At 48.7% G+C, this 288,358-nt stretch overlaps 3 protein-coding genes across 5 annotated transcripts; 1 reads left to right on the top strand and 2 right to left on the bottom strand.

Annotated features, from left to right (window-relative positions):
* Positions 1 to 20,839: 20,839 nt before the first annotated feature.
* On the top strand, positions 20,840 to 21,463 carry LOC128066715 (ubiquitin-conjugating enzyme E2 E3-like). The gene has a single exon (XM_052659805.1). The coding sequence runs from the start codon at positions 20,840 to 20,842 to the stop codon at positions 21,461 to 21,463; it is 624 nt and encodes a 207-aa protein (XP_052515765.1).
* Positions 21,464 to 51,178: 29,715 nt separating this feature from the next.
* EML1 (EMAP like 1) lies at positions 51,179 to 245,306 on the bottom strand. 3 transcript variants are annotated; one of them, XM_052660085.1, is made up of 23 exons: positions 245,157 to 245,306; positions 134,657 to 134,839; positions 117,422 to 117,557; positions 103,341 to 103,475; positions 87,513 to 87,541; positions 86,543 to 86,599; positions 84,005 to 84,134; positions 78,535 to 78,684; positions 77,565 to 77,634; positions 73,600 to 73,710; positions 72,685 to 72,780; positions 71,112 to 71,246; positions 70,301 to 70,400; positions 68,463 to 68,617; positions 66,161 to 66,286; positions 65,583 to 65,714; positions 62,085 to 62,152; positions 59,422 to 59,510; positions 56,248 to 56,345; positions 56,049 to 56,136; positions 54,682 to 54,777; positions 53,123 to 53,253; positions 51,179 to 52,614 (listed from the first exon to the last, which is right to left on the bottom strand). In XM_052660085.1, exons 1-23 carry the CDS (start codon positions 245,182 to 245,184, stop codon positions 52,489 to 52,491), a joined length of 2,469 nt encoding a protein of 822 aa, XP_052516045.1. In that variant the 5' UTR covers positions 245,185 to 245,306; the 3' UTR covers positions 51,179 to 52,488. The 3 variants fall into 3 exon arrangements, with proteins under 3 accessions (XP_052516045.1, XP_052516044.1, XP_052516046.1); XM_052660084.1 differs by lacking the exon at positions 245,157 to 245,306 and adding an exon at positions 183,271 to 183,391; XM_052660086.1 differs by lacking the exons at positions 86,543 to 86,599; positions 245,157 to 245,306 and adding an exon at positions 183,271 to 183,391.
* Positions 245,307 to 254,963: 9,657 nt separating this feature from the next.
* LOC128066926 (cholesterol 24-hydroxylase) lies at positions 254,964 to 282,522 on the bottom strand. Its single transcript, XM_052660052.1, has 15 exons — positions 282,356 to 282,522; positions 275,396 to 275,476; positions 274,573 to 274,654; positions 271,858 to 271,931; positions 271,320 to 271,406; positions 267,062 to 267,200; positions 266,291 to 266,401; positions 264,157 to 264,307; positions 263,980 to 264,042; positions 262,592 to 262,664; positions 259,094 to 259,178; positions 258,328 to 258,438; positions 256,062 to 256,150; positions 255,329 to 255,395; positions 254,964 to 255,134 (listed from the first exon to the last, which is right to left on the bottom strand). Exons 1-15 carry the CDS (start codon positions 282,520 to 282,522, stop codon positions 254,964 to 254,966), a joined length of 1,551 nt encoding a protein of 516 aa, XP_052516012.1.
* Positions 282,523 to 288,358: the final 5,836 nt, after the last annotated feature.

Raw genomic sequence — 288,358 nt, 5'->3', positions numbered from 1 at the left:
CTTTCAGAGAAACCAGACCCAGTCTTGATCTCAGAACTAGATCAGCACTTCTCAACTCTGGCTGCATATTTAACTAGAGATTTTAAATAAAGTAAAAACAACAAAACACTTTATTTCAGATTAATGGACTCTAAGGCAGGGCCCTCGGACTGGAAGGGGGGTGGGGAAGAAGGCCTTTTCAACTGTTTCTGATGCCCAGTGAGGGTTAAAAACCACTGGACTTAGAGAATTTCTAAGTTTCTGAATCTAATTTTCTATGGTTTGACAAATGAGTATTTTTTACAGGTAAAACCCTCCAAAATAAGCCAGCTTCACTCACACTTTGGAGAGAGGGTGACTGAGGTTAAGGGTGCCTTGACTGTGCTGACAATCCTATCCTGAGGGGTCACACTGACTGTTGAGTGTCCTCCAGCCTCACAGATGCCTCCTCAGATGCATATTCAAAAGCCAAACATATCACGCTACAAGTGAGAACTTGTCCCAAGGGGCATTCAGATGCCTGAATCATGCCATTCTGGATTTGTTCCTTTGGGTTAAAGCACTATTTGGCCATGATTTTTGTCACATCTGTTTAACATGAGTGCTATTAATTGATCATTTTCTTTAAAATCAACTCGCTAAAGCAGTAAGAGAGGATTAGCCCTCCTAAATATTAAAACACACGATAGAGCCTCTTTAATCAAATGAGATATTGGCACACAAATAAATACAGACCAACGGAACCTAAGATTGAGGGCAGGAGAAGAAGGGGACGACAGAAGATGAGATGGTTGGATGGCATCACCGACTCAATGGACATGGGTTTGGGTGGACTCCGAGAGTTGGTGATGGACAGGGAGGCCTGGCGTACTGCGGTTCATGGGATCGCAAAGAGTTGGACACAACTGAGCAACTGAACTGAAACGGAACATAACAGAAACTCCAGAAATGAGTCAAACTGATTAAATATGACAAAGGACAGAATCTAAAAACACTGGGAGAAAATGGAATTTTTAATAAGCCGTACTGAGATAACTGAAAAATGAGATGGAAAAGGCTAAAATTGGATCTCGCTCTCAAACCTATATATTCAATTCCAAGCGGATCAAAGACTTAAAAGTTTGAAAAGAAAAAAGAAATGATACAGGCACTAGAAAAAAAAACACAGGTGAATTCAACCTGGGGACGTAGAAAACTTTCTAGCCATGACTGAAAATCAAGACGCAGTAAAGCAAAAAAGAAATACCCACAAAGTCACATGCGTTAAGCACCTCGAGTCTGCATCATTTCAGCTCCTCCCGCCTTAACTGTTTTTATTCCGGCCATCCCTGAGGCAACCAGTTCTGTCCGGGCGCGGACCTATGTCCAGTGCCTGCCTGGGGGTTGGGGGGGGAGTCTGTTGTGGCCCCAGAGAGCTGCCGTGTGTGCCCTCTCGGGATCCACTGAGAGCACCAGCAGGGGCAATATATGCCATGTGGGCCACTCCTTTGCCAAATGAAGACAGGACCTAATGGATATATCACCCTTCCTTCCCCCAAATATCAATCCTATGCCCTCCTCCAAACACACACGAGCCTTCATCTTGGGTAGTTTTCTAAAGAACCCAGTTAAAATACCACTAATACCACTAGTCTGATGCAGAGCTTTCCTGGTGGCTCAGATGGTAAAGCATCTACCTACAATGTGGGAGACCCGGGTTCGATTCCTGGGTTGGGAAGATCTCCTGGAGAAGGAAATGGCAACCCACTCCAGTATTCTTGCCTGGAGAATCCCACAGACGGAGGAGCATGGTAGGCTACAGGCCATGGGGTCACAAAGAGTCGGACACGACTGAGCGAGCTTCACAATCGTATGCAGTGATTTTTTCCTAATACACATAAAAATAAACATTTAATTATTAAAATTTAAAAACCACTCATCAGAAGGATCATAATTCCCTCCCCTTTAAGCATGGGCTACGCAACAGTACTGGGCTTCCCTGGTGGCTCAGTGGTAAAGAGTTCAGGAGATGCAGGTTCGACCTCTGGGTCAGGAAGATCCCCTGGAATAGGAAATGGCAACCCACTCCAGTATTCTTGTCTGGGAAATCCCATGGACAGAGGAGCCTGGTGGGCTACAGTCCATGGGGTTGCAAAAGTCAGACATGACTTAGGGAATGAACGCCGACAACGTGGACAAGGACTGTTTTGAAAAGACGACAGCATTGAAAGGGGAAGGCAAGAATAACTTTACAAGGGTGAAACCTGACGAACGCCGCTTCGGCCAGGTGATCAAGGCCAACATCCACAGTGTAGAGCACGCTGCAGGTGCGCACCCTCTGTAATGGAATGGAATGTCACTCTCTCCATGGTCTTCCCGCCCCAAACTAACAACCCCAGGCTAACCACGAGCAAACAGGAAACAAATCCCAACAGAAGGGCATCCGGCAACCTATCTAAGTAAGTACATCTCAAAATAGCCAAGATCATCAAAAAATAGAGACAATCTAAAGAATTATCACAACCGAGGAGCTTAAGGAGATTTAAGAACTAAATGTGATGTGGTATTCGGGATCAGAACATGGAACAGAAAAAGGACATTAGGTCCAACAAACTATGGACTCCAGCTATTAATACTGTTATCAATAGTAGTTCACTAAATACAACAAATGGACCATGTAAGATGCTAACCGTGGAAATGGTACCAGTGGAGATATGTGTATGGGAACTCTCCGTACTCTCTGCTTAATTTTTCCATAACTCTAAAGTTGCTTTAACACGTAAATTCCATTAATAAAAAGAAAAAAAAAAGGCTTATGAAAAGCATTCCTCTGTCCCCAGCAATGGGGCCTGGGGGTCTGCATTTTGGAAGGACACACGGTGATTCCTACGCACATTAAAGTCTGAGAAACACCAGGGACACTGAGAGTCACAGTGTTCTTACAAAGAAAAAAAAAACAAACAGGAAAAAAGAACCCATCCACACATCAATAAACAAAGCCTGCCTCCTGGCAGTGGTATGGAAGCGCACGATATCAGCACTGTCACCCCAGGAATTCATCAAGCACATAATGAACGTTTTCATCTTGCATGCCAGCATCTCCCATTTGGGAGCTGCCTGGAATGTTGTACTTGGAAGGACCCATGACGAGGAAGAAGGAATGTCATGATTTATTGCCCATTTCAGGTACAAGTGGCAGCATCGATTTTCATGAAGCATCTACCAAGCACCAGGCACAGTGTTAGGCTCTTGGGACCCAACAGAGATCGAAATAGGTGTAACTCTCGATGAGGCTTGGGCCGAGAAAGTTAAGTATAATAATTATGAAAACAGTAACAGCAGAGGAAATATGGAATCCCACAGAGCAAACAAGAAAGGGCCCTCAGTCAGGGTAGGGGTCAAGGACTGCCTCCCTGAGGAAGTGACATTGCAGCTAAGATTTGAAGGCTAGGCACTAAGCAAGCTGAAGACGAAAAGGAAGCAGCTGACCTCAGGTTAACTCGTGAGCTGGTCCCTCAGACCTCTGCTTATTTAAGGATCCTTTGAGAGAGAAAGGGAACTAGATGACAGAGACAGACACAGTGCGGGGAGCCAGCGTGAGGAACTCCGCCCATGGCAAAGGTCATGAGGAAGGAGGCTTCGGCATACGCAAAGGAGGACTGGGCCTCGGGAAACCCCCTGTTCCCGAGCACCTACCCCCAAACCAGAGTCTACCTACTTTACTGTTTCATGCTCTCACCTACACCTCTGACTTTACGGGGGGCTGACCCCCACTACCTCTCTCTGAGAAGGAGTTAACTTACAGCTCCAAGTCAATAAAAATTCTTGGGCGTGACAAGTGTGTTTCAACTTACGAACTCCTCTGAAGGTTATCTAGCCTGCCAGTATAGGTTCATCCGGCCACATGTGATTGTTTACAGCCTCCCAATCACGAGAGTTTTGAATGCAGAGTTCCAAAGAATAGCAAGAAGAGATAAGAAAGCCTTCTTCAGCGATCAATGCAAAGAAATAGAGGAAAACAACAGAATGGGAAAGACTAGAGATCTCTCCAAGAAAATTAGAGATACCAAGGGAACATTTCATGCAAAGATGGGCTCAATAAAGGACTGAAATGGTATGGACCTAACAGAAGCAGAAGATATTAAGAAGAGGTGGCAAGAATACACAGAAGAACTGTACAAAAAAGATCTTCCCGACCCAGATAATCATGATGATGTCATCACTCATCTAGAGCCAGACATCTTGGAATGTGAAGTCAAGTGGGCCTTAGAAAGCATCACTATGAACAAAGCTAGTGGAGGTGATGGAATTCCAGTTGAGCTGTTTCAAATCCTGAAAGATGATGCTGCACTCAATATGCCAGCAAATTTGGAAAGCTCAGCAGTGGCCACAGGACTGGAAAAGGTCAGTTTTCATTCCCATCCCAAAGAAAGGCAATGCCAAAGAATGCTCAAACTACCACACAATTGCACTCATCTCACATGCTAGTAAAGTAATGCTCAAAATTCTCCAAGCCAGGCTTCAGCAATACGTGAACCGTGAACTCCCTGATGTTCAAGCTGGTTTTAGAAAAGGCAGAGGAACCAGAGATCACATTGCCAACATCCGCTGGATCATCAAAAAAGCAAGAGAGTTCCAGAAAAACATCTATTTCTGCTTTATCGACTATGCTAAAGCCTTTGACTGTGTGGATCACAATAAACTGTGGAAAATTCTGAAAGAGATGGGAATACCAGAACACCTGACCTGCCTCTTGAGAAATCTGTATGCAGGTCAGGAAGCAACAGTTAGAACTGGACATAGAACAACAGACTGGTTCCAAATAGGAAAAGGAGTACGTCAAGGCTGTATATTGTCACCCTGCTTATTTAACTTCTATGCAGAGTACATCATGAGAAACGCTGGACTGGAAGAAACACAAGCTGGAATCCAGATTGCCGGGAGAAATATCAATAACCTCAGATATGCAGATGACACCACCCTTATGGCAAAAAATGAAGAGGAGCTAAAAAGCCTCTTGATGAAAGTGAAAGAGAAGAGTGAAAAAGTTGGCTTAAAGCTCAACATTCAGAAAACGAAGATCATGGCATCTGGTCCCATCACTCCATGGGAAATAGATGGAGAAACAGTGGAAACAGTGTCAGACTTTTTTTGGGCTCCAAAATCACTGCAGATGGTGACTGCAGCCATGAAATTAAAAGACACTTACTCCTTGGAAGAAAAGTTATGACCAACCTAGAGAGCATATTCAAAAGCAGAGACATTACTTTGCCGACTAAGGTCTGTCTAGTCAAGGCTATGGTTTTTCCTGTGGTCATGTATGGATGTGAGAGTTGGACTGTGAAGAAGGCTGAGCGCCGAAGAATTGATGCTTTTGAACTGTGGTGTTGGAGAAGACTCTTGAGAGTCCCTTGGACTGCAAGGAGATCAACCCTGGGATTTCTTTGGAAGGAATGATGCTAAAGCTGAAGCTCCAGTACTTTGGCCACCTCATGTGAAGAGTTGACTTATTGGAAAAGACCCTGATGCTGGGAGGGATTGGGGGCCAGAGAAGAAGGGGACGACAGAGGATGAAATGGCTGGATGGCATCACGGACTTGATGGACGTGAGTCTGAGTGAACTCCGGGAGTTGGTGATGGACAGGGAGGCCTGGCGTGCTGCGGTTCATGGGGTCACAAAGAGTCGGACACGACTGAGCGACTGAACTGAACTGAACTGAATCGTGAGAGGGACGAGATGTTTTAGACTTACTAAAGGCAGATTCTTTTGGGAAGCTAGAAATTATTAGTATAGTGGGTTGGTTAGGAATTATATTGGTGAAGGGTTTTTCATTTGTTGTGCCAATAATTGCTGCTAATTCCCTGCCCTGGGTGTGACAAGGGTGTCTCAGGTCAAACCTCTCTGCAGGCAAACTAGCTTATGTGACAGGATTATCCATACTCCACATGATTGTTTACTACCTCTCAACCTTAAACAGCACAGAGAGTTTTGAGTATCTTGAAAGTCTTAATTCGCATAGGGCTTTTCTCACTGTGGAGTCAATGATTGCCGTCAGGCCTCCATATCCTTAGGCACCTGGGAATATATTAATGTATTTGGAATATAGAAAAGGAAATATAGTAGTTTTTCATGTTAGCAATACTAGACCTTTTGAGTTAATGAATTTTCTCTTTTGTTTTAGATCACTGTACTTTGTCATAAATCACTGTGTCCTTGCTATGCAAAAATGTAACTTTATCACTAACTTAAGACTAAATAGATCTTAAGGGGAATATTGGTGAAAGGTTTTCATTTGTTGGGCTGATGTTCGCTGCTTAATCTCCATATTCCCTGCCCTTATAATGACTATAACTAGCATATAGGAGAAGTAAGTATTAACCTTTAAGATTAATCATGTTAACCTTAGGTTAAATAAATTCCTTTCTTAGTTGTAGCCACTACACCCTCACCCTATAGGAATGCAACTTTATTTAGAGGGTGGTGCCTGGTTTAAGAAAAAAACACCCTTGGAAAAATAAGTTTTTTGGTTATCAGAAAGAAAGGATCATAAAATGTCAGCAGGCCTCATGGCCAGAAGATAAAGTAAAACCGCTAAGACCTTTTTTTATACATTTGTGTGAAGCACCTGATTTTGATAAAGGTCAGGACTGCTGACCCCCGCATGACTCTGTATTCATCCCTATGTATAACAAAAAGTATATAAGCAAACCTGAAAAATAAAGAAATGGGATCAGTTTCTGGAAAGACTGATTCCCCCATGTCGCTTCTTTCTTGCTCTCCGTCTTTCTGGCTGAATTCCCATCTGGCACGTGGGTACTCACCAAGCCTGCTAACTTTGCCTGGGCTTCTAAGATCGGACCGGGGAGGCCTCAGTGACTCCTCTCCTTCGGGAGAACAGAAAGACGCCTGTGGCCTACATAGGTGGTGATTGGTATTCCACGTAAACGAAGTTATTCAGCCTCTTTTTCTCCACTAATTTTCCTACTACACTATCCGTTTCTAATCTCTCTCTATATCTGTAATTAAATAAGTTTTTTCCTAGGACGCCGATTCCGTCGCCACCTTGGAATTACCCTGGATCCGCAGGGGCTGGACCCCGGCAACGCAGCTCCACAGAGAGCCCACGATGGAGCACAGCACCCAGAGTGTGAGGTGCCGGAAGCTGCACAGGGCACGCGCCCGGGAAAAATGTGTGACAAGGGGAAGGCTGCAGAAGGTAAGAGGCTCCCCGAGCCGGCCCCTGTAAGGGACGGTGTCCATCTCCTCTGAGACACTCGGGACACGCGTCCCAGCGGCTCCCACCGTGCTTTCTGCCACCACGTCTGTCAATTCCACAGCCAACTGCTCAACTGCAGTAACTATTTCTGCATCTAAATTTTCTTAGCACAATCATCTTCTCTACCCCAAAATAACATGCCTGTTTTGTCTTTATTTCAGTAGTTATATTTTGTGTCTTTTATAGAGAATGTCCCTGAATCATTTTTAGACGCTAAAGTATCAATAGCAACTGTGGTTTCTAAAGCAAAAAATCATCACCTATGGTAGATAAGTTAGGCAGCAATCTGACAAAAGGGCAGAAAATCTGAAATCAGAAAACTGTCCCAGATTGTCCAGGATTTATCTTCCTCACAGACATAACAAGGTGAGCTGGGGGAGGTAAACAGCTAACTTTTATTGAACATCATACGCTGAGAACTTTTTATGTATTCTTGTTTGAGCCTTGCAAACCTAAGAAGGAAGCAGAATTATCCTCATTTATATTTGAGAAAAGTGGACGGTCATAAAGGTTAAGCAATTTGCACCAAGTTAGTCAGCTGGTAAAGAGTGGCTCTGGGGCAGAATCCAGGTCTATTAGACTCTAAAACCCAGACTGCTTAGAATACGAGGGACAAAAGGTGGCCTAAATCAATATTAAAAAAGTTCATTCACATTCCTACTTTAAGTTCAAACCCAAGAATAGACGTCTTTCACACAGCCTTAAAAGACAAAGACAGAATCTCCATCTTCATACACAGTTGCTTCAGGGGACTCGGGACCAGGGCTCCCCCAACTGGCGAACAGGTGCAACCACACCATTTATTTCTAATTCCTTTTCTAATCCTCAAACTTAGAGGAACCTCCAAGTTAAGACCAGGAATATAAACCTCCTTTCATTAACATTATCTTTCTCTCTTTCCTGCTTAAAATTTACACTCTGATATATATATCAACAGCTTTTGGTGCCAGTAATACTATTTTGCTACCTTATTTTAAGGAAATAATCAGAGATGACTCTAAGACTTAACATGCAGTCATTACCATGTTGTTTACAATGATGATATTCTAAAAAGAAGCCAACTGTCCCAAACCTGGGGTACTGGTAAATAAATTATGGTATATCATCTGAAACACTTTTATTCAGCCATTTTACATGTTTTCAAAGAACATTCATAAAAAAGGGGAAATGCATACATGTTGACTGCAGAAATGCCCAATACAAATACACAGTACATTATCAATTTTGTGAAAATGTCACTCTCACACATGGAAAAGATAAAGGAACTATACCCCGTGTTTAATGGGTTATCCTTCCTTCAATAGTAAGATCAAAGCTGATTCTTATTGTCTTCTTTATACTTTCTGTGTTTTCAAATTCTCCACATTCAATATAATTGCATTTAAAAAATATATTTATTTGGCTGTGCCGGGTCTTAGCTGCACGTGGTGTATGGGATCTAGTTCCCTGATCAGAAATTGAACCCGGGCGCCCTGCATTGTGAACGCAGAATCTCAGCCACTACACCACCACGGAAGTCCCACTTAAACCAGAAAAAATGAGAACTCCTGCTAGAAATCATTTCTGTAAGGTCTTCTCCATTCAGGACGGGAAAAGGAAACAGCGGTTTGCTGAGGGGACCACTGTCCTTCCCAGCTCGCCCAGCTGCAAGCTGGAGGCCCTCTTCTTTAAGTTGTTATTGCACTACCCTAGCACTTGTGATCCTCAATTAACAACCAACAGTCATCAAGCTTACAGTCTACTGCAAGGTTCAAACTTGGCAGACGACAGATTCCCTTTAAAGGGAAAAAAATCTTGTGAAACAATGCTGGTTTACTTTATTTTCACGTAGCTTATTCAGGTGCAACTTAAAAAACTAAGTTGGAAATTTCTTATATTTATATGACTAGATACAAACAAAACTGCCAAACCAGCAAAATTCAAGATGACATTACTTCCAATAAAAAGATGACATTGCTTATATTAAAAATCATCACTCAGGGACTTCTCTGGCAGTCCAGTGGTTAAGACTCTGAGTTTCCACTGCAGGGGGCGCGAGTTCAATTCCTGATAGGGGAAGTAAGATCTCACATGCTGCACAGCCAAAATGTAAGTACTTAAAAAAAAAAATCACCCACAAGATAAATATGGTAATGACACAGGTCTAAAAATAAGCAGACAGGACGAGAGAGAAGAGCCAAAGATACGCACACAGCGGCGCCACGGCTCCACAGCTGGTCTCCCTAGACGACTTCCAGAGACATCTGGAGGTGTGCTGTCTATTCCGCAGCAGCGAGCTCAGAGACGTGCCTGGACTTCAGTGTGTTAGCCAGTGCGCACTCACTGTGATACGAAGACCATGTTTGTGCCTGGGTTGCTGACACTGTGCCCTACAACCGCACTGCGCTCTGCGGGACTCCAAATGGATACAGTGCCCTCGGCCCAGAGAAGACGGCTCCCTGGCACAGAAGCGCACCTGTGAGATGGGAGCCTCACACACACACACACACACACACCCACACACACACACACACCCACACCACACACACACCCACACCACACACACACACACACACAGCTGGCCCTGGTGATGACAGGCTGACACACACACACACACACAGCTGGCCCTGGTGATGACAGGCTCTCACACACACACACACACACACACCCCACACCCACCACACCCACACCATACCACACCCACACCACACACACACACACACAGAGCTGGCCCTGGTGATGACAGGCTGACACACACACACACACACACACACACACACACACACAGCTGGCCCTGGTGATGAGAGGCTGACACACACACAGCTGGCCCTGGTGATGAGAGGCTGATACACAGCTGGCCCTGGTGATGAGAGGCGCACGCGCGCGCGCACACACAGACAGACAGACACACACACAGAGCTGGCTCTGGTGATGAGGGAAAATGTTCACAGAAGAGAATCTTCCCAAGAGATACATGATTAAAGTATATAAACAGAAATATTTTGAATACTGTATATGTGGGTGTCTTGTTTTTAAGTAGAAAAAGGATTCAGAAAGGGGTCTATAAGGGTCTATAAATCTTTTAGGGATGGGAACTATTTGGGGGAGGGGGTTTGGTTCCTTCTTCCCATCTAACCCAGTACCAATGAGAAGACCTCCAAAGATGATTTCTGAATAAAGATATGAGAATACATAACGTCTGTTAGAAAAAAAGAAATAAGAAATTCAGGCAACAGTCTAGAAAATTAAGAAAAACTCAATGTACTATGTCACTTCAGTTGTGTCTGACTCTTTGCAACCCTACAGACCTGCCAGGCTCCCCTGTCCATGGAACTCTCCAGGTAAGAATACTAGAGTGGGTTGCCGTGCCCTCCTCCAGAGGATTTTCCTGACCCAAGGATCAAACGCACGTCTCTTACATCTCCTGCACTGACAGGTGGGTTTCTAGTGCCACCTGGGAAGCCCAAGAAAAAACTCAGCCACAGCCTTAATTATCCAAGTCGTCTGATTCAACAGAACTTTTTACTACAATATGTGGACATGTGCCTCAGATGTTCAGTTTATTTGTTAGAATGCATCTCCAGCCCTATGCCTTTCTAAGACACTCCTGGATAGGGTCAGTTCAGAGGTTTCATTTCTGACCCTTTTCAATCTATGCACTCCCATGAGATTATCTAGCAAGAAAAAAATGATATTTTCATTTTAAAAATTTCAGCATTGAACAAAAGGATTTTCACAGATGAGCGATACTGCTTATAAATACCTAAATTAAATAAGTTGACAACAAAGGTAATGAAAAGACCCCCCTCAACTCATTTAGGTCCATTTGCAAAAGCCTAGTATTTGAGGTACATGTAAATACACACGTATGGATGTTTAACTACAAACAGCCTGCAACAGAGAACCATGTCAAACTGTTAGCAGCATTTTAAAAGAAAAAAAAATCCATAAAGAAAAAGGGTAACTGGATGACTCATTTTGGAAAAAGTATTTAAAACCTTTCACTTCTATATCCATGACTTGTCATCTGATCCCCCAAAATGGGATCTGAAAACTCTATTATAGATCAAAAACTAAAATGTTCTAGTCAAGTGGATTTATCAAACAAACAATGAAGGAAATCAAGACAGAAAAAAGAAATGAATATTAAAAGGGAGAAAAAGCAACTGCTTCCTTTGCTTTACAGTAATGATCTGCCATTTTTTCCAATTAATTACTTGCTAAAAGGAAATAAAGATTTATTCTTAAAGCTACCTTGCTCCTAAGCGTATTTCACAAAATGAAATGCTCTAGTATAGTTATAACACAAGAAAATACGTGGTGGTATTCTCCACAGCTTCTGTAACCTGATAGTTTAAGTCTCCTCCAAAACTGGATGCTGACTCAAACTGTCCCTAATATCAGGGACCTTTTTCGTGCGTGCTGTTTCTTCAGTCACGTCTGACTCTGCAACTCCATGGACTACAGCCCACTAGGCTCCTCTTCGGAGAAGGCAATGGCACCCCACTCCAGTACTCTTGCCTGGAAAATCCCGTGGACGGAGGAGCCTGGTAGGCTGCAGTCCATGGGGTCGCTCTGAGTCGGACACGACTGAGTGACTTCCCTTTCACTTTTCACTTTCATGCATTGGAGAAGGAAATGGCAACTCACTCCAGTGTTCTAGCCTGGAGAATCCCAGGGACGGGGGAGCCTAGCGGGTTGCCGTCTATGGGGTCGCACAGAGTCAGACACGACTGAACCAACTTAGCAGCAGCAGCAGGCTCCTCTGTCCATGTGATTTTCCAGGCAAGAGTACTGGAGTGGGTAGCCATTTCCTCCTCCAGGGATCTTCCCACTCCAGGGACTGAACTCCAGTCTCTTAGGTCTCCCGCACTGGCAGGTGGGTCCTTTACTACTAGCAGCCCCACATCAGGGACTCTTACTTCCAGTAAATATGAACTTAGAAAAATGAGAACAATCCTCCAGCTGGAAAGAACTAGACAAGCAGGGGGGAAATAGAGTAAAAGTCTGCCTGGAGGCTTGAAGGAAGAAGGGACATCAGATGCTCAGGGAGATGAGATCAGAACTTGGGGCTACTTTTCCGTGGGGGTGTTTGCCAACTCTAGGGGGAATCCTAAAGGCATGGCGTTGGGCTGGGGGATAACAGGGCTAGAGAAGAGATGAGCACTAGCACTAAAGGCCAAGAGAACAGGTAGAAACATCCCGACCCTTGAGACTGCACCGAAGAGACTCCAGGTTATACGTGCCCCGTTTCTCTGGCAAAAGCAAATGTGAATTATCTCTGGAAGAGAAAAACATCATCTTGGGCAAATGACTTTCTACAATTTTGCAAATCTGATGTCCAGCAGAATTAAAACAAATTAAAAAGCAAAAACAATCAGACACATTAAGGAGACAAGACAATATGAATGACAAACAAGGAAAACAGACTTTGGAAATGACTTACAAATACTGCCATAATGGGATAAACTTCAAGCATTATGCATACTATGTTCAAGGAGTTGAAAGACAATACTGATAATTTTGGCAGATAGCTGGAAACTACAAAGAAACTATAAAAAGAAACCCAAATCGAAATTAAAGAACCAAAAACCATAGAATAACTGAAATTAAAAACTCAAGTGATAGGAAAAAGAAGAGAGGGGAGATCCAGAGTGAAGGAAAATGAGACAAAAAACACAGAAGGAAGGTTAAGAGACACAGAAGACACAGTGAAATAGTCTAACGCGCATAACTGTAGTGCTAGAAGGAAAGGAGAGAGAGCATGGGAGGGAAGCAAAATGTGCAGTCCTAATGGCACAAGACTTCCAAAAACTAATGACAGACATGAAGCCAAAGATTCAAGAAGCCCTGAGTTATGTTCATCTTTAAAAAAAAAAAAAAAAAAAATCCATACAGCACAGAAAATACTGCTGAAAACCAAAGACAGAGAACACTTCAGAAGCAGCCAGATGAATTTCCCAGGTGGTCCAGTGGCTAAGACTCCAGCTCCCAGTGCAGGGTGCCCAGGTTTGATCCCTGGTCAGAGAACTAGATCCCACATGCCACAACAAAGAGCTCTGCATGCTGCGAGCATGCCTCAGCTAAGACCCAGCAAAGCCAAATAAATAAATCTTTTTTAAAATAATAAGTTTTTAAAAAATTTAAATGGAAATGGGGATGACCCAGAGAGATGTTATGGGGAGGGAGGTGGGAGGGGGGTTCATGTTTGGGAACGCATGTAAGAATTAAAGATTTTTAAATTAAAAAAAATAAATAAATAAAAAATAAAAATGTAAAAAAAAATTTAAAAAAAAAAGTATGCCAAGGCTACCTATTCTGAGGAAGGTATTTGTATTCTCATTTAACGTGAGAAGACTTCAACCCAAGATGATTAAATTTTTTCCCTGAGTGATTGCAAAATCCTGCAAAAAAAAAAAAAAATTTAAATGGAGAAAAAATTACTTTCAAAGAATGACAGACAAATGACTTCTCAACAGAAAACAATCGATGTTAGAAACCATGAGGTATCTTTAAAGTGTTAAAAGAAAATAATGTCAAACCAAGAATTTTGCTACTACTGAAAAGACCCTTCTAAAATGGAGGAAACTGTTCTAAAATTAGACTGTGGCAATGGTTCCTAAGTCTGTGAAAATACTGCGTGTGTATATGAAAATACTAAAAATCACCCAACTGTATACTTTAAATGGGTATATTTTAGGATATGGGAATGATATCTCAAGAAATGTTTTTCAATGAAGAATAAATAAGGAAATCTGTGAACACTAAGAATTTGTCACCACAGACTTGCACTAAAGAAATTCTAAAGGGAATTACTCAGATGGAAAGAAATGATTCCAAATGGAAGACTGGAAGATGACGAAGGTGGCACAGCAAAGCGATGGGGAAAAGATGATTTTTTTTTTTATAAACAGTGCTGAATAAATGGTTCTGGTAAAAAAGAAAAATTTGACCCCCCCCTTTTCACAAGTTACACAAAAGTCACTTCCAAGGGGACTGTGGATCTTTTACTTTGAAAGGCAGGGCAGTAAGATGTTATAGGAAACTATCTTCTTGACTTTGACAGAGAACTCCCATAGATTAGGAAGAAAAAGATGTGTAAACCCCAAACAAAGACTTCTGAACAGGTGCTTCGTAAAAGAAGATATCAAATAAACATAAAAAGACGTTCAGCCTCATCCGTCTGCAACAAACCATAACCCAAAACCACACTGGGACACCTCACCAGGCTGCCTGCACAATCACCAGGATGGCTAAAATTGAAGACTGACAATACCACGTGCTGGCAAGGAAGCAGAGCACAGGAAGTCTCATACACTTGCTGGAAGGAGTGTAAACCGGTACAGGCACTTCAGAAATTTGGTGTTACCTCTCAAAGTTGGAAGATACAGGTTATCTTCTGACCTAGAAGTTCTACTGCTCAGACGGTTAAGAATCAGCCTAGGATGCAGGAGAGCCTGGTTCGATCCCTGGGTTGGGAAGAGCCCCTGGAGAAGGGAATGGCAACCCACTCCAGTACACTTGCCTGGAGAACCCCAAAGACAGAGGAGCCTGGCAGGCTACAGTCCATAGAATCGCAGAGTCGGACACGACTGAGCGGCTGACGTTTAAGAAACAAATGTCCTCAAATAGCGGAATGATTAAGATGTAGCATCTTCATATAATGGAATACGACAGATTAATAAAAATGAGCAGCAGTTAGGTAGTAATGGATGCATTTCAGAAACACCTTGAGTGAAAGAAGCCAGACACACAAAAGACTATATATTGCATGAGTATTTCATTTATATAAAGATCACAAAACGGGCAAAAATGAAAGACACTATAGTGTTTATGGGATATTATGTTTGGAAGGTACACTTACACAGACAAAAGGCAAGGAAGTGATTATCCGCACAATCAGGTGACCTCTGGAGAGAGAGAATTTCGAGTTCCTGGTGCTGGCAATGTTTTTTTCTCGAACTGATAACCATCAATCCCCACCCTGGCTGGGTAATGAACCACGGAATGGTACGTTGTGGGTCTTGCACTTTAGTGGCGTGCAAGAAGAAAGGAAATGGGGACGAGAAAAAGGGAGCAGAGGCAGGCGAGCAGCTCCAGGTGGAAGGACACGACCCCTTAACGTGCGAGCTCGGGGCGGCGGCACAGGGCGGCCGAGGCCGAGGGCACGAAGTCCGGGGGAGGGCGGCCAGAGAGGGGGTGCTGCTCGCGGCCGGGCGCGGCCACACACGCCCGCGGGGTCGCCTCCCCACCGGGCCCCCAGCCCCCCGCGAGCTGCACAGGCGGGCGCCGCCCGCGTCGACTCCCCCAGACCCTCCCAGCGTCCCCGAAGGCCCCCCACCGCCGGTGCTCCTGAGGCCCTCCCCGCGCTCCGCACGCCGCCCGCCCGGCCGCCCCACGCGCCAGCCAGACTCACCTCATTGTCGCTGCCGGGGCGGGCGGGCGCGCGGGCCGGGGGGCGCGGCGCGGGGCGCGGGGCGTTAGCGGGGCAGCCGGCCCCGGGCGCGGCGGCTCCGCGTCTCGCTGGGCTGCGGGGGGCAGCGGGGGCTCATCTTCTCCGGGCGGGCGTCCGGGCCGCTAGCTGCGGGGACGGGCTGAGGCGGCGGCGCCTGACAGCCGGGCCCCGGCCCCTGCCATCTTGGCGGGCGCGTGCCCGGGCCGCTGTGTGCGCGCGCCGCCGGGGGTTAGGGGGAAGGGGAGAGCGCCGTCCGGGTCCCGCCGGCCCGGGGGGAGCGCGCGCGCCCGCCCGAGACTCGGGGCGCAGTCCCCGGGCGGGCGCGGGCGTCTGCGACGCCGTCGACGGAGAGAAGGGCAGGCGCGCGGGTGCGCGCGCGCGGGCGCGCGGGCGAACTCAACCCAGGAGTCGAGACTGAGGGGAAAGCGCGCGCGACGGCCCAAGCACCACACAAAAGGCGCGGGGCCCCAGAGCCCGCGCCTCCGGCAGAACGGAGCCCGGGGCTGCGAGGGGCGGGGCGGGGCCTAGGGGGCGGGACTTGAGGCGAGGCCCGGCCGGGAGGGGCGGGGCTTCGAAGGAACGGTGCCTTCGAGCGGCGAGAAGGAGCTCGGCAGGGACCTGACCGGGACGGGCGGACGTGGCGGGGGCGGGGCTTAGAAGAACGCGCGAGCCTTGAGAGGCGGGGCTGAGGAGGAGGGCCGGAGCGGGCTTAGGGGGCGGGGATAGGGAGCAAGGCCTGGCCGCGAGGGGCGGGGCTTGGGGCGAGGCCTGGCTGTGAGGGGCGGGGCCTCGAAGAAATGGTGCCTTGAGCGGCGAGGAGCTCGGTAGGGGCCTGGCCGGGACGGGTGGATGTGGCGGGGGCGGGGCTTAGAAGTAAGCGCGAGCCTTAGAGGCGGGGCTGAGGAGGAGGGCCGGGGCTAAAGTGGGCGGGGCGGCCGCGCGGCACCTGGAGCGCGGCGCCCCCTCCCTGCGCCGGGCGCCTCCCCCAACCACAAAGAAAGCGTAGAGCTTCGGCGTCCTTGGCCTTGGTGGGAGAATTCCATCTTCCCCCCGCCCTGCGGTGGGCTCCGCCTGCTCGGAGCCAGTGAGCCACCTGGATTCTCGGGGCGTCGAACGACCTCTTGTCTTTGTAAATACAGAGTCAAGGCTGGGACGGGGAGTCGTAGCTTGGAGCCAGTATCAACAACAGCTGAAGGATCTCAATCCATAAAGCCCCACCTGGCGCCCCCAAACCAAACACTTGAGAACAATCACATCGGCTGCGCTAGGTTGTCCAGGTTTTCTCTGTTAAATCCCCAGCCCTTCCTGAAGGTTAGCCATTCTCGTTGCTGGAAGTACTAAACCCTCTAAGTCTGACTTTCTGCATCTAATTAGACACCGTGGGTTGCGCTTTCGCACTATCGCCACTAATGCTCCCATTCTCCTCTATCACAGCAACAATGAAATTTGTCTTCTAAACAATTGCATCCGAGCAAGAGCACGTGAAACGTTTAGCGGTGTCTGGCATGCATTAGGAGGGCAGCAAAGGGGTCGCTATTTACTTCTGGCCGGCAGTGAGAACCGAGTGGTTTTGCCCAAGATACAGGAAGTAGTGGCGCCAGTTCTCAAGCTAAGGTTTTTTAGATTCAGAATCCCAGTGCCTGTCCATTCTCATCTGCTTGGTCCATTCTCATCTGTTGCGGTGATTGTCCCCTCCCTCAGCATCCGCCTGTACTCAGACTTCCTTAACCCTTGGCCGTCACACCTCCACTTTCCTTCCCCCATTTGTTTGAGCCGATGTCTTCAGACTCAAAGCGCACCTTGGTCCTCCACAGTTCTGTCCGAGCCTCAGAGATTTTAAGCCCTTCCTAACCTTATTTGTGTCTCTCTTACTGGGGCCAAGACTGGCTATAGAAGAGACTTATTAGACCCTAAAAATTCCTAAATGGACAAGCCCCAGGTCCCCTGGAGATGTCCCAGTGTGCTCTGCAGAGGCAGGATCATCCCTGGTTCCTGCATAGCAAAGTTTTGTGAGAAGAGCCTCCCAGGACATTGACCTGTTTGTTCTCGGCCTGCTTTATTGAAGCATGTGGCCCACTCTGACCACTAGATCGAGCACTTTCCCTGATGCCCTGGAGTCTGCAGCTGGAGGAAGATATTGATGGCAGATATATAGTGCTGCAATCCATGGGGTCACAAAGAGTCGAACATGACTGAGCGACTGAACTGACTGATTGGTGGCAGATTTCCTATAGAACATTAGTACCAAAGGTGAGGGATGCATGCCTTTGCCAACCTTTCCTCAGTTCAGTTCAGTTCAGTCGCTCAGTCGTGTCTGACTCTTTGCGACCCCATGAATCGCAGCATCCCAGGCCTCCCTGTCCATCACCATCTCCCAGAGTTCACTCAGACTCACATCCATTGAGTCGGTGATGCCATCCAGCCGTCTCATCCTCTGTCGTCCCCTTCTCCTCCTGCCCCCAATCCCTCCCAGCATCGAAGTCTTTTCCAATGAGTCAACTCTTCGCATGAGGTGGCCAAAGTACTGGAGTTTCAGCTTTAGCATCATTCCTTCCCAAGAACACCCAGGGCTGATCTCCTTCAGAATGAACTGGTTGATCTCCTTGCAGTCCAAGGGACTCTCAAGAGTCTTAACTACCAATCTCCTGGAGCAATAAAGACATTCAAGTTCCTTTAAGGTCCATCAGAGAATATGGGTGCTAGAGAAGACCTGCAAATCTTCCTCTCAGTAAAGGGTTGGGGGCACAGAACACTGAGAAAGTGGCCCAACATCACTTACTAATCTGTGAATTCACTAGTTTCTAAAATCACCTGTGTCAGGCTCCTGGGGAAGTTTCTTTCTTGCCTATGATGTTTGTTACAGGGCTTCTTGAGCTGCAGGAAGGGCTCAGTAGACAAGTAGGGACCCCTTGAGCCCCAAGTTGGGCCCAACTACCCCCTGAATGGGCATTGGTTTTTTTTTGGTTTTGGCTGTGCCAGGTCTTAGTTGTTGCACATGGGATTTTCAATCTTCACTGTGGCATGTGGGATCTAGTTTCCTGATCAGGGACTGAACCCATGCCCACTGCATTGGGAACTCGGAGCATTAGCCACCAGACCACCATGGAAGTCCCGTGGGCATTGGTCTTTGTCTAACCAGCTGAAGGATGCTTGGGAAGCCAGAGCGCTCCATTTTACCTGAGAGCTTGGACCTCTCTGAGCCTCCATTTCTTACGGTAACACTATCTTGTAGGCACTCCTGAGAGTCAGCACAAAGTCAGCTCCCAGAAAGATCTTTCCTGCCCACCTCCAGCGCCTCGCTCTCACAGCTCCTCATCCTTTGCCTTTGTGCAGACACCTGAAACCATCGTCTATTAGCATCTTTCCCATTTACTGAACTTAAAAGTGCATGAATTCATGTTTTCCATTCTTCTGATAAAAAGAAAGTATTTTTTTGGACCTGTGGTCTCTGAATGAACTGTATCTGGAGGTCACCAGTTTTTAAATTTGAAAAGATTGCTCAGCAAAGTCAGTGACTTCACAGTAGGGTTCGGGTGGGATACGTGGCCAGGCTGACTACCCGAGGGTCAGTTCCCAGGCACTCCTAGAGTGGATTTCTCATTCATGGGGGAGCCAGGGAAGATGGGGTTTCTGCTGTCTGATGAGTCCAGGTTAGTCAGAGTTACAGATACATAACAGAGCTAAAAATCCTAAAAATGTATATTTACCCTCCCTGTCCAGAGGGTAGAGCTGAGGCCCTGAGAGGGCGCATGGGTAAGTGAGGCGTATGAGGACGGAAACATAACTGCAGTCTCCAAGGCCCAGCACTGCCCATGTTACCCCATGCTCCCGCCCTGTGTCTAGAAGTTTTTCCAGCCTGGAGTCACTCCTGAGGAACCAGCCCTGTGGATCATCTTCTCCATCACTTGGGATTGCCAAAACAAACCTCACTCATCGCAAATAAAAGAAACACAGTTGCTTTTGATGATTCACCAATGAGACCATGTCTCCTTTACTTTAACGAGCCTAAGTAAATTACTAATTCGTCTCAGACACCGGATTGAAGACGACAGTGGTCTCAGAGCATTTGGGATCAGCCGTGACATGGCAGCTCTTTTTTGAAGATCCTCATTCATGCCATTAGTCTCCTTGACCGATTCAGTTATAACCAACAGTTGTTTTCCTGAAATGTAACATGAGTTGCTCTCATCCAGTCATTCGTTCGGGGTCTATTATATTGAGCATCTACACCGTGACTGCCTCCTCTCAGGCCCAGCCCACCGACTCAGTCTACCTGGCAAACTATCTTCAACTCCAGCCATGTGTCTCCCCTCCCAGGACCCTTGGCACCCCCTCCCACAGGGCTGTAGACACCATTTTCCAGATGGCAATAGGGCTGTGGGCCCTGGCCCATCACACCCTTGACATCCCATCGTTGGGTGGTCTTTTTGCTGGCTCTCCCACTGGACTGTGAACTTCATGAGGGCAGCAGGCACATTTGCATGCTTGTGCCTCTTTGTGTCCCATGCTTGTTACAGCACAGAACAAACTTGTTATCCTCATCCAAACAGTGCTTATCGGTGGGGGGTTGGGGGGTGAGGGGTAGGGGGTGGTGGGGATAAGTCTGAAGGTATCTCATTTTGGAAACCAAAGCTCCTGTGTTCAGGTTCCATCTGTGGGAAACATAAATCGCTCCTGGCCCATCTTGCCTTCCACACACTGAGGTTGGCCTGGGGCTCACAGCTAGACCTTCTCTTTGACTCCATCTCTCAGGCTTCTCAGCTCAGAAAGCACCTCTCCTGAAGATGATGTTTCACTCATTTTGAAGGCTCAGGACAGGATGACTCTTGGGAAGAAGGGCGTTCAGTGGTCATCCTAGGGACGATTCCACCTTCCTGCTTGGGTAACTCAAAAACCTGGGCCAGGGACTTCTGAGTGGTCCAGTGGTTAAGAATTTGCCTTCCAATGCAGAGGGTGCGGGTTCGATCCCTGGTCAGGGACCTAAGATCCCACATGGCTCACGGCCAGAAAGTCAAAACATAAAACAGAAGCAATATTGTAACAGGTTCAATAAAGACTTTAAAGATGGTCCATATTTTAAAAGTCTTTAAAAACTCCTGGGCCCACACCGTAGCAGTGCACGAGTGGGCCGGGCAGGTGGCCGAATTTTCCAAGAAGTAACTTCACCAAGATGTCCAGTGATCGGCAGAGGTTCAATGATGAGAGCCCCAGCGCCAGCAGTGGTAGTTCAGATGCAGACCAGCGAGACCCAGCTGCTCCAGAGCCTGAAGAACAAGAAGAAAGAAAACCTTCTGCCACCCAGCAGAAGAAAAACACCAAACTCTCTAGCAAAACCACTGCTAAATTATCCACTAGTGCTAAAAGAACTCAGAAGGAGCTAGCTGAAATAACCCTTGATCCTCCTCCTAACTGCAGTGCTGGGCCTAAAGGAGATAACATTTATGAATGGAGATCAACTATACTTGGTCCACCAGGTTCTGTATATGAAGGTGGTGTGTTTTTTCTGGATATCACATTTTCATCAGATTATCCATTTAAGCCACCAAAGGTTACTTTCCGCACCAGAATCTGTCACTGCAACGTCAATAGTCAGGGAGTCATCTGCCTGGACATCCTTAAAGACAACTGGAGTCCTGGTTTGACGATTTCAAAGGTTTTGCTGTCAATTTGTTCTCTTTTGACAGACTGCAACCCTGCGGATCCTCTGGTTGGAAGCATAGCCACTCAGTATTTGACCAACAGAGCAGAACATGACAGGATAGCCAGACAGTGGACCAGGCGATACGCCACATAATTCACATAATTTGTATGCAGTGTGAAGGAGCAGAAGGCATCTTCCCACTGTGCTGCAGATCTTTATAGCCTTTACAATACGGACTTCTGTGTATATGTTACACTGATTCTACTCTCCGCTTTTATCCTTTGGAGACTGGGAGACTCCCCCAAAAAGGTAAATGCTATCAAGAGCAGAACTTTGTAGCTGTAGATTAGTTCTGTTTAAAACGCCTACTTGCAAGTCTTGCTTCTTTGGGATATCAAAATGTATTTTGTGATGTACTCAGGATACTGGTCCTGAAGTCTACCAAATATTATAGTGCATTTTAGCCTAATTCATTATCTGTATGAAGTTATAAAAGTAGCCATAGATGATTAGGAATTATGTCTTTTGTATTAAACCCAGATCTATTTCTGAGTATGTGGTTCATGCTGTTGTGAAAAATGTTTTACCTTTTACCTTTTGTCAGTTTGTAACGAGAGGATTTCCTTTTACCCTTTGTAGCTCAGAGAGCACCTGATGTATCATCTCAAACACAATAAACATGCTCCTGAAGGCATAAGAAAATAAAATAAAAACTCCTGGACCAGTGGTAAAGAACCTGCCGGCCAATGCAGGAGACGTTAAGAGATGAGGGTTCCGTCCCTGGGTCAGGAAGATCCCCTAAAGAAGGAAAGGCAACCTACTCCCGCATTCTTGCCTGGAAAATCCCATGGACAGAGGAGCCTGGCGGGCTACAATTCACAGGGTCACAAAGAGTCAGACACGACTGAAGCAACTTATCGCACAATCTAGCGGAAGCTTGAGCAGACGTGTGTGTGTTGGGGGGCTGAAGGGGATCTTGGGTACTCATCCAGCAGAGGGCAACTTCTTAATGCCTGTTTGCACTGGGAGAGGAGCATTCAGGACCAAAGCTGGAGCAGGCATGCCTTTCTGAAGGAGCCTGGAGCCAAGTCCTGCCATCCCAGGCTACTCGAGTGTTCCTGTTTAACAGGATTTTAATTCTCCCACTCCTTTCTTTTTTCTTTTAACGTCTTTATTGAATTTGTTACAATATTGCTTCTGTTTTTTGGCAGCAAGGCTTGTGGGAATCTTGGCTCCCCAGCCAGGGATCAAACCCACATCTCTGCTGCTGGACGGTAAAAATCTTAACCATTGGACCACTAGGCAAGTCGCCCCACCTCATTAATTTAAGAAGACTAAGCCAGGTGCAGACCAGCCTAGCCTGCAGTCCTGGAGAGAGTGCTCATCTCTGGGGAGCCTGTGCCTTTTCCCAGGAGCCTCTAGACCTTTGGGAAAAGATGCCCCACCCTGCTCCTGCCTAGGAAAGCCCAACCTCCACAGCCATCCCAGTCTAGCCATCAGGTCCCAGTGTGGGGCAGCTGTTCACGTCACCTGGAAAAGGGACTTCCTGGTTACTGCTCCCAGTTGGCTGTTTCACATCTGCCCTGGACATCCTGACAGCCAACCCTCTGTGGGGAACACATTTCTACAAAGCTGGCAGGTCTGGGCCTCAGAATCCATGAGTAGACACTCTAGGGGGCTCAGGAAGTTTAAAGACTGCCATTCCCCTACACACAACGCTCTACCATGCTGAGCAGCCAGAGGTGATGTGTCTAAAGAAGGAAGGATAGAGAAGTTATCAGGAAAGTCAGGAAGATTTTGCACAGGAACAATCTGAGAACAAAAAAATCACTCCTGGGGATTAAAAAAATTATCTCAAAATTTTAAAAAATTAATTACAGGTAGCAAAAACCCAGAGGGGTTTCCCAGGTAGCACAGTGGTAAAGAATCTGCCAGTTAATGCAGGAGACTCTAGAGACTTGAGTTTAATCCCTGGGTCAGGAAGGTCCTCTGGAAAAGGAAATGGCAACCTACTCCAGCATTCTTGCTTGGAGAATCCCGTGGACAGAGGAGCCTGGCGGTTTACAGTCCACGGGGCACAGAGTCAGACAGGACTGAGCTACTGAGCAACAACAACAACAAACAGAAAAGACACTGATCTAGAACTCGGTCGGCACACTTTTCTGCAAGGGCCAGATAGTAAATGGTTTTGGCTTTTTTGCAGACCATTTGGTTTTTGTCATAGCTATATCTCTCGGCCATCACAGCCTGAAGGCAGCCATCAAGAATCCCTGGCCCAATGGATGTGACTGTGTTCCCATAAAACTGAAACTGATTGGTGTCATTTTTGGGGGGCTCCAAAGAGCTTGGTACTGTTAGGTGAGCAGAACAGGGAAAAGGAGTCCAAAACGGCGGTGGCTACAGACAGGGAAGGGAAAAGCCCGCGAAAATGAAACAAAAGTAGGTTCGAGGACTGGAGTGAGGACCGCAGGTAAAACAAACAAGACTCCTGGCTGGCCCAATTTACACAGGACCGGCCCAGCGAGAGATACACATGTAAATAGAGGAGCCAGAGCCAGCTTGCTCTCTCTCCTGCGCGCTGGGGCGCTCTTCTCCTCGTGTCTTTAGATCGACCTACCCTCACGCCTCAAAGACGGATTTTCCTGCTATCTTCTAAATAAAATAGAGCTGTAACACTGATTTGTCTAAGAGCTATAACACGGTCTATCCAAGACCTGAGAGCTGTGACTCGCCGAGGGGGCTTTCACGTCCGTCGCTCCAAATCTTTGTTGTGACGAGACAAAGAATCGAGGCACATACACCCGTGTGACAGTACCATCGTCCTTTATGTCTCAGTGAAGAAACAAATTCAGGGAAAGCAAAGTAATAGATAAGAAGTGATTTATTAGAATAGGATGCTTGTGAGGCTTTCAAGTGTGGGTGAGGGAGGGGGATTGCACCCTGAGAACTTTAGTGAGAAATGGAGTATTCCTGCCGTATCAGTAAACAAAGATATCGGTGAAAATGTGATTCACTCAATTGTGTCCTACTCTTTGTGACCCCATGGACTGGAGCCCACCAGGCTCCTCTGTCCAAGGGATTCTCCAGGCAAGAATACTGGGGTGGGTAGCCGTTTCCTTCTCCAGGGGATCCTCCCAACCCAGGGATTGAACATGGGTCTCCTGCATTGCAGGCAGATTCTTTGCCATCTGAACCACCATTTCTTCCAAGGATGTCAGAGTAATCAGCAAGTTTGACCCTCCAAAGGTGAATTTCTGGGGCCTGAGGGCACCCAGGAAGGAGAACAATACCTGTAATCTTGCAGCCTCTGGGCTACAGCCACTCCCTAAAGTGAGCACTGAGGAACTCAGGATGTGAAAAAACACAGGATAATGGCTGCAGATAGCTAAGATACATATGAAAGGAATGATTTCAGTGAGCCCACCCAAACTCTTGCAACTTCCCATACATAGAAAAATGCTAAATTTCTTAACTTAGGATTTTTGTGGCTCAGTTGCTGAGTCATGTCTGACTCTTCAACCCCATGGGCTGCAGCAGGCCAGGTTTCTCTGTCCTACACTATGTCCCAGAGTTTGCTCAAACTGATATCCATTGAGTGAGTGATGCCATCCTTCTTGCGTGCTAAGTTGCTTACTCAGGTCCAACTCTTTGTGGCCCCAAGGGCTGTAGCCTGCCAGGCTCCTCTGTCCGTGGGATTCTCCAGGCAAGAATATGGGAGTGGGTTGCCAATTCCTTCTCCAGGCTATCTTCCCAAACCAGGGATTGAACCAGCATCTCTTAGGTCTCCTGCATTGGAAGGCAGGTTCTTTACCACAAGCGCTACCTGGGAAGCCCTGCTATCCATTTGGTTTGCTTTAATTCACAAAATTACTTTTGAGGTTCAGACTACCTTCCCTTTGTTGCAAAACATCTATATAACCTGGCTCCTCCCCTTGCCTCCTCAGAGCAATTCTCTTGGAGTTACTTGAGATGCTGTCTTCCGGTCTTGAAGTCCCACCAAATAAAACTGTCAACTTTTAGGTTGTGACTTTTTTTTTTTAGTCGACACTGGGCTACAGTTTTATAATCAAAGGAAAAGTAGGGAGGGGGAGAATGTCTTTGTCTCTCTTGAGTAGGGGTCATGCTTCTGTCATCAGCTCCTCCCCCAGGGTGGGCAAGGGAGTTTTCCTGTCCCTACGTGGTCAGAGCATGTCCTAGTGGTCATTGACTTACTGAGCTCCCTGGACAGGATGCGGAACTCATTCCACCATTGTTTTATTGTTTGGGGGCACATCTCATGTTTCTGTTACATGGTTTTGTTGCTAAGCAAGCCAGCTTGGTTTTGTGGTTAAGCAAACCTGCTTTCTTGAGTGATCATTATCTTACAGGATCTTCCTTTTTTTTTTTCTTTCTATTTACAACCTCCTAGTGGGATTAACTGTTTATGCACCTACTTTATCCCTTTACTCTGTCCCTATCAACACTTTACAAAAAACAGGTGGCAGGCAGGAGTGGCAGGAGGGATTGGGCCTGAAACCCAAGGACCTAAAAGACCAGATGAAAAAATTACCTGGAGAAGCAGAGTAAAAAATAGTAAGAAATAGAAATGATCATCAACAAGATAAAACACAAAAATGATGGATTCAAGAGATCTAAATTCTGAAAAAATAGGAGTTCCAAATGGGATGGAAGGAGGAGAAGCCATAATTGAGGACAAAATTGAGTTTTTAAGTTAAAAGAGCTAGTCAGAAGACTGGAGACTTTCCCCTAAGATCAAACAAGGCCAAGTTATTGACTTTCACTGCTGCTTTTCAAGATTGTACTGGAGGTAATTAAGCAAGAAATAAAAGGCATTCGATTGGAAAGAAAGAAGTAAAACGATCTCTATTTGCAGATGACATAATCCCATGTTTAGGAAATCCTAAGTAATCCACTGGAAAACTGTTGAAACTAATACATGAGCTCACTACAGTTCCAGGATGTTGTTGTTGTTTAGTCGCTAAGTCATGTCTCACTCTTTTGTGACCCCCTGGACTGAAGCCCACCAGGATCCCCTGTCCATGGGATTTCCCAGGCAAGAATACGGGAGTGGGCTGCCATTGCCCTCTCTGGGGATCTTCCTGACCTTGGGATGGATTCGCATCTCCTGCATTGGCGGGCAGATTCTTTACCACTGAGCCATTAGCGAAGCTCCCGGTTACAGGATACAAGTGCAGTATTCAAAACATCAGTTGTACTTCTATAAACTTGCTATGAACAATGTGAAAATGAAATTAAGAAAAGTTCTTTTTACAATAACATAAAAAAGAATAAAATACGACTTAGGAATGAATTTGACAAAAGAAGTGTTAGGACATACACTGAAAACTGAAAATATCACTGGAAGAAATTGAAAAAGACTCAAATAAATGGGAAAACACCGATTCACAGGCTAGAAGACTTGATATTGTCACAGGGGCAAGAGTCTGCAGACTGATTGCAAAGTTGATGCAATCCCTGTCAAAATCTCTTCTTTCAGAAATTAGCTAGCTGATCTTAAAATTCACTTGGAAATGCAAAGGACCCAGAACAGCCAAAACAATCTTGAAAAAGAACAAAGCTGGAGGACACGAATTTCCTAACTTCAAAATTTATTTAAAAGTTTTGGTAATTGAAACAATGTGATACTGGCATGGATATATATATATATGGAACTGAATTGAGAATCCAGACATAAACCCTTGTACTTAGGTTCGATTGATTGTTCTCAAGGGCTCCAAGATGACTCAGTGAAGGAAAAAACAGTCTTCAATAAATGGTGCTGGAACAACTAGACATCCACACACGAATGAATGAAGTTTGGACTCTTTACATCACACACAGAAATACCTTAAAACGAATCACAGTCCTAAACATAGGGACTAAAACTATAAAACCCTTAGAAGAAACATGTGTGAATCATCACTACTTCTGGTTATCAGATAAGAGATAGACAGGCTCCAGGTTGGACATTTACAATCAGCCACTATTCTGTTTGCACTTCCTGAGACAAGACATAGGGGGGCTTCAGTTGAGGAATTTATAGTCAGCATCCTGTTTGCTCTAGGAAATGGAAGTAACGACAGAAACAGGGTAAATAGCCAGTCTGTCTCTTGTATACACCTCAAGTAAATAACCACGGTAGGGCAAAGAGGGGTACTGTCTGAGTAAAGGATTAAGGGATCTCCACTTCCCCCTTTTAAGGATAATGGAGACACTACACATGTCCAGAAAGGCTCTTTCATGTCAAAAGTCAGAGGGTAATTCCAGGCCATAATGAGTCTTGCTCCTCCCAGAAGCCTCCACTTCAAGACCCATCTTGGCTAAGGGGTGTGTGCACACCTCAAAGGAGCATCCTGATACAAATTAACTGGGGGTGGGGGGTGGGTACAAAGCAAGATGACTGGTCTGAAGGAAGACAAAGACACGGAAAGCTGCCTGCTTATAAAGGATTTAAACTTCTCAAAGGCTCAACGCTCTCTTGGAGCTCGCCCATGCGCCGTTCCGCATGTAATTTTCTTTTCAATAAACTTGTTAGTCTACTCTTTACTTTCTGCCTCCTTGCCTGAATTCATTCTTGACGAGGCAGGCAAGGACTAGGGACTCCAGCGCAAACTGCTGGCCCCTGTGGTCCAGTGGTTAGGACTCCTGGTCTGCGAAATAAGACCTTGCTTCTAGCTGCCACTAGCCGTTACTTGCTGCAAGCCGCCGTTAACTTCTACGCACGTCAGAAATCAGTTAGGCAAAGGTTCCCTAGACATGATTCCAAAGACCCAAACAACCGAAGAAAAAAATAGGTAAATTTAACTTCATTGACATTAAAAATTTTTGTTGCAAGTAATACCATTAGAGTGAAAAAACACCGCACAGAATGGAGAAAAATATTTGCTAACATACGTGTGAAAAGAACCTTGTATCCAGAATATACCACGAACTCTTACAACTCAATAATAAAAATATAAATAAGCCAATTAAAAAGTGGGCAGTGGATCTGAAAATCTATTTCTCCATAGAAGATACAGAAATGGCCAAAAAGAAGATGAAAAGATGCTCAACCTCATTAGCTATCAGAGAAACGCAAATCAAACCTGCAATGAGACACCACTTTATATCCACTGGGGTGGCTATAAATTTAAAATTTTAATTAAAAATGCAAATAAGTTATGTTAAAGAGGCAGAGAAATTGGAACTCTCATAATTTGGATGGAATTATAAAATGCTGCAGTGAAAGTGGAAGGTGCTCAATTGCGCCCAACTTTTTGTGACCCCATGGTCTATACAATCCATGGAATTCTCTAGGCCAGAATACTGGAGTGGGTAGCCATTCCCTTCTCCAGGGGATCTTCCCAACCTAGGAATCGAGCCCAGGTCTCCCACATTGCAGGCGGATTCTTTATCAGCTGAGCCACAAACACTTTGGAAAACAGATTGGCAGTTCTTCAAACTGTTCAAAAGAGTTATAACATAATCCAGTAATATATATGCCCAAGTGAAATGAAAATGTATGTCCACGCAGAAACTTGTACCCAAACGTTAATAGAAGTATTATTCATAATAACCCCAAAGTGGAAACAACACAAATTTTCATCACTTGATGAGTGGACATACAAAATAAGGTCTATCTATACAACGGAATATTAGTTGCCAAAAAAAAAGGAATGCAGTAATGATGCTTCTCAGGTGGTGCTAGAGGTGAGGAATCACAGGTTTGATCCCTGGGTCAGGAAGATCCCCTGGAGGAGGTAATGGCAACCCACTCCAGTATTCTTGCCTGAAAACTCCCATGGACAGAGGAGCCTGGAAGGCTACAGTGTTGCAAAGAGTTGGTCATGACCGAGTGACTGAACACACACACCATGGCACACGCTACCACTCTGATGAAACTTGAAAAAGGCTGAGTGAAAGAAACGAGTCACAGCGACCACTGCGTATTGTATGATTCCCTTTAACAGAAATGTCTGGAAAAGGTAAACCCAGAGACCTGAAGTAGTTAAGTGGTTGCCAATAACAGGGAAAAAATAGGGAATAACTATCTGTTATGAACTGAACTGTATTCCCTCAAAATTCATTTGCTGAAACCATTTGCCTGGTAGATACCCCAGAATGTATTTAGGGATAAGACTTTTAAAGAGGTATAATTAAGTTAAAATTGTTAGAGCAGGCAGGTAGCTAAGTCTGAGCAGAAATGGGGCCAGGGGCCAGGTAGCAGGAAATCACACATCTTGTTAACAGTAGGGGTCCACGGGCAGACAAAGCAGAGCAGCAACCTCCAGCCTGACAGTAAACCGCCAAGTTTTGGGTGATATGGGTCTGGGTAGCAGATAAAGAAAAGTGGGGAAAGGCAGGAATCCTCTGCTTCTGCATGTAACCTTTCGCTCATTATGCTCTCATTATAATACAAAATTAGCCATACAGGTAAGAAACACTCATCACGCATCAACACCATGACACTTGGAATCTAAGCTAAATAAGGACAAAAATCCCTTCTCCCCTCAGGAAACTGGAGCGGGGAATACAATCCCTAAAGCCCTCCTTCCCCAGTGAATACTCCAACCCTTCATTTGTATGTCCCTCATAACAGGCTTCCCAGAGACCCAGGGCAGCAGCTCCTCACCTGTCTACCTGCTTTCCCTCTGAGACCATATCTTTACTTAAATAAACTCTCACTATACTTTCTTAACCTCCTTGCTTCATCTCCCAATTCTTTTCGACAAAGCAAGAACCTTAAATTCACTGGTGAAAAAATGAGGCCGTTAGTATGGGCCATAATCTAATCTGAGCTTCTCAGATGGCTCAGTGGTAAAGAGAAATGCAGGCGATGAAGGTTCCATCCCTGGGTTGGGAAGATCCCCTGGAGGAGGACATGGTAACTCACTCCAGGATTCTTGCCTGGACAATCCCATGGACAGAGGAGCCTGGCGGGCTACAGTCCACAGTGTCGCAAAGAGTCAGAGACATGAGTATGCATGCATGTTGCCTGATGTGGTAATCTAATCTGACTGGTGTCCTTATAAAAAGAAGAGACACCCGGAATGGAAGAAAGACTCTTTGAGGACACCTTGAGAAGGCAGCCATCTGCAAGCTCCAGGAAGAAGCCTCAGAAGAAACCAAACCGGCTGGCACCTGATTCTTGGACTTCCAGCCCCCAGAACAGTGAGGAAATAAATGTGTGGTTTAAGCCACCTGTCTGTGATATCTTGTTATGGCAGCCCTAGTAAACGAATGCACTGCCAATGGGCATGGGGTTTCTTGTGGTATGAAGAAAATGCTGTGAAATTATATACTGATGGTTGCACAACTCTGAATATACTAAAAGCCATTGACAGGCATTCCTTCAATGGGTGGATGTTAAGGAATGTGAGGGATATCTCAATAAAACTGTTTGAAAAGAAGAGAGCTCACAAATCATTTCGGAGGACTTATGGAGAAAGACAGCCACCCAGTTACAAGCTGGGAGTAATGGCCTTTTTTCCTCTCCCACATGGATCATATCCTTGGACAGGATGGGAGCTTAGGCCTGCACTTCTCTTTTTTCAGAGAGCTGTAAACTTCTAGTTTCTTTCTTTTCTTTTTACATTTTTATTTACTTGGCTGCACCAGGTCTTAGTTCCAGCCTTGGGGATCCAGTTCCCTGACCAGGGATCTGTCAACTACAAATTGGGACTTTCCAAGAGCATTTGCCGTGCAAGTGCAGCACTCAATATGCCAGCAAATTTGGAAAGCTCAGCAGTGGCCACAGGACTGGAAAAGGTCAGTTTTCATTCCACTCACTAAGAAAGGCAATGCCAAAGAATGTTCAAACTACCACACAATGGCACTCATCTCACATGCTAGCAAAGTAATGCTCAAAATTCTCCAAGCTAGTCTTCAACAGTACATGAACCATAAACTTCCAGATGTTCAAGCTGGATTTAGAAAAGGCAGAGGAACCAGAGATCAAATTGCCAACATCTATTGTATCATCGAAAAAGCAAGAGAGTTCCAGAAAAACATCTCCTTCTGCTTTATTGACTATGCCAAAGCCTTTGGCTGTGTAGATCACAACTGTAGAAAACTATTAAAGAGGTGGAAGTACCAGACCACCTGATCTGCCTCCTGAGAAATCTGTACGGAGGTCAAGAAGCAACAGTTAGAACTGGACGTGGAACAACACACTGGTTCCAAATAGGGAAAGGAGTACATCAGGGCTGTATATTGTCACCCTACTTATTTAACTTATATGCAGAGTACATCATGAGAAACGCTGGGCTGGATGAAGCTCAAGCTGGAATCAACATTGCTGGGAGAAATATCAATAACCTCAGATATGCAGATAACCTTATGGCAGAAAGTGAAGAACTAAAGAGCCTCTTGATGAAAGTGAAAGAGGAGAGTGAAAAAGTTGGCTTAAAACTCAACATTCAGAAAATGAAGATCATGGCATCTGGTCCCATCACTTCATAACAAATAGATGGGGAAACAGTGGAAACAGTGACAGATTTTACTTTGGGGGGCTCCAAAATCACTGCAGATGGTGACTGCAGCCATGAAATTAAAAGACACTTACTCCTTGGAAGAAAAGTTATGACCAACCTAGATAGCATATTCAAAAGCAGAGACATTACTTTGCCGACTAAGGTCTGTCTAGTCAAGGCTATGGTTTTTCCAGTGGTCATGTATGGATGTGAGAGTTGGACTATAAAGAAAGCTGAACGCTGAAGAATTGATGCTTTTGAACTGTGGTGTTGGAGAAGACTCTTGAGAGTCCCTTGGACTGCAAGAAGATCCAACCAGTCCATCCTTAAGGAGATCAGTCCTGGGTGTTCATTGGAATGACTGATGCTGAGGCTGAAACTCCAATAGTCTGGCCACCTCATGCGAAGTGTTGACTCATTGGAAAAGACCCTAATGATGGGAAAGATTGAAGGCGGGAGAAGGGGACAACAGAGGATGAGATGGTTGGATGGCATCACTGATTGAATGGACATGAGTTTGAGTAAACTCCGGGAGTTGGTGATGGACAGGGAAGCCTGATGTGCTGCAGTCCATGGGATCACAAAGAGTTGGACACGACTGAGCCGACTGAATTGAACTGAACTGAACAACACCAACAAGGGTGTTTCCCACCTGCCTCTGCAGAGACTGAACCCTGTGCTGCTGCAGCTGCTGACCCTCAACACCCCCGAGGGGAATTCAAGGTGGAGAATGAGGCACTGTGTGCTCCAGGGAAACTGGTGGAACAGGTCGGTAGACAGTGAGATATTTTCAGAAACTGGTTTCATGATCCCCAATCCCTTCATCTCTTCGTATCTAGAAAATCACTAAAATCCCTTCATGGTGACATCAGCTCCTTGTGACTAGCAGGAAACCTTTTGTAAAGTAAGCACTTCATTGCACTGAATTCCTCCTTTTCTGAAATCTTATATATTGACCTTCTTCCCACTACCTCTTTGGAGCAGTCTCTCAAAGCTATCTGAGGTGCTGTCTCCCGGGCTGCGGTCTTCATTTTGCCCCAAAGAAAACTCAACTCGCAGCTCTCACATTGTGCATCTTTTCAATCAGCGGATCGAACCAGAACCCCCTGCGCTGGGAGCTTGGAGTCTTAGCCACTGGACCACCAGGGAAGTCTCTGTAAACTTCTAATTTCAAACTCAGGTGAGAAGATAAGTAACCTGTTTAATTCTTTCATTAACACAGTACACGAGTTTCCTACTGCCGCCATGCAAATTACCCCAAATTTGCTGGCTTAAAGCAATGTGCGTGTGTTCTCTTCCTGTTCTGGAGGTCAGAAATCTCGCACGGCCTCCCTGGGCTAAAATCACACAGGGCTCCTCCCAGACGTTCCAGGGGAGTCTGCCCTTGTCTTTTCCAGCTTCCGTGGGACACCCACACTCTTTGGCTCATGTTGCCTTAGGAGGGGCCCAGTAACCAAGGGCAGGTCTTCCTCACGGGGCATCACGCTGACCTTGCTCCGCAGTCACCTCCCTCGCCTCCTTTCCCTCTTTCCCTCTTTCCCTCTCTCATAATTAGCAGCCCTTGTGAATATATTGGGCCCCTAATTGCATGAATTAACCACGAAACTCACCCTATTTCAAGGTCAGCTGATCAGCCATCGTAATCCTACCTGCAGCCTTCATTTCCCTTTGCCTTAGAACCTACATATTCGTGGGTTCCTGGGATCAGGACTGGACATTTTAGGGTGGGGTGGAGGGTGTGTTCTGCACAGAAGAAATCTGCCTTTCCTCCCAGGAAGCTGAAAGACTCCTGGAATTATCCTTGTGTTCCTTGGAGTTGAGAAATTTCACCAGAGTACAATGAAAGCCTAAATGACCATTAAAAATATGAAAAAAATTTAGCTTGGAAATGTAAAGATATTCTTCTGGATAACTTTTAGCTGAAAGAAGAGATTAGTATTAAAACTACAAATTAATAAGAAATTAATGAAAATGAGAAAACATCCTAGAAACACTTCTGAGCTACAACAATAGCAAACCTTAAATGTTTTTTTATCATTTAACAAGAAAAATGTATAAATGATGAAGTATTCAACTTAAAACACAAGAAAATAAATTTTAAAAATTATAGGAAGGGACTCATTTAGGGTAAAAGCTGAAAAGAATTAATTAGAAAACAAAAACCACTGAAAAAGTAAAATCTGCTTCCAGAAGAAAGAAAAGGGAAAACCCATAAAACACCAGAAATTAAAGAGGAGAAAATAAAAGTACACTAAGAATGAGAAAGGACTTATAATCACACCTGGTAAATGGGAATAAAATAATTATATGAAGATACTACTGCGATTTGAATTCGATAAATTTGGAGAGCTACGTGAAGTGGACGTTGTTTATTTATTTTTTTAAAAACACAACCCAATAGAAAGGCTGCTACTAAGAGAACTTCAATTGGACTGAACCCTAAAACCAAATTGATAGCAGGGGTGCCTGGATGGTGAGCACTGGGGGAGGCCAGCCACCTGCAGGATGGAGAAGCGTCAGACCCCATGCCTGTGAGTGGCTGACTGGCTCCTGGCCAGACAGCAGATGCCACCACTTACCATGTCTGGCCCTGGGCAGGCCCCTGCCCTCACTGGGCCTGGGTGTCCTCCAGAGGTGGATCCTGGAGTATAGACTTAGAAGACCCACGTGGAGGTGGGAGGGTGGGGGGCTGTTTTGGGGAGTGGGGAGGTGGAAGACGGAATGGACTCAGGATTAAAGGGTTTGTGGTCACCTCCACCCCTCTGACTGCACCATTCACAACAGCTGCATTCTCAGCCTTATTACAGGGCGGATTTTCCTGTAAGGTTTTATCTGCAGGAAGCTGTTGCCGACACAATCGTTGGACATCAGATGATTCCCCAACCCCCAAAGCGCTGTCAGCTCTGATCTTTTCCTAGCACTCACCTGCCAAAGTTCATGGGTTTGCTTTGATAACTTTCCTGTCTCTTAGACTTTTAAAGATGTTTGTAAGTCCCCCCATGGTGATGGGGGCTTCTCTGGTGGCTCACGGGTAAAGAATCTGCCTGTCAATGCAGGAGATACGGGTTTGATCCCTGAGTCAGGAAAATCCCCTGGAGAAGGGAATGGCAACCCATTCCAGTATTCTTGCCTGTGAAACCCCATGGACAGCGAGAAGCGTGGTGGGCTACAGTCCATGAGGTTGCAAAAGTCATCAGACAGGATTCAGCAACTAAACAACAACAGCAACAAATGGAGGTGGTTATATGTTCCTTCTTTCACAGAACTGCTGCTTAATTTGGAACATGATTTAAATTTGCTTTCCTCAAATGACCTAGAACTAGGCTAGCATGCGGAGCTGATGGGCTGGTAAGGCGGGTACACTGTCTCCATCCATGCCCGCCTGCCTTTCTCCTCTGAGAAGGACGAGCTTCAGAGCCTTTCGGTAAAAATAGTTTTGTGTGGCTTCCGCCAGGAAGACGCTTGGAAAAGAAGAGAGGATTCATTTGCTAAAAAAGAAAAGCCTCCCAGATTGTTACTGTCATTTTGGAATTCATCTTTGCAAAACCTACCAGGGGACATAAAGATGTTCCTGCCCTCTAATTCAACAATTCCACTTTCTGGACATTTGCCTTGAAGTAAATCTAAAAGGAAAACCCAGCAGATGAGGCTGTTCTCTGCAGTGTGGTTTGTGACAGTGAAGCCCTGGAAGCAGGAAAAGATTCAGGGTTAAGGGCAAAGGTTTAGGAATTGAATACAAGTCCAAACGCTCACCTGCCCATTCATTCGGGTATTCCCCCTAACACTTTCTGATACTCTGTCCACACACAGGACTGTGCTAAGTGCTGGAGAAGGAAGAATGTGTGAATGCACAGTGTTTATGTCTCAGGCTGAAGGGCTACAGGCAGGTAGATTAAGGAAACCTACACTTACAATGCAATGTGATAAGGGAAGTACAATGTGGGGAAGAACACACAAGAGAGACCAGACATCAGGCTAGGCACTCAGGGAAGGCTTCCTGGAGGAGGTGGCTTTTTGGCTGAGTTATGAAAGTCATGGTGGTTGGCCAGGAAAAGTGGGAGGAAGAGTGTGGGGACAGACACCACCTTTAAAAACTAGTGAAACCTGGGTGGTGACAGGGAGCGAAAGCAGTTAGAGGTGGTGTTGGAGAGGAGCCCAGAACCCCCTGAGTAGGTTCTGCGAAGAACACAAAGGAGAGTTTCCCTGAGAGCTGCTGAAGGGGTTCAAGCAAGAGAGTTAGGTATTCAGAAAGCTCACTCTGACTGCCGTGTGGAGAAAGGCCAGTGTGGCTGCAGCCGGGCCAGCACAGAGGCAGCACGGATGAGAGCCTGCGGGGCTGCAGCTGATGGCTCCTTCCGCCCTGGAGACGCAGAATGGCTGAGTGTGGACTCTGAAGCTTTGTGGTTCAGATCCCAAACTATGTACTGTTCAGCTCTGGAAAGTTAACTAATCCCTCTGAGTTTTAGTTTCCTCCTTGTAAAATGGGGCTTCCCTGGTGGCTCAGCTGGTAAAGAATCTGCCTGCAATGCGGGAGATCTGGGTTTGATCCCTGTGTTGGGAAGACCCCCTGGAGAAGGGAAAGGCTACCCACTCCAGTGTTCTGGCCTGGAGAATTCTATGGACAGTATAGTCTATGGGGTCGCAAAGAGTTGGACACAACTGAGCAACTTTCACTTTCGTTGTAAAAGGAGGACTGTCATGTAAAGAAGTCCCCTCCTCGGGTGGTGAGAGAGTTGAAGGAGTGGAGACATGGGTAAGTGCTCTCTAAGGGAAGCTGTTGAAGTTGTGACTATTATTGGCGGCTTGTTGATGCAGGCAGTGAGTCTAAAAGAGGGGTGGAGAGATTTCCCTGGTGGTCCAGTGGTTAAGACTTCACCTTCCAATGCAGGGCGTATGGGTTCAACCCCTGGTTGGGCACTGAGATCCCACATGCCTCCTGGCCAAAAAACAGAAACAGTGTTGTAACAAATCCCACAACGTCTTTAAAAATGGTCCACATCAAAAAGCCTTTAAAAAGAAAACCCAAAAGAGCGGTGGAAGTGGATGCCCACTGCTGGCTTGGGCAGCTGGGAGGATGCAGCACTGGGTTTGGGGAGAGAAAAGGATGAACTGATGTGGGACAAGCAATCGAGGTGCTGGTAGGCTCGATGGACACCCAGGTATGAAACTAAGGAAGCTGACTCAAGGATGGTTACTCGGAAAAAAAAAAAAGGATGGTTACTTGGGGGGCTTATTGGAGTCAAAGAGGTGACTGAGACCCCGAGAGCCGAGGAGATAGCCAGGGTAGGGGGGAGCAGGAAGTGAAGAGGGCAGAGCACCCAGAGTTGAGGAACAGACCAGGTAGGTGGTCCTCCAATGGGAGAGGCTGAAGCCTGCTTCACTGCTGATGGAAGGAGCCTTCAGGGACATGGTAGACAGATGCCCTCTGTGAATGCGGTCTTCATTATTTTTTTCTTATTATCATCATTGCCATCGTTGGGGTGAGAGTGGGAAGGACAGAGTAAAGGGACAAAGTAGGTGATTAAATGGTTAATCCCACTTGGGGATTGCAAGTAGAAAAAATATGGGAGAACCTGAAAGTTAATGATTGCTTAAGGAAGCAGATTTGCTTAACCACAAAACCAAGCAGGCCTGCTTAGTAACAAAACCAGGCAGCAGAAGCGTGGGATGTGCCCCCAACAGTAAAACAAGGGAGGCCTGAGACCCGCATCCTGCCCAGTGAGCTCAGTAAGTTAATGACCCCTAGGCCATATTCTCTGCACACATAAAAAGCAATAGTTTATGGAAAGTAAAGACTCTCGTGTACTGAGACCTAAAATAGTATTTCGATGGCCATGACACTACATGCTTGACAATGTGGGGACAAGGAAACTCCTCTGCCCAGCCTGGAGGAGGAGCTCATGATGGAAGCTTGATTGCCACCCAAAAATGAGGAAAAAAGCAGTCTTTTTCCCCGCCCCACTTTTCCTTCGATTAATGAAACAGTAGCCCAGTAAGTTCCCAGGGTGTGGGACTCTTGCCCACCTGCTTGTAAGCTTCACCTGCATCTGATTCTAATAAACCATTTCTTATCTTTGACCTTGCCTCTCTCTGAGTTCTTTCTGCACTGAGACATAAGGGACTATGGTACCAGAGCTCTTTGGAGCAACCAAAATGACACCTAGTGGTTTCAAGAGGATTTGAACTAAGAGTGACATCAATCATCAGTTCAGTTCAGTTCAGTTCAGTCGCTCAGTCATGTCCGACTCTTTGCGACCCCATGAATCGCAGCACGCCAGGCCTCCCTGTCCACCACCAGCTCCAGGAGTTCACTCAAACTCACGTCCATTGAGTCAGTGATGCCATCCAGCCATCTCATCCTCTGTCATCCCCTTCGCCTCCTGCCCGCAATCCCTCCCAGCATCAGAGTCTTTTCCAATGAGTCAACTCTTCGCATGAGGTGGCCAAAGTACTGGAGTTTCAGCTTTAGCATCATTCCTTCCAAAGAACACCCAGGACCAATCTCCTTCAGAATGGACTGGTTGGATCTCCTTGCAGTCCAAGGGACTCTCAAGAGTCTTCTCCAACACCACAGTTCAAAAGCATCAATTCTGAAGCCCGTTTATATGCAGCAGATCAGAGTTATTTATAATAAAGTTATAATGACAGGAGCTAATGCTTATAAAGTTACATGTAAAAAGCAATATAAAGCATTGTCTATGCAATATGCTAACTACAGAAACACATCCCAAAATATACTCCTAAGGAAAAAAAATGCAGGAAGGAAATGCACTGAGAAATAACAGTGCTATTTCTGGGTGGGAGGGATATGGCAGGGCTTCCTTCTGAGTTTGCTATGAAGAGTATGTATTAGTTTCATCATGACAAAGTACAATCAACTTTACTCTATAAAAAGAAACAAACTCAGGTGGCTTCATGTCAGAGGTGGGGTGCTATCCCTGCCAGGTGACCTTGGGCAGATCCCTGTTCCCCCAGAGCTCTGGTCTCTACATCTATAGCAAGACAGGGCTGAACAAAATAGCACCCTCCCCATCGTTTGCCCTGGAGACTGCCTTGAAGACTCATCCCAGGAAGGAAAGGCAGTGACTGTGGTCAGATAGCCCTGGGGGACTTTGTGCACTTGGAGGGTCTCCCCCACATGGCCTCAAGCCTCAGGTTCTCATTCTGCCACTCTACTCTCCTCTCAAAGGCCATCTTCCTGAGCGCCCTGGCTCCGTCTCTGTGGACCTGTCCTGACTGTGGCCAGCTGTCTGGCTCCACAAGACCAAGAACTGTGCTATTCTCTCTTTTTTTATGATTATATGATCATATTTGTTTGTGAAATCCAAACACAAAATAAACTAAAAAAAAAAATCATGCATCATGCTTGTGGTTACCAAAGGCAGAGAATTGGTAGGAGGAAACACAGGGTTAGGGTTAGCGAAAAGTTCAAATGCCCAGTTATAAGATGGGTATGCTCAGTTGCTAAGATGTGTCTGATTCTTTGTGACGCCATAGACTGTAGCCTACCAGGCTCCTCTGTCCATGGAATTCTCCAGGCAAAAATACTGGAGTGGGTAGCTATTCCCTTCTCCAGGGACGATCTGTGGTATCCTTTGGTATCTGTGGTCCTACTATAGTGCCTGGCTCACAGAGGGGATGGTACTTACTGTGTGGTTGGATGAATGGATGGATAAACGGATACAATAGTCCCTCCAGACAATGCACATCAATGTATTAATATTAAAACTCTCAGAAGACCCACACTAAAAGCCTCCTTAAACCTGTTAAATTCATTGACTCCCAAACCCAGGGTTCATTAACACCCTGTAAATCTATGTTCCACGGAACACGCTTGGGGAAATATTACCCCAAAGTGCCCCCTCCCGAGCTTCCCTGCAGCCCGACTGTTCAAATAAACAGCCCTGCCATTGCGCTTGGCCGGAGTACCTCGGGGGAGGTAAGGGTGCCGCAGCTTTGTGGCTTCCCCCACGCTGGACTTCAGAGCCCCCCTCAGCTGTCCTGAGCCTGCCAGGTCCTCCCCTCCTCCGCTTCCAGCCGACGTCTGAGCCCGCGAGCTGCCTCAGCCTGGAAAGGAGACGCACAGGAGTGAACAGGCCAGAACAAGGAAAAAGCCTTCCCCTCAGCGTCTGAGTTTCTGAAGGTGGTTTCACACCGGTCCAGTGCCAAGGATGACTGAAGGTGAGGATGGTGCAACCTCAGGCGCTCTGGAGACAAGAAACACAGGGACGCTGTCTGGTTCCTGCCACAGTTAGTTTCAAATCCAGACGATGAGCTGATGCTGCGGTTTTAAACCTCCATCACTTCTGACGCCTGCACACTTCTGTGTGAATCAGAGTGAAACAGACCACAGGAGAAGAGAGCGCCATGCAGTGCGCTGGGTGTGGACGGGGGGTGGGCAGCCCGCTGATTGTGACTGTCACAGCCTCTTCTCCTTGTCGGTCGTCGTGGCTCTAAGGATCCCGGGGTTACCTAAGGGATATAGAAGCCCATTTGGGGAAGTGGATCTCAGAAATGCCACAGGCTGTGTCACAGCAGGGAGCCAAGCAATTTCCTAGCTCAGGCCTGGTAAGGAGGGAGAAATTACCCTTCAAAGTTATAAGCCGAAATATTCTAACCAAATTCGTTTCCAGTGTCTGCCATTTTGCCCCTCGCATCGCTATGGCAACTTGACTATTAAAAGGCTTGTTCTTGTCCAAAGGCTTGTTCCATTGCACCCTAGCGTCTCTAGTTACCGATTCTGTGCGCCAGCGAGGCTGGCTGCTGTAGATGGAAGCAGGACAGAGTCTAAAGGAAGTGGCTGGGAACACGTGAAAGCAGAAAAGCCCTTGTGCGCTTTGTCCCTGCCAGTCAGCATATGGCCTTGAAGCCCTTCCTAGCAGAAACAGGGGATGGAGGAGGGGATGGAGAACCATGTGGCCTCTGAGTCCCCCCCCTTTTTTTTTGCCTGTGCTGGGTCTTCATTGCTGCGCACAGGCTTTCTCTAGGTGGGGTGTGTGGGGCTCTCCTTGCGCTGGCTTCTCTCGTTGCGGCGCGTGGACTCTCGGGCATGCAGACTCTAGTAGCTCAAGCTTTAGCAGTTGTGGCTCATGGGCTTAGCTGCTCACGGCATGCGGGATCTTCCTGGATCAGGGACTGAACCTGTGTCCATTGCATCGGCAGGTAGATTATTGCATTCAGCGGGATCTCTCGTTGTGGCTCATGGACTCTTGTTGTGGCACAAGGCTTAGCTACTCCACAGCATGTGGGATATTTTCTTTTTTTGGCCACGTCATGGGGGCACGTGGAACTTCCCCGACCAGGGATTGAACCCAAGTCTCCTGCATTGGAAGCACAATGTCTTAACCACTGGGCCACCAAGGAAGTCCCAGGTAGATTCTTAACCTCTGCACCACCAGAGAAGTCTGGAGTTTCCTTTTTTCTTGGCTACTTTAAGCTCCTGGGTGATGAACCTTCTCCCATAGCATTTCCCCAGATGGAATATTCATGGCCAATAATCAGCGTATTGGGAGTGCCGGTACCTAACGCTCACATTTGGGAACTGCTGATGTAAACAGGTTTGATATGAGTTTCCTGATGCTTCGTGTCCCCATAGACCACACACTGTACTTAGCACATGGTGTTTCTCAACTTACCGGAAACCCTCTCTTGCTACTCCTTGAACAGCGTTCTGTGGAGCGCAGGCCTGAGAACTGGGAGTTCAGTCTTGGCTCTGCCACCAGCTCACGGTGTGCCGTGGGCACGCACCTCTAATTTTCTGGCCCTTGGGCTCTTCCTTTTGGAAGATGGGCAAGGTTGTGCCCAGAGGAAGTGGAATGATGGGAACGCGGCTGCCCTACTGGTACGGCCGCCAAGGAGTGAGGCTGGGCGAGATCCAGTGAAGCTGAGCAGGTGTGAGCCTGCATGTGTGCACCTGTACACGTGTGTCTGGGTGCCTGCATGCCAGCAGAGTCCTGGGGGAGGAGCCGAGACCCCGTGGACCTGCGTTCTCAAGGAGCTGCTGGGCCAGGGGCAGAGTTTACAAAGGAGGTCCCCGAGAGACCTCTCAGCCTCCCATATCCATGTGAAGGGTATGCAAGAGTCAGAAATTCCAATTCTTATACAGGATTTGTAAGGAGAATTTCTTTGGGGGAAGGTTGAGCTGTTGATTCCAACCCACTTTCTCCCAAGAGGGAAGGGTAGGCGTGGTTTCTATTGAGAGCCCAGTGTGCTCCCTGGAGGTTGCAGGCTTAATGGCTGAAAAATCGAAAAGGCACTCGGCAGACGCCAGAGGCAGCCGTGCGGCGAGGGCATAGCTACCGTCTGTAGGCGTCAGGGTGTCAGGAGCGGGACCATAGTGAGACAGGGCTGGGTCATCTCAGGTCCTGTCCACAGGGCTGTCTGCAGGGCTGTGGACTTCCACAGAGAGAGGACAGGGGGTGGGCTTCCCTGCGCTCAGGGCTACCAGCTGCCAACAGAACGCCTTTCCCCAGGTCAAGGGGCCCACACTGGGGGTGAGAGGACATGGCAGTGAAGGACTCCCCAAGAACCTCTGAAAGCTCCCTGGGAAGGGTCAGCAAAACACCTGCCCACAGAGTGAGAACCAGCACTGTAGGATAAGAATTTCCTTTCTTGTGGAAGGATATCCCATGTTCTTAGATTGGAAGAATTAATATTGCCCAAATTAATATTGCCATACTATCAAAAGCCATCTACAGATTTAATGTCAGTTCAGTTCAGTTGCTCAGTGTCTGACCTTTTGTGACTCCATGGACGGCAGCACGTCAGGCTGCCCTGCCCATCACCAACTCCCAGGGCCTACGCAACTCATGACCATCGCATTGGTGATGCCATCCAACCATCTCATCCTCTGTTGTCCCCTTCTCCTCTCCCCTTCAGTCTTTTCCAGCATCAGGGTCTTTGCCAATGAGTTGGTACTTCGCATCAGTTGGCCAAAGTATTGGAGTTTCAGCTTCAGCCTCAGTCCTTCCAATGAATGTTCAGGACTGATCTCCTTTAGGATGGACTGGTTGGATCTCCTTGCAGTCCAAGGGACTCTCAAGAGTCTTCTCCAACACCACAGTTCAAAAGCATCAGTTCTTCGACACTCAGCTTTCTTTGTAGTCCAACTCTCACATCCATACATGACTACTGGAAAAACCATAGCCTTGACTAGACGGACCTTTCACAGATTTAATGTGATTCCTATCAAATCGTGCATGAATTTTCACAGAACTGAACTAATAATCCTAAAATTTACATGGAGACACAAAGGCCCCATAATTGCCAAAGCAATCTAAAGACAAAAGAACAAAGCTGTGGCATAACCCTCTCAGACTTCAGACAGTACTAGAAAGCTATGGTAATCAAAACAGGGCTTCTCTGGTGGTCCAATGGTTAGGAATCTGCTTTGCAATGCAGGGGACACCAGTTCAATCCCTGGTCCAGGAAGATCCTGCATGCTGGGGGGTAGCTGAGTCTGAGAGCCACAACTACTGAGCCCGCCCTCCCTAGAGCCCGTGATCGGCGACAGAGGTGGTGGTGGGGCTGTTGCAGTGAGAAGAGAGTAGCCCCCGCTCACTGAAATTGGGGAGAGTCCACGCTGAGCAGTAAAGACCCAGCACAGTGAAAAAAAATTTTTTAATAGTAAAAAAAAATAAATACTGTGGTATTGAGAGGGTAACAGGCAGGAAGTCCAGGGGTCTCCAAACAGAGGAAATAGCCTGCAAGTGTCAGACATTTTTATCTCTCTTAAGCGGCAGGAGGAAACAAACTAGAGATATTTTTTCCTTCTCTATACAAATTTAAAAGAAGGTTTCTCTTAAAATACTGTGTTGCCATAATGACACCTGCTTTCACCTGAAGTTAACTATTCTCAAACCTGGAGATAACCAATGCCTTTTTCTTATGGAAATGTTTGTCTTAAGCTATGCTAATGTACTATGCATTTACCCCAAACTCTGTCTTCAAGTTGGTTCCACCTCTTAGCTCAGAACCTGCTTGACAAACCAGTATGTTATACTCAGATATTGTTCCCCTAATCTATGTAAATGAAACTATTTGTATGGTGATCTGCCCTTCTTCAAGATTCAAGTTAACCATTTTATGGCCCAGGATGAACCATTTGGTGCCAAGATTATCCCAAAATGCATCTTATGGGTGAGGGGCCTGGTGCCATTCTGAGTTTTAAGACATTCCTTTCTTTCATTAACAGACATGGCAAACCACTCCAGAGTTCTTGCCTGGAGAATCCCAGGGACGGCGGAGCCTGGTGGGCTACTGTCTATGGGGTCGCACAGAGTTGGACACGACTAAAGCGACTTAGCAGCAGCAGCAGCAGTGACTATATAACATCCAGCTGAAGACTAGCAAGGGGGTACTCTTTCTGCCCCCTTCTGATGTCTATGTCAGAAGCTTCCTCTATCTCCTTTATACTTTAATAAAACTTTATTACACAAAAGCTCTGAGCGATCAAACCTCGTCTCTTGCCCCGGATTGAATTCTTCTCCTTCGGGGCCAATAATCCTGGCATTGTGATTCAACAACAACCTTTCAGTATGAGTGCAAAAACGGACATAAAAGTCAATGGAATGGAATAGAGAGACTAGAGATAAACCCACACACTTATGGTCAATTAATCTTCAACAAAGGAGGCAAGAATATACAATGGAGAAAAGAATCTTTTCAGCAATGAAGTTAAAACACTTCCTTATATCACGCATACAAAATAAGCTCAAAACGGCTTAAATACTTAAATATAAGACACGACCATAAAACTCCTAGAGGAGAACATAGGCAGAACATTCTTTGACATAAATCATCCCAATGTTTTCTTAGGTCAGTCTACCAAAGTAAAAGAAATAAAAGGAAAAATAAACAAATGGGACCTAATCAAACTCATAAGCTTTTGCACATCAAAGGAAACCATCAACAAAATGAAAAGATGGGAGAAAATATTTGCGAATGATGCAACTGACCAGGGCTTAATTTCCAAGATATACAAACAGTTCATACGACTCCATGTTTTAAAAACAAACAATACAATCAAAAAATGAGCAGAACACCTAAATAGACATTTCTCCAAAAAGACATACAGATGGCCAACAGACATATGAAAAGATGCTCAACATTGCTAATTATTAGAGAAATGCAAATCAAGATTACAATGAGGTATCTATCTTACACTGGTCAGAATGGCCATCATCATCAAAAAAAAAAATCTATAAACAATAAATGCTGGACAGGGTGTGGAGAAACAGGAACCTCCACTCCAGTATTCTTGAAGAAGGAATTCACAGGGCCTGGACTCCACCTTAGGCCTGTTCATGCTGATCATGCTCAGCCACCTTTCCAACGGACTCTGAACTCTGTGTTCAGTGCCTATGAAAACAACAACAGAAGGATAAGGCCCCCTCCAGACAGGGGAATCTTGAAGGTCGTATCTAGGTTACTCATCGCCTAAGAGAAAACATACACTAATCACCCCTTCCTCCAGACAGGCCATAAATTTTTCTGTATCAATCGGAGTGTAACCTTGGGTTTATTGATTATTGGCTAATTGTTTGACTGAGCGCATGAGCACATAGCACGTGAATGATGGGGTTACTGGGATTGTATTTTCCTTGGTTTATGTAAGTCTCAAGGAATTTGGAGTGGTGGGTTCAGACACGTACACATTGGGTATAAAAGATTTTCACAAATGCTGGTCGGGGTCCTTGGCTAAGAGGAGACTCTGCCTTGCGCCCGCCGGTGTAATAAACTGCACTCCACTATCTGCATTGTCCTTCTGAGTGAGTTTGTCTCCTGGAACGCGTGGCTACAACATTCTTGCCTGAAGAATCCCATGGACAGAGGAGCCTGGCGGGCTACAGTCCATGGGGTCATGAGAGTTGGACACAACTGAGCGACTAAACCACCACCACCACCTACACTGTTGGTGGGAGTGTAAATTGGCGCAACCACTATGGTGAACAGTATGGATGTTCCTTAGAAAACTAAAAATATAGTTACTATATGATTCAGCAATCTCATTCCTGTGCATATATCTAGAAAAGATGAAAATTCTAATTGGAAAAGACATATGTACCCCAGTGTTCATAGTGGCACTATTTATAATAGCTAAGAGCTTCCCTGGTGGCTCAGAGGATAAAGCGTCTGCCTGCAATGCAGGAGACCCGGGTTCGATCCCTGGGTTGGGAATATCCCCACTCCAGTATTCTTGCCTGGAGAATTCCATGGACAGAGGAGCCTGGTGGGCTACAGTCCACGGGGTCGCAAAGAGTCAGACATGACTGAGCTACTTTACTTACTTACCTAAGACTAGACAACAACAGCAAGACATAGAAGCAGCCTCAGTGTCCGCCAGCAGACGAATGGAGAAATAAGGTGTGGTGTATACACAGTGGAGTATCGTGGCGTGCGCATGCTCAGTCGTGTCTGACTCTGTGACTCCGTGGACTGAAGCCTGCTAGGCTCCTCTGTCTTGGAATTTTCCAGGCAAGAAATACTGGAGTATTGCCATTCCCTTCTCCAGGGGATATTCCTGACCCAGGGATGGAACCTGTGTCTCCTTTTTCTTTTTTTGAATCTGCATCTCTTGCATCTCCTGCATTGGCAGGAGGATTCTTTACCACTTGCACCACCTGGGAAGTCAACGGAATATTACTCAGCCATAAAAAGAATGAAGTAATGCCGTTTGCAAGAACATGGATGGATCTAGGCATTATCATATTAAGTGCAGTAAGTCAGACAGAAGAAAGACATACATGATTTAACTCATTTGTGGAATCTAAAAAAAAAAGGATACAAATGAACTCACAAAACAGAAACAGATTCACAGACATAGAAAATAATCCTATGTTTACCACAAGGGAAGGTGGAGGGGGGAAGCGATAAATTAGGAGTTTGGGATTAGCAGATACAAACTACTACATATAAAACAGATAGACAACAAGGTTCTGCTGTACAGCACGGGAACTATATTCAATATCATGAAATAACTTGTAATGGAACAGAATCTGCATATATATATATATAATATATATATATTATATAACTGAATCATTTTTCTATGTACCTGAAACTAACACAACAGTGTAAACAAACAGTACTTAAAAAAAAAAAAGAATTTCCTTTCTCTTTCCCCATACTCCTAGCCTAAGGAGGTCAGACAGGAACTGGGGAGCTAGGGAAGACAAAGATGAACTCTGCTTTCTGCCACCAAGTGGCGTATCTCTAGCCGGTGGGGTAGGGCTGGGAGGGTTTACACTTAAATCTCTTTTCAAGTTTTTTTTTTAAGTTTTGTTGGTTGCCTTTTCAGGGAGAAATGGTGGCTCAGACAGTAAAGGGTCTGTCTGCAGTGCGGGAGACCTGGGTTCGATCCCTGGGTTGGGAAGATCCCCTGGAAAAGGAAATGGTTACCTTTTCAGTCTTCTTCATCTTATGGGTGTTATGCACCTACTTTGGTTCGAAGCGGAAATAACCAAATTTGTTGTTTACTTCCCGACAATTTTGTGCTCAGGCAAAATCCATGTCCATGAGCTCACCCCTCCCTTAGGCTTCCCCAGAACAGAGTGCCCATCTGATCGAAGGTAGGCAGCAGAAAGTCTGTATGCCGCCCCCCTCTTCCCCATCCCCATGGCCTGGCCCCAGCGTGGTCTGAGCTCAAGTCCCATTTTTATTGAAATGTGTAGAAGAGCATGGAGGAGACACATTGAAACAGCTGGGACCCCGGGGTGGGCAGGGTGGGGGGCGGTGGATTGAACCTCTGCCAGGAAGGCTCACCTTGAGCAGGGCTGGTTTCTCAGTCTCCTCGTTGGTTCTGGTCCTGACTGCCAGCCAAGGAGGGAAAGATCCAGACTGGGTGACCCAGGAGGGAAGCATCCTGAGGGGGTCTGGGACAGGGAGAGAGGAGGGGACAGCTGAGCATTCCTCCCAGGGGTGGATGGAGTGGGAGGGGAGGAGGGGCAAAGGGGCTGAGAGTCTCAGGGTCAGAGAAGGGTCAGGAACTAAGCATATGTGCAGGCTTGAGTCCCTACCCACACTTTCAGGGGAGGGGGCATGCAAGGTCCCTGTATGCCCCGGGCATACATATGGCTCTCTTGCATCCCCAGTGCTTGGCATTGAGACCTGGGGCTGGTCTGACACCTGGAGAAATCTGCATATGGACCGGGTGTTAGACACTGGGGAGGCGTCGCTATTAAGCCTGTTCTCTGTGATGAGGTCTTGGTGGTTACACAGAGTGTCCTCATCAGAAAAGCAACCTGAAGGATTTCTGGGTGACACGACACGGTGGCTTGGACCTACTTCCGTTCATTTATTTTTGGCTGCACTGGGTCTCGGTTGCTGCAGGCAGGCTTTCTCTAATCGTGGGCGGCAGAGGCTCCTCTCTAGTTGTGGTGCCCGGGCTCCTCCTTGCAGTGGCTTCTCTTATTGCAGGCCATGGTCTCCAGAGCGCGGGCTTAGTAGTTGTGAGGCACAGGCTAAGTTGTCCTGCAACGTATGGGATCTTCCCCCACCAGGGATCGAATGTGTGTTCCCTGCATTGCAAGGAGGACTCTTAAACCACAGGAGCACAAAGGAAGCCCCTTGGATTTATTTTTAATGTGCTCCAGTCCCCGCTCCCCATCCACAATCAGGGCAGATAGTAGAAATGAGGGTTTCAGGGTATCAATTATTTTTGAAGCTGGGTGAGAGGTTCTCTTTACATCTGTGCATGTTTGAAATTTTCTATTAAAAAAGTTGAAAACTAGTATGAAGACCCATTGGGAAAGACCCTGATCCTGGGACAGATCGCGGGCAAGAGGAGAAGGGGGCCAACAGAGGATGAGATGATGGTTGGATGGCATCGTTGACTCAATGGACATGAGTCTGAGCAAACTCAGGGAGATAGTTAAAGGACAGGAAAGCCTGGAGTGCTGCAGGTCATGGATTTGCAAAGAGTCGGACATGACTTGGCAACTGAATGACTATGAAGAGTAGCCTGGAGTCAGTTTCTCCTTTGTAAGAGGCACACACTTATCTGCTCACTTTCACCAAAAAGCTGCCTCCCAGATTCTGCACGGGACGGACTCCCTCTGAAGAAGCCAGGGGGTCTCCACAAATTATTTCTTCTGTGCGCTCTTCTGCGTCAAAGACCAGATGATAGTGTGTTAGTCAGCCAGTCGTGTCCAGTTCTTTGCAACTCCATGGACTGTAGCTCGCCAGCCTTCTCTGTCCATGGAATTTTCCAGGCAAGAAAATACTGGAGTGGGTTGTCATTTCCTTCTCCAGGGGATTTTCTCAACCCAAGGACTGAACTGCTGCATTGCAGGCAGATTCTTTACTATCTCAGCCACCAGGGTAGCCCGTTTCCAAATTACAGAAAAAATGACCAATAGGGCAAAACACACAACGTCTGGAAGTGCAAGTAAAGGGCAAAAGGGGTGGTGGGGGGAGGCGTGAGAAGATTCCTAAGGGGGCTTTCCAGTGAACCACAGACCGCCCCTCCCACCCTGCTGTTAGGGTGTACTCGCCCATTGGAAACCACAGATGTAAGCTCACGGATGCCGGGATCTGCTGAACTTCCCCACCACTGGCTCCAGCTGGTCCTGGAGGCCCCCGAGCCCACGCTTTCACCCCTGACCTCGTGCCCTCTCTCCTCCATCTGCCGATGCTCTCCTAGCATGTTTAATTTTTTTTTTTCCCTAGCATGTTTTGATGTGTTTTGATCCCCTGCCCAGCAGCACTCTGCACACAGATGCTGGAAAGCTGTTTGCTTAACAAGTAAAGAGCCCACAGTGGCTCCAGAGCAAGCACTGAGAGTCAAGCCACCCAGCCACTGAGCCATCCTTAGCCCTCAGTGCCGATCTGGTTTCTGCCGCACCCAAGCCCTCTGCTGGCTTTTCTCCTTCCTCTCTGATCACTCGTGTTTTACCCGCCCTCAAAGTCATCCGAGCCCCGCTGGCTGGGTCGAAGGACCCCGCACCCCTACTCCTTGCCCTGGTTGCCCAGCATCTGCAGATTCAGCCACACCCAGATTCAGCCACTGCCCGCCTCCTGCAGAGAGCGTCACTCACAGTGTGCTCTCCAGCCAGACTTGCGTTCTGCACCTGCTGGCTGGACGCCTGCCCCCACTACACCTGGACGTCTCGGAGGGCTCCTGACTTCACCCAACCGCCCCAGGGGCCCCATCATCCTCTTTCAAGCTTGCAGTGCTCCCCATCTTAGTCGACGGCACTGACATCTGCTCAGAGGACAGTCAGGGGCCTGGGCCTCACCCACCACCCCCACCCCACCCATCACCAGGCCCCCTGCCGATGTCACCCCAGAAACCTCTCTTGACAATCCATTTGCCTCCCCGCTGTTCACTGCCTGCACCCCAGTCCACGCAACCGTCACTTCACTAAGTTAGAGTCTCAGCCCCTCACCTGTCAGTCTCTGCAGTCAGACTGAGAGCTGATGTGGCCACAGGCCACTGGGAGGAACGCATCTGGATGTGCTCCTGGGGCCTCCTGTTCCAGCAGAACCCTGGGGTCCTAGGCCTGTCTGCCTGAGAGGTGGTGAGCAGTGGCACATGACTACTGCTCAGTACATTAATGAATACCTGCAAGGCTAATACTGGGCATTATACTGGGCATTTTGTTTAAAATGCAGGCGAGTATGAAGGTGGCAGTAACAGTCCAGATACATGACTTTTCCATTACTGAGCTTCGAAAACAGTGGACATATATAGAAATACAAGGAAATCTTAGAACTTCTAAGTCAATCATGGGCTCCTTTCCCTTCTCTGATCTGGTTATTCCTCAATTATTAATTAAAAAATCATTATTTTTGTCAGTATATACATAACCAAGTGAACTAACAACTGGATGTGACAATTAAGCTGAACTCTTTTCATTTTTTATTTTTGGCTGCACTGGGTCTTTGTTGCTGTGAGCGTGCTTTCTCTGGTTGCGGCGAGTAGAGGGCTATTCTTCATTGCGGTGCTAGGACTTCTCACTGCGGTGGCTTCTCTTGTTGCAGAGCAAGGGCTCTAGAGCATGTTGGATCAGCAGTCATGGTGCACAGGCTTAGTCACCCTGAGGCGTGTGGGATCTCCCCAGACCAGCGATCGAACATGTGCCCCCTGTGTGGGCAGGCAGATTCTTAACCACTGGACTACTAGGGAAAGTCCTAAACTGAGTTCTTGAGAGTTATCTAATCTGATGAAAGCTGACACACCATATGCAAACTATAGTTTTATTTGCAAGTGACCCAGGTGAGAAAAAAAAAAATCTGGATATGACACAATATAGTGTGAATCATATCTAATTTTAAATATTTTAATTTATATACTTTCACGATTATAGGTTCAATAAGAAATTCACTTTTCAGATTTTATTTCATTATAGAATATATTTGATAAGGATACATACAAACAGAATCATCTTTAATACATATTGTTTACTGGTGCCTGGCACTTCCGCAGCAGGCTGGAGATGTAATAAAAAATGCTTCCCAATGTTCAGCTTCACCAGCCACTCTAAACAACCAGTGCTATAGAGTCGACGGTTCAATTTGTGTACTTGCCTAGAACAAGTAAAAATCTTAATAGTCGCCTTTAAGTCTGTTTATTACTCTTCTATTTTAAAATCTGAGATACATTCCCCAATGTAAACAATAGATTTCAATCTGTCACACAATCGAAATGGATAAGGCCTTCTTGACAACGTAAGCCACCTATTGCGTTACCCATCGGAGCGCAGTCTTAGTTCATAGTGTAACAGGCTGTCCACGCACAGAAGACAGGAAGAGAAGCTGCCTTCAGAACCTGGTGGAGCCTTCCAGACTTCTCCCGGCCACGGGTGTATGGTACGCTAGAGAGAGACCTTTGTGACTTGGTCTACTTGGTCTTAAAATACAAATATACAATGTCCATAAGCATTAAAATAGTAAAGCCTAGCCTGACGTATTTATTATGAATTGCTAAAGTCCTATACAATACCATATCATGCCAATTAATATACAGAGGGAGGTGGCCAACTGTCTCCACCACTCACCTGGGCCTGTGAATGGGGGACAGAGGGGATGAGACTGGTGTAGCGTTAAGCGGCTGACTGCATGTGGTTAGGCAGACAGTCCAGGGACTCCGAAAGGCCTGGCTGGGTACCCTGCTGCAATAGTTAAGTTAATCTGAGGCAGAATTTGCTTGACACGAGAAGAACCCAACCCCTTTTCTTACCAGTCTCCCAGAGGGACGACTGAACGAAACCTTAGAAAATGTCAACCAAATAAAGTCTTATTTGCATTTCCTGATTCAGTTGTGCAGATCAGTTATCCATTCTCTTCTCCATTGATTTATCCTTTTAGGACCAATTAATCAACAGTGATCACGATTCAGTACCTCGTTATCATAAATATGTGACTCAGCAAGCTCAATGGCGAGACACTAAAGCCTATATACAATCTTTGAAGAAGGCATTCTGTGACTGTTTTTGAAGAGTTCATAGAAAAGTTACGAAGGATACGCCAGTCACTTCTCAGTGTCACTGTAATGTAAACCGTGGCATCTTTTTTATATTAAATGTTTCATATATTGTACAACGAAAGAGAGACCTGAACGGCTGACCCGCTGTGACGCTCACCGATCCGCTAAGCTAAGGGAACCGGTAAAGGGCGTGGTTTTCCTGAGGTTTGTGAGGACGTTGCAAACAAAGCAGGAATCACAGTGACCGAGCGAGAGGCGAGTCTGTGCCCCCGGCCGCTCTGTGCCCCCGGTGCTTGCCGGGGCTACACCACCCGCCACTGCATGATGCTCGTGTCTTTGCCGCCGGTGGAGACGAGGTGGCTGTCGTCGCAGAGGAAGTCGACGTTGGTGACGTGACTGCTGTGCCCACTGTACACGTGGCTGGGAGCCTGGGAGGAAAGACATGGAGGGCAGTGAATGCTAAGCCCGGGAGGAGGGTCAGAAGTGCCGGAGCACCCGTACATCGAGAGGCCGGTCTTGGGGGGCGGGGACGGGCGTGGGCAAGGAGAAGTTCAGCCCCAGAGGCTGCTGCGCCAGGCACCCCAAAGGAGCGGGAACTGGTTGCAGGGGTGGAGGGTGGAGGGGAGGGGTCTCCCGGAAGGAAAGGTCAGGTCTGGGGAGGACGAGGAGGAGCGGTCCAGGCACTGGCTCAGCTCAGCAGGGTTAGAGTAGAGGGAGCCGTGGTGGAGGGCAGAGGGGTGAGGCCCAGGAAGTGCAGAGAGGGAGGAGCCAGAACTGCGCTGGGGACAGGCTTCTCTGCGGAGGGCAGTTGGCTGATGTCACCGCTGCCTGGTTTGTGCCTGGTGCTGTCACCCTCGATGCCTTTCTATTCAACTACCAGCTGCCCCGTGTCGGGGAGTACACCCTGTCGGGGGCAATCTGAGAAGCAGACTCTACCCGGAACTGTGAGCAGGGGTAGGAGAACAGGTGCACTTTGCCAAAGTCGTCGCCGGTCGACAGGAGTTTTTTCTCGTGGGCCCGAGAGGCGGCGTTGATGTCGGTTCCATCCGAGCCTTCTGGCCACACTCCTAAAAGAAAGACCCCAGACAGAGCACTGGAAACACGAGGGCCACACTGCGTGGGGACTGGCCACCGAACTCCCATGAGGACAGAAACGTCCCGGATTTAGAAACCAGGTCCAAGGGACACTTTGTCTTGGCTCCCAGCCTCGGTGATCATTTCCCTGCAGGCCACCCCTGGAAATCCCCATGGCAAAGCCTGTTCTGCTGAACGAGGGCTGCAGTAATAGTCCTCCTGGGCTTCCACCTCTCTGGGGCCCCTTCTTGATGCCACAGCAGAAAGTGGGACAGAATCCCTGGTTCTGGACGCAGGGCCTTTCCTTTATCCCCAAAGCATCTGATGGGAAGCTGACTAGTCCTTAGCCTGCAGTTTCATAACTTTTCTTTTGGGGGCAACTCTTTACATATGAGAGTCTCTCCAAATGACTTTTAACTTCTGAGACTGCCTGTGCCTTTCAGGTGTTCCTTGGTGTCAGCCCTTCACGGCTGCTGCCTGCCTGGTGGCACTGGGCAGGTGGGGGGTCATCTGGGGTCTCCTGATCATGGCTCCAGAAAACCCTATTAGTCCCAATAACTTTGGATATGAGAGAGTAGCACACACATGGCTTTCTCAACAGGAAGTCTGGAGTAAACCCAGGGCATTCTAACATTTAACACCAAAAGATGGTGAAACGCCAGCTATAAGGGAACTTGTGGAATTCTGACCGACTTACTGACTTATGGTCCTACATAAAGAATCTCTAGGTACTGCCTTTTCCTTTTAATTCTACTAAACGGTGGCAATTTGTTTTAGATCATTTATGAATATATTCCTAATTTAAACTTTGAAGGTGGTAAATAAATTAGTTTAAGGGTCAAAAAAACACAATCACTCTAATAAGTGACAAATAAACTGATTGGGTGCCATCTGGTTCATTGGGCTTCCCAGGTGGGGCTGGTGGTAAAGAGCCTGCCTGCCAGTGCAGGAGACATAAGAACTGTAGGCTGGATCCCTGGCTTGGGAAGATCCTCTGGAGAAGGGCATGGTAACCCACTCCAGTATTCTTTCCTGGAGAATCCCCACGGACAGAAGAGTCTGGCGGGCTACAGTCCATGGTGTCACAGAGAGTCAGACATGACTGAACAGACTGAGCACGCAGGTACATCTGGCTCATTGATCTCATAAGTCTGACACAACCTCGTATACGAGGATTCTACAGAATTCTCTCAGGACCCATTGTGTGCAAGAGAAAAAGGCTCTGGTTCTTCTTGCCTGGCCATAGCTGGACAAGCCTGGCCCTTCCCCAGGGCGGCAGGGAGCGTGTCCTGAGTCCCGTGGGGTCCACGCAGCAGCAGAGCAGTGTGAAGCCAACCAAGAAATTCCTTCACTATTGGAAAGTCATTCTCAAAGGAGACACATTTTACGTTGGAACAGAACGAAAGGTGCAGAAACCTTACCGAAGACGTGGAACCCCAGCGTGCAGGTGTACGTGGCCCACTCGATGTCTCTCGTGGTCTCCACACTCACGACTTGCTTACAGGCAGAAGGAACCCCTGGAAGGGCAGACGCAGGTCTGGTGACATCTGGGCCAAAGCCCCCCTCCTCCCCGGGCAAGGCTGGGCCCCCAGAGCCAGGCCCCATCGGCTATAGAGCCCTCTGGGAGAGGGACACCGTCCACCTCCCAGTCCCCTGGGGACCGTGCTCACAGCCTAAGCCCCAAGGCCTCGGAGGGGACCCGTCTTTCATTTCTTCCATTTCAGCTCGTCTCCTTCTCTGGGTCTGTTCCCCTGTCTGGCTTCTTTGATCACCTCTGGTTCTGAGACCTCTGTCTGCTCACTGTCCCCCTGGACACAACTCTGCCCCCTTCTGTCAGGCTCCCCAGCCTTCTCCCAACACAGGCTTGGGGACAGGCATATGCCTGTGCACACACATGCGTGCACGCACACACACAATCCTTTCAGCTCCAAGTTATGAAAGCTGATGGAAACTGGTCATAACAAGCACCTGAGACCTCACAGGTGATTCGTGTGTTCCTCAACTAAACTCTCGCTGGAGGAGTTGATCAGTGAGACCATGCTCATACTATGACCAACTCTCATAGACCATATCTGAGAAGATTCTAGACCCACAGCCTGTCCCTGGAAACCATCCCCCACTTCTGCCCTGCATCGGGCAGGGCCGCCTGCTCTGCCCAAGGGAGACCCCTTTCCTCCTCTCTCTAAACACGGGGGTGCCCACCTCCCCACCCACTGGTTCTTGATGTCTGTGCCCTGGTATCGGAGCCGACATGTCCTTGTCTCCGGAACAGGAAGAGCTGGAACATGCGGTGGGCCACCTGGGACCCCTGTGCTCAGCACATGGCAGGTGCCTGATGGATGGCAGGGGCACCAGTGCACGGCATGCAGCCTGCACCGCCCATCACTCGCATGTGGCCTGGGCCTGCCCAGGCTCTGGCTTGGCCGGGAGAGGCGGTGGGGAGAAGGAGCAGGGGCCCCGGGGGCTGCTGTCCACTCAGCAGGGCAAACCTCATGGTGTCAGCTGGGAAGGGTGATGCCTTCACAGGGCTCTCGCCCTCTCGCTGGCACAGCTCTGACCCCTCTTTCTGCCTCTCCCTGCAGGGCCGGGCCTTCCCTCTTTGGGGCCCGACCCCCAAGTATCTCAGTGCCAAGCAGAGGGTTGTCCAGCCTGTCTCCTCTGCTGAGCAGAGGAGGATTTGAGGCCGAGAAACGCGGGCAGGCGGTGGGTCTCTGCAGGAGGCCCCATTTGGAGTCAGAGTGGAGCTCCAGGAGGTATGCGCCCAGGCCAGGCCTGGGGAGCCACTCACAGTAGAGGATTTCGTAATCTCCGGAATTCGACACGAGGAACTGTGAGTTGACAGACCAGTCCAGGTGGGTGATGAAGCTGGAATGACCCTGGGAGAGGGAAAACTGGGTGAGCCTCACTTGCCTCACAGATTCCCACCCACGCTGACCGGACGTGTCGAATGACCGCAGAGACCCCCAAGGAGTGACCTGCGTGCTCACCGAGCACTTGCCAACACGCGTGTACTTCCTCCCGTTGTCACTGACTCCATATATGTAGATGCAGTTGTCGTGGGAGCCTATGGCTAAGAAATTCCCATCTGCAAGGAAAGGCAAGGTTACGCTTCATTCGTTAAGAATAACTGTTTTTGCAATGGCAAAGGATAATGCTAATGGCCATCACAGATGTAGAAAAAATAGCCACGAATTATTTCAGAGAGACAATATTGCTTTTGAATGAACCCGATACCCCTGGTGATGGTAATTCAGTCTTAGCCAAGTATTTCCCAGGACTGAAATCGCTTTTTCCGAGAGTGTCCACAGAGCTGAATGTCCTGCGGATCACAGAGGAAGAGTGCTTCCTGAAGCACAGGCATAAATGCTGAGGCTTAGAAACAACGTCCTACCTGGTTGTTTAGTCACTCAGTTGTGTCTGACTCTTTGCGACCCCATGGACTGTAGCCTGCCAGGCTCCTCTGTCCATGAGATTTCTCAGGCACGAACTCTGGAGTGGGTTGCCATTTCCTTCTCCAGGGGATCTTCATGGACCAGGGATCAAACCCGCATCTCCTGCATTGCAGGCAAATTCTTTATCAGTGAGCCACCTGGGAAGCCGCTTACGGCACCCATTCGCCATAAGCATTTCCAGCACACATGTTGTCAGAAAGACTCAGGAACCAACCTGAAGTGGCCAATAATGGATAAATTGTTTCACCTATCATAACCATCACAGATTGAAACATACCAAAAACACTTAAGTTCATAATGACACTGAAGCTACCGCCATTAACAACTGATCATTGTTAAAGCGAACAGAGAACAAACTCATTATCCTGAAACTGCTAAATAAAGTGAAAGAAACCAAGCGTCTATCTTGACTTCCTATGTGAACTCTGCCATATATCTCAGTCATGCTAACAAAATAGTATACTGTTTAGGTAACAAAGAGGTATCAACATTACGGATGAAGAGAAGTCACTCTTCATAGATGTATTATATCTGACAAATGAAGAAAGGCTAAAATAGGAAAACCAATCATCAGCCTCTGTTTAGGGATCGAGTGTTGTGCAGCGATGGCCCTAAAAGCACAGAAAGCGAGATGAGCAGGCTCCTGAGTCTCGGGTAGGAGGAAGAGACCGGATGCACTGAGCTGGAAGAGGGTCTGGATTCCAACTGACTTTACAGGAAATACGGGGACAGATGGACGTGTGGGGACGGGGGGACGTGTGAGGGCAGACAGAGGTGTGAGGACAGAGGGCTGTGTGAAGCACAGAGATGCACTCAGCGAAACCCAGGGTGTGGAAATTGCTCCGGGAAAAACGAGCTTCTTCAACACATAAACCACAAGTGAGGATGGCGTGTGTGTCAGAGAGAGAGACAGAGAGACAGAGAGAGACAGAGAGAGAGTCAGAGAGAGGAGGAGGGAGGGAGCACATATGGATTAAAAAGACATAAGTACAAAAGGGGCTTCCCCGGTGGCTCAGACAGTAAAGAATCCGCCTGAAATGCAGGAGACCCGGGCTCGATCCCTGGGCCGGGAAGATCCCCTGGAGGAGGGCATGGCAACCCACTCCAGTGTTCTTGCCTACAGAATCCCATGGACAGAGGAGCCTGGTGGGCTACAGTCCTTGGGGTCACAAAGAGTCGGATACAACTGAGTGACTAACATGAGTACAAAATGGACATATGATGACTTCCCTGAGGTCCAGTGGTTGGGACTCTGCTTTCACTGCCAAGGACCTGGGTTCATTATCTGGCTAGGGAGCTAAGACCCCCTGAGCTGCTTGGCATCGCCAAAAAAAAAAAAAGCCCAGCCAAAATTGACATATGATCAATGTTCTCAGCATTACTGATAACAGCCAGAACACAGAAACAATTCCATGTTCTCTGTTAAGTGGACAAAGCAAACACGCTACACGCTAAAACGGGATACTATCTAGACGTCAAAAGGGGATCAACTACTGATACATATACAGTAACATGAACAATCTCACAAACATGATTCTAAGTAAAAGAAGCCAGATGCAATGGGCTACGTGCTGTAGGACTCCACTGATAGGAAATGCCCAGAAAAGGCAATTTATAGACACAGAACAGCAAATCCATGGTTGCCTAGAGCTGGGACTGGGAGTGGAGATGAGCTACTAATGGGCAGGAAAGGACCTTTTGGGGGTGATGGAAAGGTTCTAAAACTGGATGGTGGTGATGGCTACACTGCTCTACAGATTTGCTAAGAATCACCGATTGTACATTCATAAACGGTAAACTACTGTATGTAAATTATACCTTAATAAAGTTGTTAAAAGTTCTCATCTTTTTTGGTTTCTCTCTCTCCATATAAAGATATACATACATATATATATATATATATTTGACTCCACCAGGCGTCTTGTGGGATCTCACTCCTCTGACCAGGCACAGGGAGCACAGGGTCCTGACCACTTCCCCACCAGGGAAGTCTCCAGATCCCTCTATATGTTAACAGGAACAGAGGAAAGGATAAGACCTCTGGGACCGGGCTTCAAACAACATGGGAGGGGCCAGTGGGTGGAGCTATGGGTGAATAAAGGGCTAAACGCTGAAGCTGGGGAATAGGTACCTGGAACTCACTACGCTCTTCTAGTTTTGTCCATGCTTGAAAATTTTCCACAACAGAGTTAAAACCAAAAAACAAAACACCCAGGCAACCTGTTCCAAAAGCATCTGTCAAGAAGGCCTGAGTGGGGATGTCCCTGGCGGTCCAGTGGTTGCCAGTCTGCCTGCCAATGTGGGGACCTGGGTTCGATCCCTGGTCAGGGAACTAAGATCCCACACACCATGGGGGTAACTAAGCCTGTGCACCGTCACTAGAGAGAAGTCTGTGTGCCTCAGTGAAAGATCCTGATTACCGCAGCTGGACCTGATGCAGACAAATAAATAAATACTAAAAAAAAACCACGGGTGCACGAGAAGCTGTTATAAATGTTAACACAGGTTCTTCTTGACATGCAGAAACAGATAAAACCACACAAGCACAGTGCTCCAAAGGAGGGAGGGGGAGAGCCCCCAGGTGTCACAATTACATACAGATGCACTGTCAATTTCACTCTGGAGGGGGCTTGTGAATGTTTTTCTTTAGAGACATCTATGCAGGGCTTTATCTCTTGGAGTTTTACAGTGAACGGTCCGTATTCTAACCTGGTGAGTAACGCATCACGGACAGCTGTTCATTTCCATCCGTATGGACGGTGACCAGGTCTTTCGTTTCTGTGTCAAACACAAACCACCTGTGTAAACATGAGGAAAAGTACAAATCAGTTGCTTAGTGAGAATGTGAAGTCAGACTATGACAGTCACAGCCAGGCTATTAAAAACGATTAAGAGCTTAAAAATGCTCTGTATTTGCTTAACAAGAATGCTTATTCCCAGCTTCCGTGTAAAGAACATTTCCTGCATGTGAACATTTCTGAAAGAAAGCAGCAGCTGACTGGCTATCGTGGGAAAGAATTTAGCTACTGACGTCATGGCAGGGCTGCTCAATGTTAGAGTTTTTTCATTTACATATGAAAGCAGAGAAAACCCTGGGCAGGGAAGATGGACCAGCATCTAACCCTGGGCCTGTGGCCAGAGCAAGAGGCAAGGGGGCCACTGTATGAGCTTACCGAGAGATCTGGCCCGGGGCAGGCAGAAAGGGTCCAGCAGGCTGGGGCCAGGACAACCTCAGGGCTGACGCAAGCAGAGCTGACGCAAGCAGAGCTGGGTCAGCCTCTGACCTGCGAAGCTGGTGTGCAACCAGCAGGTGAAAGAAATGACTCAGAGGATGGCAGCAGGGTGAGTAGAGGATTGGTCTTTGAATTAAGTTTCTCTGGGCTCAGTTTCCTGAACTGTAAGGTAAGGGCCCAGAATGGCTTTGCAGGCTCAGGATCTAACCAGTCAAATTATAACTGGACTTGGAAGTGCTCCGAATCCTCTAATTAGGACACGGTGCTTGGTCAGGATGTGAAACGGTGCAGATTGAACTCTCCTGCCTATACGTTCTCAGGTGGCGGCAGGAGTGTTTTCAGGGGTGAAAAGGAACAAGGACACCCTGCTGCTGCCGTTGCAAACTTTGATGCCATCCATTCATTAGCGAGCCCACCGAGCCAGTGTCGCTATCCACTCCGGCCCCTAATCAGCACCACTCAATAGGGCTGGGTGGCCTCTGACACCTAGATTTGGCTTCTCAGCTTTGCTTCTTTGTGACTTTCTGTGTTACTGTTAGTCGCTCAGTCGTGTTCGACTGTGCAACACCATTAACTGTAGCCCTACAGGCTCCTGTCTGTGGGATTTTCCAGGCAAGAATATGGGAGTGGGTTGCTATTTTCTTCTCCACATTTATCTTTAATGTGCTATTTAACCTGAACACAGGTCAGAATATAAGCAACAGAGACTGTAGGGACTAGCTACGCCTCTAAACACCGTGTTAAGCTTCCCCATTGAGAGCTAAGCACAGGACCAGGACTAGAGGTGGGGGAAACATGAACGGAGGGGAGGGATGCGGAGATGCGTGTCCATCCCTCTTCCACCCACAGGACGCTGTCTGTGATTTTGACCGTCTGGCCTCGTTCCATGCTCTGTCCTGCCACAGAGTCAGCATGCAGCTGATGACGATAACTGGCTGGCGGCCATTCATCAGAGCCTGCTTGAGTCAGAAGCTTCAGTGGTCTCTAAGAGAGGTCAGAGGAGTGTGCATGTGCATGTGTGTGCATGTATGTGTGCGTGTGTGTGCATGTATGTGGGCATGCACACGTGTGTGGCTTTGCAGAATTCATGAAGAATTCTGTTGGATAGGTGCTCAACTCTCAAAATGTTGCCACCTGTGACTGAAGAGTGGCAACTCTTTCTTTATACACATGCTACAGTCCTAACAACATAATCTAAGTGGTATGCTCGCTTCTGAAGCATGTACAATGTACGCTGTACAAGATTATGCAAGTTACAAGTATACAATACAGTGATTCACAATTTGTAAAGCTTATACCCCATTTATCATTATTATAAGATATCGACTATGCTCCCCGTGCTGTATAACACATCCCTGTAGCGACTTTATACTGAACAGTTCCTACTCTTACTCCCTAAGCCCTGGGTGCCCCCTGCCCACTTTCCAGTCCACGAGGGGCACACTCTTTGGGGAGCAGGAAGCACTAACAGTATGTGAATCAAGCTACAGTAAGTGTAGACAGCATCACAGACAATATAGAAGCACCATCAACCTTATAAAACAATGACAATAATAACCACCAAAGCTGCCTGCCAGGCAACCCCAGGAGCCGCTTCGTATTCTATCTCCCTTAATCATACGTGTTTGGCAAGGCACATATACTGCCACCATTCACAGAGGAAGAAACAGAGAGGTCACGTAACTGGCTCAAAGACACACTGCAGTAGGTGGTGAAGCTGGGATCCAGGCACAGATCTGCCGCCCGGCCTATCGGAGGCACTCGGCAAGTGAGGGTTAGCTGAGTCAAACACGAGGCTCAGGGACTGGGCAGTTTTTAAAATTTTGAAAGGCAGCAGGAAAAAGCATCGTAAAACCCTCAATGTTTTGACACCAAGGAGCCCCACAACCGTCTGCGCGTGGGGGTGGGGCCTCCTCCGGGAGATGGGACCACAGCCAATTTTAGGTTTTCCCAAGGTCCGAAAAGGGAAGGACCACTGTCTCAGGTTTCACTTCCGAGTTCTGACGTTAATTCCTAGGCAGTCATTAGATGCTGAGCGAGGCAGCCAAGGGCTACCCTGACTGGTCGTTGGGGAAACACAGACAACAAGCCTCTTTCCCGTGAACTCTGAAAGCACACGCCACATCGACACGCACTTACCTCCCAGTCAGTGTTCCGACTGCAACCACAGACCCTGAAGGATGAAAACCAGAAGACTGAGCTGGATCCTAAAATGTTGTAAAGGAAGTATAAATTGATGGCCAGACACAGCGCGATTACATAAACAGACACACAAGCACAGCTCTAATCCCTAGGGCTACGTGGCCCCATTAAAAAAAAAAACCTCTTTTTTTTTTCTTCAGAGAGGAAAATGCTTCCCTACTTTAACGGAGGTCATGTCTCAAAAATAATACAATTTTATCTTTTTATAACTTTTCTTTCTGTCTTAAGTTTTTTAAAAAAAATTTTTGACTGCGTCTCGTGCCAAGAGGTATCTCAGTTCCCTGACCAGGGATTGAACCCACGTCCTTCGCAGTGGAAGCGTGGAGTCCCACGCACTGGACTACCAGGAAAGTCTCTCTCATTCTATCTTCAAAGTAGAAAGTGAAAGTCGCTCAGTCATGTCTGCCTCTTTGCGACTCCATGGACTATATAGTCCATGAAATTCTCCAGGCCAGAATACTGGAGTGGGTAGCCTTTCCCCTCTCCAGGGGATCTTCCCAACCCGGGGATTGAACCCAGGTCTCCTGCACTGCAGATGAATTCTTTACCAGCTAAGCCACCAGGGAAGCCCAAGAACACTGGAATGGGTAGTCTATCCCTTCTCCGGTGGATCTTCCCGACCCGAACTAGGGAATCGAACTGGGGTCTCCTGCAGTGCAGGCGGTTTCTTTACCAACTGAGCTGTGAGGGAAGTCCATTCTATCTTATACCCTTTCATATCTACAGTAATCAGATGACAGATCAACAAGACAGGCTCTTCCTCCAAGTCTTGGAAGTCCCTTTGGTTGAGCCCCCATGCTGAATGGGAAGCTTTGCTCCATCTGTCTGGAAATATGACCCCTGCACCCAAGGCCAGCACCGGATGAGCACCTCCCAGCGGGTGCAGGGCACCTGGCAACCCTCAAGGGCTCTCGAGATGAGCGAGGCACATGCCAGACTTGGCGCCAGGGAGACACGCGCGGGTTCATTACTAACAAGGTGGAGCAAGGCTGACGGGAAAGATAAAGCACAACGGAGAGGGAGCGCTAGGTGACGTCAGACGGGGAGCTGGGCTGCGGCATCCTGGCGCTGCGGGCCCTTGACTCGGGCCTTCTGATACAGGAAGAAGTGCCACTGGTGAAGGCGGACGTAGACACACCAGCATTTATTTGGATGGGGTCTTAGGGGGACAAGAATACGATCAAGGACACAGAAGCAACACAGTTTGGAGCAGAGTGCTGGAGAAGACTTGAGAGCCCCTTCGACTGCAAGGAGATCAAACCAGTCACTCTTAAAGGAAATTAGTGCTGAGTAGTCATTGGAAGGACTGATGGTAAAGCTGAGGCTCCAATCCTTTGGCCACCTGATGGGAAGAGCCGACTCATTGGTAAAGACCCTGATGCTGCGTGAGATTGAGGGCAGGAGGAGAAGAGGGTGACAGAGGATGAGATAATTGGATGGCACCACTGACTCTACGGACATGAATTTGAGCAAACTCCGGGAGATAGCGAAGGACAGGGAAGCCTGGCAAGGTGCAGTACACGGGGTCGCAGAGACCTGAACAACAATAATAAGGGAGAGTCACTGGTGTTTCAATGCAGGACCTACAGGGTAGGGAATGGGAAACGATATGGATGATGCTAGTAAAGTGGGCTGCATGGCCAGGTCAAGCTCCGTGATCACCAGGAAAGACACAGTGAGACGGACTCTTTCCTTTCACTGAAAAGAGTGATGTGATTGAATCTGTGTTTTAGGTGACTTGGTAGGAGTACTCAGGATGAACTGAAATGAAAAGAGATTAATCACAGGAAGACCAAGAAAGCAGTAACCCTGGATGTGGAAATGGAGGCACTGAGATGCCACCGGATAAACTGGAAAAAAAAAGAGAGAGACAGGAAGGAAACTGCAGGGACCGATTATATTGTGTGCTAAGTCACTTCAGTCATGTCCAACTTCTTGTGACCTCCATGGACTACAGCTGCCCAGGCTCCTCTGTCTATGGGATTCTCCAGGCAAGAATACTCCAGTGGGTTGCCAATCCCTTCTCCAGGGGATCTTCCTGACCCAGGGATTGAACCCACATCTCTTATATCTCCTGCACTGCAGGTGGGGTTCTTTACCACTAGCATCACCTGGGAAGCCGGATTACATTCCTGCCATGCTTTTCCGAAGTGGGGGCGGTGATGAAGCTCGGGGCCTCCACAGACAGAAATCACGTGCACTGGAGGCTTTACTGTGCAGCTCATTTGAGGCTCGTGATGTTTTGAGAGGAAGATACTTGAGTGCGTCTGCCCAGTCACACGGCCAGTGAGTGAAGGAGCTAGGGCTTAAGATCTTCTTGGTGTTCGGTTTAGCACCCATGCTGTGATGCCAGGCTGGGTGGGTTGACAGTCTGGTGCTGGAGTAGCTGGCAAGGCTCTCAGCCAGGTTGCCATGTGGACCGAGGCTGCAGGGAAGGTCACTCTCCCGGACCACTGTTGTGGATTCCCGGTTGCCAGCTGTGCACCAACCCCTCTGGTGCCGGAGTCACCTCCCCACGGCCCATCATCCCAGTGTTCAACATCCCCAGTGACTAGTCACCTCCATTCACTTGCAGATTTCCTCCAAAAGCGAAGGGCTGAAACATGGACCCAGCACACGAAGTGCCGGCCACTCCACGGGTGTCGAGAGGACTCGTGGCGGGGTCTGCAGAGGGGCTGCCCCTCACCCAGGCTGTCATGTGTCATGAATGGTGCAAGCAACACGGGAGGTGCTTTGAATCACTACAGATGCAGCAGAAGACACTGGCGTCGGATGTGAACCGAGCGGGGTGTAAACACTGATCTTGCCAAGCCATCTGACTTCTCTGAGCGCCAATCTCCTAATCACTAAAATCAAGGTTAAAAACTTCACCTTGCAAGGCTGCTGTCAGGATGAGCAGTAACACATTGCAAGGCTCAGTATGCAAACAGTGCTCAATAAATGCCAACACTGCTGCCTGGCACCTAGGGAGAGGATCCTTCAGCACTCTGATGTACGATCGGAGTTTCTTTTGCAAACTCAGAGACGTGCTGACTTTAAACTTGACCTGTACCATCAAACTCAAAGTGCAGAGATAAACTGGATGCTGTTAGAACAGCGAATCCATTCCCATCAAAGAGGTGTTCTGTAAATAGAATACAGGCTCCTAACAAGGGTTCCTCAGCTTTTCAGCCAGAAGAGACTACACTCAGGAATCCCAACAACCAATCACAAAGGCGTACGTGCTGTCTGAAAAAGCACTGGTAAACTTCAGAAATACGTGAATGAGACCCCTTGAGGTGGTGTTTAAAGCAATGCGATTTGAAGGCGATAAATTAAGTGACACCTTCTTTGGGACAAATTTATATCACCATTAATCTCATGCAAAAAAAAAATAAACCAATGTGTTGCAGATGAATTTTTATAAGCAAGATGGACTAGGACATGCAGGCCTACCTCTATAACTTTGTCCCAGATGGGCCGGTGGTCAACAGCGTCCCACAGGGTGGCGTGCCTGTCGTGCCCACAGGTCAAGAACTGAGGTTTGGAGGCATGGATGGCCAGGCCCCAGAGCTCATCAGTGTGACCCTGCAAAGAACCGAGACAGACGGACGCCCCTGAAACATCACCACCTGCACGCGGGGGCCCCACAGAGCACCACGGCTCACCGTAGGCTCTGGAACTGTTCCTGTCCACTTCTCTTCCTCCCACTGAAGCTGAGGAAGGGGATGTTAATATAAAACACAGGAAGAATCTCCTCTTTGTAATGCTGTCTTATGAAAGTGAAGGTGTTAGTTGCTCCTTTGTATCCGACTCTCTGTGACCCCGTGAACTGTACAGCCTGCCAGGCTCCTCTGTCCATGGGATTCTCCAGGCAAGAATACTGGAGTGGGTTACCATTCCCTTCCCCGAGGGATCCTCCCAACCCAGGGATTGAACCTGGGTCTCCTGCATTGCAGGCAGATTCTTGGCCATCTGAGCCACCAGGGAGGCCCTGTCTTATATTCTACAACATGAAGATGTTTGATGCCTACCTGAGTGATGGGTGTGAAGTCCCCTGACAGCGTCCCCTGCAGAACAAAGTTTCTGGTCGTGCCTATCAATATCACATCGCCTTTTCCTTCGGCCACTGTCCGTATGGGGCCAAACTGTTCTGGAATCTGCATGGAAAAGATTTCAGGTGTCATTTAATTACTAGTTCAAGACATATGTTTACTTATCATGATAACAGCTCCTATCATAATGACACACACACACACGTAACAAGGAGACAAAGTACTTGAGTGAATGATCCAAACCCCAGATCTTATGTTTAAACTCCAAACATTTTATATACCTTAAAAGAATGAGCAAGAGTAAGGTTGTAAAAAAAAAAAAAAAAAAGGAACAGCTGGGTGTTCTGTGGTGACTTAGATGGGTGGGATGGGGATGGAGGGGTGGCAGGGAGGTCCAAGAGGAAGGGGCCGTATGTATAGGTGAAGCTGACTCACTCTGTTATACAGCAGAAAATAACACAATGCTGTAAAGAATTATACTCCAACTGGAAAAAAAAAACCTACAATGAGGCACTTTTTTTCTGGACAAAATAAAAAAATAAAAAAGACTACTGGGTACTTTACTCTTTACTTGTTATGACTTCTGATAGCAGAAACAGGTAAAATTTAAGGAGTAAGGAATATGTAACATGCTGTAATAAGAGTTCTTAAAAATTTATTGTAACTTGCAATGGTAAATCCTTTGGCAATTTTATTTAGTTTTGAAATCCACTGCTCATGCTGGTACACATGTGATTAAGTGTTAATAAAAACGATTTCAAAATACATCATTCAAGGACAATTTGCTATGATAAAATAAGCAGAGTTTCTTGTACTTTTTCAAAAGAACAAAAATCACAGCCTGGGTCGACTCCAGGCACTGTGGTTCTGGGATGGTAAAGAGTGGCCTGTTCTCATACAAACTTTTTACAAGTGGGTTAGCATAGATCTGAGAAAAGATGATAACAATCCATGCTGATAAAGAATTATAAATACTTAAAAATGGTGAGTATCTTCCATAATACTGGATGAGGCTTTGGATTATTTCTTAGGATTCCAATGCTACTTAGGTTCAAAAAAATGCTGGTCAAATATTATTATAAAAAATGCTACCACAATTGAAGTCTCTATGAAAAGAAAGTGATTTCCAAAACTCACTTCCTTCTTTATGAAGAGCAGTAATCAGCAAAACAAAATTCTCACACTGTCAGAGCAAGTGTGATGATGTCATTGTGCTGTGGGCATCTGAATTAGAAAGCTATGGTTTTTCCAGTAGTCATGTGCGGATGTGAGAGTTGGACCATGAGAAAGGCTGAGAGCCGAAGAAATGATGCTTTTGAACTGTGGTGCTGGAGGAGACTCTTGAGAGTCCCTTGGACTGCAAGGAGAGCCAACCAGTCCATCCTAGAGGAAGTCAACCCTGGATATCCACTGAAAGACTGATGCTCAAGCTCCAATACTTTGGCCACCTGATACCAAGAGCTGACTCACTAGAAAAGACTCTGATGCTGGAAAGATTGAGGGCAGGAGGAGAAGGGTGTGACGGAGGATAACATGGTTGGATGGCATCATCAACTCAGTGGACATGAATTTGAGCAAACTCCGGGAGATCGTGAAGGACAGAGGAGCCTGCATGCTGCAGTCCATGGGGTTGCAAAGAGTTGGACACAACTTAGCAATTAAGCAACAATAAACTTCTACAAGGTGACCACACTGTGCTAGAGGGGAAGGCCCTCAACCTTCAGACTGACGCCAACCTCGATTTCTGTCTGCTCATAATTTCCCAGGGCCTGGGAAAGAAAATTCAGCGTGTAGAAGGAATATTGAATTTCTTGCCTCTGCCTCCTATTAGAGTCCAGGGTTGCTAATTAGGTAATAAGGAGGTGAAAGACATGCCAAAAGAAGTCAGATCTCTAGAGACAGTGTTGGTGTTCAGTCACGTTCAAAGCAGATACTCAGAAAATTAGTTCCAAGTGATGATGTCTCCAAAGCAACATGCTGGCAATTACAGGGAAAAGACAATAAATATTTTAAGGATTAATCAAAATGTGGATAATACTCCCTTATAAGATTGGTTCTATGATAATACTCTAGACGTGAAATGTGACCACCTCACATTTTATAAATCGAATTCCATTTTAGTAAACTGCCTTCATGATTTTATATGTTACCCCATTTAGTAAAAGTTTATCAGAACAGTTTTCAAAATGGTAAGCAAAAGATTTCGAACTCATAAGGAAACTGGTTGACATCACAGTTTAAGGTTTAAAACGAGTGTCGGCAGTGTGACGTGCTGTCTCACCTCGGTTTTATGAAGCTTCTGGTAATTTCCATCCCAAGAAATGAGCTTGCGGTCCTTCCCTCCTCCTGACACAAGCGTGCCATCCCTTAACATACAAAGTGCAAAAATACCGCCCTCGTGGGCTCCTTGAACCGCGTAGCTTATTCGATTCGTACCTAAACACAACGAGAAAACCACACTTAGTTGTCCAAGGGCTTAGGACGTTGTCCAAGGGCTCACCTCTGCCCATCTCATTTTTTTGTTTTAAAATGAGATATTATCAGTTAGAACATCAATGCAGTGTGACTCTATAAAGGATTCAGTTTCTACATGTTCTCAGAGCACTAGACAAACATGAGACAAACGTGGAGAGAGGAATGGCTACCCACTCCAGTGTTCCTGCCTGGAGAATTCCACGGACAGAGGAGCCTGGTGGGCTACAGTCCACGGGGCTGCAAAGAGTCAGACACGACTAGGCGGCTAACACAGACAGACATGAACTGGGTTACTTTCTAATCAAAGAACTCAGGGCGAGGTGGAGGGGAGGATGAACTGGGAGCCTGGAGTCAGCAGACGTAAACGATCACATATTGGATGGATACAGTTCTACTGTAGAGGGGCAGGGAACCGGATTCAATATCCGCTCACAAACCATGACGGAAAAGAATATGAAAAAGAATACACAGGGCTTCCCCGGTGGCTCAGTGGTAAAGAATTCGATAAAGAATTCGCCTGTCAATGCAGGGGACACGGGTTTGATCCCTGGTCCTGGAAGATCCCACGTGCGTCAGAGCAACGAAGCCTGTGCACCCACAACCACTGAAGCCCGGGTGCCTAGACCCTGTGCTCCGCAACAAGAGAAGCGACCGGAGCACAGAAACAGTAGCTCCCGCTCGCCCCAGCTAGAGAATGAAGACTCAGCACGGCCAGAAAAATAATAAAAAGAGGACATATATATACACACATACATATGTACAACTGAATCTCCTTGCCATATAGCAGAACTTAACAGCATTGTAAACCAACCATACTTCATTAGAATAAATTAAGAAATAATAAAGGAAAACATGCCAAGATGAAGCATATAGTGTGCTGGGTGTCCCTGGACAAGTGGCCTGACTGCTCTGCCTCAGTTTCCTCCTTTGTGTCATGGGGCTGCTGCTTTTCCACGGCACCGCATTCAGGGTGCAATGAACCCGTGTGTGTACAGAGCCCGTGGCGTTCAGAGTAGCAGCGGTACTACCAAGGTCACCGTGTTAACCCGACATTACCCCGGGTGCTCTGCTTCTGCCTTCACCCCACAACCCAAACACTGAGGCCCTGGAGTACAGAGATGGTGCATTTGCTCTATTTTCCTGGCATGTGATAACACTCATAACGCGACTCAACGTGTTTTTGAGTAAGGAGTCCTTCCTATCACACTATTTGCCCACTGATGCCCACCTGACTCATCTGTATGCCCAGTGCCCGGCACATGGCTTCGGAATCACAGTCAACACTCAGTCAAGGTCTGCCAAGTGCTGTGTGGACCAGAGGGGTTAAACGCTGTAGAGCTAAATAGTCTTCAATGATTTCATCATTACGAGCTGTTATCAGAGCTCCCCATAAAGTGATTAATTCCATTACAACGTCCTGGGCTTAAAGAACCTTTTAAAACAACAGAAGCCAATAGCTTACTAGTCTCACTTTTCTCTGTCCTAGTTTTTTTGATTCCAAGTCACACACACACGTATGTAGGTACCTATGTCCCTTGGAATCAAATAGTAAACTTGGAAATGATATTAACGGACAATGCTTATGGGATTTGGCTTCTTAGAACATTACCCACAAGAGTCTGCTTGAGGGGCATTGCTTGTTACCTTTTCCCCATACCAGGATGTTGCCACTTGAATCTCCGGTGATAGTGTCACCGTTCTCAGAAAAAGTCACACAGAGGACGAACTTTGGCTTTTCTTGCTTCTGCAGAATGTTTAAAAAAGAACATATACATATATATAAAATAAAGACATCCTTCTGTTTGTTTTAATAACATCGAGACTCACAGGCACCCCAAGCTGGATGGTGTCAGCTGTCGCCACCACGCTGTGTGCCCTTCCTTCTCATCCACCATGACGTAAGTTATGCCCTGAGATTATCTGGTCTAAAATATCTGGTACTTACACGGCTGCAGGCAGTTAGAGCAGGGGAGGCTGCTGGAGTGGCTAAGGGGCTGTGTTGCCATGATTACAATCCGGCCCCGGGATAAAGCAGTCCTCCAACTCAGCCTCTGGGCCCGTAGGGCATCAGGTGCCATGTCGGTGCTCTCATGAGGCCTCAGATGCTGGGCTAAACAGCACCAAGGTTGCCATCACCCTCGGCAGACTTGCACTGCAGTCTCCTGGTCACCTTCTTCGTTGCTCTTTGCAATCAGCAGACCACAGTGAGGGCCGTAGCCCTCGGGCACCCTTTCCTGGCTCTTCTCCCTGTATTGGTCCTTCCTTATCAGCATCACCAATGTTATCCATGAGGGGCTCCCCAACTCTATCAGGGATCTCCAGGAATAGTCTTTATCATGACACCCCCACTTTGCCAATTAAATTCTAAGGCTGTGATGCCTCAGAGCTTCCTTAAATGCCAGGGGATCACAAGCACCACTGGTGAAAAATAAAATGAGATGCAATTTCACCTTACCTCAAATAATCCTTGCTTCTTAATAAGGGAGCTTCCTTCTAGCGTCCAGAAGTAGAGGTGGGACTTTCCACAGGTTACGATTATATTGGTGTCAGTGGGGTGGAAATCCGCGGCAAATACAGCTTCGTTCGAACACTTTGCACAAAACAGGAGAATCAGATGTCTCAGATCTCTTGAGACACTTAAGGAAATAAATAAAATCTGAACCACAAATAAGTGACTCATCAGGGTGAGCACCAGGCCTCTTGATACTTTCCCCCCTGAATTCATCTTCTCTAGACACCCCTCCCTGTCTGTTTCCCCCACTGAGCCCTGCGGACAGGACCACAGAGTCTCCTGCACGGGGACTCTTGGGACCTGGCATGGAGCAGGCACACAGCCGTGCTCTGGCTGAAGGAGAGGCTGGGACTTAAGAAGTGCAAGTCTCATCCCTATCGAGTGATGGGAAGGGCCCCGGAACCTGGGTTACATTCAGTTCCACCACTCCGGGCCCGCTTTGGTTGCCCTGTTTGCCTGGTTCTGATCCCCAGGACTCTGCTGGTGGCTTGGTGACCGAGCTTGGCGTCCAGAAGGGGAGCTGGTTTTTTGGCTATCACTTTACCACCTTCATCCTGTTATCGGTTTTCATGACTTGCACCCTGTTCCCATGAATCTGACCCTGACTGCTCCTTCTCCTTGATAATTCAGTTACACATTCCTAAACCTAGACTATAACTTGCTCTGATCACTTTCAACCTAAAGACACAGCAAGAACAGAAATACTTGAGCAAAACATAGAAGGCACAGCTATAGCATAAAAACAGGTATGCTCATGCCCTGCTAGAATACCATCTGCATCCCACACACACAAGAGAGAGAGCTATGTAAACCAGGTAATCCACTGGAGCTCTTAATGTCAGGTAGCTCAGGCGACCCAATGGTAGTCCTATGGTTAGGTCAGTAAGGTGTTCTAAGGCTAACGGATGCCAGGGTGAGAAATCTGAAGTCATTTCTATAAAAATAGACCCAATCACGGTTTTAACAGGAGGAAAGCATGAGAGAGTTTAAGGAAACTTCACTGACATGTTGGGAAGTTCAACGGGCCCCCCTGCAGGAAAAGCCCCACTGGGAGGACCAAGATCTCTCTCCCCCTGCCTGAGTCCACTCAGCTCTGGACAAGCTTCCCTGATCCCCGGATCCGTGCCTGGCCCTCCGCCTGGGCAGCGGGCACATCTCACTTGTCACCACCCTACCAGTACTTCCTTAACACGTGCGTGAAAGGGGACCTCGGTATTTGTGGATGATGGAAAGAACAGAGCAAGTAAGTGAGGGAGAAAGTGACCACTGGAGTGATGGAGCGAATTAAAAGGGTGGTGGCTGTAAAGGGTGGTGGACGCGAAATCCTTACAGACGCTGTGAAGAGAAGCAGGAAGCCCACCAGGCCTTGGGAATAAGGGGAAAGGAGCGGGGCCCAAGGGCTTCTAGAGAAGGGGTCCTGCAGGGGGCTGCAGCGGCAACAGAGCCCACGGCTCAGGGGAGACAGTTCCACGCGGGAAGTGGACGCGGTGGCCCTGCAGCAGGCGTGCTCACAGACCTTGACGTCCGCCAGCCTCTCTTCCTTCTGCCAGTCCCACACGGACAGCACGTGGTCGTTGGAGTCGTCCACCGCACAGAGGTTGCTGCCTCCATTCTAGGAAAAATGGAGGTATTCACAGGAAGACCACACTCGACAATCAACCAGACTGAGCGTGGTTAAAAAGGAACGTAGTTTTATCTTTAATCATGAGTCTGCTACATCTTTATTAAAGTGTGTTTACCCATCACTGTTGAGACATGCTTAGGACTTGGGCAGACAGATGGTGGGGACAGGGGAATGTGGGGGTTAACAGGCACAGGAGCAGGAGGGAGCAGTCTGGGGGGACTTCAGTACCGCTTCCATTAGACCTAGCCTCCCAGGGGCTGCAGAGCTCTTGCACTGGAGGAGACAAGTGTCTGCAGCTCTGGGGCACAGGGCACAGGGCACGGGGCTGATTATCGTAAGGTTGTATGAGGGCACAGGTGCTGGCGGTGAGGTGCAAGGCATACTGATGTGAACATGTACGTGTTTCTGACTGGCTGAACTAGTGCTTCAAAGGGCGGTTCATCCTGGGGAAGCCTGGGGACCACAAGGCCCCTCCAGCCCCTGCTTATGGCCAGGCACCGGGTGGGGATGGCACAGAGAGGCAGGGGAAATTCAAGGCCAGGGGAAGCAAGACTGCTCTGTGAGCCTGAGACAGTGCGGCCGCAGGGCCTCTTCTCATCACCATGGAAACGTCTTACTGGGAGCGTGTGGGACCAAGCATGTGCTCCCTCTGACTGAGGGGGCCTGGCAAGCGGGAGGTTTCAGAGTTCAGATCTGAACACACACCTGGGCAGGTATGGGCATGTTAACCTCTTCCTCTTCAACCTTGAGCTGAGTCTCTCCCCCCTGTGTGGACAAAGCTGCAAGACCCACAGGGTTCACACTTACAGATTTTGAGAATGCGATACAGGTGACGGCCCGGTCGAAAAACCCGATTCCGATGACATGCAGCGTATTCAACGTCACGGAATCCCAGATGCGCACATGTGGGGGTAACTGCTGCTTCGGAAGAAAATGCTGGGTCACTCGTCATGCCGGGTCTACAAATTTACCTTTGTATTGACGCTACTTCTACTTTGTCAAAAGTCTTTTTTTTAATGCTATTTCCCCCCAGGTCTCTGTTTTATCCTTTTATTTTGTAAGGCTTTATTTCAACTCAGTTTGACATTTACATGCAAATTATTAAAGTAATTTTTTTTTTTGGCTACACCACACGGCCTGTGGGATCTTAGTTCCCTGACCAGGGATTGAACCCATGCTCCCTGCATTGGAGGTACAGTCTTAACCATGGGGCCACCAAGGAAGTCCCAAAAGTGTTTTTTTTTTAAATGCACTTAAGACTCTGTGTTTTTACAATAAATAAAATGTTCCCAATATCTCACAATAAACTGTGGAAAATTCTGAAAGAGAGGGGAATACCAGACCATCTGACCTGCCTCTTGAGAAGCCTGTATGCAGGTCAGGAAGCAACAGTTAGAACTGGACATGGAACCACACACTGGTTCCAAAATAGGGAAAGGAATACGTCAGGGCTGTATATTGTTACCCTGCTTATTTAACTTCTATGCAGAGTACACCATGAGAAATGCTGGGCTGGATGAAGCACAAGCTGGAATCCAGATTGCCGGGAGAAATATCAATAACCTCAGATATGCAGATGACACCACCCTTATGGCAGAAAGTGAAGAAGAACTAAAGAGCCTCCTGATGAAAGTGAAAGAGGACAGTGAAAAAGTTGGCTTAAAGCTCAACATTCAGAAAACGAAGATCATGGCATCTGGTCCCATCACTTGATGGCAAATAGATGGGGAAACAGTGAAAACAGTGGCTGACTTTATTTTTCTGGGCTCCAAAATCACTGCAGATGGTGATTGCAGCCATGAAATTAAAAGACGCTTACTCCTTGGAAGGAAAGTTATGACCAACCTAGACAGCATATTAAAAAGCAGACATTACTTTGTCAACAAAGGTCTGTCTAGTCAAGACTATAGTTTTTCCAGTAGTCGTGTATGGATGTAAGAGTCGGACTATAAAGAAAGCTGAGTGCCAAATAATTGATGCTTTTGAACTGTGGTGTTGGAGAAGACTCTTGAGAGTCCCTTGGACTGCAAAGAGATCCAACCAGTCCATCCTAAAGGAAAATCAGTCCTGGGTGTTCATCGGAAGGACTGATGTTGAAGCTGAAATTCCAATATTTTGGCTACCTGATGCGAAGAGATGACTCATTTGAAAAGACCCTGATGTTGGGAAAGATTGAAGGCAGGAGGAGAAGGGGATGCCAGAGGATGAGATGGTTAGATGGTATCACCGACTCAATGAACATGAGTTTGGGTAAGCTCCGGGAGTTGGTGATGGACAGGGAGGCCTGGCATGCTGAGGTTCATGGGGTCACAAACAGTCGGACACGACTGAGCGACTAAACTGAACTGAACTGAGTATCTTCAGGAGGTCATGGCTCCTGTGGCCAATTTAGCTGTAGGGGAGGTCTACCAAGTTTTAGGGGCTTCTCTGGTGGCTCAGATGGTAAAGAATCTGCCTGCAATGCAGGAGACCCAGGTTGGATACTTGGGTGGGGAAGATCCCCTGGAGAAGGGAATGGCAACCCACTCCAGTATTCTTGCCTGGAGAATTCCATGGACAGAGGAGGCTGGCAGGCTATAATCCACGGGGCCACACAGTCAGACACAAATGAGCAACTAATACCAAGTTTCAAACTTTGAACAGTCGATTCTTGATAACTGTCCCACAGGAACTGATATTCCCATTTGTATATCTAAAGCATCTGAATTTTAAAACTGAAAAATGACAAAGAAAATGGAGTCTCATGTAAGGGTTATTCTTCTAAAGTTTGTATTGCCACTAAGGGGTAAGCATGTTTAAATTCATCATGATGACTACCTCCAGTGGTATTAAGAACTTCACATTCTTGGGCCCCACAGGAAATTGATAATACACAAATACAAACTTAGAATGGTTATGATTAGTTCAAAACTTTCTCAGCTGTGCTAATTTTCCTCTTCCTTAATAGAAGAAAGCATCACAGAATCACCAGCAGATTTATCAAGAAAAGGACTAGCTTTGTACAAAGGATGGCAGAACTGGGTTCTAGTCTGGATTTGTCTCTAAGCAGCTGGATGTTGGCAGACAGTCACTTGGCCTCTCTGGACTTCACTTGTAAATGGAAAGGAATAGCTCAGCTATTCAGAGGGCTCTAAGGTTCCGTCTAGTCAAGGCTATGGTTTTTCCAGTAGTCATGTATGGATGTGAGAGTTGGACTGTGAAGAAGGCTGAGCGCCGAAGAATTGATGCTTTTGAACTGTGGTGTTGGAGAAGACTCTTGAGAGTCCCTTGGACTGCAAGGAGATCCAACCAGTCCATTCTGAAGGAGATCAGCCCTGGGATTTCTTTGGAAGGAATGATGCTAAAGCTGAAACTCCAGTACTTTGGCCACCTCATGCAAAGAGTTGACTCATTGGAAAAGACTTTGATGCTGGGAGGGATTGGGGGCAGGAGGAGAAGGGGATGACAGAGGATGAGATGGCTGGATGGCATCATTGACTCGATGGACGCGAGTCTGAGTGAACTCCGGGAGTTGGTGACGGACAGGGAGGCCTGGCGTGCTGCGATTCATGGGGTCGCAAAGAGTCGGACATGACTGAGTGAGCGACTGACTGAACTGAACTGAACTGAAGGTTCTGATTTCATTTCAAAGCCAGAAACTGAAATACACAGTTCATCCACTAGAGGGAGGAACAAAGGATTTACTACTGATCTCGAATAACTTTTAAAGGTCATTTAACATTAAAAAAAAAAAAGAAGAACAAGACTCTTCCCTGTGTGCTTACAGAATAGCAGTCTGATTTCCATTGTTCCTGTTACCTCCTTTCAAGTGTAGGATTTTAATGGAAAATAGCATAAATATTTAAATTTTGATGTTATTAAAATACTTTCTGGAAAATGGTAGCACTCATGATAAAAATGGAGATACTTAATGTAATCAGTTTCAGATTATACATTGTGCATTGAGACTATACAAAAACAGACATCAGAAAAGTTACTAGACGTTTTGGATAAAACATAACAATGACCACAGATTGCGGTAAATAAGTGGAAGCCAGTTTTGAATTGCTGTATTTGCCACATTATACTAGCTCCTTCTCTGATTCCTTAAAATAAAAACTGAAGTCTTTGCTTATAAAATTTTGCAAAAATCCTTCCAGCAGCCCTTGTGGATGACACATAGACACAAACTCCATGTATTAAAGTCATGATAACAAGGGACTCATTCACTGAAGGGGCAAAACGCCCCACAGTCAAATGATTATTTTTCAGGATTCTAACTTAACATGTTAATGTTTATCACGTGAGTAAATAAGTATTGGAAGAATTAATGACTTCTTAGGCAAGAACAATGCTACTTAAAAATTAGCTGAACTGAACATGAGCTCAAGGGTTTTTTTATTTTAAGGTCAGTGTAAGAATTTTCATTTGCAATAAAAATTCAAATTGAGGGGTTAAATTCAAATTTGAGCTTCCCAGGTGGTGGTGCTAGTGGTAAAGAGCCCACCCGGCAGTGCAGGAGATGTAGGAGACACGGGTTCGATCACTGGGTGGGGAAGATCTCCTGGAGGAGGGAATGGCCACCCACTCCAGTACTCCTGCCTGGAGAATCCCACAGAGGATTCTGGTGGGCTACAGTCCGTGGGGTTGCAAAGAGTTGGACACGACTGAAACAACTGAGCATGCACACTCACAGACATTATACCTAAGTAGGCTTAGTCATCAGCAAAATATTTTCAAAACAATCATTTTGTGTTACCAGTTCATTACAAAAACATGAAAAGATCACTCACTTTTCCATCCTTTGACGTGCCTGCAACTTGTCCTGTGGCTATGGTGACCCTATCGGGGTGAACTGCAAGGCTAAAAAGAGATCTTCATAAAACATCTGTTCTTAGGTAAGTCCCAACTCAAGTTTTCATAGTTTCATTTACCTATATTAATAATGTGTCTATGTTGATTAAACGTTCAGACTGTGAAAAAAAAAAACCCAAACAAAGGCAACACAAAACATCTACTCTTTTAAAGGTAAGCTTCACTTTTCCCTTGCTCAAATATGCTCTGGTCAAAAATTTAAATGTGAGAAATATACAGTGTCCAACTTCTTACACACTCTTGATAAATCCTCTGAGCTTCCAAAGACCTTAGACAATTGGTACATATTTCATTTCATCTTCATTTCTTTATCTATAGGGAATTACCAAACTCAAGGGAAAAGCATCCCGATTGGGAAACACCACTTCAATCTCAGAATTGCTTAATTAGTGTAAGGTCATTATTAAGAGGTCATTTTGAGTCCATCAAACAGCAAAGACATCATCTTTTTTTCAACAGGATTTTTATAACTGATCAGGGACTTAGGACAAATAGAAATACATAAACCCATCTATTCATCCACCCGTCTTTCCAAGATATATAAAATCATTTCCAAAGGTATAAATGAATTATAGAAATAGCAGACCCAGCCAGAAACAAGAGGCAAAACATTTTTATTAAAAACTGCACACCCGAATTAGAAGCCATTAGCACGAGAAGACCTCCAGATAGGGGTCTGTTGGAGCTATTTGTTTACGTAACACGGCTGTTTAAGACAATGTGCCACGAGAATAGAAAACCAAAGAATGGGTCTTAGAGCGCAACAAGAGCTGTTCTCAAAGACCCCGTTTTCTCAGCTCTCTCTGCTTCTCTGTAGTTCTATCCATCATGGAACCCTTTCTGCCAATACCCTTCGCACAGGCACAGGCATTAGTTTGGAGGACTCACCACTTCACGTCGTCATTATGACCCGCGTAATGCCTCTGAAGCTGCTCCTCCACGTTGTACAGCACAACCACCGAAGCGATGAAATAGACAGTCTCGCCCGTCGGGAGCAAGTACAGGTTATTACGGCAGTCTCGACCCCTGTACCCGTAGCTTCGTGTACGTCAAGATAAAACTTGCCTTCTTTTAGGAGCTAACAAAACATCAGCTTTCTTCAGCTGGCACAGGGACTACATTTCTATGTGACTGTTACCATCAAATTCACTAATTTAAAGAAGACTAAATTTGAAATAATCTGTGCCAAATATTCAATACATTGGACCCCCTCAATAGGCAGGCAATAAAGTTGCAAATGGTAATTGATGTAGTGGTAATTGCTGATATTTTTTTTAACAATACAAAGGTGTGGGTTTTTTGAAAGTATATATTATAATATGACCTGGTAGCTCAGCTGGTAAAGAATTTGCCTGCAATCAGGGAGACCCCAGTTTGATTTCTGGGTCAGGAAGATCCGCTGGAGAAGGGATAAGCCACCCACTCCAGTATTCTTGGGCTTCCCTGGTGGCTCAGCTGGTAAAGAATCCGCCTGCGATGCGGGGGACCTGGGTTCGATTCAGCTTGATGAAACATGGTGATTTGCTGTTCTCCTGCTAACAGGAAGTGGATCAGACACTTGTGTAATAACTAGGAAGTGAACTCCTCAATCTGGCATATCAGTCACGGATCCAGGAAATCCGTGGCCAGGGCCTACACTGCTTTGCTGAGCTGCTGAAATCTTATATGGATGCGTTTTCCTCACACCTAGGCGGGGTTTAGATTTTTCCCAAGCTGGTCTCCTGAAAGGCCGGTGACCATAACATTCTGTTAGAGGTACTATCCTGACTGTAGAATCAAAGACACCTGAAGGGTGACTAGACACTAGTTCCCCAAGAATGCTGGGCTACTCTGCTCATGTTTTTCTCTTTCCTTTCTGCTGCCTCTCTTGTGTACCATTTATTCTAGTCACCCCACTACTTGCTGAGACCTGCTGGACCATGACCACAGTCTAGAATGCGTCCACTTGCCGCCTTGAATCTAACTTTTAAAGCCAAGGGCTTGCTTCTGGAACTGGAATTGAAAGGAAGAACAGGGCCACTGAGCCTTGTCACCTTTGAACTCTCCACGTTATCGTCATCCTGAGGCACACACCTGCTACAGGGGACCTGAAACTGCGTCACGCTGGGGCTGAAGGAGAGAGGCTCAGCCTGATTCTAGAATCGTGGCTGGGAGATTACTTGAATCCTATTATGGTCAGTGGCTTCTGTAGCTTGTTTGGAAAACGAAACATATCTGACGGTGTCGTGTGCGTGCAGGTGTTCTCAGCTGTGTCCGACTCTTTGCAACCACGTGGACTGCAGCCCACCAGGCTCCTCTGCCTGTGGGATTTTCCAGGCAACAATACTGAAGAGGGTTGACATTTCCTACTCCAGTGGATCATCCTGACCCAGAGATCAAACCCAAGTCTCCGGCGTCTCCTGCATTGGCAGGTGGATTCTTTAGCACTCAGTTCAGTTCAGTTCAGTCGCTCACTTCTGTTTGACTCCTTGTGACCAGCAGGAGCTCACCCAAACTCATGTGCATTGAGTCGGTGATGCCATCCAGCCATCTCATCCTCTGTTGTCCCCTCCTCCTCCTGCCCCCAATCCCTCCCAGCATCCAGGTCTTTTCCAATGAGTCAGACACTCTTCGCATGAGGTGGCCAAAGTATTAGAGTTTCAGCTTCAGCATCAGTCCTTCCAATGAACATCCAGGACTGATCTCCTTTAGGATGGACGGGCTGGATCTCCTTGCAGTCCAAGGGACTCTCAAGAGTCGTCTCCAACACCACAGTTCAAAAGCATCAATTCTTCGGCGCTCAGCTCTCTTCACAGTCCAACTCTCACATCCATACATGACCACTGGAAAAACTGTAGCCTTGGCTAGACAGACCTTTGTTGGCAAAGTAATGTCTCTGCTTTTGAATATGCTATCTAGATTGGTCATAACTTTTCTTCTAAGGAGTAAGTGTCTTTTAATTTCATGGCTGCAGTCACCATCTGCAGTGATTTTGGAGCCCAAAAAAATAAAGTCTGACACTGTTTCCACTGTTTCCCCATCTATTTCCCATGAAGTGATGGGACCGGATGCCATGATCTTCGTTTTCTGAATGTTGAGCTTTAAGCCAACTTTTTCACTCTCCACTTTCACTTTCATCAAGAGGCTTTTAGTTCCTCTTCACTTTCTGCCATAAGGGTGGTGTCATCTGCATATCTGAGGTTATTGATATTTCTCCCGGCAATCTGGATTCCAGCTTGTGTTTCTTCCAGTCCAGTGTTTCTCCTGATGTACTCTGCATAGAAGTTAAATAAGCAGGGTGACAATATACAGCCTTGACGTACTCCTTTTCCTATTTGGAACCAGTCTGTTGTTCCATGTCCAGTTCTAACTGTTGCTTCCTGACCTGCATACAGATTTCTCAAGAGGCAGGTCAGGTGGTCTGGTATTCCCATCTCTTTCAGAATCTTCCACAGTTTCTTGTGATCCACACAGTCAAAGGCTTTGGCATAGTCAATAAAGCAGAAATAGGTGTTTTTCTGGGTCTCTCTTGCTTTTTCGATGATCCAGCGGATGTTGGCAATTTGATCTCTGGTTCCTCTGCCTTGTCTAAAAACCAGCTTGAATATCAGGAAGTTCATGGTTCACGTATTGCTGAAGCCTGGCTTGGAGAATTTTAAGCATTACTTTACTAGCATGTGAGATGAGTGCAATTGTGCGGTAGTTTGAGCATTCTTTGGCATTGCCTTTCTTTGGGATTGGAATGAAAACTGACCTTTTCCAGTCCTGTGGCCACTGCTGAGTTTTCCAAATTTGCTGGCATATTGAGTGCAGCACTTTCACAGCATCATCTTTTAGGATTCAAAATAGCTCAACTGGAATTCCATCACCTCCACTAGCTTTGTTTGTAATGATGCTTTCTAAGGCCCACTTGACTTCACATTCCAGGATGTTTGGCTCTAGATGAGTGATCACACCATCGTGATTATCTGGGTCGTGAAGATCTTTTTTGTACAGTTCTTCTGTGTATTCTTGCCACCTCTTCTTAATATCTTCTGCTTCTGTTAGGTCATTACCATTTCAGTCCTTTATTGAGCCCATCTTTGCATGAAATGTTCCCTTGGTATCTAATTTTCTGTTCTTGGTATCTAATTTTCTGTTGTTTTCCTCTATTTCTTTGCATTGATTGCTGAGGAAGGCTTTCTTTTCTCTCCTTGCTATTCTTTGGAACTCTGCATTCAGATGCTTATATCTTTTCTTTTTGCTTCTCTTCTTTTCACAGCTTTGTAAGGCCTCCTCAGATAGCCATTTTGCTTTTTTGCATTTCTTTTCCATGGGGATAGTCTTTACCACTAGCACCACCTGGAAAACCCTCTGACTATGTTAAGTGGCTATATTGTTTCAAATATTAAGCAGTATGAGGTTATAAATCCTATTCTAAGAGAAAAAAAGTTGAGTTTTGACATTCCTTATATTTTAAAGTATTTAAAAAGAAAATTTGCAGATACTGGTAAATGACTTTCATGTCTCAGTTATAAACCAATTCTGAGTTTACTGCTTATTGTAAACTGGCAGCTATGTATTTCACTTAAAACAGTTTTTTTTTTACATTATAAAAAATACCTGTAAAAGGTGTGAACAGTATACATGTATATATCAAGTTACCTGGTTGTCTAGTGGTTAGCTCTCTGGGCTCTCACTGCCATGGAAAGTGAAAGTATTGGTCGCTCACTTGTGTCTGACTGCGACCCCATGGACTGCAGCCTGCCAGGCTTCTCAGTCCATAAAATTCTCTGGCAAAGAATATTGGAGTGAGTTGCCATTCCCTTCTCCAGGGGATCTTCCTGACTCAGGGATGGAACCCAGGCCTTCTGCATTGCCGGCAGATTCTTTACCATCTGACCCACCAGGGAAGCTCATGTATCTATATATCAATCGATAAAAGGTAACAAATTTAGGTCCTCCTTGTTCTAACCATCCACAGCTCCTCAGGGATAATAATCTGTTAAGACTTTAGCATATATGCTTCCAACTCTTGAAAACTATTTCCGAGCGAAACACCACATGAACTTGGACGTGAAAACCCACTATTTATCTGCTGCAAATCCCACTGGTTCCCACCTTTTAAAACATGAGTTGGGAGCAGGTTGAACAACTGTGTCTTGAATAATGTGTTTCAGATTTGATTTAACCAATTCAAACAATTAGTGACCTAAAGAAGAATGGGGTCCCTTTTCACGTGCCAATACAGACAGCAAAATGGGTGCAGGTGAACACTTGGCGGCATCTGAATCCGAAAAAAAAAAAAAATGTTTTGAGAAATTTAGGTACAGAAATAATTGCAAGAAATTTCCAAGGAATATGACTTTATAACTTCGAACAGTAATTCTTCTAACTGAAATAACAATAGCTTCAGTTTAAACCAACTTCATGTCATTTGTTGTGAGGGTTTGGCGTTAAACTGGTATTCAATAAATAGCTGTTTGAGGGTGAAGAAAGGATTTTTGTTCTTTGTCTTAAAGTCTTCATGGACTGGATGGTGGCCTCTGTGGGTTTCTAAAGTAAAACAAAATAGTAAAATAAATAAAAAAAAAAACAACAACACTTCGCCCTCTTTCACAGGCTCTATTTCTTGATTTCTTGTCCTTCTTTTATTCCCTCCTTGGTACTTCATTCATTTTCCCAAGCCTCATATTATGAAGATTCTAGCAGCTTTATTTCAAGAACGCTAGTCATGTGGCTGACTCAGGTTTCTGTGGCCTGGATTTTGTGAGAGCGTTTTCCTTTTTCCCAGTGGTATTATGTTGATGCTACGTGTCCGTTTAACTGAAGCCATACATTGTACTGTATTCCTTTCATTTAGTACTGAGTCCATACTCATGTTCAATTAGTCACTGTTTTTTCAGTTTTTGTGTTTTTTTCGCCTTTTTAAATTGATGTATAGTTGATAGTGTTCTTGCCTGGAGAATCCCAGGGACGGTGGAGCCTGGTGGGCTGCCGTCTATGGGGTCGCACAGAGTCGGACACGACTGAGGCGACTTAGCAGCAGCATAGTTGATTTACAATGTTAAGATCCCACCCTGTGGCACGTGGGATCGTAGTTCCTCAATCACAGATTGAACCCATACCCCCTGCATTGGAAGGCAAAGTCTTAACCCCTGGACTACCAGGAAAGTCCCTAGTCACTGTTAGCTTGAAGTTAAGATTCCCAAGGTTGGCCAAAGCCCTACTTGGTTGAGGTGGAATGCTAGTCCTTCCTTCCAGGGAGTCCCTCTTTCTTTCTTTGGATTTAAAAACTTTTTGCCATCATGGTTTAGTATTATGGGTTTCTACAACTTAATTTCAATAAACGCACTCATCAACTGATGACTTCATGTCAGACTTAATGAATAAAGGATACACCCATTCCAGCTTCAGTCTCTTGGTTGGCAGTTCTACTTTTGCTTCCAAATTGTAAGAATCCACTTGATCTTTGGGCATGTACATGGTAACAGGGCGTCCACGAAGAAACATTTTTACGTATCCTTCTTCTATGAAGAGAACAAAGACGTCAGTAAGACACCTTGGTGCCTAGGGTACCTGAAAAAAAGTTGTATTTTCCCCATCCTTTCAATGCAAAAGTAGAAACGTTGCCCTTTATGTCATTTCTGATTAAAATCCTAGGGAAAACTAACTAAAACACAAACAGTCTGAAACAAAAATGTTCACCTTGTTTGCCTTTGACATTCTGCTTACTTAAATAATGTGAGAAATTATAATAGGCAGAAAATAATTAGATTCCAATAATTATTTTCCATGAGAGATTTTAGTGCCTATAGGTTCTTTATCATCAGGAGGGGGAAAATGCCACCCCAAAAAATTACAACTAACACAAGAAATCCACTTAAATTTTTTTTTTATTGAGTTCAATGGATATACAATTGCAGTATCAAAATTCATAAAATATCTTTCAATATTTAAATTGGTTTGTTATAGTGCAATGTAAAAATGTGTCTTTATGTCTCTTTCACACTGGATAATTCAAGTGTAAAGGGCACAAAACCGGCAGAAGTACATGCTGGGATGCATGCAAAAAGGAAAATGCTCAAAGAAAAGCTAGAAACAGAAAAGAAAAGAACAAAAGACCCATTAGAGAGAGAAGCTTGGGAATAAACCTTTCTAGAACAAACATTTTTATAACAAAATAACTTCTGAATCTTTAATAAATTATAGGGATGAAAGTAAAATCCACTAATACATCAACAAGGGGCCACTCCTGAACTTTAAACAAAAACAAACAATATAGGGTTTTCTGGCTACAGTTTTCAAGATATAATAAGGCCAAAGAAAATGTCTTGTGAGCTCTTGATGAATTCTGTTTGGATTCAGAACTCACTGCATTCTGATGCTTCACTGCAGATCAAAGGACTGGGCCCCTTAGTGGTGTTTAAATTGGGCAGTTGGGGCTGTACCATAACTCAACAGAAAAATTATGCCCAGAGAGGAAACTGCTAAGGAAGTCATAAAATAATTATAATGTTGTAAGTACCACATTCACAAATTAGTTTTGTAAGCCTTATTCCTGAGGATTTTCAGATAAAGCCACATGCGATATTGCCTAAAAATTGAGAGGCCATTGCACTTTTACAGTGTGCGTGCAATTCAGGTCTTAAATGCATGCATGTGACACACTCTTCACTCTGCATATTAAATCTGACTTTTAAGTAAAAATCAACATGTGTTCACTCTTGCACAGTGTGCCAGCTGCTGTGTTCTGTGATGCTCCTGTGAGAGTGCTCCTCACTAGGCTCCATCCTCCCCAGTTCCACTGGGAGGAGCCCATCTGAGGCCCCCAGGGCTGCAGGCTTTTGTACGGACCCCACCCCCTGCCCTGGTCATCGTAGCGACCAAACCCATGAAGGCCCACACTGGATTCAGGATCCTTCTCCTGCTCACCTATCTGCTGGACCCAGCGCTCTAACTGCCCTGCCCCCTCTTCCCGTATATGACATCACTGGCCACAACTGCCCCCCACCCCGGGGGTCCTTCTCTGTCTCTGCCACATACACACCCACCCACTCTGTGCACCTACCCATGCTCGCCTCACCCGGCCCCTTCCCTTCCTTCATCCCTCAACCAAATCTCAGCTCTTCAGACGGTGCGGCCATCACAGCTGAAGACCCTAAAAACACTCAGTAGATGAAGAGGGACAAAGAGGGGTGGGTGTGATGGCTTAAATGACAAGTGATTCCATGAATTCTCTTTGTAAGAGGGGAATCACGGAATGCAGATTCAGAATAAAGGGAATATAATGTCACCCTGCAGCACATATCAAAAGCCTTGTACGGGTGTATGCAATTCATATAGATGGAATATCTACTTGAGTATATCATTACGTGTTGGAAAAGTCCTTTGACAGGTTTACTTAATGGGCAAATCTACATCACTGGACCGAGAAGAAAAGCTCTGGAGTTAGCCTTGGCACTGTTCTGGACAGCTAAGTCAGCCCTCCTACATCTTAAAAAAAAAAAAAAAAACACCAACAAAACGCAGCGAGGGAAAGCAATCTTTGCTTGCTTGTTCTTTTTTCAGGCATGTTAGGATAACAGCACACAACCCCCAAACCCAGAGGTGCCAGAGGGAGCGGCCAGCAGCAGTGCAGGTTCCAGAAACGGGGCATCCAGGGCTCGCCCTATAGCTCTCTTGACATTCATACAGATTTTAAAAAGAGTTCTTGTCATCAGCCAATCATCACCGGAGGTCCAGTTTTTAGCTCCTCAGTCAGACCCGCCCAAGTAAATGCTCAGGACTGCTTTGAACGTCCAATAAACCCATGTGGTTTGCATCACAAAGCATTTTCATACAAGGAGGGTAGCTGGTGGCCTGTATGAAAAGAGTTTCTGCAGCCTGGGGCGCAGCTTTGCTCAGAGAGCTATGAGGTTTCAGAAATGCCGCCTACCTTTGCAGTGTGTCACCCGGCGTTTCCCTTGGGATTTCGGAGACAGAGACAGAAGTGCTGGGTAAAGAGATGAGGGGGCACTGCAAGAGTGACTGGCCTGCCTGCAGGGGGCGCTCTTGAGCCCCACAGGCCCAGAGGTTCCCCCACCCCCACCGCTAGAAAAACCTGGACACATTTCAGGGGTTCTGACAAGTGCACACCAGACCTACTCTGCAGGCTGAGGGCGATTACATTTTCAGTGAGTAATTTCATGCTTCCTGAAAATGAAATGAATATTGAAGCACATGCGCATAAATAGGAAAGTCTGACTTTCATGTTTCGATGCTGAACTTAAGGGGGGAAAAAACTTGGAAAATTAAATGAGTTCATTTAGCTCATGGCACAAAATCTTGTCAAAGATTTTGCATTTTAAGTATGCTTTCAAATAAGCTTACTATTCTAAAAATAGCAGTTCCCTTATTATAACACGTGTTAGAAAAGATACATGGAAAGATATATATGGACTATTAGTTGGTAGTTTAGGAAATCACAGGCAGAAAAAGAAGTCGCTTTTAGATAAAGTTGTAACTGGATACATCAGAGACTTTCCTTTTCAAGAGAAACGCAAATGCTGGTGATGGGAGAGCCCCCATTAGTAAGGAAGGGGCGAGGAAGGGAACAGGATGTTTTAACCGAGAAATTTCATGTAACGGCATGTCACTCTTTCTCCTCATGGATGTCTCTTGAATCCCTTTTAAATGTGGGCAAATGAAGGGTTTAGTCTTTATGACCCTTTTTCTGGGTGGTCTCTGAGTGATGTGAGTCGCCAGACCCCCATGTACAGGCTGATAGTGAGCACTCAGCCCCCAGCCCCCCGACACAGACCCCCTTGTTCCGCCCATCCCAGCTGCCCCTGAACAACCGCTTCTTACTGCCCCTCAAGTACCCCAGAGAGTAAGGGGCGCCCGCGCTGACATTCAGCCAGCCTTACCTGCGCTGAAGACCGGCTCCTTGGGTTTGCTGTGGAGACAAAACCAAAATAGGTTTTATTTCTTTCTAAATTTATGTTTAATTGGAGGAAAACTGCTTTTATAGCATTGTGTCGGTTTCTGCCATACAGCAATGCAAATCAGCTTCCGATATGGACCATTTTTAAAGCCTTTATTGAATCTGCTACAATATTGCTTCTGTATTATGCTTTGGTTTCCCCGCCCGGAGGCATGTAGGATTTGAGCTCTCTGACCAGGGGTCGAACCCACATTCCCTGCACTGGAAGACGAAGTCTAAACCATCAGACCACCAGGGAAGTCCCCCAAAACAGTTCTGAAAGGGGAGCATGGGCTGGTGGTTAGTCACAGAAGACCCCTCAACCACTAGCCGCACTAGTTCGTCACACAGATGCTGAGTGAAGAACATATGTTACAAAGAAACACAAAGCCGTGTAACTGCGAAGAGGAACAGTGTAAACAAAAATGCTTAAAACCAAGTGCCAGGGATGACAATCCCAACTTTATCACCAAAGCTGTGCTTTTTATGAGAGCAAAGAAAGGTTTGGAGAAGGAAAACACGTGGTTGATCAAGATGGAAACAGCCCTGCCTAAATGCATAGAAAAGTTTCTCTTCCCCACGTGCTTCTGGCAGATTATTTGAAGGCCTGACTTAAAACTAGCAAACTCCTGTCCCAGGGGCTTTGGCGAGAGAACTTTAGTACCAGGCTCCCGAAAGGGGAGGAACTAAAGAACCTCCTGATGAGGGTGAAGGAGGAGAGTGAAAGAGCCGGCTTAAAACTAAATGTTAAAAAACTAAGATCATGCCATTAGGCCCCATTACTTTATGGCAAACAGAAAGAGAAAAGGTGGAACTAGGGACAAATTTCCTCTTCTTGGGCCCAAAAATCACTGCGGATGGTGACTGCGGCAGTGAAATCAGAGGACAACTGCTTCTTGGCAGGGAAGCTATGACAAACCCAGACTGTGCTGAAAAGCAGAGACACTGCTCTGCCGCCAAAGGTCCTCACAGTCAAGGCTGTGGTCTTCCCAGTGGTCACGTACGGTTGTGAGAGCTGGGCTATAAAGAAGGCAGAACACCAAAGAATTGATGCCTTCAAACTGTGGTGCTGGCGAAGACTCCTGAAAGACCCTTGGACAGTGCGGAGATCAAACCAGTCACTCTTAAGGGAGATCAACCCTGAATACTCGCCAGGAGAACGGATGCTGAATCTGAAGCTCCAGTATTTTGGTCATCTGATGCAAACAGCCGACTCACTGGAGAAGTCCCTGATGCTGGCAAAGATTGAGGGCAGAAGGAGAAGAGGGCATCAGAGGATGAGATGGCTGGATGGCACCACCGATGCAATGGACACGGACTTGGGCAAACTCTGGGAGATGGTGAGGGACAGGGAGGCCTGGCGTGCTACACTCCATGAGGTCGCAGTGTTGGACACGACTGGGCGCCTGAACAACTCCCAGGAGGATGGCTCCTAGGGGGAAGATGAGGGGGCGGGGGAAAGGAGGGAAGAGCAAGGACTGCTGGGGTGTGGCCACATCCTGGGACATGGGGGGACCCCACTGTCTCAACCAGGCTGGGACCCCATGACTACACCTGGGAAACCAGATGCCCGCCCTGTTCAAGGGCACACCACGGACGGGCTGAGGTCACCCCTAGGGGCGAGCTTCCCACAAGAAGGCCTGCCCCGGGGGTCCCCCCACCAAGTGCAGGAGGGCACGGTCCTCCCCGTGACAGCCGGACAGCTGCCCATGGGAAGACTGCCGCCTTGTGCCAGACAGGGGAGGGGACCCCCAAGGACGGCAGGAAGTGAATCCCGTTCAAACACAGAGCCAGCCCTTGAACCCGAGTCTGCAAGACTCCAATGTCCATGCCGTCTTCCACGGTACCCACTGCCCTTTCCTGCCCCCGGCTTCCCAGAATGCCTCCCACTTTAACATACAGAACAAGACACAGTAAATAAGTGAAATCCACCCCAAAGATTTTGGGATTCCCTTGTAGCTCAGTTGGTAAAGAGTCTGCCTGCAATGCAGGAGACTCAGGTTTGATTCCTGGGTTGGGAAGATCCCCTGGAGGAGGAAATGGCAACCCACTCCAGTATTCTTACCTGGGAAATCAGATGGACAGAGGAGCCTGGTGGGCCATAGTCCATGGGATCGCAAAGAGTAAGACATGACTGAAGCGACCAAAACTGCACCCACCCAGGGTGGGCTGGGAGGACCACGACCCTGCAGAGGCACCTACATTTTCCGAGTCCGCAAAATGAAAAATGCAAACCAGAGCAGATATCATCCCCATGTCACTTTTCTCCTTCACTTTGAACTTGGGATACGCTGAGAAACATTGCCAGTGAAAACTGCCCTTAATCCCATGATGTAACAGATGGTAGTATTTATTAATGGCCTTGATTTTCAGTTGATATTATGCCGTATATATGGGAAACTCTTTGCTGACGCTTTGAAAGGGGTTCGATGTGTTTCAAGGAGGTGGATCTGCTATGGGGCAAGATTTCTGAACAACAGCCACTGGTCACTGAAACAGTACTCTGTGGGTCCAGCACACCTTTAACACAAAAACTGCCTTCCACGGGCCCTGAAGGCCCTAAACAACCTCTATGGACCCCGACGTTTTTCCGATCTCATCTCTCTCTCCCCTCAGTCATGGAGTTCCAGATGCTCTGTTCTCGCTGTCCTGTGACTGGGTCAGCACCTCCTGAGCCAGGCTGGACCCCAGCTTCCCGACCCCTGGACACTGCTCCCCTCCCCGCCAGGGCCTGTGCTCAGATTCACCCTGTCCTGTTCCTCACACCCTGCCCACGCGTGTGTGCTAAGTCGCTTCAGTCATGTCTTGACTTTGTGACCCCATGGACTGTAGCCTGTCAGGCTCCTCTGTCCACAGGATTCTTCAGGCAAGAATACTGGGGTGGGTTGCCACTTCCTCCTTCAGGGGATCTTCTCGACCCAGGGGTCAAACCCGGGTCTCTTCCATCTCCTGCGCTGGCAGGCGGGTCCTTTACCACGACTACCACCTGGGAAGCCCAGATTTATCTTCATTATCGTGTCTCTCAACATCAGGAGGGAAGCCAAGAAGGGCAGGGATCGCTGTCCACAGCTGTGACCCAGGGCCTGTAACAGCCTTCAGCTGCTGACTGGGAGCTGGTAGGGTCTGGGGCCCTCCCTGTCTCTGACTTGGCTGGCCCTGTGGATCTGCGTCTGGCCAGGTGGGCTGGGGGCGGGGGCGTCTCAGTGGCCCTGGCCCCCGCTGCCCCCCACTCCCCGAAGTAGCTGGTGCTATCCCGTGCCTCATGCTTCCCGCCATCCTCCCAGCTGGTGCTCAGCCTTTACCCCGCCCCGCCCCACCAGGGCCCCTCTCAGGGTCCTCGTCCCTCCTTCAGGGCAGCTGAACAGCACGGGGTTCCCATGAAAGGCCCAGTGTGGAGTATCCTTCAGCAACTACTGTGCCTGGGCTCTGAGAGGGGGGCTTCGGGACTCTGTCCTACTCCCTGGCTGTGTGGGAAGAACGTGTGTGCGCGTGTGTGTGAGCACACGTGCATGAAGGTTCACCTTGAGCCTGGGGCTCCCGAGAGTCCACCCATGCCGGTCCACACCCGGCCTCGCAGGATTCTAGAAACTTTCAGCTCCTTTCCTCCGCTTCCTCCCATTCCTCCTCTCCCTGCAGCTCTGCAAAGATTTCAGCAGTGGTCACAGTCCCTCCTAAGAGGGGCCTGTCACTTTTGGGGTTGGAGTTCATTGCATCACTTAGTGACCGTGGCTCTATGGTGGGCTTACCTGGCTTGTTCTTGTTATTGGAAGGAGTGACACTCTAGTGATTTTTTTTTTAAGTGGAAGAACAAGTCTTAACTCCAAATTTTATATCTTATTAGATTCAAGGCAGGGCAAGGACACAAGAGGAAAAGCTAAAACAGATCACTACAAAGCACATCCGCTAGTGAGGGAAGCCAGGCAGGGAATTAGGAGACAGGAAAGCTGTTTTTTTTCCATCATGACTTTGATCACAGAAGTATAAAGATGCCGAGTCTGTGAGACAGATATAAGCAACCCAGAACCTTCCCAAGAGATAGGAAAGAGCAATTACGGATTATGTTTCTCTTAGAGAACATTCATAGGGGAACGTGAACTCCAAATGTAGGGAGGCTAGTGGAATTCTGATGCTGAAGCACCATAAGAAGATGGATAAAAGATCTCTGTTAAAAGATCAGAAAAAGGCAGCCTGAGTGTTATCAGCTGAAGGTCACTGAGAAGTATCAGGTACTGAGCTGCTCTTAGTTCTTCAAATCCTGCTCTAAACGATGGGCTCCCCTTTGGGTACCAGGCTTCCCTGGTGGCTCAGATGGTAAAGAATCTGCCTGCAATGCAAGAGACCCTGCTTGGATCCCTAGGAAGATCTCCTGGAGGAGGAAATAGCAACCCCCTCCAGTATTCTTGCCTGGAGAAATCCATGGACAGAGGAGCCTGGCAGGGTACAGTTCATAGAATCACAAAGAGTCGGACACGACTGAGTGACTGATGCAAAGTGTATTTAGGAAACATACTATTGCCATGTTTCATTATTTTAGAAAGTTAAATTTCTATAGAAAAATATACTATTACTATATTTACTGTAGAATCCATGATCCCTGCCAACACACTCCCCTCCTGAAAGACAAGAGGCCAGGGAAAGGGCCTATTCCAATCACGAGTGCCTGTCTTATGAATACAAAGCTATAAAAGGACAATGAATCTTCCCAACCGCGGACAGAAGGGAAAACCCACAGAACAGATGATGACAATGATCCGAAGTTAAAGACACTGTTGCCCCAGTCAACATCAGCTCACGGGAGCCTGAACTCAGCATCAGTAAAGCTGAGAGTGAGCTCCTCAGTAGAGCTTCAGACCCAGCACGCTGGAAACACGCCTGGGCTGTGAACCCACCTGGACCAAGAGACGATCGCCTCTCAAGGTGTTGTGTGGTCTGTCTCCGGTCACCCACTCCTCAGTGGGAGCTCCAGGGAAAACTGAAGTGGGTGACTTCACACAGCCTCTGCAGCCAGGGCCTGGTCCCCAGGGGTGGCGTTGGGGAGAGAGGGGAGCAGAGCGGTGCTCCCTTCATGCCCATGCAAGTCCGGAGTCAGCACTGATGGAGGTGCAGGACGGAAGTGCGCCCACGGGAGCGGAAGGATCTCCGTCCCGGCAGGCAGACCCTCACCTCTAGGCTGGTCCGGCATTCGACGGCCGGGGCCAGTGTCTCCTAAACGAACAGTGGTGCCATCCGATGCGGCTGTTTTTTTATTTGGCAGGAAGGCAATCTGCTGAAAAAGCTTGGCTTGGCTGTACTCTCCCCAGGGCGGGACGGTTCAGGAGACTCTCTGAAGGACTCCTCCTCGTATAAGCAGTACCAGGAGGTCAGGGAGGGTGGGTGAGGCCGCTTGGAGCCTTCCCCAGACCAGTAGCTGGATCTGGAGGCAGCGAGAGGAAGCCAGGCAGTGGGCACAAAGAAAAGCTCCCACCGGAAGCTGCGAGTTCACACCCATGAAGCGGCTATAACCGCCCAGGGCCAAGTCAGGTGGCACCAAATCCCCAGAAATGTTCCGTGTGGACTCTGCCAGGGCTGTCACAAGCGGCCATTTCCCCCTTCATCTGCTATAATTCAGATGCTGCACTGCGGGCTGGGTGTGTGTCAGGGGAAGAGAGTCCTGCCAAGAATCCCTTCAGACTTGGATGCAATGAATATCCCCCAAACTCTTGCCCTGTGGTGGGATCTGCACTTAGCATGTTTGTGAAAGTGAAAGTGTTAGTCGCTCAGTTCTGTCCGACTCTTTGCGACCCCACCAGGCTCCTCTGTCCATGGAATTCTCCAGGCAAGTATACTGGAGTGGGCTGCCATTTCCTTCTCCAGGGGATCTTCCCCACTCAGGGACTGAAGCCAGGTCTCCCGCATGGGCAGGCGAATTCTTTTTCATCTGAGCCACCAGGGAAGCCCTAGCATTTTCGTACCTGTTACTAATTTACCCCTAAGTCCTGAGAGCAGGTCTCTGCCCCATGGGTGGCCTGTGTAACAGCGCACTCTGGGAGACGGGGATTCGGGAGACCTGAAACAGGCCAGATGCTTCTGAGAAGACACGCTTGCTTCAGAAAATGATTAAGAAGGCCTGATCAAGGAGGACACTGTTCCAAAGTCAAACTTTTTTTTTTCCCCTGAAACTTACTCATCTATAAAAATGGTACCTCCCAGCACACAGTACCATGACTGCTGAAAACGATTTCACTTGATGGAATATAATCCCTGTTGGAAGTCAAAATACTCTACTACGTAAATGATGATTCTTTTATAAACTGCCCTAAGTAAGCAGCTTTTAATACAAGTAAGATCATTCAGGAACGATAGATTTAAAATATTTAGAAGTCACTACTGGGGTCAAAAACTACTGCTTCACAGACATCCAACCAATACTTCAGTTTAACATGGCAGAAGGGGCAGAGATTTTGAAGTCAGCTGGATTCGTGTTTTATTTGGGCAAATCACTTCACCTCCATAAAGTTTAGATTCTTTCATCTATAAAACAGGACCAAAACCACTGTGAGGCACAGGGTGTCTGCAGGATCAAATATAATATGTAACAAAATACTTAACATGTGGTTATTAATTAATATCTTCCCTCTTCCTCCTAGTTTCACTGATAATAACCTACATGTATTTTTGAGCTCCTCACCTAACAGCCTCAAAACTGAAACGAAATAAAGAATATCAGTGCTTATATATTTTAACATTTGTCAAAAAGTAAATGACCCCTTGGCTTAAAGAATGAAACAAATCTTTTCATTAAAAAAAAAAAATTCATTTAAGTCACCTCATTTCCAGGGTAAACGTTTTAGAATCCAAATGTAGTGTTAAAATCATCCACCAATAGGTGGTGCTATTTGCATAGTTCTTAAATGATCGTAGTTATAACAATTTAGTATATGGGTAACATTTTTTCATTCATTCAGTGAATGTTTGTTGAGCACTTACTGTGCACCAGACCTGTGCAAAGTGCTAGGAATACAAAGAAGAAAAAAAAAATGACCCAGCTCTTTAATGCCCTCCTGAAGCTTAAAGGGGTAGCGAGGGGGAGGGTGTAGGTGATATCCCTGGCAGGTGGGGAGGGAGTTACAAAGTTAATGTGTGTGTTGGTTGCTGAGTTGCGTCTAACTCTTTGCCACCCCAAGGACTGTGGCCCACCAGGCTCCTGCATCCATGGGATTTCCCAGGCAAGAATACTGGAGTGAGTTGCCATTTCCTTCGCCAGGGGATCTTCCTCACCCAGGTATTGAACCCACATCTCCTGCACTGTAGGCGGATTCTTTAGCATGTGAGGCACCAGGGAAGCCCATAAAGTTAATGGGCAGGAACGAAGCAATCTGGAGGGCGGCTAACTCAGACCGGGGCTCTCAGGCAGGCCTCCCAGGGAAGGGCCCGCCGAGTCGGGTCTTGCAGGATTGGCTGCAGCTCTCCTCTCCCTGACACACACGCGCCACTTCGGACGAGGGGAGCCTCCGGGCAGTCAGCAATAGAAGCTGTCATTCATCGAGCTGTGCATTTGTTTGGTTTGGGGCTTTTTGATTTTATAATAAAAAGTTTTTCTACACATGCCATCTTCTTACTTAGATTTGCATTACTTTAATGAAGACGGAGTTTGAACATCTTTTCCTTAATTAATTGGCTATGTGTACTTCTTTCTCAGTGAACTGCCTCTGCTCATACCTTTTACCTACTTTGCTATTGAGTTGACTGTCCTTTGCCTCCCCGGTGTGGGTAGCGACCTTTGGAAATGGAGGACATTGACCCTTTCCAGCTGCGGGTGTCAATTGTGTCTGTTGAGTCTTCACGGGCTGCTCCCTTCCACTTCCTGCCATGCCTCATGCTGTGTCCCGCATACAGCAGGGGCTCAGTGAGTCAAGCGGTGCTGGGAAAGTGACTGAATAACGTGGCAGAATTTCTGTGAGGTCTCTTAATGGAAGTTGGAGAATTCCGCAATGTCCTGAAGAAGAGAGGCACTCAGGACTGAGGACTGGGGTGAGCAAAGCTGTGCAAATATCAGCCCAAACGCCAGAACGGAGAAGGCAAATAACAGCAGTGGCTATCAGCTACGGAGTCCCAGTGTTGGCGAGCCCCATGCCAAGGATGCTACCGGCATGCACCATCCTGTTTACCTCTCGCAGCAGCCCTGGGCGGTAGGTAGGGGCTAGTTTTCACTGGTGCTGAGAGGAACCTCAGTGAGATTAAGTAACTAGTTCACAGTCCCAGAGCAAAAGTGGCAGAGCTGGGATTAAAACTTGGATATGGCCATGACGTTCCTTAAGCCTAAATTCTTCCTGTTATACTGGCTGGGGTAAAAAAGATACATTCACCAAATACTTATTGGGTACCTACTAGGGCTTCTCAGTGGCGTTAGTGGTAAAGACTCCTCCCGCCAGTGAAGAAGACGTTAAGTGATGTGGGCTTGATCCCTGGGTAGAGAAGATCCCCTGGAAAAGGAAATGGTACTCCACACCAGTATTCATGCCTGGAAAATTCCATGGGCAGAGGAGCCTGATGAGCTACAGTCCATGGGGCCACAAAGAGTCAGACACAACTAAGCGACCAAGCACCTACTGTGTGCCGGGCGTTGTTCCAGATGTCAGGCTGGTCTGACTGGACTAGAAAAGTCTTCCTGATTCCCAAATGTCCAATTAAAGTGCGTTCATCTAGGTAAATGATGGTCCTCATCCGAGAAAATGTTGTAAGAGTATATTTCCTGACACAAAGGCGTGCTTACACGGCAAATGAAAAAGAGGGTTACAAAATGTATGCAGAAGAATATAATTTATGTAAAAATTATACACTATACAACACCCTAGAAATAAAGTCTGGATGGAAACACAATGAAATGGTAGCTGCGAGTCCTCTGACTGCCATGATTATAGAGGGTTTTCCTTTCCTCTTTTTTTGTATATTTGGATATCCCAAAACACAGGTTACCTTGTGTAATAATAAATTACTTCACAAAGGAAAATAAATCCTGCTGGGGGAAGTGGGAGTCAGTGTTGGCAGATGTGGATATCAGGGCACAAGAGAGGGTGAGCAGCCAGTGGATGAAGGACTTGAACCCAGGCCGAAGATTAAGATTTAGATCCCACCATCAGTGATGCTCAAGGAAAATCAAAGCAAGGCTGAGCCTTAAGGACCTCTGATAGACTTCATTTTCTTGGGCTCCAAAATTAGTGCAGACAGTGACTGCAGCCATGAAATTAAAAGATGCTTGTTCACTGGACGAAAAGCTATGACAAACCTGTACAGTGAATTGAAAAGCAGAAACATCACTTTGCTGACAAACATCCATACAGTCAAAGCTATGGCTTTTCCAGTAGTCATGTACGGATGTGATAGTTGGACCATAAAGAAAGTTGAGTGCCGAGGAACTGATGCTTTAGACTCGTGGTGTAGGAGAAGACTCTTGAGAGTCCCTTGAACAGGAAGATCAAAACAGTCAATCCTAAAGGTAATCAACCTTGAATATTCATTGGAAGGACTGATGCTGAAGTTGAAGCTCCAATACTTTGGCCACCTGATGCAAAGAGCCAACTCGTTGGAGGACACCATGATGCTAGGAAAGACTGAGGGCAGGGAGAGAAGCGGTGACAGAGGATGAGATGGTTGGATGGCATCACCGACTCGATGGACATGAGTTTGAGCAAGCTCTGGAAGATGGTGAAGGACAGGGAAGCCTGGCGTGCTGCAGTCCATGGGGTCACACAGAGTTGGACACGACTGAGTGATTGAACAACAACAAGGACCTCCAGGTGTCATCCAAAAAGACTGTCTCCGCTAGTATGGAGAAAAGGGGACCCTCCTACACTGTCAGTGGGAATGTGAACTGTGAGCCACTATGGAGAACAGCATGGAGATTCCTTAAAGAACTAAAGGAGAGCTATTATATGACCCAGCAGTCCCCTCCTGGGCATATATTTGGACAGAAGTGTAATTCAAAAGGATAATGCACCCCCATATTCACAGCAGCACTATTCACAACAGCCAAGACATGGAAGCAACCTAAATGTCCATCAGCAGATGAATGGCTAAAGAAGGTGTGCCCGTGCATGTGTGCACACACAATGGAATACTACTCAGTCATGAAAAAGAAAGAAATCACGCCATGTGCAGCAGTATGGACCGACCTAGAGATGATCACACTAAGTGAAGGAAATCAGACAAAGACAAAGGATGTCACTTATATGTGGAAGCTAAAATATGATACAAATTGAACTTATCCATGAAAGAGAAACAGACTCACAGACATACAGAACAGACTTGTGGCTGCCAAGGGGCAGAGGGCAGGGGAGGGATAGACTGGGAGTTTGCAATCAGCAGATACAAACTATTAAACATAGAATGGATAACCAACAAGGACCTACTGTATAGCACAGGGGATTATATTCAAAAGTAATAAATCCTGTAATAAACCATAATGGAAAAGAATATATGCATTATTACACTTATATATTTGTTGCTGTTATTCCTTCACTAAGTCGTGTCTGCCCCTTTGTGACCCCATGGACTGCAGCATGCCAGGCTCCCCTATCCTCCACTATCTCCAGGAGTTTGCTCAAGTTAATGTCCATTGAGTCAGTGATGCTCTCTATCTCATCTTCTGCCACCCCCTTGTTCTTTTGTCTTCAGTCTTTCCCAGCATCAGGGTCTTTTCCAATGAGTTGGCTCTTCCCATCAGGTGGCCAAAGCAATGGAGCTTCGGCTTCACCAACAGTCCTTCCAAAGGATATTCAGGGTTGATTTCCCTTAGGATTGACTGGTTTGACTTCCTTGCTGGCCAAGGGACGCGCAAGAGTCTTCTCCAGGACCACAGTTTGCAAGCATCAATTCTTCAGCAGCCAGCTTTCTTTATGGTCCAACTCTCACATCCATGCATTACTACTGGAAAAACCATAAAGCTTTGACTATACGGATGTTTGGCGGCAAAGTGATGTCTCCACTTTTTAAAACATTAGCTTTCCTTCCAAGGAACAAGCACCTTTTAATTTCGTGGCTGCAGTCACTGTGCACAGTGAGTTTGGAGCCCAAGAAAATAACATCTGTCACTGTTTCCACTTTTTTTATTTGCCATGAAGTGATGGAACTGGAGGCCACGATCTTACTTTTTTTTTTAATGTTGAATTTCAAGCCAGCTTTTTCACTTTCCTCTTTCATGCTCATCTAGAGGCTCTTTAGTTCGTCTTCATTTTCTGCCATTAGAGTGAGCATCGTCTACATATATGTATAACTGAATTACTTTGCTGTGCAGTGGAAACTAACACAACATTGTAAATCAACTATACTTCAGTAAAAAGAAAAGGAGCCTTCCTCATTGGAGGCTGAAGTTTCAAGAAGGATGGAGCTGAGTGTCCCGCTCACGGTTTTGGACCTCGCAGCCTGGACAAAGCAGCCAGCTGCACAACACTAAAGGGCGTCCAAAGGTAAATCTTCATGTGGTGGGCATCTTCACAGTTTTGAAACTTTTTTCATATATGTTGACTCCAAAGATGGGCAGTTTGCGTGTTACAACAAGGTTCCCAGCAGATGGCTGTCACATTTCTTACTTGAACAAAATCAGCTCACACTGCAACAACTTTTTGATGCAAACCAAGCATTTTGCTTACAAAGTTGATATATCTTATTCCCTTCAAAATGACAATGGGGGAACTAGTTGGATAACTGAAACATTTTATCAATCTGGCAACATTAACTGTACATTCTGAATGGTAGCTGTTTTTCTGTCTGATATGAAACACTTAAACAAAACCCCTTTCTTGGATTAGGCTACTGGCTACATTAGATAGTACAGGTTGTTTGTCAGAATGTTACTATCAAGTCCCTATTTAAATTTAATAAGTACCTCATGATGACACAAATCACTATATAAATAATTCTTAATATTCACAATTTACCATCAATAATACATGAGGTAAATATTACATTGCTGTATATTGCTCTTGTTCTTATGAAAATTGTGTCAGTGCAAAGTTTAATAAGTGCTGTTAAAATTCTGTGGCTCATTGCAAGGAAAAGATTTTAAAATGTTAACTATTCTAAGATAAAAGTCTCAAGTGTCATAAGAGAGACTGTTGACTCCCGTGACCGTTTCCAAAGAAAATGAGATAGATGAGCAAGAGGACTGAAACTACGAGGAAGAACAGTTGCTTTGAACATAAAACATGATGATTATTCAATAAATTAATGCATCTTAGAAAATGTAAATGTTTAGGACCTCAAAACACTATTACTTTATGTTTGACAGTAAGATCTATACAATTGATAGGAAATGGCTTTATATTTGTTGTGATTATTATTACAGAGACACAAAAACGCTGAAAGGGGCCTCTTTCGCATTTTCGCGAAAGTGCCAGATATGCTAAGGCAGCGTTGCATATGGTGTGTAGTAGTTGTGAGCTTTACAGCAAACGGTTTGGGGCTGATACAAGTCCAAGCACTGCCTGGTGTGAATGACTTGCTTCTTCTATGAGTCAGGACAGACCCGAAGTCACAGCTGCAAGGTCACCCTCACTCACTCATGTTCTGACGAGCTTTCCTGGGGGTCTCAGTGCCTGAACACCAGTTCGTTCTGATGGGACATTAACAACCGTGAGAATATATGGTCAGTCCTCTGTATCTGCATCCAAGGAATCAAACACAAGCATGAAAGTCCGTGGTCGGCTGAATCTGTGGATGCAGAGCCACCAACTGGAGGACTTGAGCATCCATGGATTTGGGGATGGGAGTGGGGGTGGGGTCCCGGAACCAACAGCCCTTCGACACCCTGGGGCGACTGTATAATACTTTGTGTCTCCCCAGCCAATTAGAATCTGCCAAAATCCAGGTTGTACTCATAAGGGTGTCCAGTGGATCTAAGTTAGTATGTGTTAGACGGAATAAAGACTAACGACTTCAGACGTCATCCACCACCTTCATCTTACAATTGAGGAAAATCAAGGTCAGAATTTTGGAAAGCCTCATAAACTATATTTTCTCCTAACAGGTCTTGATTTACAACAGCTGCCATTACTGAGTGCCAAGTGCTATGCTGGGTGTTTTCTTACCAGTTAGCTCTCTGACAAGATTCAAGGGCATTAAGACATAAAATCCTTCATTCACAGAGGGGGAAAAGCTGAGGCTCAGAGAAGTGAAGTGGTCAAGTTTGCTTATAAACCCACATCTTTCTTCCACTCCAGAACCTGTGTCCTTTCCATTACATCTTGCTATGTACAGTAACCTCACATGGACAATGGGTTAAAAGGTAAGACTGTGGACAAATATTTGTGTGTGATGTGGAAGAGCTTGTGCTGTCTTAGACTACTGAGGACCATACTGTTTAAAAGTGGAATTGCACCTTTCCATCCCTTTCTTTGGCTGCTTTAAGCCCTGGAGACTGGGCATTGATCCATAAGACTCCAGCTCTGGTTTGGTACAAGTTGCAGGCAACTCAAGAGAGGGGCTCTTGATGGGGAATGGAACGGAAGGATGAAGGGAAGTGGGCAGGCAGTGACGGATGCACCGGCTTGACCTTCACCTCTATTGCTTCTAGCTGCTTCTTCCTTCTGAGTTACCGCTGCCATCATTTCCATGGGTCCCTAAAGGCGTCTGCCAGTACCAGCAATGACCCACAGAAGGCAGGAACTTTCTCTCTGAAACTCCTTAGGTGCAACTCAACCAGTTCAGCACTACACGTGGTGTTGCTGTTGCTGAGTTGCTAAGTTGTGTCTGACTCTTTTATAGCACACCTGTCCTTCACTATCTCCCAGAGTTTGCTCAGATTCACGTCCATTCAGTCAGTGAGGCTCTCCAACCATCTCATCCTCTGCTGTCCCCTTCTCCTCCTGCCCTCAATCTTTCCCAGCATCAGGGTCTTTTCCAATGAGTCGGCCCTTTGAATCAGCTGGCCAGCATATTGGAGCTTCAGTTTGAACATCAGTCATTCCAGTGAATATTTAGGGTTGATTTCCTTTACGATTCACTGGTTGGATCTCCTTTGCAGTCCAAGTGATTTTCAAGAGTCCAGCACTACATGGGTCTCAACTATTCTTGGGATCTAACAAGACAAAGAACTTACGTTTAAATGGCCATGTTCAGTTGCCTGAATTATTTTTAGAAAATGATTAGTAAATTTTCCCAGTCCTTCATTTCCAAATCAAAATTTCCTGGCATTAAAAAAAAACAAAACACCCTTTGTAAATATCTTTCATGAAAATATTTACCCAGCACACTGAGCAAAGACATAGGACTTAAAAGATACAACAGATCTGGAGTTTGCACAATGCAGACTCTTTCTGGAAATTCTTAATACAAATCAGATGTGCAGAGAAGGAGCCAAGTTTTTAAGAACTGCCTAGATCTCGACATCTCAGGTCAACTTCCAGGCTTACCCTAAATTCAGAGAAGCCTAAAGGCCACCCTGCATCTCCCACGTACCCATGCTCTGCTGCTGTTGTAACCACTTGGCCTTATTTCCAAGGTATTATCACCCAATTAGCATAATCTTCTGATAAGAAGTCCTAATAGTCTAAACTAGACAACAGCCCCATGTCAGTGGTTTTGAGATTGTTAATTGGCTGTGGATTTGACCTGCGAGAGACGTGAGAGGTGCTTGCGATCTCTGTATACAAAGCGTGTCTTTTAGGAATAAAACCAAAAGAGAGCTTAAGCCTCTTTTACAGGACTGAATCAGAGTGGACTTACAAACTTGGAACTTTTACAGCCTGTGGGTTGGAGTCCACCACTTTATGACTAAGCCCTCTCCTTACATGAAGATTTGGAAAAAAGACAACAAAACATGGTTAGCCTGTGAAGCTGAAATTCCTTCCTAAGCTTTGCTCAACAGAGAATAAAATTTAAAGCACGATGTTTAAAAAGAGAGAATAAAGTATGTCGAGTAGATATTTACAGAGAAACTGTCCTCATATACACAATACATTCTTAGACGTAAAACAAGCTGTTAAAATTCCCCAAATTAGCTCTCACTAATAAAATGTAACTATTAATTTAACAGGGAGTTATCATAATCCATTATAAAACAACCTCAAAGAAAAAGACTCATGAAACCAGAAAGAAAATGGTTCCTATTTCTGGTGTTAGCTCAATATTAAAAATAATTTCTGACAAATCACGCAATTACAACTTTTTACCCAGTCGGTCGTAGAAAATACTGTTGACAAACTTAAGCCACTGAAGTTAACTTTAAAATGGCAGCTGAAAGGGACTTTCCTGGTGGTCCAGTGGGTAAGAATCCACCTTCCAATGCAGGGGACACGGGTTCGATCCCTGGTTCAATGCAGGGGACACAGGGTTAATGCCACTAGGCAGCTAAGCCTGCGTGATGCGACGGCTGAGCCCCTGTGCTCTAGAAACTGTGTTCCACAACTAGAGAAAGCCCGTGCACAGCAACGAAGACCCAGTGCAGCCAAAAAAAGAAGGAAAAAAAAGGCAGCTGAGAGTATTAGAAACATAAAGTGTCCCACACTTTATCAACTCAGAAGCTTCCCAAATTCCATGGAGCTGGTACTAGGCAAGTTCTCAAGAACACCTTCTGCATGCATAGGGAGTCGAAGTCACAGTTTTCCACCTGGCTGGTTAACGGGGGGGAGCTGTGACCAGGAGCTATCTGCCAAGCCCACAGTGACGTCCGGAGAAGGCACACGTGACACGAGGGCTCCTCGCTTATGGGCACGCCAGGGGCCTTCGGATGTGCCGCTGGGGAAGGGAGCTCACACGACATCAGAACGGCAGGAACCGGCGGGAAGACGCCCCTTACCTTTCACTGTTCTTTTTGCCACTCGAAGAACTGCTGGTGGATCCCGTGCGGTTCCGGTTTCCTTTGGAATCCCCGTAGCTTTCCCTTCGACCGCCAGGAGACACCCGTTCGGAAGAGCTGGTCCTCTTGATGGTACTGAAAGTGCGAAGGAAATGGCAGTGAGATGACAGAGAAATCCTTCCCGGAGTGGTTTTGTCCTGCTGCTGAATACGGAAACATATACACAGAACATCCTATTTCCATGTGGATATTTAAAAGATAGCCTGGTTCTAAATTCCTTACTACAGAGATCAAAAATTTTTTCAGAATGTCACTTAAGATCTATGCTTCTACTCATTGCCTTTGTAACAGTGAAGTTCAAGGTCACTGGGGAAGTTGAAAGTACCAACTCCAATAATGCCATGAGTATTAGTACCATGAATATTCATGGTACCCATGAATACGACGGCCTTAGTGGGAAGTGACCCTGCCCTTGTGTAGGCTTCAGTCTAGACCAGTGGTGCTCAACCAGGGGTGACTCTGCCCCCCAGGGACACTTTGGCTTGTCACAACTGGGGGAGCAGGGAGAGCTGCTCCATCTGATGGGTGAACGCCAGGGATCTAATGGGTGTACCAGCAGCCACTGCTACAGCTAAGTCACTTCGGTCATGTCTGACTCAGACCCCGTGGACTGCAGCCTGCCAGGCTCCTCTGTCTATGGGATTCTCCAGGCAAGAATAGGAATCCACTTAGAGTTGCCGTGCCCTCCTCCAGTGGATCTTCCCGACCAAGGGATTGAACACACGTCCCTTGCATTGGCAGGTGGGTTCTCTACCTCTAGTGCCACCTGGGAAGCCCCAAATACCCTTCTAAAGCCCAGGAGAGCACTATGACAAAGATGGTCCAGACCCAAAGGTCAGCAGTGCTGCTACTGAAGAACTCTGGTCTAAAGGCACACGCGGGACAAACACACGCCACTCTCTGTGGGATTGCCTCGTTTAGAGGGGGTCCCACGCAAGTGCTTACTTCCTTCTGTGTAACCAGAGGGCCTAGAGTAGTTGGAAGACTGCTGCGGGATGTCTAGGGAAGACTTCCTGAAGACTGTGAATTTCTGGGAAAGAGAAAATCAGTGCCTTGGATATGCTGCAGTTACGTAACAGGCAGGAGCCTGTCCTGGGAAAAGGGACACCCCCTGCACAGGAACCCACAGGGGTGAGGGGCCAGTTAGCCAGGGCCGGGGCTGTAGCTTGATGGTCTGCTCTTGGAGCCTGGTCGTGTGCTACAGACAGCCTGTAAAGTTTTTTTTTTAATCTTCATCATTAGGTCATGTGTTTCCTGAGGTCTCATCTCATTTATCATTCTTGTATTCTTTGCAGAGCCTAGTAGAGAAGCTTGATAAATGTTTATTACATGAAAGGATGAAATAAGTGAAACAATACATGGGAGTCTCACACGGACAAAGGGTCACAGGGAGATGCCATCATTTAGCACCTGCTCCATGAGAAAAAAGGAGAAGGGTGAATGGAGGTGCTGCTCCCTGGCAGGACTGCGTGTGGGGGGGTCTGGTGTGGATGCAGACAGTCAAGGTGTGGTGGGCGAGAACCTAAGTCTGCAGCCCAGGAGGGGGCTCAGGACGCCAATGTCAGCGCGGGTTACTGAACCACGGACGCAGAGGGGATCTGCATGCCGGGGAGGAGAGGGGATGAAAATGAGAACCTTTGCCTCCGGGGAAAGAGAAACGAGGTGGACGAGGTGGGCTGAAGAACTGCCGGGGGAATCTCAGGAGGCAGAGAAACCTGGAGATACCAGAGAAGCAAGAACCCAGGGAGGATGCTAAGGAGCTGGGGCTGCGGGTAGAGGAGGGGAGCTCGATGATGGAGCCTCAGAGGCTCCGGTGAGCACGCAGCCAGGAGAGGGTGCACAGGACTGAAGTTCCATCAGGAAGAGGCAGGAGCCCAGGAGCCTGAGACAGCGAGGCTGCTACTGCTGGGCTGGACGTGCCCTCCTTTCTCACAGTGAAATAGCACAGAACGTGCAAGAGCTTTGCACACGGGATGCCCCTGCTGTCTTCCCTTCATTCCCTTTTCCTTCTCATCTATGCCCTCCTTCCAGCCAATTTCAGTCCTTCTTCCTCTGTCATGTCCAACCAGTCAGTAAAGAAGCTCTTAGCATGTTTTTTTTTAAACTGTAGGGTGTATTGGTTTTTTTAAAAAAAATCTCGTTCTCTGAGTGAGCGAACATAAATGAGATGAGCATAATCGCAATGACTGGAAGACACTTTCTGCGTAGGCTCTTTGGTCACCGAGGGAACTCTGAATTGACAGCACCGGGATCTCACGGCTGGGATTCACACAGCTGTGCCTTAAGAGCAAAATGTGAATTTTTAGAACACTCAACTTGAGGACAAGGAAATTACAGCTCTTGGGAGAGCATTACACTCCTGAAATTTAGGATTGAAGTCTAAAAATTACAGAAGGCTTTGTGCTAAAGTTCAAGATCTTCCAGTGACGATAAACACCAAGCTCACTTCACGTCTCGAGAGTGTTCTCTGCTGAGCATCTGACATGAGGCTCTCAGGCACCGCGCCTTGGCAGCTGGCAGCCTCCAGCGTCACCTCTGTGGCGTCCTTGTGGGAGTTCAGGGCAAGTTCATGGCTATTTGAAAGCTTGTATAAAGCACCCTTAAAGAGCTGAAACACCGTGACTGTTAATCAATGATAGCAAATGTTAGCCGATTTGCTAATAATTAGCACTCAACCTAGCTCCTGGAAGAGTTAAGAGGCGAGATCAATGATGAAACCGTGGGCAGCAACAGTTCACATCTATGACGAGTTTTGCATTTCATACGCATCACTGAATTTAAACCTCAAATCCCCAGTGACTGTATCATCATTCCTATTCTACAGACTTTATTTTCCTGGGCTCCAAGATCACTGCAGACAGTGACTGCAGCCATGAAATTAAAAGATGTTTGCTCCTTGGAAGAAAAGCTACGACACACCTAGACAGCATATTAAAAAGCAGAGACATCGCTTTGCCGCCAAACATCCGTATGGTCAAAGCTATGGTTTTTTCAGCTGTCATGTATGGACGTGAGAGCTGGACCATAAGGAAGGGTGAATGCCGAAGAATTGATGCTTTGAACTGTGGCGTTGGAGAAGACTCTTGAGAATGCCTTGGACTACAAAGAGATCAGACGAGTCAATCCTAAAGGAAATCAAACCTGAATATTCATCAGAAGGACTGATGCTGAAGTTGAAGCTCCAATACTTGGGCCATCTGATGCTAAGAGCTGACTTACTGGAAAGACCCTGATGCTGGGAAAGACTGAGGGCAGGAAGAGAAGAGGGCAACAGAGGATGAGATGGTTGGATGGCATCATTGACTCAATGAATATAAGTGTGAGCAGACTCTGGGAGCCAGAGAAGGACAGGGAAGCCTGGTGTGCTGCAGTTCTTGGCGTTGCAAAGAGTCAGGTGTGACCGAGCTGGTGAACAACAACAACAACAACAACAACAGATGGGGGGATAGCTTCAGGGTATAAAGTCAAACGGCTGAGGTCACTTGACCCCTAGCTCTCTACTGAATCTCTTAGTTAACAACACCTAGGCAACTCTCTGATGATCCAGCAGTTAGGGCCCCGAGTTTTCACTGCCAACGGCCCGGGTTCAATCTCTGCGCAGAGAATTAAGATCCTATAAGCCACATGGTGAGGCCAAAAATAAACAGAGACCAGCTGCACGTTATAAAACACTGAACACATGAGTTTTGAGGACCTGTTGAACAGAGGTGCTGAGTGTCTAAAAATCCAATAAAGGTTGGCAGGGAGTAGATGCATGCATACGTATGGCTGAGTTCCTTTGCTGTCCACTCGAAACTATTACAACACCGTTCACTGGCTGTATTACAATATAAAATAACAAGTTTAAAAAAATCCACCAAAGGTCAGTAAGTAATAACAGCTACGTTTTTTAAGACTTGAGCAATGGCAGGCATCAGGTAAGACCCTCTAAGCAACCACACTAGAAGGCAGGTGAAACCAGCAAGCAGCATCAGCGAGGGCTACATTGGAAATCTAAGTACCCCTCACCTGGCTGTTGGTCTGTTCAGTGTGTAAGCATTGAGAAGGCTCACAGACCTGTTTAACCTATGTATGAGAGGCATGGAAACAAAGCAGAATAAACATGAGTGTGGTGATAAAAGCATGGAAAATTATTTTGGTAAATGTCAATAAATTACAGAATACACTGCGCATTAAAACAGGAAGAACATTTCGGTCTGCATATATAGACTTGGGTATAATCCATCACAACCCTTTCAAGATATTTGTTATTTGCACATTTGCATTAACATGTTAATCTTTTTTTTTAAAAATCTACTATTGTTGTATACTCAAGAACAAGACATTTCCTTTTGAGAGCCAAGGGCTCTTATGAATTAAAGAGGACTTAGTAGGATTCAAAGCCAAGGACAGAAAATAGAGCTGGAAGACAAGACACTTGCAGGAACAAGGGCGGTCAGAAGGAGTTAATACTGTATACACTCTGTGAGGAGCCTGCTGCAATCACCAGCGGGGAGTAACCAAAGAAGTTATGTTCCCTCAGGACAGCAAGGGAAAAACCACGCTCTTTATTTTCAAAGTGGTAGAAGTTCTAGCTTGGGAGAGAATGTATAATCACACATTTTTTAGTGCTTAAGGCAAGTACGTCTGGTGTAGAAATGCACTAATAATACCATCATTTCTTCTTTTCCCTCCTGCTCTCGACCCCCACTCCCAAACTCCACACTTTCTAAGTTCTGAAAATGTAATTGCGCTTTACACTACACTGAAGTTGCATTCAATGCCTTTTGCTGACTTAAACTAAATTTCAGATGTAAAACTGAATCTCTGCAAATGGAGAGCGGAGGAAAAGTGGCCATCTTTTTTCTCAAGGTTAGATAGTAACTCTGAGTGTAATAAGCTACCATGACTGCTGTCTTTCCTTCATTATGTGATCTGGAACCAAGAATTGGCTTTCCAAAATCTTGGGGAAAAGATCCCAAAGTTTTACAATTGAGAAAAAAAAAATACCAATCTTAAGGGGAAGCTTGTACGCGTGACCAGAGATTTTCTAATGAGGTCATCTGTCATGACAGCTGGAGTGATTAACACTAGATTAGAAGAATTATCTACTTGACAATTGCAGGCAGGAAATGGCAACCACTCCAGTACTCTTGTCTGGAGAATCCCTCTGACAGAGGAGCCTGGTGGGCTTCAGTCCCTGGGGTCATAGAGAGCTGGACACGACTGAGCACACGCTCGACAATCACTTGGAAACAGCTTATACTGGGCGCTGTGCTGAGCACTGGCGAGTCAACAGGGACCAGAACTAACCTGGCTTTTGTCCTGCAAGGGTGAGGTAACTGCGACAGACTGAGGTCACACAGTTCAATAATTAAGCAAGGCTGAAGACATCATTGTAACAACAACAAAAAGGTATTTTCTAAGAAGGCTGGTGGTCTTAGATAATTTGACACATGAAAGTAAGTTTTGTTTTTTTTTTCTCTGTCATATGAAGTCAACTATCTGAGCCTAGGGGGCTTCCCTGGAGGCTCAGATGGTAAAGAATCCACCTGCAATGCAGGAGACCTGAGTTCGATCCCTGGGTTGGGAAGATCCCCTGGAGAAGGGAATGGCTACCCGCTCCAGTATTCTTGTCTGTAAAATTCCATGGACAGAGGAAGCTGGAGGGCTACAGTCCATAGGGTCGCGAAGAGTCAGACAAGACCGGGCGACTAACATTTCACAACCTGAGCCCAGAGTGGGGAACCGCATCCTTTCTGATAAGAGGGTAGGTGCCAATTCATCTTCCTCTGTTTAACAGCAAAATACTCCCATCTCTAACCTTGTTGCAGAGATCAGACTCAGAATATGAATTTAACATATACATCTCAGTGGATCTCAATGATAAATATATTAGAAAAACGAAACAACAACCCGAAGCAGATTTAAATCCTTAAGCACCTGGCGCTGACTTCGGGGCTTTCACAAACACTGCATTGCTAATGAGTGCAGCTATTTTTCCAAAGGACTGTCAGCTGTTTGTTTGGAAACCATGGATATTTACCATACTATCTTCCAATTGGAGCGGAGCATTTTAAAAATAATGCTCTCTTTTTGCAGCAGTTTTGTTCTTTTGATCTCTCTTCTCACAGCTCTGCCCTATTGTAAAGCTCTACTTAGGGGTGGAAAGAATGAGTGATTGTCTCCGTTTTGAGCCAGTGGGAATGTTATTCTATTGTCAGCTTCAGCATCCCCACTGAGCAAGGTATGACCTACAACGTCTTCCCGGATTCTCTGTCTTTTCTTCTTTGACTAATGGAAACAAAGCTTTTCCCAAGGATTCCAAATCAAGCCCCCAATCGAAGTCTTAATTGGCAACACAAAGCACAACCCCTGGGTGCTGGACAATTTCCAAAGGGGATTTTGTTCTTCGGTACTAGGCTGAAAAAACCCGAAAAAAGAAAACAAACATATACCCATCCAGAGGCCACAGACGCCCCAGCTCCTTTAATTTAGAACTCTGATTACAGAAAAATTCTAACACAATTGTACATATATTTTAAATGGCTTGGAGGTTGTTTTACTCCTAACAGTCAGAATGCCCAGCTTGCTTCTGTTTTCAAAACTCTCTCTTCTCAGGAGAGATCTATAGGAACTTTATCACAGAGTAACTGTTAACACGCCACTGTTTGGGTTTCCAACTTCCAGATGGATGAGAATTCACATCCAGGGAAGCCCATATAAGGCAAAGAAACAAAATAACTGAATCACTACACCCTATGCTGATAACCAAGAGTCTCAGACAATCTAGAAAACCAAGTATTTCTAGTTGACTGCTAAACAACAGCTTATCAAATGACTATGACTGATCGTTTTGTAAACTGAAAAGTCTACAGAGGACTAAGAATATTTGTAGGAGGAAGGTCATTGTCTAAATGCTGATATACAGGGATTTCCCAGTGGTCCAGTGGTTAAGACTTCACCTTCCAGCGCAGGAGTGCAGATTCAGTCCCCGGTCTGGGAACTAAGATCCCACATGTCTCACGGCCAAAAAGCCAGAACACAAACAACACAAGCAATGTTGTAACAAGTTCAATACAGACTTAAAACTGGCTGATATATATAAAAAAAAAATCTTTCCAAAGTGCTAATACGCACACATATATAAAGCATGCATGCTTAGTTGCTCAGTTGTGGCTCAGTGATCCTTTGGACAGTAGCCCATCAGGCTCCTCTGTCTATGGGATTTCCCAGGTAAGAATACTGGAGCAAGTAGCCATTTCCTTCTCCAGGGGATCTTCCCGATCCAGGAATCGAACCCGAGTCTCCTGTGTCTCCTGCATTGCTGGTAGATTCTTTACCCGCTGAGCCACTGGGGCAGCCCGTTATCAAATATGATGGGTTACTAATCATCCTCCCTTCCTTCTTTCCTTCCAAGACAATATTGCTGAGGACGAGCCCTGTCCATGAGCGCCTTCATACCTGGATGAGCAGAGGACCCAGGCCTCTCTCACAGCACAGGCCTGGGTCCTGACCTGGGGGTTCAGGGCCTGCAGCCCCTTATCCACGGGCAGGTCTGTCTCTCAGAGATCAAGCTGCTGGCATCTCTGCTCAGCCACCCTCACCCCTGCCTGCTGCTCCTGTCAGCACTCCTGGGGCTTCTCAGAACATCACCGTTTCTAACGAGCATCATCCACACAAGGGCACACAAGAGGGATGGTTTCCAAAGAATAATTATATGGAGCACTTTTTTTTACAAGGAGATGCAAGCGCTGACCTGGAAATCTTTGCAAGAACCAGCCCATCACAGTGAAAAGAGCGTAAGCTCTGGCGCCAGACAGACCTGGGTTTGAGCCCATGTTCTCTCCACTCACTTGACCCCAGACCAGTTACTTCACTTCTCTGAGCCTCAGTTTACCCATTGGAAAAACAGGGATAATAATATGTCCCTTGGAAGGCTGTTTTGAGGATTAGTGATAATGGCATTAAAAGCTTGGTGCTTTGTAGGCTTTTATTATACTATCGTCAAAAATGATTTCTGCCATAATCACTGATTTAAAGAGGGGCTGGAACTCCACTGTGGCTCTTTGTCTCTGTGGAAACGTAGACAGTGTATTAAAAAGGAGAGACATCACTTTGCTGACTTTGACCACAGTCAAAGCTATGGCTTTTCTAGTAGTCATATATGGATGTGAGAGGTGGACCATAGAGAAAGTGAGCAAAGAACTGATGCTTTCAAACTGTGATGCTGGAGAAGACTCTTGAGCATCCCTTGGACTGCAAGGGGATCGCACCAGTCAATCCTAAAGGAAATCAACTCTGAATATTCATTGGAAGGACTGATCCTGAAGCTGAAGCTCTAATACTTTGGCCAGCTGATGCGAAGAGCCAACTCACTGAAAAATACCCTGATGCTGGGAAAGATTAAGGGCAAGAGAAGAAGGGGGTAACAGAGGATGAGATGGTGGGATGGTATTACTGACTCAATGGACATGAGTTTGAGCAAATTCCGGAAGATAGTGGAAGACAGAAAAGCCTGATGTGCTGCAGTCCATGAGGTTGCAAAGAGTTGGATGTGACTGAGTGACTGAACAAAAACAAATCAATTAGATTCTGCAGCAGAGCACTAGTTACTCTGGATCAAATGTGGAGGCTTCTACAAAAACAAAGTGCAGGAATACTTGACATAAGCTCTCAGGAAATGAACTGAAAGCTAGAAATTCTCTCTGCATTTCAAATTTTACTTTTATCATGTTTTGCTCCAAAAAATTTTTTTATTTTACTTAAACTCCAAATACATAAAGAGATATCAATTATAAAAGTGAATTTTCAAGAATAAAGACAAAGAAGCTCATTTTTCATTAACTATTAGCTACCTTAAAAAGTCAACCTTGAAATTTAACAACCCACTCTTTAACAGCCAATGGGTTAAAGAAGAAATTACAAGAGAATTTACAAAGTATCTGGAGACAAGTGAAAACAAACAAAAAGGATTCCAAAATGCGTGGGATGCAGAGAGCAGTACTAATAGAGAAATTTATAGCTATGAAAACACAGAAAGATCTCAAATCAACAAATTAACTTTATTTCTACTTCTCAAGGAAGTAGGAAAAAACAACAATAAATAAAACCAAAAGTTAGCAGAGGGAAAGTAAAAATAAAGATTATAGCAGAGAGAAACAAAACAGAGAAAAGAAAAACAATAGAAAAAAATCAAGGAACCAAGAGTTGATTTTTTGAAAGACCAATAAAAGTGCTAACTCCTCCATTAAACTAGAAAAAAAAAGAGAAGACTGAAATAACTAAAATTAGAAACAAAAGAGAATATTACAACTGATGTCACAGAAATGAAAAGGATTATGAGATTACTATAAATAGGCAATGCCTTCGAACCGTGGTGCTGGAGAAGACTCTTGAGAGTCCCTTGGATGGCAAGGAGATCAAACTAGTCAATCCTAAAGGAAATCAACCCTGAATATTCATTGGAAGGACTGATGCTGAAGCTGAAGTTCTAATACCTTGGCCAATACTTTCTTCTGATGTGAAGAGCTGACTCATTGGAAAAGACCCTGATGCTGGGAAAGACTGAAAGCAGGAGAGGAAGGCGGCAGCAAATGAGATGGTGGGATGGTATTACCAGTGCAACGGACATGAGTTTGAGCAAACTCCAGGAGACAGGAAAGGACAGGGAATCCTGGCGTGCTGCAGTTCAGGGGGTCGAAAGAGTAGGACCTGAATGAGCAAGCGAGCAACAACTACCAAACTGAATTTATCAGCACATTCAAAGGATTACACACCATGAGCAGGTGGGTATTCCACCTGGAATGCAAGGACCGTTCAATATAAGAAAATTAATACAATACACCCCATTAACAGAAGGAGACAAAAATCACACCATCATCTCAACTGATGCAGAAAAAGCACTTGACAAAATTGAACACCCTTCATAATAAAAACACTCAGCCAAACAGGAAGAGAAGAAAACTACCTCAACACAACAAAAGTCAACAAGTGGAAATGAGAAGCCACAGTGAGTGTCATACTCAACAGTGAAAGACTGAAGGTATTTCCTCTAACGCCAGGAATAAGGCAAGGACACTCCCTCTCGCCACTACTATTGAACACAGTACTGGAAGTTCAAGCCAGAGCAATTAGACATGAAGAAGAAGTAAAAGGCATCCAAAGTTGGAGAAAAGAAAGTGAAATTATCTCTCTTTGTAGATGACATGGTTTTACATGTAGAAAACCCTAAAGATTCCACAAAAAACGGTTACAACTGATAAACAACTTCACTAAAGTTACTGAATACAAAAAACAAAACACAAAAATCACTTCCATTTCTATCCACTAACAATGACCAATCTAAAAAGGAAATTAACAACCCCATTTATGATAGCATCAAAAAGGACAAAGTACTTAGGAATAAACTTAACCAAGAAGTTGAAATACTTATAGACAGAAAACTATTAAACATTGCTGAAAAAAATCAAAGAAGATACAAAGAAATGGTAAGTCATCCTCTGTGGGATTAGAAGACTTAATATGTTAAAATGTCCATGGGTGATGGTGAAGTCACTCAGTCATGTCCGACTCTTTGCGACCCCATAGACTGTAGCCTACCAGGCTCCTCTGTCCATGGGATTTTCCAGGCAATAGTACTGGAGTGGACTGCCATTTCCTTCTCCAGGGGATCTTCCCAACCCAGGGCTCGAACCCAGGTCTCCCACATTGTAGACAGACGCTTTACCATCTGAGCCACCAGGGAAGTCAAAATGTCCATACTACCCAAAATGATTTATAGATTCAATGCAATCCCTGTCAAAATACCAATGGCATCGTTTGTAGAAAAAAATTCTAAAATTCATATGAAATCCCAAAGGATCCAAATAGCCAAAACAATCTTGAAAAAGGAGAACAAAACTGGAGGACTCACATTTCCTGATTTCAAAACATACTACAAAGTAACAGTAATCAAAACAGCCCGGTACTGGAATAAAGAGAGATGTTGTCATCGTTTTAGTTGCTAAATCATGTCAGACGTTTGTGACCCCAGTGGATTGTAGACCGCCAAGCTCCTCAAATGTAAAATGGTGCAATCATTAAGGAGAACATTATGACGTTTCCCAAAAAGTTAAAAACTGAATTATTAAGTTGGTGCAAACATAATTGCAGTCTCAGACTATGAATTTTATATCATTACAACTAGGCTCAATCACGTCTTTATTAAACAAAATAGGAACCAGTGCAATCAACGCATTTTTGCCAATGAGAGATAAGTTTGTTTATTCCTGCCGTGTAAAAATCCATGCTTTGGGATTTGAGGAACGCTTGGAAAGCATTTTCTGCCTCCTGCTGGTTGTGGAAGTGTTTTCCCTGAAAAAGTTGTTGAAATGCTTGAAGAAGTGGTAGTCAGTTGGTGAGAGGTCAGGTGAATACAGCAGATGAGGCAAAACTTTGTAGACCATTTTGTTCAACTTCTGAAGCACTGGTTGTGTAACGTGTGGTTGGGCAACTGTCATGGGAAAGAATTGGGCCCATTCTTTGGACCGATGCTGGCAGCAGCCACGGCAGTTTTCGGTGCGTCTCACGGATTTGCTGAGCATAGTTCTCAGATGCAATGGTTTCACCAGGACTCAGAAAGTTGTAGTGGATCAGACGGGCAGCAGACCACCAAACAGTGACTGTGACGTTGTTTTGGTGCAGGTCTGGTTTTGGGAAGTGTTTGGAGTTTCTTCTCGGTTCAGCCACCGAGTTGGTCATTGCCCGTTGTATAAAATCTACTTTTCATGGCATGCCACAATCTGAGAAATGGTCCACTGTTGTGGAGAAGACAAGACAACATTTCAAAATGATGATTTTTTTGACTTTTGGACAGCTCATGAGGCACTCACTTATAGAGCTTTTTCACCTTTCCAATTTGCCAAATGACTGGGGAATGGTCGACTTTGAGTTCCTGGGCAACTTCTCATGTAGTTTTAAAAGGATCAGCCTAGAAGATCCTCCCAGCTGGTTATTGTCAGCTTCTGACGGCCAGTCACTGTACCCCTCATCTTCAAGGCTCTCGTCTCCTTTGCGAAACTTCTTGAACCACCACTGCACCGTACATTTGTCAGCAGTTCCCGGGCCAAATGCAGTGTTGATGTTGTGAGTTGTCTCCACTACTCTGTGACCCATTTTGAACTCGAATAAGAAAACTGCTTGAATTTGCTTTTTGTCTAATATCATTTCCCTAGTCTAAAATAAAATAAACACCAAGTACTAAGTCATTAGCAAAAAACATAAAGCAAGAAATGCTCATTAAAATAATATACAACACAACCACATTTATTTAAGAATGTATTCCCATATCAAATGGCCAAGTTCAGCAATGCAAAACTGCAATTACTTTTGTACCAACCTAACAGCAAATGATTTAACAATCCACTTTGGGGTATATACCCCCCAAAATTTCAAAGCAGGATCTCAAAGAGATATCTGTACACCTACAATCACTGCAGCATTATCCCAACAGCCAAGAGGTGGAAGCAACCCAAATGTCCACCAACATGAATGGATGAAGAAAAGGCGGTATATATATGCACAACAGAATGTTATGCAGCCTTAAAAAAGAAGGAAATCCTGTCACAAGCTGCAATGTGAATGAACTTTGAAGATATTATGTTAAGTGAAATAAGTCAGCCACAAGAGGATGGATACTGTGTGATCCCACTCATACGGAACATCCGATGTTGTCAAAATCATAGAAACAGAAAGGAAAAGCATGATCACCAAGGGTTCTGGGGAGGACTTACTCTTTAAGAGGTACAGTTTCAGTTTGGCAACATGAAAAAGTTCTGGAGATCTGCAGTGAAACAACGAGAATATCCTTGACGCTACTGAACTGAACACTAAAAATAGCTGAGGTGGTAAATTTAATGTGATGTGCTTTTTGTTGTTGTTTTTTTCCACAATGAAAAAATAAAATAAAATAAAGGAAGAAGTGGTAACAGATGGCAATCTGAAACTTAAAAAACAGAATTGTCAGCCTTACAACATCTAGATGAATAAAAGACAGCCTATATCTATTGCTGCCGGTTAGGATCCAGAAGGTCATTTCATGTTGATTGTAAATAAATGATCCAAGTAAGTAATAAAAAGGTATGAGAGGAGGCCAAGAATTTCTTTTTAAAAAGCCCTGCAAAATCAATTTTCTCAGAATTCACAAACAATAAGTACACAGAGCTCTATCTGATGGAGCACCGTGCAAATCTGCTCAATGAAGAGTCTCTGTAGAAGCACTATGCATCTAAAAGATACGAAGGGACTGCTACATTTTCATTCTGAGCCACAATGCGGCCTCAAATCTACTCTCATCGACCCACGGGGTACCCCAGTGCATGGCAGGGCACACTCACCCGGGATCCCCAGCACCCATGAAGCAGGCAGCGTTCTAATGAACGCTACAAGTTCGTAGAACAAGCTCATGAGGTAGCATTGCGGAAGAATTCCTTTAAGACTTTCTGTGCCATATGACCAACAGGTGTTTTGTTTTTTAGGGCATAAAAAGTTGGAAAAGTAGACTGGCATATAAAATCTACATTTTTAATACGACAATTGTGAAACTGTAACAAAGTTGAGAGCAACCTATGCGCTATCTGACAAACATCAACAGCTGAAACTCCACTGTTAACTGCCATCCAAATTTTACCAACAAAAATTTAAGGTCAGTACAGCAATCTGAATTTTGCTATATTCCAAGCCCTTGCACCTGCAAACAGCATATTCATTTTTTGTATAGGTTATACTCCCACTTTTTTTTTTTTAATTAAAAGTGTAGTTTAAGCAATAACACAAAATGGTACACTGTGGCTTTAGTGAATGAGATTTCAGACTCTGTGATTATATCTTAAAAAAAAAGCAGAATAATAGATCAACATGGTTTCTGTTTTGGCAACACACCAAATATTCTTCTTTCACAAGCTTTAACTCAAAGGAGAAATACTCCAGTGTCATACAAAAGTCTAATGCTTATTTCAGCATCTGAGTTGCCACAGCTTTCATCGAAGGCGCCTCTTGCCTACCTTTTGGCTGTGGCAGGCACAGCGGTTTCTCTCCTGGCCCCCGGGGGTGCTGGCAGGGAGCCACTGGGTTTCTTTGGTACCACAGTGCCGTTGTTGACGGTGGTTCTTAAAGGCAAGGTCTGCACCAGTGGTCTTGCTGGAAGACAAGCAGAAAAGGCAATTAGAACCTTTCCCTTTTCAAGGGAACTTTACGGGACTTAAGGTAATGTAGAAAGAGAAAGGGCATCCGTTTCAAAATGCTAGCAGAGTCGATAAAGGTACAAAGACAACTCTGAAAAAACAAACCCAGCCACTCAGAAGGGACCACTCAGGAGGGACCTACGTGTAACCTGTAAAACTGCAAAACTTCTAGATGAAAACACAGGAGAAAAATCTGTGTGACTTTGAGTTTGCTGATGAGTTTTAGATATAACACCAAAAGCACATCCATGAGAGAAGAAAAATTAACAGCTTAGGCCTCATTAAAATGAAAAAAAAAAAAAAAGTTTTTGCTCTATGAAAGACATCATTAAGAGGATGAAAAGACAATTCCTAGACCGGGGAAAATATTTGCAAGTCACATATCTGATGATATTGTATACAGAATAGGAAAAGAACTCTTAAAATTCAACAGAAAGAAAATGAATAGCCCAATTTAAAAAAATGGGCAAAAGATCTGAACAGACACCTCACCAAAGAATATATACAGATGGCAAATAAGCATATGAAAAGATGCTCAACATCTTTTGTCATTAGGGAAATGCAAATGAAGACAATAATGAGATATGTCTATTCCACCTATCAGGAGGGCCGAAGTCCAGGACACAGACAACGTATCAACTGCTGGCCAGGATGCAAAACGGGGCAGCCCACTTGGGAAGACAGTCTGGCAGTTTCTCACCAAGCTAAGGCTTATAAACTTTACCACTGCGGTTGTTGCTTAGTTGCTAAGTCGTGTCTGACTCTTTTGCCACCCCATGGGCTGCAGCCCACCTGGCTCCTCTGTCCGTGAGACTTCCCAGGCAAGAATACTGGACTGGGTTTGCCATTTCCTTCTCCAGGGGATCTTCCTGATCCAGGGATCAAACCCATGTCTCCTGCATTGCCAGGCGGATTCTTTGCCACTGAGCCACCTGGGAAGCCCCAAATTTTACCATAGGATCCAATAATTGTTCTGGACACTAAGCATTTACCCAACTGATTTGAAAACTTATGCCTACACAAAACCTGCCTTTAAGATTTGTTGCTGTTCAGTTGATAAGTTGTGTTCAACTCTTTGCGATCCCATGGACTGCAGCATGCCAGGCTTCCCTGTCCTTCACTATCTCCTGGAGTTTGCTCAAACTCATGTCCATTGAGTCGCTGATGCCATAAAGCTGTCAAAACTGGAAGCAACCAAGAAGTCCTTCAGTGGGTGAGGGGTAAACAAACTGTGGTCAATGCAGGCAACGGAATAGGATTCAGTGAGAACAGGAATGAACCAATCCACGCAACCGTGGATGAATCTTAAATCCAAATTGCCAAGTGAAAGGAGCCAGTCTGAGAGGCTATACACTTTATAAAAAGTTAAACTATAGGGACAGAAAGCGGATCAGAGGTTGCCAGAGACTGGAGATGCTATGACAAGGTGAAGCACAGAGGTTCTTCGGGGTGGCAAGGCTCTTCTGTATGATACTGTAATGGTGGATGTATGACACTACACAGCTGTCAAAACCCACAGATCCTTTTATTATTTTATTAAGAGTGAGCCCTAATATGTGCAAGTAACGTTCAATTAGGAGATGGGGGAACCCCATGATGGAATGCAGCTTGTGACAAAAGAATCTACCCAACCGTGTTAGAAACACACAGTACAACCTCATGGAAGCGGGTGGAGAGGAAAGGGGCCAACAGAGGGATTTTGGAAATGAGTAGAGACCGGAAGACTACAAAAGGAACTGCACGTAAGTACTGTATTCTAAGAACAGCTGGCAAACTTGCTTCCCAGGGGGCCATGGTTAACAGTTCTGAAACCACCATGTGTGAACACGAGAACTGGACAACTGGTAGCTGCCCCAGAGGATGGCGGGAACCAGCTTCTGGCTGTTGGAGAGGAAGACGACAGACCAGCAAGGGGGAGGGCTAGAATGAACCAGGAGGGACGGCGCGGAGGAGGAAGCAGCAGTGTGAACTCACGTCTAGCTTAACAAAGACAGAGACACACAGGTCCGTGATAACAAGTAAGCCTGCACAGACATCTATTTCCTAGCCCTGCCTGCTGAGAGACCCAGGGCCCACGCCTTGGTTTCTGATCCCACTCTACAACAAAAGGAATCAGGGACCCCTGGGGAAAACCGAAACTAGGGCTGGGACAGGGAATATCCAGTATGAGCCTGGAGCATCTTATGGTACCAGAAAGTAAGGAAGTGCTCACAAAACCCACACTGATGGGGGGGGGGGGGGGGGGCGTGGCAAAGGGACACAGGAACCAATGGGAAGAGCCAAAGTTGGAACACTCCGTGCCACAGAAAAAACAATGCAGTACTGGGTTATACCCCAAACTATCAAATAGATATCCACAGGTTCACACTGATACAAACACATGATGGAATAAACACACGAGGAGGACACACCCCCGGGCAGAATAGTTCCAAATAATTTATGTGGATACTTTGTCCTTCAGGGAGTGGGGCATATTCTCTGCCCCTTAAGTGTGGCCTGTGCACACTGGCTTCCTCCTAAGCCATGCAGTGCGGAGGTGTGACTAGGAGGAGAACCCCAAGAATCGCACCTCAGCCAGGCAATCGAGGTGAACGTCAACAGCGGCAAGTCACGCAGACGGGACGCGCCCCTGGCAGATGAGATGAGAGCACCGCTGTGTCTCTGCGGTCCTTCTCCCTGAACCCGCCCCGAGTCTAATGGGGAAAAAGGCATCAGACAAACCCAAATTGAAGGACAGTACTCTGCACAACTGTCAAGGCTAAACAAGAACGAGGAAAATCTGAGAAACTGTCAGTCCAGGGGAGCCTAAGAAGGCACTATGACTAAATATAATCCCAGGCGGGATCGCGAGACCAAATCAGGACACAAGGGATAAACTAAGGAAATCTGGGTGCGGCATGCCCTTGATTGATAAAAATGTATCAGTACCGTTCCATCAGTTGTGACAAACATCCTAACGTAAAATATTAACAATAGGTGAAACTGGGTGCAGGGGATACAGGAACTCTGGTCTGTTTGCAACTTTTCTGTAAATCTAAAACTGTTCTAAAATTAAAAGTTTATTTTAAGGTACTAGCAGAATTTATTTTGTTCATCCCCAAGTTAAATCTGCCTCGGAGTAGCCCTTAAAAATACTACCAATGACAAAACTGCCTAGAATGCCAAAATTTTAATACAACTTTTCAGTCCCAAAAGCTGAGGGCCGGCTCCCCCCCTTTTTTTTTAATTGTGAAAGAGCATTTAAAGAGCATAGTCAGACCCCTCCGGCCACAGCAGGACACCCTTCTCCACCCCCTCCAAGCTCTCTCTCTCCCCTCATTCTCTGAGTACCTGCTCCAGCCAGGGGCCCTAGCCCAGTGCTTGGAGCGAATATTCCTCAAGGAAAACACCACAGCTCCCAAACAGAGATGCTAAACCTTCCCTCACACACACAGTCTGCTCCCATGCTGATGTCCACTCTCTGCCAGGACAGAACCTTCTCCAGAAGAAACACCATCCATGCCTCATCTCCACCTCCTCTCTCTATTTCACCTACCATTTCAGTCTCCATTCTGTCGGTCTTTTCTAACAATATATGTACTGCTGTGCTGGTGGTGTCTTCCCTGAGATTCACGTTCACCCAGAGCCTCAGGATGTGACCTTATTAGGAAACAGGATCTTTGAGGCCCTGCTGCTGATGCTTATTTTTCTCTCAGTTCTTTCTGATTCTTCTGTGACCTCCCGGACTGGAGCCCGCCAGGCTCCTCTGTCCATGGGATTCTCCGGCAAGAATACTGGAGGGGGTTGCCATTTCCTATTTCAGGGGATCTTCCCGACCCAGGGATCAAACCCACGTCTCCTGCATTACACACAGATTCTTTACCGCTCGTGCCACCAGGGAAACCCCAATATAATTGGTTAAGGTGAGGTCACCCTGGATTTGGGTGGGCCCTAAATCCAATGACTCACGTCCTTTTAAGAAGCCCATGTGCATATATGTCTGTTCAATGGAGTATTACCCAGCCATAAAGAAGACTGAAGTCATGCCGTCTGCAGCACCGTGGACGGACCTGGAGATGCTCATACTAAGTGAAGTAAGTCAGACAGAGAAAGACAAGTGTCATGTGATGCCACTTAGATGAGGAATCTAGAACATGAGACAAACGAGCTTATCTTCAAGACAGAGACAGGCCTACAGACATTGAGAACAGCCTTGTGGTTGCCAAAGGGTGGGGAGAGGGACGCAACGGGAGCTTGGGGTGAGCAGATGTGAACCGTTAGGTATAGAATGGAGAAGCAACAAGGTCCTACTGCGTAGCACAGGAGACTCTATTCAATATCCTGTGACAAACCATAATGAAAAAAAAATCTAGATATGAAAAAGAAAGCGTACATAAAGAACTGAATCACTCTGCTGTACAGCAGAGATTTAGACAACACTGTAATCAGCTATAGTTCAATAAGATCAATCGGGGGAAAACAAAGAAGCTGATGTGAAGGTGCATAAGGAAGGGGCTCGCCGCGTGAGATGGAGGCAGAGACTGGAGTGACGCACCCTCTAGCAGAGGACGGCAGCAGCCACGGAAGGCGGGAGCCATGCATGGACCAGGCTCCCCCTCGGAGGTTCCAGGAGGAACAACTCTGCCAGCACCCTGAGGTCAGCACAGCGATACTCACTGCAGACATCTGGTCTCCAGAACTGTCAGGGAATCCATTTCTGTTTGTAGCCATTCGCTACAGAGGCCCGAGGGAGTGACCACAGCTCACGTAGCAGCGTGCTGGGCGTCTGACTTTGATTCTGCTGTCACCATCTCTCTGCAGAGGCTCCCCCAGCGCAACCCCTAAAGCCGAGGGCTGGTCTCCCACTGCATTCGGCAGCTCTGTCCTGGCAAATCTCCTTTAAAAACCCTTGTCCTAATCCTAACATCCCTCATGGATGGTCTCTAACGGCTCCTCACAGCCCACTGCACCACTTGACAGGTCATCAGAACCAACCAAAATGCAAAAGCTGAAACCTTGATGGGAGCTCCGAGTGCCGGACATCAGACAGAGTAGCAACAACTTAAAACGTGTTATCTCATCCAGTGGGGATGACACGTGTGGTCCGGCTCCACTGCACACACAGGCCTGGAGGAGGGAGGAGAGGACACTGTCCCCCGACCCCCAGGCCCATGCGCCTCCAGGCTGCTCTCCATCATTTTACTCTTATAATCTCAGGGATCAGCGCTCACTCTTCACCAGATTTTTTTTTTCCTCTCTTTCTTTTTTAAATTAAGAAAGTATGACCATACATTTACAGGAGACTTGGAATACAGAACAAAGTTACATACAGTTTCATTATGAAAGTGAAAGTCGCTCACTTGTGTTCAACTCTTTGCGACCGCATGGACTATACAGTCCATGGAATTCTCCAGGCCAGAAAACTGGAGTGGGTAGCCTTTCCCTTCTCCAGGGGATCTTCTCAACCCAGGAATCAAACTGTGGTCTCCTGCATTGCAGGCGAATTCTTTACCAACTGAGCTATTAGGGAAGCCCACAGCTCTGCTATATATTACAATTATTTTTTTAAGTAGATATGTCAAAATTTTTAGCTGGGGTTTCAATATCAAATTCTCAAAAATCAATAGGACGAATACACAGAAAAGTAGAAGGATTTAGTAGACGTGATGTGTGAACTGGACCATAAAGCAGGCTGAGCACTGAAGAGCTGATGTCTTCAAACTGTGGTGTTGGAGAAGACTCTTGAGAGCCCCTTGGACAGCAGGGAGATCAAACCATTCAAGCCTAAAGGAAATCCACCCTGAATATTCATTGGAAGGACTGAAGCTGAAACTCCACTTGATGTGAAGAGCTGACTCACTAGAAAAGACCCCGATGCTGGGAAAGATTGAGGGCAGGAGGAGAAGGGGGCGACTGAGGATGAAATGGTTGGATGGCATCACTGACTCAATGAACATGAGTTTGCGCAAACTCCAGGAGTTGGTAAAGCTCAGGGAAGCCTGGCGTGCTGCAGTCCATGGGGTCACAGAGAGTCCGACATGACTGAGCAACTGAACACCAGCAGGAGACCTGAAAATCACCATGAACCGATTCAACATAACTAAGATTTACACAATTTTCACACAACAGTAAAATATAAATTCCATTCAAGTTCCCACAGACTATAAACTAGGAGACCCTGGAACATATCCAGGGACATAAAACACGGTGTGAAAACCTCTTGGTCTAAAGGCACTGAAATCACACAGTCTGTTCTCTTCTCACTGTCCCCAGCCCACCTTCTTTCTCCCACCAGGTGCCCAGGCTCGCCACTATCTGGGCCCCCTCCCTCTACCCACAACAAGCAAACCCACCTCACTCCCACCACCTAGCTTGTTTCTGTGAAGCAGAATCCCATGGAGTGAAAATGCAGCTCGCTGGGCCCCATTCAAGGTCTGCGGCGGGGCCTGTGACCCTGCATTTCTAACCAGTCTCCAGGCTGCTGCTGCTGCCGCTGCTCTGGGGACCGCACTCTGAGCATCACTTGTCTGTGCCAACCTCCGGCTGGGCAGGGCCTCTCCTCGCCAGCCCGGCCTTCCCTGGTGGCCCCGGCTCTATGCACACCAGTCTCTCTGGTAATTTAGTGCTTGATTACGGGCTGCTGTTTCAAGCGGGCTAGTCTCATTTACACACAGTTAGAGAGGGTGAATCCCATGGACGGAGGAGCCTGGTAGGCTGTAGTCCATGGGGTTGTGAAGAGTCGGACACGACTGAGCAACTTCCCTTTCAGTTTTCACTTTCATGCATTGGAGAAGGAAATGGCAACCCACTCCAGTGTTCTTGCCTGGAGAATCCCAGGGACGGGGGAGCCTGGTGGGCTGCTGTCTGTGGGGTTGCACAGAGTCGGACGTGATTGAAGTGACTTAGCAGCAGCAGAGAGGGTGAGACATTCGTGCTGGGAGGGGCGCCACCTAGATCCCGCTCTGTGTGCTTGGGAAGTGGGCTGGACTCCACACCGAGCCCCATCACGTGCCCATGGGGCCACGGGCTGGCAGGTAACTGGACCCTAAGAGCAGAGATGTGCTGGGGGAGGAGCAGCTACACCCAGGGGGTGGGGCCACAGCCCAACTGGGGACCCGGCTGGAAGGAGTCAAGGGTACAGCCTCTGACCTCACTCTCCCTCCCTGCAGACCCCGCTGGGGGGATATTGCTGCTCAAACCTCACTGGAGCCGAAGGCAAGAGGCTGAAAGGTATGGTCCGTACAGCCCCACCCCTGGGGGCAGAGAGCTGGCTGGAGGAGGGTAAAGGACGTGGCGGGGCTGATGGACGATGGCTGGCCCCCTGCTCCTCTCCAGCATCTAAGCCAGGGCCTGCCTCCCACACGCTTACATGCCCGCCAAGCCAGGCTGGGAGCCCCCGGGGCCACCACGGCCCCTGCTTTATGCCACTTTCATGCATCTAGTCCCATCCACCCCATCACCCACAGGCTCCACGAAGGCAGCATCTGCTACGACGCTGACGCGGAAGGTGTTGCACATGCATCTGTTGATCAGACTGCACTAAATTTCATGAACAAAGATCCTGCTTCCAAGAAAAGGACTTGTGTGGCCCTTTCGGACTCTTTTTTTGGCTGCGACAAAGGCATGCAGGATCCCTAGTTCCCTGACCAGGGATTGAACCTACACCCCCTGCAGTGGAAGGGCAGCATTTCAACCACTAGACTGCCAAGGAGATCCCCTCTGAGTCACTGTTTTTAATCTTTCCTTGAGTCATAATTTAAAAATTCAGTCTCATAATAATTGAGTACTGTTCTTCTCCCCCAAAAGGAGATGGGATTTTTAAAAGCCCATAAAAAGAACATCAATTGCATGCAGCAGGCCTTCTCAGAGGGCATAATAAACCTCACACATTAAACTATAATAGGGTAGCATCAAAAGCAAACAGAACTGTTAAAGCTGTAATGAGAAATCATAAAAGAAAAACAGCGGCTATGGAGAGGAAAGGGGCTTCCCCGGTGGCTCGGATGGTAAAGAATCTGCCTGCAATGCAGGAGACTGGGTTTGATCCCTGGGTCGGAAAGATCCCCTGGAGAAGGAAATGGCATCCCACTCTGGTACTCTGGCCAGGAGAATTTCATGGACAGAGGTCCCTGATTTGCTACAGTCCAAAGGGTCATAAAGAGTCAGACATGACTAAGCGACTTATGTTTTTTAGGGTGTGTGTGTGTGTGTAGAGGAGGGGGAAAGAAGGAAGGAGAGGAAATGGTGGTCACTGCTGGAGTGACAAGAGGTTGCAAAGAGTCCCACTTTGACAAGATCCAATCACTGCTACGTCCCTGTTGACACTGTGCTCGGCCTGTGTCACCACTGACTTATTGAACAGCATCACAACTACACCAATATGTTTGCTAAATACCTATTTTGCACAGAACATCGCATGAGATTTCTTTCATGTCTTCATATGTAAACATGATTAGCCACTCAAGGAAAAAATGTTGCTGCCATAAAGAAAAGTTTTGAAGAAAAGTGTATTTCCCAATGTCCAATCTGAACAGGTACCAGCCTGGATGATGAGAATGGCAAGACACAAGAACAGCTATACTGAGTCATTTTCAGACAATCGATCTTAAAAACTGCAGAAGAGAAATACCACCAGGGAAGGAAGATTCAAACACAATTTCCAGCTCATCGGGTGTTAAGATAAACGGATCGCTGGCTTCGACATGACACTGAGATATGAGACATTCTTCTGGTTCAAGAAAGCTTTTTTAAAAATAATTATTTCCAGGTGATGCAGTGGTAAGGCATCCACCTGCCAATGCAGGAGACGCAAGAGACCTAGGTTCGATCTCTGGGTTGGAAAGATCCCCTGGAGGAGGAAATGAAAACGCACTCCAGTATTCTGGCCTGGGAAATCCCATGGACAGAGGAGCCTGGTGGGCTACAGTCCCTGGGGCTGCAAAGAGTCACACGTGATTGAGCACGCACACATACATACATTTAATTGTTTTTAGGGGCAAAACATAGACAAACAGTCCCTTGGCTGCACTCAGATGATGAAACGCTCTAGTTTGGATATCAAGGTGCAGCCTAGTAATCTGAAAGCTGTGTGAGAAGAACTGAATGCAGGATTTCAGTTACGATCAAAGCTGCCCGAGGCGGACGAAGGTCCAGTGAAGGTCCTCTCTGTATCCTGCACACACAGGCAGGGGCCGAGGAAGACCCCAGACAGTTCTCGTCGCCCAAACAGTCACTCTTTGACTGGTGCCCAGGCTGAGTGGAGGGAGGAGAGGACAGAGGGCGATCAGGTCTGGGAGACGGGGGCCTGGGCGTGAGGTCCAGAGTGTCCCAAACTGGCAGTGTGACCGCAGGCAAGACCCCCTGGGACCTGCTTCCCTAGTCCATACGGTAAAGACTTCATAAAATGCTTGAAGGGTAGCTCTTCCTGCTCTGAAATCTAGGACCCTGATTCCTACATTAGAGTGAGAAGAGTGTTCAGCAAAGAAACACCCAGGTTTCTATGTGACTTTACCACGCTGTGTAAGTTCTTAGACCCACTAACCCACTGGAAGTGAAGGAGAGGAGCCAGCAGGCTGAAGTGGACAGGTCCTGCAGGGAGCAGAGGCAGCCACATACAGAGTGTTTATGACCTGTCTGCGTGCGTACTATTTCATATAAACTCCCACAAACTACCCTTGAGTCAACTTCCCTACAAAATGACTCCAGACCGTGGGAACTGAAAATCTCTAACAAAGGTATTCAGAATCTCGGGTCTAAGGCATTCACAAGTATGCTTGAAACGAAAAAGTCTTCATCATTCGAAATGGGAGGATTGGAATACCCAGACTTTCATGAAATACTATTTTTGACAATATATTTTCAAAACTATAGCTGACGTAAACACATTCAAGTATAGGTAGTCAAATCTACTAATGTTTGTTATTATGATATTGTTATAATCTTATGATCAAGATACCCTTTTAACTGTTGTTATTAAGTCGTGTCTAACTCTTTGCGACCTCATGGACTACAGCACGCCAGGCTCCTCTGTCCTCCACTATCTCCCAGCGTTTGCTCAAATTCACATCCACTGAATAGGTGATGCTAACCATCTCATCCGCTGTTGCCCTCGTCTCTTCCTGCTCTCAGTTGTGCCTAGTATCAGTGTCTTTTCCAATGAGTCAGTTCTTCACATCAGGTGACCAAAGTGTTGGAATTTCAGCTTCAGCATCAGTCCTCCCAGTGAATATTCAGGACTGACTTCCTTTAGGATGGACTAGTTGGATCTCCTTGCAAGGGACTCTCAAGAGTCTTCTCCAACACCACAGTTCAAAAGCATCCATTCTTCGGTGCTCAGCTTTCTTTATGGCCCAACTCTTACATCTGTACGTGACTACTGGAGAAACCATAGCTTTGACTATATGGATCTTTGTCAGCAAAGAGATGTCTCTGCTTTTTAATATGCTATCTAGGTTGATCATAGCTTTCCTTCTAAGGAGCAAGCATCTTTTAATTTCATGGCTGCAGTCACCATCCACAGAGATTTTGGAGTCCCCCCAAAATGAAATCTGTTACCCTTTTAATTTACATCATATTAACAACTCAATAAAAAACAATAACAACTTATCTAATGTGCAACATTTGATAAGTATAGGTTTCAAAATAAATTTAATTATGAAAAGCATGACTATGTATGTGATTATATGTAGAAATTCAAAGTTTAACAAAACTGACCATTATGAGCCCAGAATTCCTAACTATCTACGTCAAAATTGAAAAGATGTCTATATCTGGAATCAGAAAAGGTGACATGCTTTCGATAAATTGTAAGACAAAGTAGATAATTACTCATGTGCTAGGTAAAAGCCTTATCACTAATTCCAAGCAATATTACAGATGCATTTATCCTTCGATCCAGCAACCCCACTTCCAGGAACCTATCCTAAAGATACACTGGAGAAATAAAAATGCCGTATGCACAAGGCGTGTTTGCAAAACAGGGATGGCACATGCCCATTTCTTTCTTCTTTTATATGCATTTGAACGTATTCATAATACAAAGTTTAAAAATAATCTTTCTCAGTCTCTGAAATATATCTACTGAATATATCTACCAAGTGTTCAGTCGCTCAGCTGTGTCCAACTCTTTGCAGTCCCATGAACTGTAGCCCATTAGGCTCCTATGTCTATGGGATTCTTCAGGTAAGAATACTGGAGTGGGCTGCCATTCCTCCTCCATATCTATCAAGTCTTCTACAAATCACTAACGAATGTCTATTTAAACTGGCAAAGGCAATTACAGAGGAAAATGGAAGAAACTATGGCATGTTCTGTCTAAAAGAAAGCACAAGTTATTTTCTGTAATTAACTAATTTGTAAGGAGAAAGATAAGGAGAAAGCACAGTAGATGTGAAAGAAGGAAGAATTGCTAATTTTGGCTAACCAGGATAAAGAACTAAGTTAAATATGCATTGATTTCATTCACTGAAAAGAACTTAAAATTTTTTAATTTGTTAGTTACACCTCTCTAATAAAATTTATAGACTATAAAAGACTATAATACAATATTTTACATAATTATATGTTGAATATGATTTATTGTATTTAGGATACTTTGCAAATTAAATTAAACCTTGAAAAAAAGAACTCCATTTCAAGTCACATAGTAATCATTTCTTAAATATTCAGTTTGATTTGAATAATGCTAATTTAAATAATACTGCTAAGAGGCGTGTACATCCAAGCAACACAGATGACTGAGAAACAGAAGCGAAGCCAGGCCTACAGGGGTCAAGTTCCAGATTTCCCCAAACCAGATGGACAATTTATGTGGGGCAAATTATCCAGTCTCCTAGAGGCTGCCTTCTCATCTGTAAAATGGGAACACTAATACCCACCTCAAAGGGCTATGGAGAAGTGACATGAATTAATATATCCAAAACACCTACTGCAAAGGCCAACACCTATCCAATTAATAAACGGTAGTCTCAGGTATTATAGTGAATATCAGTGTTAAGTGTTAATATAGCAGAAGCTCCTTAAGGATGACTTGCAGTTTGCTTTCCACAGTACTCGCAAAGACTAAATTCTGAGACGAGGTTTTGATGTTCCAGATTAACAGAACTGTCTTGCTTGTCAGCGCCTCCAGCAGATGGTTTCTGCTTATAGTGATTTACTCTCTGATCTGTTGATTAATGGGACTATTAATATAAAGAACAGGAAAGTCTGAAGAAGGTATATTCAGGTTTTTAAAAAGTTCAGCTGTCAAACGACAGTCTGAACTGCCAAGCAAAATTTAAAATGAGAAATAAGAACTCTAGTTGGTTAATGTATAAAAAAGCAGACAATCCTCTCATACAAGGGACAACTAGATTTCAACCTACATTTTACATTAAAATCCCATAACACTTCCCTAGAACTGAAGTGGAAATTAGTCGTGCATGTCAACAATGGATCTATTATGAATTTAACTCCAAAGCACATTCCTTGTCTTCTCGAGAATACACGTGAGCAAGCTGCAGCCTCCAGACATTTGTTCTGAGCCCTGTTGCTGACCTTGTGCAGTGAAGATCACCTTTGGTGGTAAGAAAGGAGTCATTTTTAAAGCATAAATTCCTTCTGCTTATTAAGGAATGCACACCAAAGAACACTTAGTATAAAAGTATAAAAAGGAAAAAAAAATCATCACCCCATCACTCAGGGAAAAAAAAAGATAACTCTTGGTACACTTCACTCTTCTTTGCATAGATTTTTGTCTGTTTAGTTGGAAAATACAACATATCCAGTTTGATATCCTGATTCTGCCTTTTAATATAATACACAAACATCTCCCATGCTGTTACCTAAAACAGAAGCATCTTTGAAGATTACAAAGCTTTCCCTCATATGAGGTGCCATAGCTTTCTGGTTATGTCCCTAGTGGTTACTTTTGCTTTTGTATATTCTATACAATTTTTCTCCAATACCTGTAATTCTGTAAGGAATTCCCTTATTCCCATGCATTTTTCTGTATCTACACTCAGAATAGCAATATAATGGTGTCTGTTCACTGCATTCTGTCCCCCTAGTCCAACCACAATATTGAAAAAACTTTCATATTAGCAAGAATTTTAAGAATATCGGCCTCCAGATATTATTCGATTCTCTTCTCCCCAATTTATGATAACCCAAGCGCAGCATAATTAAAACATCCCAAATCTTCCTAGTCCCTTGGACAGCAAGGAGATCAAACCCATCAATCCTAAAGGAAATCAGTCCTGAACGTTCATAAGAAGGACTGATGTTGAAGCTGAAGCTCCAATACTTTGGTCACCTGATGCAAAGAGCCGATCACTGGAAAAGACCCTGATGCTGGGAAAGATTGAAGGCAGGAGGAGAAGGGAGCGACAGAGGATGAGATGGTTAGATGGCATCACCGACTCACTGGACATGAGTTTGAACAAGCTCTGGGAGATAGTGAAGGACACACTGTCATGAAAAGGATGAGTTATCATCCATGGTCTCCCTGGCAGTACTGAGGCCAGTGAGTGGACACTGCAGTCTGACATTTTAGAATGGCTGATGGACGGTCACGGCGCTCACCACGCCCTTCTTTTGAGCTGAGCTACACCAGCGGCTCCCTGTCTGACCAGGTGGCCTGTTTCTCTGAGGCCCAGTCATCCCAGTCACTGGGAAAACAGCTCAATGCTATGCACCAGAAGCTCAAGACTCTGAGACCTAAGCTTCTGGCAACTCACCCTGGACGGAAAGTCGTTTAATATTTAAAAAATCTGAACACCACGTGCCCAGTCTATACGAGGGCGGCAAACCCAAAGAACAGCATGTGGCAGTAATACGTGGCCTTCAAAGACCCAGAGGAGGTTTGTCTCAAAGCTGTCTTGCCTAAGTATCCCCCAACTAAGCCACAGCCCTGGAGTGCCAGCTCCAGGTAAGGGGCACATGGCATGCCAACATGGCAAGCTCTGAAAGAGAAGCAGCGACTCGGAGCTTCCCATGGGATCACTTCCGCTTCTCCCCTCCTCTCCCACCATCCTCTAAGTGCATATGAAAGTGGGAACACCACAGCCCCCTGCATTCAGGCCATGCCACTCACCAGTTCTCTTACGACCTTTTTTCTATTTCTTGGTGTGACTTTATCGTGCTTTGGTTTATTTTCATTTTCGAAAAGAATGCTATAAAGAAACATCCAATCTAAGTATGAAGAAAAAAAAGTTAGAAGTTTCCAAAACTCAAACTTTACTCTTAATCAAGAAAAGAAAACTCCTGGGCAGGCCCCTTTATTCCGCGCCACCCCCCTTTTCTAAAAATAGAAGTTTAGAAGCCTGAAGTTGTATATAAAGCAACGATTTCAAATGCACCCTTTAAGATACAGTAGTCATCAGATTTATTTTTGGAAAGCTGCGTAGGTCAAGAATACCTAGAATAACCTGGTTTCTATTTAAAATACCCTAATCGCTTTGTAACTTAAGAGAAAAAGATTATTTAAAGGGATTATTCACAATGTAGGCATCTCCCAATATGTATATCTCACATGGAGCTGGTGATAATTACCCTGAAGGACAGGGAAAAGAGATTGCTTTCCACAGACATGTGAAAATGTATCCAGGCTGGAGAAGAAACGAACAGATGCAACATCAAGATAGTACCCTCTCCCGACTCCAAGGAAAAGATGGTAACTGTGAAATGATTTGCTAAATCCCAACAAAGTAAGAAAGGTGATTTTAAAGGGACATTTACATGCTACAGACTTAAAACGGCTTAACCAAAGGAATTTGACAGCCAAGATGAATTCCGTTTTCAAGAGTTAGCCATGAGGAAAAGCAGTTCTGGCCAAAGATGAGTAATGCATATTGGCTGAAATCAGCTGCCAGGGTTCTAACTAGCAGGAGAGAAGCTTTTACGAGGCATTTTGTTTCTACAACTGTAAGAAGAGGGTCACTACAGAGTTACTTAACACACAAATATTGCTTTCTATTTTGTTCCTAGGCACCACTGGGGAACGAAATGGTGATTTAAATGTGCCAGAAATCCACTATTTATAGGTATAGAATTCTGTTATAGGCAATGTTCTACTAGAAAAAAGAAAAAGGGATTAAAAGAAAAAAAAACAGGAGGTTTTGCCTTACTAGGAGCTTATGAGCAAAGAAGGAGGGGAAGTTAGTAATAAGCTTCAGGTTCTAAGCACGTCAGGGAGGGGCCTGCCCTCTCTCAGCCCCTGATCAAGAGTGTTTGCTGTGCTGGACTGGACGCCATTGTAAACTGAGGGCAGAGAGAGAGATGAGAGTCACTGAAAGTATCCAGGTGGCACAGCCTCCACAGGGGCCAAGGAATAGTGTGTGGTTTCGGTTTTGGTTTGACAAGCTCTCTCTATCTCAGAGTCTTAGCAAACTGCTTTCTGGTCCACTGTGGACATTTCTTCCTGGATTCAACTGGCATTTACTGATCACCTACAACTGTGCACGCCTGGGCTACAATTCACCAACGTCGGCTACAACTCACCAACATTGGCTACAAGTCACCAACGTCAGCGACAAGTCACCAATGTCAGCTACTCGTCACCAATGTCTACTGCAATTCACCAAGGTCGGCTATAACTCACCAACGTCAGCTACAACTCACCAACGTCGGCTACAACGTTGGCTACAACTCACTCACATCGGCTACAACTCACCAATGTCCAGGCAAAAGATACCGTCACACTTTGTGGGATGATTTCAACAATCCTACGATTGCTTCAGTGTTGTTCTAAGCTTGGGTTCTCTGCCAATATTAAGAGACCAACATGTCTCCTGGAGCAAGAATCTGCTGTGAACCACCATGTGATCCTACAATCCCACTCCTGGGCATATGTCCAGAGAAAACCATAATTCACCCCAGTGTCCAGATCAGCACCGTGCACAACAGCCAAGACAGTGAAGCAGCCTAGATGTCCATCGACAGAGGAGTGCGTAAAGAAGGTGCGGCACATTGTATGCAGGGGCGCATTAGTCAGCCATACAAAAGGACCAAATCATGCCACTTGCAGCAAGGTGGATGAACCCAGGGATGATCAAAGCAAGTGAAGTAAGTCAGACGGAGAAACACCACAGGCTATCACTTACATGTGGCATCCAAAAACAAATACGAATGAACTTATTTACAAAACAGAAATAGACGCACAGACATAGAAAACAAACTTACGATTCCTAAAGGGGAACGGAGGGAGAGGGATAAATTAGGCGGTTGGGATTAACATATACAACTTATTGTGGTCGTTCGGTCGCTAAGTCGTGTCCAACTCTCTGCGACCCCATGGACTGCAGCACACCAGGCTCCTCTGTCCTCCACTATCTCCTGCAGTTTGCTCAAATTCATTTCCGTTGAGCTGCTGATGCTATCTAACCATCTCATCTGTATATAAAACAGATAACCAACAAGGACCTACTGTACATACAGTCAGAGAGCTATACTCAGTATTCTGTGACATCCTATAAGGGCTTCCCAGGTGAGGCACCTGTGAAGAATCTGCCTGCCAAGGCAGGAGACCCAGGTTCTAGCCCTGGTTCGGGAAGATCACCTGGAGAAGGAAGTAATAGCTACCTGCTCCAGTATCTGTGCCTGGAAAATTCCATAGACAGAGGAGCCTGGCAGGCTACAGTTTATGGGATCGCAAAGAGTCTGACATGAGCGCACACTCACATAAGAGAGAAGAATCTGAAAAAGAACAGACACATGTATGCATATGTTCTTCCCAGGTAGTGCTGGTGGCAAAGAACCCGCCTGCCCATGCAGGGGACAGGGATTCGATCCCTGGGTCGGGAAGATCAGTGCAGAAGGAAACGATGGCCCACTCTAGTAATCTTCCCTGGAGAACCCCACAGACAGAGGAGCCCGGCGGGCTACAGTCTACGGGGTGCAGAGAGTCAGGCACGACTGAAGCAATTTAGCATGCACGCATGTATATATATGACTGAAGCACTTTGCTGTATGCCTGGGACTAACACAACATTGTAAATTAACTGTACTTCGACTTTTTAGAAAAGAATACTTAAAATGAGAAATAACCAAAATGCACCACTGCCGAGCCCACTGCCGCTCCCGTGCATCTCCAACGCCCACCTTTGGTAGGTCCTTTCCTGTTGAGCACGGCCTGCTGCTCCTCGGTGATGTTCAGCCTCCGAACCACATCGGCCAGAGCCGACTTGAGCAGCTGGATGTCGTCCTCCTGCATCTGGACTCGCTGCTCCAGGGAGGCGATGCGGTCTGTCACCTCCATGCTGCTGGCAGCAGAAGCGCTGTCATCTAGACCGGGGAAGAAAGCAGCAACTGAGTCTCAACTGCTGCCCAGAGAAGTCAGACCCAGAGGCACACACCAGCACGCGGCCATCACACAGTGATATCTAAAAACTAGAGACCACGGCTTCCCTGCTGGCTCAGTCGGTAAAGAATCTGCCCGCAGTGCAGGAGACCCACCTGAGTGCAGGAGACCCGGGTTCAACCCCTGGGTCAGGAAGATCCCCTGGAGGAGGAAATGGCAACCCGCTCCAGTATTCTTGCCTGGGAAATCCCATGGACAGAGGAGCCTGGTGGGCTACAGTCCACGGGGTCACACAGAGTCGGATACAACTGAGCAACCAAACCACACCACCAGAGACCACGTCAGGCTTGTGTGAAGCCTTTTATTACAAGGAACTACAGTGCTTCAGTCTGCTACTGTCTTCTCATTCTCTAGATTTGTGCTTTTCATTTTTTTAAACTGCGGTTTTAATCGCCATGATATTTTTCTAGAGCCGGGCCATTTTCCTTGCATGATATTAGAGAACCCTAGAAGTAGAGTGGATCTTAGCGTATGTCTAGTGCAACTTCCCACAGGTGGTGGGAATCTGCTGCTCAGCCTCTGGCTTTTGTCCCAACAATGCTACTGACAGGTCCGTGCAATGACTACCCACCAGTCAAGACTTTAAAGGATTGGCTAATCTGACAAGGAGGCTTCCCAGGTGACTCAGTGGTAAGGAATCTGCCTGCCAGGAGATGCAGGTTTGAACCCTGGGTTGGGAAGATCCCCTGGAGAGGGAAATGAAAACTCACTCCAGTATTCTTGCCTGGGAAATCCCATGGACAGAGGAGCCTGGCGGGCTGCAGTTCATGGGGTCACAAAAAGTCGGACAACCCAATTTAGCAACTAAACAACAACAAACCTGACAAAGCAATCAGTTCAGTTCATTTGCTCAGTCACGCCTGACTGTGACCTCGTGGACTGCAACACGCCAGGCCTCCCTGTCCATCACCAACTTCTGGAGCTTGCTCAAACTCATGTCCATGGAGTTGGTGATGCCATCCAACCATCTCATCCTCTGTCGCCCCCTTCTCCTCCTGCCTTCAATCTTTCCCAGCATCAGGGTCTTTTCCAATGATCAGCTCTTCGCATCAGGTGGTCAAAGTATTGGAGCTTCAGCTTCAGCATCAGTCCTTCCAATGAATATTCAGGATTGATTTCCTTCACAATAGACTGGTTGGATCTCCTTGCACTCCAAAGGACTCTCAAGAGTCTTCTCCAACACCACAGTTCAAAAGCATCGATTCTTCAGCGCTCAGCTTTCTTTACGGTCCAACTCTCACATCCATACACGACTACTAGAAAAACCATAGCTTTGACTAGATGGACCTTTGTCGGCAAAGTAATGTCTCTGCTTTTTAACATGCTGTCTAGATTGGTCATAGCTTTTCTTCCAAGGAGCAAGCAACTTTTAATTTCATGGCTGCAGTCACCATCTGCAGTGATTTTGGAGCCCAAGAAAATAAAGTCTGTCAGTGTTTCCACTGTTTCCCCATCTATTTGCCATGAAGTGATGGGACTGGATGCCATGATCTTAATTTTTTGACTGTTGAGCTTTAAGCCCGCTTTTTCACTCTCCTCTTTCACTTTCATCAAGAGGCTCTTTGCTTTCTGGCATAAGGGTGGTGTCATCTGCATATCTGAGGTTACTGATATTTCTCCCAGCAATCTTGATTCCAGCATGTGCTTCATTCAGCCCAGCATTTTGCATGATAAACTCTGCATGTAAGTTAAATGAGCAGGGTGACAATATACAGCCTTGACAACTCATAGTTCTGTCTAGAACAGCTAACTCATAATTTCTTAGCAAGGTCCATCAGGGCCCTCCATGGTCCTCTTGGCCTCTCCAACTCATCTTACACCCTTCTTCCCCTCTCTTTCTGAGTTCCTGTCAAACTACCCTTTCTCTCTTACTTAAAGGATTTGTGTCTGCTGTTGCCTTTGCCTGAAGCATTTCCATGACCAAGTTCTATTCTTTCAGTCTCAATTCGAATGGGAGTTTTTCAGAGAATCTGGCTAATAATCTTTCCTAAAGTTGTTCTTTTCAGTCACATTCACCTTGTTTCTTTTCTTCTTTTTTCTGGACATGCCATGCCTAGGTGACTCAGCTGGTAAAGAATCCAAGACCTGGGTTTGATCCCTGGGTTTGATCCCTGGGTTGGGAAGATCCCCTGGAGAAAGGAAAGTCTACCCACTCCAGTATTCTGGCCTAGAGAATTTCATGGATGGTATAGTCCAAGGGGGTTGCAAAGAGTCAGACACGACTGATCGACTTTCACTTTCACTTTATGTACAGAGGAGCCCGGTGAGCTTCAGTCCATAGGATCACAAAGAATGGGATTTGAATGAAATGACTCAGCACGCATGCATGCAGTTTGCAGATGGCAGTTCCCCGAGCAGGGATCAAACCTGCAGCGGAAGCGTGCAGTCTTTATCACGGGACCGCCAAGGAAGTCACATCCATCTTCTTTCTTTCTTTCATAGCATCACCATGAACTATAATCACCTTGCTTGTTTGCTCACTGTTTATGTCTCCTAACGAACATGTAAGCATCATGAATCTCTTCTGCTGCTGGGTATGATGACTTCTCTTGGATAGCACTCCCTGCAGAAAGGCATTGTTAAGCCTGCAAATCATACAAACAACAGAAGCAGCACTGGAGCATGGACACAAGCATACAGACTCCAGCGGGAGTTTGCGCTCGCTTGGTGGAGGGACAATGGGGCGCTAGAAAAACACCCCAGACTCCCTGTTTCATGATTTTTATGATTTCATGTTTCATGATTTCCCTGAGCTAAGCAGTAAACACACAGGTGGGTGAGGACACATGTGGAAAAACCTGCAGTCTTTTTGTCCTTAAAAAGTAAAAAAACGAAGTCTGAAAACTGTAAACATTGGCTTGAGTGGGGAAATCCCCAGATGAAAAAAGCTAGAGGTGGGGGGGATCCCCAAACTCTGTCTCTTCATTTCTGACTGAATATCATGATATAAAATAGCGCTGAAAAATTCATTAGACATGAGCATTTGATTAATAACGTGTTTCCTAAGCCATAAAATAATCTGCTTATGGAAAGCGAAAGTGAAATTTGCTCAGTCGTGTCCAACTCTTTGCGACCCCATGGACAGTCCATGGAAAGAATTCTCCAGGCCAGAGTACTGGAGTGGGTAGCCTTTCCCTTGTCCAGGGGATCTTCCCAACCCAGGGATTGAACCCAGGTCTCCCACATTGCAGACGGATTCTTAACCAGCTGAACCACAAGGGAAGCCCAAGAATACTGAAGTGGGGGTAGCCTATCCCTTCTCCAGGGGATCTTCATGACCCAGGAGTCGAACTGGGGCCTCCTGCATTGCAGGCAGATTCTTTACCAACTGAGCTATCAGGGAAGCTCCCAATCTGCTTATAGAATCATATTTTTTGAGTTGTCCGAGTGGACGGCAGCTTTGAGCAGGGCGCCACATCCATCGGTGGGACCTGAACACACAGACTGTGCTGGCCAGCACAGCCCTGGAAGGGAATCAGTCAGCCTCTGTCGTTCAACCATGTGTCTTATAGTCAATATCACATAATCCAGCATGTAAGACAGGCAGCTATATATCTGCTGCTCTATATTGCCAACATTTATGATGCAAAACAGCATTCCAGTGGCCTGTTGGTGCATGTATGCGTTCTAAGTTGCTTTAGTCGTGTCCAACTCTGTGTGACCCTATGGACTTCAGCCCGCAAGGCTCCTCTGTCCACGGAATTCTGCAGGCCAGAATATTGGAGCGGGTAGACGTTCCCTTTTCTGGGTGATCTTCCCAACCTGGGGATCGAACTCCAGTCTCCTGCACTGCAGGTGGATTCTTTACCATCTGAGCCACCAGGAGAGCCCAAGAACCTCCATATCTGCCTTCAAATACAAGTGATTAAAAACTTAAATGTCTGATCTGCTAAGAGGACCTCCATTTGTGAGACTGGCTGAAGTTCTCCCCAGGCCACATAATCCCAGTGCTTATCAGATCCTGCCAGCACCACAGCCTTCACCGCTGTGGAATGTCTTCTGCTACTGCGGGCAGTGACCCTCGAGATCAGACTCAGGCTTCTTGGCAGCAGTGGCAGCTGCCTGGAGTTCTTAACCTTGTGCACAGAAAAGGCCAGTGTTGTTCGAACGACTTACCATGCCAATTCAGCTGGGGCCAAGCTGATTAGCATAATGAGCAACAAAACCCCAAGCTCGGTTTAACCAACACAAACCATTTCCAACCTCTGCGCATGGCACGGCACAGGATGGGCGAGTGCATCTGAATTCCATCAAAGAAAACCTCATGAGACTGGGAATCCAGCCCACATGAAACCTTCACAGGTTATTTATTTAAGTAATTTTCATTCTAAGGCCTCTAAAGTTCGTCTACAGAGGTCGTTAAGATGGTGTTAACAAGAGGGCAGCTTGATCGGTTTTCAAAGTTTTCGCATTCTTTCAAGCATCACTGCACTCTGGGGTGTGCTAGGGGAAGCTTGAGAAAAGATGATATTCCCTGTATTTTTACCTCGAGTTTTTACCCAGAACTGGCTGTGGCACTGCTCATTTCCTCAGGAAGTCCCTGGGATCTATTTACACAGGGCGGGCAGGGTGTCCCTTTATCTCAGTGTGGGTAACCATCCCTCAGATGGCGATAATGCTGTGTGCGAGGGGGTGGACAGGATTTAATGTGAGGTGGGACCGGCCCCAAAGTGGGGCGAAGACCTCAGGGCAGATGTCTCAGCGGGCCAGCTGTTCTAGAATTCACTCTGCCAGCCACAGACCTTCCTGGGGCTGCAAGTCCAGCCTCCTGGCATTCTGTCAAGGTCTGAACACAGGTCAGAAGGCTGGTTCTTGGAAAAGATCATGATCAGGGTTACCTGCACTGGACTGTCTGGGTCCTGGGGCTTCTGAGAGGACACTGACCTGGGATTCAAAGTCAGCAGGGCTCAGCTCCTGGGTCTGGCACTGATGAACTGTGTGAGCTTGGCCAACAGGACTTGACCCCTCTAGGAATAACACCATAACCTGTCTTCTGAAGTTCTTGTGAGGTCAGAGGTTAATGTATACGAAACATCAAACAGGATGATGGCAAATGGGTGCTCAACACAAATGGTAGTTTAGTATTTTTTCACTTGTTCGTATTGCTTTATGGTTTTTAACTTTTTATTTTGTGTCGGGGTATAGCCGATTAACAATGTTGTGATAGTTTCAGGTGAACAGCGAAGGAACTCAGTCATGCATATGCATGTATCCATCCTCTCCCAAACTCCCCTCCCATCCAGGCTGCCGCATAACATTGAGCAGAGTTCCATGCACTACCCAGTAGGTCCTTGATGGCTATCCATTTTAAATACAGCAGTGTGTACATGTCCATCCCAAATTCCCTAGGTGGTCTAGGATTTCTATAGTTCACTGCTGCTAATATTGTTTATCACAGCAAAGAGCAAACACTGAAAACAGTGAAATCAACTTTACTAAGTTATTGGACACATCCTGCAAGTATGCGCAGTGCTTGCCCCATGAGACAGGCTGAGACGAAAGTAAAAAGTACCATTTCTGGCTCTGCAGCACCTTGATCACGTTGAGGAAATGTGACACAAGCTGAAATGAACAGCTTCACGAAAGTCCTCTGCCATGACAGCAGGGCTTCCCTGGTGGTTCAGACGGTGAAGAATCCGCCTGCAACGCGGGAGACCCAGGCTCGATCCCTGGGTTGGGAACATCCCCTGGAGAAGGGAATGGCAACCCACTTCGGTATTCTTGCCTGGAGAATTCCATGGACAGAGGGGCCTGGCGGGCTACTGCCCGTGGTGTTGCAAAGAGTCGGACACAGTGAAGCGACTTAGCACGCTTGCAGGTGCTGTCATGGGAAAGTGTTAGTCACTCAGTCGTGTCTGACTCTTTGCAACGCTATGGACTGTAGCCCGCCAGGCTCCTCCGTCCACGGGATTCTCCAGGCAAGGATACTGGAGTGGGTTGCCCTGCCCTCCTCCATGGGATCTTCCCGACCCGGGGATCGAACCTGCGTCTCTCACATCTCCTGCACTGGCAGGCGGGTTCTTTACCATCTGCGCCAACAGGGAACCCTTGACAGCACCTGGCTGGTGGCCAAAACACGCACCGAGCATTCCATCCAGGCCTCTGTCTTGACTCGCTTCTCATAAGAACCTAGCCAAACGCCAGCTTCTTTCTGAGTCTCAGGTGATGTCACTAGGCCTGGTAGGTCCTATTGCACGCCTGGTTCTGTAGGTAAAAAGGTGACCTTGAGCTGTGCCCTTTACCTGGTCTTCATGCTGCTATTTGTGGCTATGACTTTCAAGCTTAATTACTGTTTACAGTGAGAAGTGGCACAAAAAGATCTTCAGGTAACTTATCTGTTTTATTCTATTAAAAAGGCAAGGAAAGTATACTTTTTTCTTCATTCATATGATTATCTCATTACCTAGAGATAAAAACAGACTCTTGACTCTAAATCTCCTGGTGATATGAAGGTCCTGCTGTTATCTGAATGATGTTCCAGGAGGTCAACGTGGGGCTATTCTTTAAAAGGTTAACTGAGAATCTGTCCCCTTTGTTTTGAGGTGGCCTCTCTTTTCCTTAATTATTTAAAACATTAAGGATAGCACCAAACAGTAATAGCTACGTTTACTACCCCCCCCCCCCACTATGTGTCAAACCCTGGGTCTTATGGGGCATTATCTCCAACCCATACGACGTCTTCTTTTCCTTTTTTTTTTTTGGCCAGGCCCTGCTGCATGTGGAATCAGTTCCCATACCAGGGATGGAACTCATGTCCCCTGCATTAGAAGACTGGAGTCTTAACCACTAGACCACCAGGGAAGTGCTCATACAATTGGCTCCATCTGGGTGTCATGCCTGTTTCAGAGATGAGATTGAAGAAGTTAGGCTTCTCACGCACCTCATCTAAGTCATGCCGTGAACGCAGCAAGGCAAGGGCGAGCCTTTACACGGGACCCTGGAGTCCCTCCAATTGACAAGTACTCATTCCAGTAGGATGTGTGTGGTACTAAGCACAACATAAACGTATAATTTTTGCATCATTTTACCTTTTCAAAATATTAGACAAATGCTATTTAGAAAAAGTCTAATAGGGTTCTAGTATTTTAGCAACCAATCATAAAAGCAATAAGGACGAACAACGACTCAATAATCTGTAGGTAGACATCTCACATAAAAGCTGGCTTTCCGTATCATGCACTGTTTGCAGAAAAGTTATATCACTACAGCGTTCACTCGCAAAAGAAATACGGAAACAGGCAGCACGGACACGCAGCATGTGCTCTGTTATTCTCAGGTCTGGGTTTCAGCTCTGCTGTGAGATTTGCAGCCCTGGACGCCACCCCTGGCTGGAGGGTTCCAGCTCTGCTTCACTTCTAAGACTCTGGCTTCTCCTTTGATCATCTGGGTAGGTCAGGAACTGAGTCTTGCTCATCCCAGGGCTGGACCTGCCGCTTGAGCTCTGGCTCTGAAATTAATCGCTTCATAGAAAATGACAAGAGCTGACCCTATCCCATTAGTAACCCTGTTTCAAATGACATGGAGCTCATGTTTGTATACTTGACTATAGCCCCTGACTGATATTTAAAAAAAAAAATATATATATATATAAATCAGTCGCTGCCACTGTGACTGATTAAAGGAGCTTCAGCAGAGTCTCTTGAATCTGGAAGGAAATTGTACCAAGATCTTTTATGAGTCTTGGGTTGTGAAACAGTGGCGCTGGACACCGGAAAAAACACATATGATCACCCTAAGATGTGATATGTGACTCATTTGAATTTAGATGACACAGAGTTTAAAGCTAACAAACCTTCCATTAAATTCAACAAGATGTTACTAAGCATCTTCTGGGCCAGACACTATGACCTTCCTAGCCTTAGGGCTCCCTACCTAGCAGAACAGAGACTGGTCAACAAATAACTACCCCAGAAAAACGGACATAGACCAGAGCGCAATTAAACTGTCCCCACCCCACCTCCATCATGCACTGGGCAAAAAGCCGGCTGGAGATGTAATACAGGACTAGACACACCTAGAGCAAAACACAGGTGGAGCGCAAAGAGCAGGGTTCCGGGGGAGCTGCTGGGTTTCAATGAATGCATGACAGATGAAACAAAAGAGAAAGGGTAAGAACAGTTGCTTATGGAAAGACCAGCCTTGAAATTCTCTGGTTGTGTGTTTAGGAAATGTGTTGATTACTTTATCTTGAAATATGCTCTAATTTCATTTTGCCTAACGATAGTTACCAAGCCAGCAAAGACTTCCCACAGAGCCCTGAGATTTCTTGAAATCCTTAGAATGCTTATTTAACACTTAACAGTTTAATATTCATTTCTAATACTATACACACTTCCACACACACACACACACACTTGTAGACACACACCTGCATGCACACACACCCTTAACTTTGCAGAAGAAATTCTGTCTTCTGTTAGAAATTTGAAGACCTAGATATTGTAAAATGGTTAATACCTTTTCCATCCATTTTACGTTTTTTTTAACCCTGAATTTTCCAGATTTATTTAATAAATATCTGACAGCCTAGGACATATCAAGTATACATCAAGTCTGTTTTTCACGTCAGAGAACATGACTTTAATGAGCACAGTTCATGTAAAACACAAACCTGCAGGGGGTGAATTCTGCAAGGGGGGAAAGTATTTACAAGACATCCTTTGAGCAAACATCTTGAAGTCTCCCAGGACTATGGACCAGGATTACTAAACCTCAGTGTCCCCAAGAGCATAAGCAAGCAATGACATTAAAATCAAGAAATTAATATAGTGATTCTAAGATCTCTGACATCTAGTGTGGTCATAAAGGAATTCTCATCACATGGGGAAAAGTGAGGTTTCCAGTAAGAGACATCCCCACTGTACAGTTTTAAAACAAACAAGAGATGCTCCCAGCAATGTGTGAAGTGATCGGCCCTAAAACTTGAGCTTTGCTCTGAAGTTCAGAAGCACCACACTAAGGCAGGAATGGCATGTCCAGTCTTTGCGACAGCTGGGATGAGGGAGTGGGGGAAGGGGAGGAGGGGGAAGAGAGGGGAGGAGGGGGAAGAGAGGGGAGGAGGGGGAAGAGAGGGGAGGAGGGGGAAGAGAGGGGAGGAGGGGGAAGAGAGGGGAGGAGGGGGAAGAGAGGGGAGGAGGGGGAAGAGAGGGGAGGAGGGGGAAGAGAGGGGAGGAGGGGGAAGAGAGGGGAGGAGGGGGAAGAGAGGGGAGGAGGGGGAAGAGAGGGGAGGGGAGGGGGGAATGGGAGAGGAGGGGAGGGGAGGAGAGAGAAGCCAAGAGGAGGGAGAAGAAAAAAGACGAAAGCTTTGTAACAAAGCTCCTAGCAAGTCATGCAGAATCCCCAAATCCTTACCATAAAAGGCAAGATTAAAATTTTGGAGGTGGGGAAGGGGAGAGCAGACAGAATAACAAACACAGGAGTGGGACCTGATAGAGCGCTAAATCCAGAGCCTACGTTTCTATTTCACGTGGAGGCTAGTGCAGCACGCACTCATTGTGTTTGTTGTACACCACTCCATAAGAGGTCCTCACTTCATAAGCAGACTTAACAAAAAATATCTAAAAAGGTACCTTTAACAAGTCTTTATTTGATACAATGGATTTAAAACCTTTCAGTAAAAGAAATAAAATGAAAGCAATTCTCGTTATTTTTTCTATTAATTTCCATTAGTATAAAAATGTTTTGATTTAAAGTTCTCTACAGTTACATTACCCATAACACTGACTGTCTTCTAAAGTGAACTGTTTTGACTAGTTTTAGATAATATTCCCCTGCACGAAAGCCTGTGCTTTTAATAATTGATATGAAGGTCAGAAAAGCACAATTTAAATGGCCTGAAATACACCACTGGGGCTAAAGCCAAGCCACTGGTTCTTCAAGATACAACTTTCTAAAACATACTGAAAACCAGTCCTCTATCTTCAGGATAATACGGCAGACATGACTGGTTCATGGATGACCTTACAAGGGAAAGTACCTAGGTTCTCATTGTACAGATTATCTTTTAGGTTCCTATCAAAAAAGTGGAGCTACAACACTCTAAGGTTAAACTCTAAAAGGATGTTTGAACTGAAACCTCTCTCACCCACATTCTTTTCTGTGATTATCATTACTGTAGAATTTTTTCTGTGTCCTTTTTTATTGACACTGTGTAACTATTTATTTTTTTCAAGGTGTCATCAACTTCTGCTTCGAGCCGAGATGGAGCAACAGGGACTGGACTTGCCATCCCACCTAAGACAGCTGAAAAGAACAGACGAGATCCACCACACCGCGGTTTATCAAGACACTGGACATCAGACAGTGAGGGCAGTGACTGCTCAGAGAGGACACACAAAGAGGTGAGCCTATGACTGCCCCAGGCACAGCCTGAAGCGTTCCCAGGAAGCGATGCAGGGGGGAGACAGTGCTGGAAGTCCAGAAAAGCCAAGATGATGAGAGTTCAGAGGGCAGAATACCAAAGTGGAGGGACCCGCAGAGCGAGGACACTCCAGGGATGTGCAGAGGATGCCTGCAAGTCTTCGGCTTCAGCCGTCAGCACTAATGTGTGAGGAGATTACCCGGGTCTTGGACAGGAGCCACCCAATAAGAATAAAGACAGCCATTCCAGAGTGCACACAGGGCTGCAAACAGTTCCTGTCAGGCTGAGCTAGGGTGGAAAACCACAATCCACAGGGTCCTGGGTAGAGAACACAGAGGATTTTACCCCAGACTAAATGTTACTCTGCTTCCCCCTAATGAAGCTGAAGAGCAAGACTTGAAAAAATCAAACTGTTTCCAAGTAACTTAACCACATCCCAGAACAAAGCTCAAAAAATTTATGGGAATATAAAATATCCATCTCTCAATAAGGTAAAATTCATGTCTGGCATCAAATAAAAAACCACCAGGCATTCAAAGAAGCAGGAAAGTATGACCCATAAGAAGGAAAAGAACCAACTGACAAAACTCACCCAGAAATGACAGAATTACGAGGCAAGGAAATTAAAGCTATCGTAACTGTATTGCCTATGTTCCAGAAGCTAAAAGAAAGAAAGGAATGTGTTAGGAAGATGCATGGAAGATATATATTAAGATATAAAATAAGGAAAACTTTTAGAGATGAAAACTATAACACACTAGCTGAGAGTAACTGAAAAGATGAGTGAACATGAAGAAACAGCAATAGAAAGTACCCAAAATGAAATTCAGAGAAAAAAAAAAAAAGACTCAGAAGAGGGAGGAAGAGAGAGAGAAGATGAATGAGAATGAAGCATCAGAAGGGCTGTAAGGGAACTTCAGGTGTCCTAATGTCTACGTAGCTCAAGTCCCTCAGGAGATGAAACCAGTCAATCCTAAAGGAAAACAACCCTGGAAGGGACTGGAAGGACTGTGGCTGAGGCTGAAGCGCCAATACTCTGGCCACCTGATGCAAAGAGTTGACTCACTGGGAAAGACCCTGAAGATGGGAAAGACTGAAGACAAAACTCACTTCTGCTGCTTGATCCAACCATTCCACTCTTAGGTTTTCACCCAAGAGAAAATGAAAACATAGGCGCATACAAAGACTGGAAACGGCCCAAACGTCCATCAACAAATGAGTACATAAACAAACCGTGGTATGTCCACACAACGGATATACAGCCGGGAATAAAAGTGTACCTACAACAAACAAGCAACAACACGGAGGAATGTCAAAATAATTATGCTGAGTAAAAGAAGCCAGAAAATAGAGTACGTGCTGTATGATTCCCTTTACATAAAATCACACAAGGTGCGAACCAATCTACAGTGACAGAATATCAGGGGTTGAAGAGGTGGGCGAGGCAGAACGATGATGGAGGGGCATAAGGAACCTTCAGGGCTTGATGGTTACCTTCATTATCTTGATTGTGGTTATGGTTTCCTGGATACACGCATATGTCAAAACTTATCAAATTGCTCATTTAAGTATGTTCAGGTTACTGTATGTCAATGATACTTCCAGAAAGCTTTTTTTTTTTTAAAGGGGAGAAAAGCAGTAGCAGGAAAAACAAGAAAGAAAAAAAAAGTATCTACATTTTAATGATTCCAGAAAATCCAGTGTTACAAGGTACCAAAAATCCTTTGTGGAATGAGGCAAAACACAAAAGATTAGAAAATATTTGGCTTGGATAAAGAAACGAAAAGGATAAATTGAACTGTTTCTGGACCTAAAGCTTATAACAGACTTTTTCCTAATGGACTTAAAAAAAAAGAAAAATAGTTTTGATCAAGGTCAGTGCTATATATTCAGCAGTCACAGCAAAACAACATTTCCCCCATCTCCCATCCCCCAATTTAACTCAGAACAGCTTTTAAAATTCTCCTGAAGTTCCTCATTCCAAATTCCATAAAAGAGACAGATTCCCTGGCTCACAGCTGCTGGTTGCCCGAAGCGAGCGGTGCCTCGGAGCCCAGGGCTCAGGTCCAAGGCCCTGAAGACGCACTTCCGTGGGACCTGTCCCTGAGGGTTGCAGTCTCCCCCCGACCTGGTTCTCTTTCCACTGAGAGTTCAGAGAGTGAGACTGAGATTAAACAACCAACAGAACCATTCGGCGAAAACATTCAGATCTATCCACAACGACATTTCGCCTCTGCACATTCAAAACCCTGCTTCCAGCCCCCACCAAAACACACTGGCAAATACTGCCTGGAGTGCATGTCGATGACACTGTCACTGTCAAAGGGCATTCGAATGACACAAATGGACAATCTAGTTCCCTACTCTTTTTAACATATTTGAAAAGGATACTGGTGCATTTGAGTTGTGGCAGCTTCCCAGAGTGAAATTCTGCAGCCTGATTCTTTATTCAAGTGCCGTGTGACGTTTAATTTGAAAGACGAACGCTAGGAAAAATGAGGGAGTGGTGAGCCAAGAGAGTGGGAGGGGGAAGAGATGACTGAAATAACCTTGTCAGTCTAGAACCCCTGGAGAATAACATTCCTAGAAAGCTGAGTATTAGGAGGGGTCATCCTTTTAAGGAGCACATTTTTTTTTTAAGTTTCAACCATTTTGTGCAATAACAGAAAGATAAAAATGGTCAAAGGACTTGAGTAGACATTTGTCCAAAGAAAATACACAGATGGCCACTAAGCACATGAAAAAATGTTCGACATCGTCAGTCATTAGGGAATTGTAAGTCAAAACCACAGTGAGCCAGCCCTTCATCTCATACACCAGGAGGGGTAAAATCAACAAAATTGAAAATGACAAGTGTTGGCAAGGACGTGGAGAAACTGAACTTTGTACACTGCTGGTGGGAAAGTATTAATAAAGTGGTACAGCCTCTGTGGCACAGTATGGCAGTTTCTCAAGAAGGTGAACACAGAATTTTCACATGGTGGTTGGTGTTCGGTTGCTAACTCATGTCTGACTCTTTGTGACCCCAGAGACTGCAGCGCTCCAGGCTCCCTCGTTCTTCACCATCTCCCAGAGTTTGCTCTGACTCATGTCCATTGATTCATGATGCCATCCAACCATCTCATCCTCTGTCACCCACTTCTCCTCAATCTCCAGGGTATACACCACAGATATCTGAAGACAAGGGGTGTCTAAAGGGTATCTGTACACTCACGTCACAGTAGCCTTAGTCACAACAGCCAAAAGTTAAGAGACGATGAATGAAGAAACAAAACGCGGTCTTTCCACAAATGGAATATTACTCAGGTAAAAAAGAAATGAAGTTTTGATACATGCCACAACGTGGATGGAACTTGAAAACACTATGCCAAGTGAAATCAGCCAATTATAAAAAGCCAAATATTGTATGATCCCACTTATGTGAAGGGCTTTCCTGGTGGCTCAGACGGTAAAGAATTCACCTGCAATGCAGGAGACTCGGGCTTGATCCTCGGGCTGGGAAGATCCTCTGGAGGAGGAAATGGCAACCCACTCCAGTATTCTTCCCTGAATAATCCCCTGGACAGAAGAGGACGGAATGTCTAGAATAAGCAAGTTCATAGAGGCAGAAAGCAGATTAGAGGTCACCAGGACATGGGGTTGGGGTGGGGGGAGAATGGGGAGTTAGTGGCTAAAGGGGACTGTTTTGTCCGGTGTGATGAAAACAGTTTGGAAACAGATGCTGGTGACGGTTGCACAACGATGTGACTCTAATTAATGTCACTGAATTTGTACACTTAAAAATGGGTAAAATCTCAAATTTCGTTATATGTATTTTACCACAATAAAAAATGGACCCCCCGAACTTCAACCATTTTGAATGACTAGCAGTGACCCGTCCATCCTTTAGTTCATCTGCTCACCCTGCAGCGGAGGCTGCAGGCTAGACAAGAGCACGGGTGACGTGCAGTGGGAGAGAAAAAGCATGGACAGGGGCCCTCAGACCACCCCAGAGGTGACAGTGGTGGCTCAGTTTTAACGGAGTGAGGGAGCCAACAGAGAAAAAGGCAGCCCAGGAAGCGCAGCCCTGCATAAGAACAGCTGAGGGAGTGTTCCAAACAAGGGCGGACGCACACGCTCCTGGTATTTTAAAATAAAGAAAACCAAGGGTGTGAAGAAAAAGGAACCTTTGCACATATTTGGCGGGAATGTAAATTGGTGCGGCTGGTATGGAAAACAGTACAGAGGGTCCTCAAGACACGAAAGACAGAACCACCATACAACCCTGCAATTCCGCTCCTGAAAATGTGTCTGGAAAACACGAAAACACTGATTTGAAAAGATACAGGCGCCCCCATGTTCGGAGCAGCACTATCTACCGTTGTAACGGCCAGGACGTGGAAGCGACCTAAGTGCCCATCGGCACGTGGCTGGGTAAAGGTGGGGTGGTTCACACACACACACAGTGGAACACCACTCAGCCACAGAAAGAGCGGAGCTCTGCCAGTTGCAGCCGACACGGACGGACTTGGAGGGCGTTATGCTCTCCAAGTGAAATATGTCAGACAGAGAGAAAAATGCTGCATGATATCACTTATCTGTGGAATCCAAAAAAATACAACAAACTAGTGAATCATACAGAAAAAGGAGACTCAAAGACGCAAAGAACAAACCAGAGGTTACCAGTGGGCAGAGGGGAGAGGTGAAGGGGGCTTACATAACGAAACCTGCTCCCTTATAATCCTGGAGGCTGGAAGCCCAAGATGGAGGCGTCACAGGATCGGGTTCTCCTGAGGCCTCTCTCTCCGGCTTGCAGACGACTGTCTTCTCGGTGTGCCCCCACGAACATCTGTGTCCTCCTCCCCTCTTCTTATATGGACACCAGGCAGGTTGCATCAGGGTCCACCCCGGTGACTTTCAGGGCTTCCCGAGTGGGACCAGTGTAAAGAGCCCTCCTGCCACTGCAGGGGACACAAGAGACATGGGTCTGACCCCTGGGAGGGGAAGATCCCCTGGAGAAGGAAATGGCAACCTGCTCCAGTATTCTTGCCTGGGAAATCACACGGACAGAGGAGCTTGGTGGGCTACAGTCTATGGGACCGCAAAGATGCGACTGAGCACATGCGCGCGCACACACACACGACCTCATCTTAACCTCATTCACTCTATCAAGACCCTCTCTCCAAATAAGATCCCATTCTGAGGTTCTAGGGGGTAAGGGCTTCAGCATATGAATCTGGGCGTAGACACGATTCAGCCTGTAACAGTGTTTGCAGCACCCATGCCTCCTAGGGCCACATACACTACCAGGATGCTGACACAGTGCTAGGACCTACCGGGTACAGCTGCTCTGCCAGGGATCTGCTGGCCGCTAACTGGCTCTCTGTGGAGCAGGACTGTGACCGCCTTCATCACTGTGGTGTTTATTCTGCACCTAGTGTGTGCACAATGCCTGGCTCTGAATGAATGAGAAAATAAATGGATGAATTTACTGACACTCTAGCTTGCTGAAATCCGTATCTGGAACCACCTTGAATAGTCTTCTCTGCTGTTCTGACCCACAATCCGGTTCTGTCCCCCGTCAATACTAAAGTCTTTGTTTGTAGAACATTCCTGGTCACGACAAAGTTCTAAACACACTCTGTTCCTGACTCATTTTCTCTCTTTGGCTTTGACGAGACTTCAGCTTTCTTCCTCTAAAATGGAATCACATCTGTAATGCTCGGAGTATCATGTCAGGTTTGCCCTAAGACGTTTTCCAAGAAGCAGGGTAATACTAAAATCAGCCACCGCTACCGTCTTATATAGTGACACTGTCAGTGAGCAGAGCAGAGCACCATTCATGGTGGGAAATAAACCAGGGTTCATTTTCACAAGACTGATGGGAGCTGCAGAGGGCTGTGGCACGTGGCTCAAAGTAACGATGCTCCGGATGGCAGTCCCCTGGTGGAGGGAGTGGTCGGGACTGGAATGCGAGCCCCTCCTTGCCAGGCGCTCAGCTCGTCCACAGAACTTTGTTTTTAGTACTTATTTATCAACGTATTTATTTATTAGGCTGCGCAGGGTCTTAGCCATGGCACACGGGGTCTTCTTTGCAAGAAGCTGGATCCCTTTTGTTGTTGTTGTTGTGGCGGACACTCTCTAGTGGTGGCATACAGGCTCTGGAACACACTGGCTCAGTGGTCGTGGTGTGTGGGCTTAGCTGCTCTGTGGGGTGTGGGATCTCAGTTCCCTGCACTGCAACATCGACTCCCAACCACTGGACCACCAGGGAAGTCTCCATCCACAGAATTTAACTGCATCCCTTTCCTGTTCAAAGTCAGTGCATGGAAACCTACTTGAAAGGCTACCAAGTTTCCAGCTGCAAATGGTCACCCCTGGCGAGAATGGACACTCAGGATAAGTCAATTGCTATATGTACTCTTGGGCACTAAGGCTTTTCTGCTGCCGTAGGTAGGGGTCTACACTTGCTTAGGGTAAAGCTGAGAAGTGAAAGTGTCAGTCGCTCAGTCATGTCTGATTCTTTGCGACCCCATGGACTGTAGCCTGCCAGGCTCCTCTGTCTGTGGCATTTTCCAGGCAAGAATACTGGAATGGGTTGCTGTTTTCTCCTCCGGGGGGGCATCTTCCTGACCCAGGGATCAAACCCAGATCTCCTGCACTGCAGGCAGAGCCTGTACCGCCTGAGCCCCCAGGGCCGCCCAAAGTTGAGATGTAGGACTCAAGTCTTCGTGTCTGTGAATCAAGGTGGCTAACATCTAAAACAATTGTTTTTTTAACATGAAAGAACCTTCCTTTCCCCTGTTTTCTCTCCACACATATCCAACTTGACCGTTCACTTAGTCTATAGAGTAGAATTCTGGGAACTGGTAAGGCGAAATCCATGGCATCCACATACATGGCCAGGGGCTGTCACTGCTGGAGCTGGTGATGGACTCAGTGAACTTGGGAAAAGCTCCCAGGATTCTCCAGGCACTGCTCTGGTGCTCAGGCGACAGTCCCATCCCTTGGGAGCACAGAGGCTCACCTGGAAAACCTCAGAGTCCACAGGCTATGGTGAGTGTTGGCTCAGCTACGACCATGTGGTCCTGAGAGAACAGGGAGGATGGGAGGTGTGGTGGGCAGGGCAGAGACTGCAGTCGGACATTCAGTTCTGCCTGCTTCCAGCTCGGAGATACTGGGCAACTCTCGATCTCTCTGAGCCCGGGTCTCCGTATTATAAAGCATTATACATACTCTGAGTGTCAGCCAGGAGACTGAAATTGGAAATAAGGCACAGGGAAGTCCTTGGCTCCTAACCACATGACTCAGCTATGCTGTTTCAGTTGAGCAACCAGGCAGAACTTCCTGGAGGAAATGGTACTTGACCTGGAGCGATACTAAGCGATACTTGGACAACTCATTCCACGTCATCTCAGTCACTGGTCCATTTACTTCAGAGGACTTAGACACTGTAGGAAACGACCCTGTTCACCCTTGCTTGCTTGCTCACTGTCCCTCTCCCACTAGGATGGAAGGGCCTCCTGGGGTTTGCTTTCTTCCTTGCTCTTTTCCCAGAGCCTAGAAGTGGGCTTGGCAAGCTGGAGGCGCGCAATAAAAACATGTTGGAAGATTAAGTAAACCAACCCTCCTCCAGTGCTTGTGTCCAAGGCCTTTCCACACACGCTGTTTCATCTGTCTCCACCACGAACAGGCCATTGGGATTGATGTTATTTGGACACTTAGCCCGATTTTTTTTAAAAGATTTATTTTTGTTTTATTCTTTGGCTGTACCGGGTCTTTGTTGCTGCGCATGGGCTTTCTCTGGTTGCGGTGGGCTGGGGGCCCCTCTCTGGGTGCAGTGTGAGGGCTTCTCGGGGTGGCGGCTTCTCTTTTGTGGAGAACCAGCTCCAGGCACCTGGACTTCAGTAGCTGTGACTCCCAGGCTCTAGATCATGAGCTCAATAGCCGTGGCGCACGGACTCAGACGCCCTGTGGCAAGTGGGATCTTCCTGGACCAGGTATCAAACCAGTGTCCCTTGCATTTCAAGGTGGATTCTTAACCACTGACTACCAGGGAAGTCTCTAATCCAGTTTTCCAGATGATAGAAATTCAGCCTCAGAGAGGATGGACCACCTGTGGGCCCAAGGTCTCCTGCGGCTCTCATGAAGCCAGGCCCTGGCACCCTCTGCCATGCCAACTCCACCAGAAGGGGCCCCAGGTCTGACCGGGACACGGCTCTGCCTGGCAAGAGCATCACCCAGGGCAGCTGACAAGGCCCACGTACAGGGCGATGCTGCTGGAGATGGGAGCCAGCACCAGCCTAAGAAAGGAAGCTATTCTGCCAGCAGTGGGGTCTCCGAAGTGGCAATTTTGTACAAAGAAATGGAGTCAGTGTAAAAAGATGCTGGTTACATATCTTAAGGCAGTCTCCCTACCAGCCCCTGGAGGTGACGGGCACAGCAGGACAGTGAGTCTTGGGGATGGGGGATGTGTGTGTATGTGTGTGTGGTGGTGGGATGGGGGGGGCTTGGTCCTCTTCCCGGAGACGGCGCTCGAGGGCCGGCCGTCGGCGTGCGGGGACCCAGCTTGTCGAGGCCCTGGCGCGTGTATGAATCCAGAAAACACAGATGGGTTGGACTGGTGACAGCCAGCATGTCTGGTGGGGCACAGCAGGCCAAAAAAGAGGGAGTGCTAAAATATGAAAAGGCTCGAGAGAGGTTCCAGCAGCCTGAAACAGGGACGGAAGGAGCAGAAGTGAAGACACAGTTGGAAAGAGGAGATGGGCAAGGTGTGGACCAGCAGGTCTACTCCAAGGCGGCGTCCTCAACCACCGACCCGTGCGGGCAAACGCGAGGGCCTTTCTCGTGGGGCGCGTGACAACAGAAGGGAAATTAATGGCATCTTCAAACAAAGATGTGTGCCACAATCACCTGGGTCTGGGAGATGAGGTCCAAGAGGCTGAGAGAGGACCTGGGGTGGGGGATGGGGTGGGAAAATGGTATCCATGTGAATAAAGGAAAGTGAAGGGAGAGAGGGAAGGGATGGGGGGCGGGTCTCTGCTTCCCTCACCCCTCACTGGGGGGTTCACCCCCTCAGAGCAGGGGTGGGAACAGTGATGATCTGTAACCCTGAGTATCATTCCAATGATATCTGGGCGAGAGCTGTGGAAATGTTAATGTACCTTATAAATATAAGGGATTATCACTAGTGTTATTCAAACAATTGAATTGTTGTTAAATGATTATTCATCAGGCACCATGGTTCCCTACACGCACTCGCACACACACACACACACACACACACACACACACACTCACTCACATATATTCTCATATATATAGCTCCTGCATTTGATATTCAAAAACACCATTCATGACAGTGCCATGGTCTATAAAGGTAGAATTTTTTTTTTCAAAAGATCCTTAGAATGACAAGTAGTCCTAACCATATTGGAAATAGACATCATCTGCCCTCTGGTTAGATGCCGGAGCTTCTATTTGCAATCATGTGCAACCACCTCCCAGGCTGCAAAATGCCTTTGTTCAGAAAAGAGCAACCCCATCTCTCGTTTCTGCACACCAGGCTGTCTGTCTGGTCCTATTACTCAGTGTTCCACAGCGCCGCGCCCTCGCTGGAGCTGTGCTCCCACCTGCCTTCCTGATTTACTGCCTCCTAACAGGCAGTGCACATTCTAGTTTTCTGACCACAGATACACTTGCTGTTAATGGTCTGCGGTTAGCCACAGAGACACTTTACAGAGCCGACACGTGAGCAGACAAACGCAACTGTAGATCCTGATCTAAATGCTTGTTAGACCTGCTCCTATTCCATGGCATCACTCGCTGCCACATGGTGCAGAACCCCTGGAATAAGAGATGAGTGCCCCCTTCCTAGGGGCAGAGGGCAGCCAGGGTAACAAACAGAGCCCTCTAAGGAGCCAGGATAGGGGTGTGTTACATCAAATAAGCCCTTTAACTCTCCCTTCACTTCCCTCATCTGTACCATAGGGGTCATGATCTGATTTCACAAGGTCACCAAGCTGAGAGGCTTGGATTTAAAAAGCTCCATATGCAAGCAGGAATCATTTTAAAGTTAGTGCGAGGATCTGTTCTTGGGAGTAGGAAATGGCAATCCACTCCAGTATTCTTGCCTGGAAAATCCCATGGACAGAGGCGCTTGACAGACTGTAGCCCATGGGGGGTCACAAAGAGTCGGACAGGACTGAGCATAAGAATCTCTTCTACAATAACCATGTAAATTACCAGCCTCTGCTTTCACCTGCAAATGAAGTCAGAGGAGACTACCTTTTTTTTTTGGCCACCAGGCATGTTGGATTTTCCCTAATCAAGGATCGAACCTGCACTAGAGCCTTAATCTCTGGACCACCAGGGAAGTCCCAGAGCAGGCTACTGTCTAAAGCAGGGGATTCCTAGGTCAGGAAGTATATAGGCTTTTTAAAAATCTCAGCCAATATTTGCTGCTGGGCCTCTGCAGGCCTTCCCCCCATGTGGCTGCCTCTCCCCAGGCCTTTCCTCATTTCCTTGCAATCGCTGCACTCCGGCTCACTTTAGAGCAACGACTTAGATGTCACACTTGAACACAACTGTTAATCGAGCTGAACTAAAGTAAATTCAGCTTTGGTTCTGAACCTGCTCCTGGATCCTTACTTGAGGTCAGGACATGGTAGGAACTGGCTTGCTCACAGGAAATGCAGTGGGTTAAGGGAAAAATAATGCCTCTATGTCCTCAGTCTGATGTTTTCTCTATTGTCTGAATTAGACATAGGACTTTTCTAAGAACTTGCTTCATACCAAGGGCTTCCCAGGTAGCTCAGTGGTAAAGAATCCACCTACCAAAGCGGGAGACTCGGGTTAAATTCCTGGGCCAAGTTGATCTCCCTGGAGTAGGAAATGGCCACTCCAGGCTTCTTGCCTGGAAAATTCCATGAACAGAAGAGGCTGGTGGGCTACTGTCCACAAGGTCGCAAAGAGTTGGACACAACTGAGCACACACGTGTGGCGTGCGGCTTCACACCCAAACTCTGATGCAGAAAGCAGATAGGGGAGGCACCGGGATGGCAAGACTCTCCCTCTTCATCCTCGATGAGCCTCTCCCTACGAGCTGCCACGTGCTGGGCCTCAGACAGCTGACAGCGAGAGCTGAGGTGCCAAGTTGCCTCCTGAAGGTCTCCTCCACGCCCGGCCATGTGGTCCAGCCTGGGTTTCTCAGGACCCATCAATACTCATTACCAGCAAGAGCAACACACCATACGATCCATTTTCAGCAAACACAAAACTAAGAATATATGGGGGAAAAAAATACCACCCCTCAGCCACAAAAAAGCACACTTTCATAGATGGTCGTTGTTTAGTTGCTAAGGCGTATCTGACTCTTCAGCAACCCCATGGACTACAGCTCCTCTGTCTATGGGGCTCTCCAGACAAGAATACAGGAGCGCGTTGCCATTTCCTCCTCCAGGGGATCCTCCCAACCCAGGGACTGAACCCGAATCTCCTGTATTTGCAGGTGGATTCTTCACCACTGAGAAACCTGGGAAGCCCCACAGTGAATATACAGTAGGGCTGAAAAGCTTTAAATACAAACATTTAAAGACAGATCAACGTTCACAATCACCTAGCCGGCTGACAAAACTCTAAAACCCTTTCTGGCAAGCTGCCTGCTTATGAGGTGGTACCATCTTCCACGTGGACGCCCAGTCTTTCCACCCTAACCCCTCCTGGATCCTGAGTGATGCGGGAGTCCCTTTCACAGACAGTCTAGGGCATAAGCAAATTGTCTGAGTGCCCCAAGTTTAGAATTAGAAGACATTTTCACTGGTTATTCTTTATTTGATCTTGACTTTTAAAGTGCAGAAACATATTAGAAAAGATGTTAAAATGTAAAGAGAAAGAAATTATCAGCACCTTGCACCCGAAGCGAGGTCGGTCACCCCGGTGCCAAGCCAGGGTTCGGGACCCACCTGGGTGTTACCAGAGATGCTGATGGAGGGGAAGCCTGAGCTGTTGATCCAGACTCTCCTATTTTCCCACCCACGTCTGCTTCACACCTGCTCCACGGTGGAAACCACGAGGAAAAGCGCCTGACACTATTCAGTTCTGAAATGAGAATGAAATTCCCTGCTTCCCTCTTCCTGCCACGGCAGTGCCAAAGCCCGCCGTGCGTCCAAACCTCATGTGACAGATGGCACTTCCGGCATTACTGTTCCCATCTCTGGCCATCCGACAGACTGGAAATCGTACCTTCTAAAAATCACCACATACCTTATTAGCCATAAGAGAAGAAGAGTAAAATTTCTGCAAACTGTAAAAACCATGGATAGGAGGAAAAGGCACTCTTTTTTTAAAAAATTTGTATTTATTTATGGCTGGGCCAGGTCTTCAGTGCTGCTCACGGGCTTTCTCTAGTTGTAGTGGGCAGGAGCTACTCTTAGCTGTAGTGCGTGCAGTCACCCTATTTAAAAAAAAAATTGAGCGGGTGGATAAGGAATATAAACTGTAATTGGTATTTTCACCCTTCTTTACAGATTTCCAGTCTGGTTAAGTTCAGGAACAAAAATATGTGTTGCTCATAAAGCGTTCGTGTTTAGTGTGAAACATTTAAAAGCATGCTCAGATCGTAACTAAACTAATTGAAGAGTTATGACTTCAAATCTTTACTTCTTCTGCACGTGGCGGGGACCAGGAAGAGCCGGCTCCGGCTGTCAAGCCTGCTGACCTGCTGTGGCTTCTCTCCTGACTCGGGCCTCCTGGGTGACCTCACCAGCTCTCCCGGCTGCAGCCCTGACCTCCACTGTCAGCTCCTCAACCAACATCTCTGACCAAAGCTGTCTCGAGCTCCTGATCTAACTATATCTGCCCTCTGACATCTTCACCTGAAGACGTGGGCATGTGCAGATGTGTAAACACACACGTGCGTGCACAGGAATGTGACGCACGAAGCTAGACTGGCCATCTGGCCTGGAACCCGTCCCCTGCTCCCTCACCTCTATGGATGCAGCGCCGTGCAGCCTCTTGTTGATCCACAAATCTCGGGGTTTCCTAGTCTGCTTCCATATTTCTTACCCTCAACATCAAATCAGTCCTCAAACACTGCTGACTCTGAAGTATCCAAATATTCCGAACATTGAACAGTCTCAGTGTCTACAGATCTTGTCTCCGAGGTGTGAAGGTACCATCCTCCATGTGTATGCCCAGTCCTTCCATCATAACCCCTCCTGAATCCTGAGTGATGGGGGAGTCCTTTTCATAGACATAAGCAAATTGTCTATCATGCCCTGGTCCAGCCCTGGTCACGTGCTCTCTGGACTCCAGCCATCCGCCATGGGCTCACCTGTTCCCTTCCCACTCCTCTTAATACGGCAGAGTGACCTAAAATACAAACTGGGCCATATCTCTGCTTAAATCCACTGTCTTCGGGACAAAACACTCAGCACCTGGGATCTGCCCTCTGTAACACCTTCAGCCCACGTGACGCCCCAACTCCTGTGCTCCAGCTTGAGCTGGACTATTGTTGCTGTTTACTCACCAAGTCGTGTCTGATTCTCTGTGACCCCGTGGACTGTAGCCCGCCAGGCTCCTCTGTCTGTGGGATTTCCCAGGCAAGAATACTGGAGTGGGTTGCCATTTCCTTCTCCCGGGGATCTTCCCAACCCAGGGAACCCACGTCTCCTGCATTGGCAGGCAGCTTTTTTTTTTTTTTTTTTTTTTTTTTACCACTGAGCCACTGGGGAAAGTCAGCTGGGCTCTTTGGGACTTCTCAAATATTTCAAACTCTCTCCTGCTTCCATGCCTTTTCCCAAGCCACTCAGTCTTCATGGGACTCGGCCCCTTGTCTTCTAACCTGGCTTACTTCTGCTTCTCTCAAAGCTCATCAGCTCAGGGCTATTTCCTCCAAGACACACCTCTCACCAGCACCGCTAGGAGAGCAAGCTGAGCTGGGTGACCCTCCCACATATTTCCCGAGCATCCGCTTGCCTGACCATTATCACTGCACTTACAAGGATGTTTTGAAGCCATCTGTTCACCTGACCCCCTTCTCCACTGACTGTGAGCTTCTTGAAGACAGGGACGGGCCATTCACACAGGGCATCTTCAGCCCCCACAACAATACTAGGCACAAAGCCGGTCCTCCAGGAAGGCACCCAATGGAGAGCTGTTTCTAACACGGATGGCAGCCATTCTAAAAGTACGGAAAGATCCCTGAGAGTCCCTGAGAGCCGCTCAGGGACTCCATGAGGTCAAGACTATCCTCACAGTAATACCCAGATGTTACCTGCCTTTGTCATGGCCTGGCATGTGTGCTGAGCATGCATAAGGGAGGTGGGCAAGAATGCTGTGCCTTAGCCCAAACCCTTGCTGCCACTGAGTGTGGAAAGCTGGGCTCACGGAAGAATGTCTTGAATGAAGCTGCACAATCAGTTCAGTTCAGTCGCTTAGTTGTGTCCAACTCTTTGTGACCCCGTGGTCTGCAGCACGCCAGGCCTCCCTGTCCATCACCAACTCCCGGAGTTTACTCAGACTCATGTCCACTGAGTCGGTGATGCCATCCAACAATCTCATCCTCCGCTGTCCCCTTTTCTCCTCCCATCTTCAATCTTTCCCAGCATCAGGGTCTTTTCCAATGAGCCAGTTCTTTGCATCAGGTGGCCAAAGTATTGGAGTTTCAGCTTCAGCATCAGTCCTTTCAGTGAATATTTAGGACTGATTTCCTTTAGGATGGACTGGTTGGATCTCCAATATCCTAACATTATTGTTAAGGCACACCCTGGGGAACATGCCTCTTTCCTCTGTGTGAGGAGTAGAAAGCATGGGGGGCCGGGGGGCTCTCAGCTGCCCAAGGCTGTCTCAGGGCTGAGCATGGGCAGCCCTGTCAGCTCTGACTCTGGGAGCATCGTTTTCACCTGTGTGGCAGACTGCATTATTCAGACGGGGTGCTCTGGAACCATCCTCTCAAAAGTGAATGAAGTGAGCCTGTCCCATCAAGAAAAAACAATTGACAGTGTTTGCTGCCAATGATAAAAATCTGAGCTCTTAAGGAAAAAAAGCCAGAATGTTGGAAAACTTTTATCAGCCACTGTGAGCTGGAAAGCCTCCTAATAGTTTTCCGCTACTTGGTGGCGATATTAACCCACGTGATTCTTCTAAACTGTATAATGAAATGTGTCAACATTTAGAAGATCTGTATAACAAGAGTCAATATTTTTTGAGTGACCAAAGCGTGACATCAGAAAATCACGCGGGGTCCAAAGAGATGTTCAAAGACCAGATGGACCAAAATGTTTGAGACCCTCTAACCTCCAGACTCAAACTGAAGGACTCAGAGGAGAGAGACACAAAGGCCCACACGTCTCCATCGAATCTCCATCTCCTCCCGTCCCAGGAATCGGCCGTGTGCCCTAGCAGTTAGAGATAACTCCCTGTACTTGCATCCAACAATGGGACTGTTGCAGCTTGAGCTTTTCTCATTTCAAAGGAAATGTGCACCTTTCAAAAGCGGGGAAAACTGAGACGTGATGTGGATCAGAAGGAGGCCCGTGGACCAGGAGCCGCAAGAACTGTGCTCCGGCTGTCAACCAGGAGCCCGGGGTGCCACCGGGTGAGCTAAGCAAAGCATCCAGCCTCCAAGATGGCAGTGACTTTACCTGGTGCTGGAGGAGCCCTTGTGTGCCTGCAGGGCCTCTGCATCGAGGGGAGACCTGCAGCTGAGCTCCTGGACCACAGGTGTCTCCAGGCAGGTGTCAGGTGTCACCCGACAGCATCTGGTGTCAGTACTAATCCTCCAAAAGGCAGGGGTGTCGCAAGTCAAGGGTTACAGTCGGGCAAGGGAAGGGGCAGGGGCACCACAGGGCGGGACCGTGGGCCCCAACATTTTTGGCACCAGGGACCGGTTCTGTGGAAGATGTTTCCATGGATGGGGGGCGGGGAGGTTCAGGGTGATTCAAGCACATTACATTTCTTGTGCACTTTACTGCTATTATTATTGCATCAGCTCCATCCAGGCATTAGATCCTGGAGGTTGGGGACCGCTGCGGTAGGGGATTAAAAGGTACAAATTATCAGGTATAAAATAAGCTACAAGGATATATGGTATAGGGGAACATAGCCAATTTTTTTACAATAACTATAAATGGAATATAACCTTTAGAAATTGTGACTCACTATATGGTACACCTGTAACTTATATACTATTGTACAGTAACTATACTTCAATTAAAAAATTTTCTTAAAGTCAGTGGGGTGACATGGTATTGAGAAATGAAGTGGAAAAGGCCGGAACGAGAGAAAAGTTAAAAGAGCGCTTAAACATCTGTGCTCTGAAGTCAGCAGGCGTCTCTGGAAGGACCAGCCGCACAGGAATCCCCACATTCTTCATCCTGCCCGCTTCCTATCTCCTACGAGCCACCTTTCACCTCTAAGCAAATACAAGCGTCTCCACCACAGAAGCCTCGCCAGAGTCACTAACATGGTTTACCTTTTAAATCACAAAGAAGGGACTTCCCTGGCCGGCTCTATCCATGCTCTGGGAAAATTCCACCTGCTGCAGGGCAACTGGGGCTTTGGGCGGCACCAGCGGTAGAGCACCCGCCTGCCGATGCAGGAGATTTAAGAGATGAGGGTTCAGTCCCTGGGTGGGAGAGACCCCCTGGAGGAGGCAAGGCAACCCAGTCCAGCATTCTAACCTGAAGAATCCCACGGACAGAGGAGCCAGCCTGGTGGGTTACAGTCCATGGGGGTGCAAAGAGTTGGACACGACTGAAGCAACTTTGCACGCGTGCACACATGTGCCACAACTACAGAGTCCGAGCTCTAAAGCCCAGGAGCTGCAGCTGCTGAGCCCACAGGCTACAACTACCGATACCCTGGCGCCTAGAGCCTGAGGTCTACAATGGAAGAGCCACCAGGAGAAGCCCGCATACCAGAGAGAGTGGCCCCTACTCACTGCAACTAGAGGAGCACTCCACCTGCCCCCTAGGCAGCCAGAAAAGACAGGAAGAGCCATCAGAAACACCCCGGAGATCCTCCTCGTGCAAACCCAACAAAAAGCCCCTCCAGGCCACTCTCCCAGCTGCGGTTCTGCTGCCCCATCAAATCCTCCTCCCCACCACCGAGTGCATTCACAGAGCTGCTGCTGCCTGGCTATCAAAATTAAACATCTATTCCCCCCCATTTAAAGACAAACAAGAAGAAGCCACTGTTTGTAGAGGAAAAAAGAAATCCACATCATTTCAGATCTCACCTAAAATAAGTCAAAGCTGTATGTCTCTGTCTGGTTTTGGTACCGGGTAAATGGTGGCCTCATACAAGGAGTTTGGAAGTTTTCCTTCCTCTGCAATTTTTTGGAACCGTTTCAGAAGGATAGGTGTTAACTCTTCTCTAAATGCTTGATAAAATTCACCTGTGAAGCCCGCAGGTCCTGGACTTTCGTTTGTTGGGAGGTTTTTAATCACAGTTTCAATTTCAATGCTTGGGATTGGTTTGTTCACATAAAATAAATCGGCGTTACTTGTGAGACAAGAAGAGGGGTGTATCATTACCTTATTAGAAGGTGTGTTTTTCAAACAAAGTCTCACCGACCTCAGTTTAAGCAGCACAGGAAATGCAAGCTCACAGGTATCAAAGTGACAGGCAATGCTCGAACCATGAAACATGGGTTGTACAGGAATCAAACAGAACAGAGTTTGAATATTGGTTCTGCCCCTCCTGAGCTGTGTGATCTCAAGCGAGTGACTGCCTCTCTGAGGCTCAGCTACGTCACCTCTAAACATCCCAAGCCACCCCCATGACAAGTGAACACCCCTCTGCTGTATGGGGTCACCCGACCTGCCCACCACCAGACAGCTCTGAAGAGTAAGGAGCATACAGGCCTGGCACAGGGTGTGGCACAAAGCCACTCACTCAGCGGTGCTCCCCAGGTGGCCCAGTGGAAAAGAATCTTTACTCGCCAAAGAAGGAGACTTGGGTTCAATCCCTGTGTTGGGAAGATCCCCTGGAGAAGGAAACGGCAACCTACTCCAGTATTGCTGCCTGGAGAATCCCATGGACAGAGAAACCTGGTGGGCTACAGTCCAGGAGGTGGCAAAGAGTGGAACCCAACTGCGTGACTTAGCACGCACAGACACACTCAGGAACTGTCTTTGCTAGAATGATGACCACCAAGACCCCTGCACGACTGCTGCCTTGCACCAGACGTGCAGCTGTGGCCTGGAAAAGCGGGGAAGGACCGGCAGCTTCTTGGCTCCGAGATAACTGGTCCTTTGGGTTTGGATTCACTGAGGATGGGGTGGGGGAGGGACGGTGGATGGGAGGCTCTGAATTCTGTAAAAGAGAGTTAACACTGTTAACACGATCCCTTATATAATCTATTATTCTTTTTTTTTTTAAGATTTTTTTGATGTGGACCATTTTAAAGTCTTTATTGAATTTGTTACAATGTTGCTTCTGCTTTGCGTTTTGGCCACAAGGCATGTGTGAGCTTAGTTCCCCGACCAGGGATCAAACCCATATTCTTGAAGGTGAAATGCAAACCACTGGCCCATCAAGGAAGTCCCAACCTATTCTTTCTTTTGTAGTTTTATGACCTATTAATTTAAAAAAATACTTGAAAATAAAACTGGCTCATTTGACCTTCTTTTTTGAATTCTTTTTTTTTTTTTTAAGATGAACTTTCACCCCCAATCCTTTTAGGTCTTTTCCAGTCTCCAGGTTTCCATGACAACAGCAGCTCAACACCATCAGTGTTTGGGGGAAAAAAACAGCATCAACCCTTAGAAGTGGTGATAACAGAAAAATAATCTACCAGATTATTCTCTCTACAAACAACAACAAAATCGTATAAATGTATAAGCTAGGGTATTAGAATTTCTGCCTCCAAGTTTAGAAGAAGAACAAAAGGTAAGCTTCTGTTCAATTTGTTTCCCCTTAAATCAAAAGCCAGTATTTCTCTTGCAGGAGACTGACATTTGCTGTCCCTGGTTGAGAAACACAAAATTGACATGGTTAGAACTGCAAAGCATACAAAACGGGTTTGCTCAGCATAATAAGATTAATCATCTTCCCTTCAGAAAGGTAACTAACAAAGATTCCTGGGCCAAAATGCGGTACATTTTTTTTTTTTCCCAAGGGCGGCAACTAATTTATTCAGCCTTAAGGGGCAAGATGGGGAGCTGACAGAGTGTGGAAAGGAGTTTTTGGCAGAGCAAATTAGAGATCCTTTGGCTTATGGCCCCTCTGCCTCCTCTACTTGTTAGCCATGGATCAGAAGAGAGAATTATTACACTTAGAGACACTTTGTCCCCTTTACTTGCTGTAAAAACCATATAAGAATGTTTAGCTTAAAGAAAAGCAAATTGTAACAAAGCAGTTGGTAACTGAGATGCTAGTCACTGGGGAATGCCAAACAAACTATTCAGGAGGCTCTATTCAAAGGTTTATATTATTTCCTTGACCCCTGAAACATTCCGCAACCCCGCTGAGAGGCCTGTGTCCTCCTCCCACCCCCTCCCACTGCAAACCAGCCCTAAATCTTGACTCGGGGAGTCTCGCTGGTATGGAGGAAACCTCTGCGCCAGACACATTATAGTGGCCATTGTAAAGACAGGGAGCAGAGTGCAGAGAGGAAAGGTCACCCAGAGGTGCCGGGCAGGGCAGACGTTCCCACGGGCACCTAAGTGCTGGAGGGTTCCTGCAAAGGCTGGGTGAGCCTCACAGTTAGTGCTTCCAGTTCCAGTAAAGAAGTAGTAAAGAAGAATCCTCATCTGGATGTCACCTGAAATCTGCACTATTCAATTCAGCTTAGAAAGGACTCCTTGACTGACTTCTTTCTCAGTTCATACCCAGCAGTTTTGGTGTCGTAAGGACAAAGTCCTGTGAAAGCCCCCAGGCACACCTGACTGAGGAGGCCAGCCTGCCACAGCTGCCAAGGTGTCACGGTCAATGTCAGCCATCCCGAGCCACCCCCACGACAAGTGTACACCCCTCTGCTGTACAACTCCTGCTGTTTAGCTGCGTCTGAATCTTTGTGCCCCCAGGGACTGCAGCCCACCAGGCTCTTCTGCCCACGGGATTCTCCAGGGAAGAATACCGGAGTGGGTTGCCACTTTCCTTCTCCAGGGGGTCTTCCCGACCATGGGATCGAACCTGCGTTTCCTGCCCTGCAGCTGGATTCTTTACCACTGAGACACTAGGGAACAACTATTTATGGTTCACTCGTGAGCAGGGGACACACACCCTCAAAGACAACAGGGGCTCTGCCCTTGAGGATGTCAGGAAGCAGAGTGTGGAAAGGAGAGGAGGTGAGCCCCAGAAAGCCTGGGAGGGAGCCCCACGGGGGGAGACAGACACATCTGGATGCGGGGATGGAGAAGAATTAGGAAATACTGCACCACGTGGTGGGGCACTCTGAAGTTCACAAGGCGCTGTCTGCTAGGGTGTTTGACTTGCCAGGATCAGGAAGCCCACTTTAGGGCAGGGAAAACTGAGGTTAAATGATTGGTCCCAGGAATCCGAAAAGGAGCCACCCACTCCACCCAGCTTGGGTTTTGAGGCGCTGAGTCCTAGAAGGGAGGAATGTGTTTGAATCAACACATGATTTGAGGGCAGCAGAGAAGGAAATGCCTGGGGCCCGGCTCTGCAGACTGACAGCTGTGAGTCCTGGGCAGGGGACTTTTAACCCCCAGCTCCTCAGCTGTGAAAGAGGCCAAGCCCGGCCATGCCGGGGGAACCGCTGGTGCAGGGATGGGCTAAGAACGACAACATGCGGTAAGCTGCAGATACTCAGCAGATGTGGAATAATAGCCCTGTCCGGCTTCACAGGCCAAGAGCCAGGCCTTGCTACTGGGAGACACAGATTCCTGTGGAAGGAAGGGAAGGAGGCAGGGAGGTGAGTGGATCTAGACGCGTCAGTAGACCCGCCCTGAGCTCTGCTTTTGCAGGACAAAACTTGGCACATCTGGCTGCCTGGCCCTGCAGGTGGCTGTGACCGATGACTGTGCCACGGGGCCCTCCTGGCACCCCCAGGGCACTACCTGCCTACCAGCCAGGCTCTCCCATGAACGGGAGTCCAGCGCCAGGCCAGCATCCACGGAAACGGTCCTCAGCAGGCCCTGCCCTGGGCAAGCACCAGCCTGTCATTGGGTCCGACTGGTCCACGGACCCTTTCCCAGTCCCCTGGGCCCTGACGGGCTTCTCATCCAGGTTCTGACTCAGAACAAAAGCTGGCGGTGTATTACCCACTGTACTATCCAATACCCCAGAAGGGTCCAGGGCAGCAACAGTAATCACGCTTGAAAACGGCTCTACAGAAGAGAAGAACTTTCATACAAAAAGAGAGGGCTAGAAAAAAGAAAGAAAAGAGAGGGCTAGAAACCCTTAAAAGCCACATGTTTCAATACAGGGGAGGTTTTCCCGTGCCGCCACCCCCACAACCCTCCACCAAATGATGTCCAATCAGGTCAAGTCTAAGCAAAAATTGAGTTACCAAAAGACATATGGTGCTCAGAGCCTTCTGGGTTTTGAAATCACAGATAAAGGATTACGGGCTGATTTAGAAGCTAGTTCTCCCTCGGGCCACTGGATCTTAAGGCATCTGAGATAAACACACAGGAGGGAAACCACGCAGACACGGCAGAGCCCAGCCTGGGTTCCCCAGCACCTGTCAGGACGCTGGATATGACTTCTGGGCACGTCTCTGCCCACGTTTTCAGCCAGAATGGAAAACCCACACAAGTGAGAGGCACTGCTGCGAAGCCAGTGGTGTCCCCACTCTTTACGATGACTGGGGGAGAGAACACGAATTAGAAATTTTAAAAAAGCAAGGCACTTTACCCAAGATGTGGCCTCCAAAAGAGCAAGATCAACATTTGGCAAAGATGGTAAGCAGATAAGGAAATCTACAGGTTTAAGACGAGCCTATGGAATCCAGTAAAGACTCTTGTAACGGCTTACGCTGCAACCAGAAGGCTGGGTGTCAGGTTTTTCTAAAAGCGAGGGGTATCTATACATAATTTTTCCAAGGTCCAGGAAAACCACCACCACCACCACAACAAACTGTACAGAATAGAAGGTACAATGATCTATATCATATTTTAAAAAATAAATCCTCTTATCAAGGTTGATTACCAACCAGATCAATGCAGATACTAACACATAGTAGGGGACGTGGCACCGTTCAAAAGACCCTGGGATTTGTCAGGAGGCTGGGTTTGGGGTCTGTCACTTTCTGAACCGAGTGGTCTTGAGGAAGTAACTTAATACCCATCAGTCACCTGATGGAGCTCATCATCTAAAGGCAATGTGACCGCTGAGTATTTATCTAACTCACCTCTGAGTCTGGTTGTGAGAAATAGACCCAAAGGCACTGTAAAAACTATAAAATACTAGAGTGGGAGGGCTTTAGGCAGCTTTATGCTGAGTTACGCTTTATGGTCAGTAAATGAGATGGAATAGCATGTATCAAAATTACTCTTGAAAAAAATCCCTTCTTGAGAAGTCCACAGTGTTCCACACTATGGTTCTGCATAAACTATAGCGCCTCTCAATGAATCCTTTCAATACTGGAACAAATTACAGCAGCGGGCCTGTGTTTAGAGGCCATGTCAACACCCAAAAGGTAAATAAACAGAATAAAATTGTGTGTATATACATACATATACATTTTTTTTTAACCAAGTGTGTACACAAATATGTATAAATCCATGAATGCTGAAAGCTCAGACACTGACTCCACTCTATGATAACGAAGAGGCTTTGCTACATGCAACTGTGAGTTACTTCACTTTTGTAAACAATAACAGCGTGTTTCTGGGAATACTGAAAAGCTTTTCAGTATCAGGAAGTTCTCCCTCTGCCTTTCGTGATAATTTAAAGATAGCCAGGCCCCTTGTCTAATTTTAGTATTCGGTTTTTTCATTCAACAAGCATTTACTAGACACACATATGACCCAGGCTCTGTGCAGAGCCACGGGAAGGAAGCAAAAAGACAATACAGGCCCCCACCCTCAAGGAACGTGCCAGCCGGTGGGTGGAAACAAAGGCTGCACAGATAACCAGAAGGTGGACTGGAAGGAACCAGACAGCATTTGGAGGCGTATGTGTTGGAATTTGGAAATGCAGAAGTGACCCTGGATAGATCACAGAAGATTTCAACCAGGAGACAGTGTGTATCCTGGGTGCCCAGGATAAACTACTTCAATATGGAAACACAAGGGGATAAGGACTGATAAAGCAAGACTACAGAGCCATGGAGACTCCTGGCATGCTGGGAAAGCAACACATACAGTGGACAGATGGATGGCTCTAGCACTGACGGGTGCCCACGTGGCATCGGGAACTAGGCTAGACCAACGCAGCTGCAACCATCAAGACCACACACAGGTAACACAGTCACAAATCTCCACATCTCAATTCTAGACAACACTGCTGGACCTCTTGCGATTGCCCTCTGACCCCTCCCTGTCCTCTGTGCTGGGAGGCTAACCCTGGCAGGGGTGGGGGATGCAACACAGCCCCCTGATCCTCTCTGGGTTTTCCCAGTGGGACAGACAGCAGCAGATGGGTGGAAGGGAGGAAAGTGAGGTAAGGGTGTTTATTTTTCATCACTGGCAGAATCGAGATTCAAACCCAAACCTGTCTGTCTCCAGAGCCCATGTTGAGCCTCGGGGATGTAACCTGGTGACAGGCTACAGGAGGCCTTGAGAGAAACACACAGCATCTTTTGTGCTAATTCTCAAGAGTCAGTGACTCATTTCGGATACATGTAGCCTACGCTTGCTCATCTTTTTAAACAGTCTTGCGAGCACGATGCTCCAATCAGACATTCACGTCAGTAGATGGTGCCAAATGTGCAACAGCCATCTTTAAAAAAAAAAAAAAGCACAAAAACTCAGAGATATTCCAAGACTCTGGGCCAGATCCTTTCCTAGACCCGGGGTCTCACACCTGCTGTTTCCTTTCTTAGGTTCTTAGCTAGTTGAGAGAGAATGCACGCTATTGGTGATCACAAGGCGTATGTCATGGAATTTCTCTAGCAAACATATGCCCTTCATCATCTTTCTAAACTGCCCTAAAATTTTTTCCACCACCACCTCCCCCATTCCTAGGAGAGCTTAGACACTTGTCACCATTCCCTGCTTGTCAGAGGGGCCTTTGTCGCTGGTGGGTCGTGTACAGGACAGTGTGAAGTCTGAGCCCTGTTTCAGAGGACTCCACGCCACTATTCCGGAGCCTGGTCTCGCCCTGACATCAGGGCGGGGAGGGGAAGAGCAGACATTTTATTAGAGGGATTCCAGAGACAAGATGTTTAGACTTTACCCGGGACAGGCTGAACAGAGCTGCTGGCAACGCACGTGGGTGCGATCCAGTGACGCCCAGCAGGGGCTCTGACCACCTTGAACTCCGAGGTAATTACCCCTCTCCCCTCGCACCCAGCTTTGAAACCTTAGTCAGACATTGTTCGGTTTGGGATTCTGTAACTCGTGAAACTGGAGTTTTACAAAAGGTTCTGCAAGGGGAATAAGCCAGTTACAAAAGGACAAATACTGTAGGATTCCACTTATATGAGGTCCCTAGAGTAATCAAATTCTTAGAGACAGAAAGTGAATGGAGGGTGCCAGGGCCCCAGGGAGGGAAGAATGGGATTCATTGTTGAATAGGGACAAAGTTTCAGTTTTGCAAGATGAAAAGAGTTCTGTGGACCGATGCTCATCATGGCTGCACACCATGAGCATGAACTTCATGCTGAACTGCACGCTCGAAAACGGCTAACACGGGTCAGTTTCATGTTAAGTGCAAGAGTCAGACCTGACTTAGCAACTAAACCACCAGCACTACCACAACTAAAAACTGAAACAGGGTTCTAAAAAGGGCAAGAGAATAATGAATGGGATGAGACTGCTGCAGAAAAAAACACAGAAAGAACTAGGGCTACTGACATAGTGAACAGTTTCAAGAGGGAGGGGATATAGCCATACCTATGCTGGTTCATGTTGAGGTTTGCCAGAAAGCAACAAAATTCCGTAAAGCAATTATCCTTCAATTAAAAAATAGATTTTTTAAAAAAGGAGTGAACAGTTTCATTAACACTTTACTATAGGAGAGGGGACAACGCACAGAGCATGCCAAACCTCTGTAAGTGAGCAATTACCAGACCGAAATGATCGCTTCCTATTTCTACTCTGGGATGACTCACTCTCCGGTCCAGGGACTGAGGGCCCTGATGGGTCCCTCCGGGATCTGCCGGTCTGGAGGGAAATCAGGGTTCGCAGGGCACGGGGACACAGGCGCCCGGCTTGGGGCCCCAAGAAAGCCTTGCCCAGATTCATTGTTGTTTAAGACTTTGTGCAATTTGTTACAGTACTGCTCCAGTTTTGTGTTTTGGGTTTTTCCGGCCATGAGGCATGTGGGATCTTAGCTTCCCAACCAGGGATCAAACCTGCACCTCCTGCATTGGAAGGTGAGGTCCTTTTTTTTTTTTCAAACTGGAGGGAAATTGCTTTACAATGCTGTGTTGGTTTCTGCTGTACAACAGCACGAATCAGCCATAAGTGTACATATATCCCCTCCTCGCAGGCCGCCCTCCCCTCTCCTTCCCACCCCTCTAGGTCATCACTGAGCGCCAGGCTGGGTTCCCTGTGCTATATATCATATAACAACTTCTCACCCGCTATCTGTCCACACACGGCAGCATGTGTAAGTCAATGCTACTTTCTCCACTCGTCCCACTGGCTGCTTCCCACACTGTCCACGAGTCCTTTCTTTACATCTGTATCTCCATTCCTTCCCTGCAAATAGGTTCATCAAGACCCTTTTTCTAGATTCCATATATATGCATTAATATACGAGATTTGTTTTTCTCTTCCTTCAGTTCGGTTCAGTTGCTCAGTCGTGTCCGACTCTTTGTGACTCCATGAATCGCAGCGCTCAGCCAAAAAAAGAACGAATTTCAGTCAGTTCTAGTGAGATGGATGAAACTAGAGCCTGTCATGGAGAGAGAAGGTGAAGTCCTCACCACTGGGCCACCAGGGAGGTCCCACTGCCGAAATTCAGGACATGCGAAGGAGGTGGGGAGGTGTGGGGCAGGGTTCCTGCGGGGAAGCCAGGGGCACAGCATGTGCGAACAGGTGTCAACCAGCGGGCTCCTTCAGACACCACCCAGGGGGTGGCATCTTAGGGCACCTGGGAGGGGAGGCCGCCTCAGGTCGGGAGAGCAGGCTGGAGGCCGTTCGCAGACTTGACCCTGCATCCTCGGGGCAAGGGGCAGCTCCCTGGGGACTTTGGGTAACTCAGAGATAAATGAGACTCCTGCTCTACAAAGGGTGGCAGGTGTGCGATTTGAAGGGAAACGCGGGTGAAGACAAGGAAATGTGTCCGGAGACCTCCTTGGCAAGCTGGTGAAAGGACCTCAGATCCAACTAGTAACAAGTGCGTGGCTTCTTCCAGAAGCAAGGGGCTAACGAAAACAGTCTACACCCTTTCGTGTCTGTGACCAGTCCCGTCTTTGGATCCATCGCTCACTCATCAAACATAACTGAGCACTTCATAGGCTATGGACTGGGGAGACAGATGCCTGGGTTCAAATCCCAGCTCTGAACAGGACAAGCCAGGCAGCCTTGAGCAGGTTTCTCAAATTTGGGGGCCTCTGTTTCCTCACCGGTCACAGTGGAGATGAGCACGGAAGCCACCTCAAAGGGCTGGTTGCTAATGTTCAGTCATGTCTGACTCTGCGACCCCATGGACTGCAGCATGCCAGGCTTGCCTGTCCTTCACCATGCCAGGCTTGCCTGTCCTTCACCATCTCCTGGAGTTTGCTCAAACTCATGTCCATTGAGTCAGTGATGCCATCCAACCACCTCATTCAGCGAAGGTTAAACAAGGGGACAACGGTACGTGCTCAGACCATGTGACATCTGACGTTGCCTGGTGAGCCCTCCAGCACTATCTGTCTCCCACTCCTCCCCTGCCACTATACACACACACACACACACACACAGTGCCTGGCCCTGGGCAGGGAAAGATGGATGGGACACAGCCCCTACCTTGGAGAAGCACAAGCTCTGGCTGGGAAATAACATCTCTGTGTTGTCAGAGCTGTAATTAAGTACAAGACGCAGTCTGAACACACATTTTTACATAATTAAATTATATCAACTCAATACAAGGCCGTTTTCTCAGCAGGCAAAGAAATGACACGCAGAGCCAGATTTCAGTCTTTGAGAGCAGTGGAGTGCAGGCAAGGCTGCTTAATTACTTTCTAAAGGACAAATTCGGTGAAGCCATGCTCACTGGTCATTATCTTTATTATATGGCCCGTGCATTCCCGGGGGAGTAGTCTCTATGTTTCACACACAGGATGGTTCAGCATGACAAGGGACTTCAAGCTACATGAAGTATCATCACTCAGTTCTGTTCCTAAGGATTTTGAACTGTTGGTGACACTATAACCGGGGCTACTGTGCCCAGGCATGCTATAGATGACAGTCCCAATTCTACCAGCACTTCCCTGCTGGCTCAGTGGTTAAAAACCCGCCTGCCAGCGCAGGAGACCCAGGTTCAATCCCTGGAGTGCCAAGGTCCCCTGGAGAAGGAAATGGCAACCCACTCCAGTATTCTTGCCTGGAGAATCCCACGCACAGAGGAGCCTGGCGGGCTACAAGCCACAGGGTCGCACAGAGTCAGACAGGACTTAGCAACTAAACAATAACAACTCTAAGCAACTGCTCGACCGGAACATATCTGTCTAAGAATGGTAAAAATTCTTGTTACACAAAATAATTTGGGGGGGGCGGTGCTGATTTAACAGTTCAATCCTTTTTTATGGCTAAAAATGTTGATTTTTCCAAGAACTACTTCACTGGGTCAATTCCTCTGGCTGAATATAATTTGTGTTAAGCCTATGAAACCGCCTCATGTTGTTGTTTAGTCACTGAGTCACTGTTGTTGTTGTTTAGTCACTGTTTAGTTCTGACTCTTTCGCGACTCCATGGACTGTAGCCCACCAGGCTATTCTGTCCGTGAGATTTTCCAGGCAAGAACACTGGAATGGGTTGGCCATGCCCTCCTCATTAAAAAAAAAAAAAAAAAAAAAAAAAAATATATATATATATATACACACATATACACATTATTTCAAGGATATTAGAAGTGGCACCTATTTAACCTCGATTTAGCATACACGGTACAGGTGAGGTGTTTTGACCCCTGCGTGTATATTTCACACGCCCACAACAGCCATCAGGATACCCACCAGGCGCAGGCTCTGCTGAGGAGCAAAAAAATACAAACACGACCACCAGGGGCCTCTGCCTGGAAAAGGGTGACAGTCTAACAGGCGATCTGAAAATAAATCACCGTGACAGGCCTCTGGGATCGTGGTGATGACAGAGGTTTAGTGGCCACCAAGAAAGGACCCCCTCACCAGACTCAGGAGCCGGGGGTGGTGGCTGGGGAAGCAGCTGGGAGTTGAGACAGTCAGCCGCCTCTTGGGGGCTTGGGTGCCAGAAAGGTGGGGGGACCCTGAAGACTTTCCAACAGGAGGGGGTTTCCTGGCTCAGATCGGTCTTTCAGAAGGAGCATTCTAACTCCACCTTAAGTGAGCTCACCTTTGCCATGCATTCCGGTGCCATCCATTTATACACTGCAAGTGTGAAATGTCAAAATGGTACCCGCTCAGTTGTGTCCAACTCTGCACAACACCATGGACGGGTACCCGCCAGGCTCCTCCATCCATGGGATTCTCCAGGCAAGAATACTGGAGTGGGTTGCCATTTCCTTCTCCAAGGGATCTTCCTGACCCATGGATTGAACCCACGTCTCCTGCATCGCAAAGGTTCTTTACTATCTGAGCCACCAGGGAAGCCCCAATCTACATACTGATGGCTCTCAAACATCTCCTCTCCAGGACAGACATCTTTCTGGCTCTGGTTTCTGCCTCCCACGAGCCAGTCAGCCCCTCGGCTTTAGGTCGCACAAGCCCCAACTGAACCGTTGTCTGCCTGTCCGCCCTCCCAGCTTCTAGCTCGGCCTGCGGCACTCACTTGGGTAGACGCGTCGCGGACCCGGGAGGCATCCTCAGTTCCTCTTCCTCCTGCCCGTAAAGGCTGAAGCCCAGGTGAGGCCTGCCCCCAAGCAGCCCTCTGGAGGGAATCACCACCATTCTCCCTGGGTTCACACGACAGCCCCCCTCTCTCCCTCAGCAGCCCCCCCAGCCCCTCCTCTGCACTAGGGGAGAGGCCTTTTCTAAAATTCCCTAAAAATCTGACCATGTCACTCTATCACCTCAAAATTCTCCATCACATTCTCTCTGCTCCCCAGAAATAAGACCAAAGTCCTAACGTGCCCCAAAGGCCCCACAGGACACTCTCCGCCTCATTTCAGCTCTGTCCCGTTTTTCTTTCTTTCGGGGGAAGACTTTCAGTTTCCGAAAAGGTCCTTCCCCGGCCAGGCCTTCGCACCCAGTCTAGAATGTTCTTTCCTGCCCTCTCCCCACCCCTGTGGGTGAGTAGCTTCCACTCCCCAGGGAAAAGCTCACACAGGCCTTTCCGGGTCCCATGCCCGGCCCCTCTCCTGAGCCTGCTTCTCAGCCCCGTCTGCGCCCAGGGCCATTAAACAACTGACCAAGAACACGATGCTGAGCGTCCAGCTCCTGAAGGGCAACGCACGCTTCCTTTCGAAAGCCAGGGCCACGTGGACTCCGCCTGTGGCTGGAACCCTTAGACCTGCGTAGCGAGCAGCTCGGTGGGTACTCAAGCACGTGTTGATTAAGAAAAAGGAGCTGAGACTGGAGGCAGAAAGGCTAGTTTGCGGCCGCTGCCCTTACAACACACCCCAGATGAGCACTGACCGGGGTCTGAGTAAAGCGGGGGCAGGAATGATGAGATCCGTGGGAGAGGAGGACTCTCCCGTGGAGATGGGCGGCCAGGGGGAAAGAAGCATGCAGGACACTGATGAGGGGAAACCGATGCTTCTAGGGAGGACATGTTTTAAACATTTTTCATTGTCCTGGGCACATTGTAGGGACGCACTCGAAATTGGCTCCATCTGCCAAGTGAACTTAAAGGCCTCTCTCTCCATGAATACTCGCCTGATCGTCTCTGTCCTCATTATCCTTAACTGTGAGCTGCCCATTGTCCGCGAAAGGTTCTTTGTGGGAATAATTTGCAGTCCAGGACAATGATGCCTTCCCCTCCAGAGGGCACAGAATGAAGGATACAAGCCAGTGCTGGACCCCACCGCAAGGACGCACCATGACTGAGACACCATCCAGAGAGGCTGGCACCTCTGTTCTCCCCCTCTGCCGGTAGCCAAGGTCTCCTGTGGAACTCCCCACCTGGGGCAGGCTCTGGGCTCGGCGATCCCACCCTCTTGCATCATCCAAGGTTAATGGTCAAATCTGTCCCTTCACAGAGAGGATAGTTTATTAAAGACAGCGAGTTTAAATCTTTTCCAGAAAGCTGGCAGGATAAATATGCTACTGCATTTTAAGACACAACTAAGTACCCTTGTAAAAATGTAGCTTTCCCCACAAATAGTATTTTCCAATAAAGATACGTCTTGAGAGGAAACAAAATTGAAAGTATGTCTACCTAATTCTTGATTGGAAAATAAATACTTTAAAGAATGAAAATCTTCTAAAGAGCTATTTCTTTAAAGGAAACCAAAGAGGATACATACTTGCTCCAGGTGGCATATAAGACAGCCCCCGTCCCACACGACATTGAAACATACATGCTGCTTTCAGCAGAATATTTAACTTACGTGTCGAACATCTAGTGAGAAAAACATGAAACTTTGGTGGGGAGGGCATGTTGATAATACTTACATGCCATTTACAATTTGCAGCAAACTTTTTAAAAAGTTTTCCATGTGTCTGGTGGCATTTAAAACATTTTGCTAATCCTAGAAATCCTCAATTAATAAGCTAGGATTTTAAAGATGAATAATTATAGTTTTCCTGAAAGAGACTTGTAAGTGGCACAAAATACCATTGGTTTTAAGTCCTTAGAGAAGCTGTTTTTGCTACTAAAAGCAAAGCTTTAATGTTCAATTTTCAATGCTATCATAATTAAGTTTTTCACGCTTCTAGTTTTATAGCTCGAACAGACTTTGACAGTAGAAACAAAGATGTTATTTCTTTTTTATCTACTCTCCACTCAACTAAAATGTTTATTTTTTAAGAGACTATATGAAAAAGCTTGTATTATCTCAGAAATTAACAAGAACAGACTAATAGTTACTTTTAAGCCTGGTTTGGGGAACTTTCCATCAGAATGCTTGGGTTTGTTTATAATGTCATAAATGCTTGTGGTTTGGCTATAAAATATATTCCCTACCAGAATATCAAGTATACCAATTAAAAATTCTCACTTAGTATGGGTGCTTACTTGGCATTTTCTTGTAAAAACTATTTTCTTTGGATTTTGCTAACAGAGAAAATCTAACTCAGTCCTCAGCCACCACAGAAGAACACATGAGGTTTGAAAAGACTTCATATTGCTGAGTTCAGAGTGATTTCTTCACACGAGTTCCTTGACCTTGTTTCAAACCCAACATGAAAATTTGCCAACATGAAAATTCTAACAGAATCAGAGTTAACAGAATCACAGATGCCAAAATACTTCTAAGATTTTAAATAAAGTATTCTTATATCCCTCAATGTAAAAGCTTAGAAATAAAAACAAGTTTTCATTTATTTAGAAAAAATAAATGGCAGTAGCTGCGGCCGTGAAATTAAAAAAACGCTTGCTCCTTGGAAGAAAAGCTATGATCAACCTAGACAGCATATTAAAATGCAGAGATATCACTTTGCCAACAAAGGTCCGCAGAGCCAAAGCTGTGGCTTTTCCAGCAGTCATGTATGGATGTGAGTGCTGGACCATAAAGAATGCTGAGCACTGAAGAATTGATGCTTTTGAATTGTGGTGTTGGAGAAGACTGTTGAGAGTGCCCTGGACTACAAGGAGATCAAACCAGTTAATCCTAAGGGAAATCAGTCCTGAATATTCATTGGAAGGACTGATGCTGAAGCTGAAGCTCCAACACTTTGGCCACATGATGCAAAGAGCTGACTCACTGGAAAAAAACTCTGATGCTAAGAAAGACTGAGAGCAGAAGAACGGGATGACAGAAGATGAGATGGTTGGACGGCATCTGGCATCACTGACTCAATGGACGTGAACCTGAGCAAACTCTGGGAGATTGTGAAGGACAGGGAAACCCGGTGTGCTACAGTCCCTGGGGTCACAAAGAGTCGGACTCAACTTAGCAAGTGAACAATGACAACAAAGTTCAAAAGATTGCTGTAGTGGCTTCAGAATGTCATTGGGAGCAGGAGGTAGCAGGGACTTGACAGGCTATGGTTATTAACAAGTAGCACCTGCAGGGGAAGTCCAGTTTCATCAGAAGTGGTAGCTGAGCCATGTATAGGCTGTAGAAAGGAACATGGGAAGATCTCTCACAGCACCTTTCCAGGCAAGACAGAAAAAAAGCTATCAGCTAGGATCATAACCTTTAAGGCAATGACCAACTTCCATGTTATTACAGCACCGAAATAATTTTATATGTGTTGGGAGTATTTACAGCATTATGGTACAGATTACAATTATGCTGTATTGCAGGAAATTACCCCTAAAATAAAAAAGGAAATTCCTCCTTAAAAAGAAAAGGGAAAAGTATGGAAAAAAAGCGGGTTAGCCACAATACATGTAAAACAGACAAAAATTTTAGGTGAAAACCGATAAAAGGTAACAACGTGAAGTGGCAAGCAAAAGAACCAATATGGTCTTGGGCTACATTCCTAGAAGTATAGACTTTAGCACAAGGGAGGTGGAGTATCCAGCTCTACTCAGCTCTATTTAAAAACCACGCTTGGAATACGCAGATGTTCAGCTGTGTTAAATTTTTTTTTTTTCAGAATTCATCATTTTTTTAATCCCATTAAAAAATATACAAAAGACATGAAGAAGCCTTTTACCAAAGAGAATATACAGATTTCATTATACAGATAAGAGAATATACACACATAAAATATATTCAACATTGTAATTTAAAGAGGCATATAAGTGAGTGAGTGAAAGTGGCTCAGGTGTGTCCGACTCTTTGCAACCCCTGGACTATACAGTCCATGGAATTCTCCAAGCCGGAATACTGGAGTGGGTGGAGCCTTTCCCTTCTCCAGGGGATCTTCCCAACCCAGGGATCGAACCCAGGTCTCCAGCACTGCAGGCAGATGCTTTACCAGCTGAGCCGCAAGGGAAGCCCAAAGAGGCATACAGACAAAAGAAAAGAAGTATAGACTGGGCAAACCAGGATGATGAAGGGCCTAAAACTGTCTTGTGAGGATTTCTGTTTTTAAAGGTAATGTTTAGCTGGAATCAGACCTGAGAAGGACTGTCTTCAAACATGGGATGACCTGTACATGGAGAAGAGATTAAACCTACTTCCTATGGACCCAAGGGGCAGAACTTGGGCCAAATTTTGACTGCATTTAGCAACTGACAGCCTGAATCACACAAAGAGGGAATGGACTGCGTGCAGAGATAGTGAGTTTTCAGTTCTTTGGAACTGCTCTAACATGGGATGAATAACCTCTGGAACAGAGATCTCAAGCCCTGGAGGGCTGGGTGGATGGAATCAGGGGATGACAGGACAGGCAAGGAGGATCAGAGACACTGCCCTCTCCCCGAGCTCAGCGGGGGATGCTCCCCGGGATTTATCTGCCTGACATTTGCATTCCTGGGTGAGCTGTACTTTGACGAAACATTCAGAGGCTTAAGAAAGAAAATTATGAGATGAGATCACCCCCTCAAATTCAGGTCCCCTCAAACTCTGAAATTCTTGTAACGTACGGCAACTAAGCCAACGTGTGCGTTGACTTGTTTTGAAGAACTGTGATTGATGGAAGAATCCAAAGTGACTCACAGAAATGAAATAGCAACAGTTACGTTCTTCCTACCTACTTCTTTCCGTCTTTCATCCAGTTTCTTGACTCCCCAGTCTCATACCAACAAGGCATAATAAAAAGAGCTTGATGTTTCAGTTCAGTTCAGTCGCTCAATCCTTGTCCAACTCTTTGCGACCCCAAGGACTGCACAGGCCTCCCTGTCCATCACCAACTCCCGGAGCTTGCTCAAACTCATGTCCATTGAGTCGGTGATGCCATCCAACCATCTCATCCTCTGTTGTCCCCTTCTCCTCCCACCTTCAATCTTTCCCAGCATCAGAGTCTTTTCCAAGGAGTCAGTTCTTCGCATCAGGTGGCCAAAGTATTGGAGTTTCAGCTTCAACATCAGTCCTTCCAATGAATATCCAGGACTGATTTCCTTTAGGATGGACTGCTTGATGTTTAGACTTCAAAAAATTCAGACTAGTTCCTCAAAAATGTTAAACCCAGAGCTACCATACGCCTCAGCAATTCTATTCCTAGGTAAGTGTGAAAGTGCGTCAGTCACTCAGTCACGTGCAACTCTTTTCGACCCCATGGACTGGAGCCTGCCAGGCTCCTCTGTTGGTGGAATTCTCCAGGGAAGAAGACTCGAGTTGGTTGCCATTCCCTTTTCCAGGGAATCTTCCCGACCCAGGGACTGAACCTGGGTCTCACGCACTGAAGGCAGATTCTTCACCATCTGAGCCAACAGGGAAGCCCTACTTTTAGGTACCAACCAAACAGAAATGAAAACATATGTTTACATGAAACCTGGATATGAATGTTCCTGACAGGATTATTTATGGCAGTCAAAAAGTAGAAATAACCCAAATGCCTGTCTACTGGTGAACAGAGAAATAAAGCAGGGTCTACCCGTATAACAGAATATTATTTAGCCATAAAAGGAATGGCGTTCTGGCACATGCGACAGCGTGGATGACCTTCAATCATTACGCTAAGTGAAAACAGCCAGATGAAAGGCCACACGCATGATGCCACTTATACTGAATACTCAGAATCCATAGTGACAGAGAAACAAGTTGGTATGGCCAAAGGGCCAGGGCAATGGGGAATACAACCTAGTGGGTGCTGGGGTTTCTTGGGTGGTGATGAAAATGTTCTAAAATTAGATACTGTTGACACATGCACAGTTCTGTGAATATACTAACAGCCACTTAACTGTATACTTTAAAAAGGGAGAATTTTTATAGAAAGCGAATTATCTCTCTCAATAGCTGTTATTAAAACAAACCAAAAAAATTCATACTGGTATCCAAGCCTTACTAGTTGTGTGGCCTTATAAAGTTAGAAAAATCTTTTTGAGCCTCAGTTTCCTCCTACGCAAAAGGAAGGGTTTGAAGAAAAAAACTGGAGTAAAAGATGGCAAGTATTTCCCAAACAGGAAATTGGCTTATAAATGACAGCTTTAGTCTACTTTCCAACTGTTGTAGTTTTTTCTTAGGCGGACAGAAGTTTGTGATTTCTAGCTCACTTTACAGAGTCCTAAACAGTTTGGAGAAAAAAACACTGCACACATTTCCTAGTGAAATGAGACAGCCAGTATCTACAAGGAGCATGGATACTCTTTTCATGAGGCTAGATACTGCCTATGCTGACATTTAATATCCACTACAAATTAAGTACGAGAGACAGTAAGGGAAAAAATACAGTGGAAACTAGAGATTTCACTCATTAGAACAACGTTTTCTCTTCCTTCCTTTTCACGTTTATTACTGACTTCTATCTTGATCGCACCAGGAAGACGTTAACTGCGGCAGTCATCCAAATAACAAGTATGGGATGCATTTTCTGAAGCTGATAAACAACTATGACTTTTTGGTTCCTGTCACCATCGAAAGCATGGCGTGTGCTCAACGTATGAACGTGGATGGGTTCATCTACTGTGTGGCGTAGCCCTGCCATTGTCATGGAAATCTCTAATTCAAAGAGAATTTTTTGTCACTGTTGCCAATAAAATACCCAAATGTTTAATGTAATGCTTGGTGAAATGGTGTTCCTGTGATCCACTGCTTTCATTGAATCATCATAGTCATTAGTTGGGTTGTACTCATTTATATTTTCACTTAGCAAAGGCCTCTTAAAATGAGTAATTTCTCATCCAAACATCTGCTGCCTAAAACATCACCAGGGTGACACTCACTTCTACCTCAGAGACCATTCTCGCTTTAAACTTAATTCATAAGCTAACCAAAAAAAAAAAAAAAGCACAGAGCTAAGAGCTTTGTAAAGAAAAGTAATTCAACTGTTACGATTCAGTTGTATTTTGCATTGATCTTATTGCCTGTTTCTAAGCTATTTTAAAGTCATTTTTTTCCTACGGGGACATGGGTAGGGAATGGATGGATTGCAAGTTTGGGATTAGCAGATGTAAACTATTATATATAGGGTGGATAAACAACAAAGGTTCTACTGTGTAGCTCAGGTGCTCTCCAGAAAAACCATAAAGGAAGAGAATATTAAAAAAGAATAGATATGCATGTATAACTGGGCCATTTTGCTGTACAGCAGAATTTACCACATTGTAGATCAACTATGCTTAAATGATAAAGTCATTTTTCTTTAAACTGTTAGCCATACAATATGAAACCTGGTTTTTACTTTCTTCTAGACACTTACCAGTAAAATTCCTTACCAATATCTCTAACACACATTTAAAAGAAAAGGCAGAAATCCAGAATGTTCATGAATAGATGCACAACTTTATGACTGAACTGCTATTTAGAAGCAATATGACCAGCCCCTAAACAACTGCTCAAATATCTACTTAATGTTGTGGAGGATAAAACCGTTTCCATGACTCTCAAATACATATAAGAAATTCCAGTGGCCAGAAGGGCACCAAATACATTCTATCCTCCTTCAGCTCTGAAACTCTTGTTAAATTTGGAGAGCAAAAACTTTCATCCTTTCTGCTGAAGAGGCCATTACAAGTTAATGAAGGCTCACATGTGATTAACATGAAAATTACAAGCTGCCAAAACTATAAGACTATATACTCTCCCATGAAAAAGATGATAAATTTCGCCAGAGGTGAAAATATCATTATAGATCAACCCGGTGATCTTAATTGCCAAGGCTAATACCTGCTATTTGCAAACAGGTGTCCAATAACTAGAGATATTCGCCTAAATCACAAATACAACTGCAAAATAAATTGCTCAAGTCGTCAAAGCGTCTAGAATTCCAAATGATTCCACCTGTACTAGAGGCACATTCTAGAAAATACACGATTTTTTTTCTTTAACAAGTTTCTGGGACCCTCTAAAAAAGCAATAAATCCAACATATAAAAAATTGCATGGTTAACTTTTGTGCGTGAATGTTCTGATAAACCATGCAGTCTGCTGTGACAATCTTCAACCCTACTAGTGAAACTAACATCTTTGAAACGTAAGATTTTACATAATTTTTAAAGATGCCATATTGATAGCTATTAATATTTCCTCCCTGTAAACAAACAAACAAACAAAACCCAAAAGAATCACCCCGTAAACAGTCGAAACACTTTGAAGCCCGGTTCACTCTGCCTGTCCATTTAAACAGCTCTAGATTGCATGAAAGTGTTGATGGTTTCATCAAAGTAGAACGGAATAGATCTGAGTCCATGCGCAGCAAACACTGCGCACATCCTCGAAGGAGCGTTTTGTTATTAAGTGATGTGTTTTCCGAGTTCTTCATCCAGACATTTCCAAACAGATGTGAGTTTGGAAGCAGAGAGCAATACGTCCCCGCGGAGCCCCGGGGCGCCCGGGCCTCCCCACGCGCTGCCCGGCCGGTGCGCCCGCGCGGGTCTCCCCGGGACCGGCCGCTCCCCGCGCGCACTGGCCGGAGCCCGGAGCGGGAGCCGGGAGCCGGGAGCCGGGAGCCGCGAGCCGCGCCGGGGCGGGGGCGGGGGCGAGGGCGCGGCGAGGCGCGGGCGGCCCGGGGGCTCGGCAGCCCAGCACAATGCGCCCGCGGCGGCGGGAACCGCGCGCCCCTCCGCGGCAACTTTGCGCGGCCTCCCCGGCCGCCCCGGCCTCGCCCCTCGGCCCGCTCCGCGCCGCGGGCCCCCGGCCCGCCCCGGCCGCCGCCCCTCCTCACCGTTGCAGAACTGGAGCAGCGAGGACGTGTCGTACAGGCTGCTGTAGCTCGAGAAGCCGTCCTCCATGCTGAGGCCGCCGGGCAGTGCCCGCTCCCCCGGCCCGGCCGCGCCGCCGCCCGCTCACCCCCACACTGAGCCGCGCCGAGCCGCGGCCGGCGCTGGCGCTGGGGCCGGCCCTGCCGCGGCGGCGGCCGCCGCCGGTTACCATGGCAACCCCGGGCCCGCCGCCGCGGCCGCGCGAGCCGGGCGCCCGCTCCGCCCGCCAGGGGGCGGCCTCGGCGGGGGGACGTGGCCGGGCGGGGCCGGGGCGGGGCTGGGGCGCCGGGGAGCCGAGGGCGGCGCGCGGCCGGGCCGGGGGGTGCCGCGGCCGGGCCCCGCCTCCCCGCGCGGCCGCCGGCTCCGGGGTTGCGGGGGGACGCGCTGGGACAAAGGCGAAGCGGCGGCGGCGGCGCGGGAGGGGGCGCGCGGGGAGCGGGGCAGTCGCACCCCCACCCCACCCCCGGGCCCGGCCGGGGCAGCCCCTCCCGCGGCCGCCGGCGCCCGCGCTCCCCCGGGGGCGTTGTCCCTGCGCGCCCCGCGGGCGGCTCCAGGACCAAACATGGACAACTCGCGGGCCCACCTCGGCCGGGTGTCCACGTCGGTGCAGCTCCACTTCTGGCCACGTCCTGCCAGGCGCGTCCCTCTCTCCGCGCGTTCTTCCGCCGCGGCCAGGCCCTGCCTCGAGTGAGAATCGGCGCCGGGCTGGTGACTCGGCTCGAACCGATGCGGCTTCCCACGTTCAGAAGGGGCCCTCCAGATGTCAGGCTGGAAAGGCCGGGGTCTTTAAGGGGAGCTAAAACATCTGCCGGGGTCCCTCCCACCCCTGATCAGCCCCTGGGGTGGCGGGGAGATTTGTCACATAAGACACTTGTTAACTTGCTACAGGACCCACGGGAATCTCTACGTACTCTGTCTCAGAGAGACAGGGAGGCGCGACAAAGTACCACAGAAAGAAGGAAGCGCGCAAATCCACGGGGTTGTCATGTGGCTAACCCTAACCCTAACCCTAACCCTGCGCATAGTGCCAGGCACTGACCTGGACTGAAGTGAAGATGCTCGCACGTGACGAGCGAGAGAGAGTGTGAGTTTGACGATCCTCTGACTTAGTCCAGGAGTTGGCCTTAGTCCGGGAGGCCTGGTGTGCTGCCATTCATGGGGTCGCAGAGAGTCGGACTCGACTGAGCGACTGAACTGGACTGAACTGAACTGGCTTTGTCCAGAATAGACGGTGCAACATTTTTGCTCCTGGTTACACAGTAGTCACAACTCACTTACATGTTCGATTCTGACTGGTTTCCAGTTGTAGGCATTAGCTCCTGTGCTCTGTGCTGTGCTTGGTCGCTCAATCGTGTCCCACTCTTTGCGACCCCAGGACTGTAGGCCGCCAGGCTCTTCTGTCCATGGGCTTCTCCAGGCAGGAATACTGGAGTGGGCTGTCATGCCCTCCTCCAGGGGAACCTTCCCAACCCAGGGATCGAACCCAGCTCTTGCGCATTGCAGGCGGATTCTTTACTCTCTGAGACTCCAGGCAAGCTCAGGATTGAACACAAGTAGGTGAAATGAGAACTGAGTAGAAAGTTACTATTAGGAAAACCTGGGGGCCTTGCTGGGGTTCAGAGGTGGATGGGGACCTCTCTTCGCAAAAGCAGAGGGCAGGGTCAGGGATGGGACCCCGCCGCTCTGTGCCTGGCACATGGGTTAGCAGGACTGGCATTAGATGCTGTGGACAGACGGGAAAGGTTGAAGCCCCGTCCTGGTCAAGGAGACCAAGAACAGAAGACTGCACGGATTGCTAAGAGGAAAAGTACACTGGGATGGGTGTGGAATGGGGTGGGGTGGTGGCCTGACCCTCAAGGGCCACAGGTGCTGTGGGTTTAACTGTGACCTGGGGTTGGAAGGACAGGGTTAATGACTGTGGAGGAAGCAAGCAGCAGGGGCTGCTGACAGGCCCTTGGGCTGACCTGCTGTGGGCGGACAGTCTGTATTCAGACAGTGGGGAAATGAGAGTGGCCTGAGCTAAGAGAGAGCCAGCAGGGCAGCCTGAGCCAGACCCGGCAGGAGACAGAGGGAGGTAGGAGGCTTGCATGCCAGCAGGTGGCTGACACCAGCAGTGTTGGAGATGAGCCTGATGCTGAAGCTGCAACTCCAATACTTTGGCCACCTGATGTGAAGAGCTGACTCATTGGAAAAGACCCTGATGCTGGGAGGGGTTGGGGGCAGGAAGAGAAGGGGACGACAGAGGATGAGATGGCTGGATAGCATCACTGACTCGATGGACATGAGTGTGAGCAAACTCCAGGAGTTGGTGATGGACAGGGAGGCCTGGCCTGCTGCAGTCCGTGGGGTCTCAAAGAGTCAGACACAACTGAGCGATTGAACTGAACTGAGTGTGAATCAGACCACAGGGGCCAGGGCCTGGAGCTAGAGCACCCCAGGGTGTCTGCAGCTCTCTGGAAAGGAGCACTCAGGGCCCGGACAGTGAGAGGGAAGAAAGAAGCTGAGAGGTGGGCCGGAGGGAACCTGCTCTAGGACAAACAGCTGGAGAGGCAGGAAGGCCAAGCACCAGAAGACAGCAGACCTCCCACTAGAAATGCCCTGTAGCAACTGGGGATGCAGACCAGCTGGACAGGGAAAGAATGAGAAGTGGGAATTGTCTGCAAAGAGGCTGTAGCAGGAACACTCTAAAGGAGAGGATGGAGTGTGGGAAGGGAGCTGGACAGTGCCTTGGAAAGGGAGGAGAGAAGGAAATTCCGAAGTAGCTGAGAGGCAGGACATCAGCCTAGTGGGCTGTCTCATTAAGCAAAGAGCACAGAAAGGTGCACGGAGGTGGGCCTTTCCCAAGGTTCTCTGCGGGACAAGTCAAGGGGGATGAGCCTGGACAAAGGGCTTCGATCTGGTGGTAGAGGGCCCCTGGGTGACTTGGAGCACCTTGGTGAAGCAGTGAGGACCAGAGCCAAGCTGCTAGACATCACAAGGAGAGCACATAGAGACTTCCCTGGTGGCTCAGTGGCTAAGACTCCACGTATTCACTGCAGGGGGCATGGGTTTGATTCCTGGCTTGGAACCAAGATCCTGCAAGGTACACAGTACAGTCAAAAAAAAAAAGGGCTAAAATTTCAAGAGAGAGAAAAAATGATCAATGTTGCCTTTAATTTTCCACTTCAGACAATGCAAAATATGTAAATTCTTTTGATCAGTGTAAATCGTTCAGTTCAGTTCAGTCGCTCAGTCGTGTCCGACTCTTTGCAACCCCATGAATCGCAGCACGCCAGGCCTCCCTGCCCATCACCAACTCCTGGAATTCACCGAAGCTCATGTCCATCGAGTCAGTGATGCCATCCAGCCATCTCATCCTCTGTCATCCCCTTCTCCTCCTGCCCCCAATCCCTCCCAGCATCAGGGTCTTTTCCAATGAGTCAACTCTTCGCATGAGGTGGCCAAAGTATTGGAGTTTCAGCTTCAGCATCAGTCCTTCCAATGAACACCCAGGACTGATCTCCTTTAGGATGGACCGCTCAAAAAAAGAACAAGAGAATGCTTATAGATGCACGTTTCAGAACTTTGACAGAGAAAAGAAATAGAGGCCAAATATAGAGGGCAGAGGTGGCAGAAGAGTTACATGAAGCCCCTACCCCAACCCAGTATGGGCGGACCCTATGCATCCCAAAGGCAGGTGCTGGGGCTTTTTTGAATTTATTTTTTAGTTGGAGGAAAATTGCTTGACAATTGTGTTGGCTTCTCCCATACAGCAATGCAAATCAGTCATAACTTTATACATCCCCTCCCTCTTAAGCCTCCCAGAGAGGGGCTTCTGAAGGCTGGGACTTAACACAGGTGCACATTTGAACTTGGTGTTTCTCTGTTTTCTCTTTTCCCATCTTTCTCCCCTTCCAGTCTGACCTTTATACTGTTGCTACTCCACTTTGAGATTTTATACAGTAGGATACTTTGGATAATTAGTGTTTAGAAACTAATGTGTGGCATTCTCTGGAAAGGAAGTGATAATCATGAATAAATTATTAAAAGATGATTCTCTTTAAGATGGTTAGCATTCCTGATTTATAATCTGAAAGATATGCTATCTGGTGGCCCCAAAGCAGAAAGGTTGGGGAGTAAAGAAAATTCAGAAGTGGGACAGGAGAAAAATTGAGCTGGAGATTTTCTTAGAGGATTTTACTTCCGATGGAACAAAATGACAAATAACAAGAACACAGCCCACTGCTCTGAGATGATAAAGGTCATTATCACCCTCTTAACCTAGAGTATTCAACTGCTGTGTTTTCCCCCACAGTGGTAAAAGCTTACTCTAACAAAAGCAAATTTTAGTATAATCACAAGGACATGCATGTTCAATCAACTAAGTATAATCTACACAGCATTTTAAAAAGATCTGTGGAGGAAAAAAAAAGAGAAAGTTCAAGAAAAAAAGTCTCTGAAAACTTAATTAATAATGTGAGATTTTGCGCCCAAACATTTTAACAGACTGTTATTCCACGTCATTTTAAGATAATTTATGGCTCGAGTCCAAAACATATTGTTGCTGTAATAAATGATGCATGCTCTCTAGGACAATATAACCATAGCATTCCATGACATTAATAGCAGCATTTGTACAACATGTGAAGAAAGAAAGAAAAATGGGAGCTCTGTAGCCTTTATTCATGGAAAAGTAATAAAGAAAAATTACCCAAAAATGGAGAGCCTTGTGCATCTATAGTTTAATTCAACATTCCTCCGAAAATAGTTCTACAGTTCTAGACACCATGCTTGGTGTTGGGGATATAGCAAAAAAAACCACAGTGCACTCTAAACTGCAAGTGTTACGAAGTTAATTTAAAGTCACATCAGCACTTTGAAACAGAATCAACTACAATTTAAAAAAGAAAAAAAGAAAGAAAAGAGAAGCAGAAAATTCCATTCTGAGTGTATACCCAAAGAAATTAAAAGCAGAGTCTCAAATAGATGTCGGTACACCCATGTTTACAGAAGCATCATTCACAGCGGCCAAAATGGGGAACCAACCCATTGTCCACGGATCAATGGAGAGATAAAATGTGGTCTATCCATACAATGGAATATGATGTACTCTTGAAAGAAAGGAAACTCGGACACGTGCTACCACACAGATGAATCTCAAGGACATTATGCTGAGTCAAATAAGCCAGTCACAAAAAGCCAGTCACAAATGCGGGATGATTCTACTTACATGAGGTCCCTGCTTGTGCGAGTGCTAAGTCACTTCAGTTGCTTCCGACTCTTTGTGACCGTATGGCCTGCAGCCTGCCAGGCTCCTCTGTGCATGGGATTCTCCAGGCAAGAGTCCTGGAGTGGGTTGCCAAGCGCCCCTCCAGGGGACCTTCCCTACCCAGGGATCAACCCACATCTCCTGTGTCTACTGCATTGGCGGGCAGGTTCTTTACCACTAACACCATCTGGGAAATCCTATATGAGGTCCCCAGAGGGGTCAAATTCATAGAGCCCGAAAGTATCAATAGAATGGCAGGTGCGGGGACTGGGGGGTGGGGGGGGGTTGGTGTTTAATGGAAACAGAGTTTCCATCTGGGATAATGACAAAGTTCCAGAGATGGCTGGTGGTGATGGTTGTCCAATAGGACGAGTGTACTTAATGCCACCAGACTGTGGACTTCAAAATGCTTAAAGTGGCAAATTTTATGTTGTGTGTATTTTGCTATGAGAAAAAAAAGTAAACAAAATAGGAAATATCAGGATGCCCTGAACATAGTAAGAACAGGCATTTTCCCCTCAAGCGTTGATCTTCACCTGAACTGTCTGTATGTGTGCTGAACTGGGATAAAGGGTATCTCTCCCTGTAGGTGACATAGAATACTCATACAAATAAATACATCAGTGCAAACTGTGGTGAGTGTGATGAAGCGAAACCAGAAGGAGGGGTTTCAGATGACTCTGGAGGGTTTGAACTGGACTGAGGAGTGAACGGAGACACAGCAACAGTGGGCAGAGAGCCAGGGGGCGCTGCTTCAGGCAAGGCTCCTCTGGGGAGCTGGGTGGGAGTCGAGGTTGCCTGTACACACGGGGCTTCAGGTTTTATTTTAAGAGCAAAGAGAAGTTGCCTTTCAGTTAGTGGTTTGGGTTGAATTGTGCCCTTCCTCCCCCTTCTGAGCCAAGTCCCTGGTGGCTCAGATGGTAAAGTGTCTGCCTGCAATGCGGGAGACCCGGGTTCAGTCCCTGGGTTGGGAAGATCCCCTGGAGAAGGAAATGGCAACCCAGTCCAGTACCCTTGCCTGGAAAATCCCATGGACAGAGGAGCCTGGTAGGCTACAGTCCATGGGGTCACAAAGAGTAGGACTGAAACGACTTCACTTTCACTTTCCCCCTTCATACGTTGACATACTAACTGCTAGTGCTTCAGAACGTGACCTTTTTTGGAGACATGGTCCTTACAGAGGTAATCGAGTTAAAACGAGGTCATTAGGGTGGGCCCTAATCCAATAGGACTGATGTCCTTGTAAGAAGAGGAAGTTAGGACACAGACGCACACCCAGGAAAGACGGTGTGAAACAGACGCAGGGAGGAGACGGCTGTCTCCAAGCTAAGGAGAGAGGCCTAGAGTCCATCCTGCCTTCCCAGCCCTGCCCACACCTTGACTTCGGTCTTCGAGCCTCCGGAAGTGTGAAACCGTGAACTTCTTAAGCCTCCTGGTAAGTGGCGCTGCATTACAGCATCCTTGATGAACTGATGCAGCTCGTATAGCATCTCAAGGTCTCAAGTGGCGCTAGTGGTCAAGAACCTGCTTGCTGATGCAGGAGACTTAAGAGGCATGGATTTGATCCCTAGGTCATAAAGATCCCCTGGCGGAGGAACTGGCAACCCACTCCTGTATTCTTGCCTGGAGAATCCCATGGACAGAGGAGCCTGGTGGGCTACAGTCCAAAGGGTTGCAGAGAATCAGACATGACTGAAGCGACTTAGCACGCACACACGCATAGAATCTCAAAATTAAGAACTGGGTATTCCAAAGATTCAGAACGCCATTCACCATTGATACTAAATTATAACAGATAAATATACTTTCTCATAATAAGACTGTTACTCCATAAAATGAGAGCTAATCACAGATTCCTAACATCGATAAAGAATATTAAACTCCGTGGTCCCCAACCTGCCTGCTGACACTGCAGTACTTTTCTGCAACATCCCTGCAAGTGGCCACTCGGCCCATTTCAGAGTCGAAGAGCTTGAATTATTAAAAAGATGGTTGGTTATTTTTATTCCAAACTGCCTTTTCCAAAGTGTCCTTCATCGATCCCACTTCTGCCTGGTCCATTTCATCTCCCCCTGTCCTGAGGCTTCTGTCTGTGCTAACACCGTGTGGCAGGTTTCCTCACCTCTGCTTACTCCAGGGTTAACTTGCCCAAAGAGGGGTTAGCGATGTCATTTCATTCTCTGACGCCTGCCCCATGAAGTGCACACGTCCCTGCGTGGACTCCAGTGTGTTGGTGCTCCTGCCGCAAATGCTGTCTTTGGCATCTGATACACTGCTGCTACACGATGCACTGGGCAACCTCTACCCCTGACTCTCATTCGTGCCCTGCACTTGAGTGCTCTGGACCTCTGCCCACGCTGTTCCCTAGTCCCTGCCTGCCTGCCTGCCGGCAGAGAAGCTGCCCCATCTGGGAGGCCATCGTGGGCCTGCTACACCCCCACCACGTCTACTGGAACTTGATTGCATCCTTGAAGTCAATCCACCTTGTCTTTGAGGAACTTGGGAGTGTGTGTGTGTGTGTGTGTGCACGTTCACGTCTCCCAGGAGATTACATGCCTCTGATGTCCATCATGCTTGACACAACATGGAACGTACTTGGCAGTCGTAAATGCTGAGCGAATGAAGGAATCAGTGAACCCTCGAGACAAAATCAGTTGTCTGTTACACACGCTGGACTTGCACCTGCTTTGAAGGGAACGCTCATCTACTCCAGGGTCAAGTTCTTCATTTCTTCTCTGTCCACCAGTTTCTAGACCCCTCATGTGTGCAGACATCCACACCACCTAACTGGACTCCCTTCTCCTGAATCCTTGTACCCAGACCTGGATATGCCTCAGAGGATTGACCTGAGTGGCCTTTCCCTAATACAACTTGGATATTATGATTCTATTGATACAACTGAAGTTTGTATTGATTTGTATCATTATTATTTTTTTTAGCCAGGCTATATACTGTTGGTTCATATTGAACTTCAATATAAACCTATCAGTCTTCATCAAATGGAATTACTGTTGGGTCTTCTCCAACCTTTACTGAGTTAATTGACGTTTTTAAATCTAAAGACGAGATTTCTCTTTACCCCTGTAAAATGTCATTTTATTGGTTTCAAGCCATCCTTTTAACCAACCAAAATCTTTTAAATCTGGCATTTAACACATCAGCATTGGGACAGTAGTGAACGTGCCATGGTAAACACATCAAAGTCTTCTTCATCTTTTTCATTGATGAACGCGTTAGCAGGGCAGGGCAGGGGCAGGGCTGGCAGGAGTGAAGCTCTTATGTCAGCCGCATCTCACCAGGTGTATCTCCACTGATCTGTTTATTATAAATATTCTGAATGTGTTTGTCCAACCAAATATCGTCCCCTAAATATTTGTTCGCCCAGCCTATTTTCCCCCACGTCATCCACGGGATTCATGAAGGTTCTTTGCCGATGCTTTGCACATCCAGCCTGGTAACCCTGTGAAAAGAGGGAATGGGTTTGGTTTGCCTCTTCGCAATAACATTTGCTTCCAAGTGAGTTCACACCAGCTCTTCAAAAATCTGTTAAAATTATTGCTCAGAACCCATATTAATATCAAATTTATCATCTCTGTTTTCAAGAACCCAATTTATTCTGCTTTGGGGAAAATCATGACATTTTTCCCTTCCCAGTTTTCTGCGACTCCCATCTGGCCAAATCTGAGACCTTTTGTGGCGACCTGGAGAAGGGATTCGCAGTCACTAAGCTGCCCCACTCTCTATCTCTCACCTATCTTGGACCCTTGACAATTTCTCCTAAGGGACATTAAAAAAAAAAAAAAACCCTCTTCCCAGTTTTCAAATTACTCTCCTTATCGGAGAAAAAGAAACCTGCAAAGTCCAAGATGTGCAGACTGGATTTTAGAGTCCTTCAAGGCCCCCATTCTTCTGCCCCAGTCAATTCATTCTTTAAAAATATATAGAAAAGAAGAAAGGGAAAGTCGTTTAGTCGTATCTGACTCTTTGTGACCCCATGGACTATACAGTCCTTGGAATTTTCCAGGCCAGAATACTGGAGTGGGTAGCCTTTCCCTTCTCCAGGGGATCTTCCCAACATAGGGATCGAACCTGGGTCTCCTGCATTGCAGGCAGATTCTTTACCAGCTGAGCCACAAGGGACGCCCAAGAATAACGTGTATTTATTTTGGCCACACTTCGCTGCCTGTGAGATCTTAGTTCCCTGACCAGGGATCAAACGCAGGCCTTCAGCAGTGGAAGCGTGGAGTCCTAACCACTGGACGACCAGGGAAGTCCTTCATTCTGCTTTTAATTCCCCAAACACCATGCAGGCGTCGGCCCTTGGGCTTCACTTGCGTGGCCTCCTGGAAATGTCCTTCCGCTCAGCCTCTGAGCTCAGCCCGTACACTGCCCCCCACCCCTCTGTCCAGCCAGACTCCCTGCCTCCTCTATTGCTAACGGCTGTCAGGACCTTTTATCTGGGCTAAACCAGCCTCCTTTTTGAAGTTCTGTAGAAACTGGGCACCCTGGGGACAGGGCTACGGCTCTTCGCTCTGCGTTTATGCCTCCTCCTCCAGCAACAGTGGCAGCCCACTCCAGTCCTCTTGCCTGGAAAATCCTGAGGGAGGAGCCTGGTGGGCTGCAGTCCATGGGGTCGCGACTGAGCGACTTCACTTTCACTTTTCACTTTCAGGCACTGGAGAAGGACATGGCCACCCACTCCAGTGTTCTTGCCTGGAGAATCCCAGGGACGGGGGAGCCTGGTGGGCTGCTGTCTATGGGCTTGCACAGAGTCGGACACGATTGAAGCGACTTAGCGGCAGCAGCAGCAGCCTCCAGCAACCAACACGAGTTTTCCTAGTTCTCTCCCCAGCTTCAGCCCTGGCTGGAAGCCTTACGAAGGCCCGATATCCTAGCCCATGAACCCAGCTCCCTGACCACCTGTGCACAGACTGTCCCGGACAGGCTGGCGAGTGAGTGGTGCCCAACGGACCACACTGTGTAAAAACACACAGGCGCGTTAGCGTCGTAATCCTGTCACAGAAATGTCGCCATGAGCCATGAACTTCTGAGCCTTTCGCAGGTAATGGCTCACCGTCCAGATGGATATGAAAACTCCTTGTTATCTCAGAAACCTAGGGGTTTTTTTCCCTCGGTAGATTATTCACTCCAAAATGTTCTTAATGAGTTACATTGATCAGAAGAATTTACGTATTTTGAAGTCTCTGAAGTGGAAAATGAAAAGCAATGTTGGTTAGTTTTTCTCTTTTAAAAATTGTAGCCCTTTTATTTTTTTAATTATTTTTTATTGGAGTACAGTTGCTTTACTGTATTGTATAAGTTTCTGTTGCAGCATGAGGTGAATTAGCTATATGTATATAAATATCCCCTCCCTCTTGGACCTCCTTCCCACTCCCTGCCTTTTATTTTTTGGCCTAGCCACACGGTGTGCAGTATCTTATTAGTTCCCTACCCGGGGATTGAACGCAGGCGCCTGGCAGTGAAAGCACAGAGTCCCATCCACTGGACCCCCAAGGATGTTCTGGTTTTCTCTTTTTTTTTTTAAATGACATTCCACTTGGGAAACTCAGTGTTCAAATCGTCTCTTATCTATACAGTAATGCAAGTACCGCTGTGGATGGCAAACGAAATTTCCTTTGAGGCATCTCCACCGAACAATGTAATTTTCAGGAATTTTTTAATTTGCTCCATCATGTTGCCTGTGAGGTTTCATGGCAGTTCTTGGCATAGAGCTGATCAACCGCACAGTAAATATTCTAATGTTGGAATATTAGAATCACTCATTTCAGGGTGTTGGGGCAGCCGGGTTCATGCTTACATCCTGGGTCTTCATCAATAGTCAGTCCCCCTTTGACTCTGAATTATTTTAGTTGGGATGGTGGATTATATTATCATCCTAGCTAACACAGAAAGATGTAGACTCTATCCATTTAATGCAGTGAAAAAAATTATGGAGGTTCATACAGTTATATTTACTATGCTGTCCTAAGCTGCCACACAGCATCAAAACTGCAAGAATTCAACAGAACTTGCTGGAAATCTGAATTATTTATTAGGAAAGTCAAGTAAAAGGCCCACTTCTGAGGTTTGCCCAGTCTCTTCTCATCACCCCCATTATGGCCTTTTTCATCCTGGTGGCCAAAATACATAATGTTTATTTGCAATTAACAAAGGGTCCTGGAATCCTTGCTAATTTATTTGCCTATGGTCTGCAGACTCTAATTATCCCACTGATTAAGGCAACGGTTTAAAGGGTCTTCCGAGCAGAGATCACTGGTAAGACATTGTTCTATCACCCCCAGTTATGGGCTTGCTCATTGCCCTCAGTTTTTTAGAAAAGAATGAAGTGTAAGTTGACTTACAATGTTGTGCTTCTGGTGTAGAGCAAAGTGACTCAGAATATGTGTGTGTGTCTGTGTGTATTTATCGTTTAGCTGTTAAGCTGTGTCCAACTCTTGTGATCCCATAGACTATAGCCCGCCAGGTTCCTCTGTCCATGGAATTGTCCAGGCAAGAATACTGGAGTGGGTAGCCACTCCCTTCTCCAGGGAATCTTCCCGAGCCAGGAATCAAACTCGCGTCTCCTGCCTTGGCAGGCATATGTTCTTTAGCATCAAGCCACCTGCGAAGCCCTATGGTTTATTACAAGATATTTAATATCATCCCGTGTGTTCTGATCACAGATATTTGCCTGGTGCAGACTCTTGGCTTACTCATTTGCACACACGCAGTGCCTGCTCTGTGCCAGGAACGCGGGGCCCAAAGGAGACTAGAGCAATTCCTGTCTCCTGAGGGCCTTGAGGTCCAGGAGGGGAGGAAACACACAGGAACACGCAGGCGGGGACCAGGCACCCAGGAGCCCACCTATCCTGGGCTCCTGAGAGAGCCAGTGCTATCCGTGCATCAGTGACTGTCCATGCCACAGGCCTGTGGGGAGGTCGCAGAGCCTCAGTGTTATCTGCAGGGGAATCCTGCGCGAGCAGACGGGTAGGTGAGAGAGCCAGGCTTTGAATCTGGCCTTGTCACGCCCCAAACCTTACTCTGCAGCTCTGAACTTCCACCTCTGCAGCTGAGGATGGGATAAGAGAGCCTGGGGGAAGGAGGGAAGATTTACCTAAGAATAAAAACTGATGACCTGGTTGGGGACAGGAAGGGAGAAACACCTCCAGATAGGATGGGAACATGGACCTCCTCCTGTGGGGAGCAGTCCCTGGATGCATGTACCAACAGGACATGTTCAGAAAGTATTCGCTGCTTGGGCTGAGGATGAGGGAAGGCACAAGGGTTACCGAACCCCTCCTCGCCCTGTGGGCCAGGGCATGTGGAGAAGGAATCCCAGGTTGAGGCTTGCGGATGGGATCAGAGCTCTAGCTTTGACGGATCTGAGAGCTGAAATAATTGGAGAGGGAGACGGCAAGTCATCCAGGTTAAGGGGCTGGAAATGCACACCCAGTGTGTCTGAGAAGTGGTGAGCCATCCAGCTCTGTTCAAGTCAAGGATGGGATGAGGAGGTCGGGCAGGAGGGGTCAGGCATTGTGGAGAGTTTGGGACCCCCTGCTAACTGGATGGACTTGGCTCATGGACAATGGCGAGTCCTTTGGAAGCCTCACAATGAGGCTGTGCTTCAGGACGATGGACAGAGAAGTGCACGTGAACAGAACCAGAAATGGCAAGGACAGACTAGCAGCCGCGGGCATAGCTCCAGGGGAGGCGGTGAGAGTCTGGGTACGGCCAGCAGCCGCCTCCCAGGCGGGTGGGGAATTGGCTGGTTGGACCAGGTTACAGACACAGAAGGCATCCAGGTAGGGTCTCAGCCTGAGGGGACGGAGTGGAAGGAGGAGTGGGACATTGAGAAGAGGGGTGAGTGCCCATTTCCTTCTTCAGCAGATCTTCCCGTCCCAGGGATCGAATCCACGTCTCCTGCCTTGGCAGGCAGATTCTTTACTGCTGAGCCACCAGGGAAGACTGCACGTACTACCGGGTTATGGACACAGAAGACACAAGGGAGGGTCTCACTCCGAGAGGATGGAGTGGAGGACAGAGTGGGATGTCCAGAAGAGGGCTGAGTGCAGGGAGAAGACCGTGACCTTGGCAACGCGGTTGTGTTTGGGGATGCAGAGGCTGGACCGGTGAGCAGTGGCAAGGCCTGAGGACCAGCAGTGACCAGGAAACAGGCAGTCAGACTGGAAAAGGAGCAAAGAGCTGAAAACCCTGCCCCATGGGGCGGCATGGTCAGGAGAGGCCTTCTCAGGATGGGAGGAGCCAGCGTGGGTGACAGGAGGGGCGTGAAAGAGAAAGTCGCTCAGTCGTGTCCAGCTCTTTGCAATCCCAGGACTATACAGTCCATGGAATTCTCCAGGCCAAAATACTGCAGTGGGTAGCCTTTCCCTTCTCCAGGGGATCTTCCCTACCCAGGAATCAAACCGGGGTCTCCCTCATTGCAGGCAGATTCTTTACCAGCTGCGCCACAAGGGAAGCCCAAGAATACTGGAGTGGGTAGCCTATCTCTTGTCCAAGGTATCTTCCCACCGCAGGGATCGAACCCAGGTCTCCCACATTGCAGGCGGACTGGGGGCTTCCCTGACAGCTCAGTTGGTAAAGAATCCACCTGCAATGCAGGAGACCCTGGTTTGATTCCTGCGTTGGGAAGATCCCCTGGAGAAGGGATAGGCTACCCACTCCAGTATTCTTGGGCTTTCCTGGTGGCTCACCTGGTAAAGAGGAAGGGGAGTTGGTGACAATTCAAGGAGAAGGAAGATGGTGGCTGGAACACACTTCCAAAGGAAACTGTGTCTATGGGGAGGAGAGGTTGCAGGGAGGGGTGGTCACCTGGGAAAGAAGGAGGGATTGCACGTCTTCTGGGAAGAGGGTCAGAGGATGACAGGGGCAAGATGCTGCAGAAAATGCGAGGTTTCATTCATTTGTCAACAAATCTTTGTTGGCCACATGATCATCCTGGTTAAGGATGTCCTAACAGTGACTTTGCGGGAAAGACAGCAGAGAGCACACGTTTTGCTGCCAACCCGCAGGCTCATGGAGCAGGGGACAGGAGAGGGCACACCCTCAGTCCAGCTTCGCAGGCTGGGAAGCAAGCAGAGCAGAAGTACGATTTCGTCTGCTCCAAACAAGCTGAAACTGAAGCCAGCAGACTGGGGGCCTCCAAGGAGCACCCCACTTCCCCCAAGAGAGCCCCCTAAGATTCAGAAACCGATAGCGCCACTATGGAAGAAGTGGAGACACAGGAGAGGCTGAAATTAGGAGGGTTGACCAAAAGTCTGCAGAAGCAGCTATGAAATGAATTGTGTTCCCCTGGACTCCTGTGTGAAAGCCCCAACCTGCAAGCAACTGCATTTGGGGTTAGGGCGTGTCTGACTTGACAACACCATGGGCTGGACTATGGCCCTCCAGGCTCCTCTGTCCCTGGGATTTTGATTCTCTTAGCAACAATACTGGAGTGGGTAGCCATTCAGATATTCTTCTCCAGGGGATCTTCCCAACCTCGGCTGAACCCCGTTCTCCTACGTTGCAAGCAAATTCTTTACCATTGAACTACCTGGGGAGTCTGTTAGGGCTTCTAGGAGATAATTAAGATTCCATCCGTGCTAAGTCGCTTCAGTTGTGTCCGACTCTTTGCAATCCCATGGACTGTAGCCCACCAGGCTCCTCTGTCCAAGGGATTTCCCAGGCAAACACACTGGAGTGAGTTGCCATTTCCTCCTCCAAGGGGTCTTCCTGATCCAGGGATTGAACCCACGTCTCCTATATCTCCTGCGTTGGCAAGAAGGTTCTTAACCACTGGTGCCACCTAGGAAGCGCAAAGGGGACACTGTGGCTGCATGGGCTGGAATTAAACGAGGTCGTAAGGGTGGGGGCTAATCTGATTGATAGGATTGGTGGCTTTAGAAGAAGAGGAAGAAATGTCTTTCTCCCTCACCCAGGTCACAGACTTCCACTCTCCAAGACGGCAAGAGATAAATGTCTGATGTTTAAGCCCCCAGTGTGTCCTGTTTTGCTATGGCAGCCTAAGGTGACTAATACAAAAACAGTTAGATCCCTCCCCAATCTCCTTCCTTTCCCTGTAGAATACTGGAGGTTTAATCTCTGAAACAAGTGAATGAAGGGGTTTTTCCCCACAAATGGATAACCAGAAGGGAAGATTCTGAAGATGGAGAAGAAGTGATGGCCTAAGGCTGAACGGTAAGACCTCACCCAGCTCCTTCCCACCCTCAGCTCCTGCATCCTGGCAGCCCACTGTCTGCTGTCCAGGCCAGAGTGTGGAAGACCCTTCTTTAGGGACCATGACAACCTCTTGGGGGAAGATCTGGAGGGAGGGAAGGGTCAGGAATCACAGTTGTTGACAAGTCCTCCCGTGGACAAATCTCATCTGTGGACTCAGCTTCCTGCAGCTTTCAAATGTTCGTCTCTAACGTTTGAATGGAGAGCCAAGAATCTCTAAACAGCTGAGAAAATGTAAAAGGAAGAAAGGGCAGGGGAATAAGAGGAAAAGGACATTGCAGAGAACAGAAGGAAATAAAATAATCACCAGTGTCCTCAAAGGTTGACGTGACTGCGCCCATAAAACAAGGACAAGAGGCTACAGTTAGATGATAAGAATGGGTATTTGGAAATTAAAAATATGGTAGAAATAAAATCTCCACAGAAGAGTCTAAAACAGAATTAAGGGCTTCCCTGGTGGCTCAGTGGTAAAGAATCCACCTGCCAATGCAGGGGACGCGGGTTCAGTGCCTGGTCTGGGAAGATCCCACATGTCGTGAAGCAAAGCAGCTTGTGAGCTGCACCTACTGAAGTCCGTGTGCCCGGAGCCCACGCTCCACAGCGAGAGAAGCCAGGGCAATGGGAAGCCTGTGGACTGCAACGAAGAGCAGTCCCCACTCGCTGCAACCGGAGAAAAGCCACGCAGCAACGAGACCCAGTGCAGTCATAAATAAATGCACTGATTAATTTAACTAAATGGAGCATGATACATGCAGGCTTCCGTGGAGGCTCAGACAGTAAAGAATCTGCCTGCAATGCAGCAGAGCCAGGTTTGATCCCTGGGTTGGGAAGATCCCCTGGAGAAGGAAATGGCACCCCACTCCAGTATCTTTGTCTGAAAAATCCCACGGACAGAGGAGCTTGGGGGGCTACAGTCCAAAGGGTTGCAAGTCAGATATGACCGAGCAACTAACATACACAAGATATACACACTACTATATACAGAGAGGGAACCAACAAGGACCCACTGTATAGCACAGGGAACTAGACTCCATATTTCCTAACAATCTGTAAGGGATAAAAATCTGAAAAATAATGTATATATACGTATACACAAATACAACCTAATCACTGTGCTGTATACATGAAACCAATATGACATTGTAAATCACTTATATGTCAGTGAAAAGAAATAAGTGACAATAAAATAGTTGCATCAATCTCCCTGAAAAATAGAGTAAAAAGACAAAGCAATATAGAATATAGGAGGAAAATTCAACAGTCATATTGGGAAGTACAGTGTCTGAATAATAGGAGTTTCAGAAAGCACCAGTGAAGAAAATGGAGGGAAATCTTCAAATAAATAACTCAAGAAAAACTCCCAGGACAAAGGGACATGAATCCCTGCACTGAAAGAGCGAGTTTCGTTCTCAGTGCAATAAAGAGAGAACCAAGCAGGAAAATTTCTCTCTCTATTTTAGAACGCTGCAGATAAAGGGGACGTTCAAAAAGCTTCCAGAGAGAAACGACAGGTCTTGGACAAAGGGTTAAGAATTAGAATGAAACTGGATTTCTCAACAGCAATAAGAGGAGCTAGAAAACAGTGTGGTTAGTCACTCGGTCATGTCCGACTCTGAGACCCCCTGGACTGCAGCCTGCCACCTGTCCATGGGGATTTTCCAGGCAAGAATACTGGAGTGGGGAGCCAAGCTCCTTCAGGGGATCTTCCCAACCCTGGATCGAGCCCAGAGCTCCTGCATTACGGGCAGATTTTTTACAGCCTGAGCCACGAGGGAAGCCCAAGAATGCTGGAGTGGGTCACCTATCCCTTCTCCAGGGGATCTGCTCGACCCAGGAATCTAACCAGGGTCTCCTGCCCTGCAGGCAGATTCTTTACCACTTGAGCCACCAGGGAAGCCCAAGAATACTGGAGTGGGTGACCTATCCCTTCTCCAGGGGATCTGCCCGACCCAGGGATCTAACCAGGGTCTCCTGCCCTGCAGGCAGATTCTTTACCACTTGAGCTACCAGGGAAGCCCAGAAAATAATAAGGAAATACAGGAAAGTAAATTTTAGGAGGGAACTTAATTTCAACCTATAATTTCAAACCACTCAACCAAGCATGTGAGTAGAATAAAGGTATTCTCAGTCACGCAAGTTCTCAGAAACTTAGGTACCATGTGTCCCCTTTCTCAGGAAGCTACTGAAGGGTGTGCTCCACCAAAGTGAGGGAGACACCAAGAGTGAAGGACTCATGAGCTGCAGGACACAAGGAACCCAGGAAAGAGGTGAAAGGGACCTCCGTGAAAATAGGCTAAGAGAGAGCCTAAGACGCCACCTGGGCAATCGATAGTAATAATTGTGCTAATGGGCAGCCAGTCAGATTGCAGCCAGGGGACAAAGGCTCTGCAGAAAGGCTGCCAAGAAGACGAAACTGGAAGCTTCTGAAAGGAGATTCACACACAAACCAGAGTATTTGGGATGACTTAGTGGAGAAGGCAATGGCAGCCCACTCCAGTACTCTTGCCTGGAGAGTCCCATGGACGGAGGAGCCTGGAGGGCTGCAGTCCATGGGGTCGCTGAGGGTCGGACACAACTGAGCGACTTCACTTTCACTTTTCACTTTCATGCATTGGAGAAGGAAATGGCAACCCACTCCAGTGTTCTTGCCTGGAGAATCCCAGGGACGGGGGAGCCTGGTGGGCTGCCGTCTATGGGGTTGCACAGAGTCGGACACGACTGAAGTGACTTAGCAGCAGCAGCAGTGACAGGTACAAGGAAAACAGAAGACTCACTCCAGGACAACCAAAAATTGTAGAAGAAAGCAAATTCAGTCAAATGCTGTATAGCTTAACCATGAATAGTGTTCCATAGTCCTAATAATAAAAACACATAACAATTAAATTAAAAATTATGACATGGCTGTACTGGAAAGATGGGGAGGAGTATGTATGCATGTGTGGGTGTATAGTGAGTGATGGAAAAGAGAAGTAGGTCTTCATCTTCCGTGGTGGGAAGTAAATAGATAACAAATTCCTGAAATTCCCGAATGTGGAAAAATCAGGAAGCATCTGTATACCCGTGTTATTTCAAGAAAGACAAATACATTCCAAAAGGAACGGATAAAATATTTGGGAGGGACAGTTGATTCTGGAAAGTCGGAATGGCACAGGGAATAAGGGAAGGTAACTGCTATTTTTTTATTAAGCCTTGTAGACCTGCTTGATTTTTAAAAATCTGTGCATCGTGACTTTAATAAATTTAAATTAAGTTTTAAATTATATGTATATCTTAACGCAAATTCTTGAGCTTCAGTTTGTTTATTTGCTCTTTTTTTCTCACACAAAATAGTCTTTTTATTTTTAGTTATCTTTTATCAAGGCCTTCATTTACTCATTCAATCAAACAAATGTATATTGGGTCTTTTTTTCTTCGCTCTTCAGAAACACAATTTATTCCTTGGCTTTGGAACATTTTTGACATTTAACCCAACAGGGTAAGACTGTCTCATGCTGATTGCTCTTTAGTTCATTTGCTCATTGGTTTATTCATTCATTCACTCCACAGACATTTCCTGTGGGCCTTCTTCTGGAGGTCAGGTGCTGTGCCAGATAAAGACGAGGTCTCAATTTCTGCCCTTAAAGGCTCTTCTCTTTTTATAAGAAAAACTTCAAGGAGGTTAGAGATTTACGTGCCTTTTAGTTTGTTTTACATACAAGATGGGTTTCTGAAGAACTCTAAATTCTACATTTGTAAATCACTTGAAATCTTGGGCGAATGTATGGCTGGAGCTTGCTATTTAAATCTTTCGGGGGAAAAAAATCCTGCATAATATATGTGTAAACTCATATTTTCATATATTGGCCAGTCTGGTGGGAAATAGATGTGGCAGCAGGAAAGGTAATTTGAGAACGAATTTATGGGTGATGTTATTGCCGTTTGGCAAGAGGGGAATTCATTTATGACCGATATTACTAATGACAACAAATGAGAATCCATCTCTATTCCACACACTGAGCTGTGGTCCTTAATTGCATTATTATATGCATCCTTAATGATGTCATTTAGCGATTAAAAACTAACCATACCCCATAAATGGGATGGCAACATGTTCAGCTTTACATCATTGAGATTCTGCATGGATTAAGTTCACAGGTTTTTCATTGCCTCCTCTATAACAGATATGCTTGCTGCCTTTCAGCATCGTTGATGGGAGCAGAGAGGAGCACCTCTTCTATACATTTAATAAAGGAACAGCTGTGTTACCTGCTAAGATTTTATTTTTGCCTGTAGGACATTTTATTGCACCAAATTAGAGAAGCAGGAAAACATTCTTAAAAGATAGCCATCGTTTGGAAAAACCATCTGTTTTAGCTGGAAGAGTATACACAGAAACCGTACCATGAAAATTTGCTGCTGAAAATGCTTTCTCCCGAATGTTACTTTTATGCTATGACTATTTATAATGTCCTGGATGAATCTCCAAAATGTTTTATTCAAAGTCCCTGTTGCTCTCCCAAGACTGCCATTATGTGGGAAAGAGAAGAGGGTTAATGAGTTCCACTCGTGTGTTAGGCATGCCTTTCAAATTGGAACAAAAATCATCCCAGAGTAATGAAGACATCTTTTCCACCTGGTGGTCAGACTGCCCGCTGAAGTGCAGTTCTGATCCTGTTACTGCCCAGTTCAGAGGTCCCCTGTGACCCTCCGCTGCCTGCTGAGTGAAGAGCCAGGGGCCAGGCCAGCCTTCCCTGTGTGGGATCTCGCACACGTGTCCAGGCCTCACATTACTAGCCTGTGAAATGGGCCTGTTCTCTAGACACACAGCTGCTGGGTCCCGTCCCAGCCTCTGTGCTGTCCCTTCTCTCTGCTCCCTGCTAGGGACTGGACTGTGTCTTGCGGCATTTCTATGTCGCAGCTCTAAACGCCCCTGGTGACTTATTTGGGGACAGAGCCTGTGAAGAGGTAATGAAGAAGTTTCAACGGGGTCATCAGGCCCTCCTCTGATACGGTCTGTGCCCTTCTAGAAAGAGAAGCCTTCGTGGGACTTGCCTGCTGTCTCTGGTGGCTGGGGCTTCACCTTCCAATGCAGGGGAGGCGGGTTTGATCCCTGGTCAGGGAGCTAGGAGCCCACATGGCTTGTGGCCAAAAAACATAAAACAGAAACAGTCTCCTCACCACCTAGTACTATCCGGGGGCCCCTAGCCCCTCCAGACCTGGCCTCCTCTTCCCAGGGGGCTGTGCACTCCCAGAGGACAGACTCCCTCCCTCCGGATGCTCTGGATTTAGAAAATAGGTTTAACATGAACACACAAGTTCCTGTGACTTTTCGAGAAGGCTCTGGTGCTCTGCCTCCGTGTCTTGGGCCACGTGCCAGCAAACTGCGTTCCTAATTATCCAACAGTGTTAGATGCAAAGTGCGTGTCAGGATGAAGAGAAGATCCACCTCTTTTTTGGTATCTTGTAACCAGAAAACCTCTTTAGGATCACTGGACTAGTTTCCATTTTAAGCTAATTAGTAAATTGCATTTTTGGCTCTTTGGCTAGGTTAAATTTAGCTCATCTTTTCCCTTCAAGTCAAGCTGTCAGTGGGATCTTTGCAATTAAAATTTTCACTCTCAACTTTCTTTCCCATTCCGTGGGAGGAGGTTGGCAATGTACCCCCCCTTCCCATCCTTCTTCCCTTCAGCTTCTCCCCAACCCGGGGCGTGTCATGCACGCAGCCAGATGGCTACCTACTCCTCCACTTGCTGGCCACCCGTGAACAGGGCTGGCATCCCTGGGTCGTCCCCACCAGCGGGCAGGGCACGTGCCCGGGGCTGCTAACCAGCCTCGGTCACGCATCAGACCCCAAAGCGTTGTTAGAAATACCCGGCAACCGGCAGATAGTGGGAAAGCTGTCATAAAGCACAGGAAGTTCAGTTAGGTGCACTGTGATGACCCAGAGGGGCGGCAAAGAGGGTGGCTGGGAAGGAGGTCTGAGAGAGGGGACACGTGTATACATACACCTCACAGCACAGCAGAAACTAACACAGCATTGTAAAGCAATGACACCCCCAATAAAAGCACATGCCACCCCCTATGACTGCGAGCAGGAGCCTGGAGGCGCCCCGGTGTGCAGGGCAGGAGCCCCTTTGCTGCTGGAAGTGGGCGGCTGAGGAGTCCCAGGGGAGGAGGCTGGGGGCAGGAGGAAGGGGAGCCCTAAGCAGAGGATGAGGGCTGGGACGACACTGCAGAAATACCAAGCACTGCAGAAATATCTGAATCTTACAACAAATGCCAAGACCAATCCAGGGTGTGCCTGCTAACGCTGGGCCCTGCCCAGCCCCAAGGATGCCCGAGCAGGTCATGGCAAGGGGCTGGTGAGTTCATGCAGATGTCAGAAGGCCACCCCACATGGCTGTCTCTGAGACCCCCCCTTAGAATTCCACCCTCTCATCTCCAGGCCCTCAGCTCTCGGCCTGGAACTCTACCTCCCTCCCTCCCACCCTGTCGGCCCTTGAACCCCACAGAGGGCTCTTCCACAGCCGCCCCCCACCCAGGTGCATTTCAGAAGCCTCGTGCCCCAGCACCTCAGCAGAATGGCCTGAGAGTCGGAGTAGGGGGAGCTCTCACCCAGCCTCCGTTGGGCAGAAGACAGACACCAGGCCAGTTCCTCCCAGGCTGAGCAGCCGCTGCCCCTCCTCCAGTGAAGACAGGGCGTCACAGCCCAGCCTTATGAGCGCAGGGCTCACATCTCACCCCTCTCGTGGTCATTAAGGAAGATGGGCTGGTGATTTCCAAGAAGAGAGGAGGAGGGCTCCATTATGTGGGCACTAATGCCTCTTGGGTCCCCTGCGCTGCTCCGGAGAGCGGGCGGGGTGCGTGCGGGGGCCCCGCTGGTTCTTCTTCCCATCCACCCTCTGTTCTCTGCGCATCTGGGTGATGGCAAGTAGGGCGGAGGAAGCCCCCCAGGGGACCGGCTGCGGTGAGTGAAATGAGCTCTGTGGCTTGGGGAGTCTATGGAGGAAAGAACGAATCGGGGAACAAGCACCTGCATCTTTGCAGTCAGAGGCACTTGGCATTTCAGCGGAGAAGTACCTATGCCAAACTGGAAAGCGATTGTCCTCTCCCAGGCGTGGGACCCTGGGCGAATGCCCATCCTCTCTTGCCGACACAGGAGGGAGGTGAGTTCCAGGATGGGCCTCCCGTGGTCCCGGCTAGCTCTAGAGCTCTCAAGCACCTATCCGTGGAATGATGTGGAAGGTATGGAGTGAGGTTTCCGCAGCAGGAAGTGAATTTAATTTCAAGACTTTGCCTTATTCTGTGATTGTCCAGCTGACATTTTTCTAACCTTTAGTTTATGATGGCCAGAGTAGGTAGTCACTATTTTTAAATTTCCTTATCCAGCAAAATGGCTAGAGATGTATGAAGTCTGTGAGTCACGTTTAGCAGGAGTTCTGGGTCCTAAAGGACTCACTGCAGGTTTTGGTCACGACAGCCCTGGAGGGGTGTGCAGGGGGAGGAGACACAAGTGTACCCCCTCATCTGTGGGGACAGCATCATGAGCACCCTGCTCATAGTATGTTCAGGACACAGAGCTTCTAAACCTTGGGCAAGAGACTGAGACGCTCTTGTGTTTTATTTGCTCGATGAGCCCTTACAGGAGGAGCCCCTGCTCCTGTCTGCCAGGCGTCAGAGCAGAGCGGGTCAGATGGGATCATGACCCCCTGTGGGTCACAAGATCAAATTAGCGAAGGACTGAGAGCAGCCTTTTTTAAATGAAAGACTGTGGAGCAGAACAGAAATTATTAGAGTTAATCATCTGCAGGAATGTAGTAGGTAAGTATTCATGAAACTTATGTTTCAAATATACATATTCAAATATTAAAAATATGTGTATATATATATATATTCTGCTTCTGTGTGGAGGAGTAAACCAACCGTCCTACAGACAACATGTACAAATCCACAAAGTATGGACAATATAACAAAAACAACAGAGCCCTGGAGGGTAAACATAAGCAGAAATGTCCTGGGGCAGTGTCAAAACTTAGACGAACCAACCCACAAGAGGCAAGCTTCCCATTTCTGTGGCTTTGCCCTGAGGGCATCCGCCACATTTGCGGTGGGCGCGCAAGGTGACTAAATGCCAGTGGGAGCCCTACTGTCCACGTGGACGGGGGAACCGGGAGAAGGAGGCTTAGCCACCCCAAGTCCCTGGAGAGTTGGCAGGAGCCCCATGACGCAGAGAGCTGGAGAAGAAGGAACCCAGAGTTTGTGTGTAGACCCCTGCCCGAGTCTCTGGCAGAGCCCCAGGCCACATGTGCGCATGGCAGGTTAAAAGCACTCTCAGCTGAGAACTGAGGCCCCCCCCCCCGCCCCAACAAGCGTCATAGAGTACAGAGTTTGAGCCTGGCCAAATTAATTCCCTACTGACAGAAAAAGATCGGCTTTCTTCAAAACAATATCACAGAATCCAGTTTCCACAACACAACACTCACAATGTCCACGACACAATTCAAAATTGCTCTTCATATGAAGGCTCGTTTTCAAGAATAAAAAATCAGTCAATAGATGCTGACCCTGAAATGAGCCAGATACTATAATTGTTAGACAAGAACTTCAAGCAGCTATGATAATAGTGAGGTAAAATACGTCTTAATAAAAAATATTTGACATTCAAACCCTAACCCTATCACCTTCTCTCAGTCAAGACGTATAATATATAAAAATGAACCACTTGGTAGCATTATTCATGATAGCCAAAAGGAGAAAATATCCAGATGTCTATCAGCTGGTGAGTAAACAAAATGTGGTCCAACCAAACAGTGGAACATCATTCAGCCATGAAAAGGAACGAAGTACTGATACATGCTACTACAGGGATGAACCTTGAAAATACCAAGTGAAAGAAGTCACTCATCTAGACCACACTGCATGACTCCAGTAGCAGGAAATTTCCAGAACAGGAAACCTTAGAAAGACAGAAATTAGATTAGATGTTGCCAGGAGCTGAGAAGGGGAAATGGGACTGAATGCTAATGAGCATTGGATTTACTTGGGAGTAAAACCATGATTTTGGAATTATATGCTAGTGATGATCGCACAGCTTTGTGAATGGACAAAAAACCCACTGAATTATATATGCTCAAAATCCTTCAAGTGAGGCTTCAACAGTACATGAACCAAGAACTTCCAGATGTACAAGCTGGATTTAGAAAAGGCAGAGGAACCAGAGATCAAACTGCCAACATTCACTGGATCATAGAAAAAGCAAAGGAATTCCAGAAAAACATCTACTACTGCTTCAGGAACTACGCTAAAGCTTTTGACTGTGTGGATCACAACAAACTGGAAAATTCTTAAAGAGATGGGAATACCAGACCATCTTGCCTGTTTCCTAAGAAACCTGTATGCAGGTCAAGAGATGATAGTTAGAACCAGACATGGAACAAAGGACTGCTTCCAAAGTGGGAAACATGGACATCAAGGCTGTATATTGTCACCCTGCTTGTTTAACTTATATGCAAAGTCCCCGGCTGGATGAAGCCCAAGCTGGAATCAAGAGTACCGGGAGAAATTTCAATAACCTCAGATATGCAGATGATACCACCCTTATGACAGAAAGCAAAGAAGAACTAAAGAGACTCTTGATGAAGGTAAAAGAGAAAAGTGAAAAAGCTGGCTTAAAACTCAACATTCAAAAAGTGAAGATCATGGCATCCAGTCCCATCGCTTCATGGCAAATGGATGGGCAAACAATGGAAACAGTGACAGACTTTATTTTTGGGGCTCCAAAATCACTGCAGACTGTGACCACAGACTTGAAATTAAAAGACGCTTGCTTCTTGGAAGAAAAGCTATGACAAACTTAGCGTTTAAAAAGCAGAGATATCACTGTGCTGACTAAGGCCTATACAATCAAAGCCACGGTTTATCCAGTAGTCAGGTACAGATGTGAGAGTGGCACCGTAAAGAAAGCTGAGCACCAAAGAGTTGATGCTTTTGAACTGTGGGGCTGGAGAACTCTTGGGAATCCCTTGGAGAGCAAAGATATCAAACCAGTCAATCCTCAAGAAAATCAACCCTGAATTTTCACTGGAAGGACTGACGCTGAAGCTGAAGCTCCAATACTTTGACCATCTGATGTGAAGAGCTGATTCATTGGAAAAGACCCTGATGCTGGGAAAGATTGAGGGCAGAAGGAGAAGGAGGTGACAGAAGATGAGATGGTTGGATGGCATCATTGACTCAATGGACATGTGTTTGAGCAAACTGGGAGACAGTGAAGGACGGGGAAGCCTGGTGTGCTGCAGTCCCTGGGGTCGCAGAGTCAGACACGACTTACTGATTGAACAACAACTGTTTGGCGCATACACAGTTATTATTGTCTGAATCATAGACCCTTAAAATTCAACATCTAGTAGATGAAACATACACAGATCATGGTAATAACAATGGACGTTGCTATGAGGAAGACTAGGAAAGGGAGAGAATTCATGTTTGCTGAATATCCACAGTGTGCCGGGCCCTGTGCTCAGCATACTACTCAGTTACATAATTCTTGCTCCTTGGCCAGGTTTATCATCATCCCACTTTACAGGTGGGGAAACTGAGGCCCAGGGAGGTAAAATTCCGGGGTTAGTGTCAGAACTGGAATTTGAACCAGCCCTGATTCCTACAAAATGACCATAGGAGGGCAGAGAAGGTAATTCCTTTACTTTTGAGGAAAGTGGAGAAGAGTGTACAGGGGAGTTTAGGTGCCATTGGAACAGGCAGGACAAGGGAGGTGAGGAGGAGGGGAAGCTTACATGTGATATTGATGGATATCAGGTGCCTGAAACTTGGAGGAGACAAGAAGGACTGGTGGGAAATGGGGCTGGAGGCAGCTACAGGGGCTACATCAAACTAAGCCCCCATTTCCATCCCCGAGTAAAGGGAGAAAGGGAGGCAGTAACAAAATAAAGAGGACTTGGGGATCTCACTCATCTCCTCCTCCTTGGCTGGCTGCACGTAGGAGGCGCAGCCCAGGAGGAAGCTTCCCCACACTTAAACTGAGGGTCCCCAACGTAACACCCTGAGAAAAGCTGAGCTCTAAGAGCAGAAGCGTCTAGAGGAAACCAGACACTCGTCCAAATGCCGATGCACACGTTCCCTGGTCCAGACTGACGTCTTAAAGGGTGGGGATGTGAACACGCAAATGGTTAGCCTCCCCTGCAGTATCTGGGAGGCCCCAAGATGAGTGAAATCAGATGGACCACATAAACTAAGGGAGCTGGGACTGTCGGCATGAGATGTATGTCCAGGGGAGAAAGGGACTCCCCCAGATGAGAAGGCACTTGGGTCTTTGCCCACTGCCAGGGAGGCCAAGGTTACTGAAGTTCAAGGCCAGCACTGCCTACTGAGGGTGACTCGGTGGAAGTCCCGGCTCTGACTTCCACAGGGGCTGCCTCCTGCCGGTGCCCACCTCAGGAACCCTGGGGCCTGGGCCATGCCCTTTGGGTCAGTGCTTTTCTTGGTATCTCAAGGATGAACTCTGCCTGCAGGAAGACCTCAGCCTGGGTCAAGTGTCCCCTGAGGTGACCAGGATGCCATCTGCAGAGCAGGCCTTGCTGCCTGAGTGCTGACACCCTCCAGCCCCCAAGTGCCCAGCAGAATCCCTGCTGGCCTGACTCGCCCGAAGAGATGATTAATGCTGCTCGCTTTCCTGCTTCTCAGGCAAGTATTAACAGCTGGCAAACGGAGGTCCAGAGGCTGGCTGAGAAAGGAGGACCAAAGGGTCCCTTTCCAGTCGATCCTAAAGGAGATTAACCCTGAATATTCATTGGAAGGACTGATGCTGAAGCTGAAACTCCAATACTTTTGGCCACCTGATGCGAAGAGCTGACTCATTGGAAAAGACTCTGATGCTGGGAAAGACTGAAGGTGGGAGAAGGGGACAACAGAGGATGAGATGTTTGGATGGCATTACCGACTCAATGGACATGAGTTTGAGCAAGCTTCAGGAGACAGTGAAGGACAGGGAAGCCTGGCGTGCGGCAGTCCATGGGGTCCCAAAGAGTCAGACACAACTCAGTGACTGACTGAACAACATCAGCAAAGTGATTTCCCCTTGTCGCTGGAGGGCTCTGCGATTCCTGGCTCCTGGCTGTCTTGAATCCACACCAGAACCACTAATCAAGGCCGATTCGGGTCACCCTGGAACCGCGAACTGGTGACAAAAAAGACACACCTGCACTGAGGGTTCTGCCCAGTGGATTTCTAAGTCTTCCCTCCTTGCCCAGCAGTTCTGGTGCGTCTGAGCAGGGCTCCTCTTTGTGCCCACGAACTGAGTGCTACAGCGTATGTGGTCATTCCTGGCGTGGGGCCCATCCACCCTCTCCCCACCTCCTCCCTTTTCTATGCTCCAGCCATGTGGAGAGTTCCTGAGGCTGCATCAGGCTCTTCTCTGCCTCTGTGCCTTTGCCCATGACCTTCCAGGTTTCTTCTGAAATCCCTTCTTCCGGGGTAGCTCAGTCAGCTCCGTAGCCCTTCACCCTCCCAGCTCAGACTCAACACCCCCAGCTCACACGGCTGCTTCGTGAGACGCTCTGAGCCCCCACCTCACCACGCAAAGCAAATCCTTGCTTTCTCTGGGTCCCTTCTGCCAACAGTACATCCTCCTGAGAAGTTCACATCACACGTGCCTTTGTAACGAGCGTAATCCCTCAACTCTAAGACACATTTTTTTTTCTGTTTCTGAAATGACTGACTCTTACATCCAATGCACACCTTCTCCCCTTCGCCATCCCTGAAGAAGGTGCTGTGAAATCACAGGCTGTTCTGAGAATCAGGGTGACTCAGCGCCCTGCCCCCCGAATCACCTCTGTGCTCCCACAGCCTGGTGCAGTGAACTTGGCAATCATTTGCTGGATCCGAAATTGAATTCAACTCAAGCATTTCTTGAGGCCTACACTAAGTGAAGTTATGTATGCTGCAAAGTACAGAGTCCAGGATAAAAGTTTCCTCCCTCTAGGAGGTCATAGGTGTGTGTAGGTGTCTGCATGTATGTGTGTGTGTGTGAGAGAGAGAGAGTGGATGGGGGGGTGGTTGGGGAGACTGTACAAAATGTCACCCACATTAACACAAGATACAGCCACCTGCCATGGCGCCTTGATGCGGCCTAAACTTGAGGTTTTGTATTTGTTTTCGGTTCATGTGTGTTTTGAAGCGACTTAGCGGCAGCAGCAGCGTGTTTGTTTGTTTTTTGGATAAGGTTTCTACAATTTGTGTCCTTACGATAAAATCACTTCGGTCATGTCAGACTCTTTGCTACCCTATAGACTGCAGCCGGCCAGGCTCCTCTGTCCGTGGGATTCTCCAGGCAGGAGCACTGGAGTGGGTTGCCATGCCCTCCTCCAGGGGATCTTTCCTACCCAGGGATGGAACCCAGGTCTCCTGCATTGCAGGCAGCTTCTTTACCACTAGTGCCACTTGGGAAGCCCCATTAATGTCTTGAATTTTGTCAGTCAGTTCTTCTGAGAATCTTAATTCCTCCTCAACGTTTCATTTAGCAGGGAGAGGAACCAAGTGAAGAGTAGTGCCCAAGGTCAATGGCTAGAAAGTGCCAGAACCAAGGCCAGTGACCCAGCTGTTCTCATTCCCTGATCCCCGCTCTCTCTTGCCTAAACTGCCTCATGGGACCTCTAACTCTTGTCTTTAAAATATAAACGTGAAGCCCACTCTCCAGCAGAAGTCTGATCTCTGTTCTGTGACATTAGAAGTCCTGAGGTTTCTCTTTATGCCTTCTTCTCACACAGTCGCCATGGTGATGGGAAAATATTATTCGGTGAAGGAATTATGGGAATATGAATCAGCAGAACCAGCAAAAGGGCCTTTGGAAAACTGTGACTCCCAGTGGACAGGCCGTATTTTCAAAGTAAACACTCCAGAATGATGGATTGCACGTCGCTTCCTATAGAAACTCGAAGGCCAGCCTCACTCCATTACTGATAGGCCTGCTGTCTCCAGGCAAACACTGGTCCCCTCTCCTTTTTATAAGAAGAGCCCTGGCCATTTGTTAGCATGTTTGCTGCCTGGCAACACGGGTTTGTGGATATCTGCTGGCTTCATTAAATTTTAAACATTTTTCCTTGCCAAGTGGAACAAATTATTGATGTTGATTTGGGTGGATATTGAACACTGTCCAATAGAATTTCAATGGTGAAGAGGTCAAGCCTGGTTTTTAAGTCTAAAATGATGCACAAACATTAAATACTGTTTGAACGTAATGACTGGCTTATCCTGCTCTTGATAAGCTTCCCTAAAATTTGTAGTAAATCTATGTGTGATTAAAAAAAAAAACACATCGATTGAGTGCCTCAAAAAAATTAAAGATAGAATGACTATATGACCAGCAATTCCACTTGTGGCTATAAACTCAAAACAAGTGAAAGCAAGTACTTGAACAGATAGATACTGCACAACCGTGTTCACAGCAGCTCTATTCACAATGGCCAAAGGGTGGAAACAAGCCAGGTGTTTGTTGACAGATGAGCAGATAAACAAAACACGGTACCGCATGAAATGGAATATTATTCAGCCTTAAAAAAAAGGAAGGAAATTCTGATACATGCTACAACACAGATGAAACTTACGGACATTATGCTAAGTAACAGGCACAAAAAGACAAACACTATGGGATTCCACCCACAGGAAGATCTTAGAGGAATCGAATTCACAGACCCAGGAATCCCTGTACTGGGCATACACCCTGAGAAATCCATAACTGAAAAAGACACATGTGCCCCAAGGTTCATAAAGGGACTGTTAGAGTATCGCTCTTTACTCTCCTTTCCCCACACCTTAGTGGGTATGACGGTTCAGTTTCTGTGTCAGCGTGATGGGACTAAGGGTGCCCAGATCACTGGCAAAACATTATTTCTGAGTGTGTCCGTGAGGGTACTTCCAGAACAGCATTTGAGTAAAGAAGCTGGCCTTGGGAGGGATAGGTTAGGAGTTCGGGGTGGACAGATACACACTGCTGTATGTGAAACATAAACACAAGGACCGGGACCTTCCTGGTGGACCGGTGGCTAAGACTTTGCTCCCAATGCAGGAGGCCCCAGCTAGACCCCCGGTCAGGGAACTAGATCCCACATGTTGCAACTAAAGACCCTGAAAGCCGAAAGGAAAATCTCTGGTGGTGCGACTAAGATAAAATAAAAAATATAAAAAACGAAACAAGGACCTACCTCTAGCACAGGGAACTATAATAAATATCTCGTAATAACCCATAATGAAAAAGAATCTCCCAAAGAGTAGACACACATACATATGTGTGTGTAACTGAACCACTTTGCTGTACAACTGAGACGGACACAACAGTATAAATCAACAATATTTCAAAAAAATAATAAAAGTTGGCCTTCCCTAGCGCAGATGGGCACCTCCCAGTTCACGGAGGGCCTGAATAGAACGAAAAGTGGAGGAGGGACCATTCATTCTCTCCTCTTGACCTGGGACACCTAGCGTCTCTGTCTGTGGACATCAGAGCTCTTGACTCGGGCTGGGACTCACGCCTCTGGGACTGACTGGTCTCAGGCCTTTAGGCCGGGACTGAATGACGGGCCCGACTCTCCTGGTTCTGAAGCTCACAGATGGCAGATCACGGGACTCCTTGACTCCGTAACCAGCTGAGCTCATCCCGGTAAGAAATCTCCTGTGTCCCTCTCTATAACCCTATTGATTTCTCTAGACAACCCTGACTAACCCCTGGGCTCTCCTCACCCAGCTGCCGGCCATCTCCTCTTGGAGGAAGCGTCTAAGGCCCTCGGTTGACCCATGATGTTGGCACAACGTGCAGGGAAGCCCTGCTCTCCAGGGAGAGCCTCCAGGGTCAGCAGCCTCCCGGAGCCAAAGGCAGATTTGTGTGAAGGGCAGGCAGCGATGTCTTGGGTCCTCGGTGTCCCCCACTGCTCTAAGCGGCCCTCACATCACTCTCCACGCTCACGTGTGCTGTACAGCTGTGCTGAAGCCCCCAGGGGCTAAGCAGTGTGAACGCGAGTGTGCATGCTAATGTGTCCAGCTCTGCAACCCCAGGGACTGTAGCCCACCAGGCTCCTCTGGGACCCTACAGGCAAGAAGACTGCAGTGGGTTGCCATGCCCTCCTCCAGGGGATCTTCCCCGGGACCGAACCCACATCTGCTTCCTCTCCTGGATTGATAGGTGGGCTCTTTGCCACTAGCGCCACCTGGGAAGCCCAAGGAATGTGAACGAAAGTGAAAGTTGCTCAGTCGTGTCCAACTCTTTGTGACCCCACGGACTATATAGTCCATAGAATTCTCCAGGCCAGAATACTGGAGTGAGTAGCCTTTCCCTTGTCCAGGGGTGTCTTCCCAACCCAGGGATAGAACCCAGGTCTCTCTCATTGCAGGTGGATTCTTTACCAGCTAAGACACAAGGGAAGCCCAAGAATACTGGAGTGGGTCACCTATCCCTTCTCCAGGGGATCTTCCAGACCCAGAGATCGAACCAGGGTCTCTTGCACTGCAGGTGGATTCTTGACCAACTGAGCTATCAGGGAAGCCCTGCTGCTGCTGCTGCTAAGTCGCTTCAGTCGTGTCTGACTCTAGTAAAAGCTAAAATCAGCTGAAACGTCTGTGCAGCTTAGTGGAGAATCAGGAGAGAAACCCCAGCCTCAGGGTCGTGTGGAGGACACCCGCTCTGCCCGCTGGGCCCTCGGTGGCCACAGGAGCTGCTCCCAGCACGTCCCCGAGGTAGGGGGTAGGGCGTGGCCTTGGTGCTTTCCCAGGACTACACGGGGGACCCAGCTGTGGGTGTGCCTGGGGTCTGCCTCCTTCAGCCTCTGAGACCCACCGGTGTCCACCTTTCTTTCCTTTTTATGGCTGAAGAGCGGTCTGCTTCAGGAAAGCACTGACTGTGGATCAGTTTTATTGTGGATGGACATCTGGGCAGCTTCCAATTTGAAGTCATCATAAAAGTGCTGCTGGGACATCCCTCGTGGCCCAGTGGTTAAGAATCTGCCTTCTAGGGCAGGGGACTCAGATTCAGTTTCCGGTGAGGGAACTGAGATCCTGAAGGCTGCGGAGCAGCTTAGGCCATGCGCCGCTGCGGCGTGTGCTGGAGCCTCTGCTCTGCAATTAATGAAGACCCCCGAGCCCTGCAAGGAGACCCAGCGCAGTCAAAAGTAAGGAAAAACTTAAAAAGAGAATAAAAAATAAATAAAATAAGGGTGCTGCTGTGAACATTCTTGTCTTACAGTGAATACATGTATTTATGTCTACACACACACACACACACACACACCTACTTATATACATGTACACACATCATGCATGCAGACCCAGAAGTGAATTCAGCTTGAGCAGATAATCTCAATCCTTCAAAATGCCTCCAACAGGCTACACTCCATCAGCACCAGGCCTGAGTTCCAGCGGCTCCAGAGCTTTGCCAGTATTTGCATTTCCACTCAATGTCTAAAACAAGCAAAGCTCATCTAGAGTGAGAAGTCTGACTGTGTTTGCCTCTGAGGGGTATTGACTGGAGGTGGGGGCAGGGGTATTCAGGGGCTGTAATGCTCTGTCTCGTGATCGGAAATCAGGTACTGGTGACACGGGTGTTTTCACTGTGTTAAGCTGTGTTTCCACAATTTGTGCACTTTTCTGTATGCAGTGATCAATGTCAATTTAAAAATTCATTGTTGTTCAGGCGTTCAGTTGCATCTGACCCTTTGCGAACCCATGGACTATAGCCCTCCAGGCTTCCCTGTTCTTCACCATCTCCCGGAGCTTGCTCTAACTCATGTCCATTGAGTCAGTGATGCCATCCAACCATCCAACCATCCTCTGTCATCCCCTTCTCCTCCTGCCCTCAATCTTTCCCAGCATCAGGGTCTTTTCTAATGAATTGGTTCTTCACATGAGGTGGCCAAAATATTGGAGCTTCAGCTTCAGTAACAGTCCTTCCAGTGAATATTCAGGATTAATTTCCTTTGGAATTGATTGGTTTGATCTCCTTGCAGTGCAAGGGATTCTCAAGGGATTCTCCAACACCACAGTTCAAAAAAAAGCATCAGTTCTTTTGTGCTCAACCTTCTTTATGGTTCAATTCTCATATCCATATGTGACTACTGGCAAAACCATAGCGTTGACTATACAGAGCATTGTTGGCAAAGTAATGTCTCTGCTTTTTAATATGCTGTCCAGGTTGGTCATAGCTTTTCTTCCAAGGAGCAAGCATCTTTTAATTTCATGGCTGCAGTCACCATCTGCAGTGATTCTGGAGCCCAAGAAAATAGTCTCTCACTATTTCCACTGTTTCCCCATCTATTTGCCATGAAGCAATGGGACCAGATGCCGTGATCTTCATTTTAGAATGTTGAGTTTTAAGCCAGTTTTTTCATTCTCCTCTTTCACCTTCATCAAGAGTCTCTTTAGTTCCTCTTCGTTTTCTTCCATAAGGGTGGTATCATTTGCGTATCTGAGGTTATTGATATTTCTCATGGCAATCTTGATTCCAGCTTGTGCTTCATCCAGCCCAGCATTTCACATGATGTACTCTGCATGTAAGTTAAATACAAGAGTGAGAATATACAGCCTTGATGTGCTCCTTTCCCAATTTGGAACCAGTCCGTTGTTTCATGTCCGGTTCTAACTGTTGCTTCTTGACCTGCATACAGGTTTCTCAGGAGGCAGGTCAGGTGGTCTGATATTCCCATCGCTTGAAGAATTTTCCACAGTTTGTTGTGATCCACACAGTCAAGGCTTTAGAGTATTCAGTAAAGCAGAAGTACATGTTTTTCTGGAACTCTCTAGCTTCTTCTATGATCTGACAGACGTTGGCAATTTGATCTCTGGTTCCTCTGCCTTTTCTAAATCCAGCTTGAACATCTGGAAGTTCTTGATTCACATACTGTTGAAGCCTGGCTTGGAGAATTTTGAGCATTACTTTACTAGCGTGTGAGATGAGTGCAATTGTGCGGTAATTTGAACATTCTTTGGCATTGCCCTTCTTTGGGATTGGAATGAAAACTGAGCTTTCCCAGTCTTGTGGCCACTGTTGAGTTCTTCAAATTTGCTGACATATTGAGTGCAGCACTTTAACAGCACCATCTTTTAGCATTTGAAATAGCTCAGCTGGAATTCCATCACCACCACTAGCTTTGTTCATAGTGATGCTTCCTAAGGCCCACCTGACTTCACACTCCAGGATGTCTGGCCCTAGGTGAGTGATCACAGCATCATGGTTATCTGGCCCGTTAAGATGTTTTTGTTTAGTTCTGTGTATTCTCGCCACCTCTTCTTAAAACCTTCTGCCTCTGTTAGATCCATTCTGTTTCTTTCCTTTATTGGTCCTATCTTTGCATAAAATGTTCCCTTGGAATCTCTAATTTTCTTGAAGAGATCTCTAGACTTTCCCATTCTATTGTTTTCCTCTACTTCTTTGCATTGTTTACTTAGGAAGGCTTTCTTTTCTCTCCTTGCTATTCTTTGGAACTCTGCATTCATATAGGTATATCTTTCCTTTTCTCCTTTGCCTGTTGCTTCTCTTATTTCTCAGCTACTTGTAAGACCTCCTCAACCAGTTTGCTTTTTGCGTTCTTTTTTGCAGGAATGGTTTTGATCACCACCTTCTCTACAATGTCATGAACCTCTGTCCATAGTTCTTCAGGCACTCTGTCTATCAGACCTGATCCCTTAAATCTATTTGTCACTTCCACTGTGTAATTGTTAGGGACTTGATTTCAGTTATACCTGAACGGCCTAGTGGTTTTCCCTGCTTTCTTCACTTTAAGTCTGAATTTTGCAATAAGGATTTTGCAATCTGCCATCTTGATTACATACATAATAATAAGAAGTTTATGGAAAAAAGTTAACTGAAAAATTATCTGGGGCACAGGGATCACTATTGTCCCCTTTTAGAGACGAAGATGCTGAAGATCAAGGTCATGACTTGGTGCTGAGTTCACCGTCAGCCAGTTTACGTGAAGCCTCTTTCCTGATCCATCCCCACATCTGTTCAGTCGGTGCGTCGTTTCTACCTCCAGTGTTTCTCCAGTTGGTTACCAGCTTCCGTTCAGGGTGGATTTTGTCAACCTCACATTTCATGGTGAGCTTGCCCTCAATTCTAACCCAGGTGTGAATACTCATTGTGAATACTCATTCTGTGATCTCCCAGGCCGCTTCCCGGCCCTAGGCTCAGTATCGTCCACAGATTTGATAAGCTTGCCTTCCATGTGTCCTTCCAGACCTTCCTACAAACGCTAGGAATCCTACTCTATCTGGGGAGGGGTGCCAGGTCCCACACATCCAACAAGAACTCTGGTCAGATTGCCGTGGGCTCAGCGTCCCATGCTGGCCAGTGTCTGACACCCACCCCGTGTCTCTGCCAGCCTACTTTCTCCCAAATTATCCGCCAGGTTACTATCTAGTAAGCAGTCCTCCATTGACAAATATTGACCCAGCACCTCCTTTGGGAAGGCCCTATGCAGGCGATGGTAGGGATAGAGAGCTGGACTGAATTTGGCTTCTAGGGAACTCACAGGAGCAAAGTGATTGACTTTGAACTCTGGAGCCAGACACAGCGTTAGTCGTTCAGTCATGTCCTGCGTTGCAGGCAGATTCTTTACCATCTGAGCCACCAAGGAAGCCCTCAGCCCGCACTCAAACCCTGCCCCTCAAAAGTTGGGTGACTCTGCCTAAGTTACGCAGCCTCTCTGAGCCTCAGTTTCCTCATCTGTTAGTAATAGTGTCTTCAAGGGGTGTGATGAGGATTAAGTGGGTTAGCGATTGCAGAGCTCTTCCAGGAGAAAAAGTCCTCATAAGCTTTGGCTGGCATTGCTTGTGATTCCTCGTGTCTCCTTTTTCTGCTCGCCCCAGGGTCAAGCCTTGGTCGTTTCTGTGGCCCTCAGGCAGCGACGAGTGAGACTCACACCCAAGGCCCCTGGGTTAGATGTGTTTGAATCCCAGCTCTGTACTTACTGGCTGAGCAAGACACTGTCTGCACAGCCTGCTCCACATGGGGACCAACGGCCCAGGATTGGTGCTTGCTCGGTGAGGCCAAGGCCCACGGCTGTCAGCGTGTGCTTGGGAGCTGAATGGGTGTGGATCCCGTCTTCAAGGTCTTTACCGGGGGGCTGGGGAGAGAAGCCCTCTTCATGTTGCAGGGGGCTAGCGGAAGTGAAGGAGAGACAGTGGATAGATGGTCGCCCACTAGCAACACAACGTACGGAGTAAATTAACAAAAGGCTCAAAGTAATTTCCTCTGAACAGTGACGTTTAAAATCCTGCACAGTAATGCCCGACATAATGGACTGATTTCACACGTAACGTTCTGCAGTCATCAGAAGCAGTGATCGTGGACACAACACAGAGAAGTGAGAAGCTCAGCATGGTGCTGAAGGGAAGGGCCGGGAGGTGCCATTCCAGGGGCTGCTTGACTGGCAGCCCTGCTCAGAGTGGGAGGGCCGAGTGGCCGGCAGCGCTGGGCTGCCAAATAAAGGGACTAGAAGGGGATTTCATTTTCTTTTTTTTCTTCATTTAATGAATCTTCTCTGTAGAGGCTTTTCTTTTTTTTTTTTTTTAGTTTATTTTTAATTAGAGGATAATTGTTTCACAATGTTGTGCTGGTTTCTGCCATACAACAGGGTGAATCAGCTAAAAGTCTACATATATCCCCTCCTTCCTGAACCTTCCCGCCCCCACCACCACCCTATCCCACCCCTCTAGGTTGTTATGGAGCACCGGCTTGAGCTCCCTGTGTTAGACACAGCTTCCCATCGGCTCTCTATTTTGCACATGGTTACATATGTTTCAGGGCCGCTCTCTCAGCCCGTCCCACCCTCTCCTTCCCTACTATGCCCACAAGCTGATTCTCCATGTCTGTGTTCTATTCCTGCTCTGCGCATAGGTCCATCACTACTTGCTTTCATTTCTTATACACATTTGGAAGGTGACTTTTTGAAAATCTGGAGTGGTTTAAGCCCAGCCTCTTAGCTCCTGATCCATGAACGATGATAGTGCTTTTGAGGGGTTGGCCCTGGCCCTGCAGCTCGTGAAGACGGCTGAGGCTCAGCTGGGCTGGAAGCAGTGACCGAGTGTGGGCAGGCCTTCTCCAGACCTGCAGTGCCCACTCCCAGCTGCGGCCCAGGACAGGCCCTTCCCTCTCTGTCTGAGGCCTGGATCATACGATGTGCTCCAGGTTCCCGCCCAGGCCGCTGGGAGGCTCAAATGAATGGAAGGTGAAGTGGTCACACATGGTGGCCTTGCTGCAGAATAGGGGCTGGCAGTCACAGAATGATCGCTCAGAAGAGAAACCTCCTGGCCCAGACATGCAAGGCCAGCAGAGCTGTGGTTGGCGAGGAGCTGCTGAACCATCTGAGAACCATGCGCTCAGTGAGGGCAGGATGTAGGCATGTCTGGCAGCAGCTGGGCAGGAGGAGGGAGGGTCCCCCAGGGAGAAGCGACCCCCAGCCAAGCAGGCCCTGCGGAGCGCACCTCAAACCCCAACACACACGATGTGTGTGCCCATCGTGTGCACCACATTGTCTTGGGAGGCCGAGATGGCCTCTGAGCGTGACAGCCTGCACTGGGGGAAGCAGAGCTCCTTTCCCCCTTCCTGCTGGGGAAACCTGGGCCCACCCTGAGTCCTGGCCCAGTGCTTGTTGCGTGAAGCTGGTTCCACCTGCCCTGAGCTCGCTCAGACCTGGAGGAGCCTGAGCGCTTTAAACTACAAGTAAATTGCACATCTGGGCGTCAGCTTCTCAGCTGCTGGGGCCCCAGAAAAGTCCAAGTTCAAAATCCAACATGGATGGGCCTGAAGCAATCTCCCAGGCGAGTGCAGGCCTGCTCTGACCCCGATGGCCCCTCTAGACCTGCCAATCTTGCTGTCAGAGAAGCAACAGGCGTGACTCTAGACTCTGTGAAAATCAAGGAGTTGTATTTTAATGGAGCTAGAGAGGCGTTCTGCAAGTTCATTGTGATGGGGAGGGAGGGAGGTGGAACCTGTGCTTTATAAGCAGTCCTCAGGAGTAAGGCAGGACTGAGCCAGTCCCAGCCTCCTCAGCCTCCCTAGGAAACCTCCATATCAAATGCATGATTCATGAGGACAAGCCTATGCATATTCATGAGCTCGCTGCCTTCCAAGGCCAGTGGCTGTCTGTGAAAAATCCTCCCGTAATGAATTATTGCATGAAAGAGCTGTGGAAGCTGAGGGCAGGCCCCCAGTCCTCAAAATTACTACAATCACTAAAGCTTGCTTTGAAGAAAATGCTTCCAACTGTGCCTGCCTTTGGTCAAATGAGGGGAGGAGGGAGTCCCAAGAGGCGCTGGTGGTAAAGAACCCTCTTGCCAACGCAGGAGGCAGGAGACGTAAGAGACGCCGGTTTGATCTCTGGGTTGGGAAAATCCCTGGAGGAGGGTTAGGCAACACACTTCAGTATTCTTGCCTGGAGAATCCCACGGACAGAGGAGTCTGGCAGGCTGGAATCCACACGGTGACATAGAGCTGGACCCGACTGAAGAGACTTAGCTTGCACGCATGACCTTAATGAATTGCCCCTTCTGTGCCACAGTTCAGGAAGGACAAACAAGAAGTTTGCAACCACATGCTCTCTGTCCCTCTGCAGCAGAGAACATCCACAACCTAAACCAAGGCAAAAACAAAGGGGGCGGGGTGCAGAGAAGGGAGGCTCCGCCACAGGGAGCGCCTAAGCCCCCAGGCTGCATACAGCAGGGTGCACCAGCAGCATTTTGGGGAAACTGAGGCAGGTCTCCATTCCCCAGAGCAGCCCTGCATACCCAGCAGGTGGGACCTGAGACCAAGCCCTCCCGAGCCTCTGATCACAGACTAGCAAGAGCCTGAAATACCCTCTGGCCGGTTCCCATCCTTTCCGGGCCTCCATCCTTCCCATCTGTTGACTGTGGAGGTTAATCCTTCCTTCCATGGACTCTGAAACACACTTTTCCCATGTAAGCACCTTGGAGAAAGAAGCATGCCCTGCCATCAATGTCTTGACTGGGGTCAGCGTTTGAATGGCAGTGTTTCCTCTTTCTTAGTGGTCTGGAAGATAAAGTGTGTGTTATCATCAGTAGCACTAGTGGTAAAGAACGCACCTGCCAATGCAGGAGACGCAAGAGATGCAGGTTCAATCCCCAGGTTGCAATGATCCCCTGGAGAAGGAAATGACAATCCACTCCAGTAGTCTTGCCTGCAGAATCCCACGGACAGAGGAACCTGGAGAGGTATAGTCTACAGGGCCAAAAAGAGGCAGACACGACTGAAGCGACTTAGTATGCACACGATTAGTGCATCCTAGGCGCTGACGGCGCTGATTTCCATCCTAAAGGAAATCAGTCCTGAGTGTTGATTGGAGGGACTGATGTTAAAGCTGAAACTCCAATCCTTTGGTCACCTGATGCGAAGAACTGACTCATTTGAAAAGACCCTGATGCTGGGGAAGATTGAAGGCAGGAGGAGAAGGGGACGACAGAGGACGAGATGGTTGGATGGCATCACCGACTCAATGGACATGAGTTTGAGTAGACTCCGGAAGTTGGTGATGGACAGGGAGGCCTGGTGTGCTACAGTCTGTGGGGTCGCAAAGAGATGGACATGACTGAGCAGGTGAACTGAACTGAACTGAGGCGCTGATGAAATACAGCAGTAAGCTACCATTTACTAAGCACCTACTGTACGCCAAGCACCGGGCCCATCACTGAGCACAGGGGCTGGCACATAATAGGTGCTCAATAAACATGAGTTTCCACCCCTTCTCAGTCCTAGGAAGACAGGGCAGCCTTGCTCATCGCAGTTTGTCTGGTTGAAAATCCGTTCATGAAACTCCTGTAAGTTCACATTGTATTCAGGGAGCTTCGTGGCCTTTGAAACTTTAATTAAGCACCAGTTGAATTTAGATTTGGGGTGGGAGAGTTGAAACATTTTCCCAAACTAGTCACAACCCAATTAGAATGTTACTCACGAACCCCAAGACAGTGATTCATTTCGTATTCCGGCTGGCATTTCTTGCTTACAAGCAACTCACATGTGACTCAACTTTGATTTTGCTATTAAACATTAACCAGCACACTTCCTCATCCCAATAAAAGTCATTTTGGAAGCCTTCCTGCACCTGAGCATGTGTGTCCATGAGTGTATATTCGTCTGTGCCCTGGGGTGAGTTCACCGAGGAGGGCCCCAGCGTGTACCACATAGAGCCTGCCGGGCTGGCTTTGTTGGCACGTGCCCTATGCTGTCACCCAGGGCCCTGTGCTTGCTTTAGTCTTCTGCTTGAAATTCTTAATAATGCTTGAACAGGGACACACGCGTTCATTCTGCACCAGGCCCAGCGAACTGGGTAACCAGCCTGGGTGTCCATGTGCGTGTCTGCGTGTCTGTGTGGGCGTGAGTCCATACAGATGGGGTGCAAGCCTGTGTGAGGATGTGTGCAGTTGGGGGCCTGGGAAGGTGGACGCGAGGGGGCCACCGCATGCCAGAGGGGGCCGGACACAGCCCATAGGGAAGCTTCAAATGCAGATTCTAGGGCCCTGAGCGTGGCTCAGGAATGCAGGACTTCAGCGAGGCCCTCCTTCGAGGTGACTACAGTTTGAGAACCACCGGCCGTAGGTTTGAGGCACTGAGAGTCAAGGCCCTGAATTTAAGGATGTGTTCAGAACCTCCTGCAGCTCAAAACCATCTCACCGTCCACTTTGTCATCTGAGTTCAGGTTCCCAAAGGACCAGCAGCCCACCAGGAATGCCAAGGAGCCCGGAGGCTGCTCACCGTGGGGAACTCCGCCCAGAGCCTCCCTCAGCGTCCTGGGCTCCGAGCCAGGCGGTGACTCACGCCCGAGCAGGACAGAGTGGCCTTGACCACCAGCCCTCCCCACCCACGCCCCTGCATCAGAGGGTGGGGCCACGGCTGCCCCTGCTGTGACTTGGATTTATCAGCGTGGGTCCTGGCGTGGGCCCTGTTCGTCGGTGCCTGTCCTTGCCCATGTTCCTAGCCTGACCCCTCCACACACTGAGACTCACCCTAAAGCACAGGTGATTGGCATTGGTCAATGGAAGGTCCTCGTTGTACCCGCCTGGGACCCAGCTGGCACCTGGTGACCCTACCAGAATAACTCCATGCCCAGGCTCCAACTCACTGAAAACCATCCCAGGTCAAGATGCTGCCCGCTTGCTGAGCTCATCATGGCTGGGAGAGGGGCTGCGGGGTAGCAGGCTGCTGCTGCCCCCAGGCACCCCTGTGAGTTCGCCAAGCTGCAGTTCCGTCCCCTGTGAAACAGCACATCCCTGGGCCAGCCTGGACCCGGGGCCAGGCTCCTGCCCCACCTCCCTCAGGCCACACCTCCTCCAGGCAGCCCCTGCACCTCTCAGAACCCCAGAAGCATCTTAGTTTCGCATCCCTGCCCCGTGGGGGTGAGGGATGGAGTTCCCCAGTGCAGGTCCTCAAGCTTTGGGGGGTGACCAGGAGGGGCCCCCCGTTTCCCAGGAGGGAAGTGGCCCCAGGATGGGGAGGAGGCTGACCCCGCACCACACCCCCAGCCTGAAGCCGTGACAGAACATTTTCTGCTGCCCCCACCCCCATTAAATGCTTTCTTCCATAGCTGCCACTGCCAAACACCTACGGTGTACCAGGCACTCTGCAGGCTTGCTTCTGGAGCCTCTGAGATGATCATAAGAGGTAGACAGGGATATCACAGACAAGGCAATGAGGACTCAGAGAGGTTAGGCATCTTGCCCGAGGACACACAGCTTGTAAGACCCGAGATTGAAAACCCAGGCTTCGCAGTGACACCTGGCCTGTCTAAAGCAGCATCAGCTCAGCCCCGAGCTCACCTGGGCCTCTTGGGCTCCCACACCACCCAAAGCTGTGTAGCTCCCATGGGTCCTCCCTCGGCTCCCTGACACAGCCCAGGTGGTGGGGAGCCCAGGCCAGCTCTTCTATTATTCACGCCTCGCTCTGTTTGCCAGCAGGGACCTGGCCCAGAGTTCCCCGCTTTGCCAGGAAAGATAAGGCGTGGACACCGGACTCGTCCTCTGCGCTCCGTCTCGATTTCCCCGAAGAACACGACGGCCTGTTGTTCCTGGCCGAGCGCAGGAGGCAGGACCTCCCTCTCCTGAAAGGCAGACCAGCCGTCAGCAGGATTACAGGGCTAGAGTTACGGCTTTTCCTGGGGGCCAGCTGTTCTCTCCTGTAACCCTGCATGGGCACATGGGGAGGGTGTCTGCACACCACGGGGGCTCGGGCAGGGCTGCCTTGCCTGCCAGGAACCCGGCTTCATGCGAAGCCTGTGAAGCCCATGGCGCTCTTTTCAAGGTCGGTGCTTTGAGGCCCGTATTAGAGGAGAAGAACCCGAGTCTCGCTCAGACCACACAGCTGGTGGATGGCTTTGCTGGGGCTCCCTGCCCCATGCTGGGTGCCAGGCTGACTCATTTTGTCCTCCAAACAAGACTCGGAAGAAATGAACTCATGTATGAGTGAGCCTTGTCCACCCACACCTCTGGGTCTAACTTGATTCTTGCATCAAGCAGAAATTGGCAAGAGAATAAAAATTCCAGGCCACCAATGGGAGCCCTGGAGGGTCAGCCTGGAGCTGGCCTGGGAGTGAATCACAGCCCCGGCCAGGGGTCTGCTGGAGCTCCTGGCTCAATGGATGCCCGCAGCCCCTAAGTGTCTTTAGTGTCACCAGCGGGGGAGCGGGAGTGGAGAGGTGGCTTTCCAGGCTAGGAGATGGGTCCCTCCCAGCTCCGACAGACCCCACCAAACGGGTGACACTGCTACCCACGCCGAATCAAGGTGATGTCGCAAGAAGTCGCTGCATACTGGGACAAATTATTATCTTCAGGAGATCGGCAGGCACTCCAGGGACACCTGGACCCGAGCAGGACATGGCAATGTCTTGTGTCCCCCAGCCCAACTGGTGAGACTCCTTAATATCACCCACTGTAGCTCCACCTGTTTTACACATCAGAAAACTGAGGACCAGAGAGGGGAAGGGATTTATCCATGAGCCCTCAGGACCGAGGAGGGTCTCAAAGGAGGGGGGCGTTGGTTGGAAAGCTCTCTGGCTATGCATCCCAGCAGCCCTGAAGTTGAACCCTCATGCCTCCCTGGGCTAGCCATGTGATGATCCACACCCTCTGAGCCTCAGTTTTCTTGTCCATAAAATGGAAGTGATAATAACACCTAGCTAACCGGAGGAGAAGGGGACGACAGAGGATGAGATGGCTGGATGGCATCCCCGACTCAATGGACATGAGTTTGAGTGAACTCCGGGAGTTGGTGATGTACAGGGAGGCCTGGCGTGCTGCAATTCATGAGGTCGCAAAGAGTCGGACACGACTGAACGACTGAACTGAACTGAACTGAACAGGATTGTAAGGCTGGCTTATTAGCTCAGTGGTAAAGAACCCATCTGCCAATGCAGGAGTCTCGTGGGTTCAGTCCCTGGGTCAGGAAGATCCCCTGGTAAAGGAAATGGCAACCCACTCCAGTATTCTTGCCTGGAGAATCCCAAGGACAGAGGAACCTGGCAGGCTACAGTCCCTGGGGTCACAAGAGTCGGACATGACTTAGCAACTACACAACCACCACCACAGCGTTGCAGAGAAAAGATGACAGGGTTGAAGGCCTCGCAGATAGCTGTCAGCCCTAAATGCTTCATAAGGGCTGTTGGAGGAACAAGGAGCATCAGCAGCATCAGAGAAATAACAGGACAGTTTATTGGCGGAAAAAAACAAAATTCTGTAAGGCAACATCCTTCCGTTAGAAAAAAAGAAAAGAGTTTGTTGAGCACCTGCTCTGTGCCAGGTGCTGGGCATAAAGAGGACTCACACGTAACCGCTGCCCTCAAGATGAAAAGCACTGAGCGATGGAGGCACCCAGGGGAGGCCCCTCCTGCCGGAGAAGGAGCAGGTGGGAGGGAAGAAGGGCGTGCCTGGGAATGATAAGGCATTCCAGGAAGAGGGACCAGCGCGGGTCACGACCTGGAGGAGAGAAAGGGCGTGGCATGTGCGGGGAGTTCCATCTGCTTGGCAGCACTTGGGATGCAAGGGGGTGGGGGCTGGCAGTCCTGGGCTGGGAGCCCCGGTGGGGCCGGCAGCATCAGGCCACCAGCGAGGGTCAGTGTGTGCCTGGCCAAAGGGCTCAGCCTCAACTCCAACGGGGAATTCTCTCTGCAGGGGCTCACTTGCTGATGGGGCCCCAGCCCCCTGGGATGAGACAACAGGTGGCAGCTTGGAAAGGGCAGGGAGGGGTGGGGCAATAGCACGGGGGTCAAGGACTCACCAGGCAGGAGCCCCCCCCCCCCACCAGTGCAGGTGGGGCTCACTGCACCGCCTTCCTGGCCTCTTCTTCAGTCATCCCAAGATGAGCCCCGAGTTACAGATGGGGAAGCTGAGGCTCAGCCAGGGCCGGCACTGGGCAGGGAGTCACAGCGGGGCTACCTCCCACCCAGGGAGTGCTCTTCCCCACAACGCTGCCTTTCAGCTTCCTGGAGTATTTCGTCCATTATCCATACTGAACTGTATGGGTTTATTTCCTAACTCAAGCTTCACTACTTTAAAAAAACTGCTGTTTCAAAATGTCCATTTTTTTAGTCAACGATCTCTCTTAGTAAATGTCACATTGCTCTTGAAAACATGTGGGTTATTTTCAAATATCTTTTGATATTCATTTCTAACATAATTCGGCAGCGATACGAGAACAGACTCTGTGACTTCCGTGCCTTTAGACCATGGATTTCTCTGCACCTCGTTGTATCTCCCTGGATATGTTCCAGTGTCTCCTGGCTTTACAGTCAATGGGAACTTGAATAGAATTTGCATCCTACTGTTGTGTGAAGATTACATAAATCTTCATTATGTTGAGTTGGTTCATGGTGCTTTTCCATTCTGCTATATCCTTCTACTTTTCTGTATATTCATTCTACTAATTTTTGAGTGGTTGATATTGAAACTCCAACTAAACATCTTAATTTATCTATTTTAAAAAAGAGCTGTAATATATAGTTGGGCTATATGTAACTTTGTTTTGTATTTTGCAAGTCTCCTATAAATGTGTTATCACACTTTTAAAAAATAAAAGAGAAAAGTGTGCATTTTTAATACAAATTTTAAAAGGTAGCAGCTGATTCTTCCTGGAGTCAGCCCCCCTGCGCATCGCCTCCCACCAGCCCCATTTTCGCAGAGTCATAAATCACTTTCTTAAAGGGGGCAACGAGACCAAGGGGGGTAATTGCTCTTGACAAGCTGCGCTTCATCAGCCAAAAGGATCTGGGCTCTGGAGGCCCAGAGAGGCAGCAAGGAATCGCTAGACCCTGAAGCAGGCGCTGCTTCCCTGGGACAATGCCCCCCTCCCAGCCCTGTGTCTGTGCCTGGGACCCTCTCTGCTGTTGCAAGCCTGACCTTTGAGACCTTCACCCTTACCCTCTCAGGCTCCAACCACAGGGCTCAGGGATGTTCTGGGGGTGAGAGTCCAGACCAGCTGGGTCCTCAGTCCTGTGAGCCTGGGAGGTGCAGGGTGGTCATCACGGGAGATATTCCTGGGGGGTACTCTGGTTGTTGATAAGGAGCCCTGCTGGGGTTCTGTGTGTGTGTGTGTTAGTCATGTCTGACTCTTTACTACCCTATGGACTGTAGCCCACCAGGCTCCTCTGTCCATGGAATTCTCCAGGCGAGAATACTGGAGTGGGTTGCCATTCCCTTCTCCAGGGAGGGATCTTCCCAACCCAGGGATCAAACCCGGGTCTCCTGCACTGCAGGCAGATTCTTTACCATCTGAGCCACCTGGGAAGCCCCTAGGTGGACTTGAAGAATTACCCGCTGTTGATCTAAAATTCACATTGAAGGGGACACATGAGTTCTATCCGGTAGCCCCGGTGTTGGTCACAGGAGTCACGAGGGAGGGCCTGTGCGTGTATGCACTGTGCGCGTGTCCCTGGGGAGTCCAGGGACAAGGACTTGGAACTTGGAGTGTCTTTCTGGGCACAGAAGCAGAAATGTGTCTCCTGGGGCTTGCTGCCTGTGCTGTCTCTAGGCAGAGGGCTCAATGCTCCCAGAGCGTTTGAGCTAAGAGCCGGCTGATGGCATTTTAAACCTCAGCCACTTACGGGTTCCATCAGGAGTGCCTCAGGAGCAGCTCCATCTGGGACACGGTGATTAACGACTCCAGCCTAGGCTGGCAGAAGGCCTTGGCTTTGACACCTCTTATCTTCTGATGCTCGGAATCACTGGAAATTAACATCTCCACCTGCTGCCGCTTGCTTGTAAAACCCGGGTGAGGTCCTGCCACTCCTCTACTCTCAACACTTTCGCGGCTCCCATCTCACTGAGGGTCAAAGCCAAGGATCCCCCTTGGGCTGCAAAAAGGTCCTCCACCACCTTCCTGTCCCACCCCCCCGGGCCCATCTCCCCCCATGTCCTTTTCACTCTGCCCGGAGCACCCTCGCTGGTGTTCTTTGTAAAAATCAGGCATCCCCAACCCAGGGCCTTTGCCCCTGTGGTTTCTTCTGCCAGGAACTCCCTTCCTTCAGATATTTCTAGGTTCACCCTTCAAGGCCCCCAGGCTCTTCTCAGTTGTCACCTTCTTAGAAAGACCTTCCTGACCTCTCTCTCTGCCCTGAGTCACTGCCCTCCAGCTGTATCACTCTGGTCACCACTGTACATCCTTTGGCTGTTTATTTTGTTCATTTTCTGTACACGGCAGTGTCAGTCCTGGGAGGGCAGGGACCACACGTGCTTTATAGCTGATCAACTAATGTTTGTCAAATGACTGACCAAATGCTGCTGCCGCCTCTGCTTCTGTGCCGGGTCACCCAGGACCTTCCATACAGCAGGCCTTGATTCAAGGACTCACTTTGTAATAGGAAGACCCACATGTGAGGCTATCTCCAGCACTGTAGGGCCTCAACCCCAAGCCTGGATGGTCATGCTTTCTTGACCCCCTGATCTGGAGGACACTGCCCTCTTTTACCACCTCCCACTAGTCCCTCAAGACCCAGCTCAGAGTCACCTCCCCCAGGAAGTCTTCCCTGACTATCCCTCATAACTTGGAGTCACAGCAGGTGGCTCTCTGGGCTCTCAGAGTCCTTCTCAGTTGTCTCCCTGCCCAGCTGTGACAGAGAGCCCTCTGTGTCCCAGGACCCAACAGTGGCCTGGCTGAGAGCTGGTGCCCAGGACACGACTGGCAGCTAAGTAAACAATGGCTTACATAATTTCTTTTTCTTTTCTTTTAAAATTCTTCTTCATAGATCCTGGTGTTTCACTGGAAGTTCTTTAGAGACACTGGCTCCAGATTGGTTCATTTCACAGGCAGGGAAACTGAGGCCCGGAAGACGGAAGGCATGGGAATCAACTCCTGTCCAGCACAGTCTCTGAACCAATCACCAGTGGCTGAGCAGGGCGTCTCCTCCCCTGCCCCCTGCCCCAGCTGCTATGGGACTTTCAGTGGCCGTGGCTTCGGGCCTCATGGCCTGCACCGAGTCCAGAGTTTGTGGGAATGCTCAGCCCAGACTGAGTCCGTCTGGAGAGAAAAGACTTGGAGCTTTCATAGAAAGATTAAGAGTGTCTAAGACCGGAAACTTCCCTCTCCATAAAAGAGAAGAGCCCGAAGCACACAGAGAGGGGAGGGCAGGGAGTAAAGGGGAACAGGAGGGAGGGACACAGGCAGGGAGGTTACAGGCAAGGAGGATGCAGCTGGCGCTACAAGCTTCTCTGAGGAATCCGATGCTGGTGCTTGTAGTGGGCTGAAGATGAAGTGGACCTCAAAGATACCAGACCCCAAATCTGGACCTTTTGAATACTATATATGAAAAGGGCTTCCCTGGTGGCTCAGACGGGAAAGCATCTCCCTGCAATGCAGGAGACCCGGGTTTGATCCCTGGGTCAGGCAGATTCCCTGGAGAAGGGAATGGCAATGCACTCCAGTATCCTTGCCTGGGAAATCCCATAGACAGAGGCGCCTGGCAGGCTACAGTCCATGGAGTCACAAAGAATCAGATGCGACGACTCTTGTGTGTGTGAGCAACTAACACACACACGCACACACATATGGAAAAAGGGTCTTCGCAGTTGCGATTAAATGAAGGATCTCAAGACGGGGAGGTTATACTGGATCACAGCGGGGCCCTAACGCCACCGTAGGCACACTTACAAGAGGGAAGCAGGCAGCGCTTTGATGCGCAAAGCGGGCAACGTGGCTGCAGAGGCAGAGATGGAGATGATGGGGCCACGAGTCTAGGCTGGGTGGGTTCACGTCCCAACCTGAGTTACCTGGTTTCAACCTGACTCACTGGGGCTGGGGTGCAAAAGCCAGGCCCTCTTGTCTCAGACTTCATGGTGCAGCGTGTACCCCAGAGCTTTCACAGGACCAGGCTACGTGGAAGGTCCTGGGTGACTGGACACAGAAGGAGAGGCAGCAGCAACATTTGATCAGTCAGTCATTCAACCAACATTTACTGATCAGGCACAGAGAAGGCGTGGTCGCAGCCTGCACTGGAATGGCAGACAACAAACGAAAGAAAGCCAGATGTGTTTCTCTCCAAAGTCCGCCCGTGGAGTTGACAGTTTGTATTAATTATTACTGTTTATTTTATTAAACTGTTACTTTAAAAAAGAAGGCTAGACATCACCTGATACCCTACCCCCTTTCGCTCCCTCCTTACTGCCTTCCCCTAAGCTCCTCTCCCAGTAAGCCACGTGCATAGGCTAGAAGCTCTGCTTCTGTCTGATAGAATTCCCCCACTCTGCCCTTGACCACGTGTACTGTTTCATTCACACTTAGCAGCCATCCTATAAGGCAGCGGCCCCCAACCTTTTGGGCACCAGGGATCAGATTGGTGGAAGACAATTTTTCCACAAACCAAGGAGATCAACCTAGTCAACCCTAAAGGTAATCAACCCTGAATATTCATTGGAAGGATTGATACTGAAGCTGAAGCTCCAATACTTTGGCCACCTGATGCGAAGAGCTGACTCATTGGAAAAGACCCTGATGCAGAGAAAGATTGAAGGCAGGAGGAGAAGTGGGAGACAGAGGATGAAATGTTTGGATGGCATCACTGACTCAATGGACATGAGTTTCAGCAAACTCCGGGAGATGGTGAAGGACAGGGAAGCCTGGTGTGCTGCTGTCCACGAGGTTACAAAGATTTGGACACAACCTAGCGACTGAACAACAACAAAGTGGGGTGGGGATGGTTTGGGGATGATTTAAGCGCATTACATTTATTGTGCATTTTATTTCTATTATTATTAATCAGCTCCACCTCAGATCATCAGGCATTAGATCCCAGAGGTCGGGGACCCCTGCTATAATGTATCATCAGCCTTGTTTTGCACATGAGGAGACAAAGGTCCAGGGAGATTATATGACTTTTAAAGACCGCACAGCACCAGGTGGCAGAGCTCACGTGCCAGGGCCAGCCTGAGTCCCTGTCCCTGCCTCCCACCTGTGCCCCATGTGACTGTGGACCCAGTGGCAGGACCAGGAAACACCTGGGACCCCTGCCGGCTGCAGCATCCACCCCAGCCCCAGGACCTGGGGTCCCCTTGGGATATGACCCACCCTTCCCAGACAGTTGACTCAATTGAACATTCCAGGGTGGGCTCCAGAAGAGAACTTGATTGTTCCCTCCTGGGCGGCCTAATGAGCTTGCTGTCCGGAAGTGCGTTTGTTTTCCACCCGTGAGGATCTGACTGCCTTCCCTCACCTCCCGCCAGGCTCCTGGCTCAGGTTTCCACTACACAATCGGCCTGACCATCGGCACCTCCGCCAGGCCCCAGGCTCCCGCCCAACCTCGTGGGAGGACACTCCTGGCCCAGCTCCAGAGTTCTCTATTGACAGACGCAAGCGTGCAAGTCCAGGAAGGGCAACGTCACACCCCCAGTGAGCAGCCAAGGGGAGGAGGCCAAATAACTCACGATAAGAAAAACCACAGGTGCCCCCCCCCCCCCCAGAAACCCGAATGACAGGCCCGGCTTGTCTTCACTGTGCATGTGGTCTGGACACCTGCCTCGTCTGGATTTCACCAGGCTGCATAGACGCGGCCGGGTTGCTTGGGCTGCCCAGCTGAGCAGAGCTTCAAAGCTGGTCAGGAAATCATCCAGGGCTGGGGCAGGGCCAGTCAGCACCTTCTCTGATGATGTTTGTCCCTTTCCTTTGGAGCTTGCAGAAGCTTCCAGATTTCCACCTTTCTCCCAGTCCCTCCTCCACACCAGCCCTCAGAGGAAGGACTCGGAGCCCAGTCTGCAGCTTCAAGCAATGTTTGCTGGAAGCTTCTCTGTACCAGGACCCTGGAATTATCTCACTGAATCCTCACCACAGCCTGGGAGGCAGGTCCTTCTGTCATTATGCCCATTTTACAGATGAGGAAACTGAGGCATAATATCTCAGAGCCGAGTGGTGATGGCCAAAAAGCATGGGAAAAGATGCTCAACACCATTAGTCGCCAGGGAAAAGCAAACCAAAACCACCATGAGGGACTTCCCTGGTGGTCCACTGGTTAAGAATCTGCCTTACAAGGCAGGGGAAGCAGGTTCGAACCCTGGTCGGGGAACTAAGCTCCTACCTGCCACAGGGCAACTGAGCCTGTGTGCTGCAAGTGAAACCTGACCCAGACAAATATAAATAAATAAAATAAAACATTTTTTAAAAAATCCATAGTGAGGCACCATTTCACACCCACGGGGATGGCTGGAATCAGAAATATTGTAACAGGGCTTCCCTGGTGGCTCAGTGGTAAAGAAGCCACCTGCCAATGCAGGAGATGTGGGTCTGATCCAGGAAGATCCCACACGCCCCAGGGCAACAAAGCCCACGTGCACAGCTACCGCGTCTGTGCTGTAGAGCCCAGGAGCTGTGACGCCTGCAGCCCGCGTGCCCCAGAGTCTGTGCTCTGCAACGAGAGAAGCCCGTGCAGCTACAGAGCAGCCGCCGCTCGCCACGGTGAGAGCCCGCTCAGCAGCAAAGACCCAGCACGCCCGACAAGAAATAAAAGTAACCGTTAGAAAAATGATAAACAAAGCGGGAGTGGTGAAATCTCTTTAAAAAGATCATAACAAGTTCCAGAAGGATGTGGGGCAATTGGGACCCTCATACACTGTAGGTGGGGGTGTATACAGTGCCACCTCTTTGCAGTCAAATGCTCCACCACCGATGCACCCCTGGAGCAGTCTCTTTGGAAAATATTCTGGTCTTTTTTTTTTTTTTCAAAAAGTCAAATGCGGTTCCAGGAATTCCACGTCCACGTGCATAACAACCCAGGAAAGACAAAGACCTATGTCCACATAGAAACTCGTGCACAACCATTCACAGCAGAATTATCTGTGATAGCCAAAAGTAGAGACAAGACGAATAGAGCGAGGTCTCGACCTGCACAGTGGAATATTTGTCCACAAAAGGGAATAGGGCACTGACACGCGTCCAGACATGAGCGAACCCAAAAGCGTGATGCTGAGAGAGCAGCTGATCACAGAAGGACACATATCGTATGATCCCCCTTACGTGAAACGTCCAGAATCGGCACATCGATAGAACGGGAAGGTAGAGTAGTGGTTGCCAGGGGCTGGGGGCTGACTGCTAATGGGTTAGAGGTTTCTTTGATTGTTATTTAGTACTTAAGTCGTGTCTGACTCTTTTTGATCCCATGGACCATAGCCCACCAGGCTCCTCTGTCCATGGGATTTCCCAGGCAAGAATACTGGAGTGGGTTACCATTTCCTTCTCCACGGGATCTTCTGATCCAGGGATCGAACCCTCATCTCCTGCATTGGCAGGTGGGTTCTTTATCCCTGAGCCATCAGGGAAGCCCAGGGGTTTCTTTGTCACCAGGAAGTGATAAAAATGTTCTAAAATTGATTGTGGAGATGGTTATAAAATTCAGGTCAAATGAGTGAGCTGTATGGTATGTAAATTACATCTCAATAAGGCTGTTTACAAAAAATTTAAAAAGTGATGGCCCAGGACTCTCCACAGAGCCTGCAGCTCTGAAAGTCACTGGTTCTACCCTCCGGCCTTCCTGTGAGACTCAGAGGGGCCTGAGCTCAACTTCCCTGGGGGACTGACCCCCCCCCCCCCCCCAGCTGATCCCACAGGTTTAGGGCAGGCTTGGGGGCCTGGACACCCCTGTGCTCTGAGCAATGACGTGCTCTCCTGCTCTTCTGGGCGAAGGCTGCCCCCAGACCCCACAAGACAGAGAAATCCGGCTATGTCCACTCCTCCCTCGGGTGTACCCCATTGGATGTTGATCAAAGGTGAGTGGGGCTCCCCCCAGGCACCCAGGACTCAAACAGTCTCTTGATGGCTCAGCTACAAGTCCTGATGGAACCTATTTATAGCACTTTGCCTCCTGGGTTGGAGTCACGGCTGAGACTCCTCCTCTCTCAACAAGTTTCCAGATGGAAAGAAAAGGGAAGGAATGCCTTGCGGGCTGTGGGATGGGCGTGCCGCAAAAGCCCTGTGTCTGCCCCCTGTGTGTGCCTCCCACAGCGCTGAGTGCTGGATTTCCTCCTGGACACTGGACAGCGCTCCCAGATGTCAGGAAGGTGCATCAGCTAGGCAGGCTTCCCCGTTCTGGGTTGGAACTCAGTGGCAGTCCATCACCCAGCGGTGTCCAGGCCTGTGAGAGGGGCTCAGTGTCCCTCGCAGAGCTGCGATGGGGTAGCAAGTGCAAGTGGGAGGGAGCCACCCAGGGCAGGACACACGGCCGATGCTCAGTAAGCCGGGGCCTGTAGTCTTTGGTGCTTCTCTCTGGGAGGAACTGGGGAAGGCTGGGATGGCCAAGGGGTGTGGCCACAGTCCAGGCCCTGTTCCAGCCTCAGCCACACTTCTTGGGCATGAAGGTGCCCAGAGCACCCACCAGCAGCAGTTTGGGGATGCAGTGTAGCCCTGGCCATGGAGGATGTGGCTGAGCCCAGCCTGGTCCAGGGGCAGAGCCAGGGGCCCACGCTTGGCTCACCGTCACCGAGTGAGCGGGAAACCGCTCCAGAGAGATGCTGAGCCGTTCAGGGCTCCTTGAGCATCCTAAGATTCTGCTACAGGAAAGACTATCTCATGGGACACTCCCGGGCCTAGACTCTCATGGGAAGCTCTCTAGCAAGAGCAAAGGGCTTGCTGGAAGCCACTGAGCACTTTAGTGTCAGGACCGAGCTCAGGTCCAGGTGTTCACTCTTCAACCCAGTGCTCTTCCTGGCAGACCCGTGCCTTCCAAAGAGATTTAGAGGGAATCTCATCTGCTGTCTTGTCTCCTGATAAAAGCCTTTCTTCCAGGCCTGCTCCCTGATCTACTGGCCTTCTTTGGGAAGAACTGAAGGCCTCCAGGCCCCCCTCAGGCTGTAAGGCTGCTCGGTGCAAAAGAGGAGCCCCAGATGGGGCCAGCACACCTGCATCCTGGCTCCATCTCCCCCACTGTGTGCTCTGGGGCAAGTCATTCAATGTCTCTAAACCTCAGTTTGCTCATCTGTAAAATGGAGCAACAGTATTTACCACATAGAGTTATAAGGAGAATCATGCAGAATTAGGTATGTGAAAGGACCTAGGAGAAGGGAAGGCAGCATTTATGTAGTACCTAATGTATACATTCTCCTGTCCTGCTCTCATAACCTGAGCCTAGTAGCACCATGGAGGATGAAACTGAAGTGGGTTGTTGAAGGCAAGTCTGTGGGAGGAGACCCAATTCTCCACTTCCACCACAGCACCTGGCGGGACATATGAATCGGGGTCCACTCAGACCGCGAGCTCACCCCTCCAGCGAGAAGTGGCAGGAAGGGTATTTTCAGCAAACGCACCAGTGCTTTGACATGTTTTTCCACCTGAAATAAATGAGGCAGGATTCCTAGAAATGTGTTTAAACCTGGTAGAGAGTACTCTAAACAGTTTGGCTTAGACATTGAAATGTGGGGCCCAGAACTGCAAGAGCGTCCGCACCTCAACATGGAGTCCAACAACCTCAAACTGCAGTTTTAAGTCTTGGATTTGGGTGATATCATCAACTTCTGGAAAAGGGCTCGGACCACCTCCAGTCTCTGCAAACATTATTTTTAAACCAGGTCTGATCTCATCATGCATAACAGCGTGTGCTGTTCCTTGCCACAGACCTCTGTTAGGCTGTATGTTTTTATTTAAATTTGCTTAGTTGTACACTATTAAAGGGCTTCTCCCGGTGGCTCAGCAGTAAAGCACCCACCTGCCAACGCAGGAGATGCACGTTCAATCCCTAGGTCAGGAAGACGCCCTGGAGAAGGAAGTGGCAACGCACTCCAGTCTTCTTGCCTGGAGAATCCCATGGACAGAGGAGCCTGGTGGGCTACAGTCCACAGGGTCACAAAGAGTCGGACACGATTTAGTGACTAAACAGCAGCAACATACTCAAGTCTGGTTGGAAAGCGCGTAACTAAACCGACGACACTGTGTTTATTTGGTGATGTCGCAGAATCAAGGAAACAGGGTCTGACCGAGAAGGATGAAGTACAGACTCACAATTTTTATTTTCCAATATATTTCCACAACCATTTCCTTCTAAAATCACATCCTATGTTTTTATCCGACGGTCTCAGTGATTAAGCTGGCTCATGGACTATCCATCCCAGCTCCCTCTTTTGTGCCTGAGGGAATAATAAATCAAGAGAGCTTTTGGCAACAAGCAGCTAAACATTTCTCTTGCTTCTGCTTTTCCTCGCTGATGCTGTGACCAGATCTTTCAGAAATTTATTTTTGGACTTTTAAAGGCAAGTTCAGATCTGAGGGAGAGAACATGTTTTGAGAAATCTTGCCTCTGGTTTTGAGATCTGCTTATCAAAAAGGACTTATACATTTCAGAGGCTTATTGACCATAGTGCATAAGATATGCTCTGAGCATTTCATAATTAAAATAGGCTATTGTTTAAAGAGTCATTTGGGCGTGGTGGGAGGGAGGCTCCGGACGGAGGGGATATACGTATACCTGTCGCTGATTCATGCTGTTGTACAGCAGAAACTAACACGATATTATAAAGCAATTCTTGTTGTTGTTCAGCCTCTAAGTTGTGTCTGACTCTTTTGAGGTCCCCTGGAGTGTAGCCCACCAGGCTCCTCTGTCCATGGGATTCTCCTGGCAAGAATACTAGAGTGGGTTGCCATTTCCTTCTCCAGAGGATCTTCCTGACCCAGGGATTGAACCCGCATCTCCTGCTTGGCAGCTAGATTCTTTTCCTACTAGGTCACCTGAACGTGTAAAGCAATTATATGCCAATTTTAAAAAACTAAATTTAAAAAGAAAGAGGGAAATTTTTTAAAAAGTCAGTTGGGAAAAAAGTTAATGGGGTGCAGATATTACTAATCCATTCCCTAACGGAGCTCTGTACCTGCCCTCTTGCCTTTGGGTGTGGCCATAGGACTTGCTTAAGCCAATGAAATGCCAGTAGAGAGATCATATTGATCACTTCTAGGTGGGCGTGTTTACCTGCCAGTGTGATGCCTCCGCCCCTTGCTTTATCTGCCTTATGATGGGAAATCTGGGTCCCTGTGGAGGCATCACACCTGCCAAGCCAACACGTAGGTGACCTGCCCTGGAGAGTCACCAGACCTGCAGTAAACTTTGCATGAGTGAGGAATACATCTTTGTTGCTTTAAGCCACTGCGATTTGTGTTTTTATCATAGCATACAAGCCTGTCCGGAGTGATAGAGTCAGTACAAACCAAAAGCGGCTGTCTTGACCAATGCAAAAATTGGAAATCAATAGATACAGAAACTGGTGACTGAGATGGGCCAAAGATATGTTATTATTTGTATCTTCCTGCGTGCTAAGTCGCAGAGTCAGACACGACTGAAGCGACTAAGCACGCACGAAGGTACGGATAATAACAGATATCTTCAGCCCATCTCAGCTACCAGTTTCTGTACTTTATTTTCCCTGCATAGTTTCAAAAAAAAAAAAAAAAGCAGACACCAACAGCTTTGGGTCATTTAAAAATATATATTGAAACTATTTAAAATGTATCTTGCTATCTCAAGGATGCTCATTCAGAATGGACCCAATACTTTAAAAGAACAGAAGTGGATATTTTATTTCCAGGAGGAATTCCTAACGGTTTCTAAGCTGTATTTCTTGTCATGAGTGTAAAAGCTCCCGGGGGCGCTTCAAGAGGCTGGAGTGGGGACAGGAGCCACGTCGATTTATTCATTTGCTGCTCAGAGATTCTCGGGCAGGGGTAAGGGCTGACACAGAGGTGGCAGGGCTCCTGAGCCCCGCTTGATGTCCCAACACGGGACACACACGAGAGCTGTGTGCTCACCTGTAGGATTCTATGGGGATAAAGGCAGACTAAAAAAACCCCTGAGACCAGAAAGGGAAGGAGGCTTGTCTAGGTCACACAGCAATGAGCCCGCAACACATCTCCCACCACCCAAGGTGCTATGAGCGGGACAGTGGTGCCAGGTTGGCACTGGTCAAGCTGTTTCAATAAGAGGAAGAGATGGTGGGGTGGGGTGGGGCACTCCAGGGGTGCAGGGTCCTTGGGGCTTCAGATTCCAGGGAAGGGTCCTTGGAGGAGGCAGGACCCCACCAGCCTGGACGACGGGCCTGCTCCAAGCAGCAGGAGGGAAGGTGTGATGCCTGCACACAAGTGCCAAGGGGCCTGCATTGGGGAATCGAGTCCTGGCTCATCACTCCCTAGCCAGGGACCCTGAGCCAGTCTTTCTTTCTCTTGGGCCTCAGTTTGCCCCTCCATGACATGAGGATCCATGGGTGGGAAGTGTGGACAGGGAGTGTGGTGCAAACCGTGATGCTGGGAACCCAGGAGGCCGGTAACGGGGCATCATCTGGAAGGTCCTCATTCACCCCTGACCCCAGCCTCCTGCGCCAGATCAGATGCTCCTCGGGTTAAACCCTTCTTGCCGTTGCCAGCACAGCACCTGGGCTACCAAGGGCCATGGGTTAAAGGCTCATTCCTGGGGTCGAGTGGCTGCTACCCACACCTCGCCTGGCCCCCGGTTCACAGGAGTTTGAGAGTGACATCTCATCTAACGCCTACAACACCCCCCGAGGTCATGGCATCACCTCCACTTACAGATGAGCCAGCTGACGGTCAGAGAGGAGAAGGACCCGCCTGTGTCCGGGGGGCAGGTCTGCCTGACCCTGGAAATCATCCTCTAGGGACTCCAACAGGATGTACAAACTGACCTCTGGGGCTTTGCCAGGTCACCCCACCCCACTCCCGGGCTCCCGACCAGCCTAGCCGGAGAGGCAGCATCCGGCCTCAACATACCCCCTACCTTCTCCGCCATGCTCCCCCAGCACTTTCCAGATCCTCCCATTCTCCTCCCAGCAGGCCTCACCCCTCGGCTCAGGACCTACATCTCCAGACTCGTCCTGGGCCTCCTGGCCTCCGGAGTCTTTCCTGACCCTGCACCCCTACACGGAAGCAATCCAGGTGCCTCCCCGGTTCAAGACCTTGCTGGCTCCCTGTTGTCCGTGAAAACAGAGCCCAGTGACCTGTCTGGGGGAGGGGGACAGCCCTCACCGACAGGAGGGGAGCCAGGTAGAGAGATGCTGAGGCCTGGGGCCAAGCCCCCCTCTCCTGGAGAAGACCCTTCCTCTCCAAGAGCAGGGCCTGAATAGTAAAAGCATTTTGTTGTTATCTCCTTGTGGAGATGCTCGGCACAGACCCCGGCCCTGAGGCCGGTCAGTAACCACAGAGGAGAGCAAAATGCAGCCCGTAACTCGGAGGGAGGTGGGGGCTCCCTGCGCCCTGGCAGGGGGCCCGCTGTGATGACCGGGAGCAGGAAGCTCGGGCAGGTTGTCTCCGGGCTCTGGGGTGCCAGGAGCTGAGTGAGAAACGGGGTGGCCACCCCAACATCAGCCACCACCTGCCCCAGAAAAACCCTTCCCACTGTGCAAACAATGTGACTGCAGCCCCCAGGGGTGGGGGCTGGGGTGGGTGGGCAGTGGGATTGATGGAAGGTTTTACAGGAAGAGGAAGAAGGTCCCTTTACTGGCTGAGCGCTTCCTTGGGTTAGGAGTGTCCATCCTTATCACAGCCTCCAGGGCAGGACAAATGTCCACCCGTCACTGAGGCTCAGAGAGGTTAACTGATTTGCCCAAAGCCACAGAGCCCGGGAACGGCAGAGCAGGGATTCAAGCCCCAGGCTCTGACGGACCTGCATTCGGGTGCTCTGCTGCGAATCCAGTGGCCTGTTCTTTGGTGCTTAGAATTAGAAAGCTGCTTTGCTGGAAACTTTCCCAAACATGGGAGGATCGGACGGCACAGGGGCTGGACTCTCTTCCTGTGGAGCTCCAGAGCTGAGAGGTCAGAGGTACCGCAAGCTCAGAGGTAGGGAAAGCCAAGCAGCAGACCCAGGATGTGAGGAGCCCCTCTACCCAGGCCTGTGATGGCACCTACACACACCGTCTCCAGTGAGGGACGTGGCAAGGCCCCACTGTACGGATGAGGAAGCTGGACTGCAGGGTGGAAGTGACCCATCCAGCCCTCCGTGTCGCCAAGGAGCAGAGCCAAGTCTGGAAGCCAGGCGACTTTAGGGGAAGCACCTTCACTGGACCCGGTGACAGGATGGCAGTTCTCGGTGCAGGCGATCTCCTGCTATAAATATGATGCTGACTCCTGGTAAGCTTAGCCTCCAGGCTCCCCTGCCCAGGCTCAGGGCCATAAATCCTGGAGCGGGCCACCTGCCACTGCACTCCTGGGCTGGGGAATCGTCCTGACAACCCTAGCAGGGTACCACGATTTTTGACAGGCTCCGAATCATTGGAGGCAATGTTGGGCTAGCAGCCTCCCAGATGAGGACAGCCATTGCTCAGAGGAGAGCCGAAAAGTCCCGCAAGATGGCCAGCCTCCCCACCCCCAAGGGAGCAGGGCGGGATTTCCTAGAAAAGGCATCTGACCTGAGCTCTGCACAGACAGGGCCTAAGGAAGCTGGGTTTGAAGCCCAGCTCTACCACTGACCAGCTGGGTAACTTTGGACAAGTCTGTCTCTCTGAGCTTTGGTTTCCATAGTTATACAGTGAAGTCCACGCCACTGATCTCCAGGGATTAAACAGACGGTGCGTCCACAACGGCTGGGACACAAGACGCAGCAGACAGCTTGGTCCCTTTGCTTCCTTTTTTGGGTCACGGCTCATTGACTGGTTGAATAATAAAAACAACAGCTGACAATAAGCCTGGCATGATTCTCAGTGTGCTGCATGCTCTTGGTCACTTAATTCTCCCTGAAACTTAAAGCGCTGATATCCTATTATTGTTCCCATTTAACAGATGAGGAAACTGAGGTCCCACGTCCTTGAGTAATCCACACAAGGTCACACAGGTTGTGGGCACAGAGCTGAGAACTTTTCCTGCTGTCCACACGGGCACAGAAACTGGTTACTGAGAACAGGTGGAAATATTTCACAGCACCCTGCCTGGCCCAGTCGCTGCTGCACAGAAGGAATCCGAGAAAGACTGGAATTGCAGACGACACACCCTAGAAGATTCCACTCCCATCCCGATCCCTACCTCTGCCATAAGCAAGCATGCATCCCTGCACCCAGGAGCTGTCTTTACTCCTGCCAACCTGGAGTGATCACAACCCAGCATATCAGACAGCAAAGACGGTCACACAGTACCCTACAGGCAGGAAGCCAGGAGTCGCCGGCCCAGCCAGGGTAGGCAGGGCAAGGATCCTGCCCGCCAGCCTCCAATCCAGCGGACCTTCTCCCAACCCCGACAGGGAAGGCTGTCTGCCCCCAGGCTCCAGGCCACACACACACACACACACACACACACACACACACACACACACACACGCTCAGTACCCATTCCATCACCCTGATGGGTTAATATTGTCCTGGGCTTCCTGAAATACCCATCCCCACAGCAGGGTGGTTTTACAAGCTGCTAAAAGCAGGGCCATGTCCCCAGCGGAGGGAGAGAGCTATTCCGGGTTGGTGTCAGGTGTGGGCAGAGCCAGCCAGAAAAGGGCCTGTCTGCACCCCCTGTACCCCCCGCCCCATGCTGGCTCCTGTACAACCACCGCCGGACAATTCCTGGCAGTCCGCGCCACTGGCGCCCAGCAGAAGAGGGTGAGGTCAGGCCAGCTTTGTCAGTATCCCCCTCCCCAAACACACACACACACGCACACACACACACACTCTGTTCCATGCCTGACCCGGCCAGGCCCAGGCGGGGAAGCATCCAGCAGATACCGTGCAGGGTGGGGTCTCACGCTGTTGCCCCCAGCTCACCCTGAGGCCCTCTCTCCATCACAGTCTGACGAGTCCAGATTCTCCATGGTGGCGTTTGACGGGTAAGGAATCCGTGGGCCACAGTCATGGCTAAGGCAACGAGGCGCGGCCGGAGGGGGCCCGGCAGGGCTGCCCAGACCTGAGGGCTTCTGGCGCCAGCCCGGGACCTCCCACTTGCCGTTCCCACAAAGACACCGCTAAGCGCTGACCGCACACCTGCAGACACTTGCATGCAGCCTCGCTGTCAATCTTCACAACCACCTGGGGGTTCGTTTTCACTGCCTCCTTCCTCACCTGGAGCCACTGAGGCTCCAGGCCATTCAGCCACTCGCCCAAGTTCGCCCAACTTGGAAGTGAAGAAATGGGAATCGGAACTTGGGCAGCCTGACTCCAGAGTCCCTGAAATGTTCCCTGAATTAAGCCGTCTCCCGTGGCTCCCCCCGCCCCGCAACCCCACCCCACCCCAGGCAGGTTCAGGGTGATGTCCACATCAGAGCTCATCTTCAGCTGGATGGAGCCAGGGCCACCAGCCAGGGACACAGGCAGCCAGCCCCCACAGTAGCCCCTTGCCTCAGGCAGGCCAGAGGGCATGTGGGCAGACCCCCGTGTCTGACCACCCCTCCACCTGCCTGGGTCCCTGGCCATTTCCAACCTAGAGGGTTTGGGCACCCCTGGGTGGAGGGGGTCTGTCTTGGGTAGGCAGACCAGAAGCTCAGAACTTCCTGGTCTCAGACCTCTGGGAGGTCTAATGGAAGCTGTGCGCTCCCCTGTCCCACATCACCAAGTAAATGTTTATACACACACTCATTTGCACGTGGTTCCAGGAGCCGCACCCTGCGCCCACCCAGGGTCCAACGGCAGCCAGGGCTCCTGCGCCACGGGTGGGTCAGCTCCATGGCCCAGATGACAGTCAGGAGGGTCCGGGGCAGAAGCAGCTTCCTGCTCTCGCCCCACGGGGAAGCCGGGGCTGCGGCACTACTGAGCTTAGAGAGTCACGCACCTCCCGCCATACGCACAGCCACCCCCACCCCCACCCCAGGCATCGGGCTCGAGGAAGAGGGTCCAGCCCCGCAGCTGCCTGCAGGCTGCTGTGGGGGGTGGGGGTGGGGGGCCGCGTCCTCGGTGACCAGTGGCCTTGGCTCTGCAACCGGAGCCGCGGTGGGTAAATATAGCGCTGCCACTCACCGGCTGAGGGGCCCTCGCCGTCCGACATGGTGCGGGAGATGGGTAGGCAGCCGGCCACAGCCCACGGGGACGCTCAGGGACCTCAGCGGCTGTCGCCCACCTGGTGGGGCTCCCGGCTGCGTCCAGTTCCCAGGCGGCGTCCCGCCCCGGCAGGCCCAGCCACCACCACTACCCCCCCTCCGCCCCATGCTGGGCCGGCAGATAAGGAGCTCCAGGGCCAGGAGCCTGCGGGATTGGTGGATAAATCTGGGTACTGCCCTCCCCTGCCCCCAGCCTCTCTGGCAGACTCAGAAGGTTGCCGGAGAGACGGCTGCACCCCTGGGCACTCAGTCAGGCTGCGAGACCCCTCTCTGCAAGCGTGGGACCCCAGAGTGCCTGCAAGCTCTCTCCTGGGGACTGATCCCATCCCCCCAGTGAGGGGCACTTAGGGTCCTTGGAGGATGACAGTGAGTGATGCCACCCAGAGCTGCCACACTTGTCCCCTCTCTCGGCTCTTCCGGGCAGCCACCCCTATTGTCTCCATGTCACAGAGGGCATGAGCTATCCAAGGCCCCTTCGCAGGTTAGGGGTATGACCGGAGCTGGGCTCTGGAGCCACCTGACTCCAAGGTGGCCAGAAGGTGTGTCCCTTGCCTTTGTCTGGGAGATGAGAGCCGTGGACAGCAGGGGCCCTACTGTTCTAACTGCTCCACGTGTGCTGGGGGATGGAAAAGGACCCCCAAGGGCAGCTACGTGACTCTGTCTGACACAGAGAGGGTACTCAGGAAATATCAGATGAATGAACATACCGCAGCAAGCCCTTAGTATGCACTTGCTCTGTGCTTGCCTTAAGAGCCAACCCACTTTTGCTCCTGGGTCCCCCAGAGGGACCAGAGACCAGGGCAATGAGGCAGGTGGAGGGCTCTGGGCTGAGTTCCCAGGGATAGGTGCCTGTGGCTGCCCACCCCCACCCACCACCCAGGCCTGAGGTCAGCACAGAGGGAGTGCAGTGACTGGAAGGGAAGGCTGGTATCAACTCCAGTCAGAGAAATCCTGGAGGGCTTCCTGGAAGAGCTGGCATTTGAGATCCATATTTGACGGATAAGAAAGCTTTTTTCAGGGGATGAGAAGACATTCCAGGAAGAGAGACCAGTAGGTGTGAAAGTAAGAGGCAGGAAAGCTCAACTAGAGGGTGACACGGGTCCCTGAAGGTGTAGTGACCCCAAGGAGAGAAGAAGGTTGGTCCGAGTGGAAGGGGGGCATCCAGGGCTTGGGAAGCTCGAGGAGGCTTCCTGGAGGAGGGGGCAGATTTTGGTGCCTCAGAAAATGAGGGGCAGGCAGGGAATGGCATTCCAAGGCATCCAGCAGTTCTTCCATTGGCAGTGAGACCTTTCCCAGCCTGGAAACTGGGGGGGAGTGGGGGGTTGGGTGTGAAGGCAGGAGGGGCCCCTTTCCAGAGATAGGGCTGGGGCGGGGTGCTTAGAGTCACACCAGCTGTCAGAGTGAACAGCAAAGAAATTCACTCCCTGGGAGCTGGGTCTAGGCCTCTTGGCCTGTGCCTGTGCTATCCCCTTGCTCAGGGATTTCCTGGCTTCTTCTCCAGTCTCCTCCTCTGGGAAGCCCTGTCTGATTGCCCCTAAAGGCCGGTCAGAGGCCCCTGCATTCTGCTCTGCAAACTCTGACCTCACTGCGGTCACTGCCTGGTCCTGCCTGTTTCTACCTCTTGGTTGGCTCTTGCTCCTCTGAAAGGTGATGAGCTCACTGTCACTGGAGGTATGTAAGCAGGGCTAGACAGCCACTGGCTGGGGACACAGTGGAGAGTTCAAGCATCGGGTAGACTTAGATTAAGTGTCTCTGGAGTCCCTCTGGGGTAACTTGTCCTGGTCTCCCTGGACCTCTCCCTGTTTTAGCCCTGAAAGTCTTCCTGCGTCCTGCAAAACTTCTGTCCCAGGCAAACCAGGACTGTTGGTCATCCTGGGTCCCTGCTAAACAAGATTTTTATTTAAATGAAAAAACAAAACAAAACAAAACAAGACTATCTGTCTCTGAAGCCCTAAACTGCCCCCAACCCTGCCCCAACCTCCTCCTTCCTTCCCACCATCTAGATGTTATCCTAAGACTGGGATTCTGGAGATAAAACTGAACACCCGGCTGCCCTGTGCCTTGGGAGGGCATGCAGGGAAGAAAGGAGGCAGGTCAGAAAGGACAGGAAGCTTCCCTGGGCCCCCCTACCTGCAGGGCCGGGGGGAGTCTCGCCTGCTGGGTCTGGAGGACTAACAAGATATTGCAGCAGTCTGTGACCCCAGGGAGGGGCTGGGACCGGCTGGGACCAGGTGCCCAGGCCTCCACCCTGGTTTCCCCTGGAGCTGCAGCAGGAGGACATGAGTGGGATCAGACCAGCCTCGCTGTGTGGCCTTGGACCAGTCGTGGTCCCTCTCTGTGCCTCCAATGCCACATCAGTGGAGCATTTACGAGCACCTCCTGTACCCAGCCCTGGGCCAGGCTTGGGGGCAGGGATCTCACAGATTCCCTGCCACCAGATATGCCCAGTCCCGGGGAGGGAGCCGTGGCTCGCACGCTGGGCTGATGCCGGCTCCTTCGTGTGTGTTCTGCAGTGCGTGCTCAGGGCCCCCCAAGACTGCCAGAGGCCAGGCCAGGCGCCATGGGCTTGCCCAGGGCTGGACAAACCACCGGGTGACAGAAAGAGCCCCACCAAGGCCCCTGGCGTCCTCAGCAGAGGCCTCGCCTCTCCCACTGCCACGTGCGCCGCAGCACCAGAGCTGGGGGAGCGTGATGTCAGAGGGGCTGGGCTCCTGTGCCAGCTTCTCCTGCCCTCCTTGGTGACTGGGACGAGCTGACCCCCCGCCTCGGTTTCTCACCTGGAAGCGGGAGGGGCCTTCGCTGAGGACCGGCACCAAGGCCAAGACGCCCTGGAGGACGCTCCACCTCCCACTCTGCAGCAGTCTGTCTGTCTGTCTGCTCCTGAGTCCCACCCAAACCAGCCGCCTGGGGTCAACCCGGCTGGAGCCGGCTCCCTGTGCGCAGGCCACTTCCTCTTCCTGTCCCGGCCCCAAGTCCCTTCCTGTTTTCTTTAGTGTGGGAATGTGTCCTGGGGAAAAAACAACTTGATTCCTTAGCTCTGGAGGTCACTGCAGCAGCCACAGGCCCACTGCGTGCGTGTCTGTGAACACGTGCGGCAGTAGTGTGGTGCACACCTGTGTGCATGGGAGTGCATGTGTGCGTGTGCACATTCCTGCGTGTGCAGAGGTGGGTCCGTGTGTGCATGTGTGTGTGCGGTGTGTACTCTTGCGCCTCCACCCTCTGTCTGCTGGTCATCGGTGTCCCTGTCGTCGGACAGCAACCAGGCTGGCGTGGTCTCGGCTCCTGAATGTCTGATGCCACTTCAGTCACCCACGGGCACTCGTGCTGGGGCCTGAGTGGGGCACGTGGGCACAGCCTCGTGGGGGGCTTACGGGCACGTGGGGGTCAGCAGGGTGAGGGCAGGGCCAGGGAGGAGCAGGCAGGCACCTAGACAGGGAGCCGACACCTGGGCAGGAAGAGGGTCAGCTTCAGGGTGGAGGTCAGCCCTGGCCCAGAGCTTGGGGCACCCCGGGAATGGACGAGGTGGGAGACAGGGCTAGGGGGCAGGCGGACTGCCCTGTGGCCTTGGCAGTCGGCTGGAGTTGAGGTGCTGAAAGGGAACAGAGGGTTGAGGGAGTAGCCCTGAGCTGAGGTCCCTCCCAACCCTCCCCCACACTGTGTGGTTTCAGGGGGAAGCCGCGCTCCCCTTTCCAGGGGAGGGCGACCACCAGCCTCGCAGTGACCTCGCCTGGGGACCGTGAGCCCTGCACCTCCCCACACCCCCACACCTGCTCCCCCACCAGCCCCCCGAGTTCCCACTGTTCAGCCAACCTGCACCGGCGCTGGGAGCGAGGGGACCCGGGAGGGTGGGAAGGTCAGGGCTGGCCTGATCAGAGGCAGGAGGGCTTCGGAGCGTGGCAGGGTCAAGGCGGAAGTCCAGCTTTCCATGGGCACCGGCTGGGTCTCAGGGGTCCCGGCACCTCCCTCCTGCTGGAGACCTGTCTCCCTGGGCCTTGGGGCCTCCTGTAAATAGAGGCAGGAAGGTTTCAAACAAGGAGCCTCACCTGGGGCGTGGGTGGCCATGACTTGAAGAAGGGCAGAGGATGTGCCCATTGGGTGGATCCCCCCACCCCGTGTGTGGCCCTGGGCAGGCCACCTAACCTGTCGGGGTTAGGATGGGGTGTGCGGGTATTGTAATACCTCCCGGGTCTGCCCACCACCTTAGCTTAAAACAGGTCACAGCGGATGCACCCAGAGGCACGCAGCCCAAGACACGCAGATGTGGACGCTGAGACCCAAACACTCACCACACCTGTGAGACGCAGAGATGCACAGAGATGGGGAGACCCCAGACACACAGAGGTGTGTGAGAGGCGTGAAGTGAAGCTGTTAGTCGCTCAGTCGTGTCTCTTTGCGATCCCATGGACTGTAGCCCCCCAGGCTCCTCTGTCCAAGGAATTCTCCAGGCAAGAATACTAGCGTGGGTTGCCATTCCCTTCTCCCACGGATCTTCCTGACCCAGAGATTGAACTCAGGTCTCTCGCATTGCCGGCAGATTTTTTACCATCTGAGCCACCAGGGAAGCCCATGAATGGACATATATGCATGCAGCTTGCTCACGTACACGCGTGCACACACACACACACACACACACACTCCATTGTAGCCCTGGGAGCTGGTTTCCCACACCCAAGGTCCCCTTAAGTTGACGACCGCCTGGGTAGCCTTGGGTAAGCCTCCCATCTCCAGGCTCCTGGTCAGGAAAGAAGCCTGAGGGACCCGTTAGCTGCTCTGGGGGTCCCCAGGGTGTGAGGGCGTGTGTGGGTTCCCGGGACAATCCCCTTCCCCTGGGTGGGAGCCAAGGAGCTGCCATCACTTGGTGGTGGGGGGGGAGCTGGTGGTGGGCTCTGGCCTCCTCCTCAGGTTGTTGGGCTCACAGCAGGGGTGAGGCCCCCCAGGAACAGTGAGGCCCCACCATTGGGACCTTGTCTGTAGAAAGGGGCCCAGGGTCACAGTACAGCTGGGCCTGGGGCTGGCTAAGCAGCAGGGGCTCGATGGGTGAGCCAACCCCATCATCCCAGACTCCTCCTCAGCCAGGATCCCAGGGCTGCCCGGAGGCCCTGCTCCTGGGCTGGGGGAGGCAGGGGACTACCCCCGATGCATAGCCACCCTTGCCCCCCGCCGCCCGCCCCCAGCAGAGCTGGGCCCGAGGACAGTGAATGGGGAGAAGAGATGGACCTTTGCCCCTGCCCACCTCGCATTGACTCTGGGGCCCTCCACACCACACCTGGGAGGCCAGGCTTCTGAATGAAAGGCCCTGGACCACCTCCACCCCCCCACCTCCTGCCCGGCCTCTCCACCCTGAGGCCCATGGAGCCTCCTCCCAGGCAGGCCTGGGACCCGGGCATGGCAGATGGGGGCTGCCTGCCCCCCGAGCCAGGGGGAGGCTCAGGCCTCCGCTGGTCCCTGTCCTCCGCAGACACCTCAGGACCTCCACCCTGGGGGGTGACCACTCTGCATGACTGGCTGGGTCCAGCTCCCCAGCTGAGGCTGCCTAAGCTGGGCAAGACCAGGAAGGTAACCATGGTTTCCTCCGGGGAGAAGGAAGTGAGGGAGAGCCATGCTCTGGGAGAAATGAGCGTTTTTAAAGCTCCAGACCATCCGTCCCTACGGTTTCCCTGATTCAGAGAAATGACCCTCCTGGATAAGTCTCCCGTCGCCTGCCAGAAATACCCCCAGTGTCTGCCCCTCCCCCGGACAGACTTATTTTTGGACATCCAGCCAGAGATGTCCAGGACTGTCTGGAGCCCAGGGTAAGGTCTGGGCAGATGTGCACTTAGGGGGTCAAGACCCTCCTTGGGGTCACACACTGGTCAGGAAGCCCCCTGAAGACGCAGGATTCTCGCCTCAGAGGAAAGCAAGCATCCATGTAGCGGGGTGCGACGCAGGACCAAGCCCCAGCTTGAGACCCTATGGCCCCTGCCCTGAGGTCACCTGCAGGCGGCCAGCCCCTCTCGTGATCGCCCGCACTGTGTTTGTGGGATCCCACCGGCTGGACTTCCCTGACCCTGGACCAGGGTAGAGGACAGCAGGTCTGCTTGGCCGAGACCACCAGGAACCCCATCCAGTGCCTTTCTGGTGGGGCAGCTCGCTGTGGTCCTCTGCCCACCCACCACGTGGGCTGCCACCCAGGCCGCGCAGGGCAACTCCATCCAAGCCGTGGCTGGGCGGGCCACAAAGGCAGACAAGGCTCCCGAGGCCACTCCCCCACCCGGCCTGGCCAGAGACACCCCGGGGGTCCCCCCCAACAAGTCGCTCGACCCTTGGGGGCGGGGAGGGCACAGGGAGATGACGTCCAGGGAGCATAAAATGCAGTCGGGGTGTTGCAGCAGCTCAGCACTGGGGAATCAGGGGCGCTCGGGTGAGTGTGCAGGCTGGAAGCGTCCTGAGGGTGAGCGTGTAGACCCATCGCACCTTGTCCAGGCTGACAGAGAGGCTTTGAGCCGGGAAAGGACCGTCGCTGCCTGCCGTCCTGCGGGAAAGAACGGCAGGGCAGGGAGGGGACCAGAGCCACCTGGTGCGGCCGCAGCAAACAGCCTGACCCCGGACTCAGCTTCACGTGTTTCTCTCCCCCACCTCCCCCACCCCCGGACCCTTTCTAGGTGAGTCCAGACGGCCCAGTTCGTCCCATCGCGGGCCTGCCAGCATCGCCCCCGCCAGACCCAGGCCTCCCCACCGGAGAGGGAAGAGGGAGGCACCGAGTGATCGCCGCACCCCCACGCGTGGCAGCGCCCCGGCCGCCCCACCAGCCTGACCTCCGCCCGTCTCAGTGGCCCCGGCTCTGCAATGGGGACCGCGATGCCCGCCTCCCCACCGCCAGGGTCACTGGAGGCCCCCAGACCACCCGTGCCTGACCGGGGGGCGGCCAGCGTCGCACCCTCTCGCCCTGACCGCTCCTTCGGGAGGCTGGGCTTGCTGGCGTCGCCTCGAGTCCCTGGCCCTCCGGACCTCCAGACCTCCGGACCCTCGGAGCGACGGAGAGGCATCGTCCACCCGGCCGGGGGCCGGACGCGGATCCGAGCGCTGCGCCGGGGCGCCACCATGCGTCCCTTCTGGGAACTGCACGGCCCGGCCTCCCCTCTCTGCAGGGAACAGCTATCAAGATGCCGCGGAGGTTGGGTGTGCAGCCATCGCCCACTGTGGAAGACTCTGTGCGGGGCACCATCCTCAGAGGACGCTCTTAACTCTCGCACCAACCTTAGGATGTGGGTAATATTATCTGTCCTCCCTTATGATGGGGAGACTGGGGACCAAGCCCCATAACCAGTGACAGATAGGGTAGCATTTGACCCCAGGAGGTCAGGCTGCAGGACCTTGGTCTTAATCCTGTCCATCTTGTCTGGGCTCCAGGGGCTGGTACCAGCCCTGCGCACCCTGGAGACTCCTGTGATGTGAAAGTCGCTCAGTTGTGTCCAACTCTTTGTGACCCCATGGACTATACAGTCCATGGAATTCTCCAGACCAGAATACTGGAGTGGGTAGCCTTTCCCTTCTCTAGGGGATCTTCCCAACCCAGGGACTGAACCAAGGTCTCCCTCGTTGCAGGCAGATTATTTACCAGCTGAGCCACCAAGGAAGCTTGGATCTCCTGGTGGGGGGGGGGGGGGCCTTAAAAAGAAAAGTTTCTGGTCCCCACCCCATAGGCTGGTCCAGCTGGCACAGCCGTCTCAGAACCACAGAAGGTTCTGGCCTTCCCTCCGACGCCCCCTCCCTCCAAGGCAGGTAGATGGAAACCGAGGGGGTGGTGTGTAGCTTGATAATGGCCCAGCTTAGATCTCGGGTCTGGCAGGGGGCTGGGAGAGCATAGGACCTTCACTCAGCAAGGAATCAGCAGCCACAGCCGCACCCGGAGGTCCGACGCCCTGCCCAGAGGCGCAGGTGCAGCCGCTCTTACTGTAGGTTCCCACATCTAGCGGCTCTATCCCAGTGCCCAGCAGGTCACTGCCTCCCCCGAGCCTCAGTTTTCTCATCTGCTAAATGGGAAGATCCCTAGGAGCCATTATTCAAGACTGCAGCAAGGACTGAGGAGCAGACGTACAGCAAACAGATGTATAGGACACCCTAAATCCACACCCTCCTGGGTATAGCGGGCGGTGGCGGGGGGGGGGGGGGGAATCTGTCTGGGGCACGTATCCCAGGCAGGGAGCCCAGGACAGTTTCTTTCTTTCTTTTTTTAATTAGTTAACTTATTTCTGGTGTTTTAGTTTGTGCTGGTTCTTCATTGCAGTGTGTGGGCTTTTTCTAGTTGAGGAGGGTGGGGACTACTCTCTAGAGGGAGCACTCAGGCTTCTGACTGCGTGGCTTCCCTTGTTGCGAAGCACAGGCTCTAGACGACAGGCTCAGTAGTTGCGGTGCCCGGGCTTAGCTGCTCCGCGGCATGCGGAATCATCCCAGACCAGGGATCGAACCTGTGTCCCCTGCACTGGCAGGCAGATTCTTATCCACTGTACCACCAGGGAAGTCCGGGGGTAGCTTCTTTTTCCTAGACAAACTCCCAAATGCTGAAGGAGAAACTGGGGGTGGCCCTTTCCTTGGCCAAGCCCAGAGGACACGGTGGGGCCAGGTTTTCCTGCCCTTTGGCCACCCCTTGGCCCTGAGCAGGAAGGGGAAATTTCTTTACCTGCCCACTGCCATGAGGGTTGCAGTCTCACTGCCTGGGCCCCAGAGGTCAGGAGGGGCAGCCCTGTGCCAAGAGATGCAAAGGATGCAGTGGGCATTCGTGCTCAGCGGCACCAGGCTGCCCCCAAGAGAGGTCTTGGGGGTCCGGCTTGTCGGAGGCCCTCTGGGGTGTCCATGGCCTTGTTGGGAGTAGACTAGACCACAAAGGCCCCGGGGTCCCCGAGCCCCTCAATTCGAGCTCTCAACACTGCCCACAGTCCCAGCCTCACCCTAGGAGCACAGTCTTCCACACGAGGGAACGGGCTTCTACTAAAACAGCCTGGGAACCTGGGCGGTCTTCTCCCAATGTGGCATCATCTGGGCGTCTCCGGGGGCAGCTTCCAGAGGTATGTTGGCCCTCAGAGAGATCAGTCTCAACATGGCCCCCATTTTACAGATGAGCAAATGGGGGCCAGAGCGTCCTGGCCCAGTCTGGCCATCCATTTTTTCAATCAACACATATTTATTTATTGAGCATCGACTGTGCCAGGCCCTGGGTGGGCACAGGGGGCTCAGAGATGAATCACACGCAGGCCCTGCCCTCGAGGCACTCGGAGCCTGGCAGGGCAGTCGGTCATGTCAAAGGACACTCACGATACAGTGTGGTCAGTGTGGTGTTAGAGGTAGCACAGGTGATGGGGGTGGGGGAGCACAGAGGAGGGGCCCCTGGCCCAGCCGGGGGATGGCAGGAGGGCTTCCTGGAAGAGGTGACACCTGAACAGGGCTTTAGGGAGTGAGCAAGAGTTAGGGTGTCTGGCAGAGGGAGTGGTCTGTGCAAAGAGGCGGGGTGGGAGGGGGGTGGACGGGTAGGGAGAGAGAAACAGCACATCTGGGTGGCAGCTGGGGGTTAGGCAGGGGCCGGTGGGAGGATGGCAGGGTTAGCGGGGAGGGGGAGCTCGGAGGGAGTGAAACAGGCAGTGGAGGGCCGAGGGCCCGCTGGGAGCCAGCGTGGAGGGTGCTCCTGGGGATGGGGGTGGGGGAGCAGGGTGCCCAGGGCCCTGGCCGAGGAATGTGGTCCCACCCGGGCCCCTCAGCAGGGCGGGGGCGGGGGCGCCGGCTGCCAGCCCCGGGGCTGCAGCGTGCACAGCACAGGGTCCAGCGGCTTGAGTGTGGCCTGCTCCTGCAGCCCGAATCGCTGCCCGGGCACCAGCCGGAACTCCAGCCTCTGCAGCAGCTTGGCCATGACCACCTTCACCTCCATCTGTGCGCGCAGGGGGCGGGGAGGGTGAGTCAGCGGCGTGGATGAGGGACTGAGGTGCCATGGCTGCCTGGGCCCCCAGCCCCCAGCCCCCAGCCCTGGGGACCCTGGAGCAGCAGGGGGCTCTGAAGTGCTTCCCAGACCAGACGCCACCCCGTGGTCACCTCTGGGCCAAAACTCTGCGGCTGGCCTCCTACCTGAGCAAACTGCTGCCCGATGCAGGAGCGGGGTCCCAGGGAGAAGGGGAAGTAGGTGAACTTGGGCCTGCGAATGGGAGGGAGGCGTCAGGAGGCGACATTCGTGACGAGGCCACCCCTGTGATGATGGCTTTGGGCTGGGGCTGCTTTTGACCAAGCTAAAGACATCACCAGCTGACTCTGCTGAGCTCTGGGTCAGCGTTTTCTCATTTCATCCTCCACTGAGCCTTCCAGAAGGAGCTGTGATTGGTCCCGTTTCACAGATGGAGGAGCTGAGGCTAAGAGAGGCAAAGCCACTCCCCCAAGATCCTACTTGGTCCACTTAGGCGGTCACATGTCCTGCTCCAGGCAGTCTGGGTCTGGACTCAGACCCCATCAGAGCTGTTGTACTTAAAAGCAGTCACTCTAGAGGGAGCTGTTGGTATTCCCATTTCTCAGATAGGATCATCCGGGCTAGGGAAGGCTCAGCCACTTGCCCAAGTCACAGGGCTTTCCAGTATAAAGGACTGGTTACAAGCACACGCTTTAAAACCAGTCTGAGTCCTTGCTGGCTGTGCCTCCTTGGGCAAGTTACCTAACCTCTCTGAGCTGTGATTTCTTCCCTCTAAATGGGGGCAGAGTGGGGCTCCCAGCTCCCTTGCAGTCATCAGTGGTCACGGCAGCTCAGACCAGAGCCGCTGGGGCCGTCCTCCCGCCAGGCCCCCACTAGCTGGCAGCTTGAAGACAGACTTACTTGGGTGCTTTGGGGCCAAAGCGATCCGGGTTGAAAGTCAGAGGGTCCTCAAAGTATGTGTCCATCCGCCCCATGACGTAGGTGCTGAACTGCCGGGCAGAGGGTCCGCTTGTCTCTGGGTCCAAGGGTAGGTCCCCTCGCACCTCCCCCACCTGCTGCAGTCACCCAGTGGGGATACTCGGAGCAGAGTACCCCTCCTCGATTCCCTACCACCTCGCCCACCTCCCCACCCGCCCATCTGGACCAGGGATTCCACTGGCCCCTGAAAAGTGTCTAAGAGGAAGAAAGAGGGCAGCCCAATGTGTCACCCACCAGCTGGGCACGCTACATCATCCCATGCTTGGCTTTACCCTGTGTGGGGAGCCACAATTATCCCTATTTTACAGATGAGGAAACTGAGGCTCAGAGGTTCATGACATGCCTGAAGTCACCTGGCAAGTAAGTGGCCAAAACGAGATGCAAGCTCAGGTCTACGGCAAGGCCGTCCTGAGAGCTGTTATTATTCCAATTTGTCTTCAGCATAAGACTCGCTTCAGTGGAGTGGGGCAGGGATGCCACTGACCCCCCCAGTAGTCTTTCACCTGAATACCTGGTGCCTCTTGACTGGGGCTGATGCTCTGTGCCCCGGCTCTGGGCCCTGGGTGCTGGCCTCTGCGCCAAGTGTCTCTCCAAATCTTCACTGCTCCTCCTCTGTGTGGGGTCCAGGGCTGCCAGGGCTGGGGTGGGAGCGTAAGACGGGGAGGGGTCTAGGGGCACCAAAAGGTGCCTACTACATGCCAGGGGGTTTTGCCAGGCAGAGGATGTACATTATCCTGTTGACTCAGGTACCAGCACCCCCATCTTACCAGGATGGTACTGAGGCCCGGAAGTTCAGGTCTTGCCTGAGATGACTCAGCCAGCAGGGAGCAGGACTGGGGTTGGAGCCCAGGTCTGCCCACTCAGGGTCACGGGGTTCAAGTTGGACACGGGGGTTGAGAGTCAGCCCCGGGTCCTCGCCCTTTCAGATGCAAGGGCATTCTAAAAAGACGGTCATTGCAGTAGCTGGTAGTTTTTTAAAAAGCGCAGATAAACAGGATAAAGAAGCATGCATGGCTGAAGGTTTGGTGTGTGCAGGGGAGACTGTGGCCGGGCCCTGGGGCAGGGGGAGCTGCTCAGTAGCTGGGACACATCATTCTTCTTTGTGAAAATAAAACTGGGTCCTATTTGGGCTGAATCATGTGCCCCTAAAATTCATATGCTGAAGTTAACTTCAGAATGTGACTGTATTTAGAGATAAACTCTTTAAAGAGGTAATTAAGTGAAAATGAGGTCACTGGGGCCCTTAATCCAATATGGTGCTTCCCAGGTAAAGAACCCGCCTGCCAATGCAGGAGACGTAAGAGAGCCGGGTTCGATCCCTGGGTCAGGAAGCTCCCCTGGAGAAGGAAATGGCAACCCACTCCAGTATTCTGGCCTGGAGAACCCCATGGACAGAGGGGTCTGGCGGGCTATGGTCCATGGGGTCACAAAGGGTCAGAGACGACTGAAACAACTCAGCACAGCACAGAGCAATCCAGAATGACTGATGCCATGCTACAGGGCAGTGAAAACGGACGGCCTACAGCCACACGTGGAAATCTACACAATCTTAACAGACATTGTGCTGAGTCAGAAAGCAAGTCCTAGAGCATATTATTGTGTGGATACACACACACACACACACACACAAAGGTGAGCGGGTGGCAAGCAAAGAATTCAGGAGAGTGACAGCTTCTGGGGGGAACCAGGAGAGCCGTGTATCACAGCTCGTTACATTCTAGTTTTTTGCAGGGAGGGGTAGTGAGTTTATGGAGGTCATTGTGCATGAATGGAGCCTGAATGGATGAATGAGGAAACAGCCAGAGAAACAAAATTAAAGGTGACCAGGGGGAGAAAAGCCAGCCTTAGTGGGAGGAGGAGCTGTGGACAGAAAAGGAACTGGGGCAAATTTGGGCCAGCTCAAAAACTGGGCACATCCCTGTATCTGCCCCTTGCTAGCTGTGTGACCTCAGGAAAGTCACCTAACTTCTCTGAGCCTCAGCGGCCTCAGCTGTAAATGAGGCCTCTCCGTTGTAAAAGCACCCACTGTAATCTCACACTGGACAGTGTGGCGGGGAGAGAAAGCACGTCACAGGGTTACGGTTAGACTCAAGTGAGAAGGCACAGGGTGGCCAGGGTGGAGCCCCTGACCTCAGAGGACAGCCCCGAGCCGGCCACGCGGGGGTGGGCAGGCAGGGCCCCCACGCACCAGGAGCGGCGTGTTGCCGGGGACTCGGACCCCATCAATCAAGGTCTCCTCCTCCAGCAGACGGAAGGTGCCCCACGCAGGCGGGTACAGCCTCAGCGACTCTTTAAGGACCTGCAGACACCGCATGGGCAGATAATGAGAGACAGATGTCAGGAAAACCCCCATGGAAAGTGCCAGAAGCATGTCCCAGACCCTTCTCTGCTCCCATTCATGGCGCTGCATGTGTGCCCACAGCCAGACTGGGTCCCCAGCCCCTGTAAGGTTAGCCTCATCTCCATGTCCAACCCCTCATGGGACAGAAGGGGAAACTGAGGCCCGGGGAGGGGGTTGATCAAAGCCACCGCACCAGGAGCCAGGCCTCCCCTGAACCGGGGCCCCCACCATTCCGAGGACCCAGGGCAGCTGAAGGAAGGCCTCCCCTGTGCTGTGTCAGGGACTGGATGGGACTCTGCTGGCCGAGACTGGCCCCCTGGTGGAAAGTCTAAGGCCTTTGGAACCCAGGCTCCTTGGGAAACCCAAACATAGCGCCTTTGACTAATGGGCTGATTTCCATGTTGGGGTCACCTGGGGAGCATCAGCCTCACCCCCAGTGGCTCAATACCCTTGGTCTGGAGCAGCCTGGACACAGGGAGGGTCTTTAATCTCCCAGGGGATTCTCCGGTGCCAGGACACGGGAGAATCCCTGTCCCACAGGGTCCAGGGAGGCAGCAGGCCTGGGCAGCCAATCACCCACCTCTGCCCAGGAGCTTCTTTCCCACCCCCACACCTGAGACAGGTATTGCAGTCTCCCCAGGTCCTCGCAGTCAAGGTGCCTCTTGGACCCAATGACCTCGTCCACCTCGGCCTGCAGCCTGTCGGTCAGACAAAGACAAGTTTGTCTCCAAGGGGAGAGTGTTAAGAGGGGGCATGGCAGGAAGCGTGACGAGAGAGGCCTGGGGCCCCCTTCCGCTGCACACACTGCCCCCCGGACCCTGTTCTTGGAGGAACCGCCATGTCCAAACCCAGATGCCCAAGCCATTGGGAACTACGTTTCTGGCCCTCAAAACATCCACCCATCACTGTGTGCTGCTTGGAATCGGCTGCAGGAGGGAAACCACCTCAGAACAGGGTCTTTGCACAAAGATGCCTATTGCATAAATGGAGATTAAATTCCATCTTTGTTTGGGAGACTTAATATTATATTGATGCCAATTCTCTCAGGATTATAAATTCTTTATAGTGAGAATTATTCTCAGAACCCCATTCTCTCAAATATATAAATTTGATACCATCCTTATAAAATGCAAGCTGAATTTTCTTTACACCTTGAAAAAAAAAAAAAAAAGGCACAAAGAGGCCTGTTTTAGCTAGGCTCAAAGCAGCTGGAAAGGGCAGAATGAACGATACAGGCACCAGCCTTAGGATTCACACCGTAGAGCCTGTTATACAGAGGGAAGTAGGTCAGAAGGAGAAAAACAACTATCATATATTAGCGCATACGCATGGAATCCAGAACGATGGTACTGATGAACCTATTTGCAGGGCAGTAATAGCGATGCAGACACAGAGAACTGACTTGTGCACACAGCGGGGGAAGGAGAGGGCGGGACTAATAGAGAGAGTAGCATTGAAACACACACGTTATCGTATGTAAAATGTACAGCCAGTGGGAATTTGCTGTACGATGCAGGGAGCTCAAAGCAATCATCCTCCAATTAAAAATAAATAAAATTTAAACAATAATATATAGCAGTGAAAATGGACCTGGACCACTTCCTACCCATGCCGGAGGCAGAAAATAACAAGGGTTGTGAGGATGTGGAGAAACCAGAACCCTTGTGCACTGCTGATGAGAATGCAAAATCGCGCAGCTGCTATGGAAAATGGTATGGAGGCTGCTCAAAAAACTAAACACAGAATTACCATGCGATGGTAACCCCACCTCTTTTGGTGCTTAACACCCAAAACAACTGAAAGTCGGGTCTCAAATAGATATTTGCACACTGACGTCTGTAGCAACACAATTCACAATAGCCCAAAACTGGAAGCAACCCAAGTGTCCACTGATGGATGAATGGAGAGACAAGAGGTGGTCCATCCATACAATGGAGTATGGTTCAGACTTCAAAGGGAAGGGCATCCTGCCGCATGCTGCCACGTGGCTGAACCTCAGGGACGCTACGCTGAGCGAAAGAAACCAAGCGAAAAGGACAAATGCTGTAGGATTCCACTTGTGGGAGGTACCTGGAGGAGTCAGATTTACAGAGACAGGAAATAGAATGGTGGTGGCCAGGGGCTGGAGGGAGGGAGGCAGGGAGTGGGGAGTTAGTCCTTAATGGGGACGGTTTCTGTTTGGGATGCTGGAATGTTCTGGGGATGGACGGTGGGGATGGCTGCCTGACTGTGGATGTACTTAATGCCACTGGACTACACACTTGAAAATAGTTTAGATGGTAAACTTTATTATAGATGTGATATAATATATATGATACACACACACACACAATATTTAAAAAAGAATGAGGGGGCGGGGGTTTGGGGGAGAATGGATACATGTATATGTATGACGGAGCACCTTCACTGTTCACCTGAAACTCCCACATTGTTAATCAGCTATACCCCAATACAAAATAAAAAAGTTTAAGAAAAAAGGAATGAATGGACTTGGGAAGAGGTTGCAGAAATGTGGAGCAATGTCGTGATAATACACACGGTGAAATTCAGGAATTAACCACTAACTGTCGCTGGGCGGATGCGGGCACCACGAGTAGATTTATTGTTGTTGATTTTTTTGCCCATGCCACGCAGCATGTGGGATCTTAGTTCCCCAACCAGGGATCGACCCCACACCCCCTGCATTGGAGTGTGGAGTCTTCACCACTGGACTGCTAGGGAAGTCCTTGGATTTACTGTAATAATTAATTAAACTTTTCTGTTTATTCCAAATTTTTAATAAATACTATTATGTATTTTCATTTTATTTATTTTTATAATTATATTTTTATTATGTATTATTAAACACCAATAAGCTACAGTTGACCCTTGCACAACACAGGAGTTGGAGCACTGACCCTCCGCATAGTCAAAAATCTGAGTGTAAGTTTGGACAATTGGTCCTCCGTGTCCGTGGTTCCACATCTCTGGACTCAACCCATTGGGGACCGTGCGGTGTTGGGGCCAGTACTTAGTGGAAGAAATCCATGTGTAAGGGGGCCCCACAGTTCAAACCCTGTTTTTTGAACTGGGATTCAAACAGGGATTTTTCATGCTAAAATACTGGAGTGGGTTGCCATTTCCTTTTCCAGGGGCTCTTCCCGACCCAGGGGTGGAACCCATGTTTCTTGCATCTCCTCCATTGGCAGGTGGATTCTTTACCACTAGCGCCACCTGGGAAGCCCTATGTGTTATTTTATACTCCCAGGCAATCGTTCAGTCTGCCCTTTCTGCTGGGCATGACAACCGTTGCCCTAATGGGCCCTTCCCCACGTCCCCAGAGCTCCCAGCCCCCAGCCTGTCCTTGGCGTTTGGCTCAGCCTGTCTGGGCCCCAGTCCCTGAGGGACCCTGTTTGTATTTAAGGAAACCAACAGCCCCCGCTCAAATGCCACCTCCCCAGGGAGGCCCGCCTTTGTCTCGCCAGCGGAAGACAAGCACTCCCTCAGCACTTGGCTTGGAATGCGGTTCAGTCCTCAGTGCCAGCCCCTGGCCAGGCCTTGCACACATCTCAGGAGGGAAACAGCCAAGGCCCTGCCCTCTTGGAGCTTCCGGTTTCACAACTGAAATAGACTCAAAGCAGACGGTCCCGGGGAGAAGGTGCATGTGTGAGCTGGGGGCAGGCTAGCTGGGGAAACGGAGTGGCTGCTTTTGGGGTCAGAAAGGTTTTAGGAGGGGGAAGGGAATGGGGAAGGTAGGCAGGGGGAGGGGGAGAAGGGAGGAAGGAGAAAGGGAGGGGGAAGAAGGGGGAGGGGAGGAGAGATGGGGAGGGGAGGAGAGATGGGGAGGGGAGGAGAGATGGGGAGGGGAGGAGAGATGGGGAGGGGAGGAGAGATGGGGAGGGGAGGGGAGGGGGGGGAAGGAGGGGAGGGAGGTTCTCCAGCAGAAAAGCAGGAAGAGGAGCTTCTAGAGGTAGGGACAGCAAGTGCAAAGACGCTGGGGTGAAGGGGCTCACTGAACAGGGCCGGGGGCTCAGCCGTGGGAGGTAGGAGCAGGCAGCCCTCTGGGAATCAGAGGTCAGACAGCCCCCTTCACCAACCTCAAGGGGACCCCCCCCACCTCCCCTCTCCATACCTCGCCAAGATCTCGGGCTGGCGCGACAGCTCCATCACCGTGAACGCCAAGTGATTGGCAGAAGTCTCGTGACCTGTGGGGAAGGAGGAGAGTGGCAGCCCCACGTGGCCTACAGGGCTGCGGCTGGCCCAGCCCACCGGGCCTCTGAGAGCCCGAGCCCCTAGAGGCAGTTCAAGGCCTCACTGCGCCCCCTTGGCTGAGCCAGACCTCCAGATACAGAGACAGCTGTCCACCTCCACACCTGGTGCCACCCAGGGCAGCCAGAGGACCAGCCTTTGCCCCCATGCATGCAGGTATCACACCCTGGAAGACCTTTCCTCCAACCCTCCTTGGGCCTCACCTGGCCTGGAGGGATATTTGTCCCCATTTTGCAGAAGAGCAAGCTGCGGCTGACAGGGATATGTCTCTCTTGGGTCACACAGCAGGAGGGGCAGAGCTGGGACTCAAGGAAAGCAAGGCTTTTGGGGCCAAGGCTCAAGACCTGCCTAAGCTGTGGGCACCAGCTTCTGAGGTCTGGAGAGGGTACATCTCCTGTCTGAAGGGTGAGGAGGAGTTTTCCAGGTGAAGAACAATGCTCAAGAAGTATCTGATGAATAAATCAATCAATGTGCTTAACGCGTCTTCCGGTGTTAATCTACCGAAGGCCTCGCCACAAATTCTGAGTAAGGCAGAGCCTTGCATTCACGTGGCCAAGCTCTCCTGAGCCCCCAAAGGGAGCTTCATGAAACTTCACAATTGCCAGCTCCTTGGTGGCTCAGATGGTAAAGCATCCGCTTACAATGCGGGAGACCTGGGTTCGATCCCTGGGTCGGGAAGATCCTCTGAAGAAGGAAATGGCAACCCACTCCAGTACCCTTGCCTGGAAAACCCCATGGACGGAAGAGTGTGGTAGACTACAGTTCATGCGGTCGCAGAGTTGGACACGACTGAGCGACTTTCACTTCAGTTAACCAGGTGGGTTAAGGAGTTAACCAGGTGGCTGATGCAAGCAGCCACCATTGGGAAAGCCCCTGATGCTGGGAAAGATTGAGGGCAGGAGAAGAAGGGGGCGACAGAAGATGAGATGTTTGGATGGCATCACCGATTCAATGGACACCAACTTGGGCAAACTCCAGGAGATGGTGAGGGATGCCTGGTGGGCCACAGTCTATGGCTTCACAAAGAGCTGGACACAACTTATCGACTGAACAACAATCAGGTGGGGCGCCACCAAGAGAGCCTCCTGGGCCTCCCCGAGCCGCGAGAGAGGGAGTCTGCTCCCCTCACCCCAGCCCCCCCAGAGTGGGACTCTGCTCAGCCTGTCTAAGACCAGCTCTGAGTCAGGTAGCCCATGGTCCCCAGCATTCCTGCAAAGCTCGGAACCCTCGGTGGCCGCTGAAGCTACAGACCAGCGATGAAGAAGGTGACAAAGTTGTCCAGCAGGATCTCGTCGTCCTGGGCCCCCTCTTCAGCTGAAAGACAAGGCGCGTCTCAGGGCCCCGGGAGCCTGGTACCCTGTCTCCTGTGATGGGACACCCTGGCAGGGGAGGGGCACCCCCGCCGCGCCCCACTCCCAGGCCCGGCACCTTTGAGGATCTGCGTGAGGATGTCGGCTGGCACGTCCTCCCCCCTCTGCAGGGCCTCGCGGCGCCGCTGGACCCACTCCTTGCCGACCTGGCGCAGGAAGCGGACGCTCTCCCGGGTCTCGCGAAGCTGCTTCCACTTCCCCGGCATAAACTGCAGGAGAGTTCCCGCTCAGTGAGCGCCCCCACCCACTCCCTTGCACCCCTAGCTCCAAAACGACTTCATAAATCCACAGCAGGCTAGGAAGTCAGAAGAACCTGGGAACATTCTAGAAAAGATCAAGTAGCCAGGATAGTTCATCAAGACGGTGGGCTAGGCCCAAGCACTGGCTTCCCCTTCCTGCTCTGAATCCCTAGAAATGTTGGGAAAGATGCCTTAAAATATCCACTGACCACTGGGGACACAGACACAGAAAACAGACTTATGGACAGATGGGGAGCTGGGGGTGGGGCGGTGGTGCTGGGGGTGGGGCGGGGGGAGGAAGTAGACGGTGGGATGTATGGAGAGAGTAACCTGGAAGCATACATTGTCATATGTAAAATAGATAGCCAACAGGAATTTGCTGTATGACCCAGGGAACAAAAAGCAGGGATCTGAAACAATCTCCCGGGTGCGAAGGGGAGGGAGGTGGGAGGGAGTTTCAAAAGGGAGGAGACATGTGTATACCTATGGCTGATTCATGTTGATGTTTGGCAGAAACCTACATAATACTGTAAAGCAATTGTCCTTTAATTAAAAATAAATTATTTTTTAAAAAATCCACGGAGCACTGGAAAATAGGAAAGGATTCCTGGGGGAAACTTCCCTGGTGATCCAGTGATTAAGACTCCATGCTTCTTCCAGTGCAGGGGGTGTGGGCGCAATTTTTGGTCAGGAAACTGTTAACAAGGTCCCATATGTCGTGGGTGGTATAGCCAAAAATAAATTATATATTTTTTAAGGATTCCTGAAGGATGGATACAGTTAGGATTACACTGAAGGTGGAAAGTGGACAGAAGCCAGAGGGAAGTGGAGTGGAATTAACTGCTGAACAGATGCAGTGGCATCAGGGGATTCTAAGCACAGAGTCTGAAGTCCCAGGGAACAGGAGGGCATCTGTCTGGGAATCAGCTCAAGTGCTGTAGCTGAGTGCAACCCTATGGGGTCTTCCCAGAGCAGAACCCAACCCCTCCTGCCCCCTGCCATCCTCCACCTGCCTCTTGTCTATAGGAAAACTGTAGCCTCCCAAGTCTTCCCCAAGTTCCAAAGGGTACATTTAATCAGAGAAGTGAGAAAATGCAGAAAGAAAGGAAACAGCCAAGGAAGACAAAATAAAAATAGCCATTAAATAAAGTCAGGCTCATTTAGTTCCTCCTCAGGGGCTATAGATAATATTCGGAGCCATATCTTTTGAGTTGTTTTGCAGATACTTCCTCCGGTGGAGGAGGTTAGCAGTATGCTGCCCATAAGCACGTAGACCCCAGACCAGACAGAACCAGAAGTTTGATAATGTTGCTTCCTGATTACCTCACCACCAGCCAGTCAGAATATCTACGAAAAGATCTCACACCCCACAACTCCTCTCCCTTACTCTGTCTTTTGAAATCTTTCCTTGAAAGCCTTAGGGGAGTTCAGGCTTTTTAGGCACTAGCACTCCTTGCTTGGTGCCCTGCAATAAACACTGGACTTTCCTTTACCACAACCCAGTATCAGTAAGATGGGCTTTACTGTGTGCAGGCAAGCAGACTCAAATTTGGTTCAGCAATAGTACCACCTTTCCCCCTTCCTCTTCCTTCATGCCTGGAACAAGGAGGTGATAGCTGGAGCTGCAGCAGCCATCTTATTACAATGAGGAGGTATGCTAAAGACACTGGAGCAGAAAGACAGAAAAATCCAGGAACATCTGACATTGTGGAGTCATCATTGCCATCGTGGGTTACCTGCTTCAGGATCATTTCACATACGAGAAAGATTTACTCCTAATTTTCTGAAACCATTTTGATTTTCTGCCTCTACTTTAGGCGATGTATGCAAATCCTGACTGATTCGGAAGTCACTTCAGACATATCAGAACTCAAAACCCATTCTGGAAAAAAAAAAATCACTGGAGGAATTGCTCCAGCAAATGAGGACGAGACAAGCCATGATGCCTGGTACCTTCGCCAGAGTGTTCCGGGATGCGCTGATGCCCTCCAGGATCAGTTTCACTTTCTGAGACAGAGGCTTCTGGGCACCCAGCAGCATGCTGGTCTCTATCCCAAAAGCTGCCTAGGGGAGACAAAAGGGTGAGGTCACACGCGGGGGATGGGAGGGCTGAAGACCCAGGGCAAGCACTGCGTGCATTGTGCCATCCACTCCTTACAACAACCTGTGACAGTCCTGACCCTGTGGTATGTGATAGGATTAAGTGGCACATAGTAGCCACTCAGGGAACCTAGGCTTCTTTCCTTGACAAGATGTGCTTCCCCTGGAATGCAGCCTTCCTTGGATGTTCATTCTAAATCCAAACTCCCAGTGAATTTTTGAATGGTGATAACGCCTCACTCACTATGCCTGCACTCTGTGTTTTACCTGGGTTTGAAGTTATCTGGGCCCCTGCTGAGATGGCGGTGGGGGTGGGTGGGCTCAGGCTGACAGTCAGGCAAACTTGAGATCCAGTCCTGGTCCTGCCACTGACCAGCCAAGAGCCAGTCCCTGCATTTCTTCATGTCCATGTCTAGAGAATGAGTTAGTAGCTCCAATCTCACTACAGGTTGTTCCGAATGTTCAAGGAAATAAAGGAGATGCCCCTCCCAGCGCAGAGAAGGGGTGGCTGATACATGGAGGAGCAGGAGGGAGGGGAGGGAAGCAAGGAAGGGAAAAAGGAGGGAAGAAGAGCCCATTGCTGGTGTGGCCTGCCCCACCCCCACCCCACCATCCTCCCATCACCTTGGCCAGGATGTCCATGGTGGCACAGGTCAGCATGTCTTGCATGGACACTGGGGTCTGACCATCCGCTTGGGCTTCCAGGATCTCCACCAGCTGTTCTGCTTTCTCATTGAACGTTCCCATCAAGCCAACCAAGGAGCTGGGGAAACAGCATAGGCATCAGCAGCCACTGGGACCAGCCCAGACCTGCGGGCATCTTTTGTCCCCTCTCTGGACAGACACTGCAGAGTGGTGATGGGGGCCTCCCCCAGCCTTTCTGATCTCCCCACAAGACCCAGCTCACAGGTTGGGGTTGCAATAATCAAACTAAGCCTTTGGGTTCCCAATCCCCTTCCACTCAAGATGGCTTGTGTCCCTTTATGCTTCTTTTAATGATTCCACATGTACCCTTTCTGCCACTGGGCCCTTCAACTCTGACTCCAGGGAGATGTGGCAGTGTAGAAACTCCAGAGGACAGTGTGGGGGGATGTGGGGGGGAGGGAATAAAGGCCTCTAGGGCCTCTAAGAGTCCAGGAGGTTTCCCCTCTGACCTCTCTGCTCATACTGCCCAATGTCCTTACCTGCCCAGGCCACCATCTTCAGCCTTTAATCATCTCATTTCACTCTCTGTCCTTGAGCAATCAGGGTGCCCAACAGAAATGAGTCTTCAGACCCAGAACTCTCAACCCACAGTGCCCCTGCCCCAGGATAGCTACCTGACTTGTCTGCCTGGCAAACAGCTTAGAAAGAGGTATGGAAAGATATACTCCAAATTCACAAAAGCAGTATCCCTGAGGGATTGGAAAGAGGGAAGATTGCTCCTTTGTACATTACATATTTCAGAATTTTTACAAAGAGAAAGTGCTGCTTTTGAATTTTTTTTTTTTTTTGCTTTTGAAATTAAAAGTAATTTTAAATGTTAGCAATCTGGGTAGAGGGCATAAGAATGTTTTCTCTCCTATTGTTATTATTGAAACTTATCTAGAAATTCGAAATTATTTCCAAATAAGAGGTGTTTAAAACCAATAAAAAGAGAAAATTGTGGAAGAGAGAGAGAGAAAAAAAAAAGAGTGACTTTTTTAGTTAGGAAAGACTATTAGTTCTTCATTACAATCAGCCAGCTCTTCTCTGGTTTCCAGCTCTAGCACAGGTCCTGGCATCCTTGTGGTCACTACTGCCCCCATCCCATGACAGCTGCATAGCGTATTCTCTGTGGTCCAGGACTTTACTGAAAGCACCACTCTGATCTCATCCTTGCCCACCTAAAATGCTCTCAAGCACCCTGTTTCTCTCAGGAGGGAGGGGAAACCCTCACCTGGGCCCAGGAGGCTGTCTGCTCTTACTCATCCCCACCTGCGGTATTGCTTTCCTGTTACAATGGCCTTTCATCTCCTCCGAAGCACGGCGCTCTTTCCTGTCTCAGGGCCTTTGCGCATGCTGTCCCCTCTGCCTGAGCTCTCTCCCCTTCCACCCTCAACCCCTACACTGCACTAGCACCTTAACATCTGCCTGCTCTCCAGATGGACACCCAAATGCCACATCCTCAGGAAAATGTCTCCTAAGCCTGGGTGTTGGTGGTGGTGGTTTAGTCATTCAGTTGTGTCCAACTCTTTGTGACCCCATGGGCTGCAGCCCACCAGGCTCCTCTGTCCATAGGATTTCCCAGGCAAGAATACTGGAGTGGGTTGCCATTCCCTTTTCCAGGGAACCTTCTCAACCCAAGGACCGGATCAAGATCTTCTGCATCGCAGACAGTCTCCTGCACTGCAGTGGATTCTTTACTGACTCAGCCACCAGGGAAGCGCTCAATCTATGCCCCTCAAAGTACTCTTGATTTTTTTTCTCACACTTCTGTGGTTTGCAAGTACATATTAATTTGCAAGATTCCTTGTAGTTGTCTTTTTCTTAAAAAAAAAAAAGTCACATTCTAATTGACTATTTGGGTCCCCTGGGATGGTTGTCACACCAGTACTGAATCCCTTACAGCTACTGCACGTACAAAATATCAGACTAGAATGTTAGCCGTACAGTAAAGCCCCAACCCCTTGTTTATGATGGAATGACTGGGACTAAGGCCTTTCAGCAAAATTAATACCTGAAAAAGCAGAAACTGGCAGTTTACTCTCACAGTTTTATTAAAGTGACTTAGCAGCAGCAGCAGCAGTGATGATTTTCTGTGTGCAATGGCTGGAGGTGAAACTCACCAGGGGTTCCTGCTTTTTTACCCCCGGTAGTGAATTCAGATTCACCAACGGTCACTGACACTTTCATAAACACAGGAATCATCCAACTTTTCTTTCATACAACTTTGTGAATTTTGTGTTTCCAATAAAATGTAACTTCGACAACTACCTTATTGTGAAAATGAAAAATAAAAATAGTGGTGATGGTTGACTACAATATGAATATACTTAATACCACTGAAACTGTACACCTAAAAATGGACAAGATCGTACATGTGATGTTATGCGTATCTTACCACAATTTAAAAAATTTAAATAAAAATATCTGTAAAAGCATTTAATAAAATGTAAAGTGCAGTTCAAGCATGAGGTTCAGTGTGCTAGAGAGAGTCCACCAAGACAATGATGCCATGAGCACTGTGAGCAGTCATGTGATTAGAATCCATGTCCTCCAATGACCTCAAAGCTTCCTGAGGGCGGGACTATGTCACCTCGGCTGGCCTTCATTACCCTGGCGCTCAGCACAAGCATCTATTCAATAAATGCCGCCTCCTAGTCTATTCTTTTTATCATTCCTGGCAACATTCCAGTAAAACCAACATCATTCCAGGCATTCATTCACTTTATGGACGTTCCTGGAGGGCTTGTGCAGAGCCGGGTGCCAGGCTGGATGTAGGGGTCCAGGGACACTGTGCATCTTCTGCCTTTAAGGACCTGACATCTAGGGAGGGAGGCAGACTGAAAGGGAAGCATTGCAGCGGATGTGATAGGAGACATGGCCTCAGTCTTTGGAGGTCAGGAAACACTTCCCCAAAGCAGTGACATCTTAGCTGGGTATCAAAGGAGGCACAGGAATTCCCTGGGGTGACACAGAGGGCAGGGGGGTGGCAGCAAGAAAGGCAGAGACGCCAGAGAGAACCCAGCAGTTCCAGAAAGCTGGAGGAGAGAGGGTCCAAAGGTTGGGGGGGTCTCAGGAGCAGATTGAGGGGAGTGAGGTCTGACTTTCATCTTGCAGATCATAGGGAGCCACTGAAGGCTTCAGGACAGGAGAGAGGTATGCTTAGATCTGAGTCAGCAGGATCTCCCCAGGGTGGCGAGGTAGATGCATCGGAGGAGGGAGACAGGAGGCACGGAGGCCGGGGAGGAGGCTGGGATGAAACTCTAAGAGAAAAGGTTAACGTGGTGGTCGCACAGATTATATACTAAACAGAAGCTCTTAAGCAAGGGAGGAGTTAACATCTCCAGGAGAGGGACAAACCTATACAAGCTTCCCAATACGACACCCTGAGGAGGACGCAACATCACTCCTGGGCCATTCCTGCCAAAAAGGCACAAACCGAGGGTTATGGAGCAAGAAACAGCAGACAAACAAAGTTGCAGGAAATTCTACAAAATTGGCCAGTAATCTTAAGGTCAAGAAATTCACAGAAAGACTAAGAACTGTTCTAGAACAAAGGAGGCTAAAGAGATACGGTAACTAAATATAACACATGAACCTGGACTAGATCCTAGACAAGGAAAAAATAGCTGTCATTACACAAATGACAAAATTTGAATATGGATTGTGCAGTATTCAATACTCTGTAACAGCCTATATGGGAAAATAATCTAAAACAGAGTCAGTACGTGTATATGTATAACCGATCCACTTTGCTGTATACCTGAAACTAATACAATGTCAATCAAATATATTCCAATAAAAAATTTTAAAAACAGAAAATAAAAGTTAAAAAAAAGTTACCCTCAAATGAAAACAATAAATGAAGAAGTCCAAATGAGGAGAGATGAGATCTGAACTAGGGGAGCGGCTGGTGGGCAGGGACCCCCACACCTCCAGGCACTGAGGTCATTCAGATCCCGATGCTCACAAACTACATGGGGGCCTCTCTACTCCCGCCCCCTACCCCCGGGCCTGCCTGTCTCTTTCTCTCTCTCTCTGATCAGTGATGCAGTGTCCTTCTTCTCTCCCTTCAGCCCAAGCGAGACCCCTTCAAATGCAGGTGCGCCTTTTCCAAGCCCACCCAGGCTGGGAGCCCAGCACCACCTCTGAGCAACCAGCTGTGACACCGCTGGGGCCCATCTGCAGCTTCACTCACCTCCGGCTGAAGGCCAGGTCCATGACCCTCCGCTGTTTGTGCCAGCGCTCATAGTCACATTCAGACACCAAGCCTTGGCCAAACAGCCTGCAAGAGAGACAGACGCTTGATGTGAGAAACGGGGTGAAGAAATGAGAACTGACTGCCTGACAGGGTCAGCTCACCTTTCATTCAGGATAATGAGAATGTACTGGAACCAGACAGTGGTGACAATTATGCATGTGGAGAATGTACCAAATCCAGTGTGGTTAAGAAAGTAGGTTTTATGTGATGTGAATTTACCATAACAAATACATAAGAAACGGGGTGACTGTGTGTCCCAACCTCAGTGACCCCCCTAGTCCCACCTGGAGGGGAAAGGAGGACTGGGAAGCTGCTGAAGACAAGAGCGGTGCCCACCACAGATGGCCCCTGTTGTGTACCTGGCAGCTGGGGCACTGGGACTGATGCTACGTCCAACATTCGGGCCCCTGTGGACCCTCCACTAGCAGCCGGAGGCCCTCCCAGACTGCCCGCCGGGACCCCCCTCGAATCCTACCTCTCGCCAAACACAGTCTGGATCGCGTGGTACATCTTGGAGTCCTTGTTGTACTTGGTTGACATCAGGAACTTCTAAATATCCCCGAAAAAGCAACATGAGTTTGTGCCCCCATGAGAGGCTGCAGAGGACTCAGCAGTTTTCTGGGCTCTTGTGAAACACACCTCCAAAAAGTCACCCTGAGCTGAGTGCCAGCGACAGTGGGAACACCCGTACGTGTGATCTCACCTACTTCCTCTAGAAGTCCTGTCTTTCCGGGATGAGGAAAACGGGGCATAGAGGGGTGAAGGGATTTTTTTCCTGTGGTCACACATCTGGGGAATGATGTCGGGGAGGGGGCTTCCTCACTCCAACACCCACGCTCAGGAGCCCACACCACGCCACCTTGTACAGTGGCTAAAACAAGAAAAGGCATGGGCTGCTCTGAAACCAGAATAGGAAAGGGGGAAAACCTGGTGGGAGGGCTTCTAGGACACAGAAGAGGCACTCAGCAAAGATTCAGTGTTGTTAGTGCCAACCTAATCATGGAAGTCAAGGAAGGCTTCCTGGAAGAAGGGTCCACTTCCTCACCAAGAGCAGGATGGTAGCAACAGTAATGTTAGCAGACAGCTTTTGAGGCAGCACCGCCCAGGGTTTGACAGCTCAGGCTGTGGACTCTGCTGGCTTAAATTTGAATCTGGGCTCAAAGATTTTTCCTTTACCGCTTGCTAACTCTATGACCCTAGGTGAGTTACTCACCTCCTCTGCCCCTGTTTCCTTATTTTGCAAGATGGGAATCAGGAGAGTGCCTGCCTGCTATGAGAGTGAGTTAGCTCCACATGAAGAGCGTGGAGAATGGCGCCTGGACACAGCAGGTGCTTTGCAAACTCCAGAACACAACGGCATCCTGCTGTTCATTTAAGGTCCCATCATCCCTAAGACGTGGGTGGCATTTCTATCCTCTTCTTACATCTAGATGAAAAACTGGCCCAAGGTCGCAGACATGAGAAATGGTGGACACAGGATTTGAATTCAGGCAATTTGATGAAGTCCAGCACTCTTTAAAGGAACAAAACTAACATGATTTGGAAACAAAACCTCTTGCTGGTCTATTCAAGAAGGTAAAACTGAAATTGCTATTCTCGGGAACAAAAGACAACAACACCACAGAGCTAGCATACATGATAAAGATAATAAATAAACATGGCAGACAACTTTATACCAGTAATTTCAACAATTTAGAAGAACTAGGCAAATTCCTTGAATGACGCAAAACTCAAGAAAATATAAAAAATCCAAATGGTCATATATCAATCTTAAAAATTGATTGTATAATTTAAAGAAAACAGAAAACACTTCCCTTAAACAAAATGACAGGCCTAGATGGCTTCACTGGTAAGTTCTAGCAAACATTCAAGGAAGAAATAACACTACACCTATATAAACTCTTTCAAAAAACAGGAGTGCAAACATTTCCCAACTCACTTTATGAGGCCTATCAACCTGATTCCAAAGTCAGGGATCAAGAATAAATATAGAAACAAAAGTTCTTAACAAAAGATGTGTAAATTGTGTCCATGTAACCAGGAACAAATTGTATCATGCCCAGGAATGCAAGGTTGGTTTAACACTTGAATGCTAGTCAATGTAATTCATCATATTAATATATATCTTTCAATTTCTTTTCTCACTGAACATCATGAAGGTCTCATGTATGGCTTTCGGTAGCATGCTTTAAAAAGTCTTAAACTGTGTCTAAATTTGCAATGAGGTTTTTAAAAAATAATAATAATAAAATGACTTTTAACGTTCTGTTAGAGACATCACGGTCATTCCACTTGTCTCGTGATCTAGACACAGAGTTGTATTTTATCCCTCTTAATCACCACAGCCACCCTTGAAGCAGAGCACCGCACCCACAAGTCAGCTTGGTACCCGCTAGGAGAATAAGAGCACCATTATTTTACTGAGCACTTGCTGTGCACCAAGCATGGGCTGGGCAGCTCACGTGCATTATTTCATTCTTATAACCATCTGTGAGGGCAGCAGCATCCCTATTTGACAAACAAGGAAACGATGGCCCAGAATGACAATGTAAATTGTCCGAGGTTCCACAGCCATTTGGCAGCAAAGCCCAGTTCTGCCAACTTCAAAGTAGACTGTCTGATGCCCATTCTCAGTACCAGTGTGGAAGACGTGATCCTGCACATACTACAGGCCAGCTTATGCTGTCTGCCTTTGTTTCCTCGCTTCCAAGATGAGGACCGGAAAGAGTCCCTACCAATTAAATGGGTTCATAATTGGAAAGTACACAGAAGTGCATGCTGAAGCAAAATCTGACCCTTTATTTATCCCTTCATTTGTTAAATAAATGGATCAACATTTCCTTCTCATCAGAGCCTTAAAAGAGAGGGGTTATAGCCCCAGCTCTCAGAGGAAGTAACTGCTAAGAGAGGTGGACTAACTGGATGTACGTGTCCAGTTCCCAACCCAGAAGAGTCGAACAGTAACTCACCGTCCACATCAAACAGCCCTGCTTTTAGAAGCACCCCCTCCCACCGCTACCAGCAAAAGGTGGGTGGTTAGAGAGGAAGATGCTGTTCCCTTTGGGATCCTTGGGGACCAGCCCAGATCCGTGTGACTCTGCAGTGTCTCTCCCACAGTCCCTGGGGGAGTGTTTCATGCCCCCAACCAGGGAAGGGGCGGGCTCTCCTTCAAATCCACGCCGTTCCCTACCTTGACCGACTCGGGGCTCGTGACGATGACCGAGGTTTTGTGGAAGACATTGACCCGCACGACGGGCCCGTACTTCTTAGCCCTGGAAACCAAAGTGATGCGAAGGAGGCTGTCAACTACCAGAGATGTGCACATCATCAGATCAACCCGGGCTCAGCTGGAGAAACAGGGCATCCCACCCCAGGGGTGGGGGGCACTCAACAGGGGTCTGGAGCCTAGGTTCTGCCTTGGTGTCAACTCTGCTGAATTGCATCCCTCTCTGGCCTCAGTTTCCACATCCATGAAAACAGGGTTTCTACTCTTCTCCTTTGCCCCAGAAGGTTGTGCTGGGAATCAAGCAATATCATGGCTTTGAGAAATGTAAAATCCCACCCCAAACACCAATGACTGTTACATAGTCACACACACACCCAATTTACAGATGAAGAAACTGAGGCTCAGAGAGCTTCCGATGGTTGGTCTAAAGCCATGCAAAGTTGGCTAAAGGCAGAACTTGCCTTCTTCTTCGTTTCCTTTCTTTTTTTTTTTTTTTTTTGGCCATACCACATAGCATATGGGATTTTAGTTCCCCAACTAGGGACTGAACCCATGCCCCTTCGTTGGAAGCACAGACTCTTAAACACTGGACCACCGGGACTTCCCGGAGCTTGCCTTCTGAACCCGCCTTGTATGAACCTGCCTGTCTGCCTAGAAGAGGAACTACTGGGGGTGAGAATGGCCTGGGCCAGGGAGGGGAGTGTGTGCTGGACTGGGGGTGGGGGGAAGCTGGCCCATGAGCAGTGCGGGCTGGGGTAGGAGCAACAAATACCAAGTTAGGACCCACCAATCCAAAAACACATCTTGGAGCACGCGGCCACAAACCTCATCCTTTTTCCAAAAGTAGGGGAGGTGTCCTAGAAGGAAACTAGAAGAAATGGGAAACATTAAGGTCTCTGGAAGTCACCATCAAAGAGTGCTCCCTTTCCCACAGGACCTTGTGGAGTCGGTATTATCAGGCCCACTTCACAGATGGGAGGACTGAGGCATGGAGAGGTACAGCCCTGGCTCAGGGTCACCAGGCAGGACGCGAATCCCAGGCTGATTGGCTCCAGACGTTTTATTAGAAAGATGTAGAAGAATAAAACCATCTCCCTGGTGCAGAAGTTGGGGGTTGGCATGAGGAATAATATTTTGGCCACCTGATGCAAACAGCCAATTCATTGGATAAGACTCTGATGCTGGGAAAGACTGAAGGTAAAAGGAGAAGAGGGCGATGGGGATGAGATGGTTGGATAGCATCACTGACTCGATGCACATGAATCTGAGCAAACTCTGGGAGATAATGAAGGACAGAGAAGCCTGGCGTGCTGTAGTCCATGGGGTCGCAAAGAGTCAGACACGACTGAACAACTGAACCACAGGGGGAATAACCTGAGACATTCACTGAACATTTATTAAATGCCGGCCACTATGCTGAGCCTGACTCCATCTGAACTCACACCTTCTGGAAGCAGGTCTATTACTAACCCAGTTAACAGGCAGGGCAACTGAGCCTCGGAAAAGGAAGTCACCTGGCCCCAAGCGCGTGGCTGGTACCCGGGTGCCCTGCAGCCCTTCTCACCAGGGCATATTTTGGGCATGCTAACTCAGCAGTGTGATAACCAGATTGTAAACAAGCCTATTTGGTGTTGCTTTAGGCACATTTCAAGGTACTGGTGAGTTCCTGTCTCCTGTTTAACTTTATTCCTGCCAAGCTCACTTACTGTAGCTTCCAGAATGGGTGACAATAAAACCGCATTTGGGGTTTCCTGGGTCATGGAACTCACATTCTCCTGGTGGGCGAGACAGAATCAATAAACAAACAAGTAAGTAAACAGGAAGTCAGATGGGAGAAAAATCAGAGTTGGGGGAAATAAAGAGAGCTGGGGATGGATGTAGCAGGGTTATTTTAAACAGGCAACATCACTTTAAGAAGGTGACAAGTGAGGTACAAGGAGTGAGGAACTCATCCACACAGGTACCTAGGGGAAGAGCATGTCAGGCAAATGGAATAGTAGGTGCAAAGGCCCTGAGGTAGGAGCATGCTTGCTGAGTTCAAGGAACAGTGAGGAGGTGGTGTGGCTGGAGCAGAATGCTTGAGGGAAAGTGGTACAGGATGGGATTGCCAAGGATGGGGTTCAGATCATGTGCGGCCCTGCAGACTGTTATCCAAACTTTTGCTTTGACCTTGTTGAAGTGGAGGCCACAGGAGGGTTTTGAGCAGAACCAGAGACAGGATCTGGCTTGGGTTTTAAATGAACCGACCTCACTGCTACAAGGCGGAGAGTAAACAGGGCAGGCAGAGGTGGAGGCAGGGGCAGCAGCGAGGGGCTGTAAGTGGAGGTGAGATGTCAGACGCTGAATGCATGGAGGTGGGTGGAGCCAAGGGGACAGGCTGATGGACTGGACGTGGGGCATGAGAGAGGGGTCAGGGATGACCCTGGGCTTTTGGCCTGGGCCACTGGGAGGCTGGCTGGAGCTGCCATTCACCAAGGTGAGGAGGCCTGGGAGGGGGAGCTGCTGGCGGCAGCAAACGCTGCATGCCCGCCCCCGCCCTTGTCCTTGCAGGTGGGGGCTTCCGAAGGCCAGCACCCAAGACCCTGCTCTGTGCTCTCTTGGCTCTGCCTGCGGGAGGGGCAGGCTGGAAATCCCAGCCCAACAGCCCCTAGACCAGCCCTCCATCAGTGATCCCCTCTCCCTCCACCTCTAGGCAGGGGCCACCAGGTCCCAGAGTTCCCCAGGGAGGTTGCATCTCAGTTGCCCCCAGAGGTAACTTGCTTTATTAGGCTTCTGACCTTCTCTCTCCAACCCCACCAGGATCACCTTCCCCAGACTGCTTACACGTCAATTCTCGTCTCAGGATGGGCATCTGGCAACCAGCCTGAGACAAGTGGATGAAACCGGGAGCCAGCCTTGGAGCTGCTAGGTGTGTGCTGCCCATCTCACGTGGAAAGGATGCAAGCAGGCAGTCCCCTGAGACTGCAGTTGAGCGAAGAGCTCCTGGCTAGAGATATCAGTGTGAGCCCTCAGCAAAGTGGGGCTTACAGACAGGTAGACCACAAGCGGTGGGTGCAGAGAAGAGGCCCCAAGAGTGAGCCGCTGTTGGGGGCACAGGTAGGAAGGGGACAACCAGCCAGGGAGACTGGGCAGGAGTTGCCAGGTGGGGAGGCCAGAGACAGACAGGGGAAGCCTGTGAGGACAAGCTTCAAGAGGTAGGCAGGGACTGGCCCTGTCCCTGGCTGCAGAGGGGCCAGGCAAGATGGGCACCAAGCACTAAGCCAGCTGCCCGGCTCCGTGGAGGTCACTGGGGCCTTGACCGAAACCCACTGGGTGGAGGGGGGGGTGGTCAGAGCCCAAGGGGTGGGGGATTCTAGAGAGAAGGGAAGAGGTGAAGGGGCGGGGGGGCGGCCAAAACAGGCAGGCTTTGGAAGGGGTGTTACCGCGGGGGTGCAAAGCCAGGATGGGGGGCGGCAGCTGGAGGGATTGAGGGGGAGGAGGTTTGTTTTACAGCCTATTGTATAAAAATAGGAACGATGCAGAAGAGGAGGAGGAGCGATGGGGGCGGGGTGGGCAATGCAGCTGCTGAGCGGTGGAGGAGGAGGGCGTCCTCGGCCAGGAGCATCGAGGTCCCAGCAAAGCGGTACAGGGAAGGGGGCCGCTGTGACAGCAGAACCCTGGAAGGAAGTTGGGTCAGGCTGCTCATTTGCTCAGGGAAGTAAGAGGGGAGAATAAAGGCTAAGCGTGTGCTGGCTGGTGGAGAAAGATGCGGGACTGTAGGACTTCATTCCAGGGGCTGGGCGGAAGAGAGTTCAGTGGGCCGCCGAAGGTGAGTGGCTTTGAACTTACGCCACGCCACCTGCAGCAAGATGGACTGTGGGCATCACACATGACTGGCTTCATTTCCAGAATAATCCAGCATCCCTGGACACTCCCCAAAGTTGCATGTTTGGGGAGAATGCTTTCAGCTTTGAGTCCCCTGAGTGAGAACTGAGTCTAGACCCTCCTCCCCTCCCCATACCTGTCTGAGAGTCTTTATCCTAAGCAGCAGAGTCCAAAGCCACCTGGGCAGGAAGATGAGCGACACTTCAAGAAGGTAAAAGGCATGGAGTGGCGCGGGGTCCCCACGGCCAGGCAAGAAAGGCATCTAAGGCCCGTTCCTCCTTGTTCCTACAGGGGGCGCTGGGGAGGCGAGGACGGAGCGCTGAGACCAGGCGTTAGAAACAAGCCGGTGAGGATGAAGGAAAGAGGCGCCGGGAGACTCCTGGCACCGGGAGGGGAAGACAGAAGCCCACCTGGTGTGCCTCTGGTAGCAGACGGCATATGGCAGAGCAGCCCAGACAGGGAGGGAGGGGCGGGCAAAAATGCCCCTCCCCTGCCTGGTGCTCAGCAAGCCTAGTTTCTGATAATCCCGTGATGGGCACCGTGGGAATCTGAGGTTCCCAGTGGGCAGAGAAAGTGTGGGATAGTTACTGGAGCAGAAGTCATCTGGAGGGCCCACTGTGAGGCCACCCAGAGGGGTGCAGGGAGCCACGAAATGGTTCAGGGGTGGGCCACCCACTGGAAGTGAGGGTGAGGGGCCATGAATTTGCCTCCTGCCAGAGGGATGGGGGTGGGGGGGAGTGCTCAGCTGGGCACCCCAAGCCCACTGGATGCACACCCCCCAACAGAGCCAGCCATGCATCTCCACCATTGCTGGGAACCCTCCAGCAACTGTCAGACCGCCACTACACCTGGCACCTTGGCAAGTAGGAGAGGGCAGAGAGAACCAATGCTGCCCAGGATTTAAAAAAAAATTTTTTTTATTACAAAATAAAAACTGACAGAGATGTTATGGGGAGGGAGGTGGGAGGGGGGTTCATGTTTGGGAACACATGTAAGAATTAAAGATTTTAAAATTAAAAAAATAAAAAACTTTATACAAAAAAAATAAAAATAAAAATAAAAACTGAGAGAGAGAGAGACTTTTCATTGTGAAGTTTACAGTCATCCCACATTGGGGTAGGGGGTTGGTAGGAGGGTGTGGGGCTGCTAAGGGAGTTCAGAGTAGTGACAATACAGAAGCTGCAGTGTCTGCCTGGGATCTGAACATGAGGTTTGTGTTTTCAGATGTCACATGGATTCTTGCAGCAGGATGTTGTTTGTAATGAGTACACAGAAGTGGGACAATCAGGGAGGGCATCATGGAGAAGGGGGCAACCTGGTGACTCCTGCAGAATAAAGATGAGGAGTGGAGCTAGGAGAACACAGCAGCTGCCTCTTGCAGGGAAGAGGGTTCCCTGCCTTCAGGCTGGCAGAGCCCCAAAGCACGAGGGGTGAATGCCACTACTGGAAACTCAATACACACATAGATTGCTTGTCAACTGTGATGTTGCCAGTCATGGATGGCCTAGGGACCCAAACTTTGAATGCCAAAGCATCAGATTTGTAGTAAAAAGAGGTTCCAGAACTTTCCTTCAGTGCAGTTTTGTATTTGACCAGCAACCAATTTTTAATCCACAGCCTTTTGCACATGCACTGTTCAGTTGACCTCATTAGACTAAATACCCCAATCCACATTATATTCACATTATATAAAGACCCCAACTCCTCCACCCACTCACCCGCATCCCTGTAGGTCACATGTCAATTCTGCAGTGTAAGATCTCAGGGAGAATCCAGGCATAAAAGGGAAAGAAACACACATACATGCTACTACATGGATGACCCTGGAAAACATTCTGCTAAGCTAAAGAAGCCAGACACAAAGGTCACACACTGTATGAGTCCATTTATATGAAATGTCCAAAACAGGCACATCTATGGAGACAGAAGGCAAATTAGTGGTTGTCAGGGAGTTCTTGGGGGATGAGGAGTGACAGCTAACGGGTATGGGGATTCTTTCTGTGATGATGAAAATGTCTGGAGCTAGCAGTGGTGGTTGCATAACTCTGTCACTATACTAAGAAGCACTGAATTGTACACTTTAAAGGGGTACATGTCACACATACCTAATTTTATTTTTTTAATGCAATTTCAAAAAATTGATGGGGGGAGAGTAGCAGAAAGGGGCTTGATTTAAGTTCTGTCTTCTCAAGACACAGAGACTGACCCAGGCCTGCAGTGTTCGAAGCACTTGGGTTTACAAAAAGGTCAAGTCAGGAGGAGGCCTATCTGGATGAGTGCAAAATTCACAGTTCCAAGCTGTTGATGACTGATATGAAAACTTGAAAGGGTGACAGTGCACCTAACCGAACTGGCAAGAGACTTTTACCATCCATCTTGAATCAGAGTTTATCCAGGGTCTACTGTGCATGGACCAGTGCTGCTGAGCTAGGTGTCAGGGACACAGCAGTGAACAAGCCAGATACAGGCCCATGGGAGAGACAGACATTGAACTGGAGGTTGTACCATTTGGGTGACTTTATAAAATGATCATAATGTATTTGGGTGTGGGAGCAGGTAGGGCCTCCCCAAAAAGTTGGCATTTAAGCCAAGCCTAGAAGGCTGGGGAAGAATCATCTAGAAGGAGGGGAAAACACAGCTGTGAAGTAAGGGAAAATGCTGGGAGAGGGCACCTGGGAGGACAAAGAGGCACCAGGGAGAACAGTTGCCTCCCTACGTCCCCAGTCACAGAGATCTTTCCTGAACCCACCAAACAGGGACTCAGGCTTCTCATGGCAGGGCATCCGGCTTGCACTGGAGGTGGGTGCCTTCCAGAATGTTGGTGTCCTGAGGTTTTACAAAGGGTGTTCTAATACCATGGTTTATTCATTCAGTCAACAAATATTTATTGAGCATCCGCAAAGTGCCAGGCGATGGGGATACACATGTGGACACACAAGATCCCTGCCCTCCCAGGGCTCACATTCTAAAGGGGGGAGACAGACAGTCAACAGGTGAACAGTCAACAGGTGAAAAGGAGGTAAGTTCGGGGGTGAGGGCCCCATTGAGGAGTTTGGAGCTAGGAAGTGGGCTTGGGGAACAGGAGGACCCTGGAGGAGGAATGCAGCTGGGGTGGGTGGGTGCAGAAAGACTGGGGACAGCAGTGAGCAAGCAAGGGGAGAGAAGAGTGGAGAGCAGGTTCTGAGAGCTCAGCAGGGGCCTTGCTGGCTACAGAATGGACTTGATTTAGATTTGGATTTAGTTCTAAAGTGATGGGAAGCTTCTGGAGCAAAGAAACAACACGTTTGATTTAAGCTTCAGAAAGGTAAGCTTCTGGGGGGGAGGGGGGAGGGAACGTGAATGGGGGTGAGAGCGAAGGATGAAATGGAAGTGCTAAGGAGAAGACAAAAAGGAGATACCAGGACAGAAATAGGGGAGAAAAAATAAGAGGGGGTAATGTGACCAAAGTACAGTGTACCCCAATCCAGGTTGAGTGACCTCATCCAAGTCCCAAAGTTAAGAGTGCCCACTTTAAGAGCCAGGCTGACCCGGGTTTAAATCTAGGCTTACCAACTGTGTGACCTTGGGCAGGTGACTTTGCCTCTGCGCGCCTCAGTCTCCTCATCTGAACGATGGGGTAACAATAGAGCCTACCTAACAGGGTTGTCGCTACCATCACGTTGTCGGGGCCCAGCAGAGCGCGGTGGGCGCCGAGCAGCTGCTGCGGCTGTGAGTAATTTGTTACTAAGAATAGTTAGCGCCCCTCGCCTGGCCGCCGTTTCCAAGTGGCCGCGCGCGCAGTGGCAAGGCTGGACCCCCAGCCCGGATGCCAGCTTGGACGCGGTTCCCCGATCCCCCCATTCCAGCGCCCCATCCAGGCCCCCACCCCCACCCCCCCGCTCACCTGGGCCGCGGCGGCCCGGGGATGTGCTCGTAGCGGCTGCGAGCGCGGTGCACGAAGGTGCAGCAGAGGCCGAAGACGACCAGGACGGCGCTGCCAAGCAGCATCAGCAGCCCGGGGCTCATGGCTCCCGGGCCGGCTTGGCCAGGGTCGGGGTCGGGGCCGGGCATGGAGGGGGCGGGAGGCCGCGAGCCGACTCAGCTGTCAGAGCCGCGCGCCGCCTCGGCCCCAGGCCCGGCGCGACCCAGCACCGCCCCCACCCGCTCGGCTCCACCCCCGCCAGTTCCGACCCCTCCCAGGGCGTTTGGTCCCCGCCAACCACGTCTCCGCCTCCGGCTCCAGCACTCGGGGCCGGCCCCAGATTTGCCCCGCCCACGCTTAAGCTCCGCCCCAACAGCAATAGTGCTCCGCCCAGTCTCTAGGCCACGCCCAGAGCACGTGATCTCCACCAATCACAATTAGGCTTCTGGCCCAGACCCCCTCAGCCCCGCCCTCTCCCCGCCTCCCCAGGCTCCGCCCACACCGCCTCAAGCTCCACCCCAACAGCAGCTCCGCCCAGAACGCGTTGTCCCTGGCAACCTTAATTCCTCCTCTCTTACTGTCCTGGCGGCGGCGCTAAATCCTGCTGTCTTGTCCGCCCTCCTTGGCGAATAATGGCCTTCTTCCGCGCGCAGTCCCAGGCCCCTTCTTTTCTCCCTAAACCTTCCTGGAAACCCCATCCCAGCCTCTAAATTTCTGTATTACGCCGACTGTTCCCAGACTTCTCTCTGGAAGCCCCAACCTCCAAAACTGGTGTCTCCCTTCACGGGGCAGGTGAAAAGGACCGTGGGTACACAGGGAGGCCTGTGTCTGCGAGTCAAGAGCACACGGCTGGACCCGAGGCTGCCACTCAGACCAAGGGGAAGCCCCAGTGGGGGACGGCGGGTGCAATGTCCTAGGCGTTGATCCAGGTCCGAAGGAGCTAGAGTTGGAGTGGTTGAAAATCTGTGTGCGAAAAGTTCCGGTCAAGCGGAAAATGGGAAGTGTGCCCAGGGTGGCCAAAGGGTATCTTTGAACTAATAACCAAGAACTCCTTCCTTTTTATAACCTGTTTCCTCTTACCGATCCAGGTATGATCCAAGAAAAGCCCAACTCTTCCGTCTGGGGCTTTTTAGCTCCCAACCTTTATACTCAGGAGCGACCCAGTATGAAAGGAGTAGATGGAAAGGGCCAGGTATGCCTCCCCACCCCCCGACCCCGCCCCGGTTCTCATCCAGATAAAGATCCTCCAGTCCAGGGAGGAGGCGTCCAAAGAGTTTAAAGTTGCTGGGTTTCTGAGAAAAGGACCCTCCCCGGCCCCACTAGTGGGCCAGAATCCTGAGAGATTTGGGAAAAATAGAGAAAGCCTGTACACCTCCTTTCCAGGTACAGCCGGGGACAGTCCCCACCACGAGCATGAGTGTTCACGGTGTGTGGGATACAGGGTGCCAGAGAGAGAGCCAAGGTTTAAGAGCTGGGTCAAGCATAGGGGAGACCGCCACACACACCCACTGCAAGCTGGACGTCTATCCCAGCTCAGAGACTGCACCAGCCTCTCCCTAGGGCTGGGAGGTAGTGAGAAGCAGCCACAGGCACGCACTGGCTGGCCCTGTGGGGCAGGGGAGAGGCAGCCAGGGAGAGCAGACAGACTCCTCTAGGTTGTGAAACTTCCAGGGGTCGGGGCCATTTGAAGGCAGGACGCCAAACGATTGTACCTTGAGGGCAGTGTGTGTGCTCAGCTGTGTGTGACTCTTTTCGACCCCCTGGACTATAGTCCACCAGACTTCCCTGTCCATGGAATTTTCCAGACAAGAATATTGGAGCAGGTTGCCATTTCCTTCTCCAAGGGATCTTCAAAACCCAGGGATTGAACCCATGTCTCTTTCATCTCCTGCAGTGGCAGGCAGATTCTTTACCACTAGCGCCACCTGGGAAGCCAGGGTCAGATCTTACCCTGCTCTGGCCACAGTGCAGGGCGGCCATGGAACAGCCTCAGGGTACATTTGTGAGTGCGAACCTGTCCAACTAAGGAAGGAAGAGAAGTGGGTGCATCAGTCAACACCAGTGACCTCTGGCTCTGTCCCTTTGCCATCTCCTCTGATCCTCCCGGCTCTCCTGGGAGCAGTAGAGAGTGCTGGGACCAAACACTAAGGCTCGGGTGGGAGGCCCTTTGCCTGGGAGTCCCCAGCAGAGGGCACCGCCTGGAAGCACGTGGCCAACCACCCGGCCCTTCTCTGGGAAGGTCTGGACAAATGCTGTCCACTGTGGTGGACACTGGCCGTGTGGCGTCCATACCGGAAGTGGTTTCCCAGCAGGAATCACTGAGGGAGGTGCAGGCAGAAGAAATGGCTCTGAAGTGGCTGCTTCCACTTGAGTGGTCTGGCAGGGCACAGGTCCAGCGGTAGCCCAGGGATCAAGAAAGAGCAGGCTCCTTGGCTCAAAGTTCACTTCCTCTCTGAACTGGGACCCAGTTACACAGCTACCCTGGAGATCACCTGGTTAGGAATGGCTGACCGTGAGATAAATGTACAACCTAAAAGCTGGGAGTTACGTTTTATTTGGGGACATTACTGAGGACTAAAGCCTGAGATTACCTCTCAGATAGCCCTGAGGAACTGTTCCAAAGAAGTAAGGGAGGAGAAAGATATATTCCCTGGTGGCTCAGCTGGTAAAGAATCCGCCTGCGATGTGGGAGACCCAGGTTCAATCCCTGGATTAGGAAGATCCCCTGGAGGAGGGCATGGCAACCCCACTCCAGTATTCCTGCCTGGAGAATCCCCATGAACAGAGGAGCCTGGTGGGCTACAGTCCATGGGGTCACAAAGAGTCGGACACAACTGAGTGACTAAGCACTGCTACTATATATAAATATATAATGTCTCCTACATTGGCAGGCAGGTTCTTTAACACTAGCGCCACCTGGGAAACCCCGTAAACATAGAGGTAAGCTCAGTCCCTGGGTTGAGGTGATCCTCTGGAGAAGGAAATGGCTACCCACTCCGGTATTCTTGCCTGGGAAATCCATGGACAGAGGAGCCTGGTGGGCTATAGTCCACGGGGTCACAGGAGTCGGACATGACTTGGCAAAAGCAACCACTATCACCATATATTAATATATATGTGTGCTTTTGCAAAAATAAAAAACGTGTAGTCAAACATCAAAAGATGACTGCTAACCATAAAAAACAGACATCTCAAGTTAATGATTTTAGTGCTGGACACGCCAGAGTCTGAGCTCACTGAAATTATTCCTCAGATAGGCATCTTGAGCAACCTTGCCCATGAACTTCGGCAAACTCTAGGAGATAGTGAGGAACAGGGATCCTGGCAGGCTGCAGCCCATGGGCCTGCAAAGAGTTGAACACAGCTTAGCGACTGAATGGCACCAGACGCATCTTAACTATATAAGGCCAGTGTCCAGCTTTTCTCCAGCTTGAAAATCCCTCAAGTCACACTGTAGGGAGTGGCTGCAGGGGCTGATGGCTTGATGGCGGGCAACATTCCTTGTTTACCTGGAATGGTAGGCAACATTTTTTTCTTCCAAGTGTCAGGGGTACCACATGGAGTAAATGTGAGGATTAAATGATCCTGCACACCTGAGGCTAGTCCTCAGCAGGGCAGGAGGGGACAGATGCTCCCCACAGGAAGATGTGGGTTCTCCATGTGAGCTGAAGGGGCTCATCTTCCCCTCATGTTAAAGATTCGCTGCTGGATCATTCTCCCGCTGGTCTCTCCACGTGGCATGCCCTTCCCCACCCTGTCTTGTGCAGCTGACAAGTAGTAGGTGTGAACATCACCAACCTGGTACTGAGCTTTCCATCGAGAAAGCAACATGGAACAGCCTGGGCATGTTTGTAAAGATTGTCTCATTTTTCTCTTCCAACAATCCTGCTGATTATTTCTGCTTTCCAATGAGACTCAGAGAGGCTAAGTGACCTTCCTAAGGTCACACAGTCGAGGCTGGAACCCTGCTGTCTAGAATCTCAGGCGTTGTCTCCAAGCCTAGCATTTGCAAGGTGGAAACACAGGAATGTCTTACAGAGCTGGAAATTGCCCTGTATCTGGGTGGCCTCCAGCCACTGATTCTAGCTGTCCGGCACCCAGGGGAGAAAGGATGGTCATCAGGGCCCTGCTCGGAGGGGGCTTGCTGGAGGGATGCAGGTAAACAGGGAATGAATGAGCCCAGCCAGGGACCTGGCGTATTGTTACCTTAGGCTGACACCCAGGATGCAGTCTTCGGCTCTGGGCCACACCTGGGACATCCCTGCAGCAGTGACTCCGAGGGCTCCAGACTGAACTGTGTGAAGCTGGGTGCAGGCAGGCCCTCTCTGGGCAGATTCTGAGAGGTCACTCTAGTTGCTGACCGGAGCCCAGCTTAGAGGGGATGAGGGAAGAGGCCTCTAGGGAGCCAGGGGAGCATTGGCCCAGACCCGCCTCCATCCCCAGAGACCTTGGAAGACTCGGAGGTCAGGAGCCAAGTCCCTGGGGGACAGGGTCACTTGTGATTGCTCCCTCCACTTGCTGAGGCTGGCGGCAGAATGAGAGGAGCACTGGACAGGGAGTCCGTGTCCAACTCTGCCCCTCCCTGGGGCCGTGACCCCAACTACACATGACCAGGCCCAAAGCCTGGTTTCTAATATTGGCTGTGTGACATTGGGCAAGTAACTCAGGCCCCAGGGCCTCAGCTTCCACATCGGTAAAATGGGTGGGAAGGTGACCACAGCACCTACCTCCTAGGGTTAATAAGGGGATTGAAGAGTGACTAATATGTAAAACCTTTAGGACAGCACCTGGCGCAGTAAGTGTTCAGCCAGTGTTAGCTACCTGCCCTTGTTACTAATGAAAGAGCAGTGAGTCTGTAAGCCTCCTTCTCAGGAGTCAGGCTGCAGCCTCAGCCTCATCCAGAGCCTGAGGGGGTGATGGGTCTTCAGATTGGGGAGGAGAAGCACTCTGCCTGGAGGACTGGCGGCCAAGGCCAGCACTGCCCAGAAGAGCGACGGGGCCTGGGACCTTCCCCGCTTACCCCCACAAATAGCAGCATCACTCAGGGCCTAGCAGGGGGCTGGGCCACTCCAGCTCACCACTTGGGGGAGGTGCCAGGCCCAGGGTGTGGGTGCTGAGGTCAGTGGGAGGTGCCCACCTCCCAGGCCCCGCCTTGTAGGCTCATGTCCTCCAGGCCGTGAACTTAGAGGGGAGCTCTGTCGGGTAGGGAGGGTCAGGGAAGAGCACGGAGGAGCCCCTGGACTAGGAGGCAGAGAATGCTGCAACCCATCCCCTGGCTTCAGGCCAGAGGGACCAAGAGGTCTGGCCTCTCGCCCGGCAGGGCCACGGCGCCGCCTTCTCGGAGGGTCTTGGGGCCACCCTGCTTCCCCTGGACTCTAGTCTTAGGTCAGCCCCATCTGAGTGAAGGCCTGGGACACTCAGCCTCCCAGGTTCACTCCCCCAGCTGCCCAGTGAGGAGTTCGGCTTGGATGGTCCCTATGGGCCACCTGCTTGCCCGTGGAGACCCACGGGGGTCTCCATCAGTTATTTCCCGGAGAGGCTGGCGCCCGCGGTAGGGGGCAGGGGGACCCTGGGCCAAGCTGAGACTTTCTGCGGGTATAGCCAGGGGCTTCAGTGGTTTGGGTGCTGGCAGGTATTAGGGCTAGTCAGCTCATGTTCAAATCTGGCCTCCCTCTCCCTGGCAGGGTGATATCTCAACTAAGATACTGAAGTTCTGTGACCCTTAGTTTCCCCATCTGTAAAAGGGGAGGACAAGGGCTGTTTTGAGGATTGAATGAGTTCAGGCGTGCTGCACGTTCTTATGATGAAGCCACACCCCGTGGGGGATTAACTGTGGTTTCCAGGTGGGGCTCAACAGGGTTAGGTGAGCCGCAAGGGTCTGGGGCCCTCGCCAGCCCCACTTAGGGCAGAGGTAGGGGGAGCTGGAGAGGGTGGTGGTGGTTGTGGTTTGGCCTCTAAGTCATGTCCGACTATTTCGACCCCATG

This window comes from Budorcas taxicolor, chromosome 21 (genome assembly GCF_023091745.1).
Source record: "Budorcas taxicolor isolate Tak-1 chromosome 21, Takin1.1, whole genome shotgun sequence".
Taxonomy (NCBI): Eukaryota; Metazoa; Chordata; class Mammalia; order Artiodactyla; family Bovidae; genus Budorcas; species Budorcas taxicolor.
The sequence above is the reverse complement of the archived record's forward strand: the minus strand, read 5'-3'. Positions and strand labels throughout refer to the sequence as shown.

Bases quoted from the DNA above. Each gene is read 5' to 3' on its own strand.
- LOC128066715 (XM_052659805.1), top strand. From the start codon at position 20,840: ATGTCCAGTGATCGGCAGAGGTTCAATGATGAGAGCCCCAGCGCCAGC.
- EML1 (XM_052660084.1), bottom strand. From the start codon at position 183,337: ATGGAGGACGGCTTCTCGAGCTACAGCAGCCTGTACGACACGTCCTCG. The intron at 77,635-78,534 runs GTGAGTCCTCCA...ATCTCTTTTTAG, and splicing joins CATAATGACGACGTGAAGTG to CCTTGCAGTTCACCCCGATA. The intron at 54,778-56,048 runs GTGAGTGGCTCC...CTGCCCTTCCAG, and splicing joins AGATTACGAAATCCTCTACT to GGGTTCCTTCTGCCTGTAAG.
- LOC128066926 (XM_052660052.1), bottom strand. From the start codon at position 282,522: ATGCCCGGCCCCGACCCCGACCCTGGCCAAGCCGGCCCGGGAGCCATG. The intron at 264,043-264,156 runs GTGCCGGGCCTG...CTTGTCTTTCAG, and splicing joins CCTCACGCAGATCCTCAAAG to CTGAAGAGGGGGCCCAGGAC. The intron at 259,179-262,591 runs GTATGGAGAGGG...TCTGACCGACAG, and splicing joins CAGCCCGAGATCTTGGCGAG to GCTGCAGGCCGAGGTGGACG.